This window comes from Oncorhynchus gorbuscha, linkage group LG04 (genome assembly GCF_021184085.1).
Source record: "Oncorhynchus gorbuscha isolate QuinsamMale2020 ecotype Even-year linkage group LG04, OgorEven_v1.0, whole genome shotgun sequence".
NCBI lineage: Eukaryota > Metazoa > Chordata > Actinopteri > Salmoniformes > Salmonidae > Oncorhynchus > Oncorhynchus gorbuscha.
This window is the reverse complement of record NC_060176.1, coordinates 16,040,927-16,261,677: the sequence shown is the minus strand read 5'-3', so window position 1 is coordinate 16,261,677 and position 220,751 is coordinate 16,040,927. Positions and strand designations below refer to the sequence as shown.

General features: G+C 43.4%; 8 protein-coding genes and 1 long non-coding RNA gene across 17 annotated transcripts; 3 read left to right on the top strand and 6 right to left on the bottom strand.

The window, feature by feature from the left end:
• Nucleotides 1–10,594: 10,594 nt before the first annotated feature.
• Nucleotides 10,595–17,797, bottom strand: atxn1l (ataxin 1-like). Of its 2 annotated transcripts, XR_006838318.1 has the most exons (4): nucleotides 17,676–17,797; nucleotides 14,853–15,997; nucleotides 12,389–14,372; nucleotides 10,595–12,354 (listed from the first exon to the last, which is right to left on the bottom strand). XR_006838318.1 is itself a non-coding variant. In XM_046345058.1 (3 exons), the coding sequence occupies exons 2-3, from the start codon at nucleotides 15,858–15,860 to the stop codon at nucleotides 12,936–12,938; spliced, it is 2,445 nt and encodes an 814-aa protein (XP_046201014.1). In that variant the 5' UTR covers nucleotides 15,861–15,997; nucleotides 17,676–17,797; the 3' UTR covers nucleotides 10,595–12,935. The 2 variants fall into 2 exon arrangements, 1 of the variants encoding a protein (XP_046201014.1); XM_046345058.1 differs by having other exon boundaries at nucleotides 10,595–14,372.
• A 2,316-nt stretch (nucleotides 17,798–20,113) lies between these two features.
• Nucleotides 20,114–42,186, bottom strand: LOC124033753 (myotubularin-related protein 10-like). Of its 2 annotated transcripts, XM_046345972.1 has the most exons (16): nucleotides 41,524–42,186; nucleotides 41,286–41,346; nucleotides 34,334–34,470; nucleotides 33,254–33,326; nucleotides 28,426–28,568; nucleotides 24,494–24,587; nucleotides 24,036–24,183; nucleotides 23,538–23,625; nucleotides 23,192–23,280; nucleotides 22,785–22,915; nucleotides 22,549–22,618; nucleotides 22,177–22,247; nucleotides 21,927–22,099; nucleotides 21,443–21,613; nucleotides 21,096–21,278; nucleotides 20,114–20,808 (listed from the first exon to the last, which is right to left on the bottom strand). In XM_046345972.1, the coding sequence occupies exons 1-16, from the start codon at nucleotides 41,578–41,580 to the stop codon at nucleotides 20,185–20,187; spliced, it is 2,313 nt and encodes a 770-aa protein (XP_046201928.1). In that variant the 5' UTR covers nucleotides 41,581–42,186; the 3' UTR covers nucleotides 20,114–20,184. The 2 variants fall into 2 exon arrangements, with proteins under 2 accessions (XP_046201928.1, XP_046201929.1); XM_046345973.1 differs by lacking the exon at nucleotides 41,524–42,186 and having other exon boundaries at nucleotides 34,321–34,470.
• Nucleotides 42,187–42,390: 204 nt separating this feature from the next.
• On the bottom strand, nucleotides 42,391–44,777 carry LOC124033118. Of its 3 annotated transcripts, none has more exons than XM_046345055.1 (7): nucleotides 44,656–44,777; nucleotides 44,190–44,549; nucleotides 43,595–44,053; nucleotides 43,395–43,499; nucleotides 43,250–43,277; nucleotides 43,113–43,147; nucleotides 42,391–43,019 (listed from the first exon to the last, which is right to left on the bottom strand). In XM_046345055.1, the coding sequence occupies exons 1-7, from the start codon at nucleotides 44,711–44,713 to the stop codon at nucleotides 42,823–42,825; spliced, it is 1,242 nt and encodes a 413-aa protein (XP_046201011.1). In that variant the 5' UTR covers nucleotides 44,714–44,777; the 3' UTR covers nucleotides 42,391–42,822. The 3 variants fall into 3 exon arrangements, with proteins under 3 accessions (XP_046201011.1, XP_046201012.1, XP_046201013.1); XM_046345056.1 differs by having other exon boundaries at nucleotides 43,250–43,274; XM_046345057.1 differs by having other exon boundaries at nucleotides 43,595–44,549.
• Nucleotides 44,778–53,656: 8,879 nt separating this feature from the next.
• LOC124033748 (unconventional myosin-Ie-like) lies at nucleotides 53,657–119,172 on the top strand. 2 transcript variants are annotated; one of them, XM_046345967.1, is made up of 29 exons: nucleotides 53,657–53,958; nucleotides 86,993–87,136; nucleotides 88,391–88,480; nucleotides 89,149–89,243; nucleotides 95,325–95,412; nucleotides 99,582–99,671; nucleotides 100,341–100,472; nucleotides 100,973–101,107; nucleotides 101,340–101,472; nucleotides 102,768–102,964; nucleotides 103,073–103,153; nucleotides 103,919–104,005; nucleotides 104,130–104,216; nucleotides 105,115–105,282; nucleotides 106,184–106,269; nucleotides 107,776–107,857; nucleotides 108,266–108,372; nucleotides 109,166–109,264; nucleotides 110,117–110,261; nucleotides 112,326–112,440; nucleotides 112,627–112,796; nucleotides 112,891–113,036; nucleotides 114,528–114,674; nucleotides 114,901–115,058; nucleotides 115,174–115,263; nucleotides 115,358–115,571; nucleotides 115,916–115,951; nucleotides 117,314–117,483; nucleotides 117,643–119,172. In XM_046345967.1, exons 1-29 carry the CDS (start codon nucleotides 53,956–53,958, stop codon nucleotides 117,717–117,719), a joined length of 3,372 nt encoding a protein of 1,123 aa, XP_046201923.1. In that variant the 5' UTR covers nucleotides 53,657–53,955; the 3' UTR covers nucleotides 117,720–119,172. The 2 variants fall into 2 exon arrangements, with proteins under 2 accessions (XP_046201923.1, XP_046201924.1); XM_046345968.1 differs by lacking the exon at nucleotides 115,916–115,951.
• A 359-nt stretch (nucleotides 119,173–119,531) lies between these two features.
• On the bottom strand, nucleotides 119,532–123,536 carry LOC124033750 (G2/mitotic-specific cyclin-B2-like). 2 transcript variants are annotated; one of them, XM_046345971.1, is made up of 8 exons: nucleotides 123,370–123,536; nucleotides 122,889–123,005; nucleotides 122,533–122,787; nucleotides 120,795–120,953; nucleotides 120,481–120,717; nucleotides 120,178–120,318; nucleotides 119,934–120,044; nucleotides 119,532–119,811 (listed from the first exon to the last, which is right to left on the bottom strand). In XM_046345971.1, the coding sequence occupies exons 1-8, from the start codon at nucleotides 123,394–123,396 to the stop codon at nucleotides 119,695–119,697; spliced, it is 1,164 nt and encodes a 387-aa protein (XP_046201927.1). In that variant the 5' UTR covers nucleotides 123,397–123,536; the 3' UTR covers nucleotides 119,532–119,694. The 2 variants fall into 2 exon arrangements, with proteins under 2 accessions (XP_046201927.1, XP_046201926.1); XM_046345970.1 differs by having other exon boundaries at nucleotides 122,533–122,790; nucleotides 123,370–123,531.
• Nucleotides 123,537–125,877: 2,341 nt separating this feature from the next.
• On the bottom strand, nucleotides 125,878–166,040 carry LOC124033749 (E3 ubiquitin-protein ligase Arkadia-like). Its single transcript, XM_046345969.1, is given in 17 exon segments — nucleotides 125,878–127,397; nucleotides 127,791–127,894; nucleotides 128,394–128,486; nucleotides 128,919–129,014; nucleotides 129,212–129,292; nucleotides 129,757–129,874; nucleotides 130,068–130,193; nucleotides 130,345–130,531; nucleotides 130,534–130,551; nucleotides 130,554–130,703; nucleotides 131,464–131,713; nucleotides 133,040–133,392; nucleotides 133,524–133,718; nucleotides 137,045–137,202; nucleotides 147,099–147,225; nucleotides 153,454–154,436; nucleotides 165,611–166,040. Coding segments are annotated over 16 exon segments (3,075 nt in total). The 5' UTR covers nucleotides 154,352–154,436; nucleotides 165,611–166,040; the 3' UTR covers nucleotides 125,878–127,276.
• LOC124033751 lies at nucleotides 163,498–169,843 on the top strand. Its single transcript, XR_006838445.1, has 3 exons — nucleotides 163,498–163,791; nucleotides 168,828–168,895; nucleotides 169,675–169,843. It is a non-coding gene; the product is annotated as an uncharacterized LOC124033751 (long non-coding RNA).
• Nucleotides 169,844–172,648: 2,805 nt separating this feature from the next.
• LOC124033746 (SAFB-like transcription modulator) lies at nucleotides 172,649–186,607 on the top strand. The gene is made up of 19 exons (XM_046345962.1): nucleotides 172,649–172,827; nucleotides 175,039–175,126; nucleotides 175,210–175,664; nucleotides 175,859–175,886; nucleotides 177,049–177,544; nucleotides 178,166–178,209; nucleotides 178,610–178,722; nucleotides 178,962–179,111; nucleotides 179,457–179,572; nucleotides 179,665–179,816; nucleotides 179,905–180,065; nucleotides 180,158–180,297; nucleotides 180,393–180,573; nucleotides 180,762–180,886; nucleotides 182,721–182,897; nucleotides 183,070–183,519; nucleotides 183,624–183,771; nucleotides 183,893–184,053; nucleotides 186,114–186,607. The coding sequence occupies exons 1-19, from the start codon at nucleotides 172,693–172,695 to the stop codon at nucleotides 186,214–186,216; spliced, it is 3,423 nt and encodes a 1,140-aa protein (XP_046201918.1). The 5' UTR covers nucleotides 172,649–172,692; the 3' UTR covers nucleotides 186,217–186,607.
• A 60-nt stretch (nucleotides 186,608–186,667) lies between these two features.
• On the bottom strand, nucleotides 186,668–214,639 carry LOC124033747 (ubiquitin carboxyl-terminal hydrolase MINDY-2-like). 3 transcript variants are annotated; one of them, XM_046345966.1, is made up of 9 exons: nucleotides 214,043–214,639; nucleotides 212,609–212,666; nucleotides 207,221–207,285; nucleotides 197,526–197,684; nucleotides 196,687–196,789; nucleotides 195,586–195,728; nucleotides 194,510–194,683; nucleotides 193,120–193,296; nucleotides 186,668–190,932 (listed from the first exon to the last, which is right to left on the bottom strand). In XM_046345966.1, exons 1-9 carry the CDS (start codon nucleotides 214,466–214,468, stop codon nucleotides 190,765–190,767), a joined length of 1,473 nt encoding a protein of 490 aa, XP_046201922.1. In that variant the 5' UTR covers nucleotides 214,469–214,639; the 3' UTR covers nucleotides 186,668–190,764. The 3 variants fall into 3 exon arrangements, with proteins under 3 accessions (XP_046201922.1, XP_046201921.1, XP_046201919.1); XM_046345965.1 differs by having other exon boundaries at nucleotides 186,668–190,929; nucleotides 213,569–214,638; XM_046345963.1 differs by having other exon boundaries at nucleotides 213,569–214,636.
• Between the last annotated feature and the right edge of the window lie 6,112 nt (nucleotides 214,640–220,751).

The following is a 220,751-nucleotide window of genomic DNA, read 5'->3' as shown; positions in this document are numbered from 1 at the left end:
TTCAAACTCAGTGCCTCTTTGCTTGACATCATGGTGAGATCAGCCAAGACTTCAGAAAAAAATTCTACAAGTCTGGTTCATCCTTGGGAGCAATTTCAAAACGCATGAAGGTACCACGTTCATCTGTACAAACAATAGTACACAAGTATAAACACCATGGGACCACGCAGCTGTCATACCGCTGAGGAAGGAGACGCTTTCTGTCTCCTAGAGATGAATGTACTTTGGTGCGAAAAGTGCAAATCAATCTCAGAACAACAGCAAAGGACCTTGTGAAGATGCTGGAGGAAACGGGTACAAAAGTATCTATATCCACAGTAAAACAAATTCTATATCGACATAACCTGAAAGGCCGCTCAGCAAGGAAGAAGCCACTGCTCGAAAACCGTCATAAAAAAGCTAGACTACGGTTTGCAACTGCACATGGGGACAAAGATTGTACTTTTTGGAGAAATGTCCTCTGGTCTGATGAAACAAAAATAGAATTGTTTGGCCATAATGACCATCATTATGTTTGGAGGAAAAAGGGGGATGCTTGCAAGCCGAAGAACACCATCCCAACCGTGAGGCACGGGGGTGGCAGCATCATGTTGTAGGGGTGCTTTGCTGCAGGAGGGATTGATTCACTTCACAAAATAGATGGCATCATGAGGCAGGAAAATGTTGCTTCAATATATCCACATCTCAAGACATCAGTCAGGAAGTTAAAGCTTGGTGGCAAATGGACAATGGCCCCAAGCATACTAACAAAGTTGTGGCAAAATGGCTTAAGGACAACTAAGTCAATGTATTGGAGTGGCCATCACAAGGCCCTGACCTCAATCCTATAGAATATTTGTGGGCAGAACTTAAAAAGCGTGTGCGAGCAAGGAGACCTACAAACCTGACTCTGTTACACCAGCTCTGTCAGGAGGAATGGGCCAAAATTCACCCAACTTATTCGGGGAAGCTTGTGGAAGGCAACCAGAAACGTTTGACCCAAGTTAAACAATTTAAAGGCAATGCTACCAAATACTGAGGGCATGTAAACGTCTAACCCACTGGGAATGTGATGAAAGAAATAAAAGCTGAAATAAATCATTCCCTCTATTATTCTGACATTTCACATTCTTAAATAAAATTGATCTTAACTGGCCTAAGACAGGGAATTTTTACTAGGATTAAATGTCAGCAATTGTGAAGCACTGAGTTTAAATGTTTTTGGATAAGGTGTATGTAAACTTCTGACTTCAACTGCTTGTGTCAGGGTAAAAGCTATATTTTGAATAACTAATCCTTGCATTTTTCCAGTGATCTCACTTTGCAGAGTTCCACTCTCCAATGTGCATGTTCTAGACTCATTATTAAACCTGTTGACCCGCGCCCAGTTGGGAGAGATCTCTGCTCTTATCTGTTTCCTTGACCTCATTCCCATTGATATTTATGCAACGTGAATATATATTTTGTAAAGAAAATTGGGGGATATTTTTTTGGTTTGGTATATTATAGATGAAAGTACACATTTTGCCATGTTTGGTTCTATACTGTATGTATTTTTTCCCCTTCTCTTTGGTCATATGTTCTCAATTTCTTGCCACAAAGGTTACCTCCGATACACAATGTTTCACAACTGAGCTCTGCAGACACATTTTGACAATGTTACAGTACATGATTCGTTTTCTGGAATAGTCCTTAAGATAGGAACTAAGCCGGTTCTCAGTTTGAGCCACTACCAGGCTAAAGCACAGAACAGAATAGCATCCCGCTCAACAGGGGAAAAAACTATTATATTCTAATTGTCCTTAAGTCTAGGAGTGGTTCAAACCTCTATGCAACAATGCTGTTTATTCCAAGGGAATTTTGACTCTTAAAACTATGCAGAGTGCAGTAAAAAACAAATGGACTCAAATGTATGGAATTGTGCAACTCAGGCAATGCAACTCAGTGAGGCTTCTTTGGCCATAGATTCAGCACCCTGGTCCATGAACTTCTTTTCAGCAGGGTCATATCACTATCCTAATTTAAGATACACAGAGAGCAGAGCCATGCTCAAGACAAAGTTGTCACACACTGTCATTATCTTTGCTATAAAATCTGTAACAACATTTCTGCCAAGTACTGAACGTATGGACACCTTTTCAATAATGAATACTGGGTTTTCTGACTGAACTGGCAGCTGATATTAGTGTCATCATCCTCACACAGTGGAATAATGCAATGGAAAATGTGGAGTACGCTCTTATTTGACATTAAAATACTACAAAAGGAAATTGTATCGACAGTTTCCCAGGTTCTGTTTGTGCTTTTGAGCAGCACTGTCTAAAGCTCTGCCTAGCGTGACAGTCTGGATTAGGTTAACACTGCATGTGTTCTAGAATGGTTCAATATGAACTTGTATTCTGTTATTCTATGCCTGCCTGTTTTTGTTCAATCTAATCAAAAGATGTTCTTTGAACTTTGGCCTTTTTACTAGTCTATCAGGATATTCTCTTGATGTCCATGTTTACAAAGGAAATCCTTTTAAGAAGGCCAAAATCAATGAGTGAACAAGTGAAAATCAACACTTTACGCTCGTTCTGTTGTCACTGCTCAGAACGGTACTTTTACGGCAGCCATTCTGCTACTGGATTAACAGATGTACAGATCATGTTAAAAGCAGGAATAGAATGTGGAAATAAACATTGACTTTGACACCCGCGCTGTGTAGTAATCGTTCTCTTCTCTTTCAGTTCACCCTACGCAGCAGTCAGCAAATAAAGCATGCCACTCATGGACTGGCTCTCTCCAGGCCACGATGGCCTCTCTATTCACGGCAGACACAGACAGTATCATAAACCTCTTTAACACCTACACAGAGTAGTGCTATCCAATGCTAACTCTGGGATGTGAACAGAGCAGGAACATGGAATGATAGGAATGAAAATACTGTACTGTAGTTAAACAACTCTATAGTTCAATCAGACATGATCCTGAAACTCATTTGACCTCTGGTAATAAAATCATTCATAACCCAAAGCTGCAGATGAGATGGTTCATGACCCTGGAACTAACTCCAGAACTCACATATCACCTCTCCATGTGGACCAGTCAAAGAAGAGACCAAATAAAACACAACTCTGAAAATAGGGTAATAGTAAGTATATATATATATACACATATATATATATATTGTGTTTACTTAACAAACATGATAAATGCAATGTCTCCAAGAAGTTAGCTGTAACAATAAAAATACAATATCTTTGTGTCCTTAAGTACATAGAATTAAAACAGCAAAACAAAAACAAAACAGCCTTAAGTAGTTCACAGCGGTACAAATATTCAGTACAAATCTATTTTATTCAAAAAGGGTACAAATAAAAAAACGCAACAAAATATAGTTGTTAATGCTTTGTAAAGTTCAGGTAGGTGTAGGGTACTGTATTCTAAGGGAGCACTTTGGGTGGACAACTAAGGCTTTTGATAAGAATCAATTCATATTGGTACGGCCATACGATATTAAAACTCACTATACAAAAGTTTATACAACCTGGATTATATTTGAGGATTGAATATTACATATACATCATTGCATATATTTTGCAGATTTTATACTCTAAAAAAAGGATGCTGTTTCTTTTAAAACTGGTCAAATGTCACGTAAAAAGCAGTAACTTTACTGCCAAAATACAAATGTCAAATCTGAAAATACACAACTCCATTAAAACTTTTAACCATTCTCATCTTCCTGATTTAATTCTGCATCTCTAGTGCCTGGCAACAACACCATCCCATCCAGTCTATTTACCTCAGTCATACAAGATCAGACCAACAGGGCTACTTTATACAGGGGTCATAAAGCCTTTTTCCATAATCACAAAACAAAAACAGACCATACAGTTAATAATAAAAGGAAAGTTGTCACTGGTTTGAAAAGCCTCACATGTAGATCAGACAGGACCAGAACTACAATAGGTCGAGCACAACCTCACCTTCAGGGACCTACTCCCAACGTCCACTCACATTAACAACAGAGGGTGGTGTGTGTGTGTGTGTGTAAAAAACAGCGAGTCAGTTACTGGTCCAGCTTTCAAGCAATGCTAAGGACTCACCCTAACATGATCCCTCACTGTAACCTCTCCCTATCCGGAGATACAGTCCATCCCCAAATGCCTTTCTGCTTATGAATAAAACACCAGGAGAGCCAAGAGGGTCAATACAACAAGAGTGAACTGATCCACCTTTGCAGCTACAGAAAAACAGGGAAACTGGGTCACTTATAAGCATCATTCCATTAACACATTGTACAGATCTTAAGGCATTATTGACAAGCTTGATAATAGCCATACAAAACATTATCTCTACAAACATGCACAACTGACAAGTGATTGTTTCATTGGGTTTTGTGTTGTTTAGTGCTAATAATTAAAAACTTCAATTAACCAACCGTTAATTTTATAATACTATAAAGGATGGAAAATTAGTGCAATTTTCTTTCTTGAATAAAATTGTAATCAAAAACGTACAGGTCAAATGTTTCCCCTTCCTTACGATGGTTAGAGTCAAGAGAAGAACCTAGAAAACTGCCGAAGTAGCACTTTCACGCTCCGAGCAGAAGTCTGAGAATGATGCTAGTCTGACTAACAGAGGGTGTGCTGCTAATGTGCCTGTCCACTTGACTGTCTGCTGAGAGTCAGAGTGGTCATACAGCCACTACCACATACTGTGTTCAAGACAGAGAGGAAGAGGTAAATAAACAGGAGGCACTGCTTTGCACCTAGAATGGTTGTCCCAGACCAGAATACTGAGTTTGATACACATGTTGTGTGGCAAGGCAAGGGGAGGAGAGGAGGTGGTAAAACACAGAAGTGCTGTTTGTGCATGTGAGGAGTTCTGTTAATAATATTTTACTGAAGTAAGAATAGCTGGAGGAAAGAGTGTGTTGATGAGCAGTGGGGTGTTCCAGGAAGCAGGATCATTACCGTAGCCAGTTAACTTTGATAGGCAGCCAAACAAATCTCTTCATTTTCATTGATAAAACTAAACCTGAATATGGATTGTTGGTTGTCAAGTCAATTATACCATTACCACTTTCAAATTGATAATTCTCGAAAATAAATGCAGGTATTTACATTTTTGGGGGGGGACTGTTAGCTGGCTAACTCAATGATCTTGCTCTCTGGAACATCCCCCAGGGAGGTGGGACATGAGATGCAACCCATTCACAAAACATTTGACAACAGTGCACAGACACGGGCAGGCTGTTGACAGTGTCCTTTTTCAGAGCATCTGCACTCTCCACACCATCTCCTATAAAATGTGAGACAGGCCCAGCTTGGTAAGGCAGTGGATTTTGGAGAGTAAAAGTTCACCAAAGAGAAGACTGACCCTACAGGGCTGAAATACACACCGTAACATTCATTCCATATCTAAACAAGGTATTGCTACACGTGACCAAGAGAGATCGTAAGGCCAAAATCTAACTGGATATCCATGCACATAATTTGAATTTCAGCACAAATCCATAGATGTCAATGACAGATTTACATCAAAATTTGAGTTCCACATGTATACCCATCTCTGGTCATGGTTTGGCCTGTACTACCTGGCAGCGGAAGGTGGAGGTAATAGGCTGAGCTGACTGGAACAAAACACTGTGCTGAACTTAGGTTAGTGACAACTAAGGGTCTGAACAAAAACCTAACAAAATAAATCCACTATATTCAGACACCTAAGAGTGGGCACTGATAAGCAATAGTACTCAGAGAGATCAGTGTACAATGACTGCATCAACCACCTGCTTATATAGATTACAAACCTGTCCTACCCCGTAGTAGGTAGACTTGGACACTGAAGAGCAGAATACTTCAGAGTTTACTGCATAGCACATGCTTATACTACATGACGTTTTCAGGTATTCTGTGTAACTGTATTGCTTATAGCATAAAAAAATTTAACAAAACGTGATCACTGTAAAAAAAAAAAAAGAATAAGTATTGAGAGGTTTAGGGCTAAATGTCTACTGCTCCACTGTGGAAAATCATCCAGCTCATCTCTGTATGGCATTTGACCACTACCATATTTAAAAACATTTATATTTCAACAAAATGTCAAATTGGTTGTCATGACGGTATCAAATGGTATGTGACTCTGCCCTGATCAGACCTAACGGACCTCCCCTCTCACTCTCCTTGTTGTTGAAGACGGTCAGAGTCCTTGGGGGGCTCCACTCAACATAAATGTTGTGGAGGCAGTAGGGTTGGAAGGGGTGTATGAACTAGATTTGACACAGCCATCTATAAATAGTGTGGATGAGGGACTCCAGTCCATTAGAAGGCATTGGGTGTCACCACACACAATCACCAGTCTTCACCTCAGAGCTCAAAGACCAGGATACAGGTACAGACAGGCCAGACAGGCCAGCAGACAGGCCAGTTACCTTCTCACACAGTATCGGTGAGCCTGGGATATTAATGCTTGGATCTATGTTGGAGCACATCTTGTGACACAGGTGATATCAAAACAAATACACATTTACAGACAGGATTATCGGTTCAGAAGTGACCAGAGACATTAAAACTAGACAAAACCGAGGTGAAATGTCTTTCTGACAAGAGCATTAACATTTAAAAATAAAAAATAACTGGAATTACCATAAGCTAATGGGAATATCTGGCTGCTTTGTGGAATGACATATCAAACTGAATGTCTGTCTGCTTTATGGAATGACATATCGAACTAAATGTCTGTGTGATCTTTACATCTGCTCTAATTGCACTTCATCTTGATTTCATCCACTTGAAGTTTCTGTGACTAAAATCTGTGTCCGAAAAAGGAAACTGCAGCATTTTTTCTTGGCTAATTTGTAAACAGTGTCAACCATGCAAGTTAGCTTCTCTATTGCCAAAACTACCTTAAGAATACTTTAAAAGAAATAATGTAATAACTACAAAAACATTTGTAATTCCCATTACAAGGTCAGTGTGAATCAACAGGCAAAGTTTTCTATGTGCAATACAAGACAATCTTAAGGTCCACTGGAAATAATATTGCCATGGACAAAATAAAACAATTATACACGTACACAAGTAGGTTAAAAGACAAAAGAGACGACAAAACAGAGGACAGTTAAGATGCTCACCACTGATTTGGAGTCAAGCCTCTCTGGGAAATGCACTTGAATAAAACCATATAGGGTAACCATACAGGGTAACTATATAAAACCATATAGGGTAACCATATAGGGTAACTATATAAAACCATATAGGGAAACCATATAGGGTAACCATACAGGGTAACTATGTAAAACCATATAGGGTAACCATATAAAACCATATTGGGAAACCATATAGGGTAACCATATAGGGTAACCATACAGGGTAGCTATATAAAACCATATAGGGAAACCATATAGGGTAACCATACAGGGTAACTATGTAAAACCATATAGGGTAACCATATAAAACCATATTGGGAAACCATATAGGGTAACCATATAGGGTAACCATACAGGGTAGCTATATAAAACCATATTGGAAAACCATATAGGGTAACCATATAGGGTAACTATATAAAACCATATTGGAAAACCATATAGGGTAACCATACAGGGTAACTATATAAAACCATATAGGGTAACCATACAGGGTAACTATATAAAACCATATAGGAAAACCATATAGGGTAACCATATAGGGTAACCATATAGGGTAACTATATAAAACCATATATGGAAACCATATAGGGTAACCATACAGGGTAACTATGTAAAACCATATAGGGAAACCATATAGGGTAACCATACAGGGTAGCTATATAAAACCATATTGGGAAACCATATAGGGTAACCATACAGGGTAACTATATAGAACCATATAGGGAAACCATATAGGGTAACCATATAGGGTAACCATACAGGGTAGCTATATAAAACCATATTGGGAAACCATATAGGGTAACTATATAAAACCATATAGGGTAACCATACAGGGTAACCATATAGGGTAACCAAACAGGGTAACTATATAAAACCATATTGGGAAACCATATAGGGTAACCATACAGGGTAACTATATAGAACCATATAGGGAAACCATATAGGGTAACCATATAGGGTAACCATACAGGGTAGCTATATAAAACCATATTGGGAAACCATATAGGGTAACCATACAGGGTAACTATATAGAACCATATAGGGAAACCATATAGGGTAACCATGTAGGGTAACCATGTAGGGTAACCATACAGGGTAGCTATATAAAACCATATTGGAAAACCATATAGGGTAACCATGTAGGGTAACCATATAGGGTAACCATATAAAACCATATAGGGTAACCATATAGGGTAACCATACAGGGTAACTATATAGAACCATATAGGGAAACCATATAGGGTAACCATGTAGGGTAACCATACAGGGTAGCTATATAAAACCATATAGGGTAACCATATAGGGTAACTATATAAAACCATATAGGGTAACCATACAGGGTAACCATATAGGGTAACCAAACAGGGTAACTATATAAAACCATATTGGAAAACCATACAGGGTAACTATATAAAACCATATTGGAAACCCATATAGGGTAACTATATAAAACCATATTGGAAAACCATATTGGGTAACCATATAGGGAAACTATATAAAACCATATAGGGTAACCATATAGGGTAACCATACAGGGTAACTATATAAAACCATATTGGAAAACCATATTGGGGAACCATATAGGGAAACTATATAAAACCATATAGGGTAACCATAAAAAAAACCATATTGGGTAACCATATAGGGAAACTATATAAAACCATATAGGGTAACCATATAGGGAAACCATATAAAACCATATAGGGTAACCATGTAGGGTAACTATATAAAACCATATTGGAAAACCATATAGGGTAACCATTAAAAAAAACATATTGGGTAACCATATAGGGAAACCATATAGGGAAACTATATAAAACCATATTGGAAAACCATATAGGGAAACTATATAAAACCATATAGGGTAACCATATAGGGAAACCATATAGGGAAACCATATAGGGAAACTATATAAATCCATATAGGGAAACCATATAGGGAAACTATATAAAACCATATAGGGTAACCATATAGGGAAACTATATAAAACCATATAGGGTAACCATATAGGGAAACCATATAAAACCATATAGGGTAACCATGTAGGGTAACCATATAGGGTAACCATATAGGGAAACCATATAGGGTAACCATATAGGGAAACTATATAAATCCATATAGGGAAACCATATAGGGAAACTATATAAAACCATATAGGGTAACCATATAGGGAAACTATATAAAACCATATAGGGTAACCATATAGGGAAACTATATAAAACCATATAGGGTAACCATATAAAACCATATTGGGTAACCATATAGGGTAACCATATAGGGAAACCATATAGGGTAACCATATAGGGTAACCACATAGGGAAACTATATAAAACCATATTGGGTAACCATATTGGGTAACCATATAGGATAACCATATAGGGAAACTATATAAATCCATATAGGGAAACCATATAGGGAAACTATATAAAACCATATAGGGTAACCATATAGGGAAACTATATAAAACCATATAGGGTAACCATATAGGGAAACCATATAAAACCATATAGGGTAACCATGTAGGGTAACCATATAGGGTAACCATATAGGGAAACCATATAGGGTAACCATATAGGGTAACCATATAGGGAAACTATATAAAACCATATAGGGAAACCATATAGGGAAACTATATAAAACCATATAGGGTAACCATATAGGGAAACTATATAAAACCATATAGGGTAACCATATAGGGAAACTATATAAAACCATATAGGGTAACCATATAAAACCATATTGGGTAACCATATAGGGTAACCATATAGGGAAACCATATAGGGTAACCATATAGGGTAACCACATAGGGAAACTATATAAAACCATATTGGGTAACCATATTGGGTAACCATATAGGATAACCATATAAATCCATATAGGGAAACCATATAGGGAAACTATATAAAACCATATAGGGTAACCATATAGGGAAACTATATAAAACCATATAGGGTAACCATATAGGGAAACTATATAAAACCATATAGGGTAACCATATAAAACCATATTGGGTAACCATATAGGGTAACCATATAGGGAAACTATATAAAACCATATAGGGAAACCATATAGGGTAACCATATAGGGAAACCATATAAAACCATATAGGGAAACCATATAGGGAAACCATATAGGGTAACCATATAGGGTAACCATATAGGGTAACCATATAGGGTAACCATATAAAACCATATAGGGTAACCATATAGGTTAACCATATAGGGTAACCATATAAAACCATATAGGTTAACCATATAGGTTAACCATATAGGGTAACCATATAGGTTAACCATATAGGGTAACCATATAGGGTAACTATATAAGGTAACCATATAGGGTAACCATATAGGTTAACCATATAGGGTAACTATATAAGGTAACCATATAGGGAAACCATATAGGGTAAAACCATATAAAACCATATAGGGAAACCATATAAAACCATATAGGGAAACCATATTGGGTAACCATATAGGGAAACTATATAAAACAATATAGGGTAACCATTAAAAAAAACATATAGGGTAACCATATAAAACCATATTGGGTAACCATATAGGCAAACTATATAAAACCATATAGGGTAACCATAAAAAAACCATATAGGGTAACCATAAAAAAACCATATTGGGTAACCATATAGGGAAACTATATAAAACCATATAGGGTAACCATAAAAAAACCATATAGGGTAACCATAAAAAAACCATATAGGGTAACCATAAAAAAACCATATAGGGTAACCATATAAAACCATAATGAATACTATCCGTGAGGATCAGAGCCTGAACCACCAGTCCATCAGAAATGAGACTATTCTCTCCAGAGGAAATGCCTGGTTTTTGAAAACAAATTATTTTCAAAAGACATGCTTTGATTGTGAATCTGTAATAACCATACAAAGAACAAAACATTTCAGAGACAAATTGTGCATCACCTTTGAAAAGCAGGAACGTTTCAGGTCAGGGTTAAAGATAGTATTAGTCTGATACGCAAGATTTTAATATAAAAACAATAACAAAATACACAGAAAAGCCAAAAGAAACAGAAAAGCCACTATTGCTTTGATTTTGGTAACTGAGCAAGGATTGACTAGACTCATATACCCATTTCACACAGTCGTGTAAGCTGACCTGGCCAGATAACATATCTAGTGCCATCCTGCTTTTAAACGAGCAGAGGCACATAGCTAGCTAACCATGAACAACCTAAACCAGACTGGGAAATGGCAGGATAACCTTACACCAATTATATATACTGGAAAGCAAGCCAAAAGATCCCCCCAGTTTGTGTTGAGACAATAGTGTGAAAAAGGTATGAAGCAGGGCCAACTCCATCCCCTCCAACACACACAGGGCTCCCCCTCATAGGCCCAGCTGAACTGAAGAGATTCTATGGGGGCCAACATGGCTCTATGGGGGCAGGGTCCCACTCTTTGGCCCTCACCGTCCATGACGGGCTGCAGCCAGTACTGCTCCATGCAGGCTTCATTCCCACAGGCGACATTAGTGGAGCAGCCCGTGCCTCCAGTAGTGGTACCTACAAATACAGTGACAGTAAACAGTCACCAGTCAGGCAGAGGAATGCCGAGAGGTATAGCACGCAGGAAGGGCTGCATTCGGGAAGATGAGTGTTGTTTTGTCTTGTGGTCACTGATAATCACTATGATACTGGAATGAGCGGTTTCCTAGGTTCTGATTGGTTGATTGAAGGAGCTGATTGAAAGACCTCTAAGGCTGCCTGCCCTCCTCTCAGACCCTATCTCAGCAGACTGGGCCCTACGAGGAGAGGCAGGGAGATGAGGGAGAGTGTCTGTTCCTTAGTAGAAGTCCTCTGCTCCTACTAGAGAAGCACACTAAGTTACGATGACACACATCAAGAGTCTGCATCAAGAGAACCAACATCATTAGAGGGAAAAGCATATATGTGCCAATGCCAGCAATTCAGCACCGCAAGTGCACCTTTAGTCTTTTTGGGAGAACGCTTTTGAAGGTAACAGACCAAAATAGAAATGTGGGGGGAGAGAGAGCATAATAGGATAGCTATGTTCTTGTCACTGTGTCAGACCCTGTTGTCTGTCTACCAGACATGAGCTATATATTCTCCCCAGTCTTGGGTTTCCAGAGGAGATGGTTTGGTCAAAGAAGAGAGAAAGTCCAGTGAATGTGATCACCTCTGATAAGGATGGTTCTGAGGGTTGGTTCACCTCTGATAAGGATGGTTCTGAGGGGTTGGTTCACCTCTGATAAGGATGGTTCTGAGAGGTTGGTTCACCTCTGATAAGGATGGTTCTGAGAGGTTGGTTCACCTCTGATAAGGATGGTTCTGAGAGGTTGGTTCACCTCCGATAAGGATGGTTCTGAGAGGTTGGTTCACCTCCGATAAGGATGGTTCTGAGAGGTTGGTTCACCTCCGATAAGGATGGTTCTGAGAGGTTGGTTCACCTCCGATAAGGATGGTTCTGAGAGGTTGGTTGGGCGGAAGGAAGATGCAGTCTGAAGACTTTGGTAGGTGATTCACCAGCTACAAACACTCCCTGCTTTTGCATCCGCGCTCCCTGTCAGCTTGGGAGAGCAGAGACCTAATCTCCTGATCACTGGACCAGGAGCTGTCCTGACTGACTAACAGGCAAATAGAGCAGACCTGACCAGCCACCAGACCAGGTAATTCCCCTGAAAACAAAGAACTTGTAATTTTATTAGGTGTGCAAAATATCAAACATTCAGAGGCTACATTCCCACTCTTTTTCCCCTTTTCCACCTCTCTGCTGCTTTCACTCCTCTGACAGTCTCTTCTGTGGTGTGGACTGCCATGGTTGGTGCTACTTCCCAGCATTAGAGCGCCCCTCGATGGACAGTTTGACCTCCTGTGGGATGAAGGAGGGTCGAGAGGAGCCGGAGGGGCCCAGCTGAGAGTGCGCCCCTTCCTCTACCTTCATGTACCTCTGAAGGCCGGGGGCGGACCAGCGCCTCTGAGACGCGCTCGACACTGTCGACACCACTCCCAACCCCGCCCCTGGGCGAGCAGAACCCTCCGTGTGCAAATAGTAACTGCTCTGGCTCCTAGTTTGCTCTGCTGAAGTCCTATTTGGTCTGGTGGGCATCTCACTCTGCACAACACCCCCTAGTTGCATGGGCTCCTCTTTATCCCCCCTCTCCCTCTCCCTGTGGACGCGTTCCATCCTGAAGTGAGGCTGTGGCCTGGGCTGCTGGGGGGCAGGGGGCCCCATGGACTGGCTGATGGCCCCTGATGTGGAGTTGACTTTGGTGGAAGTCCTGGCTTGGGTCTGCTGCTGCTGTTGTTGTTGTTGTTGTTGTTGCTGCTGCTGTTGTTGTTGCTGCTGCTGCAGGGGCTGTTTCTGTTGCTGGGGCTGTTTCTGTTGCTGGGGCGGCTGCTGCAGAGTGATGGACACACACACGTCTCCTACCTGCAAGTGGTGGCAGGCCAGGCCATAGAGCTGGGCCGTGCGCTCTGGGCTGCAGGAGGACCAGCCCTGGCCAAACACAAAGAAGGGGTGTTCCGGGGGCACGTCGATGGTCACCTTGCTCTGCTGCTCGCCAACTGTGAAGTGCAGCGCCACCAGGCCGGTTCTCTGCTGACTGGTCCTGATGTCCACTACCATGCTGGAGTCGATCTTCAGCCCCCCGCTCACCTCAGCACTCCTCACAAAATCCTGAGTCTGCAGGTCCTCTACACGCTTCAGCTCCCCCGTGGCCAGCTGGATGATGGCCCCCTTCATGAAATGGGAGGGATTGGAGGGGGCAGTGTTGGGCGCCGGGGCCAGGGCCTGTGTGAGGGCTGCCGCGACTGGAACAGAAATAGGCTGCTGCTCCACGGCAGCCAGTTCCACCACAGCCCTGTCTAGGAAGCTGGAGACTCTGGCTGGAGACTCAGAGGCTTTAGAGTAGGTGGTGGGGGAGGCCATGGTGACAGCAGAGGTGTCGTCATTGGTCCGGCTGGGGTAGTGCTGGGGTGGCTGTTGATGTTGATGATAGTCTAAGGGGACCAGGACTGTCTGTCCATTGGCCAAGATGACCGCGTGGCCTGGCTGCCCTGCCTGCTGTTGATGGGCCGTCACCCTGGGGTCTCCATACACCACAGGGTGGATCGCGTATGCTGTCCGGCCAGTACTCTCCCCATGAGCCTCTCTGCCTCTCTGGGAGCCCTGGGATAGGTTCAGGGGACCAAAGGACACCTCTTTGCGCCCTCCACTCACACCTTGGACAGGAGAGGCTAGGCGACCAACAACCTGCTGAACCTTGAGGATGACAAAAGACACATCTTAACACATTTCAATCAACATTTTCAGATTTAAAATGTAATAAATGGTTGTGTCTGAGAAAAAAAGACTTGAGTTTTGTCCTCCTGTACCTCCTCTCAACCACCATTATTAAGCCTCAGAAAGAAGTGGTTTCCTATCAACTCTAGTCGAGACCACAAGCCAGAGCATTTTTAGTCTTTCCTTGAAGCAGCAGGCAGTGTGTGGATGTGACTGGTTGCCCAATGATCAGCACACACTCAAGTAATAAAGGAAGGAAGTGGAGGTGAACATGGATATTGTGCAACTGTCACAGCAGACACTGTAAAAAGTCAAGTGCACTAAATAAAGTCTGAATTTTGGACAATTCAAAATCAAATCAAAACTCTCCTTATTCGAAAACCATTTGAAAATAAAACATTTATTTAAAATAAGTAAATACGTGCATGTAAGTTACTACAACAAAACCTTGAGTCTTACCTCCAGGTCAGTGTCTGGGGTGCTGCGCTGCCCAGGCGAAGCCCTCTCGTCCAGCCTGCGGCTCTTCAGGCTTCTGTCCTGTGAGTGCTCCAGTGCTACAGAGGCAGATGCTGCCTGCAGCAACCTTGCATTCCTGGCGTTGTAGACGGAGTCCTGGAGCATCTCCCTGGCTGCCTGCTCCCTCTCCCCTCCATTCACCTCCCTATCCGTCTCCTGCTCCCCGCTGTAGGGGTCCCTGGGGGCAGGCGCAGCCCTGGTGCCCTGAGGATGGTAAAAGACAGGCACTCCCCGAGGACTGAGCTCTGCGGCGGGCAGCGGGCCCAGGTGCTGCTGGTGCTGGGCAGCCTGTTCCGAGGTCAGCATCAGCGGGACCCCTCCAGATGACCCCACTTTGGCAAAGGCATGGGCAGATACATGGGGCTGGGTAGGAGGGGAGACCACCCCCTCCTGGATGACTGACTGGTAGGGGACCAGGTGGGGCTGGGAGAGGGCAACTGAGGGAGAGATCAGGGTGCTGGGAACAAAGCCAGGGGGGACTGCATAAGGGACTGCACCATATGGAGAGACAAACTGGAAAGATGAGTGGGGGATCTGGGCATAGCCTAGAGGGGGATAGGAGATACCTGGATGATGCTGTAGGAGAGATGAGGGGACAGTGTAAGCTGGAGAGATATGGCTTAACACTGGGTGTAGATTGGTCTGGGAGTAGGAGACAGAGGGGAGAGCCACCCTATAGAGCATGCTGTACTGGTCAACAGGCAGCCCTTGGAGGCCCTCAGCACTCTCTACTCCATAGTGTAGACCAGGCTGAGCATGCAGCCACTCCTCTGCTGTGCCACCTCCCTGAGTGTCACTACTGACCCCTGAGCTCTGAGTGGAGGGCACTTCCTCCCCCCCTCCCACCCCACATCCTGCCCCACCAGTAGCACTACTGCTACTGGTGCTGTTGTTAAGATCCCTCTTCTTGGGAGGCAGGCACTCCTGATTGCGCTCGTGACCCGGCTTCATGGCGGTGCCGTGTGGTCTTGTCTGGGCGTGAAATGCTCTTTACTGTGCAGCACGGGGAGTGGAGCCCGTTGGCCAGGCAGTCAGCACCACAGGAACCAGCTCTGAGAACCTGCAGCTGACCTCATCCACCGCCTCACCTAGAAACACAGAGAGAGACAGTGTGACCAGCCACCAGACGACCCCAACGATTCACCTTAACATACTACATCAACACATACTAGACCCACGTCACAAGCCAGGCTTAGAGTGCCAAGATGTTTGAGAGAGATAGTAGGAAATGAAAGGAAACTTGTATTTTCAGACCTAGACACAGGAGATCCACAAAATGATGGACACAAACAAACAGAATTTCAGTTAAAGATGCACTATGCAGAAATCGCTCTGCAATTTAATGATTGCTAAAATTCTAATAGTTCGCCTGATTTCAGTTTGGTGACAAAACAAGCAAGTATAGTGTAGAGAATCATTGTACCTTCTAAACCGCTTTGAAGTATATTTTCCATAACCAAAAATACAGTATATTCAGCTGTTTGAAGCTGGTGTACAAAACCTAAAGTAAAAGACGCAAAAACAAATAGAAATAGCGCACATAGAACACATCTACCGCTTCTTAGACTTGCTTTCAATGAGAATGACAGATCTATAACACACATCTAAGTGAATTTTGTCAGGTCGCCCAAAAAGCTACATATTGCAGCTTTTAACTCTGGATATTATTTCCTTGAATAATTAGGCCTATTTGCCATCATGTGATGACAGAGAAAACCAACAGTACCATAAAGATCAGGCACACACTTCAACTCATTTATGGTCTACGCCATATTGCTTTCTCCCCATGGCAACAAGTTGTTACAGGCTGAACTGTATGACATAGTGAATCACAGCACAAGAGGAAGAGGGGGAGTGAGTAAGAGAGTAATGGAGAGACTTCTCTACACCTCAGCTGCTGCAACCAGAAATGCTTTCAGATTACTCAGAACCATTTTTTTCAGCTAGCCTAATTATATCGTCTTGTCCCATGACACGGCTGTGTATTTTCTCCAGAGTCAATTGGATTATTAGTAGGAAGCCAGGCGAGGGAAACGTAAGGGTGAAGACAGATGAGATTGTTAAACACCTACACAACAAACCCTCTTCCACCCACACCCTCCCTTTCTTTATAAAACCTTATATAAAACGTGCTAAATGACCAACATTCATATCACATGCCTCACTTTCCATGTTAAGAGGAGCGCAGGACACTTGATATTTTCAAATTTAGTGCCCACATTTCCCCCAATGTATCCTCCTACAGTAGGCCTATTTGGTGAAGGATGCTGTTGTCATCTTCTTTGAATAGGAGCAATGATCTCAAGGCATAGATCATGTTGTCATTCGCAACGTAAAATATTGGACAAACTGCACTATAACTTAACATGTTCACATCTGATATCAAATTGATTAAGCTCTCTTGATAGTTCTATAGCTAAAACTGAAATTTGAGGTGGGAGTAAAAAGTAGCAATCTAGTTGGGTGTTTCCTCATGTCATTCAAACAAGCTTGAGAATACTCATACTGGCTACAAAACATGAACAAATAATTGGATGACAATTACCTACGGTTGTGTGCACAGTTAGAAAAGTAAACTTTCGTGGGATGAAAATAATAGTGAAGTGAGAAGGCCAGGCAACGTCAGATTTTATGGCTTGACATCAGCGAACACTAGTAATGGCTTGCTTGCTAGCTAGCTAGCTGGATTGCCATTTATCACCTGTTATTATCGGTCAAATATAGTATCTCCAGACGCCACGACTTCCTGACTTCTCGTGCACTTACCTCCAAATATCATTGTGGATATGCCTCGACTGCCTTCAGCTTTCAGAACAGTTAATATGATAAAGAAATATGGATGAAATCAGGGCTGATTAGTCGAGCCCATTTCAGAGGCCAGCAGACGAAAACCCAGTGGCGCTCCTAGATGACGTCATACATAGTAAATTCGATTTCCTGGAAGATTTTGAGGTATATAAATCTGATAATTTTCATAAATTTGAGCTTCATAGCCAATAAAAAAATACGCATGTTTACCTTCTGCTAGGAATACTTGATTTGCCATTTCCCCCCCCGAATGTCTGCATGCACAGTTATCTATTTCCCTATAGAACACACATTGCCTTGTTCCTCTCTAAATGGCAATCCTCAGGCAATGAAAACAGGTGGTATTTTAGCTATTATGTGTATCTCCTTGAGATTCGTTAGGTGCTTGAAATACGAATGCATTAATTTCTCAGATTTACAGTACCGGTATTTTATTGTGACGTGTTGTTTTTGCAATTTTCCCGGTTGATGCTCCCGAATTTACAGCAGGGGGTGCTGGTGGCATGCTTATTGATATACGTTAGTGTACAGTAGCTTTGCATTTTCTTATCCATACACTGAATGTAGTATGATCTGGTTTGAATGTAATCAGACCTGTTTATAGCATGGTTAATATTAATTTGAATAGCATGTGCATATTTTCAGTTTCCCTCAAATCTGTGTTGCAGACATTGCTAATCGTCTCATTTTGACAGCTTCACAATCCAGCCCAGTCACAAGCGTTGCAGCCATTTTATTGGATGTCTGTGAAATACTGAGTACAGGAATTTTCACATACATCTCCTCCCCTCCATAACAAAAAAAACAACTTCAGAAATTGTTAGCATTTTTATTTGCTCTAAACTCTTTAACATTGACATTTGGCCTTACAGCTGTGATCCCCTGTGGTCAGAGTGTTGACAGTGCTTTTGCACTCCAGAACCCTCAATTTTCCTACAAGTGTTCTGCAAGCATTAAATGTACATCTCCAACTTGACCTAACACATTGACACTCCACAGAGCACAAATGTACAACATAACATTAATCCCAACATGGTACTTCAGATCAAGCACTTAAATTTGGCTTCCAGATGCAGCTTTTGAAGTACTCAATCTCTCTTAATGTCATTACTCTGGGTGTAACAACATGCATAGCAGAATAAGTGATAGAAGTGAACCGGTACATTGAACACAGTAAGTAACCCAAATTTCCATCTAAAAATGAATTTCCTACATTCCTGTTTTAGACCATGTGCATTACTGAATAAATATGTGCGCTGTTGATCAATATCAAATTGTGTCAAATGAAGAGCACAATTGTTATACAATAACTGCTGAGTGCACCAATGCTGTGAATTAGTGGTAAACTAAAACAAGGGCTGTGCATTAATGGAATATAAACTAGAAGTTGGGGCTAAAAAACAGTGAGTACCATAATTAGAAAATTGTAAAATAAGTCATTTCAAGCAATAAAACTGTACATTATTTGTCAATATTATTTTCACCTTCTCAGAATTCAAACAACAATCACCATTACCAGTAGTTATTTCATACAGCTTCACTTCATATTTGGGATTTGTCTTGTTAATATCAGGTGAAGGAGCAATGAGGGCTCAATAGAGAAAACAGATTCCAACTGTTTACATGTCTCCACTTCAAACCCACTCTGAAACACATCACCTGACTATGGTGAATAGACATGATGATTGTCTGAGCATCAGTTCAGGCGGCGTCCAGCCATTAGCAGCATCAGTTCAGGCTGTGTGGGTGTACAGTAATGATAGGACAAGTATCCAGCCTGCCCAGAAGTTCTTTACTGCCCACAGCTCCAAAACATACATGTCCAGAAACTGATGCATTTCAATGCCAAAGCCATCAAGGGAAAAGTTGATTGATTAATGTCCACAAATGTATTGTCTCAAACGGTGAAGACATTTTCCAGTGCCAGTTCCCTGGCATTTTATTGGTGTGTTGTGTGATTGAAGATCATTTCCTGCAAGAAGGCCTAATAGTATATAGCCCCGTCTGCCCTGCTCCTTTCACTATTTAGTTATTATTCATTCTAGAAATAATGCAGTACCTTACCAGAAGGTCTCTAGAAATAGAACTAAACTAAGTGATACAAATAAAGCGATAAGTGTCTACCACAGATTTAACTCCTCCTCATAACTCCTTTTTCCCTTCCCAAAGTGTCATCAGCACTACATCAATGTCACTACAAAATCATATTCCACTAACATTCTTCTACGTACTCAACTGAATCTAAAACTAGAAAGTGAAACTGGAAATCAAAATTGACTTCCTACAGAGAGCAACCCTGGCAAACCCCTGAAGAAATGTCTGATTTAAGCAAAGAATAATAATCTTGTGCAAAAACAAACAGCCACATCATCACATTCAACTGAGCTAGCCTCTGGCCTCTAGCATGATAGTACATCCCTTCTGGATTCTAAGCACTGATTTGAGTGAGAACTTTAGCCACGGGACCTCAGAGTGCCTCATTGGCCAGAGTTTCAGTGGAGAGCCATATCTTTGCCCCATTCAGGAACTTGCTGAGAGGAGTGCCCAGGATGCTGCGGCGGCACATGTTCCCCACGGGAGAGAAGGGGAAGGAGGAGCTGAGGTACTCTGGAGTTGAAGAGGGCTCGTGGGTGGAACCAGCCTTAAAGTACATCCTGCTGTGGTCTGATGGGGGGGCGCTGGGGTTGGAGTTCGGGGTGCTGGCCGGAGTGGCCCCCTTGTACTGGCGTAGCTGGCTCTGCAGCTTCTCTACCTCATCAGCCAGTTGGGAGAGCTTGTGGTATGCGGTTACAGGGCCGCCCTTGGGGATGCTGGCTTCAGGGACCCAGCGCAGGAAGTAGAGCCTCCACAGGGCCAGGTGTGAAGGCAGGAGCTGGGGGATGAGCATCCCCTGTAGGTCTGCGGGCCGGGAGACCCAGTCCCTGAAGAAGCGCTCTGTTGGGCTCTCCACCACCTCTCTGATCTGGGAGAAGTCTGGTTTGAGCCGCGGCACCAGGGAGTTCCGTCTGGTCAGGGTGAGGCTGTCATGGCCGTCCATCAGGATGTTCCTCAGGGAAGAGGGCATCCCTCGGAGTGTAGAACTGTAGTTTTTCTGGAAGAGAAAGGAACACACACTCATTTACAAGTTATTTAATTTAGAATGTATACATGTAGATGGTGTTGATTTTACTTTGATGGACATGACATTTTGATCTTCATGAATTCAGGTTATTTCCAGGCATCTGGGACTGTCCCTGGATAGTCTTGCATAGCTATTCTTGCAAAGCTCCCTAATTTACACATCTAGAATTTAAATGTACTTATCCTGTTAAGGGGTAGTTGACAACCCTCTCTTTCACTGTATTCATTTGCATTCTCAAACAAAGAGAGCAAACTGACCTTGGTGCGTCTAAAGGACTTCACTGTTCCATTCTGAACACAGGTGGCACCTTTCCCAACATACATGGGGTTGTTGAAGAGGGCCTGGTCTTTGGGGGTGAACTGCTGTGACCAGTCCCAGACAGGGGGGAAACGCAGGGCCTTCTCCTCCCCCATAGGGATGCACTTACTCTTAGCAAAATCCTGTGGAGGAGGACAGTTAAGGTTACTAATACTGCACACAGCTGCACATAGATCTGAGCTGCATCATAGCAGAGGTGCGTTGACGGAGTTGAATACAACCGCAACTATGTTGTTGAGGGGGAACTTCCTGTGTTTGTGGCTTTGTGTGTGTGTGAGCTCCTCACCATGCTGTTCTCAGTGCGCTGCTGGGGACAGTTGAAGAGAAAGGTGCTGAAGACAGGGATCCACATGCTGTCACTGAGCACAGTCAGGTACGTCTCAGTGAACTCAAAGGCTGCTGGGTACTGATTTATAATCTGCCACACACAGTCCAGGAACAGCTGGAACAGAGGAGACTGAGGGGATGGAGGAGAGGAAGAGGGGGAAAGGTAGAGAATATTGTGATTAAGGGCGGCAGGTAGTCTAGCAATTAAAACCGTTCGGCCAGTAATCAAAAGGTTGCTCGTTTGACTCCCTGAGCCGACTAGGTGAACAATCTGTTGATGTGCCCTTGAGCAAGGCACTTATCCTGAGCGACTTATAGGAGCAATTAAGGTTAAAAGTGTTTGCTAAATTACTAAAATCACTGGACACAAAAACAATGACAACATTTCAAAGTACATCTACATGTCAAGCTCAATGTCAAGTATGCAAATAGACTAAGCCTACCTCCTCTTTGTCATTCTTCTTCAAATGGTTGCACCGGTGGAGGAAGCGATGGCCAGCCATCACCCACTCCTTCTGCACCAGGCTCTGGAAGCCAGTGAGGCTACGGAAGTGAGGGTCCAGCATCAGTTGTACCAGAGAGGACACCACACAGCTCAGGTCCCTGTCTTCTTCCTCTGGAGAGAGAAGTGGAGAAATACAATACAATACCATACCAGACAACTCTAAAGGACAAAACCATGCATTTCTTTACCTTGCAGAATGACAGACACATGTTTTCCCTCCAGCAAGTAGACTACCTCGGCTGAATGCTTCAGGAAGGCCCTGGAGACAGGAATATGAAAGGATACAGTTGACTTTACTCTAGGTACAAATATGTAACATTTTTTTTGGTCCAACCAAAATTATCCTGTTCTTGTTCATGAAATATTACCACCATTAAAAAATGTAAATAAAAAGACTAATATATATACCAGATGGTAGAGAGAGAACCAGCAGGAGTGTCTGTCAATGCTAGTACTTTTCTAAATGAAACTTCATGCAGGACAGGACAGCGGCAATGCCAGTGCAAACAGCATGGTGAGCCACCCTGCTGGGCCAGTGGCGTCTAAATATTTGCACATACCTGACATACTCCAGCCATCGAGAGCTTTCCATGGACGACAGCCACTTCTCCTCAGACTCCTCAAAGGGCTCTGCACACAAACAAACACACAGTCAAACATCCCAAGAGCTTTCAGAATCCCTAAGAGCAGCAATAAAAGCCTAAGAACAACAAAGGGCCTTCATAAAAAAATGAATTAAGCAACAAATAAATCACAACATTCATTTGATTGATTGATTTCAATTCCTCCGACTTACCGATGACACAGATCTGCCTCACTTTGACAAAGGCAGCCTGGATGTCCTGGATGTTGGGCAGGTTCTTGTCCAGGTCGGACTTGAGGACGTCACTGCGCTGTGGGTGGCTCTTTGTTATGGCACTACAGATCCTACCACAACACAGAGCAGGAAAAGACTGTTGGAAATAGTCTTAACAGCACTGCTTATTTGACAAGCAGTTTATTTACTTCTCTTTGGTACTGCGAGTCTGGACAGAATAGTTTGGCAATCTCACTTGTCAGTTATGCCAAAATAACAAATCACAGTGCTGACATGATAATCACACTATTTGAAAGGAAATTGAAAACAGATGATTGTTGTAAACAATATGAAAACATCAACCAATATAAATGGATTCATTGATATTCTATTCAGTCTTATTATACCTCTGGTCCAGCTTCCTCTGCTGCAGTGGGTCACTGATGCTGGCCATGCGCACCAGGGCACTCCCGTTGGGGTGATTCCAGCACCACAACTAAGGGAAACACACAAACACACACCAACTTGTCATGTTTCAGCAGTCACACACAAACGGTCCCCCTTGTTCTCTCACTTACAAAACACTCACATACGCTCAAATGCATAGTCACTCCTCTCAAAGCACTTAACAAATCGGAGTCATTAATACTTGATAGAAACAGTCTGTCTAGGGGATTCTGTCTAAAACAGCAAGAAAGGCTTTTATTAAGCAAAAGCGGTTGTTTTTTGGGATGCAAGAGGCTGGCCACTCACAGGGATGCGGTGAGCAGTGAAAAAACATAGGTACTGCTTCAGGTCTTGATCCGCCAGGGACACTGGGACCACAAAGTACTCTGGGAGACTGGAGAGAGAAATATAAGAGGGAAATATGCATTTCAGAGATGCTCCAAATGGCAAAAGGTTAACATTTGATGTCACTGAGTCGGGCGTCATATTATCCACAGCAGAGCCTGAAATGGTTCACCACAATATGAAAATAAATAACTCAAATTCTGTGGCAGCAAGTGAAGCAATTACTACATTTCCATCTCCACAAAGATTCTATTAAATAAAGTGTCAATGTAAGCCATTACCTAAGTGTGTTACATAAAGTATTACCATTCTGCCTGATGAGGATTATGACACTAATGAGCTATGTTAATCATAATCCAAATCTGGTAATAATCCATGATGTCATTTAGAAAATGAGCTGAACACCTGCAGTAACCCTCCCTCCCCCTCATCCCCTCCCCTAAACTATGTGGGCCCCACCTGGGTGAGACGACGTAGCCCTCGTTGATGGAGCACACCCTCCACTCTGCTGCACCTGTTCTCTTGATCTCTCTGTCCCATTCAGAGGGCCGGTCAAACAGGGGCATCTGCAGTCCTCCTCCGGGATCTACGCCATTAACTCGCTCCCCTGCACATGTAGCAGTGAGTTCTTGCTAATTAAAGACATACACCTGCTTGCTGATTTTCCTTCAATTCAAACATTGCAACAATTGTAAATATATGTTGATGCCCCAGTGTTCCAACAAAACTCAATTGATCACATTGTTCCGTTAACAGTGTATTTCGGCATGTTTTCCTTTAGGTTCCTCACATGTCAAGACATGTACAGTGGGGATGCTATTGATAGCTAGAACAGTTTGGCAGGCCACAGGGAATAAGGGTGTGTCAAAGCCTTTTCAGTCACAACCAGATGGTTAAGCAGTGTACTGTATACCTACCCAAGGATCCATAGTATTGCTTCCCTACGTACTCAAAGCCAAACAGCAGCTGGGGATCAGCGGGCTGGGAGTAGTGAGCGATGGCCAGGCAAACCTTAAATCACAGGGTGGGGCAAACACATGACTTCAAAAGGAAGGAACTGAACAGGTCCAGGCAAATATACAGTACATACAGTGCCTTTGGAAAGTATTCAGACCCCTAGACTTTTTCCACATTTTGTTACGTTACAGCCTCATTCTAAAATGGATAACATTCATATTTTTTCCTCAGCAATCTACATACAAACCCCATTATGACAAAGTAAAACAGGTTTAGATTTATTCGCAAATGTATTAAAAAAACAAAACAACGAAATATATATATTTTTACATTTGCTAAGATTTCAAAAAACGTGTGTTTTTGCTTTGTCATTATGGGGTATTGTGTTAAGATTGTTGAGGGGGGAAAAACAATTCAATAACATTTAGAATAAGGCTGTAACATAACATAAAATGTGGAAGGGGTCTGAACACTTTCCGAATGCACTGTAGGGCCTAGTTATACGAGCCTTGAAGTTTCCCTTTGCTGCTTTTTGACTGTAACACCAGAGTATACATCTTTATATTATACTAGGGAAATTGTTTCCATAGCTAAGGCTGGCAGTGAGGACTAGTGAAGAGCAGAATAAACAACCTCTGAAGAATCAAAACAGTTGTTTTGTGAAGTGTTAAAGTTCATAGTAAACCATTGTTATGTAAATGCAGGCTGAAAAGTAACAGTGGCCTGGCTTTGGCCCCAGGTGAGAGCAGATCTGCAGGAGCCATGGTCCAATGACATGGGTGCCGGCACACAAATGGAAACAGAAAAGTCTTAAAACTTTTGGGTAAAACACTGCAGTAAGTCCTGTATGGAAATGCACCACTTGTCAGGTCAGGGAGTCTGGAAAATATCCTGGCCCCAACAATACAATCTAAGGGAGATGGTCTGCTAGAATCTTTAAGATGTGACGGCAGATAATTCTGTACTGTGAATGGAGACAGGTTTCAGTGACTCCATAGGATATGCTGTCCCTTTTCTATGAGTTGTGTCTTTGAAATGCTCTTTGAGGCACGTCCTGGCTGCCTCGGACTCTGCTGACCACAGCCAGAGTGTTTTTCTGTTCACCTCTTACAGGAGTGGTTTTCATTCATTTGGAGGTGATGCTGTTATTGGCTAAAGACTCAGGAACCTGCTTGGGAACTTTCAATAACACATCAAGCTGTGCCTTGGCTGCAAGGGGCCTCTACCTTTACTACAAGATTCCACCATTTAAACAGCTGAAAGTATTATTTAGCCCAGACATTCTCAACAGCTGAGGCACTAAGTCATGTTTTCTACACCTTGAAGGGTAGATAGAACTCTCACACAGGAATACTATGAAGAGTAAACTAGATTGTCAAACTTGAATTTGACCATTAATAAAAAACAAGTCATTTCACCACATGCTGTATTTCATTTTAAGTGAGTGACAAAGACATTAATTTATGTCTCACTATTTCTAATAAAAGGCAAACGTTGAAAAGCAACGGCAAACATTTGAAAGACTTCAACCATTGAACCATAATCATGTATTCGTAAGTGTGCCTTGTGACGATCTGGGTAGCTAAGTTGCTCCAAGCATTCAGAGTTAAGCGTGGCAACCAGGATTTAATTTAAGTGAAACCTAGGAAAGCAAACCTTAGCATCACGCCTATTTCTATTGGGATAGAGGACTGAGTCTGGCGTACAATGCTGTCCATTCATTGGAGGAGCTGCGACCCAAACACAGGACACAAGGAAGGAATTTGTGTTCGTCTGTCTGTCTGTCTGTATGTCTGTATGCATGCATGCGTGTGCCTCTGTACATTTGAGAGACTGCTTCCAACTCGGTAAATTCCTGCCCCCCCGGAAGGCAGAGTAGCCAGTTAATGTTAATAGTTACTTCTTAGTTCAATATCTTTCAGGTGTGTGTTGAGGGGCTTCAAGCGCTAGCTCCCCCTTTCTCTGACAAACTGCTCCCATGTGGCATGCACCATGCGCTCTCGCTGGAGATCTAAGGTCACGTGTGTACTAGACGCAGGCTGTCAGGAAGATATACTGAGATCTGCAGTCTCCCTGCCACGGCCATGCAGAGGACTCAAGGCTGCTGCTAAGAACTCTAGGAGGCCTTACTCCACATAACACAGAATTCACTTTTGGACCAGAACCTGGAGTGCACAGCATCTGTGTTTGCAGAGTGATCAGAAACTAGAGGGCTGAATGGTTGTTTTGTTCCCTGGTTGTTTTTTGTGGTGACTTTAAAACCTCTCTATCCGGCTTCATATGTTCCAAGGGGCTTGCAGGTTATATCCAGGGTGGCTCCTTCTCCCCCTACCCTGCTTCCCTCCTACCCGGCTCCTTCTCCCTCCTACCCGGCTCCCTCTCCCTCCTACCCGGCTCCCTCTCCCTCCTACCCGGCTCCCTCTCCCTCCTACCCGGCTCCCTCTCCCTCCTACCCGGCTCCCTCTCCCTCCTACCCGGCTCCCTCTCCCTCCTACCCGGCTCCCTTCTCCCTCCTACCCGGCTCCCTTCTCCCTCCTACCCGGCTCCCTTCTCCCTCCTACCCGGCTCCCTTCTCCCTCCTACCCGGCTCCCTTCTCCCTCCTACCCGGCTCCCTTCTCCCTCCTACCCGGCTCCCTTCTCCCTCCTACCCGGCTCCCTTCTCCCTCCTACCCGGCTCCCTTCTCCCTCCTACCCGGCTCCCTTCTCCCTCCTACCCGGCTCCCTTCTCCCTCCTACCCGGCTCCCTCCTCCCTCCTACCCGGCTCCCTCCTACCCGGCTCCCTTCTCCCTCCTACCCGGCTCCCTTCTCCCTCCTACCCGGCTCCCTCCTCCCTCCTACCCGGCTCCCTCCTACCCGGCTCCCTTCTCCCTCCTACCCGGCTCCTTCTCCCTCCTACCCGGCTCCTTCTCCCTCCTACCCGGCTCCTTCTCCCTCCTACCCGGCTCCTTCTCCCTCCTACCCGGCTCCTTCTCCCTCCTACCCGGCTCCTTCTCCCTCCTACCCGGCTCCTTCTCCCTCCTACCCGGCTCCTTCTCCCTCCTACCCGGCTCCTTCTCCCTCCTACCCGGCTCCTTCTCACTGCACACAGCATCACATTGTCGAGAATGAGCACTGTATACAGACTTTTTTATATTGTTTTATTGACTGTATGCTTGTTTATTCCATGTGTAACTCTGGGTTGTAGTTTGTTTCGCACAACTTTGCTTGATCTTGGCCAGGTCGCAGTTGTAAAATGAGAACTTGTTATCAACTCGCCTACCTGGTTAAATAAAGGTGAAATAAAAATAAATAAAAACTCCAGGTGAATGCTCTTGACCAGGCCTGTTTGTTGGCTTTGCTGTCAGAAATAGAAGAGGGGAGAAGAGGGGTGGAGAGGGGAGGAAAGGCACAGAAAGGAGGATACAGGGAAGCCTACATCGCCCAAGAAGGGCCTCCTCAGTGTGTTTGTCAATGGGGTTACCATACACATACAGTCCTGTTTGGTTTCCTGGGAGAGGACATAGTACACATGGCATTTTTTCTCATCCAAAATAAAGGATTAACTAGTGTCATTGCCAGCATGTTTGCGCTCATACTCACATAATGGGACTTAACACTGATAATCATGTAGGCTAGCAAGAGATGATTAAAAAATATTTAAATCTGACAGTGGCAGTCTTTTGGGAACAGCTATACTGACAGCAGAGGCATTCCACTCCACAGTGAATTACCAGTGAAATCCTCTTAGAAACTAATCCACTGTAGTAGTGAGGCAGAGTTGAGTTGGAGGATTACCATGCTAGATGGCTGGCATCTAGCCTCAGGTACAATTCAAGAGTCAACACCATGTAAATTTATATAGTGTTTATACATCAAATGTCCATTTTGTTCAGAAAGCTTATATCGCAAACCTTCTTGGCGCTTTGGGGCCCAGCCTCGTCGAAGCGGAACCTGATGATTCGGAAGTCCTTGCAGTAAAGGATGAGCTCGGTGGGATTAAACTTCAGCTTCTGGTTGGAACACAGAACCTTCTGCTTCCCCTTAGCATCGTTCACTGAGAGGAACAAACACAAAACAAAGACCAGGGGCGAGACAGTGCTTTTTAAAAATGTATTTCACCTTTATTTAACCAGGTAGGCTAGTTGAGAACAAGTTCTCATTTACAACTGCAACCTGGCCAAGATAAAGCAAAGCAGTGCGACACAAACAACAACACAGAGTTACACATGGAACAAACAAGCATACAGACAATAACACAATAGAAAAAAAGAAAGTCTATATACAGTGTGTGCAAATGGCATGAGGTGGTAAGGCAATAAATAAGCCATAGTAGCGAAGTAATTACAATTGAGCAAATTAACACTGGAGTGATAGATGAGCAGATGATGATGTGCAAGTAGTGATACTGGTGTGCAAAAGAGCAGAAAAGTAAATGAAAACAATATGAGGATGAGGTAGGTAGATTAGATGGGCTATTTACAGATCGGCTATGTACAGCTGCAGCGATCGGTTCGCTGCTCTGATAGCTGATATTGAAAGTTAGTGAGGGAAATATAAGTCTCCAGCTTCAGTGATTTTTGCAATTCATTCCAGTCATTGGGCAGCAGAGAACTGGAAGGAAAGGCAGCCAAAGTAAGTGTTGGCTTTGGGGATGACCAGTGAGATATACCTGCTGGAGCGCGTGCTACGGGTGGGTGTTGTTAGCGTGACCAGTGAGCTGAGATAAGGAGGAGCTTTACCTAGCATAGACTTATAGATGACCTGGAGCCAGTGGGTCTGGCGACGAATATGTAGCGAGGGCCAGCCGACAAGAGCATACAGGTCGCAGTGGTGGGTGGTATATGGGGCTTTGATGACAAAACGGATGACACTGTGATCGACTGCATCCAATTTGCTGAGTAGTGTTGGAAGCTATTTTGTAAATGACATCGCCGAAGTCGAGGATCGGTAGGATGGTCAGTTTTACAAGGGTAAGTTTGGCGGCGTGAGTGAAGGAGTCTTTGTTGCCAAATAGGAAGCCGATTCTAGATTTAATTTTGGATTGGAGATGTTTAATAGGAGTCTGGAAGTAGAGTTTACAGTCTAGCCAGACACCTAGGTATTTGTAGTTGTCCACATATTCTAAGTCAGAACCATCCAGAGTAGTGATGTTGGTAGGGCGGGCGGGTACAAGCAGCGAAACGGTTGAAAAGCATGCATTTGGTTTTACTAGCATTTAAGAGCAGTTGGAGGCCACGGAAGGAGTGTTGTATGGCATTGAAGCTCGTTTGGAGGTTAGTTAACACAGTGTCCAAAGAAGGGCCAGATGTATACAGAATGGTGTCGTCTGCGTAGAGGTGGATCAGGGAATCACCCCCAGAAAGAGCGACATCATTGATATATACAGAGAAAAGAGTCGGCCCGAGAATTGAACCCTGTGGTACCCCCATAGAGACTGCCAGAGGCCCGGACTATAGGCCCCCCAATTTGACACACTGAACTCTGTCTGAGAAGTAGTTGGTGAACCAGGCGAGGCAGTCATTTGAGAAACCAAAGGCTGTTGAGTCTGCCGATAAGGATGTGGCGATTGACATAGTTGAAAGCCTTGGCCAAGTCGACGAAGACAGCTGCACCGTACTGTCTTTTATCGATGGTGATTATGATATCGTTTAGTACCTTGAGCGTGGCTAAGGTGCACACATTATTAGGGCTAATGGATAGGCAAATAGTAACAGTAGTTGCCTGGTCCCAGGTCTGTAAGCCTAATGTTTTTTAGAGTTAGACTAAAGCACATACAGTACAGATCTGGGACAACACTAGTATAGTGTTGGGTAATGTACATGTGGGAAGTGGGCAGCTGAGTGACCAAAGATTACACAGCAAAACAGATGATCTATGTCACCACAGAGCTTCAGAGAAATTCAACCAAGTAGGAACTGAAATTAATCCACCAGACCTCAGCTGTCTAAAAACAAATGAGGAACTTCATTCTTCATGTTCGGATGACCCTTTATGGGGTAATACTCTAAATATACTTATGTTATTCTGAATACAGAATAATCTTTTGAGGTTCCTCGAGTATTATATATGGTAAAACCTTTTCCACAAGATTCAACTGTTTATTTCACCCTCTGAAATATACTGAACAAAATTATAAACACAACATGTAAAGTGTTGGTGCCATGTCTCATGAGCTGAAATACAGGTGAACCTTGTGCTAAGGACAATAAAAGGCCACTCTAAAATGTGCAGTTTTGTCACACAACACAATGCCACAGATGTCTCAAGTTGACAGTGGGCAATTGGCATGCTGACTGTAGTAATGTTGTCGTGGAAAATTACTAAATTAGACATACTATGCTGTTTTGACTTAGATAACTGTCCATTGTTATATGATTGTGTTTTTTTCCGCTGATGCAGGCTTGTTGTCTTGTGGGACAGTTATAAGTCTGGGCGTACAAATAAGAACTGGGTGCGACCGCAGTATGTTACATCCCGTTTGTACTATCTGCAGGAACTCCTCTGTATGGAAACTTGCAGGAAAGAACAGACAATGGTGGCAACGTCAGCTATCTTAATCTACAGAGACAAACTAAACGCCTTTTATACACTACGTCTCCCACCCCTGTTTGCACACATCTGCTAACTGCCACATTAACAAAGAGATTGAACTTTTCTATAAAAGCTCAGAGCCAACTCTTTTCGTAGAGCTTTCAACTCTGACTATTCTTAGTGATGGTTGATTGCTTCATTTTTGCAAATCATATAATACATTTGTTGTTTGAAAGAATCTGCAGTCTCTCTTCCTCTGACAATTTGGCGACAAGGACGGGATGGCTAACTCCGTTTGCTGATTGCCCCTGGGGAGACCGAGGTTGCGTTAGATGTGGCAGGGAGCCCCACACTCCGACTAAGCAGAGCAGAAAAGGGACCCGCTCGGACTGGCAGGGAGCGTCAGTGAGTGGATACGTCATTCAGAACAGACAAAATACATTTATTGAGTATGTATGTAGTATGCTTATTGGTCTTAAGATACAAATTCATTGATTTGACAAATGTCAAGAAAATGTTGAGCAATGTTATAAAGTAATGACTTCAAATAAGTGGTATAGTCGTTGTGCGTTCTCAATGGTCATTGTTAATTCTGGCTTTTGTTGCCAGCAGCACAGTGTCTGGAAGTAGCTAGCTACTTTACTATTAATATTTTTTGACAACTTTTACTTCACTACATTCCTAAACAAAAGTATGTACTTTTTACTCCTTACCTTTTCCCTGACACCCAAAAGTTCTCGTTACATTTTGAATGCTTAGCAGGACAGGAAACTGGTCTAATTCACACGCTTATCAAGAAAACATCCCTGGTCATCCCTACTGCCTCTGATCTGGCAGACTCACTAAACACATGCTTTATTTGTAAATGATGTCTAAGTGGTGGAGCGTGCCCCTGGCTATCTGTAAATACATTTTTAAAAACAAGAAGATGGTGCTGTCTGGTTTACTTAATATAAGGAATTTGAAATGATTCATACTTTTGATACTTAAGTATATTTTATCAATTACATTTACTTTTGATAGTTAAGTATATTGAGAACCAAACTTAGACTTTTACTAAAGTAGGATTTTACTGGGTGACTTACTCTTTTACTTGAGTCATTATCTAAAAAAAAAAGGTATCTTTACTTTTCCTCAAGTATGACAATTGGGAAATTCTTCCACCACTGGTGAAATCCATAGATTAGTGCCAAATGTATTTATTTTAATTCACTGATTTCTTTATATGAACTGTAAATCAGTCAAATCTTGAAATTGTTGCATGCTGCATTTATATTTTTGTTCAGTATATAATGATCTTGGAACCAGAAGGGGATTATTTGCATGTTTCCATGGCACACCAGGAATCTAGTCTTGGCCTGTGTACCACCACCTGCACACACCTTCACTACCTTACCAGACAAGGATAAGACCAATGCCGTGTCTCAGTTTGTGGTGGGTGGAGCGTTGGGTCAGTAATTTTGCCAAGCTAAGGCTCTCATAAAGGACCTTTGTTGAGGGCGTACTGAGTAGAAAACATTGCTTCATGCTCTATCAGCTCAGCACAACAGCCCCACACTCCCAGCCATGTCAGCAGAGAGTGAGGCTATGAGTTACACAAACAAGGTTAATCCGGAACAGGCTTTTCAGCCAGGGCCCTCTGTCTGGGCTATGACCTCATCTATGGAGATACTAAAAATGGGTCCGTGTCCAGGGGGAGCAGGCAGGCAGTTACCAAAACTGGTTTAAGTCAATGGTGTGTGTCAAATCAGCCTGGTATCAGCCTAAACACAGAGACTGGGGTCAGCCAGATGGGACGTGATTGGATCTGAGAGAACCGACTGGTCCCTCAGCACTCAGACAAGAAAACATTTATGGGGATTTCAAAGGAGGAGAGCACAACCTGTCCATTGTGCATTCATAGTTCAACAGCTGGGTGTAGATGAAGCATTATAGCTGCAGCGGTCCAAGAAGTGTGGGGGGTCTTACAAAATCCACTATATCGTGGGGGGCAATGCGTTTCATAGGTAATTTATTTTACACAGGCTATTAAAAAAAACACATTACCTGTCAGGAACCTAAACTGATCTTTTTTTCTGGACTAAAAGGGACTGCCAGTGTCATAGGAGTAGGCTACTTTCCACTGAGAGTTATATTTTGGTGGAGATTGCTGTTTGAGTTTGTTTACCATCTCATCACCATGGTTAGCATAATAGCACATGGTCTTACCTGTCACCACTTGCTCCACACACGCAAGGGGAACATCGTGCTCTCCAAGCAGACGGTTGGCAACCTGGAACCTCTGAGAGAACACAACACAGAGATCAACATGGTGAGGAGTGTAGGTACCTGGGGAAAAAGCAAACAATAGTTCCAGGGAGACCAGAGGTTTTAACTGGAGCAGAGTGAGACTGCACCACATGTTATCAACAGCTGAGAAGAGAATATTTGAACCATCTGGAAATGCTCTGCCAGGAACAATGATGATGATACTGTTGTTTTTGTATTTCAGTGAAATATAATGATTAACATGGTGAATGCTGATGAATGGAGATCATTGACAACTTTCGAGCAAATGTGTGAATCTAAAAGTTACCCCATTTGCACTGAAAGGCAAATCCACAATTTTGCCATCAATGAGGACCATTAAGATCAAGGCTGATTTCCAAGAGCAGTGCAATCCGTCCACGAGTCCGATAAACTTTTGTTTTTCAAGTAAACAGATCTGGGATGACTCACTAAGTTGTTTAAGAGGTGAAGGCATCAAAATAAGCTTAACACAAAACAGGTGGTCTAAAAGCACAGGGTGGGAGGTTACAAAAAACATCTGACACTGGACGAAAGACACCAGTGTCCTACAAACCTTTTTGTTGATGGGTATTTCACAACAGGCCTATCCCACATGCTGCTTATCATGTGGCAACCTTGACCACACTTTCTCCAATAAACTCAGGTGTGATCATGTAGGGCCAGTCTCCCAGGACACAGATTAAGACTAGTCTTGGACTAAAAATACATTTTAATGGAGAATGTCTCGGATTAATCTGTGTCTGGGTAACTAGCCCATAGAGCTACAGTCATTTTTGGGAGAGAGGCACACAGTGTACCACAGGAGGTTGGTGGCACCTTAATTAGGCAGGACGGGCTCGTGGCAATGGCTGGAGCGGAATCAGTGAAATGGTATCAAATACATCAAACACACGGTTTCCATGCGTCTGATGCCATTCCATTCTCGCCGTTCCAGTCATTATTATGATCAGTCCTCCACTCAGCAGCCTCCACTGGAGTGCACTCACATTGAAAATGTACCTGTTTGGGGAGGGCATCATGGGTGATGAAGGAAACCTTGAAGTTGGTGCATATCAGCTTCCCCCACAGGTCACCATGACTGCTATCTGCTCCGATGCACTTCCTCACAAAGCTCACTTCATTTACCACAATCTCCCCTGAGAATGACAAACAGGAAGTAACATGAACCATGACATTTAGGTTTCAAAGAAAAGAGGTATAAAACATAGGCCTAAAAGTGACAGAAATGGAAGGTGTGAGTGTTAACCACAAAGTTATTTTAAGTCTTATAGCGATGAAACAAAACATGGGCTGATGGCTGAGTAATATGACATGAATGAAACTTGGGAAAATGTGCTATGGAAGTGGAATTATCACATACTGAGATGTCTATCTCCTAGTCTCATTCAGGATTCTGCCATCGAGCCAAAGGCCTCCTGTTGGGTCAGGGTGGTGGAAATACCTGTCATAGAATAGCTAGACCTCTTCATGACAGAGGAGGTCAACACAACACTCTGTTGCCTAACCTATAGGCCTAGTAGCCCGTTGTGACCTCTACTCTTTAACCCCTCTTTGGTTCCAGTAGCATCTCAGGACAAAACACATACACCCACAGCCTGACAAACAACCTGGTGTCTGAACCAATGAGGGTTCCCTCCATTTACAGGACTTTCCTCTCCTCCTCACAAACAGATGTTTTTAATTACCTCCATAGCCCAGATGCACACGGCTCCAAGAGGTATTTATTTTTCAATATAAAAAAAGAGCCCATGATGAGTCACATACACTGCTGACTGTTTCTACTCCAGGATCGCGCTCTCGCTCTCTGGCCATTCAGTGGGAGTTCACAGACTCAGCACATGCACTACGGGCTTGCCAGGAAAACCCCATGAGCAGGAGAATGGGGATCAGGTGGGCCTAGCTGTCCTCCTCCTGGGAAAATGATCTGCCATTAGGAGATCTGAGAACCCAGCATAAACTTTTAACGGAGCACAGCCTCAAACGAACAGAGACCGCTTTGGTTAGTAAAGCTGCTTGATGGATCGAGGTCCTCCTCTCAAGTTTTACATCCAGATCAAAACCCCTCTTTATCAAAGACAGGTGTACCCAGTCCTAAACTAGACCGTAACTTTCTAGACTAAACCATTCATGTAGATTTTATTGATGTTGCCATTTCCTGTGTCACTGAACAGAGACCTAAGAGGTCTGACAGTAATTAGCTCTCAACCTCGCTGGCAACATTGAAGGACATGAATGTTTATGACAAACCATTGTCTCTCTCAAACGCTTCAAATCTAAACAATCACCAGATCAATGAATGCAGCTGCTACCTTTGCATAGTGCAAAATTCCTGGCATTTCATGATAGATTAAGCATGAATTTACCATTGCATGAAGTGAAGACATAAAGTAGAAAAGACTGTATGGTAGACTAGTATATGAATACAGTGCAGTGGTGATTCCCTATATCGTGGCAGTATGGTTGTGAGTGACACTGCAGCATCGCTAGACTATAACAGCTGGAGCTGCTTTGCAGATGGTTACCGTAGGACAGGCAGGGAACAGCCAAAGCGAACCAGGCCCAGCACTGTAAACAGGACCATCACATGTCAAAATGACTGATTTTCCCTCAGTCAGCATGAGTTTAACCTATTCAGCCCAGATGTAATCTGTCATTTTCCATTTACCTGGTTTATTTTGATGCATCCATTCAGATTATACACTGCATTGTCTATGAGCAAATTAGAGCCTGCCCGTATATTCAAATTAGATCCTGCCCGTACATTCAAATTAGAGCCTGCACGTACACTCAAATTAGAGCCTGACCGTACACTCAAATTAGAGCCTGACCGTACACTCAAATTAGAGCCTGACCGTACATTTACAGTTGGAAGTTTACATATACTTAGGTTAGAGTCATTAAAACTCATTTTTCAACCAGTCCACAAATTTCTTGTTAACAAAATACAGTTTTGGCAAGTCGGTTTTTCCAATAATTGTTTACAGACAGATTATTTAATGTATAATTCACTGTATCACAATTCCAGTGGGTCAGAAGTTTACTTACACTAAGTTGACTGTGCCTTTAAACAGCTTGGAAAATTCCAGAAAATGATGTCATGGCTTTAGAATCTTCTGATAAATGATGTCAATTAGCCTGAGTCAATTGGAGGTGTACCTGTGGATGTATTTCAAGGCCTACCTTCAAACTCAGTGCCTCTTTGCATGACATCATGGGAAATTCAAAGGAAATCAGCCAAGACCTCAGAAAAAAAATTGTAGACCTCCACAAGCCTGGTTCATCCTTGGGACCAATTTCCAAATGCCTGAAGGTACATTTACATTACATTTAAGTCATTTAGCAGACGCTCTTATCCAGAGCGACTTACAAATTGCTACCACGTTCATCTGTACAAACAATAGTATGCAAATATAAACACCATAGGACCGAGCAGCTGTCAAACCGCTAAGGAAGGAGATGCATTCTGTCTCCTAGAGATGAACGTACTATAGTGTGAAAAGTGCAAATCAATCCCAGAACAACAGCAAAAGACCTTGTGAAGATGCTGGATGAAACAGGCACAAAAGTATCTATATCCACAGTACAACGAGTCTGATATCGACATAACCTGAAAGGCCGCTCAGCAAGGAAGAAGCCACTGCTCCAAAACCGCCATAAAAAAAGCAAGACTACGGGTTGCAACTGCACATGGGGGAAAATACCGTATTTTTTGGAGAAATATCCTCTGGTCTGACGAAACAAAAATAGAACTGTTTGGCCATAATGACCATCGTTCTGTTTGGAGTAAAAAGGGGGAGGCTTGCAAGCCGAAGGATACCATCCCAACCGTGAAGCACGGTTGTGGTAGCATCATGTTGTGGGGGTGCTTTGCTGCAGGAGGGATTGATGCACTTCACAAAATAGATGGCATCATGAGGGAGGAAAATGATGTGGATATATTGAAGCAACATCTCAAGATATCAGTCAGGAAGTTAAAGCTTCGTCGCAAATGGGTCTTTCAAATGTACAATGACCCCAAGCATACTTCCAAAGTTGTGGCAAAATGGCTTAAGAACAACAAAGTAAAGGTATTGGTGTGACCATCACAAAGCCATGACCTCAATCCTATAGAAAATGTGTGGGCAGAACTGAAAAAGCGTGTGCGAGCAAGGAGGCCTACAAATCTGACTGTTACACCAGCTCTGTCTGGAGGAAAGGGCCAAAATTGTGGTGATCCTAACTTGCCTAAGACAGGGAATTTTTACTAGGAGTAAATGTCAGGAATTGTGAAAAACTGAGTTTAAATGTATTTGGCTAAGGTGAATGTAAACTTCCGACTTCAACTGTATAGACACATGGAGTACACGGTGCAATGAAATGCTGACTTGCAGGTGAATCTTGCACTGTGAAGGCTACTCCTTGTAGATGACGAATAAACAAACGTGAACATGTTACTTATGAATTACGCCCAAGTCTGGGCCTATTTGTTCTTGCCTGTATTCCATGTTAAACATTGTTAACAAGCTACATTATATCACTGCATCACAAGTTGTTTAACTTATGCACAAGAATGTAACAATAAGACTTTATGGCCTGTGAGTCTTATTGAAGATGACAACATGGATTAAGATCAGACAAGGAACAGAGAGAGAGACTGAAGAAATAGGTTGTCGCTCTTGTAATTGTGGGACCAGTCAGCAACAGCCCACCATCACCTCTGTGTTTACTTCCAAAGCTGGGTCTAATAATCTGCTGGCTTGATGAGTTAACAACTCTTTTGTGGAGGCAGAATGCTGACAGGTCTGACACAAAAGTACAGTACTGCCTGGACTGCAGCCTTTAACCCCCACTGGACTGCAACTCTGCCAGTAAGTAACCTGGGTTACCACAACATCTAACAAACAGTACTGTGGTCACGTCATTCACCGCTTACATCATAGCACTCTCTGTTTATCACAGAGTTGGCTACTTTCAGTGCCTATTCAGATAAATGTCAGTTGGTCATGGAATATCATGTGACCAGAGGTAACACAGACTCAGAACAATCACAAGGCCTATCCTGTGTGTGATTGGCATGTCAAAAACATGTATATCACGTAATCATACTGGAGGAAACAAAACACTTCCTAGGATGAGGTTCTCCTTTTTGACTAAGTCCACAAAACCCTAAATCAAATAGGGCTACTCATGTGATCACACCTGCAAACTGACAAAACTAACCACAACCTGGCTTTGCTTCCTGGGGTTTTGTAGCTTTCAAAGCAGGCTACCTGTGTTTGTGTACAGCACCTAGCAAACCAGATCACAGTTTGGACATATGGTGGCGAGGGAAACAAGCTCAGAGACCCAACATGGTCTCTGTATACAGTGATTATCACAATCCTCCGAGTCACACGAGACTAGGAAGAAATGCCTCAGTCACAACACAAAGATGGCAGTTAAAGGGACAGATATGCTTCAGCATTCCACCTGTACAATAGTAGAGTACAGTGTGCCAGTAACACCATCACATTGCTGATGGATAGCGACAGGACACGTCATTTTGAGATACTCATGACTTTGCCCATATTAGCCTAGCTTGTGTGATTAACGGAGCAGAACTCATGTGCTGACAAACCAAGTGGTGAAGAGAGACTGAGGACAGTAGGAGTATGTGGGCCAGAGAGGTGAGAATGTGCTTGGGAGTACAGAGAGTTAGCTTTGCCTCATGCAAACACCACTGCTAGGCACATTTTTCCATCGCCTCAGGAGAGGCCTCAGCTCACATTCTCCTACTGAGAAAACAACAGCGGGACATCTATTACAGTACCTGTCTAACTATCATTACAGATGCCTACAGTTCAGATGAACGTGTGTCATAAAGGTGACAGTGTGTCAGCGAGGAGCCTAAACAAAACAGTCAATGTTGGTCGTCTATGTTTGGACACCCACACACACTCCAGAAACACAGGTCACATACAAAGAGAGAGAGAGAGAAAGAGAGAGTGCGGGGGATGAGAGAACTAGGCCTAGAGGCGGAGAAAAATAAAAACATTCAGCGAGAAACCCAACCAGACAGTTCAATAATTAGAAGTGGGCAGCCAGCAAAGGATCCAGCCAGGGATGAAGAGAGAACCTGATGAAGACAGAGAGATAAACAGAGAGCTACAGAAATTAAGGGAGGAGGACAGATGAACAGAGAGAGAGAGGGGAAGACAGAAGAGAGAGGACAGTTGAGATGAGTTGTTGAGATGAGTTAGCCCCACTGTGGTCCTCTGTCTCGTCAGGTTGGTGTGCACTTGAATGGATCATTCAATCAGAGACCCCTTTGAATGGGTCACATTTAAGTCGCATAGCAACCCTACCGAGGAGCTGGGAGGCCCACAAATAAAGCCAAAGTCTCTCCATTCAGGGCCACCCTCACAGAGCCATGAACTAAAGATCATCACATAGACCATAGTGTAAAATCACACCTGAGATTCAATGTAGGCTAAACTGTTCATAGTCAGGTTGAGGGAGAGGAGGTGACTATCGTATTTTGTAAAGCAAGGCCAGGTGGCACTGTGTGAGCGCGTCATGTTTACTTTCATTGCCAGCATTCATTCAAACACATTGACAGAACCCAGCAATAACAATAGCTAAACCTCCAGCCAAGGAAAAAACAGTATCCCTCTATAAAACATACCAGTGTCTTAAAATAATCAGCTGAAATAGATAAGGGTAAACTATACATACCAAAGCAGGGCTACAGAGTGTGACAGTTTTACTCACATATGAGCCTAAATATTGCTGAGCAATGTAAGAAAAATAATTAAGGATTCTAGTTTTATTACATCAAATATTAGTCATTGTGCTCCTAACTGTATTTGTGTACGCAAACATTTTCCAATTTAAGTCAGTGTAGAGCCCTGCAAAGCAGAGAAAATAGCAATAAAGTGCAAGAGGGAGGTTTGTTATTATTTCAGCAGACTAAGTAAAACCAGGCAAGGCGCATCTATTTTAGAATGAAGGAAGGTCCATCCTCTGTTGCTTAATTATAAGGAGTGAACGCCTCAAAGGGAAATTCGTCCCACAGCACAACCTCTGATTCACAACTTGTCCTCAGACATAGATATAGGCCTAATGACACTTCAAGGTTATATGGTCAAGTGTTTCTCAATCTTGCTCCATTATATCAGTGAGCTTCCGCCTCTATAACAGCCATGAATGAACCGAAATGCTGAAGAATGTTGTTAGCATTTAATATGGAGAGGTTGGGTGTCAGTTTAGCTCTCACAAACACTGCCAACTTAATGGGAAAAAGTAAACAAACCTGAGGTCCTGCCACGCATTACAAATTCAAAGTTGCCAAGAAAAACACACAAAAGGCAAGAAACAGTTTTCAGTGACTGATGCTCTGTGAACAGGAAATACCCTTGTGAATCTCTTATTGTAACCTCCTTAAGACAGTCATTAACCAACTCGCATCCTCTCTGAGCTGGGATTTGACTGCAAAATAAGGAGGCATATCTGAACCAGCCCATTGTTAACTAAGGCTAAATTATGCAGTTAGTTGCAGTGATGAAAAGGGGGCCAGGCAGGCACTGCACTGCCATGGTGACTTGAGACAGCCCAGAGAAAATGGACTTTCAGTTGGATGAGATTACCACAGCCTAATGATGCGACAATAAGGGATGCCAAATGCCTGTGGGGAAAACCACAAGTGAGGTGCACTGACAGAGAACACATTCAAAACAAGAAATTATATTTAGCTGAAGAGATGAGAGTTTTCACTGGCTGGTCATTGAAATATCAGTCATCTTCTACCTTAGCATGAAAAGAAAGACTATAGCTGGATGAGGTCAGCCTTTACTGGTTATTTTTTCAGGAGCGGGATATTTTGATGGGTGGTTAAATGTATGTATTCTCTATGTACTCATAACATAGTTGATAGTTACAAATAGAACAGTCAGAAACAACAAGCTAGCTGTGGCAGAGGGACCTGTAAACTCACCTGGAAGTAACTTGGCCTCTAACTTCTTGATAGGTGGCTGTGGAGTTTTTTTCAGATCGGTCTGCATTAAATATAAAACAGAGATAGTTTGTTAGTCTATAATAAGCTAACTAAATTATGCACAACATATAGCTAGTGAATTGAACAAGTAATCCTAGCTAGCGAACTACTCAGTAATAGCAATTAACTAAGTATACCGAGGACAGAGTAACTTTGCTAGTCAAGTGAGGTTACTCACCTGTACAGGCAGAAGGTAGGATTTAAAGGTTGGTTTCAAGGGCTTCACAGAAAACATTATTAATAGCTTGAGTCCAATAACGATACTTCCAAGATTACAGTGAGAAAAGAATGTCAAACGTTAACTAACTTGTACCTTGGCTAGAACAATAACAGCTAAAAAAAATAAACTGCTGAAAATGTGAAGTTTTCAACAATACAGTCAATTTTTCGAGATAGATTTCCCCATATGGATCAGTTCGGGATAGCTTGCTGGGTATCTCCTTTCGTTTCGTGTCAACACAGCTGCTGTGTTGTGCCGGCGAGCCCTGGTTGTCCTCCTCGCGAGCAAGTTACTAGCTAGCCTTGTAATTAGCTGCTAGCAAGCAACTTTTACGTCGTCAAACAACCTATCTAGCTTTAGCTAACTCGCAAGGATTCCATTCGCAGAACTTTGCGAACGCAGAGCTGCAGACGGTGAGTTAATTCACTAATATACTGGAGAATAACTCCACAACGTAAACCCTGCTGGCATACAGCAGCGATAACTTTCGTATTTAGCTAGCAGCATTATATCCAATGCTTTGCTATCCTTTTTGCTATGGACACAACGGCCATGTTTCCATTCGGGAGGAGAGAGAGGGGGGGAAGAGCATCGGTCTATGTTGCACCCCCAAGCACAGATCTGGGACCAGCTGTAACTGACTCCTGTTCAGATTTAAAATATAAAAACGGAGAAAAAAATTCAATATAAGGGCTTTTGACCTACAACGGAGGGAGTCTATTTAAGACTGATTAATCATGTTTAGTCTACACTATCGCCTATTGATATTGCAATGATTGAGTACCATGCCCCCCCCCCCCCCAAAAAAAAATAATAATAATCATGTACATTTTATTTCTGCAATGTTTATTCAACGTTACAAAATAATTAGGTAATCACACATATTACACAATATCAGAGAAACAGTAAGCACAACTGTAGGACTGAGCACTACCCCCATCTAGTGTAAATGTTTAGTAGAGCATGAATGAACACAAAAACATACAATTAAAAAATAAAGTAAATTCTAATTTTCTCTTTAATTTAACTTAATTTTTGTGAGATAAGTTTTTATTGAGTCACATAACCTGTACAATCAATAAGAATCACAAATGTTTTTTTAACCAACACTCAACCCCTCCCACCTGCCATCCCAAACAAACCCCTGGCAGCCCCGCCCAAATCCTGGTCTAAACCCAATATGAAAGACCAATCATGAAAACATTATCTTTAGCTCACTTTTCTACATCATATGAGTAACTATTGGCTGCTAGTAACTCATACTTTCGCTCCAATCCTGAGGGGGTAGGTGGATGATGTCTGAGTGGCCTGGGGGTCAAAGGCCTCATACTCAGTATTGAGCATGACTACAGAATAGGGCTCAACAGCAACAGCAGCAGGATCTCTCACTTCAGTCAGCTTCAGAAGTGAGAAGAGCCCCTCATCCTCTCCTCTGCCCTCAGCATATGGGGAGCCTACACCCAGAAAGAGGAAGCAGTGGGGTTAGATGGGTTTGAAAATCTGTCAGTATTGCAAATTCCTTTTACGGAAATAATATGCTAACTTACAGTCTGAGTTAATTGTCTCCTCTCCATCTTGTTCTCTGCAATGATTAAATAAAGTATTTATTATTATAAAATTCCATATCAGCAACATGTAACTAATTTATGGCTATTGGAAATGTTATTTTCAAATAATGAAATACCTTTTCATTCTCAGAGTGTGAGATTCTGCTGGAGGAAGAAAGAAACAGAAAGCCCATGTCAATAACATTACGTTTTAAATTTATTTATTTATTTTCTAAATACACACCTGATGATAGAACGTACAGTATGTGGGTTTTTACTCACCTTGCGAAATCTTGGTATTTTTCAGCATGACAATGACAATGACAGTAACAAACAGGCAGGAGAAGAACAAGGCTCCCACTACATACAGTGGTATGTAAGGATCCCCTTTTAATAAAACACAAAGCATTCAGAATGAAGATCAATTAGGTATTATTCATGATCATTTTATGTATTAGTAATAACAATATACTGTGACTCACCAGGAGTATATAACAGGGCTGTGTCATTCCTGTTGGGGTGGTTGTTGAATTCTCCATTCACAGTGACTGTGACATTAGTTATTACCTTCCAGTGCCCTTTGCTATTCTTAAGCACCTGTAAGGCACAAACATACTGTCCGCTGTCTGAATATGTGGCATTGCTGATCTTAAGGTTATGAAAGTTAGGGCTTGTTAGGGGTTTAGATGAAGTATTTGACCTTCGTTTCAGCAGGGCCTCATCAATGAGACAATGGTGGTCATATAATTGTCCATCACTATTAAAATAATAAGAATAAAGACAGGTGCTACTGTTGCCACTGATGGTTTTGATCCAATACACTGAAAATGGAAGGTTAGAGTAATCTTTGGCTACTGTGAAATTACATGCAAGGTTGACTGATTCTCCATGCTGTTGGGTAACAGACGTTTTAGTTTCCACACCAGGGTAGCATATCACCACTACAGAAACAGAACATAATTTGATGTTAAATATTTTCATAAACAGATATGTCTATATACAATATATTGTACAGTATACTGTAATATGAGTTGTATATCATTTAGAAATTGTGAAAGTTAGGAAATGTGAACTTACTCTCTGGTTCAACAAATGCCACAATAAATGATTCCACCTGATCTTTTGACGGTTTAAAGGGGAATAAGTGTTGGTCATTTGATGGAAAGGTATGAAAACATGCAAAGAATCCAGTGACGTGTTTCTCCAATTTCATATTTAAACATTGTTTGATACTGTTTTTGCAGGGTTTTTTTTCTAATGTAAATGCTGTATTATTGCACTTCGGATCATGGTCACATTTCTTCTCATTGTCATGAAGACTGCAATTAAAAGTGCAATCCACTATGTTGTCTTCATCTAGATCAAGTTGCCAAATTCTCTCTTCACATTGTAGAGATATAGCTTCCTCTTTCTCTTGATAATTTAGAAAAGTGTTCCCTTTGAGAGAGAAAAAGGTTTCCAAAGTTAGAATCAAGCTCCTCGATTGTAGACTCACAAGCCCTATTATTCAAGTCTTAAACTGTTGATAAAAATAGTTACCGACCTTGACATTTTCCTACGAGAGTCATCACCATGAAGATAGATAGCATATCCATGATCATTGAACATAGATTACAAAGCTGTTTTGTTCATGATTCACAGAATGAGGAAACAGGGCAGAATTTTACAGGAAGGAAGAATGAACAGAGGGTGTTTGTATGATATACAGTTGATTTTGGAAGTTTAAATACACTTAGGTTGGAGTCATTAAAACTTGTTTTTCAACCACTCCATAACTTTCTTGTTAACAAATTACAGTTTGGCAAGTCGGTTAGGACATCTACTTTGTGCATGACAAGTCATTTTTCCAATAATTGTTTACAGACAGATTATTTCACTTATAATTCACTGTTTCACAATTCCAGTGGGTCAGGAGTTTACATACACAAAGTTGACTGTGCCTTTAAAAAGCTTGGAAAATTCCAGAAAACTATGTCATGGCTTTAGAAGCTTCTGATAAATGATGTCAGTTAGCCTGAGTCAATTGGAGGTGTACCTGTGAATGTATTTCAAGGCGTACCTTCAAACTCAGTGCCTCTGCTTGACATCATGGGAAAATCAAAGGAAATCAGCCAAGACCTCAGAAAACAAATTGTAGACCTCCACAAGCCTGGTTCATCCTTGGGACCAATTTCCAAATGCCTGAAGGTACCACGTTCATCTGTACAAACAATAATATGCAAATATAAACACCATAGGATCGAGAAGCCGTCAAACCGCTCAGGAAGGAGACGCAGTCTGTCTCCTAGAGATGAACGTACTATAGTGCGAAAAGTGCAAATCAATCCCAGAACAACAGCAAAAGACCTTGTGAAGATGCTGGATGAAACAGGCACAAAAGTATCTATAGCCACAGTAAAACGAGTCCGATATCGACATAACCCGAAAGGCCGCTCAGCAAGGAAGAAGCCACTGCTCCAAAACCACCATAAAAAAGCCAGACTACGGTTTGCAAGTGCACATGGGGAAAAAGACCGTACTTTTTGGAGAAATGTCATATGGTCTGATGAAACAAAAATAGACCTGTTTGGCCATAATGACCATCATTATGTTTGGAGGAAAAAGGGGAGGCTTGCAAGCCGAAGAACACCATCCCAACCGTGAAGCACTTAATTGCTGTCTTCATGACAATGAGAAGAAATGTGACCAAGATCCGAAGTGCAATAATACAGTATTTACATTAGAAAAAACTCCCTGCAAAAACAGTATCAAACAATGTTTAAATATGAAATTGGAGAAACACGTCACTGGATTCTTTGCATGTTTTCATACCTTTCCATCAAATGACCAACACTTATTCCCCTTTAAACCTTCAAAAGATCAGGTGGAATCATTTATTGTGGCATTTGTTGAACCAGAGAGTAAGTTCACATTTCCTAACTTTCACAATTTCTAAATGATATACAACTCATATTACAGTATACTGTACAATATATTGTATATAGACATATCTGTTTATGAAAATATTTAACATCAAATTATGTTCTGTTTCTGTAGTGGTGATATGCTACCCTGGTGTGGAAACTAAAACGTCTGTTACCCAACAGCATGGAGAATCAGTCAACCTTGCATGTAATTTCACAGTAGCCAAAGATTACTCTAACCTTCCATTTTCAGTGTATTGGATCAAAACCATCAGTGGCAACAGTAGCCCTGTCTTTATTCTTATTATTTGAATAGTGATGGACAATTATATGACCACCATTGTCTCATTGATGAGGCCCTGCTGAAACGAAGGTCAAATACTTCATCTAAACCCCTAACAAGCCCTATCTTTCATAACCTTAAGATCAGCAATGCCACATATTCAGACAGCGGACAGTATGTTTGTGCCTTACAGGTGCTTAAGAATAGCAAAGGGCACTGGAAGGTAATAACTAATGTCACAGTCACTGTGAATGGAGAATTCAACAACCACCCCAACAGGAATGACACAGCCCTGTTATATACTCCTGGTGAGTCACAGTATATTGTTATTACTAATACATAAAATGATCATGAATAATACCTAATTGATCTTCATTCTGAATGCTTTGTGTTTTATTAAAAGGGGATCCTTACATACCACTGTATGTAGTGGGAGCCTTGTTCTTCTCCTGCCTGTTTGTTACTGTCATTGTCATGCTGAAAAATACCAAGATTTCGCAAGGTGAGTAAAAACCCACATATTGTATGTTCTATCATCAGGTGTGTATTAAAAAAAAAATCATGTAATGTTATTGACATGGGCTTTCTGTTTCTTTCTTCCTCCAGCAGAATCTCACACTCTGAGAATGAAAAGGTATTTAATTATTTGAAAATAACATTTCTGATAGCCATGAATTAATTACATGTTGCTGATATGGAATTTTATAATAATAAATACTAATCATTGCAGAGAACAAGATAGAGAGGAGACAATTAACTCAGACTGTAAGTTAGCATATTATTTCCGTAAAAGGAATTTTCAGTACTGACAGATTTTCAAACCCATCTAACCCCACTGCTTCCTCTTTCTGGGTGTAGGCTCCCCATATGCTGAGGGCAGAGGAGAGGATGAGGGGCTCTTCTCATTTCTGAAACTGACTGAAGTGAGAGATCCTGTGACTGCACAGAACGGAGCTGAAGAACATGCTGCTGTTGCTGTCGAGCCCAATTCTGTCGTCATGTTCAAGGCCTTTGACCCCCAGGCCACTCAGACATCATCCACCTACCCCCTCAGGATTGGAGCGAAAGTATGATTTACTAGCTGCCAATAGTTACTCATATGATGTAGAAAATTGAGCTAAAGATAATGTTTTCATGATTGGTCTTTCATATTGGGTACCAGGATTGGGGCGGGGCTGCCAGGGGTTTGTTTGGGATGGCGGGTGGCAGGGAGAGGGGTTGAGTGTTGGTTAAAAAAACATTTGTGATTCTTATTGATTGTACAGGTTATGTGACTCAATAAAAAACATAGCTGACAAAAATTAAGTTACATTAAAAAGAAAAGGAGGATTCACTTTGTTTTTTAATTGGATGTTTTGTGTTCATTCATGCTCTACTGAACATTTCCACTAGATGGTGGTAGTGCTCAGTCCTACAGTTGTGCTTACTGTTTCTCTTTTGTGCACTTGGTGGTCTATAGCGGCGTCCCACCAGAATGGGCTTTAGGTGAGGCAGATGAAGCATATTACTTCAACAATATTTAACATGAGATCCTCTCTAATCTTTACAGGAATGTGGTTCTGAATATAAACAGCAACATCTCCAACATTGGAATTTGAACAACTCCAACATTGGAATCAATGTTATAACCTTGTATTGCTACCACTATCATCAAAGGTATTTAAAAAAAAATGTTACCCCCTTTTCTCCCCAATTTCGTGTTATCCAATTGTTAGTAGTTACTATCTTGTCTCATCGCTACAACTCCGGTACTGGAGAGACAAAGGTCGAAAGCCATGCGTCCTCCGAAACACAACCCAACCAAACCGCACTGCTTCTTAACACAGCGCGCATCCAACCCGGAAGCCAGCTGCACCAATGTGTCAGAGGAAACACCGTGCACCTGGCGACCTGGTTAGCGCGCACTGCGCCCGGCCCGCCACAGGAGTCGCTAGTGCACCATGAGACAAGGATATTCCTAACTGCCAAACCCTCCCTAACCCGGACGACGCTAGGCCAATTGTGCGTCGCCCCATGAACCTGCCGGTCGCAGCCGGTTGGGACAGAGCGTGGGCGCAAACCCAGAGTCTCTGGTGGCACAGCTAGCACTGTGATGCAGTGCCCTAGAATCAAAGGTATTTTCTAAGTGAGTTTCAGATATAGTCAGAATATGAATTATCTGCTATTAGCAAATTATTGACTTCATGAACCTTGTTTCTTAAGCTTCATTATGTTAACGTGGGCTATTTTAAGCACTTTTATTCTGCGATGCTTGTTTTTATTGCATTACTGGAAAGCTTGCAGCAGCAACTGTGGGACCTGTCTATATAAGGTCCCACAGTTAACAGTGCACGTCAGAGCAAAAACCAAGCCATGAGGTCGAAGGAATTTGCTGCAGAGCTCGGAGACAGGATTATGTCGAGGCACAGATCTGGGGAAGGGTACCAAAAAATGTCTGCAGCATTGAAGGTCCCCAAGAACTCAGTAGCCTCCATCGTTCTTAAATGGAAGAAGTTTGGAACCACCAAGACTCTTCCTAGAGCTGGCCGCCGGCCAAACTGAGCAATCCGGGGAGAAGGGCCTTGGTCAGGGAGGTGACCAAGAACCCAATGGTCACTCTGACAGAGCTCTAGAGTTCCTCTGTGGAGATGGGAGAAACTTCCAGAAGGACAACCATCTCTGCAGTACTCCACCAATCAGGCCTTTATGGTAGAGTGACCAGACAGAAGACACTCCTCAGTAAAAGGCACATGACAAGATTCTCTGGTCTGATGAATTATATATATTTTTTTCAATTAACCTTTTGGGGTTAAATTAGCAAAAATGTTTAAAACATTTTTTAAATTGCTTGGTCATTATGGAGTATTGTGTGTAGATTGATGAGGGAAAAACAACAATGTAATACATTTTAGAAGAAGGCTGTAAGATAGCAAAATATGGAAAAAGTAAAGTGTTCTGAATACTTTCCGAAGGCACTGTATAGTGTATGTCACTGTATAGTGTATGTCACTGTATAGTGTATGTCACTGTATAGTGTATGTCAGTGTATAGTGTATGTCAGTGTATAGTGTATGTCACTGTATAGTGTATGTCACTGTATAGTGTATGTCACTGTATAGTGTATGTCACTGTATAGTGTATGTCACTGTATAGTGTATGTCACTGTATAGTGTATGTCACTGTATAGTGTATGTCACTGTATAGTGTATGTCACTGTATAGTGTATGTCAGTGTATAGTGTATGTCAGTGTATAGTGTATGTCACTGTATAGTGTATGTCACTGTATAGTGTATGTCACTGTATAGTGTATGTCACTGTATAGTGTATGTCAGTGTATAGTGTATGTCACTGTATAGTGTATGTCACTGTATAGTGTATGTCAGTGTATAGTGTATGTCAGTGTATAGTGTATGTCACTGTATAGTGTATGTCACTGTATAGTGTATGTCACTGTATAGTGTATGTCAGTGTATAGTGTATGTCAGTGTATAGTGTATGTCACTGTATAGTGTATGTCACTGTATAGTGTATGTCAGTGTATAGTGTATGTCAGTGTATAGTGTATGTCAGTGTATAGTGTATGTCACTGTATAGTGTATGTCACTGTATAGTGTATGTCACTGTATAGTGTATGTCACTGTATAGTGTATGTCAGTGTATAGTGTATGTCACTGTATAGTGTATGTCACTGTATAGTGTATGTCACTGTATAGTGTATGTCACTGTATAGTGTATGTCAGTGTGGTACAGTTTAGAGAACTCCCAACTATTTTTCTGTTTACATTTAATTGAAAATTAAACTCGTTTTTTGAAGAGTTCATACTACACATATTTATGCATGACGTCTCAAAATTCTGCCCATTATAATAATCTGCATAGGAATATTCATATCTATATGACTACTTACAACTCCAATGTGCTGCAGATATGACTAAACCAATGTTTGTGCTTAAAGCTTTTGCCCAGCAGATGTCCCTACTTACCTGTTTTTACTGGGTTTGCTGTGCATCTGCAACTCTTCATCAACGTTTAATGTTCATATTATATTTGAACCATTATTAGACTCTCCAAATCTTTGAATAACAAAATTACATTTATCTCACACACATACACATACACCACTGGTGCAGCACACACCACTGCTGCCCACGCAAAACGGGGTCCCACAAGCCTTTGGATTGGGGTGCCCTCGGAGCGCGGACCCCAAGATAACATATGAACATCTCATAAACCATTACTTTTTGGGCAGGGAATTACAGGAAATTAGCTTTAAGACTGCACGTTTTTATCTCAGCCTCATGGAAAAATGTGTAGAATACAAGGAAATTAACTCCAAAACAGTAACATTTTCTCTCAGCCTCATGGCAACATTTGTAAAATAGGAAGAGATTAGCTATAAAACTGCACATTTTTCTCTCTGCCTCATGGCAAAAAGAAAAAGGTTTGTTTCATACTTTATTTGGATAATCCCAAGTAGATGGTTTGTAAATGTTCAATTTCGTTTTAATCAATACTCAAGGGCACCTCAGCAGATTTGTTTCCTAGTAGGCTCAAGGATTTGAACCAGCAATCTTTCAGTTCCTGGACCAAGCACTAAGCTTCCTGCCACCCACAATAACTTTCAACAACATTTCAACTAACTATCCCCTAACCTGAAACCTTAACCTTTACGTAACCCTTACCTTAACCCTAGCCATAACCCTAACCCTAACGCTTAGCCTAAACCTTATTCTAAACCTAACCCTAACTGAAACCTTAGCAAGCATTTGCTTACCAACATATACAGTAGGTTTTTGATAGTATGACCATCTGTAGATCATCTATTTGGGACTATCCAAATAAGGTGTGGCCAAATTATTATTATTTTGGTTGGGGTGTCTTGCTCGAACTGCGCTATGCCACTGACACACACACACACACACATTCTACAGATGTTTGAAATCAAATCAGTTGGTTTTCATGGCAGCAGCATAACCTGATACAGATGGTCATGGGCAGCATGCAAGCCCTGCATGCCATTGTTAGCCCTGTCAGACAGGTTACAACCACATTACACCCACAGGTTACACCTGCTCCCCCCCTGCCTCACTCCACATCCAAACTGTACCCAGTTAAAGATCTGGTGCACAGGAGATGTCCTCATTTGTGTGTGCTACATATTGGTGACAGTAGATGTGGTGAGCTGACACATGATGTAGTTGGAGTTGACTAGTCAAAACATGACAGATATCCAATCAACCAAATTACATTTAGAATTTAATTTGAATATACAGGTCCTTGCGAAAGTATTCGGCCCCCTTGAACTTTGCGACCTTTTGCCACATTTCAGGCTTCAAACAAAGATATAAGACTGTATTTTTTTGTGAAGAATCAACAAGAAGTGGGACACAATCATGAAGTGGAACGACATTTATTGGATATTTCAAACTTTTTTAACAAATCAAAAACTGAAAATTGGGCGTGCAAAATTATTCAGCCCCCTTAAGTTAATACTTTGTAGCGCCACCTTTTGCTGCGATTACAGCTGTAAGTCGCTTGGGGTATGTCTCTATCAGTTTTGCACATCGAGAGACTGAATTTTTTTCCCATTCCTCCTTGCAAAACAGCTCGAGCTCAGTGAGGTTGGATGGAGAGCATTTGTGAACAGCAGTTTTCAGTTCTTTCCACAGATTCTCGATTGGATTCAGAACTGGACTTTGACTTGGCCATTCTAACACCTGGATATGTTTATTTTTGAACCATTCCATTGTAGATTTTGCTTTATGTTTTGGATCATTGTCTTGTTGGAAGACAAATCTCCGTCCCAGTCTCAGGTCTTTTGCAGACTCCATCAGGTTTTCTTCCAGAATGGTCCTGTATTTGGCTCCATCCATCTTCCCATCAATTTTAACCATCTTCCCTGTCCCTGCTGAAGAAAAGCAGGCCCAAACCATGATGCTGCCACCACCATGTTTGACAGTGGGGATGGTGTGTTCAAGGTGATGAGCTGTGTTGCTTTTACGCCAAACATAACGTTTTGCATTGTTGTCAAAAAGTTCAATTTTGGTTTCATCTGACCAGAGCACCTTCTTCCACATGTTTGGTGTGTCTCCCAGGTGGCTTGTGGCAAACTTTAAACGACACTTTTTATGGATATCTTTAAGAAATGGCTTTCTTCTTGCCACTCTTCCATAAAGGCCAGATTTGTGCAATATACGACTGATTGTTGTCCTCTGTCCTCTCTGGACAGAGTCTCCCACCTCAGCTGTAGATCTCTGCAGTTCATCCAGAGTGATCATGGGCCTCTTGGCTGCATCTCTGATATATATATACAATTGCACAAAATCTGTTTCTCACAGCCAAATTAAAAATGTAATTTGATATATATATTTGTTTTAATTGAACCTTTATTTGACTAGGCAAGTCAGTTAATAACAAATTCTTATTTACTATGACGGCCTACAAGGCCAAACCCAGACGACACTGGGCCAGTTCTGCACCACCCTATGGGACTCCCACTCACGGCCGGTTGTGATACAGCCTGGGTGAGCTCTTTCTATATTTTACAAAGTGAACAATGAGTGCTTTGTCTTCATCCCACTGCTCCAGTTATTTGTGATCACACAATTGTTTACATCTGTCACATGAGACATTTTTAAATGTCATACTGTAACATTCATTCACATGGTTATTATTTTTTGTTATGTTAATCACATTGCATTTAGAAAGTATTCACACCCCTTGACTTTTTCCACATTTTGTTGTGTTACAGCCTGAATTTAAAATGGATTAAATTAAGAATTTATTTGTCACTGGCCTACACACAATACCCCATAATGTCAATGTGGAATTATGTGTTTTACAGTTTTTACAAACAAATTCAAAATGAAAAGCTGAAACACCTTGAGTCAATAAGTATTAAGCCCCTTTGTCATGGCAAGCCTAAATCATTTCAGGAGTAAAAATGTGCATAGACTCTAATAAATTGCATGTGCAATAATAGTGTTTAAAAAAAATGTAATGGCTACCTCATCTCTGTATCCCACACATGGAATTATCTGTAACGTCCCCCAGTCGAGCAGTGAATTTCAAACACATTTTCAACCAAAAATATACATTTGTAAAAGCTATCCCAGGAGTGATCTAAAAGTATCATAACGTGTATAATGCTTGTACAATATGGTCCTCTTTCAGAATAAATTATTATCAAATTCAAAGCTCTTATTTGTCTGATTTGATTGCACGACACTTTCTACCCACAGCACATGCGTTCTCCAACGAGCCCAAAATCATCTGGTGGGATTCCCTCTGGAGTGACGCGTCCAGATCCCGCTCCTATTGGCTGAGGGCAAAAGACGAATTTTCCATTTATGGATTGTTTGGTTAGGCTGCTCAGTCAACGGCCTCGAAGTTTAACTTCACCGCTCAAACATACTGCAGCATTCGGAGCCTGAGTTTAGTTCCTGTGCCGATTCACTTTTAGACAATAGCCACAGTATGGACAGAGCAACCAGGTCCTGAGGAGAATCCGTGCGTTCCTGCTTGGAAGGCATCTGGGATCCTATTGTTTATTTAGAATTTGTCTTACTGCAAAAACAACAACGTTGTACAGTTTTTAGTACTAGACGACTACTCAGACAGCCCCTGTTCGGTACGGAATACAAGGATACATTGTTACTGTCTGGGGAAGGAGAGAAAATGGTAAGATAACTTATCTGTTACAGACAGTTTTTTTGGATAATCATGTCATATGACTATGAAGAAACACGATAATGTATATTGTTGAAAGGGATGTGACAATTCTTATAGATTGTTAAATATTCAGAGATCTAATGGATTCGTGACACTATGACGTTAAATTTCCATCACATGTCATAACATTGTTATAAATCTCAAGAACAGCATATTCCTATTGCACAGTATCTATACTGTCAATACAAGGGGACAATGTAATTTTATGAAATATAATCTTATGTTTTAGCTTAATGACCATATCATTTTAATGAATTGTGGAAAAAAAGGTCGATATTGCATCCTGTATATTGTCACCAGACTATTTGGAGAAATGTTTAGTTTAACTTGGCTAGTCGTTCAACAAGGTCATGTTGTCATGTGTCATAGCCTACTGAGGGCCTGCAAGGGTGATTTTTAGAGGCTGTTGTGAAGTTGCCTATTATTGTAACCAACAGCCATTATGTTTTTAATTGCCATAGAGAATAATAACATAGCTGGATGTATGAGTGCCTACTTCACGGAATTATATATTTTTAAGTAGACAGGAATTGCAATCATGCTAGTTTTTGTTTTGCTACAGTGTAAAGTTAAATTCAAACAACAACATGGACTAAATGCTTATTCTCGTCTCCTTTATGTCATCAATCCAATCTAGCAGGTTGTATGAAATGTTGATAAGAATGCAACAACAATCCAATCCATTATTTTCCCTCTCCTATTTGAGGAGTAGCCTACCTACCATATGTTTATGATAAAAGTTCTCTCTCTCACCCTCCCTCTCTAACTGAGCAGGATTTTGAATGTGGACGAGAGATATAGTAAACCATTAAACATTGAACCAATAAAATGTTTTGGTCAACAGTGTATCGGATACCAAAGCCTCAGTGAGACATGCTAAAGATAACTGGATCATGGATCTCTTGAGATCTAGAGGGCCCAGTTGGAAACAGTCTGCCCTGTTCGTTGTTAAACATGTTTGTTTACTCTCTGTGATACAGGTGGGTCACACTGCTCACAACTAAGTCAATATGGCATAATTGTGAAAAAAACATCTCCTTTTTAATTGTTGTCTACTCAGCAACATCCATCTCACTTACCATATAATTATACATCTGTAGGGGAGGAGGGGGGTGTAAAGAAAAGTGGCTTGCAGATACAGTCACTATAGCAACCACCTATATTGACAGACATGCAGCTCCCACTTCCTAGGTATAGTGTTGGTTCGTGAGGTACGGCCCTACTTTGAATAATACAGGTTGGTCATGGAAGAGGAGACAGAGAGCAGCGTGTGTGTTATCCACATGGAGACCGGTTTCTCCTGCTTACTGAATGTCATCCCAGCAGCTTAAGCATACCGGTGAGAGTTATGCAGAAAGTTGTCCCTGTTGCATGGCCTCTTCCTTTGTGTTTAGACCACAGTTCATGAGGCCATTGCCATTGTGGCAGATATCCCAATGTGGATATCCGCTAAAATACTGTTTATTGAATCCAACAGGTCAACTGCAGTATTACATTCTCTTTAAAGGAAGAGGTTGGGTCTAATCAATAATGTATATTTTATTTTGTTTGATTTAATTAAATAATATTTTTTCACATTTCGTATAATTTATTCCACTTGAATTGCCCAAATTCACTGAATGACGTTGCTTGACTTGTAATGTACTGTACACTTACTGTACAAAACATTTAGTAATACCATCTCTTTCCATGACATAGACTGACCAGGTGAAAGCTATGATCCCTTATTGATGTCACTTGTTAAATCCACTTCAATCAGTGTAGATGAAGGGAAGGAAACGGGTTAAAAGAAGGATTTTTAAGCCATGAGACAACTGAGACATGGATTGTGTACATGTGTCATTCAGAGGGTGAATGGGCAAGACGAGCCTTTGAAGCTGGTATGGTAGTAGGTGCCAGGTGCCGTGCTCCTGGGTTTTTCACGCTCAACAATTTCCCTTGTGTATCAAGAATTGTCCACCACCCAAAGGACATCCAGCCAACTTGACACAACTGTGGGGAGCGTTGAAGTTAACATGGACCAGCATCGAATGCTTTTGACATCTTGTGATGTCTATGCCCTGGCGAATTGAGACTGTTCTGAGAGCAAAAGTGGGGGCAACTCAATATTAGGAAGGTGTTCCTAATATTTTGTACACTGTGTGTATTCTGACATTACCAACCCTGCCCTATGTCCATATATTGTCTCTCTAGAACAGGTCAACCCTGTTATGCAGTCTCACTGCTCTGCTCCCAGTGCACAGTGTATGGATCCTGTAGATCTGGTTCCCCACAAGGGAATCCAAGGAACGAACCTTTACATAATATATACTCAGTAGCACATAACTGAGCTCTATAACTTAGCTAAAAGTCAAACTGAGAACATAAAGTATTTTTCATGTTATATCAGGACAATGAGGTATGATTATAGGAGATTTAACTGAACTATTTTACTTGAGCTTCCATTGGGGTAAATCCATATAAATTGAATAACTTTTTGAGCATCCCTTTTGATTTAAACAAAACTTTCCATACATGTTCGCCCATGGAAGAGGTGCTCAGAAAGCGACTTTTTGCACCTGAATGCCAAAACATTCAGGAAAAAAATGCTCAGATTTGACCATTTTGCATACCCCACCATACCATGAGACATTATGTCTTCATTACTGGAAAAGATAAATGGTTGAGTTGGATATAATTTAAAAGCTTACAAACTGGGTTGTGAAACTATTTGATAGTTTCTTAGCCTCTACTTTACATCATCTGAGGTTTTTGTGCTATGTCCGCCATCGGTTGAGACACAACATGCTCTTGAGTACAGAGTGGGTGTCATTTTCAATCATGGAAATATCAGTCCTATCCCTTCAGACCACTGCAATTTAACTGATACACTGTTGAAATTTAAATTGTAAATTCTAATTACTACCACAAAGAGGACCTCGGGTCCACCCACCGTCCAGTGTCAATTTAAATGGTCATGTCTGTTCTATTATCTATATTTCTATGATTTCAAACTTGAATAGGTTTCCTATGGAGGATTATTGACAGTATAATTTAAAACAGGTTATTCCCATTCAAGTTAACGTTGTCTGATTTGTGGACCTCCAACCATTTTTGTGGAACAATTAAAAATTTGATTTTCAAATGGTATTCCCATTTTAGTACATTTATCAGGCAAAATATGACACCCACCCTGTATTCAAGAGCATGTTGTGTGTCTCAACCGATGGCGGGCACAACACAAAAACCTCAAATTATGTCAAATTGGGTCTAAGTACAACATCCAAATATATATTTTTTGAGTTTATTCGATATTAGATCATTGATGTTTAAGGTTACATTTTTTTTGTTTTAAATGATAAAACTGTTTGACAACTGTTAAGCTTTTAAATTCAATCAACCGTTTATCTTCTCCAGTGATGAAGACATGGATATCTCATGGTATGGTGGGGTATGCAAAAAAGCTCAACTTTGAGCACCTTTATCTCTGGATGCACTCTTCATCACTTTCTGACCACTTCTTCAATGGGCAAATATGTATGGAAGGTTTAGTTCAAATCAAAAGGGTTGCTGTCAAAATTGATTGAATTCAAATGGATTTACCCATTGTCCTCCCATATGAGGTACCATAAAATGCATGCATTTACATTGCTTGATGACTGGACGACTACCTCTCTGTAGGATCATAGTGGTTTTAAAAACATTCTTTCTCCTTCTGTAGTAGATTCCAATGAACAAACCCAGATATGAGGATAGATAGATTCAGCATGCTGTGCACACATCTAGATGAGCCAGCATTAGACAACTTTTAGCCTTGAGGCACAATCTGACTCACTTCAGAGGTAGTATTCTGCAGTGGGTTAACTGCAGAATAATGCAGGCCTTTGATATTCCACTGGTTCTGCTGAAGTTGGAGATATTCCTATTTAGGTTAGCGCTTGTGGGCGGTTCCCTGGCATGGGTACTGAATTGCATGCTGAATGACCAGAAGGAAATGGACTGGTTTCCTTCTGGTGAGGTAGCTTTAATGACAGTAGAACATATGTGCTGTATATGCAGATCCTTTCATCAGTGACAGGTTTATTGAGCATTATATTCAGTAAGCAGAGAATGGTTAGGTTGAGTTCAAAACAATATCAAACATTTGGACACAACTGAATGTATCCTTTCAATGACCCAGGTGGAAAACATTTAATACGTCTTGCATCTTAACATTTTGCACCACTGGAAAAATTGGACCTGAAAGGAGCAATTGTTTTTCCAGGTTTTCTCCAAAAGTAGGTTGCTGTTTTGCGAACAAGATCATAGCACGTCATCTGGATGTGTCAGAACCTGGCTCGTCAAAAACAGACTTTCTGTCAAATAACAAACCTTCCCCAGATATGCTCCTCTCTTTAGCCTGATGTCAGAGATAAAGAATGAACGTTATGCACCAATGCGAAACACAATGCAGTTACTCAGTGCAAAACTCTTCCTTTTTGAAAGGCTTTTTGGGGCCACATTGAGCGAACTCTTATATTTGGCTTGTGTGGAGAGAAGCAGTCTGTCACTCTGACTGTCTGGAGCACCAGACGGTAGCATCACTCATAGGCCCCACTGCCAGATGCTGAATACTAGGTCAGTATGACAGCATATGGTTTTTATCAGCTTTTCCTGCAGGGAGGTGAATGCTCAGTAACATCGCTCCATTTCAAAGCCTGCGCTCCATTTTCCACCCTGCATTGCTAAAAATATTTTTTTGCAGGAATTTGAGACCTTCTCTAGAACATGGCGAACACCCCTTCGGTAGAACTAGGGAACTTGTTACATTTTTCACAGAGTTCCAGTACACCTACACTCTCCTCTTTATCAATCCCACACATATTGGTCTTTGTTACAAAGCTCCATCTTCATGTTCGTGGCGTTCTGTAAGCCATCACACAGGTTCTAAGTTCCGACTCACTTACTTCCAGAACAGATGGCAGAATCAGATTTATTTATGGGTGTTAAACACTGGTCTGGGCTATACTATTCTGATAATGTTCTCACAGAAGCCCCCCTGAAGAATAATTATTTATTAGTTGTAACCCCTTGTGGTTTGTTTGTGCAAAATGAAAAGTTAAAAGGACGAATTAAACATAAAATGAGCATTCCTTTAATTTTACTTTTTATTGAATGTTTAACATTTTCATTAGTTTTATGAAGAGCTGATGTTGACGTTTCTGTCTTCAAACAGATATGCTGTCTGATGTGATGCCACATCCTGCCATGTCTTTTAAAGTGCATCACATTAGAGGATACCACTTCATGGTGTCCATTCATGATGCCATTAACACAGCAACTTCCTCTGTTTGGCACTTACTTAGTATTCCTCAGTAGTTGAGCATGGTGGCAGTTTGTTCTCCAAACCAAACCCCATTGTTCTTTACTGACAAGTAAATGTTCCCTTTGTGCAAACTAATAGCACCTGCTAACTGTGGCCATTGATGCCTTTATAATGTAGGGTTACCTGTCAGTCTAGTGGTTTTGGAGAAAGCAAAAATATAGAGGATTCTCCTTTTTAGATCCAATTGTATACCCATTTTCTGCCTCACCTTTGTTTAATGAACATTTCCATAAATATTTGTATTTATTTTCTGCTTTCTTCAGCCCTTTCAGTGATGGCACAGTGATAAGGCAGGCCTTTGATATTCTTTGAAATCTGAAACACATCCCTCAGCAACCTGGGACAGCTGTGAATGTGGTGGTCAGGTGAGGAACAGCCAGCTGCATCTTCCCCTCTGTAAAGTGATCTGGGTCTGTGTGTCCCGGCTAGCTCACTGTCAGCTCCCCTCTTCTCTTCTGGCTTGCCCAGGTTTCCTGCTGCCCAGCCCTTTGTACAGCACACTGTTTGTGAGCCTGGCTCTCGCACCACTACCCACAGGACTGGGAGCCCAGCAGGCCTCTACCCTCACTGGGGCTGCAGCCCAATTGAGAGCACAGTCTGTTCTCACAGCGAATGTTTCCCATTACCCCAGTGAGGGATGGGGAGGACTGTGACAGGCTGCTCTTTGGTCCCATGTAGGCCACTTTTGATCAGACTTCTAGGCTGATGTGATATCTTCTCTCACAGACAACACCCACCTGTTCTAGTCTGGCCAACAATTAAACAGCTGCTATGTTTTATAGAGGTGCCATGTGTAGTAAATGGAAACTCATGTTTTTCCTAGAAGTATATAGGTTTGACGTATTTTAGGCAATTTCATGCTGTGAGACAAAGATTTCACAACATTTGTCACTATCATTTTCATATTTTCCAAATGTAGTTACCATGATATCAGCCCCATTGGGCACAGCTGGAGTCTTCTGTCTGCCTCTGGATATTTTCTGTCTTGTCTGTGGATCTGAGCTGAAGTCACAGGGTAATGTTTGCTCACTAGCATACAGACAAACATGCCCTGAATTCCATGGGTGATGCCTGCGTTCCAGTAAAAGGATAGCTCATCTTCCAGGTCTATCAATCTCTTTCCTGGGTGCACAGATTAATCATCAGTCGCATGTCAATGTTTATGTCACTTTAGTGTTACTGGTGCATAACTGTAATAATTCTTATTATAAACTGAGTGGTTCGAGTCCTGAATGCTGATTGGCTGACAGATGTGGTATATTAGGCCCTATACTACAGGTATTTAAAAATATATATATAATCATTTACTGCTCTATTTACGTTGGTAACCAGTTTCTAATAGCAGTAAGGCACCTCGGGGGGTTTGTGATATATGGCCAATAAACCACGGCTAAGGGCTGTGTCCAGGCACTCCGCGTTGCTTAGTGTGTAAGAACAGCCCTTAGCTGTGGTATTTTGGCCATATACAACACCCCCCCCCCCCCGGGCCTTATTGCTAAATAAAAAACAAGTAGCATCACAGTGAGAGTCAAGTGCACCTTTTTTTGTAATTTTCAACATATATCCACTGTCTACAGTCTCCCACACTAAGGAGGTGAAACTCTGTTCAGCAACAAATAAGTAATAAAAGTCCTATCTAAAGCTTCTATTTGCATGTGTTTTCTCACCCGTTAGGACAGCTGATGAGATGGAGAAATGTCACACTCTGCCAAGAGCTGAGTTCCCTTTATGTCACGCTCTGGCCATAGAGAGGCTTTTATTCTCTATTTCGGTTAGGCCAGGGTGTGACTAGGGTGTGCATTCTAGTTTCTTTATTTCTACGTTTTCTATTTCTTTGTTTTTGACCGTGTGTGGTTCTCAGAGGCAGCTGTCTATCGTTGTCTCTGATTGAGAATCATACTTAGGCAGCCTTTTTCCCACCTGTGTTTTGTGGGTAGTTGTTTTCTGTACAGTTTATTTGCCTTACAGAACTGTTCGTTTTTTCACTGTTATTTTGTTCGAGTGGTTTGATCAATAAAAATCATGAACACTTACCACGCTGCGTTTTGGTCTGATCCTCATTCCGACGAGAGACGTTACACTCTATCTGTTCAGCTTGTTTCCTTCCCACTGTCGCATTATGTCAAAAGATCATAGGCCTCTGATTCAGTGTTTGGGCTCCAGTACTGCCCTATGGAGACTTTATCAACCCTTCTCAGTCTGTCACCGTGCCCTAGGTCACCATTGTTTTCACCCTGCGTCACTTCTCAGATTAAGTCTAATGACTCATTATGGCTTTCCTATAATCATCAATTAGCATACTATTGTGCCACACAATTTCTCACTGTATTGTGCCAGTAATACCCATAATCTCATTAGCTACACGACCAGTCAAAAGTTCTTTATTTTTACTGTTTCCTACATTGAATAATAATATTGAAGACATCAAAACTATGAAATAACACATATGGAATCATGTACAATGTAAGATGGCGAACATGGCTGATGTTTTACATTCTCCAAACCAACCAGTTTTTTTGCGTTTTGTTATTTTTTAAATTTATTGTGTACATAATGTTGCTGCTGTGCCCACAAAGCTTACGACCGAAAATAACTTTTGGACATCAGAAAAGCGATTACTCAACACGAACTGGAAGAAACTTTTTTTTTTTAACGAGTCCAACGAGAAGGATATCCTGCGTTCACTGGAAAAGGCCCAGATCCATGTCTTTTGCGTGAAGAATAGACGCCGGAAAAGGGGACGCAGATCGGGGATCCTTCGGAGAAGCCAGAGGTGACCGAGTAAACTCTCAATGCCTTCCATTCTCCTTGCTAACATGCAATCGTTAGAAAATAAAATTGATGACCTATTATTAAGATTATCCTACCAACGGGACATTAAAAACTGTAACATCTTATGTTTCACCGAGACGTGGTTGAACGAAGAAAAGGACAATATAGAGCTGGTGGGATTTTCCATGCACCATCAGAACAGAGACGTTACCTCTGGTAAGACGAGTGGTGGGGGTGTGTGTCTTTTTGTCAATAACAGCTGGTGTGTAATGTATAATATTAAAGAAGTCTCGAGGTATTGCTTGCCCGAGGTAGAGTACCTTATGACAAGTTGTTGACCACACTATCTACCAAGAGTTCTCATCTGTATTATTTGTAGCCGTCTATTTACCACCACAAAGCGAAGTTGGCACTAAGACCGCTCTCAACCAACCATAAGCAAAGAAAAACATGCTCACCCAGAAGCGGCGCTCCAATTGGCTGGGGACTTTAATGCAGGCAAACTTAAATTCGTTTTACCAAATTTTTACCAGCATGTCACATGTGCAACCAGGGGGAAAAAAATCCTAGACCACCTTTACTCCACACACAGAGATGCATACAAAACTCTCCCACACCGTCCATTTGGCAAATCTGACCATAATTCTATCCTCCCGATTCCTGCTTACAAGCAAAAATTAAAGCAGGAAGTACCAGTGACTCGATCAATACGGAAGTGGTCAGATGACGCGGATGCTACACTACAGGACTATTTTGCTAGCACGGACTGGAATATGTTCCGGGATTCATTCAATGGCATTGAGGAATACACCACCTCAGTCATTGGCTCAATCAATAAGTGCATCGATGACGTCGTCCCCACAATGACGGTACGTACAAATCCCAACCAGAAGCCATGATTACAGGCAACAGCCACATCGAGCTAAAGCTGCCGCTTTCAAGGAGCGGGAGACTAATATGGATGCTTCTAAGAAATCCTGCTATGCCCTCAGACGAACCATCAAACAAGCAAAGTGTCAATACAGGATTAAGATTGAATATTACTACACCGGCTCTGACTCTCGTTGGATGTTACAGGACTTCAAAACTATTACAGACTACAAAGGGAATCCCAGACACGAGCTGCCCAGTGACGCGAGCCTACCAGATGAGCTAAATGCCTTTTATGCTTGCTTTGAGGCAAGCAACACTGAAGCATGCATGAGAGCACCAGCTGTTCTGGATGACTGTATGATGACTGTGTGATAACGCTCTTGGTAGCCGATGTGAACAAAACCTTTAACTAGGCCAACATTCACAAAGCCGCCCGCCAGACGGATTACTAGGACGTGTACTCAAAGCACGCGCGGACCAACTGTCAAGTGTCTTCACTGACATTTTCAACCTCTCCCGGACCGAGTCTGTAATACCTACATGTTTCAAGCAGACCACCATAGTCCCTGTGCCCAAGGAAGTGAAGGTAACCTGCCTAAATCATTACCACCCCTTGGCACTCACGTGGGTAGCCTTTAAGTGCTTTGAAAGGCTGGTCATGGCTCACATCAACAGCATCCTCCCAGACACCCTAGACCCACTCCAATTTGCATACCGCCTCAACAGACCCACAGATGACGCAATCTTAATCACACTCCAACCGCCCTTTCTCACCTGGACAAAGGGAACACTTATGTGAGAATGCTGTTCATCGACTACAGCTCAGCGTTCAACACCATAGTGCCCACAAAGCTTATCACTAAGCTAAGAACTCTGGGACTAAACACCTTCCTCTGCAACTGGATCCTGGACTTCCTGACTGGCCGCCCCCAGGTGGTAAGAGTAGGCAACAATACGTCTGCCACGCTGATCCTTAACACTGGGGCCCCTCAATGGTGTGTACTTAGTCCCCTCCTGTATTCCCTGTTCCCCCTCAACTGCGTGGCCAAACACGACTCCAACGCCATCATTAAGTTTGCTGACGACACAACAGTGGTAGGCCTGATCGCCAACAACGATGAGTCGGTCTATAGGGAGGTCAGAGAACTAACAGTGTGGTGCCAGGACAACAACCTCTCCCTCAATGTGAGCAAGACAAAGGAGCTGATCGTGGACTAGAGGAAAAGGCAGGCCGAACAGGCCCCCATTAACATCGCTCCATAGTGGAGCGAGTCGAGAGTTTCAAGTTCCTTGGTGTCTACATCACCAACAAACTATCATGGTCCAAACATACCAAGACAATTGTGAAGAGGGCACGATAAAACCTTTTCCCCCTCAGGAGACTGAAAAGATTTGGCATGGGTCCCCAGATCTTAAAAATATTCTACAGCTGCACCATTGAGAGCATCCTGACTGGTTGCATCACTGCCTGTTATGGCAACTGCTAGACATCTGAACGTAAGGTGCTACAGAAGGTAGTGTGTACGGCTCAGTACATCACTGGGGCCAAGCTTCCTGCCATCCAGGACCTATGTAATAGGCGGTGTCAGAGGAAAGCCCATAACATTGTCAGAGACTCCAGTCATAGACTGTTTTCTATGCTACCGCATGGCAAGCGGTACTGGAGCGCCAAGTCTAGGACCAAAAGGCTCCTCAACAGCTTCTACCCCCAAGCCATTAGACTGCTGAACAATTTATAAAAATCACCACCGGACAATTTACATTTGCCCCCCCCCCCCCCCCCCCCCCCAATCGCCGTGTCTTTGTGAGACGCAGAGTAGATGCACGGATGATCTCAGCATGTGTGGTTTCCACCATGAAGCATGGAGGAGGAGGTATGATGGTATGGGGGTGATTTGCTGGTGTCTGTGATTTATTTAGAATTCAAGGCACACTTACTCAGCATGGCTACCACAGCATTCTGCAGCAATATGCCATCTGGTTTGCGCTTAGTCCCATTATCATTTATTTTTCAACAGGACAATTACCCCAAACACACCTTCAGGTGGTGTAAGGGCTATTTGACCAAGAAGGAGAGTGATAGAGCGCTGCATCAGAGGACCTGGCCTCCAAAATCACCAATTGAGATAGTTTGGGATGAGTTGTACCACAGAGTGAAGGAAAAGCAGCCAACAGGTGCTCAGCATATGTGGGAACTCCTTCAAGACAGTTGGAAAAGCATTCCTCATGAAGCTGCTTGAGAGAATGCCAAGAGTGTGCAAAGCTGTCATCAAGGCAAAGGATGGCTAATTTGAAGATTTTAAAATATAAAATATATTTAGATTTGTTTAAAACTTTTGGTTACGACATGATTCCATATGTGTTATTTCATAGTTTTCATGTCTTCACTATTATTCTACAATGTAGAATATAGTAAAAATAAAGAAATACCTTTGAATGAGTAGGTGTGTCCAAGCTTTTTACTAGTACTGTATGTATGGATGGATGGGATTAACTGTACATATCACTGAACCAAACATCAACTGTAACCCTCAATGAAAGGGTGTGATGTAGCTCTGCAATCCATTAGCAATTCTATAGTGACCAACAAAATGTAAAATTAATGTCAGAGAATCTAGAGAATGTCAGCTGGAAATAATTGAAACTGTGCTATATTGTTCCCTTCAAAGCTGGAGAGGACTACAAACAGCCTACTGCAACATCTATAATATTTTATTCTTCTCACATTTTTACTGCACAAACCCTTTGAAATAAGATTTTATATGAGAAATGTATCAAGTATTGCAGTGGAATCTGGTGTGTGAAAATTTGCTTTGTGACAGTGAAGCTGATTGTGATTCAATTAAGGTTATCTTTGTGGAATGTAAATGTTTGTCATTGGATTCATTTGTGTATATTCAGAACAGTAAGTCATGAAGCTGTATTTGAGATAATTTTCATATGTGTGTGTGTGTCTGTAGCAGTGCCTGAGTTTGAGCTCTCTTCCATTTAATTTTTTAGAGCTGGTCAGCTGCTTGGACTGTTCAGACACAAAGTAAGTCAGTGACAAAACTAAGTATTCCAAAATAAGTATTTTATTTTGATCTCTCTTGGCATGCTGTGTGGAAATACAGTGACAGACAGCAGCCTCATACCCAGACCCAGACAGACTGTAAATGGATGGGTGTGTAAAGTAAATGTCTGTGCCAGAGTTCTGTTTTGTTGCCAGGTTATACCAGTGTTCTGTTGGGTAGGCCAGGTTATTACCAGTGTTCTGTTGGGTAGGCCAGGTTATTACCAGTGTTCTGTTGGGTAGGCTAGGTTATTACCAGTGTTCTGTTGGGTAGGCCAGGTTATACCAGTGTTCTGTTGGGTAGGCCAGGTTATTACCAGTGTTCTGTTGGGTAGGCCAGGTTATTACCAGTGTTCTGTTGGGTAGGCCAGGTTATTACCAGTGTTCTGTTGGGTAGGCCAGATTATTACCAGTGTTCTGTTGGGTAGGCTAGGTTATTACCAGTGTTCTGTTGGGTAGGCCAGGTTATTACCAGTGTTCTGTTGGGTAGGCCAGGTTATTACCAGTGTTCTGTTGGGTAGGCCAGGTTATTACCAGTGTTCTGTTGGGTATGCCAGGTTATTACCAGTGTTCTGTTGGGTAGGCCAGGTTATTACCAGTGTTCTGTTGGGTAGGCCAGGTTATTACCAGTGTTCTGTTGGGTAGGCCAGGTTATTACCAGTGTTCTGTTGGGTAGGCCAGGTTATTACCAGTGTTCTGTTGGGTAGGCCAGGTTATTACCAGTGTTCTGTTGGGTAGGCCAGGTTATTACCAGTGTTCTGTTGGGTATGCCAGGTTATTACCAGTGTTCTGTTGGGTAGGCCAGGTTATTACCAGTGTTCTGTTGGGTATGCCAGGTTATTACCAGTGTTCTGTTGGGTAGGCCAGGTTATTACCAGTGTTCTGTTGGGTAGGCCAGGTTATTACCAGTGTTCTGTTGGGTAGGCCAGGTTATTACCAGTGTTCTGTTGGGTATGCCAGGTTATTACCAGTGTTCTGTTGGGTAGGCCAGGTTATTACCAGTGTTCTGTTGGGTAGGCTAGGTTATTACCAGTGTTCTGTTGGGTAGGCCAGGTTATTACCAGTGTTCTGTTGGGTAGGCCAGGTTATTACCAGTGTTCTGTTGGGTAGGCCAGGTTATACCAGTGTTCTGTTGGGTAGGCCAGGTTATTACCAGTGTTCTGTTGGGTAGGCCAGGTTATTACCAGTGTTCTGTTGGGTAGGCTAGGTTATTACCAGTGTTCTGTTGGGTGAGCCAGGTTATACCAGTGTTCTGTTGGGTAGGCCAGGTTATTACCAGTGTTCTGTTGGGTAGGCTAGGTTATTACCAGTGTTCTGTTGGGTAGGCCAGGTTATTACCAGTGTTCTGTTGGGTAGGCCAGGTTATTACCAGTTTTCTGTTGGGTAGCCAGGTTATACCAGTGTTCTGTTGGGTAGGCCAGGTTATTACCAGTGTTCTGTTGGGTAGCCAGGTTATACCAGTGTTCTGTTGGGTAGGCCAGGTTATTACCAGTGTTCTGTTGGGTAGGCCAGGTTATACCAGTGTTCTGTTGGGTAGGCCAGGTTATTACCAGTGTTCTGTTGGGTAGGTCAGGTTATTACCAGTGTTCTGTTGGGTAGGCTAGGTTATTACCAGTGTTCTGTTGGGTGAGCCAGGTTATACCAGTGTTCTGTTGGGTAGGCCAGGTTATTACCAGTGTTCTGTTGGGTAGGCTAGGTTATTACCAGTGTTCTGTTGGGTAGGCCAGGATAGAACCCGTGTTCTGTTGGGTAGGCCAGGTTATTACCAGTTTTCTGTTGGGTAGCCAGGTTATACCAGTGTTCTGTTGGGTAGGCCAGGTTATTACCAGTGTTCTGTTGGGTAGGCCAGGTTATTACCAGTGTTCTGTTGGGTAGGCCAGGTTATACCAGTGTTCTGTTGGGTAGGCCAGGTTATTACCAGTGTTCTGTTGGGTAGGCCAGGTTATACCAGTGTTCTGTTGGGTAGGCCAGGTTATTACCAGTGTTCTGTTGGGTGGGCCAGGTTATACCAGTGTTCTGTTGGGTAGGCCAGGTTATTACCAGTGTTCTGTTGGGTAGGCTAGGTTATTACCAGTGTTCTGTTGGGTAGGCCAGGTTATTACCAGTGTTCTGTTGGGTAGGCCAGGTTATTACCAGTTTTCTGTTGGGTAGCCAGGTTAGTCCAGTGTTCTGTTGGGTAGGCCAGGTTATTACCAGTGTTCTGTTGGGTAGCCAGGTTATACCAGTGTTCTGTTGGGTAGGCCAGGTTATTACCAGTGTTCTGTTGGGTAGGCCAGGTTATACCAGTGTTCTGTTGGGTAGGCCAGGTTATTACCAGTGTTCTGTTGGGTAGGTCAGGTTATTACCAGTGTTCTGTTGGGTAGGCTAGGTTATTACCAGTGTTCTGTTGGGTGAGCCAGGTTATACCAGTGTTCTGTTGGGTAGGCCAGGTTATTACCAGTGTTCTGTTGGGTAGGCTAGGTTATTACCAGTGTTCTGTTGGGTAGGCCAGGTTAGAACCCGTGTTCTGTTGGGTAGGCCAGGTTATTACCAGTTTTCTGTTGGGTAGCCAGGTTATACCAGTGTTCTGTTGGGTAGGCCAGGTTATTACCAGTGTTCTGTTGGGTAGCCAGGTTATACCAGTGTTATTATTATTATTATTCTGTTGGGTAGGCCAGGTTTTTACCAGTTTTCTGTTGGGTAGCCAGGTTATACCAGTGTTCTGTTGGGTAGGCCAGGTTATTACCAGTGTTCTGTTGGGTAGGCCAGGTTATTACCAGTGTTCTGTTGGGTAGGCCAGGTTATACCAGTGTTCTGTTGGGTAGGCCAGGTTATTACCAGTGTTCTGTTGGGTAGGCCAGGTTATACCAGTGTTCTGTTGGGTAGGCCAGGTTATTACCAGTGTTCTGTTGGGTGGGCCAGGTTATACCAGTGTTCTGTTGGGTAGGCCAGGTTATTACCAGTGTTCTGTTGGGTAGGCCAGGTTATACCAGTGTTCTGTTGGGTAGGCCAGGTTATTACCAGTGTTCTGTTGGGTAGGCCAGGTTATTACCAGTGTTCTGTTGGGTAGGCCAGGTTATTACCAGTGTTCTGTTGGGTAGGCCAGGTTATTACCAGTGTTCTGTTGGGCAGCCAGGTTATTACCAGTGTTCTGTTGGGTAGGCCAGGTTATTACCAGTGTTCTGTTGGGTAGGCTAGGTTATTACCAGTGTTCTGTTGGGTAGGCCAGGTTATTACCAGTGTTCTGTTGGGTAGGCCAGGTTATTACCAGTGTTCTGTTGGGTAGGCCAGGTTATTACCAGTGTTCTGTTGGGTAGGCCAGGTTATTACCAGTGTTCTGTTGGGTAGGCTAGGTTATTACCAGTGTTCTGTTGGGTAGGCCAGGTTAGAACCCGTGTTCTGTTGGGTAGGCCAGGTTATTACCAGTTTTCTGTTGGGTAGCCAGGTTATACCAGTGTTCTGTTGGGTAGGCCAGGTTATTACCAGTGTTCTGTTGGGTAGCCAGGTTATACCAGTGTTATTATTATTATTATTCTGTTGGGTAGGCCAGGTTTTTACCAGTTTTCTGTTGGGTAGCCAGGTTATACCAGTGTTCTGTTGGGTAGGCCAGGTTATTACCAGTGTTCTGTTGGGTAGGCCAGGTTATTACCAGTGTTCTGTTGGGTAGGCCAGGTTATACCAGTGTTCTGTTGGGTAGGCCAGGTTATTACCAGTGTTCTGTTGGGTAGGCCAGGTTATACCAGTGTTCTGTTGGGTAGGCCAGGTTATTACCAGTGTTCTGTTGGGTGGGCCAGGTTATACCAGTGTTCTGTTGGGTAGGCCAGGTTATTACCAGTGTTCTGTTGGGTAGGCCAGGTTATACCAGTGTTCTGTTGGGTAGGCCAGGTTATTACCAGTGTTCTGTTGGGTAGGCCAGGTTATTACCAGTGTTCTGTTGGGTAGGCCAGGTTATTACCAGTGTTCTGTTGGGTAGGCCAGGTTATTACCAGTGTTCTGTTGTGCAGCCAGGTTATTACCAGTGTTCTGTTGGGTAGGCCAGGTTATTACCAGTGTTCTGTTGGGTAGGCCAGGTTATTACCAGTGTTCTGTTGGGTAGGCCAGGTTATACCAGTGTTCTGTTGGGTAGGCCAGGTTATTACCAGTGTTCTGTTGGGTGGGCCAGGTTATACCAGTGTTCTGTTGGGTAGGCCAGGTTATTACCAGTGTTCTGTTGGGTAGGCCAGGTTATTACCAGTGTTCTGTTGGGCAGCCAGGTTATTACCAGTGTTCTGTTGGGTAGGCCAGGTTATACCAGTGTTCTGTTGGGTAGGCCAGGTTATTACCAGTGTTCTGTTGGGTAGGCCAGGTTATTACCAGTGTTCTGTTGGGTAGGCCAGGTTATTACCAGTGTTCTGTTGGGTAGGCCAGGTTATTACCAGTGTTCTGTTGGGTAGCCAGGTTATACCAGTGTTATTATTATTATTATTCTGTTGGGTAGGCCAGGTTTTTACCAGTTTTCTGTTGGGTAGCCAGGTTATACCAGTGTTCTGTTGGGTAGGCCAGGTTATTACCAGTGTTCTGTTGGGTAGGCCAGGTTATTACCAGTGTTCTGTTGGGTAGGCCAGGTTATACCAGTGTTCTGTTGGGTAGGCCAGGTTATTACCAGTGTTCTGTTGGGTAGGCCAGGTTATACCAGTGTTCTGTTGGGTAGGCCAGGTTATTACCAGTGTTCTGTTGGGTGGGCCAGGTTATACCAGTGTTCTGTTGGGTAGGCCAGGTTATTACCAGTGTTCTGTTGGGTAGGCCAGGTTATACCAGTGTTCTGTTGGGTAGGCCAGGTTATTACCAGTGTTCTGTTGGGTAGGCCAGGTTATTACCAGTGTTCTGTTGGGTAGGCCAGGTTATTACCAGTGTTCTGTTGGGTAGGCCAGGTTATTACCAGTGTTCTGTTGTGCAGCCAGGTTATTACCAGTGTTCTGTTGGGTAGGCCAGGTTATTACCAGTGTTCTGTTGGGTAGGCCAGGTTATTACCAGTGTTCTGTTGGGTAGGCCAGGTTATACCAGTGTTCTGTTGGGTAGGCCAGGTTATTACCAGTGTTCTGTTGGGTGGGCCAGGTTATACCAGTGTTCTGTTGGGTAGGCCAGGTTATTACCAGTGTTCTGTTGGGTAGGCCAGGTTATTACCAGTGTTCTGTTGGGTAGGCTAGGTTATTACCAGTGTTCTGTTGGGTAGGCCAGGTTAGAACCCGTGTTCTGTTGGGTAGGCCAGGTTATTACCAGTTTTCTGTTGGGTAGCCAGGTTATACCAGTGTTCTGTTGGGTAGGCCAGGTTATTACCAGTGTTCTGTTGGGTAGCCAGGTTATACCAGTGTTATTATTATTATTATTCTGTTGGGTAGGCCAGGTTTTTACCAGTTTTCTGTTGGGTAGCCAGGTTATACCAGTGTTCTGTTGGGTAGGCCAGGTTATTACCAGTGTTCTGTTGGGTAGGCCAGGTTCTGTTGGGTTACCAGTGTTCTGTTGGGTAGGCCAGGTTACCAGTGTTCTGTTGGGTAGGCCAGGTTATACCAGTGTTCTGTTGGGTAGGCCAGGTTATTACCAGTGTTCTGTTGGGTAGGCCAGGTTATACCAGTGTTCTGTTGGGTAGGCCAGGTTATTACCAGTGTTCTGTTGGGTGGCCAGGTTATACCAGTGTTCTGTTGGGTAGGCCAGGTTATTACCAGTGTTCTGTTGGGTAGGCCAGGTTATACCAGTGTTCTGTTGGGTAGGCCAGGTTATTACCAGTGTTCTGTTGGGTAGGCCAGGTTATTACCAGTGTTCTGTTGGGTAGGCCAGGTTATTACCAGTGTTCTGTTGGGTAGGCCAGGTTATTACCAGTGTTCTGTTGGGCAGCCAGGTTATTACCAGTGTTCTGTTGGGTAGGCCAGGTTATTACCAGTGTTCTGTTGGGTAGGCCAGGTTATTACCAGTGTTCTGTTGGGTAGGCCAGGTTATTACCAGTGTTCTGTTGGGTAGGCCAGGTTATTACCAGTGTTCTGTTGGGTAGGCCAGGTTATTACCAGTGTTCTGTTGGGTAGGCCAGGTTATTACCAGTGTTCTGTTGGGTAGGCCAGGTTATTACCAGTGTTCTGTTGGGTAGGCTAGGTTATTACCAGTGTTCTGTTGGGTAGGCCAGGTTAGAACCCGTGTTCTGTTGGGTAGGCCAGGTTATTACCAGTTTTCTGTTGGGTAGCCAGGTTATACCAGTGTTCTGTTGGGTAGGCCAGGTTATTACCAGTGTTCTGTTGGGTAGCCAGGTTATACCAGTGTTATTATTATTATTATTCTGTTGGGTAGGCCAGGTTTTTACCAGTTTTCTGTTGGGTAGCCAGGTTATACCAGTGTTCTGTTGGGTAGGCCAGGTTATTACCAGTGTTCTGTTGGGTAGGCCAGGTTATTACCAGTGTTCTGTTGGGTAGGCCAGGTTATACCAGTGTTCTGTTGGGTAGGCCAGGTTATTACCAGTGTTCTGTTGGGTAGGCCAGGTTATACCAGTGTTCTGTTGGGTAGGCCAGGTTATTACCAGTGTTCTGTTGGGTGGGCCAGGTTATACCAGTGTTCTGTTGGGTAGGCCAGGTTATTACCAGTGTTCTGTTGGGTAGGCCAGGTTATACCAGTGTTCTGTTGGGTAGGCCAGGTTATTACCAGTGTTCTGTTGGGTAGGCCAGGTTATTACCAGTGTTCTGTTGGGTAGGCCAGGTTATTACCAGTGTTCTGTTGGGTAGGCCAGGTTATTACCAGTGTTCTGTTGTGCAGCCAGGTTATTACCAGTGTTCTGTTGGGTAGGCCAGGTTATTACCAGTGTTCTGTTGGGTAGGCCAGGTTATTACCAGTGTTCTGTTGGGTAGGCCAGGTTATACCAGTGTTCTGTTGGGTAGGCCAGGTTATTACCAGTGTTCTGTTGGGTGGGCCAGGTTATACCAGTGTTCTGTTGGGTAGGCCAGGTTATTACCAGTGTTCTGTTGGGTAGGCCAGGTTATTACCAGTGTTCTGTTGGGCAGCCAGGTTATTACCAGTGTTCTGTTGGGTAGGCCAGGTTATACCAGTGTTCTGTTGGGTAGGCCAGGTTATTACCAGTGTTCTGTTGGGTAGGCCAGGTTATTACCAGTGTTCTGTTGGGTAGGCCAGGTTATTACCAGTGTTCTGTTGGGTAGGCCAGGTTATTACCAGTGTTCTGTTGGGTAGCCAGGTTATACCAGTGTTATTATTATTATTATTCTGTTGGGTAGGCCAGGTTTTTACCAGTTTTCTGTTGGGTAGCCAGGTTATACCAGTGTTCTGTTGGGTAGGCCAGGTTATTACCAGTGTTCTGTTGGGTAGGCCAGGTTATTACCAGTGTTCTGTTGGGTAGGCCAGGTTATACCAGTGTTCTGTTGGGTAGGCCAGGTTATTACCAGTGTTCTGTTGGGTAGGCCAGGTTATACCAGTGTTCTGTTGGGTAGGCCAGGTTATTACCAGTGTTCTGTTGGGTGGGCCAGGTTATACCAGTGTTCTGTTGGGTAGGCCAGGTTATTACCAGTGTTCTGTTGGGTAGGCCAGGTTATACCAGTGTTCTGTTGGGTAGGCCAGGTTATTACCAGTGTTCTGTTGGGTAGGCCAGGTTATTACCAGTGTTCTGTTGGGTAGGCCAGGTTATTACCAGTGTTCTGTTGGGTAGGCCAGGTTATTACCAGTGTTCTGTTGTGCAGCCAGGTTATTACCAGTGTTCTGTTGGGTAGGCCAGGTTATTACCAGTGTTCTGTTGGGTAGGCCAGGTTATTACCAGTGTTCTGTTGGGTAGGCCAGGTTATACCAGTGTTCTGTTGGGTAGGCCAGGTTATTACCAGTGTTCTGTTGGGTGGGCCAGGTTATACCAGTGTTCTGTTGGGTAGGCCAGGTTATTACCAGTGTTCTGTTGGGTAGGCCAGGTTATTACCAGTGTTCTGTTGGGCAGCCAGGTTATTACCAGTGTTCTGTTGGGTAGGCCAGGTTATACCAGTGTTCTGTTGGGTAGGCCAGGTTATTACCAGTGTTCTGTTGGGTAGGCCAGGTTATTACCAGTGTTCTGTTGGGTAGGCCAGGTTATTACCAGTGTTCTGTTGGGTAGGCCAGGTTATTACCAGTGTTCTGTTGGGCAGCCAGGTTATTACCAGTGTTCTGTTGGGTAGGCCAGGTTATTACCAGTGTTCTGTTGGGTAGGCTAGGTTATTACCAGTGTTCTGTTGGGTAGGCCAGGTTATTACCAGTGTTCTGTTGGGTAGGCCAGGTTATTACCAGTGTTCTGTTGGGTAGGCCAGGTTATTACCAGTTTTCTGTTGGGTAGGCCAGGTTATTACCAGTGTTCTGTTGGGCAGGCCAGGTTATTACCAGTGTTCTGTTGGGTGAGCCAGGTTATTACCAGTGTTCTGTTGGGTAGGCCAGGTTATTTCCAGTGTTCTGTTGGGCAGCCAGGTTATTACCAGTGTTCTGTTGGGTAGGCCAGGTTATTACCAGTGTTCTGTTGGGTAGGCCAGATTATTACCAGTGTTCTGTTGGGTAGGCTAGGTTATTACCAGTGTTCTGTTGGGTAGGCCAGGTTATTACCAGTGTTCTGTTGGGTAGGCCAGGTTATTACCAGTGTTCTGTTGGGTAGGCCAGGTTATTACCAGTGTTCTGTTGGGTATGCCAGGTTATTACCAGTGTTCTGTTGGGTATGCCAGGTTATTACCAGTGTTCTGTTGGGTAGGCCAGGTTATTACCAGTGTTCTGTTGGGTAGGCCAGGTTATTACCAGTGTTCTGTTGGGTAGGCCAGGTTATTACCAGTGTTCTGTTGGGTAGGCCAGGTTATTACCAGTGTTCTGTTGGGTAGGCCAGGTTATTACCAGTGTTCTGTTGGGTAGGCCAGGTTATTACCAGTGTTCTGTTGGGTAGGCCAGGTTATTACCAGTGTTCTGTTGGGTAGGCCAGGTTATTACCAGTGTTCTGTTGGGTAGGCCAGGTTATTACCAGTGTTCTGTTGGGTAGGCCAGGTTATTACCAGTGTTCTGTTGGGTATGCCAGGTTATTACCAGTGTTCTGTTGGGTAGGCCAGGTTATTACCAGTGTTCTGTTGGGTAGGCTAGGTTATTACCAGTGTTCTGTTGGGTAGGCCAGGTTATTACCAGTGTTCTGTTGGGTAGGCCAGGTTATTACCAGTGTTCTGTTGGGTAGGCCAGGTTATACCAGTGTTCTGTTGGGTAGGCCAGGTTATTACCAGTGTTCTGTTGGGTAGGCCAGGTTATTACCAGTGTTCTGTTGGGTAGGCTAGGTTATTACCAGTGTTCTGTTGGGTGAGCCAGGTTATACCAGTGTTCTGTTGGGTAGGCCAGGTTATTACCAGTGTTCTGTTGGGTAGGCTAGGTTATTACCAGTGTTCTGTTGGGTAGGCCAGGTTATTACCAGTGTTCTGTTGGGTAGGCCAGGTTATTACCAGTTTTCTGTTGGGTAGCCAGGTTATACCAGTGTTCTGTTGGGTAGGCCAGGTTATACCAGTGTTCTGTTGGGTAGCCAGGTTATACCAGTGTTCTGTTGGGTAGGCCAGGTTATTACCAGTGTTCTGTTGGGTAGGCCAGGTTATTACCAGTGTTCTGTTGGGTAGGCCAGGTTATACCAGTGTTCTGTTGGGTAGGCCAGGTTATTACCAGTGTTCTGTTGGGTAGGTCAGGTTATTACCAGTGTTCTGTTGGGTAGGCTAGGTTATTACCAGTGTTCTGTTGGGTGAGCCAGGTTATACCAGTGTTCTGTTGGGTAGGCCAGGTTATTACCAGTGTTCTGTTGGGTAGGCTAGGTTATTACCAGTGTTCTGTTGGGTAGGCTAGGTTATTACCAGTGTTCTGTTGGGTAGGCCAGGTTAGAACCCGTGTTCTGTTGGGTAGGCCAGGTTATTACCAGTTTTCTGTTGGGTAGCCAGGTTATACCAGTGTTCTGTTGGGTGGGCCAGGTTATTACCAGTGTTCTGTTGGGTGGGCCAGGTTATACCAGTGTTCTGTTGGGTAGGCCAGGTTATTACCAGTGTTCTGTTGGGTAGGCCAGGTTATACCAGTGTTCTGTTGGGTAGGCCAGGTTATTACCAGTGTTCTGTTGGGTAGGCCAGGTTATTACCAGTGTTCTGTTGGGTAGGCCAGGTTGATACCAGTGTTCTGTTGGGTAGGCCAGTTTATTACCAGTGTTCTGTTGGGCAGCCAGGTTATTACCAGTGTTCTGTTGGGTAGGCCAGGTTATTACCAGTGTTCTGTTGGGTAGGCTAGGTTATTACCAGTGTTCTGTTGGGTAGGCCAGGTTATTACCAGTGTTCTGTTGGGTAGGCCAGGTTATTACCAGTGTTCTGTTGGGTAGGCCAGGTTATTACCAGTTTTCTGTTGGGTAGGCCAGGTTATTACCAGTGTTCTGTTGGGCAGGCCAGGTTATTACCAGTGTTCTGTTGGGTGAGCCAGGTTATTACCAGTGTTATGTTGGGTAGGCCAGGTTATTTCCAGTGTTCTGTTGGGCAGCCAGGTTATTACCAGTGTTCTGTTGGGTAGGCCAGGTTATTACCAGTGTTCTGTTGGGCAGGCCAGGTTTTACCAGTGTTCTGTCGGGCAGGCCAGGTTATTACCAGTTTTCTGTTGGGTAGGCCAGGTTATTACCAGTGTTTTGTTGGGTGAGCCAGGTTATTACCAGTGTTCTGTTGGGTGAGCCAGGTTATTACCAGTGTTCTGTTGGGTAGGCCACGTTAATACCAGTGTTCTGTTGGGTGACCCAGGTTATTACCAGTGTTCTGTTGGGTAGACCAGGTTATTACCAGTGTTCTGTTGGGTAGGCCAGGTTATTACCAGTGTTCTGTTGGGTAGGCCAGATTATTACCAGTGTTCTGTTGGGTAGGCTAGGTTATTACCAGTGTTCTGTTGGGTAGGCCAGGTTATTACCAGTGTTCTGTTGGGTAGACCAGGTTATTACCAGTGTTCTGTTGGGTGAGCCAGGTTATTACCAGTGTTCTGTTGGGTAGGCCAGGTTATTACCAGTGTTCTGTTGGGTAGACCAGGTTATTACCAGTGTTCTGTTGGGTAGGCCAGGTTATTACCAGTGTTCTGTTGGGTAGGCCAGATTATTACCAGTGTTCTGTTGGGTAGGCTAGGTTATTACCAGTGTTCTGTTGGGTAGGCCAGGTTATTACCAGTGTTCTGTTGGGTAGGCCAGGTTATTACCAGTGTTCTGTTGGGTAGACCAGGTTATTTCCAGTGTTCTGTTGGGCAGCCAGGTTATTACCAGTGTTCTGTTGGGTAGGCCAGGTTATTACCAGTGTTCTGTTGGGTAGGCCAGGTTTTACCAGTGTTCTGTTGGGCAGGCCAGGTTATTACCAGTGTTCTGTTGGGTAGGCCAGGTTATTACCAGTGTTCTGTTGGGTAGGCCAGGTTATTACCAGTGTTCTGTTGGGCAGGCCAGGTTATTACCAGTGTTCTGTTGGGCAGGCCAGGTTATTACCAGTGTTCTGTTGGGTAGGCCAGGTTATTACCAGTGTTCTGTTGGGTAGGCCAGGTTATTACCAGTGTTCTGTTGGATAGGCCAGGTTATTACCAGTTTTCTGTTGGGCAGCCAGGTTATTACCAGTGTTCTGTTGGGTAGGCCAGGTTATTACCAGTGTTCTGTTGGGCAGGCCAGGTTATTACCAGTGTTCTGTTGGGTGAGCCAGGTTATTACCAGTGTTCTGTTGGGTAGGCCAGGTTATTAGGCCATACTTGGGGAGGGTGGAATGCTTTCTGGGGAAAGGTCGTTGTTGATGACTTCCTGAGTGTTTAACGTCAGCTCAGATGGGAGTTGTGCTGCTCTTGGTTGTCAGCCAGCACCCATTTCCCGGAGCGCATTGGCGTAAGGTGCTCTAACCGGCATCGTTAGTCTGCCTGTTTTCTATTCCATCAGGAGTACACACAGTCCTTCATCTCTCTGATGCTACCTTCCTTGGAGCCATGCCAAATATGATCATTTAGGACAATTAATCACCCAATCTGGCTCTACTGTTCCTAGGTCATCCCTGTTTTTTTTTTCATGCACCCAGTTGAATTTGAGTATGACTATGGTGAATGTACAATCTTTTTATTCAGTCCAAAAATAGATGGCAGAAAGAGAGTTTTAGTTCTTGCTAGTGTTTAATCAAGCTCCCACATGTCTGGCTTTGATTAACTTCTCGTTTATGCTTCCTTTTGTGGGCTGCTAATATCTCTTAAAAGTTGTTGTATATTTGTATGAATCTGTCAAACTTTGTTTAGGCAGGGCAATTTTATGGCAGGCTGTAATTTATGCGCTCTAGTAGAGGACTTACTGTACAGTTGGCACCTAGTGTGGCTTCCTCTCTGTATATGTACACAGTGGCAGCAAGGCCCAACAAACAAATATTAACTTGTATAGAAGTTCACCTCTGTCGGATAGCTTATCACACAACTGATGTTATTGACACAGCCGGTGTATGTGTCTGTGTCCTCTTAGTGAAATTAATGTGTTCTCTGCTGTTGCCCTGTTGGACTGATTGATATGTCAGGCATCTGTTTGCCCCTCTGAAAGGACTGGTTCATAAGCAGAGGAATGAACTTGGTGGAGCCAAAGGAGGAAAATGACCCATACATCCAATGTATAAACTGGGTATTATTCTATTTATACCATGAACAAGCACAAGGCATGCTTTTCTACACACCCAGCCAGCCACACCCCTTATGACGAGGTTCTCTTTCACATTTCTTTCTGACGTGTCACACCACCACCTGTATCCCTCCTGTTCTGTCACTATCGAAGTTATCTATCTCTCTTACTCTCCATTGCGGTGATTAAAATTCCAGGCGATGAAAGCACTCAATGTGTCTTAGAGAATATACATCCACCTCTCTTTGCTCCAGCCACACAAATGAACAGTGTCTGACCTTCACAGACCTATCCCAAGGTAACTTGAGGAACTCTGGGCTCATTTCAGCCATGTTATGCCACAGTAGTACTGTGCCCAGAACCCAGACAGTTTTGGTACACATTGTAAAAACAACTCCTGCTGCATTGATGTGTTTTCCAGTGAGTGGCCCTCCCTCTTCTCCTTCTACCATTCAGGAGTTCTCCTGTCAAGGCCTGGGAGGTCCTTTGTCTGTTTTAAATGGGCCAATTAGTCCAGGCCATAACCCATGACTGCTACTGGGCTAAAGCCTCACTAATTCAGAGGGTTTTCTGTTTATGGCAATTGACTCTCCTCCTGGCAACAGTCTCATTACAAGAGGAGATACCAAACTTCTTACTGATGCAGAAGGTGTCTTAGACCCTGAGGATGGAGTCTTTACCATGTCATGAAAGATTTATAGTTGATTTCTGAAGGTCTATCTTCAAGATACCCAGTGGATATTGAAGGGTGCAATGGATTTATGAGAAGTGGTTGGCTCCAGACTAGCAGGTGATTTCACAGCTGAGAAGCAGTATTTGGTATAATCCTTCAGTCATAGGGGTTTTCTTTCTCTTTTGAGAAAACATCATTTAGAGTGGTAATTTATACTATAAAAATACGTTGCTAACTGGCACTGTTGTAGCTTGACATTTTATTCCAATACTGACTCCTAGAGAGTGCTACCATTATCCCTTATGAATGAGTATGAATGTCAGACCACCCAGATGTGTTCCACAGTAAAGGGATATTGAATGACCGTATAGCAGGGGTCCCCAATTACATTCAGCTCTGGGCCGATTTATCCTTGAGTGGATGGTCGGCAAGAATCCCAAACAGTATTTGACAAAAACAAAAAGATTTCAAACCTTGATTACATTGGGATAAAATCACATATGCCTCTCTATTTATGCGTAGGAAAACTTGGGAACAGATTTCCTAAATTTAAATGACATTCAGCTGATTTCCTGTTGATTTTACAGTATTTTATGTCCAATAACAAAAGTTTTTTTTTTTTGCAAAGAGAACACTGGGTCGGGGACAAATAAAATCATCCAGGGGCTGAATTTGGCCCGTGGGCTGCCTATTAGGGAACTCTGCAGTATGGTATTACTTGTTGGGAATGGGAGGGTATCCCTACAGGTGTCACACCTCACACAATGGCATTTTATTATCAGCCATGTTTACAGGAGTTAATTGAGGTCTACCTGATTTTACAGGGAGTGAATGTTGTTGCCACAGCAATGTTAAGCAGTGACATGGGACCCGCTTAGGTCTAGTTCAGGGAATTCTATGTGTGGCACGCATCTACCCGGTAATGTATGGCAAGCTGAAAAAGAAGGAGGGAAGGTTCTCTTTGACAGAGAGAGCAAACCGCCATACAAAAACTGAGACCAGGGAGATATTGTCTTTGCATAAATATATAATTTATATTATTGTCGCTGGACATTTGCAAGAATTCCCTTCCTATTCGAGGGCTCCTAGCTGGAAGCTGTGTGACTGAAATCTGAGACTCTGGATAAATAGCAGCCGCTGTGTGGCACAGAAAATCATTGGTACGAATGAGAGCCCGCTGCAAATGGTTTGTTGGCATTCAAGCAGCAAGAAAACATGTGTGGCTGTTCTTACAAGAGTAGGCCTACCCATGGCGACATCTAGCTTTTTTTAGTCTTCCTAAGTTCCACCCTATAACATAGCATGTGCTATTACATTTAATTATTATTTTTGTGTGTCTAGAAGTGAATCTTAACATAAACATTGTCATGTATTTAAGGGGGAATTATAAACTGTAGATGTATTCTCATGATATATGACATTTCACATGAGTTTCCATGGATAGGTACATAGGAGGAGAGGTTTCAAAAGAGAGGTTCCTCTATCTCAGCTTACAACTCTCCTTATCTCTCTGTTTGTTCTCCCTGGGGAGGACACAGGCACCCAGCTATCCAGCCCTACCTAGCCCTGCCCAACCCTACCTAGCCCTGCCCTGCAGGCTACAGCTCTCTCCAGTTCACACTACCCTCAGCTACCATCTAGAGTTGATTTAGTACAATTATGTAACAAACTCGTAGAGAAATAGGGCCTTGTCTTACATAAACGCTTATTCAACGTGTACGTCAGCCCTGGCCCAGATAAACAGTATAAGAACTTAGACAGTTAAGGAGTAGTGGTGGCTTTCTCTGCATTATTGATGTTGGTATATCTTTTCTAAGCAGGTGACTTCAGGGTAAGCTGCACAGCAGAATGAGAAGCACTGCAGCCTGGATTCTCATGTCTACCACTTATACCTAATAGATATAGACGAAACCTGGGGCGGCAGGTAGCCTAGTGGTTATAGCGTTGGACTAGTAACCGACAGGTTGCAAGATCGAATCCCCGAGCTGACAAGGTAAAAGTCTGTCATTCTGCCCCTGAACAATGCAGTTAACCCACTAGGCTGTCATTGAAAATAACTAACTGCATGTTTACAGGTGTTAATGTCTCTCAGACAAACACTGAATTGACACTATTTGGTGTAAGTCACATTTACATGAGCTTTGGTAGCGGGGACTGTTTCCACTGGCATTGGGCTCTGGGTATTTTCATTAATGGGTAGTTATGGCTGCCAGGCTAAGAGACCCAGACAGGGTCAGAAATGTTTTTACTTATTGACGCGAGACAAATATAAGTCCAAGTCTGGGTAGTGTTCTTAGGCTTGGCATGGATGTCTCCTCTACTGGCATGGTGCTGAGCAGTGGTGAAGCTGGATCCCCGTTGGCTGTACCTTGGGTGTTGCTGCTACTTAGACAGCAGGCGCTGCCATGGTGCCCATGGTCCAGTCTGGGTCCAGATCCAGCTGAGGAAGAGGCTGCTGTCTAGGGTGCTCTGTGACCCTAATGAATATCCCATCCCATGGAGTAGCTGTGCATGGCAACAGCCCCACACTGATGCTTATTGTTACTTCTCTTTTCCCATCTTGAAATACCCCGGATGATGATTCAGACTGTTCAGACTACTGTCTCTAATATTAGAGACACCACAGTATTCTCAATCATCATCCAGGGTTTTTCAACCTCTCTCTTTGATTGCTTTGTTTTCTCCTCTTGACTTGTGGAAGGTTTACTCTCTGTCAGCACTCTGTTCCTGGCACTGCTCTGAAATGAGTGTTTTTTAAAAGTGCAGATTCAGCAGTTGATCCAGAGCAGTGATAGAGTCCAGGTGGAAGCACTGCTTAGTGTTGGCCTTCATTTAGTTCTATTTAGTTTATGTCAGTTAAAGGGGCAATCCGTAGTTGAAATAATAACAAAGCGCCCCTGTTTCGGTAAAACGTTGAGAGATGGGGCTGGAGAAACCACTCTCAAATTCATAGACCACGCTATGGATGCCAGGACATCCATGATATCAACATTATAGTTTTAACCATGTTTTGAGGCTATATAGGGCTTGTTTACATTTACTTTGTTTACAAACATTGAAGTAAAACAAGCTGACATATTGGGTTCTGACGGGGTATGACAGTTTAACTAAGCTCATGAGGCATTTATAAGTTATAGTCTTCAAGAATCAATTAGTACGCACCAAAGATGGATGTTACAATTGCAAAGGTCATAGCTGATGCATGGCTGTGTGACCTGGCTGTGACCCGGGGTCATGGAGACAGGAAGTACTAGCTGACATCATGCCTTCCAATGCTAGATATAGTGTGGGTGGTGTGGAGGATCACAGAGTATTTTCGGTTTGTGGTAGTGGGGGGGGGGTTATCAACAAAATGCATGATGGCATTTCATACTGTAAGACATAGTATATGTGCATCTGTGCAAAGCTTCTCAAAACTGTTTAAATTAAATCAAAAATATTCGATAAAATCATAATCCTTCTCTGGGGAGGGCAACCTGACTCAGAACAGAGCTGCTTTCAGAAATCAGGTCAGCTGAACTGCTACATGGTAGCACATGTTTGCACTTATCAAACACTGACTGAAACCCTTGCATGAACAAAATATATTTGTAGCCTGATCCTGGCCACATCCCAAGCAATATCCACCAAGATGCCAGCATTTTAGTAGAGTTTAGCTATGGGGCATTTCCCATGTACATGCAAACCGGCTTTGGACACTGCAGCTGGGTGCGTGTCTTAGTGAGGTTTACTGTAGACATCCAATAGCCTCTGTCTTCGTCAGGACCAATAGGCTCTCTCCTGTCATTTGCAAAGAAGACCATCACTTCATTAACAAACCCTATCTTAATCTGTTGATGACAGCCCTGAGTCTTTGCTTGGTGTTGGCCAAACCACAACATGCTGGACAACTCAGCCTGCAAGGCAGCTGTGGGAGGGAGGGAGGGAGGGAGGGAGGGAGGGAGGGGGAGGGAGGGAGGGAGGGAGGGAGGGAGGGAGGGAGGGAGGGAGGGAGGGAGGGAGGGGGCTGCACATTAGCCTTTTTTATTGCTTTGTAATATGATATCACACAGTTATTCAATTTATCTTTTCAGTTGACAAGACTGTGAAAGACATATTTGAAGCTGTTTCAAATGTCATATTTTCATGTTTCAAATCTTCAAACAATCAAATAATAATGTTGTAGTCATCAATAATCTAGGCTAGTAAAATATAATCATATTTATCGAATGGAAGAGAGTTTATTCTTACTGGAAAGAGATCCAGTTCTGTAGTAGAGTGCAGCACCCAGAAAGTGGTCTTCTTAACACATGGTGGGCTCTGTGTCAAATCCAAGGTTGGAAAAGGAGAACAGAGTAAAAGTGTGGAATGGGGGGGCGCCTGTTGTACTGAATCAAACCCAGCCATTTCCTGAGTTCAGCTCTGCTCGGCACTCTCCATATATGGTAATGGTATTTGCATGAAAAAAAAGCCTGGCATTATGAATCTGGGGTTGGTGCAGAAATTCCTCAACTGCTGTCGGGGTAACTTTAAGGAAAAGGTCTGGTCCCAAACCTGGGAGACTTTAAGGAGTTGATTGTTATTTCCGAGAGAGAATGAGATCAAGTAATGAATCAGGTTCATCCTAGATCTCTTTGGACAGAGGTCCCAATCATACTTCCCGGGATCAAGGTTGTTTTGACATCTGTGAAACACATAATATGTGACTGGAACTGTACAGAAGCAAAGATCATTAGTTATGACTGATGCTCTGTAGTATGCTGTTACTAAGGGCGGTCTGTGTGTAGAAGATGGTTGTTAAGATGTACTCAGAGGGAAGTCAGTGCTGGTTCCATGGTGATGTTATTATTGGTAGCTCCCAGTCCAATCTGTCTCCTAAGGGACTGTATGCTCTCCGACCTTCAGCACGGACTGACTCACCTCAACTTTTCCACTAACCTGGGGAATCATTTACCAGAGAGAACAGCATCCTGCCTTTAGACTAGATCTCAGTCAAAACACATAGGTAGGTTTCAACCAGAGCCACACATTGCATCCAACAAGCAGTCACAATGATTGGCTTTATAACCACTGTCATCAATAAGCTATTATACATTCTTATACATGTTTATGAACTATTTTATTGGTGCATATTGATGAAAGTTATTAGAAAATGTTAGCAAATTATTTTAAACATCTCAATGTACCCAATGTTCTCCTCTAACCCCCATGGAAAATACTCTCAACTTTTGACTCCTGTGTTTCCGGCTTACGTCCTCTCCCCTCTTCAAGTAGAACATTATCATTCCCAACAAAGCAGCAACAGGATAAATATAGCACTCTAAATAGCCTAGTGTGGTACTTGTAGGGTTGTGTCCTACAGCATACATGGTGCTGGCTCTAATAACATTTGCCTGGGGTTGGTCTATAGATCTGGGCTGTTTTATGCGTATTTGTGGTGGGCTCAACTGCAACATCTGTAGTAGATTCCAAGCACAATGCAGTTAATGTCATTGCTACTGCATTAGAGCATGACAATGAGATGAAGCTGATGTGTTGGATTTCAGATGAGTATGTTCATGATCGCTGTTTCTCCTGTGTAAAGGGCTCTGTGAACCTCTGACTTGGCTCATGTTTTATCAAGAGTCTGTCTGAGTAGTCTCACATACATACTTTGATTGTGATGTAGTCAAACATGGAAATACAGTATAACAAATCAGCTGTATGTGACCAGGTGAAAAAACCTTTCCAAGCCAAAACTTCATATCATAATCGCTACACACAGCCTACATCGTTGTCACCATATTAGCTAACGTCATAGTCAACATAGCTTCTAGAACTAACGCGTTAATAAACCGTCTACAATCATGCAGTACAGTCAGCAAGCAGTTTAGCAGTTACACCGGTGGGCCTTGGTGGTAAAACATTTATAAAACCAGAAGTTTAACTTGACTTGGAAGCAGGAAATTAACACCCGCCACGTGCCAAATGTGGGTAGATTTAGGCATTGTCAAGATGTCTATTTCACCAATGACTAAATATGATTTTTATCTATTTTAGAATAACGCTATAACGTAACAAAATGTGGAAAACGGGAAGGGGTCTGAATACTTTCTGAATGCGCTGTATATCTTCAAATTCCTGAGACACCAATTTCCCAGTGTCCCATCAATATTCTCTTCATTCACACATCTCCATTGAGGTGTTTATGAGCTCCCAGGGTATGGAATCACATGTAATGCACCCTGCTTAGCGCGCCAATGAGAAGCCAAATCAGCCTTTTCTTCTTCTGTTTTAAAAAAAGTAGTAAAACATGATAATGGGAACCGTCTGGGAAAATGAATGGAGCAGTAATTTATGTCTTGGCTCCTGAGTGAAAATGCACATAGAAATAGTCTGAGAAGCTATTAACATTACTCACTATGTTCCATGCTAAGAGTGAGTCTGTAAAGAGAGGTTGTGGTATTTATTTTGTTGGTGTAAGAAAATTGAGCCACCCCTGAGAACATTAATGGTTCATTTGAGCAGTCTCTCTGCCTTGACTTTGTACAAGTCAATTACTGAAAGTTACCATGGCTTTTCCATTGGTGTATTAAATCTACTGTGGTGTTACTTTATATTACTGTAATGTCACCATGGTTTTGCTCTGTGTTGCTTTGGTAGAGAAAGTACATCTTAGTGCAACTGTGCTTTTTGTCTTCAACCACAAATCTCCATTTAACAAGTGATTGTTACTTATTATTCAGCAGCATTCAGTCTGCTGTAGCCTATGGAATCTGAAATATGGAAGTGTTGCTGCCATCTAATCTATGCACCAGCCCTTTCCAATCTGAACCGCTTCAAAAGTTGAAACAAAGCATTCCAGAACCAGGAAGAAGAAACAGGCGTAGAAATACAAATCGTTCAGCTGTACAGTATGTAAAGCAAAGGTATACTAGAATAGAATATATGGGGGGGGCCGGGGGTAAATGCTCTTTCTCAGTGGAATCAGGAGACAAACAGAGCGTTAAATGGCATTGAGATGTGTCCAGTGTTGACTAATGTTCTGGATCTGGTCTGTGGCTTTAATTGGTTCTCCATCCAGGAGAATAAGACTCACTCCTCACAGCACATTGTAATCCTTTCCCCAGTAGCCAGATGACATTGACTCACAGCACATGATGAATGGCCTAAGCTTTCTGGAGATCCACTCTCGGAAAACAAAAGCTAACTGAAACGGAGGTAGGAGAGGAAGAGAGAGGGAGGTAAAGGGAAAGGTCTGACAGCAGTCAGAACACAACATCAAAGAGCCAACATCAAAGAGCCAACAACACACTGAAAGCACTTTTGGGAATCCTGACCTTGCACCTATTAGAAGTTTAAAAAAATATCAAAACTCTGCATGAGTGAAAATGAGTTACTCAGGGGAAAGCCCAAGTTCATTTCAGTTGTTGGACAGTTTTCTGCTAAAAGGTTTGACTGCCTACTCTAGTACTCTCACCGAATGTGATGATTTCAGTCCTAGGTAAGGGTAAGCTTCTGCTAATTACGTTTCTATGAGATTACAGGACCATTATTTTCTTTTCCTGGTCAGGTCACGCGGTCAGGGAAAAACTCCTAGCCTAGATATTATTCTGTCCTTTATAGTTTGATGCGGCTGCAAGCAGTCTGAAGGCACTAGTAGTCTGAAGGCACTAACAGATGTGTATTGTGTTCTGTGTGTTCCAGGGGAGCCGGGGCCACTACCGGTACCACTGGCAGAGCCACAATGTCAAGCAGAGTGGAGTGGACGACATGGTGCTCCTCTCCAAGATCAACGAGGACGCCATTGTGGACAACCTCAAGAAGAGATACATGGACGACTACATCTTTGTATCCTTCACATTCACACACCGTTCACACCTCGATGAAGAATGGCTAAGCCCTGCCGTAGACACACTCCCAATGTTCCCAGAATAGCTGAGTGACCATTCCCAGTGCTGTAATAACTCAGATTAATGATCTAGTGTTTGAGGCTCCAGACACTGGGCTACTCCCACCATGTATCGACAGTGGCGAGGGGGAGACGGGCCTCTTTGCGCCCCTATCTGGACCCCTGACTTCAGCTTCCTTCACCTCCAGGCTGGAATGGATCGTAATCAGGTTTACTCTGGTTTAATCTCACCATGCAGCAATATGGAAAGAGGTTGGAGGAAGGGTTGCTGAGAAATGTACAGTATGCCTTGCACAGTGAATGTGAGCAGTGCAGCTACTTTCCTACAACAGTAATGGTTTTGTGTGGCTGTGCTGAGAGCATTCCGGGCCAGATCTGTAAATGCCCCAGCCCCGTAGGCCTATACAATCCCTAAGAAGAGTATTCAGCTTCACTCTTACAGACCTCAAGAATATATTGAGGTTAAAAGTTTTGTTCTTGTGCCCATATAATGTATCCAAGTAGTGTTGAAATGTTTGGGTCTCTGAATGACCCTTTTGATGGAAAATGTTGAAAGTTCTCAAAGGAGCTCATTAATTAAAACCTCATCTGTGTCCTGGGCATGTCTTTTGGATTATAGAGTTGAGCAGATGCTGGCTGTTTTAGATTGAAAACTCTGAGTCAATCCTCTGATTTTGGTCAGAAAATAGCATCAACACAGAGTGTTCCAGCCAGTGGCGTACTGGGGCTGGGGTCACTGCAGGGCGCCCTCAATACCAGCTTTATGTGCCGGGAGCTGCTTTGGGCTGCAGGGCCAAAACCTCACATCACTACACTGCTGGGCTGTTCACTCTGATGTGTGAACACTGTGTCTTTACAAGGCTTGTGTCCAATCACCACACACTCCAGTGCTACCACACAGATGCCCATTGCAATGACGTCATGGGCCCAATTACTCACAGTTAGGTCATTTTTCTCCATCTACTCCAAGAGAGACTCCGTCAAGATTTATAAATGTGTTCTGAAACTGCATTGTCTTAAAGAGTAAAATGAGTGGAGGGTTGTCATTGGTGCTCAATGCAGAGGACTAGTGAGATCTGGGAATTCTTAGTGTTCTTTTTTCCTTTGACCATGTGAGTCACTGGGACCTGAACAGTTGATATTAATGGTACTTATGTGTCATTAGTATGACCCTTAACCCATAACCTCTACAGACTTACATTGGCCCTGTGCTCATCTCTGTTAATCCGTTCAAGCAGATGCCATATTTTGGAGACAAGGAAGTGGAGATGTATCAGGGCGCGGTGAGCAGCCTTTTCTCTTTCGACAGGAGTATGAGACAGGGTACCAAAAGGTTTCTCTCTTTCGACAGGACTATGAGACAGGGTACCAAAAGGTTTTTCTCTTTCGACAGGACTATGAGACAGGGTACCAAAAGGTTTTTCTATTTGGGAAAAAATACAACTCTGCTATGACTGTATTCAACTTGTATCCTAATTGTTTGCACAACGTCAACTCATACCTCATAGCAGCTAAGAGTAATTGTACTTGGAAAAGTTAAGATAACATCATCCTAAAAACATGACTTATCAGTAGAAAGAACCAAGTTTTAAATGAACTGGGTTAGGTGTGCTTCAAATACCTTTTCCAGCAGCACCCCTCAGTTGGAGCAGATTTAGAAACATGCCCGTTGAAAAGGCCTGGCAATACCTTCAGTACAGCCTGTTTAAGTCTGTATTGTTTAAGGTGTTCTTGGCCAGCGTACTGAAAGTGGACATGGCTGCCAAATCAGACGTTAACTATGTTTGATAAAAACAGTTAGCCCTCTGACTTTATTACTTCATTACACAAATTACTCCTAATTCTTTACAGTCTTGCCTTTACAGTCAGTTTTCCACTTAGGACCAAGAAAATGGACCCACCCAGTTTTTTATGAGATATTCTTAGGTCATGATCTCTGTTGAACCTCCAGGCCCAGTATGAGAACCCTCCTCACATCTACGCCCTGGCAGACAACATGTACAGAAACATGATGATCGACAGGGAGAACCAGTGTGTCATCATCAGGTGAGTCTGCCTGCCTGCTTTTCTCGTTATTATGTCTCAGGCACCTCCCCTCCCTTTCAGTGTTTGTGCATGGGGAGAAAGGGTGACAACTGAAAACCATAACAACAGAGCTGGTATGTGGGAAATGCCTGTGAATAAGGCAGAAGTCGAGAGGCAGGGAGGGGTAGGAGGAGACTGCATGGTGACACAGGTGGAAGAGTACTGCTGTTGAATGTGATGATAATAGATAGGAAGGGAACCAACAGGATCCACCACCTGACTGGGAGGAGTGCTGCTGAATGACAGTGCCCTGCTCAGTCAAGGTTCTTCAACCAGAGTCTTAATCCACCCTCCATATATCACAGCCTGCTGGAAAAGGCACACTGGGAAAATACACCTTCAAGTCTAAAAGAAATGGCCTCATGTCTCTTTTCTTGTGTCAGCTGGTTGATTTTAGAAAACATTCTCAGGATGTAGAATGAAAACAAAACACAGCATCTGTTTATGCATTAGCTTCCTGCTTTTATAAAACAGGAATTGTTCCTCTGCTGTTATGGATTGAGAGCGGATGAGTAGTGACAATTAACACATTTGGGAGTATACTTTATATTACACATGGATACGGATTATTCGCCTCAGACAGACAGTGGATCACAAGACTGTTTGAAAATGTAATGGACTCTTTGGCTATGCCCCAAATATAGCTTCCTTTCCTCTTTAGACCACTCAGCTGAAAAGACTTGACAGTTGAAAGCAATATGATTGAACCAAACCAAAGTCTGTCTTACCAAGCAGTGGTCAAGAAGGAAATGTAAAATAGCCCAACTGGCCATTAAAATGTGTTTGGTCACAGCCCTGGATTCCTGGAAGCTAGTGGTAGTCCAGAGATCCTTCCCTAGTGTTGTGAAGCCTATAGTGTGTAACATGACTGTACAATGGGTTCCCATGGGAGGAGGCCTCCCAAGGGAAAAGTGTTGTCTCATAGTTGAGGCTTTATGTTGTGGGCCAGTCACCTGAGGCCCGGGGCCCGGACGGTTACTGTAGTGCTTACCTCATGGCGAATGTCCCCTGGTTCAGCACTTTCCTCCCGTTGTTTAGACAGCTGCCAGTACAGATTCCCACATGAAAGGAATGGAAGTGGATTTGTGATGCACCAGGTCAGCAAACAAAGCCCTCCATGAAATTGCTGTCCAGGCAGTGTGGTCAGCACTGTACTGTGTTGGACCCTCTCTACTCTGTTTCAGAAGTCATTCAACATGACATGAGTCATCTGACGTGGTCAAGTGGTGTTGACTGAGCTTTCTGTCAATGTCTGACTTCACCTATTTGTCTGCACTCAAATGTTTGGGAGAGGAAAGCTAAGTAACGGACTCCCTGAGTGGTTAAAACACAAATGATGCCATCATTTCATATATAGAAGTGCTTGCGCTTCTACAAACACTGACGCTGCAATATTTTGAATCAAATAGCACCATTTGTGTTGTGCACAGTTTTGGCCGTCCTTTCTTATCAAGGCTCTGGCCAGTGAGTTTACAGATCTATCCCGGGAAAGGGTGGCCTGAAATGTAGTGTCTAATGACACACTATACTCTACCCTCTGCTCATATAACAGTTTTCTTCTGCTTATTAATGTAGGGAAGTGTATTTTCTCCCCCACTGAAATGACATGCTTGGTAATGGGTCATTGTTTCATGGGAACAATGACATGGGAAATGGAGAATCCATCTAAGTTTTACAGTTTATCACTGTTAATGGATGGACCCTTCAGTTGCAGGAAAGTATGCTATCCAACAAGTTCAAATGAAGCCATCCTTCAGTCACACCTTGTGTGTGTGTGTGTGTGTCCCCGCCCGCCCACGAACACAATGTGCCTAATCATACAAATATGCATAACTAGTATCCCTCGTCCCACATCATACTCAGCATGCATTCCATAGCTGATGTCTGTAATGATCACTTCAGGTGCTTTCTTTGTCAAGCTGAGCTGTGAGTGACATCAGTGATTCAGCGCTGAATGTAGTACTTTACAGTAAGCCGTCTATAACGACACGACTCTCATTCTGTCCTTGTTTGGCCAATAAATGGGAGAGGAAGTCAACAATGTGTTAAGCATCTGCGTGCTGTGTAATTACAACAATGGGCGCACCCCTCAGGAGGGTAAAAATAGGATGTGATTCAAACTCCAGCCCCTAGCCTGCTCCAGCTGAAAAGAACATGCCCATAAGTCCACCGTGTTCAGATGGGTTCTCTTAAGGGTGAAGGTCCTACAAATGCTTATTGGCAAAGATTAGAGGGAACATTGGGTCACATTTGGTCGCTAGTCAGTGTACTGACTGTATTTTGAGCGCACTGTAGTCTATATCTAGAATTATTATAGTTGTTTTGGTTTTGAATAGCTGTGTAGCAAGCTAGACTGAATACTATAGAAGAGCAGACTATGATCGGCCTAAGGGAGATGAATAAGCATATAGAGTTGCTTTGATGACTTCTTATGGCGTCCTCAAACGGTCTGCAGCTGTGTCGTCTCAGAAGGGCATTACCGACATGACTCCCCTTCAAAAATGAAATAAAAAAACAGACTCCTCTGTCATCCACTGCCAAACCACATATGTCTAAATAAGTATGACCCTGGTGAAGTGAAAGGACAGGAGGAAAAATACAAGGAGAGGTTGAGGAAAGTGAAGGAAGAAAAGAAACTGGGCAAATGTGACAAAACAGGATTAGTGTTATTAGCCCCTTCTAGAGTGGGAGCTTTACTGCTGAGATGAGTCTGATTTTGGTTGGTATATACCACAGAGAAAGAGAGCTGAGTGAATATAGGAAGTGGAGTCTCTGTGGACAGGAAGTCAAGAAATGGCATTTCACCTGGTAATTCTGGATGTTTGAAAAAAGTTGCTTTGAAGTGAAGGGTTTGGCTCAGCTGGGAGAATTAGAGGAAGAGCATTTATGACTGACTCAACTTCTGTTCCTACATCGCACATTAAAGAGAAGAGAAAAGAGGCATGGGTCAAATTGAGAAATCCCCTCCTTCAATAGTAGGCCATCTTCATGCTAATTGGGATAAGAAAAGACAATTAAGGAGCTTTTTGGTAAACCCCTACTGACCCTCTTAAAACCAGGCTTAGAGGAGATTTTCATGGAGTGTTATTTAACATACGGTCTGGTACCATAAATCTGCAACTTCTTTTTCAGCTTCGCAGTTCAGTTGAAATTCCACAGAGAAAGTGTAGACTCTCATTTACTTGTTATGATACAGTTGACAACAATGTGGGCATCCTTGAATTGTACATTGTGTTTCAGAGGACTGCCCTGTTACATGCACCATTCTGACCTCTCTACTTTGTGTTTCAGTGGACTGCCTCATTATATGCACCATTCTGACCTCTCTACTTTGTGTTTCAGTGGACTGCCCTGTTACATGCACCATTCTGACCTCTCTACTTTGTGTTTCAGTGGACTGCCCTGTTACATGCACCATTCTGACCTCTCTACTTTGTGTTTCAGTGGACTGCCCTGTTATATGCACCGTTCTGACCTCTCTACTTTGTGTTTCAGTGGACTGCCCCATTATATGCACCATTCTGACCTCTCTACTTTGTGTTTCAGTGGACTGCCCCATTATATGCACCGTTCTGACCTCTCTACTTTGTGTTTCAGTGGACTGCCCCATTATATGCACCGTTCTGACCTCTCTACTTTGTGTTTCAGTGGACTGCCCCATTATATGCACCGTTCTGACCTCTCTACTTTGTGTTTCAGTGGACTGCCCTGTTATATGCACCATTCTGACCTCTCTACTCTGTGTTTCAGTGGACTGCCCCGTTATATGCACCGTTCTGACCTCTCTACTTTGTGTTTCAGTGGACTGCCCTGTTATATGCACCGTTCTGACCTCTCTACTCTGTGTTTCAGTGGACTGCCCCGTTATATGCACCGTTCTGACCTCTCTACTTTGTGTTTCAGTGGACTGCCCCATTATATGCACCGTTCTGACCTCTCTACTTTGTGTTTCAGTGGACTGCCCTGTTATATGCACCATTCTGACCTCTCTACTCTGTGTTTCAGTGGACTGCCCCGTTATATGCACCGTTCTGACCTCTCTACTCTGTGTTTCAGTGGACTGCCCCGTTATATGCACCGTTCTGACCTCTCTACTCTGTGTTTCAGTGGACTGCCCCGTTATATGCACCGTTCTGACCTCTCTACTCTGTGTTTCAGTGGACTGCCCTGTTATATGCACCGTTCTGACCTCTCTACTTTGTGTTTCAGTGGACTGCCCCATTATATGCACCGTTCTGACCTCTCTACTCTGTGTTTCAGTGGACTGCCCTGTTATATGCACCGTTCTGACCTCTCTACTCTGTGTTTCAGTGGACTGCCCCGTTATATGCACCGTTCTGACCTCTCTACTTTGTGTTTCAGTGGACTGCCCCATTATATGCACCGTTCTGACCTCTCTACTCTGTGTTTCAGTGGACTGCCCCATTATATGCACTGTTCTGACCTCTCTACTCTGTGTTTCAGTGGACTGCCCCATTATATGCACCGTTCTGACCTCTCTACTCTGTGTTTCAGTGGACTGCCCTGTTATATGCACCGTTCTGACCTCTCTACTCTGTGTTTCAGTGGACTGCCCCGTTATATGCACCGTTCTGACCTCTCTACTTTGTGTTTCAGTGGACTGCCCCATTATATGCACCGTTCTGACCTCTCTACTTTGTGTTTCAGTGGACTGCCCTGTTATATGCACCATTCTGACCTCTCTACTTTGTGTTTCAGTGGACTGCCCCATTATATGCACCGTTCTGACCTCTCTACTTTGTGTTTCAGTGGACTGCCCCATTATATGCACCGTTCTGACCTCTCTACTTTGTGTTTCAGTGGACTGCCCTGTTATATGCACCATTCTGACCTCTCTACTCTGTGTTTCAGTGGACTGCCCCGTTATATGCACCGTTCTGACCTCTCTACTTTGTGTTTCAGTGGACTGCCCTGTTATATGCACCGTTCTGACCTCTCTACTCTGTGTTTCAGTGGACTGCCCCGTTATATGCACCGTTCTGACCTCTCTACTTTGTGTTTCAGTGGACTGCCCCATTATATGCACCGTTCTGACCTCTCTACTTTGTGTTTCAGTGGACTGCCCTGTTATATGCACCATTCTGACCTCTCTACTCTGTGTTTCAGTGGACTGCCCCGTTATATGCACCGTTCTGACCTCTCTACTCTGTGTTTCAGTGGACTGCCCCGTTATATGCACCGTTCTGACCTCTCTACTCTGTGTTTCAGTGGACTGCCCCGTTATATGCACCGTTCTGACCTCTCTCTGTGTTTCAGTGGACTGCCCTGTTATATGCACCGTTCTGACCTCTCTACTTTGTGTTTCAGTGGACTGCCCCATTATATGCACCGTTCTGACCTCTCTACTCTGTGTTTCAGTGGACTGCCCTGTTATATGCACCGTTCTGACCTCTCTACTCTGTGTTTCAGTGGACTGCCCCGTTATATGCACCATTCTGACCTCTCTACTCTGTGTTTCAGTGGACTGCCCCGTTATATGCACCGTTCTGACCTCTCTACTCTGTGTTTCAGTGGACTGCCCCATTATATGCACCGTTCTGACCTCTCTACTCTGTGTTTCAGTGGACTGCCCCATTATATGCACCGTTCTGACCTCTCTACTCTGTGTTTCAGTGGACTGCCCCATTATATGCACCGTTCTGACCTCTCTACTCTGTGTTTCAGTGGACTGCCCCATTATATGCACCGTTCTGACCTCTCTACTTTGTGTTTCAGTGGACTGCCCTGTTATATGCACCATTCTGACCTCTCTACTCAGTGTTTCAGTGGACTGCCCTGTTATATGCACCATTCTGACCTCTCTACTCAGTGTTTCAGTGGACTGCCCTGTTATATGCACCATTCTGACCTCTCTACTCAGTGTTTCAGTGGACTGCCCCGTTATATGCACCGTTCTGACCTCTCTACTCAGTGTTTCAGTGGACTGCCCTGTTATATGCACCATTCTGACCTCTCTACTCTGTGTTTCAGTGGACTGCCCTGTTATATGCACCATTCTGACCTCTCTACTCTGTGTTTCAGTGGAGAGAGTGGTGCAGGGAAGACTGTAGCAGCCAAATACATCATGGGATACATCTCCAGAGTATCCGGAGGAGGACCCAAAGTGCAGGTGAGCCCAGAGAAGCTACTTCCATTTTACACCGGTAAACACCGCTCAACTACAGTTGTGAAAATGTGATTAATCTCAGACGATCACACACACATCCACTGTCATTTACAATGTACCTTATGACGCCAGTCCATCCTAATGACCGGTTGCTGTTTCCTGTCTAAACCTCCCCTTTCCGCACCACCCAAAACCATCTCCCGTCATCCCTCCCTCCAATCTCCCATTATCATTATCAATCCATCATCAGCCCATCCAACCCCCCCCCCCCCAGCAGCCATCTGGCCCCCATCCTACTCAGCAGATGCCCTGTCCCCGAGCCACCCCTCTCCGCCAGCCTCCCTGGTATTATTGGCCCACTGAAAAGGGCTTGGAATTTCCAGTCTGTAGGAATATAAACTGGATCACAAGACGCTAACACTCAGACGCAATTGTGATGGTAGTCATTTTTTCTGTCTGATTAGTAGTGCTTTTTCCACCCTGGAATTATTATTATTAGTTAAGGTTTCAAGTTCAAAGCTAATGTTAGCTATCATGCTCTCAGTGAGTCATGTGGAAAAGGGTGTATGACTGCATTCGGAAAATATTGACATTTTGTTACGTTACAGCCCTTTCTGAAATGGATTCAATTGTTGTTGTTTTTTCTCATCAATTTACATAATACCCCATAATGACAAAGCAAAAACAGGTTTTTAGATTTCTTTTGCAAATTTATTACAAAAAAAAGGATTACATTTACACAAGTATTCAGACCCTTTACTCAGTACTTTGTTGAAGCACCTTTGACAGCGATTACAGTCTAGAATCTTCTTGGGTATGACGCTACAAGCTTGGTGCCTGGTTTCCTCCAGAAGTGACGTTTGGCAATCAGGCCAAAGAGTTCAATCTTGGTTTCATCAGACCAGATAATCTTATTTCTCATGGTCTGAGAGTACTTTAGGTGCCTTTTAGCAAACTCCAAGTGGGCTGTCGTGCTTTTTACTGAGGATTGGCTTCCGTCTGGCCGCTCTACCATAAAGGCCTGATTGGTGGAGTGCTGCAGAGATGGTTGTCCTTCTGTAAGGTTCTCCCACCTCCACAGAGGGACTCTGCAACTCTTTCAGAGTGACCATTGGGCTCTTGGTCACCTCCCTGACCAAGGCCCTTCTCCCCCGATAGCTCAGTTTGGCCAGGCGGCCAGCTCTAGGAAGAGTCTTGGTGGTTCCAAACTTCTTCCATTTAAGAATAATGGAGGCCACTGTGTTCTTGGGGAACTTCAACGCTGCAGACATTTTAAGGTAACCTTCCCCAGATCTGTGCCTCGACACAGTCTTGTCTCGGAGCTCTAAGGGCAATTCCTTCAACCTCATGGCTTGGTTTTTGCTCTGACATGTACTGTCAACCGTGGAACCTTATATAGACCAGTGTGTGCCCCTCAATTTTGAGTCTCATAACATTGGGTCTGAATTAGAGATCGGCCGATTATGATTTTTCAATGCCGATACCGATTATTGGAGGACTTTAAAAGGCCGATGCTGATTAATCGGCCGATTTTTTAAATATTTTGAAACATTTGTAATAATGACAACAACACTGAATGAACACTTATTTTAACTTAAAATAATACATCAATAAAATCAATTTAGAGTCAAATAAATAATGAAACACGTTCAATTTGGTTTAAATAATGCAAAAACAAAGTGTGGGAGAAGGAAGTAATATGTGCCAATATGCACTATGTGCCATGTATGTGCCATGTAAAATGTGTGCCATGTAAAAATGTGTACCATGTAAAAAAGCTAACGTTTAAGTTCCTTGCTCAGAACATATGAAAGTTGGTGGTTCCTTTTAACATGAGACTTCAATATTCCAAGGTAAGAGGTTTTAGGTTGTAGTTAACATAGTATTTATAGGACTATTTCTCTCTATACCATTTGTATTTCATTAACCTTTGACTATTGGATGTTCTTATAGGCACTATAGTATTGCCAGTGTAACAGTGTAGCTTCCGTCCCTCTCCTCTCCCCTACCTGGGCTCGAACCAGGAACATATCGACAACAGCCACACTCGAAGCATCGTTACCCATCGCTTCACAAAAGCCGTGGTCCTTGCAGCACAAGGGGAATAACTACTCCAAATCTAAAAGCAAGTGACGTTTGAAACAGTATTAGCGCACACCCAGCTAACTAGCTGAATGAACAAATGATTACCGGCCTGCTGCTGCTCAGTCAGACTGCTCTATCAAATCAGACTTAATTATAAAAGAATAACACACAGAAATACGAGCCTCTGGTCAATAATATGATCGAATCCGGAAACTATAATTTCAAAAACAAAAAGTTTATTATTTCAGTGAAATACGGAACCGTTCGGTATTTTATCTAACAGGTGGCATCCCTAAATCTAAATATTCTTGTTACATTGCACAACCTTCAGTGTATGTCATAATTACGTAAAATTCTGTCAAATTCGTTCGCAATGGGCCAGGCACTGTTGCATTATACCCTGACTCTGCGTGCAATGAACGCAAGAGAAATGACACAATTTCACCTGGTTAATATTGCCTGCTAAACTGGATTAGTAGTTATAACTAGTGATTATGATTGACTGTTTTTTATAGGATAAGTTTAATGCTAGCTAGCAATTTACCTTGGCTTCTACTGCATTCGCGTAACAGGCAGGCTTCTCGTGGAGTACAATGGTTAGAGCGTTGGACTCGTTAACGGTATGGTTGCAAGATTGGATCTCCTGAGCTGACAAGGTGAAAATCTGTCGTTCTGCCCCTGAACAAGGCAGTTAACCCACCGTTCCTAGGCCGTCATTGAAAATAAGAATGTGTTCTTAACCGACTTGCCTAGTTAAATAAAGGTGTAAAAAATTCACTGCCAATTTTTTTTTAAATCGGAAATCAGCACCCAAAAATACCGATTTCTGATTGTTATGAAAGCTTGAAATCGGCCCTAATTAATCGGCCATTCCGATTAATTGGTCGACCTCTAGTCTGAATATTATGGAAATAAGGTATTTCTGTTTTTTTAAATTTGCAAACAAAACTTGTTTTCACTTTGTCGTTATGGGGTATTGTGTGTAGATTGATGAGGGGGGGAATGATTTAATCCATTTTAGAATAACGTTTTAAAAAATGGGGAAAAGTGGAAGGGTTCTGAATACTTTTTGAATGCAGTACATGGTTCTGCATTGTTACTGGCTATGAGTCTTATGTGCCTTGCATCTTTTAAATCATTTTAAGATGTACTGAAAAGTGTGCTTGTAACGTTTGTTGAAGAATGTATTTACAATAAGTCTATGTGCGGTCTATGTAGTATATTACAGAAATTGCCCTTCTATTGTTTTATTGAATAAGGTCTCCATTGTGTTGGAAACCCCCTACCTCTCTCAATACCCTTCCTGCCCCATTGAGCTTTGTCAATCCCTCTGTCCACATGTCTCATTCACATGGTCTCCCCAACTCCTGTGTGCTTGTGGTAAGTGTAAGTGCTTGTGGTGTGTATGTGTGTGTGTGTGTTTGTGTGTGTGTAATGCTTTGTGAGTGACTGTCACTTCACTACCCCTGTCTACTCCAACAGACAGACTGAACAGCAAAGTTGTTGTCTCTGATTATCGTCACCCTGTATGGGTTTCTGACTGCAGGATGCATATCAGATTACCATGCCCCTGAATCATATGCATGCAAATCGATGTGACAGACACAGCATGTGTTTTTAACCTGGAAATTGTAAGTGTTTTGAAGTCTCACGTGGCTCTCACAGAGCGGTTTGATTAGTTACATAAATATGTAAGGTTTAACTGAGCCCTGGGGTAAGTACAAAAAGCTGTTACACTAAAGTTTGTTTTCTTCATAGAGGACAATAGTTCAGGGATGCAAAAGGATTCCAAGAAATGCTACCACTTCACTTAAGCATTCAATAATAGAGAGGATAATAGTTCGGTCTCCACGACACTGTGCTGATTTAAAACTCATGGGCTCCTGATATGCAGATGGCTCATGGGAAAGATAATGTGCTCCAGACGCTATGAGAGCGGAGCGAGGGTGGAAGACGGTGACGGTGCATGTTGATCTGCCAGCAGGGATGTGGATAACTGCAGAGTGTAGTAGTGTCTCCCTACCCACTACCTCTATACCCTACCTGTCACACTAAAACGAGCCTACTGTCTGTCTGCTCCCTCACAGCACGTCAAAGACATCATCCTCCAGTCCAACCCCCTCCTGGAGGCCTTCGGGAACGCCAAGACAGTGAGGAACAACAACTCCAGCAGATTTGTAAGGGTTCCACGTCTTTGCAAATCTCTTTTATTTATTAGCGGAATGGGGGCGCCTAACATCATATGGTTGGCACTGTGTTCTGCCCTGATGATTTGAAGTTGCTTCGCGGTCGTTTCCGGAACCAAAGCAAACACAAGGACGTCCAGTGCAAATAGAGAAGAGAAAAAAAGGAAATAGTGAATTACATTGTGCTCCTCTTTTCATAAGCTGTCTTACTGCCTTCTCCTGTCTCCTCTTGGCTGGGGCTGCTAGCCTCGTGTGGCATGGTTTACCAGGGCTGTGGGGACACACTGTCCAAAAAGAGTGGGAACTCCACTGCCAGTAAAGATGCACATAGAAAAACACATACTATACTTTAAAGACAGTTAGTTAGCTTGGAAAGAGGTTTAAAGGCCGTTTTTAGGGCCCTCTAAAGCAAGTTGAGAGAGAGAGAGAGAGAGAGAGAGAGAGAGAGAGAGAGAGAGAGAGAGAGAGAGAGAGAGAGAGAGAGAGAGAGAGAGAGAGAGAGAGAGAGGTTAAGCCTTAGTACACACACACCACTGGGTTGCAGGTGTGCACCCAAAGTACAACTCATTTGATGGTTGTTATTTCCTGCTCGGAGAGGTCTGGGTTTTAGCTTTAGCGAGGCCTGCGCTGATAGTAAAGCGCCACACTCTCCTCCTTCAGGGGAAATACTTTGAGATCCAGTTCAGTTCCGGCGGCGAGCCAGATGGAGGGAAAATCTCCAACTTCCTGTTGGAGAAATCGCGCGTCGTCATGAGGAATCCTGGAGAGAGGAGCTTCCATATATTCTATCAGGTGAGGGACTCCAGTAACATGGTGTGTTTTTATAATTTTCCTGTTTAATAAGAGTGTTTATGCACATTTTAGAACTGGGGAAATGTGTACAGAAATTGGCTCACAGTGTCCATGAGTGAAATTCAGTATTCAGGACACTAACAGTAACAAGTGCCAATTGGCTCCTGAAAGCAGGTCAGGTTGTTCTCACTGTGTACCACTTGAGGTCTCTGGAAGAGAGGCAGTGGTCAAACTCCCATAATGCAACTTTCTTGACACATGAAAGGAGAATAAAGCATATGACTCTAAATTGGGTGTAAAACGTGTGGTGCTGAACACTTAATGAGCATGTGTATATGGTGCTGCCTGTCTAAAAGACTTCTGACATGTAGAAATGTGAGGAAAGACGATGTGAGTTCACTGGTTGAAAGCTCCTGTAGAACTTTGAGTCTAGAATTACTGTATACAGGTTCTTACTTGACAGAGGTGTAATCATCTAACACTGTCTTCTGTTTGTGCAGTTGATAGAGGGAGCAACTGGAGAACAGAAGAGCAGCCTTGGAATCACAAGCCTAGATTACTATAATTACCTCAATCAGTCTGGATCCTACAAAGTGGATGACATCAACGACAAAAGCGATTTTCAGGAAACTGTGGTACGTTTACTTTCTTTCCATTGTGATGGTTCTCTCTCTCTCTGCCTTTCTTTCTCTTCTTCTCAGTCTGTCTTCCATTCTCCTCTGTTTTCATTTTATACCCTGTACTCCACCTGTTTTTGTTTTACCAGTGAAACCACAACAGGAGTAATTAGAGGACATGGTTTAGGTAAGTAAACACACGTTTCATCCACGGGTTCATGTCTCCTGTTCTGTCTCTGTCCTCTACCAGCATGCCATGGAGGTGATTGGCATCTCAGGGGAGGACCGTGGCCTGGTGCTGCAGATCGTAGCCGGAGTCCTGCACCTTGGGAACATCAACTTCAGGGAAGCAGGGAACTACGCCGCTGTTGAGAGCGAGGAGTGTACGTACCAACCCTTGTAACTTTGTTTATGTAGAGGGCTAGGTAGAGTTTGTTACTTGCACCAATCCAGTCCTTTCACATCTGTGAGGGGAGTCAACAGGATGTGGGAAGGGAGAAAGTGGTCAGGTTGAAATGCAGTTAGACTGTCTCTGTGTGTCTCCAGACTGCAGACTGGCATGTCCCCCTGGCGTTCCTCTCCAGTGTCCTGGGCTTCCCTTTATGGGACGGGTTAGGTTAGGAAGCACATTTCTCAGCACACTGCACTGACTGTTTTCACTCCCCGAAGCTTCATTGTGTTAATGCAGGGCTGCAGCCAAGCTCCAGGCCACGCTGAATTACCAGAGAAAATAAAAAACAATTTTCAAGGTCTGGGCACATTACATCACAGACTAAAATTACTCAGAGAAACGCAGCCTCTTCCTGCACCACTCCTACTCTTCCCCCGCCCCTCTCTTCCCCTTCCTCCCTCCCTCCTCTACTTCCTTGCCCGCCTCACAGCCACCCATCCAGGCTGAATGATGAAATGTAGCCCCTCTGGTTATCCACGGTACAAAGCGGTGTTGTGTGGAGTCTGCGTTTCCTCTTCCCCTGTATATCACTTCCTGTCTGACTGCAATGTGTTTCACATATCAAGACCCCTGGTGCCCCATATAAAACCACACCAACACAAGTCGGCATAAACATCTGCTCACGCTCAGCCAAACAAATCTCTGCCTCAGATCCACTAGAAAGAACACTCCCTTGTACTGTACATATAAACCTCTAACCATCCATCAGACTGGTATGGATCATTATTTTTGGTATAGGCTGCTCATCATTGATACTATCTATATCCTCTTTGAGGGAGAGTGCATTGGCAAGCTACAGTAGGAGATGCAGCATGGTCCTGAGGATAGACTTGGCCTGTGCTGTGTTATGGAGTACAGTCAGTCACACCCTCATTTCCCAAACGGGGGCTATTCGTCAGACCCAGAGTTAGACCCAGAGACTGAGAGCAGTTTCCTTCTGGGGGAAGTGACTCAGTGTAATGAGGCAGGGAGGGGCTCTCAGGAGAGTCCTAATGGCCCTCCACATGCTCAGGCCTCTGCTAGGAGAACCCAGTTGTTGTGGCTATGGCAGGGAGGAGGGAGCAATGAGTCATCACCAGACTTGATTGTATTCCGTTTTGTTGTTGAACCCTTTATTTATTGGATCCAACGTATTCAGAATGTAGTGGTGTTTTGTTTCATGAGGAGGGTGTGTGCCACACATCTGTCTGTCTCTTTCTTCATTCTCTCTCGTCTCTCTCTCTACAGTCCTGGCCTTCCCTGCGTTTCTGCTGGGGATTGACCAGAAGCGGCTGAAGGAGAAGTTGACCAGCAGGAAGATGGACAGCAAGTGGGGCAGTTCTATGGAGTCCATCGATGTGACACTGAATGTGGAGCAGGCGTGTTACACACGGGACGCCCTGTCCAAGGCCTTGCACTCACGTGTTTTTGACTTCCTAGTAGAGGTATGAATGGACACTCCTTCTCCATGACCTGTTGACCTTTAGAATAATACCCGGTCCTCTCCCTTCATAAATGGCCAAATGTAACAAAGCATTTTTTTTCTGTTTCAGTCCATCAACAAAGCCATCGTGAAGGTTCATCAAGAGTTTAATATTGGCGTGTTGGATATCTATGGATTTGAAATATTCCAAGTAAGTTTTCTGTAGATTTGCCCTTTTGTGTTTTGTGATTTACATTTGGAAATCATAGCATAAGGTGATACATGGTCACTACATCGCAGTAATCATAGTAAAGTTTGGGTAGTTACACAGCTTAAAGACAGAGGACCAGACCGATTTTGTAAAGTGTCCGGATTATGTCCCATCTCTTGATTGGGACAGCATTCTTTAATGGACCTTTCTAATCTGATTAGCTGTGTGTTTAGGTTGCATTATTGGGGGTCTCACAGATGCCCCCTGAAAAGGACTGGCCTTGATTAAATAATGAAACGGGACAGCTTCAGTGTCGTAGCGTGGCGACAGCCTCAAACCATGATGTACCTGTCCTCTGATACCTAACATGAGCTAATGTAAAGCTGTAAGTTTAGATAGCATACAACTGTTATCTAAACAGTGGTTGGGTCCGTCCACAGTCCTTATGTTAATACACAGGCCTTTTACCAACAAAGCACAGAGAAAATAAACCTCCTGTGTTAGTGCTCAGACGACCTGAGATGGGATATATTGGGTTTCTTTACATAAAACATTAGTCTCAGGTCCCAGGTCTATTGTGGTGTAAAATACTGTGTAGATGTTTTCCTCCAGCCACGCCAGGCTGACTGGTAGATATCCTCACCTCATAAACATGGCCCATTCAGGAAGCCCAGAGGAGTTCCCCAGCTCTCTGTGTCTGTATGGATGACCTCACTGTCACAGCCTCTCTGGTTTATCACTAACACACCATCTCTTTCTGTGTAGAAAAATGGCTTTGAGCAGTTCTGCATCAACTTTGTGAATGAGAAACTGCAGCAGATCTTCATTGAGCTCACGCTTAAAGCTGAGCAGGTAATGTTTTGGGCTTTTTTCACTCATTGTTCTCACACCTTTTCACCAGCAGAAGCTACTTGTCTCATGTTTAAGTAGAGAATCATCGTCAGACCAATCACTCTCCTCCCCCCTCTCTCTCTAGGAGGAGTATGTACAAGAAGGCATCCGGTGGACTCCTATTGAATACTTTAACAATAAGATCGTCTGCGATCTCATTGAGAGCAAACTGGTAAGTAGAGTCAGTGCCCAGTGCCCACTATTAATTTAATGCACACCTTGAAGTCACATATAAATGGGATAACAGGAAACAGTTGTGAAACTGCTTTAGATAGATCTGTAGTTTGTTATGCCTGCCATCATAATGCTCCAAATAAGAGCAAACACGCCAATTGAGTTACAGTAGGGCCACTGAAGCCTCCCCACTCTTCCCATGACCGGCAGTCTAACATCCTCAAACGTGCCGACATGCCTCTTAATTTGATTTATCCGTCCCGCTGAGAGGCTTAATCCATGAAATCCACAACAAGGGCGACCCTTAAACAAGCTGTGATCTGAGGCAGCCAAGCAGGGAGTCTGTGTCCAGTCTCTGACTACTCTGTTTTAGACCAAGTCCAGTTAGCTACATCTGTGACTGGCAACTTCACCAGAGCTTCATTTACACTAGTGACAGAAACCTGTGTTCTCTGTTTGTGACTTTGCCACAACTAAAGAGCCAGAGACACTGCAACTACTGTCCCTAGTTAAGGCCACTGGCCGCCGTGTCCATGGACACAGCGTGGAGCCAGATAGGGCAGCAGCTGTGTGTGTGTGTGTTGTGATGACATCATTCAGTGTGTGGGTGTGTGATGTTCTGGGATGCAACGCGGTAGCTAATTATAAATTGGCTCTACTGTTATGCTTTGAGCTGGTGGAGTACACAACGAACACTGTAACCCATGTTTACCACTTTAGCCTATCCATGACATTGACATGACATGTATTTATGTGGAATTCAGAAAGAGTGTCTAGTGTGTGGAGAAAGTTTGCATCGTCAGTTATAATCATAGATGGTCATGGGGGATGTGTTAATGTTTTAGTGTTGTGGCTGAGGTTATTCTCTGTGCTCATCTCTTTGGTTCTCCTCCCAGAACCCCCCTGGCATCATGAGTATCCTGGATGACGTGTGTGCCACCATGCACGCGGTGGGCGAGGGGGCAGACCAGACCATGCTGCAGAAGCTGAGGGTGGCCATCAACTCCCATGAACACTTCAACAGCTGGAACCAAGGCTTCATCATCCACCACTACGCTGGCAAGGTCTGCAACACTGCAATATACCTCTCTTCTCCTCTCCTTATCCCTCTCTCCTCTCATCTCCTTATCCCTCTCTCCTCTCATCTCCTTATCCCTCTCTCCTCTCATCTCCTTATCCCTCTCTCCTCTCATCTCCTTATCTCTCTCTCCTCTCATCTCCTTATCCCTCTCTCCTCTCATCTCCTTATCCCTCTCTCCTCTCATATCCTTATCCCTCTCTCCTCTCATCTCCTTATCCCTCTCTCCTCTCATCTCCTTATCCCTCTCTCCTCTCATCTCCTTATCCCTCTCTCCTCTCATCTCCTTATCCCTCTCTCCTCTCATCTCCTTATCCCTCTCTCTTCTCCTCTCCTTATCCCTCTCTATTCTCCTCTCATCTCTCCTCTCATCTCTCGTCTCTATCTTTCACACTGTTGTGCTCTTTCTTCTTCTCATGTCATCTATTTATCTTTTTCCAGTCCTTTTCTCACTCTTTCTCCATTTCTCTCACCCTTTCATTCTCACGGTCTGTGCTGTGTGCTTCAGATGTGTTTGGTGTCTCCGCCTGGTACAATCTGCATGCCACAAGTCCTAATTAACCATGTCATAATGGCTTGGAGGGGTCCTGGTCCTAAGTCATCATGGCTTAGAACATTCCTACAGTACTACCCCAGACTATATTGGTTATACCGATGATCTATAGCTGTAGTTGGGAAGCAAGCTTAACAATGCAACATTGGTGGTCTTGCAGAGAACCTGTCATCAATCGTTTCTCTTTTGTCAATGAATTCTTTGTTGTTGCTCTTAACATTCTCTCAGTTAATTTTGATAGTACCCTCTGCTCAGTCCAGGTACCCTAACTGCTATCTGAATGGGTTAACTGTGTGCTGTGATCGTCACTAACCCTCTGACATCTCTCCTCCAGGTGTCCTACGACGCAGAGGGTTTCTGTGAGAGGAACCGTGACGTCCTCTTCAGTGACCTCATCGAGTTGATGCAAAGCAGCGAAATGTAAGTCACTCATCACTTATGCGAGCATTAGAGAGCATATGCAGCTAGCTGTTCTTTCTGAGACCGGGCCCTGCATTTTGTTTAGAGATCCACAAAGAGACATCTTCTATTATGATCTATATGAATGGATGCATCTGAAGGAGACTTGCAGAGGACTAGTGCAGCTGGAAAAGGCAGATCAATAGGCGTGTGCAGGGCTGGAGGTGCTCTCCCCTCTCTTGGGGGTTTGCTCAGGACTTCTAAGGTCTGGCGAGTGTCTTACTGTCTCCTTAGGGAGCCGCATTGAGGAGTAGACTCCCCTGCCTGTCTTGTACGTTCCTGGGCCTCCTTTGTGCCGCCAGTGGCCATCTGTGCAAACAGCCTCCACAGTCTCTAAAGCCCTTTTGTGTGTAGCCTGCAGGGGGGCCTGCACGGTGGGCCATGCCAAGACCCCCAAACCCCATTCAGACACGTGATCACACACACACACACACACACTTATAGACACACACACTCATAGACAAACACACACACACACACACACACTTATAGACACACACACACACACTTATAGACACACACACTTATAGACACACACACACACACACACACGCACGCACGCACACACACACACTTAGACACACACACACATTTATAGACACACAGACAATGTGTGGAGGGAAAGGAGCCTCATTCCTTAGCGCAGCAGGTCTGCTCAGAGAAGAAAGAAAATATCATTATAGTCAGCTGGACATTGTTAGTGTTCTGCTGGTTCATCTGCACACACAAAGCCCACTGATCCTCCCTTATGTCCCCATGGCCTTGATTAAAAAGTTTAAGACCAGACAAATACTCCTGCAGGGAAAGATGGTAGCCCTCGTGTGTAAACGTTTGCACATTCTGTGTCCTGACTGTCCCTGTATTTGTTTTTACTTGACTAGTATGTTTGTCAACAACAAGTAAGTAATTCCTTAAGCAGTAGATTTCTTGAACTTGAACCTTGTTGTTATTTACAACAGGTTTATTTGAGGACTGCAAAATGAGCACTTTGAGCACTTCAAGTGATAAACAGAAAGGTTGAGATCAGAACTGTTCTTGAGGTTCTGGAATGCTGGCAACTATGTGCTACATTCTGACCAGCACACATCCATCATGGGTTTAGAGACCATGTTGTGAGTGAGGACATTCTGACTGTAGCATGATTACAAGGAATGAGTTTAAAGAAAATACCATATTTGCTGGTAATAACTTTCCAGTCAGTGCAATAAAAATGCACATTTTTGAGGAAGTAAAAGTCACAGTTTGGCAGGAGAGCAGCTAAAACCACAGTTATTCAAACTTCAGCTCAGTTCCCTGAAGCTAAACAACAATGTGAGCTGAGCCACTGGCAGCCAGCGCAGAGATTCCACAGACCTGAGTTTGCTGCTTCTAAGAAAACTCAAGTGGAGAACAGTCTTAGCCTGGTCTTCTATATACGTTGCCAATGTTGTCTATCAGTCCTTATTACACCCTGGTTCTCCTCTACAGAGCTTTCATCAGGGCCCTGTTTCCAGATAACCTCAACGCTGAAAAGAAAGGCCGGCCGACGACAGCGGGCAGTAAAATCAAGGTGTGTTGAGCTGCTGTGAGACGTGTGTTTGTACGCCGTACATCAGTGACATGGGTGTATCTGTGGGCCACGCGGCTACCTGACCTTATCACTCTCTGTCAGGTGCAAATCCAGAGCCTGGGGATGAAAAGCTCATTCACTCCAGTGTTGTTTTAGTGTCGTCGCTGTGTTCTAGCGATGACAGTTTTAATCAGGGTTCAGGTTCTCTCTCTGACACGCATCAGTATCTTTCAAGCACAAAGATACCACCTTGTAATCAGTCGCGTCAGTGCTGTGTCCTTGAACACTACAGCTTGGAGTACAAACAGGGATTCATCAACAACATGTAGATACAGTTGATATGTTTTAAACACAAACTATTCTTCATCCTCTCCCTCCTCCTCTTCTTCCTCCTCCTTCTCCGTTCAGAAACAAGCGAATGACCTGGTCCAGACGCTGATGAAGTGCACCCCTCACTACATCCGCTGCATCAAACCCAATGAGACCAAGAAGCCCAAGGACTGGGAGGAGAGCCGGTGAGTGTCTGAACACTGAAATGTCAGGGAACTGCAAAACACACAGTCTTTGAGATGTGTGTCAAACTAAAGCGTTTTTTATTACATCATTTACAGTTTGTTCTGGAGATTGTCAATTGATATTGAGCAGGATATCCCATTACTCAACTCAATGTTGTTAGGTCTGCTTGTTGAATCATACTGTATTTCTCTTTTCTGGCCTCTTTAAGACTGGGTGATGAAGGAAGTCTCTGAGACACTCTTACTCTAACTCCCTCTGTTTTTCCTTCCCTTTCCTCCCTGGCTGGGTACGAGATGTACTGATGCAGGGTGCTGTGTTTGGGCCTAATGGCCTTCCTGTTGTGAGCAGCAGTGAGCTGGGTTCAGGCTCAGGCTCAGGCTCAGGCTCAGGCTCAGGCTCAGGCTCAGGCTCAGGCTCAGGCTCAGGCTCAGGCTCAGGCTCAGGCTCAGGCTCAGGCTCAGGCTCAGGCTCAGGCTCAGGTCGGACTGCCTAATTAGCACCGGAACTGCTGTTTTCACAGGAAGCCTGGGTGCATAAAGAGATTCTTTAGTACCTTACGGTATCCTTAGTGTTGGAAAATATTAATGATTTTATAGCCCCACCATAAGGTTCCTTATAAAATACAATTGATCTATATAGATTTATCTTAAAAATGGAGGAAGGTAGATGCTGACAGATAAACGTCTTCACTGCTATATCTTTGTGGTGAAGGGTTGGTTGAGGCACCTGACCAACCTTCTTCATACATCCCAGCCAGACTGACCCTGTATTCCCCTCTCTCTTCTTCCTCAGGGTAAAGCACCAAGTGGAGTACCTGGGCCTGAAGGAGAACATCAGGGTGAGGCGTGCTGGCTATGCCTACCGCAGAGTCTTCAGGAAGTTCCTCAACAGGTAAGGCCCTTCCTTCTGGGGGAGAGTGGCATAAAGGAATGAATGAATTCTACACTTTCAGTGTATATCAAATCCATTTGATTGGTCACATACACGTGTTTAGCAGGTGTTATTGCGAGTGTAGCGAAATGGTTGTGCTTCTAGTTCTGACAGTGCAGCCATATTTAACAAGTAATATCTAACAATGTCACAACATATAGCCAATACACACAAGTAAAGGAATGGAATTAAGAATATATATATGTATGAGTCACTTTCGTGTGTCACAATTTGCCCTGCCCTCCCAGAATGACAGCGGTTGGTTTTGTATGCTCCTATCCCAGTCGGTAGTATAGGGTAGGGCGGTCTCTCGCTCATCTCTCTCAGGAAAAGGACACAGGGTCGGCTTTTGCAGGCAATCAGGAAGTGCTCACTTTGCTAATGTTCGTGTTGGCAGGCTCGAAGGAACAGGCTGTGTGCTGAGCCTCCTGATGAGAACCACTGCTATAGAACACAGGGAGAGCTCAGGGCTTCTGTTGTAGGCTTTACTATATCATACACATACTGTATAAGAGTCATTGTGAAAAAGCACGGCTGAGTTTAGAGTTTGGTTATTGTATTGTTAGACTTGTGGTGAATGTATTTTCCTAATGCCCCTCAGACCTCTTTCATCTCCATTGCATCATATAGGACAGAGATAGCAATAGTATACCGCTCCTGTACACCTGGCATAGGCCTTACATTGCTCATACGCTGCAACAACATGTCCAAAATTCAAAACGAGGGTTTGGTTGTGGATTTCTCTCTCAATCTCCCTCTCTCCTCTTTGTCTTCATCTAATTATCTTTCTCTCTCCCTCATTATGTTCCTCAGGTATGCCATCCTGACTAAGGAGTCGTGGCCTACATGGCGTGGAGATGAGAAGCAGGGTGTTCTTCATCTCCTACGTGCAGTCAACATGGACCAGGACCAGTTCCAGCTTGGACGCACAAAGGTCTTCATCAAAGCACCTGAGTCGGTAAGACCACCCCTCTCTGACCTGCCTACAGACATTTAGACCACACCTCTGTGACCGCCCCTGTACCACCAACCTGCCTTTGTCCAATGAAAATGCCACCTACCTAACGTTCTTCTAACAGGTTAGAACAGGCGTAGAATTAGATCTCTCATAGGCTACAGGCTGCCATGGTGTTGTTGACATGTGCGTCGCCATGTAATGATTCTGTTGTCAGGGAGAGAAATCCAAGACTCAGTCGTTTTTAGACTGAACACCATAAAAGGCTGTAGTATTCAGAAACATGTCAGTATATCTGTGATTGGGGAGCAGGAAGGAGGGGGTTAGACCCAGCTCTGGTGCCCATGTCAGAGCTGTTGAGTCAACACTACACTGGAACTCATACTCCAGTGCGAGGCTATAGTCAAGGAGGTGGTGGGACATTGGAGGGTGTTTTTTCCACCGTAACTGCACTTTTTCCCACTGCTCCAATGAAAGATGTGCTTGTGGCTAGCCGTGAGATCACTTATTGACATCTGTACACACATACATGAAGATACATTACATAGTCCTGAATCAGGCCTTGTGTGATTCCAGCAGCAGACTGCCAAGTTCCCACCCCCCCTTCTCCAACATTGCCCTCCTGAGCCCATGCGACTGAGGTGTGCTTATGAAACACAAATATCACACGGGGCGGACCCTGCGATTACCCAGCTGCCAGGCTTCTCAAAACAAACCTCCCTCTGATAAGACGCTGACACAAAGTCATTAGTACATGGCTAAAGCATTTTTTTTCTCTTCATGCTATTAGATGACATAGTTTGAGTCCAGGCCAAGAGTAGAATCACTCTCTCTTCAGAGTAGACTGTCTCACAAGGTGTTAATGGTTTGCCCTGTGAGACACTGTCTGTCAGAGGTGTGACACTGTCAGATGCTGCTCAGAGTTAAAGGTTTGGATGGCTTAAACACACTCCCAGCCCAGGTTAAACACACTCCCAGCCCAGATTAAACACACTCCCAGCCCAGGTTAAACACACTCCCAGCCCAGATTAAACACACTCCCAGCCCAGATTAAACACACTCCCAACCCAGATTAAACACACTCCCAGCCCAGATTATACACACTCCCAGCCCAGATTATACACACTCCCAGCCCAGATTAAACACACTCCCAGCCCAGATTAAACACACTCCCAGCCCAGATTAAACACACTCCCAGCCCAGATTAAACACTGGCTCCACAGTCTCTTTAACAGTCATCTCCTTCCTTTCATGGTCATTCTTATCCTCACTATTGATTTTTTTCCCCATTTTATTTTAACATGTATAAACATGAATTTAGTTAAATCAATCATACTTTTTGTTCTATTGTGAACTTACTACACATACTTGTTATTATTTAAAACAAATCTTAAATTTAACATTTTGATCGATATTGTTATTTACCAAATTGTTGATGAGCGTTGAGGAGCATGTGCATGTGACCAATAAACTTGGATTTGAATTTGATTTGACATTCAGATCTAGTCTGAATGTGTTTAGTAACTAAAGGGTAATTTGATGTAAAGTGATAGGACATGACCGAGCCTGTGTGGCCTGTGGCAGGGGTGTGGCAGTGCCAGGGCTGCATTGGGCATGTGTGAGTGGGCATGATATTTAGTCTGGGACAGGGTTGGGGAGATTTGATGCTGGGTGTCTGGGGGGCCATTAGGAAATGAGAGGGAGGTAGCTGAGCCAGGGTGGGCTGAGGACTTGATGGCCCACCCACCCATAGTACTGTTACTATCTGTACGCATGAGCCTGGACATTGGAGAAAATAGCGTATTAGGCATGGAATCTGAAAAAACCTGACAACTTGGAACTTGGAATGTTTGTATATTCAGATTTCTTCAGGCATTAACAATATGTCTGTACAGTCATCCCTGTCATTGTATTTGGGTGTGTCAACACTGAGGTAGGCCCAGTATGTCTGTACAGTCATCCCTGTCATTGTATTTGGGTGTGTCAACACTGAGGTAGGCCCAGTATGTTTTGCTGTCACAGGTTGTTCAGGTATAAATGTTTTCATATCTGTGCCTCTTTCTGCAGCTCTTCCTGTTGGAGGAGACAAGGGAACGTAAGTTTGACAGCCACGCCAGGGCCATCCAGAAAGCCTGGCGCAAGTATGTGGCCCGCAAGAAGTACGTTCAGATGAGGGAGGAAGGTGAGTGACAATCATGTTTTGAAAATAACTAAATAGCCTAATCGTCATGACTAATATTAAAACTTAGATGTCAAATAGTATCAAGGTTCTAATGCTTCTAGGTCTAATGCTTCTGAAAATGAACTGAATTGAGACTGTATGTATGCATCCTTGTCTGACTGCCTGTCCCTGTGTGTCTGTCCCCAGCCTCTGACCTGCTGGTGAACAGGAAGGATCGGAGGAGACACAGCCTCAACAGGAACTTTGTAGGGGACTACCTGGGTATGGACGACAGGCCTGAGCTACGACAGTTCCTGGCCAAGAGGGAAAAGATTGACTTCGCTGACAAAGTCACAAAATACGACCGACGCTTCAAAGTGGGTGTCTTGAGCAGCAGAATTCTCTGTTTGTTTGTTTCTGATATTGTTAGTCCAATGACCATTTGTCTCCTCTCTGTCCATGTGTTTCCAGGGCATTAAGAGAGACTTGATCCTGACCCCGAAGTGTATGTACCTGATTGGGAGAGAAAAGGTGAAGCAGGGCCCTGAGAAAGGTCAGGTGACCGAGGTACTGAAGAGGCGGATTGATGTGGAGAAGATTCTGGCTGTGTCTCTCAGGTATTATGACCCAGGTCCTAGGCGCCAGGAGATGCTGGCAGGGTCTGCCTAGCCCCATACTGACTGTTTAGTGTTTATTCCCCTTAACGCAGTAAGAAAACACAGGACCAGCAGACTCAAGGCCTCGCAAAGCCAGCTAGTTAAAGTGTAACACTTTTCACCAGCGGTCACAAATAGATGCACAATGTACTGTACATAGAGACTATTGTTCTTGTCAGTGATGTCATCCAAACGGTTGTACATTCATGGTATCTGGGTTTCTGTATTTCCAAGTACAAAAGATACTACTCACTGAGTCTCAATAAGAAACTTGATAAACAGCTCAGGAATCAGCCCCCCATTACACATGAGATTGTTCTGTCAGCTCACCGAAACCCAACATGTTAAGCTACAGCTATGTGCAGAAATGTAAAAGCTACGAAGTCTGGAAGTACGATCACTCAAGTCCCCATGTTCCTTAAAATGTCACACATGGAGTATAAAAAACCTCTTGTATATGTCTGCTCCTGTGTGTGCGGCAGTGTAAAGGCTATTTGAATACACATTCAACACAACTACATAGTACGCTTCAGAGTAATTATTTTATTCCGCCTTTATTTTACCAGGCAGGTCAATTAAGAAGAAATTCTTATTTACAATGACAGCCATTTTGTTTTGTTGAAGTCACCAGTAAAGACAAATAATACGGACAGCATCAGCCCAGAGGTCAGGTCAATTATTACGACCCACATTACTCCGAGACCCACTAAGCTTGACATTAGCATATAATCAGTGAGGACAATAGAAAGAGAAAACACTTGACTGGTCAAAGCTGTGTTTAACACTCAACTGGATTATGAGTGTAATTGTAGGACTTGTATTATCATATAGCTTGATGTTCAGTACTTATCTGTTTGAATGTTGCACATGACATTGTAGAAGACTTTGTAGAGGCACAGACGTGGCTTTTGAGTCTGTGTGATTGAGTGGGGGGTTGTGGGTAATATGAAAAGCTCATTGGAGAAGACTTTAGTTCATTGGGGGGGAAACAGTGCATCGCTGTGTGAGTTGCAGGAACAGGTTTCCCTTTCTCCTTATTTACCTCCTGCGTTGCCTCTCGCTGGTTATATGCAAATATCAAGCTTAGTGGGTCATGAAGTAATGTGGGTCATAATAATTGACCTGACCTGACCTCTGGGCTGATGCTGTCAGTATTATTTGTCTTTACTGGTGACTTCAACAAAACAAATGGCCGTCATTCAGGAGGGAATTTGTTCTTAATTGACCTGCCTGGTAAAATAAAATAATTCATCTGGAGCGTTTGGCGTTTACATGCAGATGTACTATGTTTTGTGACAATAGAATCGAATGTCGAATTCACAATCACTCTCCTCCAACATATCAGTTCAAACTTCAAATCAAACTTGATTAAACTTAATATCTGTCACATTACAGTGCATGTCACAAAGTTGCTTCCCAGTCCCAACTGATTGGTCTGTCCCTGTTCCTCAGCACGATGCAGGACGACCTGCTGATCCTGCATGAGCAGGAGTATGACAGCCTGCTGGAGTGCACCTTTAAGACCGAGTTCATCAGCCTGCTGGCCCGCAGGTTCGAGGAGAGGACCCAGAGGAAGCTGCCGCTCAAGTTTGGCACCACGTACGTGCTGTAAACACAAACATGCCTTTAAACAGACAGTGCGATATATGGGTGTAGTGGAAGTAGACAAAGCTTTGATCAACATTATTTACAATACTCTGGGGTAGTTCTGGAAATACTGCTTTTGATTTGGTACTGAGATAACAGATGTCATTTCTCTGGCAGTTTCCAGTGGATGGTTTGAGTCAGTGGTTGTAAGGGAGATGCTCTCTGCTCTGTCTCTCAGACTGGAGCTGAAGCTGAAGAAGGAGAACTGGGGTTTCCTGAGTGGAGGCGGCTCCAGACAGGTGATGTTTGTCCAGGGCCAGGGGGACGTGGCTGTCACAAAGCCCTCCAGTAAGACGCTGCAGGTCAGCATTGGAGCCGGTCTGCCCAAGAACACACGTGAGTATTACAGGAGTAGTGTGTACCATCCCTCCACATCAGGATTCAATCGACATGGTGTTTTCTTAGTGTTGTCTGAAACATGCTGTTTACTGACTTAGAGTCCCCTTTGTAGGTCCCACCAAGAAGAGCTTCACTCAGAGTCGCTCCAGCGTGTCCAGAACCCATCTGAACACTCCCACACGGGCTCCCCCTGGGCCTCCAGGTAGAATAATCATTAGCTGATGTAGGCCCTCACCCCTGTACATAATAAAGCAGTTAGCAACACTTGATGACAACCATCGTCCTCTTTGTCACAGTTGCCCATCAGAATGGTGGTCCGAAAAACACCAATCACATAGCCAATCAGAGGAACGCCTCACAGCATTCCAATCAGAGGCCTCCGTCAACAGGCAATGGGTCCCGCCCCTTCCTGCCCAACAACGTCAATATGAAGGAGAGAGGCAGCAACCATCCTAAGCCCAACCAGCCAAACCTGGACTGTCTGAAGGTCCCTGACCAGGGGGCGGCAGGGTGAGTACTGGCACCAACAGCCCTGATTACATCCCAATCCACAGCCCTAAGGACTGATAACTATAATGACTTACTATACAGATATGTTTGCTCTTACATAAACATGTAAATACTGAGGATGAGTATGGTGCAGTCTCACACACACACACACACACACACACACACACACACACACACACACACACACACACACACACACACACACACACACACACACACACACACACACACACACACACACACACACACACACACACACACACACACACACACACACACACACACACACACACACACACACACACACACACACACACTAACTTGGTTGATGTATTCCTTTATAGTAATGGAGGCGCCCGGACAGCTTCGAATGGAGGAATGTGAGTCAGTGTTTGCGGTGTGTTGGGTGATGGTTCAGGCCTTAGCCAAGCCAGGCGCAGCTCACTGGCATGATGTGCATATCTCTGGCTCTCCTGTAGCTAGATGCTCACCTTCTTGCTTGTAGACATCTCTCTTACAGCTAATGTTGAATCAGAAGAAGGCAAACCCTATCATCTGATTGGATGAAACTACTGGAAAAAGTCTGAGCCCAGTAACATGCTGTCAATCATTCTGTTGTTGAAGAGTTATTTTGCTCCAGAATTATACCTTCAAAGGCATGATATGGATTCCTGATATGGAATCTATTGTCATGGAATCTATTGTCATATTATATCGCTAAATCCCACTGCTTGCAAATTACTGGGCTTACTTTTTTCTCCCAAAATTGGGTTTGGTGTTAGTTAACATGGAAAACCTCCATTGGGTACATCTCAATGGTTTTGAGATATCCTGGATACATATCTTGGGGAAGCAAGATATTACTTTTTTATTGGTGATTTCTTTGGTGTGATAGATTGCTTATTGGTTGACTTCATGAAGGGGTTGTGTGTTTTTCCATCTCTAGCCTTCTCAAGTTAATTCACTGTATTTACAAACAACTTTCCAGTGTTTTACACTCCACAATACCATGTGGTGATTTCCAATGAGACTTACCCCCACACCATGGGGGTTACCAGTGTGTTATGCTAATGTGAGCTCTAGTGTTATTGTGTTTCCACAATAACTAGTCTTTAGTATGACACTAAAGACTTGTGATGCGCATAATCAACCATCTCTGCATCTTTCAAAACTGTTGCTTTACGAGAAGGTGTTAAAATTCACTGTTAGCCATTGTTATCTACTGTAAGTACCAGCTGAAAAGTACCCAGGGCCTTGCCTTGGCTCCCATGCAGAGCAGGTCTGCCGGAGTCAGGGCCCAGTGAGACACAGGTGCCAGCCCGCGTAAATGGAAACAGAAAAGTCTGAGCCTTCTGGGTAAAACACTGGGGTAAATCCTAAATGGAAAGGCATCAATAGTGTTGTACATAGTTGTACCGAGACGAATCTATGGGATGGCTCGCCATCTTGTGGTGAAACTGTGCATATCAAATTCTATTTAGTCAGGTGTCTTTGAAAGAAACAATGGAGTAAGCACAAACCAATCCAATAATAACTACCACACAAACTCACATGGTATGTTCTTTCATTCCAATATCGATAACTTCACATCCTTTGCTAAAGCCACACAATCACCAGCTTTCCTAATGCCTGACTGTAGTGTTCTAGTCAGCCAGTAGAATAGTGTCACAATGAAGGATAGGAGACTTTCTTTTCTTTGATAACTAAGGCTCGCTCCTGTTGTCTTTCTCTTTATTCCTCAGTGTCCAAAGACAGTCGGTCAGTAGACCACCCCCAGGGGGGGGGCGACCCAAACCTGCCCCCAAACCCAAGCCCCAGGTGCCCCAGTGCAAAGCCCTTTATGCCTATGATGCTCAGGACACAGATGAGCTCAGCTTCAATGCAGACGACGTCATCGACATCATCAAGGAAGGTAAATACACAGGAGGCAGAAATCACATCATCGCACAAAGGGAAAATGATTGGATTTTGGTTGGTGCGGGTTGCATAAAACATTTGCATTTTAACTCTTTCACACTTAAAAATGTAACACTTTGGTCCCATTGTAAGCTAAGTCTTTCTTCTTGATCAGATGCTTCTGGCTGGTGGACGGGGAGGCTACGGGCAAAGCAAGGCCTGTTCCCCAACAACTACGTCAGCAAGATCTAGGAGCTGCATGAATAACAGCTGACTGTCAATCACCAGAAGAGAAGTACACAGCTCTACTGACTGGAGAAGATAGAGCTACAAAACAGAGATTTTATGAGAGAAGAAACTGACATTTTTTTCACCACTCCTGCATTGTAGCCTTCTTCTGGATGTAACTTCCTGTTATTCTGGACAGACGAGTGTCATGCTTGCAATGAAGTTCTATTTTTTTGAGGATCGGAGGGCAAATAGCTACACAATCCCTGTGAGCACTGAACAAATATTTATTGTATTTATATAGCTTTCTACATTCTCCCTCCCTTTTTCACTTCGCTATGGTTATAAGGTGATATTTTGGATGCATATAAATTATATGCGTGATATGTGGAACCAGGTTGTAACTACATTTTTCATATTTCTCATTTTGGAAATGAAAGGGTTTTAACATGAATTATGGGTTGTTTCCAAGAAGCCACTGTCTGTTTCAGATAATTGTTTAAAGGGGATTTGTGCTGCTAAGCTGAATTTAGATGTATTGGCTATAAACAAAATATGTTGACAAGACATTTACATCAAATGGACATTAATAGTTCATTGCACTGTGATTTTATAAACTTCGGCAATGCATTTCACCATAAAAATCAAATGGGTTTGATAACCAAGTGCTCAAAAAAAATGCCAATTGTTAATGGTCAGCTAAACAGATGCAATCACTTGTGGGAAAAGGAAATACAGTGTAACTTTCAATAGGTACACCTTCAGGAATCCCCTGCTCTTATTTCCAAAATGCAAGTGATATCCCTAGAACTCTTGGGCCACACTGTACTTAGTGTATTGTCTGGTTTATAAGCACTTTATCATTAGCTACAGGTATTAACTTGGACAGACTGGTCACTCCTGCCACAGCTAATAATTGGAGATTTTTAAAGGTTGCCAAACTAGAGATGGGCCCAGTTACTGGAGAATATTTTCACATGGATCTAAAATGCCTGTTATAAAATTTTAGGTATACTGTATGTACATTTTCACATTTAGGAATAAGTCCACTGTTAAAATTGTGCTTTTTATGTAGATTTTAGTGCACAGTATGGGTCAGACTATATGGAGTTTGTCCTTTCAGGTGAAAGTAAAAGATGAATTCCATTGATCATGTTTTCCACAGCTTTGCATTCTCCATTTATGAAATCACTCATTAAGGGCTGGATTCAAGCCATATCACCGAAGTAGCGTGGAAGAGCTGTATTAATTTCCAATTGAGCCGTCATGAAGCGTTTACCATGAATGTTGTCTAAGAGCTGCAGCACTATGGATTGAATAGAGCCCTAAAACATTGGAATCTTTTTTACAGGCATAGGTAATTGTGGTCCTGTATGGTGGAAAATACATTTGTGCATTATGGCAAATTAAAGCATGTACTAATGTAGTTACTCTGCATTTCATGTAATTAAAGACGTTAGTGATTTTTGCATAAACACTCAACCCGGCCTCTTTCCCATCCTGCCCTAGCTGGACAGGAAATACTACTTTCCTTACTAATTAACCATAGCTTGGGCCTAGGTGTTTGTAGCTTTGCCAACTTAACCAGTTGGTCAATAAGCATTGGCGAGACTACATGCCATTTGTTCAGGAACACAGGGCTGTAAAACCCTACAGAAAAGTCAACACGCAGTACATGCCAATAAACTTGACCATTATACTGTACTTAATTTCAAGGTAAAATTACATGTCTTAATGAAATGGCTGGCCCATAATGTTACTGTAGCACAACTATTTGTTGTTTATAAAATGCATTATACTCCTGTTCACATTTAAAGTTAGTACTTTGACTACAGGTGATGTTTAAGATGGTTCAAAACGTTTATTTGTACAAATTTAAATATTTACATGTACTTAAAAGCAGCAGTCTAAAAAGGCCATCTCACGATAGATACTTAAAGACAAAAAAAACAAGTTAAAAAATAAAGTGCAGCAGATTAAGAATCAGTCTAATCACACATCAGGGTTTATGTTCTGGGAGCAGAGCAGCAGCCATGTCATTTACAACAGCAGACTTCAGCTGAGGGATGAGGCTGATCCTCATTAGCCTGCTGCTTGCGTACTTGTTCTTGACAGCCTGGAACACAAGTTAGTCAATGGTTCAGGTTCTTTCCAAGATCTGGCATGTATAATATTACCCAAATCCAATGGTGTAAGATTAAAACCACTAGAGCAAAGTCAAGCTATCAGACAACTTACCTGAAGCTTTGTTCGCCCTTCAGTGACAGAGACAACATTTTTGGCAATGTGCTGCATGATTGGCTTGAGGTGGTTCTCATTATAGGTAGAGTAATGCTCCTGCGTTAGAGTCTAAAAAAGCATAACCAATAGTAAATTAACCATACCCGTTGCTAGCACCAAATCTGTTTGAATGTAATCTATGATAATTTCAGTGGACACATCCCATAAACATCCAAATAATTTCCAGGAGACTGCAGCTTACCCAGTTGAGCTCATCAAGCAGCAGCTGGGAGAGGCACAAGGCTGCAGCAGCAATCTCAGAAGGATGGTAGTGCACCATGTCATAGTCAAGGAGGGTCAGTTCCATGAGGTATTTGGCTAGTGTGTGCTTCTCAACATCAGCCTGAAAAGGCAACCACTGGTTAAGCCATTGCATGCAAGTAATACTGTAACCTTCTGGTAACGCATCAGTTGTTGATTGCTTTTCGACCTCAATAGGTAATTTTAATAACTACACCAGTAAAGAAAAAAACTATGCAAACATGCATGTCATTGAACAACCTACATTGCCAGCCTTGGAGGCTCTCCTGAGGAAGTGTAGGGGTAGAGGCCGTCCAAGCTCAAAGTTCAGACTCTGCAGAATCATCTGTTCCATCTCACGAATATGGGCCTTGGTGAATGCATTGTCTGTGATGTAAACGAAATCACCAATCTCCGGGGAATACATCTCTTCATACTTGGATGCCAACAACATGGCAGTCACGCCAACCAGCTGGAGCTTCTTGCGGCCGATAGTTTGCACCTTGATAAGAGAGGGGTTAGAAAAAGTAAAGAATATACACATTTTTTAATGTATTTTTTTTTTTAAACAAGGCTTACCTGAAGAAAGCGATCCAGGATGGCCACAGTCAAATACAGAGTCTCCTGCAGTAGCTGGAACCTGGAATGCACCTGAATCAGCCAGTCAATCAGGAGAGCACGCATTCGTCCATTGATCTCATAGCCATCCATGTACTTGGGCCGGACAGACTGCTGGGTCTGTTGAGAAAGGAAGACCTCAAGATAAACCAGTACAAAACATTTAACGAGTCAGCACCATGTTATTTCTTTTACTTCATGTTACTTCTTTCTTTTCTCTCCAAAACTCTTGAACGTGCCGTCCTTGGTCAGCTCTCCCGCTATCTCTCTCAGAATGACCTTCTTGATCCAAATCAGTCAGGTTTCAAGACTAGTCATTCAACTGAGACTGCTCTTCTCTGTATCACGGAGGCGCTCCGCACCGCTAAAGTTAACTCTCTCTCCTCTGCTCTCATCCTTCTAGACCTATCGGCTGCCTTCGATACTGTGAACCATCAGATCCTCCTCTCCACCCTCTCCGAGTTGGGCATCTCCGGCGCGGCCCACGCTTGGATTGCGTCCTACCTGACAGGTCGCTCCTACCAGGTGGCGTGGCGAGAATCTGTCTCCTCACCACGCGCTCTCACCACTGGTGTCCCCCAGGGCTCTGTTCTAGGCCCTCTCCTATTCTCGCTATACACCAAGTCACTTGGCTCTGTCATAACCTCACATGGTCTCTCCTATCATTGCTATGCAGACGACACACAATTAATCTTCTCCTTTCCCCCTTCTGATGACCAGGTGGCGAATCGCATCTCTGCATGTCTGGCAGACATATCAGTGTGGATGACGGATCACCACCTCAAGCTGAACTTCGGCAAGACGGAGCTGCTCTTCCTCCCGGGGAAGGACTGCCCGTTCCATGATCTCACCATCATGGTTGACAACTCCATTGTGTCCTCCTCCCAGAGCGCTAAGAACCTTGGCGTGATCCTGGACAACAAACTGTCGTTCTCAACTAACATCAAGGCGGTGGCCCGTTCCTGTAGGTTCATGCTCTACAACATCCGCAGAGTACGACCCTGCCTCACACAGGAAGCGGCGCAGGTCCTAATCCAGGCACTTGTCATCTCCCGTCTGGATTACTGCAACTCGCTGTTGGCTGGGCTCCCTGCCTGTGCCATTAAACCCCTACAACTCATCCAGAACGCCGCAGCCCGTCTGGTGTTCAACCTTCCCAAGTTCTCTCACGTCACCCCGCTCCTCCGCTCTCTCCACTGGCTTCCAGTTGAAGCTCGCATCTGCTACAAGACCATGGTGCTTGCCTACGGAGCTGTGAGGGGAACGGCACCTCAGTACCTCCAGGCTCTGATCAGGCCCTACACCCAAATAAGGGCACTGCGTTCATCCACCTCTGGCCTGCTCGCCTCCCTACCACTGAGGAAGTACAGTTCCCGCTCAGCTCAGTCAAAACTGTTCGCTGCTCTGGCTCCCCAATGGTGGAACAAACTCCCTCACGACGCCAGGACAGCGGAGTCAATCACCACCTTCCGGAGACACCTGAAACCCCACCTCTTTAAGGAATACCTAGGATAGGATAAAGTAATCCTTCTCACCCCCCCCCCCCCTTAAAATATTTAGATGCACCATTGTAAAGTGGTTGTTCCACTGGATGTCATAAGGTGAATGCACCAATTTGTAAGTCGCTCTGGATAAGAGCGTCTGCTAAATGACTTAAATGTAAATGTAAATGTTATCCTAGAGAGAAAGCACAATTTACCTCAAGGCGCTGCAAATATCCATAGATATCCTTTATATATTCAGAGCACAGTTGTGGCATGTCTGAATCCCCTTCATCAATGTCTTCTACAGCAAGTAGAGCTACTGAGAACGCCTGACACAATTCCTCTTCTTTCATGGACACGTTAGCAGACTCTTCAGGCTGAGGAACTGGGGAACGTTTAGTCCGAACAGCTGCTGGCTGGTCTTTTTGGTTCATAGATTGTTTGGTTGAAGCCTTTGCAGCAGCAACAGTCTTCTGTAGAGAGTTTAGAGAAGCATATTTGAGGACGATCTGGGCGAGTAAGCAAGTGAAATCAGACAATGGACCAAATAATGCCGTGTATGACAACATACCTTGGACGGCACCGCTTTGCTGGCATTGGGAAAGTTGGACAGCTCTCCAAGCACAGCCCTTCTTGCTCCAGCTACGTTTGCTTTTCCCATTAGTACTGGGTTGTCTGCGTTCCGTAACTGTTTAAGATGTCAAACCAACCACGTGAACACAAAATATAACTAATACAAGTTATGCATCCCTTGCTAGCTAACAAAGAAACTGCCGACGACTAAGGTCGTCATTTGACAAAAATGTTCAATTTAACCATGCCACATTACACTAGGTAACTTACCTAGCTAGATGTTCAGGCAGGTTAAATAACTCAATTTTGGCATTTTAGTTGCTTAATTACTAGATAACAAATTGGCCAGATAAACTAAAAAGAGCAAGCTGAAAGCAGACAACTACGAAGCCGTATTACTTTAACAAGCGCAAGTAACGTTAGCTGTGAGTAACATGTACACAAAAACACATTAGCTTGTCCATATTGTAAAAACTCACCGCAGCACGAACTTCCAATGACGACATCTTTACGCTTTGTTAAAAACAAGGCAGTTAGATAGCCAGCTATAATAAGCAAAACTCCGCTTTTAGTTCTGTTATTTGCTCGCTATCTCCACAGACACAAGGCCCAAGTAAACACGTCTCAACGAACAATTCCACAGTCATTCAAATACCGCTCTGTTGATTCTAATTGGATACCGCTTCATAGAATGCACCTCTTTCATTGGTTGCCAAAGAGAAATCACGAATGACGTCACACAATCAGAACAGATCAAATTTCTTTTCTTTTTTCAACAACAAATCAATACAAAAAGTACATGGGGGAATACAAGTATACATAAATAAGATACAAAGGACAATTGGGCTAGGGGGTACAATATCACATTACACAAGGACCTTAAGGGACATACATACACTTATAATTCTAACAGCTTTTTTGTTAGTAGAGTATTTAATTGTCTTAAAATATAGTACAATTAATTTTTGTAAGGTAAGAAAATGTGGTGTTTTGTTTGTAAATTAATATTTGTGAATATGAAATTTGGCCAGAATAATAATTAAATGAATTACATAAAATTGTTTAAACATTTCTATCATTGGTAAAGAATCCAAGCAGTACATCTCTCCACAATAGTGTAAAATCTTCATACATTTATATATTGCTGATATATCCACTTGGCCAAAATAACATATATTTTATGAATTGACCAAAATGCTAATATTGGCTACTCTTGGCTAAACACTACACTTGGTCTTCACTGATTGATGAGTAGTAATAAGTAAGGGGAATATTCATAAAATCTACATAGAATGCATAAAATAGGTTTTTATTTATACTTGCTGCAGGCTTATTGGTTACATGGATGGATACATCAGTTAATCTTTACTTGATGATTCGCCATAAGGACTACAGATAATAAACAGTTTATACGCAGGAGCTGAATAGGCATTTTTAGTACTGCTATATCACATCTACAGTGCCTTCAAAAAGCATTCATACCCCTTGACTTACTCCACATTTTGTTGTGTTACAGCCTGAATTCCAAATGGATTAAATAGATAATTTTTTTCTCACCCTATCATCTAGAGAAAACATGTTTTTATATATTTTCTGCTCGTTTTTTGTCAATTAAATACATAAACATCTAATTTACATTAGTATTCACACCCTGTCAATACATGTTACAATCACCTTTGGCAGCCTTTAAGGCAGCAATTACGGAGTAATTCTAGGTAAGTCTCTAAGAGCTTTGCACAACTGGATTATACAATATTTGCCCATATTTTTAAAATAAATTCTTCAAGCTTTATCAAATTGGTTGTTGATCAATGATAGAAAACCATTTTCAAATCTTGTCATAGATATTCAAGCAGAATTAAGTCAAATCTGTGACTTGGCCAATCAAGAACATGTACCGTCTTCTTTGTAAGCAACTGTGTTTAAGGTTATAGTCCTGCTGAAAGGTGAATTAATCTCCCAGTGTCTGGTGGAAAGCAGACTGAACGAGGCTTTCCTGTAGGATATTGCCCGTGCTTAGCTTCATTCCAATTCTTTTTTATCCTGAAAAACTCCCCATTCCTTAACGATTACAAGCATACCCATAACATAACTCAGCCACCACTATGCTTGAAAATGTGGAGTGGTACTCAGTAATGTGTTGTATTGGAATCTTTTTTATTCTGTACAGTCATCCTTTTCACTCTGTCAATTAGGTTAGTATTGTGGAGTAACTACATTCTTGATCCATCCTCAGTTTTCTCCTATCACAGCCATTAAACCCTGTAACTTTTTTAGTCACCATAGGTCTCATGGTGAAATCCATGAGCGGTTTCCTTACTCTCCTGGAACTAAGTTAGGTAGGACGCCTGTATCTCTGTAGTGACTAGGTGTATTGATACACCACCCAAAGTGGAATTAATATCTTCCCCATGCTCAATGGGATATTCAATGTCTGCTCTTTCTTATTTTTTAAATCTACCAATAGGAGCCCTTCTTAGCGAGGCATTGGAAAACCTCCCTGCTTTTTGTGGTTTGAATTTGTGTTTGAAATTCACTGCTTAAATGAGGGACCTTACAGATAATTGTATGTGTGGGGTACAGAGATGAGGTAGTCATTCAAAAATCACATTAAACCCTATTATTGCACACGTCCATGCAACTTGTGACTTAAGCTCATTTTCACTCCTGAACTTGAGGCTTGTCATAACAAGAAGGTTGAATACTTATTGACTCATAACATTTCAGCTTTTCATTTTTAATGAGTAAAAAAAATGAATTCCACTTTATTAACATTATGGGGCATTGAGTATAGGCCACTGACAAAACATCCAAATGTAATCCAATTTAAATTCAAGCTGGAACACAACATTTGGAAAAAGTCAAGGGGTGTGAATACCAACATTTACCAATATTTTTTGTTGATAGTAGATCCCTCAACGTGCAGTTGTGAAATATGGACCAACATGCATAGGTGAATGGTAAGACACAAATAAACAGACACAGGAAAGAGTTCTAACTTTATTAATATTATTTTAAAACTAATATAAATCCCATGGAATATCATCCTGGTGCCATTAAGTCTATGAATGCATGGATACCTGCCATAAGTACTGCATTCCAACACTCCATTCAAAATTATTATTTTTTTCTCCAAAACTCAGAGTGGAAATACATGGCCTCAGCGCACTCTCTTTACAACACTCCTGTCTGTTCTCTCTTGTGCAAGTATATGCAAGTTAGCAAGTCGAGAATAATATTAGTGTTATCTTTTCAATGGCAGCAAAGAGAGATTGCTGCTGCACAGCTACAGAGAGAGAGAGGGAGTGTGGGTAAGAACAATGATCTGGATTGTAAGAATAATCAGCTACTTATTTATTATTCTGAGCTGAGCGCTGTGTATTTCCCTCTGAAAAAAGAAACGGGGATAAACAAAAAGCAAGGATAAACCAATGCCATTCCCAGTTCCAAACAACAGATATCCCCAGGTTGCAGGCTCATGTGAAACTGGTTGCATCTGTGGGCCTGAGATCCCCTTATAGAACCCCGTTTTCCATCTGGGGCCTGTCTGAGGGAGAAATCCAAACAGAACACAGTCTGTATCCTCATCAGACCTCAACAATCATTCCATTGAAAAAGAACAGTCAAGAACAGATATGACATTCATTTTCTTTTTCTCTAAAATACATTAGATGACGTGTGAATGGTGTTTAGTCAAATCAAGGTGGTGCAGGGGAGGTGTAAGACACGCATGTGCATTTTCTGGGAGATGAGGTGAAGTTTGAGTTTATTCCCACTCTAGAAATACTGGGTGAACACAAATACAGCAGCTGATCAGTTTAACATGATATTTTCCTAATTAAGGAATGTCTTGATTTACCTTCTTAGAAACGTCTTCCACTAGCAAACCACATTGTCTAAACATAAACTAATCAATACAATGATTGGTAAAATGAGTCCTGCAATGTTTTTAAATGGAGGTTGACATTCTACTCCAGTAAAGCAAGGCATTAGGTATATAGAAATGCTTCTTTACTAGAGCAGCTATCCTCACCTGCAAGTTGTTAGGCCATGAGAAGCCCACAATATATGTGCAAAGAAATGCATTGCGAGGAGCCATGCAAAAAAAAAATGACACGAGGAAACAATCAAAAGCTACATAAAAGCTTTATAAATACAATAACATTTTAAATCCTTAATGGAGATGTCAATTGGAGCAGTATTGTACTGTGTGATAGATAGCTGGCACTCTAGGCTCAACACTTCTTTAGCCTGATGTTTTTATTTTCTCATAGTGGATCTGCGCAGGTAATTCATGCCCTCTTTGGTTGACTGCAGTACTGAAGAAAAATTCAAACAATAAACAACAATAAAAGAAAATTCCAACAAAGAGTTAGAAAAACAGCATCAACTCTCAACGGCAGACAACTGCGCCTCGATGTCCACTCTGCAGATGGGGCACTTCTTATTGGTGAGGAGCCATTGGTCCACACACAGTTGATGGAAGAGATGCATACAAGGTAGGCGTCTGTGGAAGAGAGAATATATTGTTAGACTTTGAATTTCATCTTCATAATGAATGAAATGACAATGGAATGAATAAGGAATTAAATGACAATGAACACAATTAGTTTAATTTGGTTTGTTGAAAAATAGAAACTTAACATTCACACATTACAGTTCTTACATTACACCAACAGAGGGCAGAAACTCACTTGATCACATGAGCACATATGTTGAGCTCCAGAAATGTCCTCTGAGACCAGTCATTTTCAGACACTCAAAGGATTGGCTTTTCTGCTGATTACTATATTTGGGTGTTGAGAAAATCTCCACGGCAAATGAAGAGAAATGTGGGAAAGGAGTGTTCGTTCTCACACAAAAACAGCCCTGCATTAAAACACACACAGTATAACTGTACCTGACGTCCTCCCCTTCCTCCAGTATTGACAGACAGATGGTGCATTTCTCCTCTGTGTCTTCGTCCGCCCCCTCATCTTCTTCTTGCTTACCATGCAGCTTTCTCTGTTAATGGAAACATTGGAAAACACCATTATAGATACACAACACCAAAAACAAAGTTCAAACAAAGACCACTCTTATTCACATTCTAAAGACGTATTAAACAGGGAAGGATGAGACCATTCTATGAGGGTTACCGTCAAACACCATAAATGTATTTAGGGTTCACAGGCTGTAAACATTACAGGTACAGACCCAACTTGCGAATAAACTATCCTTTATGACTGATAGAGGGCTTACTGTATACAGTACAGGCATTATGAGGGTGAACACATATCCCTATGAGGACAGAGAGAATGGTCATTTTGTCCTGGCTACAAAACATGTCATCCCTATGATCAAGATAATATGGATTTTTTTAAATATATTTAAATAAATATTCCCAAAAATCTCTAAAATATTTCTACTGCCGAATCCCCTTGGCCCCAACACTACTACCATTAACAACTATAAATGAGCAGAGACATGTTTCCAAATTGAATTTGTTCATTTTTTCTCTCACCGAGTCTGAGGTTGCGTGCATATTTTTCCCAATAGTTGCCCATGCTTCAGGGGTTAACTGTTCGTCAATGTCTCGCTCAGTCTCCAACACCTTCTGTATTGGGCAGCAGGTTATTAGGTTACTTATTTAAATACATTTGGAAAACTAGATGGAATCTTTCCCTGCAATGTTTTCTAAGGCTGAAACATTGGCTGAAAGGGACACCTTCTAGTTTCTACAGCATCTGACTTAACGATAGCAATACATTCATATTTTGAAAGGAGCACAAAATAACCACCGAGTGTGCCCTCTGTCCCAGAATAAAATATTGTGCAGACATGCACAAAATACATCACAGCAAACTACATTACATAGGATCTGTTCTGAAACACACACACACACACACACACACACACACACACACACACACACACACACACACACACACACACACACACACACACACACACACACACACACACACACACACACACACACACACACACACACACACACACACACACACTTTCATAGGAGTGCTCTCACCTTTTTGTACTTGTGTGGGTAAGTGCACCTCTCTATGGTTCCCTGAGAGGCCCCTCGGTTCACAGTCCCCAATCTCTCCTCTAAATGCAGCAGATCCTGAGGAAAAGGGCAGGAAAACAAGCCAACATGAGACTGTGCCAACTCAGTTCCACACAGCTCATTATCCACAGCCATAACACGCCCTCAGCTCCTTCATAACTAATTACCAGGACCAGGAGTGTTTCCTCACCACCTGACCTGAGCAGGAAAAACTCCAGGCACTAGTTACTAGCTCTTTACTAATCAAGTGTCACCTCATAAGTTCGTCCAAATCCAGTCATTCTGGATGAGATGTAGCGAATGTGCGGGTAGGTTACTTCAGACATGCCAGTGTGCTGTGAGGAAGGAGGCAAAACAATTCCATGGAAATATGTTCACTTCAGTGGAGTACAGTCATTTGTTTCTGTGGGCTACAGTTCATGAAGCACATATAGCGATATAGCATTATCAATTAAGTCGGCTGACACGGCTCGACATGGGTATAAATTCAAGCTTGCATTGCCAAAAACTGCATTTTTGATAACCGCAGAAGTCTCACAATTTCATATTTTCGGACATTGTGCATTAACTTTCAACATCTTTTCAAAGGGGCATCCGTTGATTTCAGGCAACTGGTTATGTTGAATATGCACGAGAAATGCCATAATTGCCAATGCATTATTCATGTGGCCCAACAAACCATCCTTGAAATAACAGATGTTATAAATAGAGGGCTAGCATCATTCATCTAAGCCATACATCTCATGTATTCTAACGTAGGCACGTGTGCTTAGAGTGAGGGTGCCAGTCGTGCACTCACCATGAAGGGGATGGGGAAGTGGTGCAGTCTTGGGGGAGGGTGGTAGTGGGGCAGGTGAGGGTGCAGGTGTCCTGAAGGATATGGCGCCACAGTCACTCCAGCCTCGATACCCAGCTCCCTACAGAAGAGAACCAGACCAACAACAGTCATCATCAACTCAGACATTGACGTCACAGGTGCCATTTCAACAGTGAAGATGAGTGACTGACTACATCCGTAGTGCACAGGAGGCCACATATACGTCGGTAAAAATAAAACTCTTGGCCCTACACGCAAGGCATTGGCCCTCAACTTCTCTAAATGGTACTGACCACGCAGTCCTCTGCTCAGGTTGGCGTGGGTGGGACGACATGGTCTGGGGCACGTGGATGTGGTGGCCATGGCCGTAGTTGGGGTGCATTCTGTGGGGGTGTGGAGGGGGGCGCTCATGTGCTCGTCTGGAGACAGAAAGAGAGGTTTATCAGAAACACAAGAGGGAAAATACCATAATATTGTCCCTGTAATCAGACAATTGGATGCTACTGTCTGTGCTTGCAGTTGTGTTGCTTCCATTGGACAGGTTGGACAGGGACCAGAGGCTACACTCACGTGGGGTGTTGCATCATCCTGCGTCTCTGGACCTCCATCCTCTGCAGCATCTCGTGCTGGTGCAGCCTCTGCACAGAGGTCCCCAGTGCGGGCATGTGGTGCTGCAGGGCCTGGTGCTCCGCGGGCAGGTGTTGGGGGGCACTGGAGCCTGTGAGGTGGTGGGCAGGCAGAGGGGCAGGGGGGGCGGGGGCACGGCGTGGCCAGGGGGTGGGAAGGCAGGGGCGTGTGGAAGGGATGGACGGGGTGGGGGATGACGTAGTCACCCTGTGGAGTGGGCTGAGGAGGGGGAGGAGGGTTACCATGGGAATGGGGGCAGGTGTTCGAGGGCTGGTGGTGCAGGGAGCGTGCCAGGGGGGCGTCTGGGTGTCAGAGAGACAGAGAATGGTGGGAGAAAGTTGATAAGTAGTTAGTAACACCTTACCAGATCGCCTTTAAGTCCCCGTCCTAATGATGACACCTGATCATCATCATCATCATCAGTTATGACTCTCCTCACTGAAACATGCTGCCTGGCTGGCTGCTCCCTGTGCTGAGCAGGTCTCCCACCTGAAACCCCGGACAGACCCAGCCTCTCTCTCTCTGTCTGTCTGTCTGTCTGGCTCCCTACTGCAGAGAGAAGGGGGCCGGAGCAGGAATGACTGTCTGACGTGACTGAGTGTAGGCACTAGACAGGTGCGCCAACAGTTCCAATTATCCCTCTAAATATGGCCCCACCAGGGAGCACCGCCACACTCCTCATTCCAAACAGAGCTATTCTGAGGAGAATCAGCAATTAACAGGGCCTGTTTGGTAGCACACCCGTAGCACTTAGCACATTAAACATCAGGTGTTTCTCTTAATTACTATTAGCACTGGGTTTCAAGAGTGCTGTTGTCGGCATAATCTTTCAAGGTCTGGTGGTAATAGTTACTGTATATATCCTAAAGGCTCACATCTTTAGTACAGTAGTATGCAGGTTCTGCATGGGAATAACACACTATAGTTACTACTGCAGCATTTAATTTTCCTATCAAATCAACACTTAAAACAATAGAAACCACACAAATCTAACCCAAAAATAACTTCACCCACCAAAATAAAAGGCCATCTCCCTTTTGGTACAGATGTAGCTCTACTCACAGGAGGGGTGCATGAAGTGCCTGCAGGTGGATAGCTGTGGCTGTGGCTGAGGCTGGGCCACCATGGCTGAGCTGAAGGAGTCCACCACTGCGCTGGGCTGGCTGGGCCCTGGCCCCGCTGCATTCTGGGAGTTGTAGGCAGCGGGCCGAGACGCGGAGCCTGGACAGCACGGGTCAAAGGCTGAGGTGCCATGGAAACTACCGGAGCCGCTGCTCCGCAAGCCACTGTTGCTCAGGTCCACCGGCAGAGTCTGCTTGGGAGAGACAGAGACAGGAGGGTTGGAGAGGGAAATGAAAAGGAAATAATAGGGGTGAGAGATACAGGGAGGGGAGGTATGGAGTAGAACCAGACTTTGATGTTATGGTGCTACTGTCTGACTCTGATCTCTGTAATGACAGAATATATAACTAACCAGTAAAACACTAAACTAAAACCACAGGGCTTCATGGTCCAGCCAGCACAAAGCACAAGATACAAGTACAAGACAATGGGCTTCACAGTTTAGACTGCAGTAAACTGGCTGAGAAAATGCAATCTAAGTGATGGAGTTTCAAATCATAGTAGCAGCCCTCCCTCGTTGAATTATTCAAATAATCATATTTAGACGGATGCATAAAACATGACTTATTCACCTTACGCAGGCAGTATGTCTCCTTTCTCTGAGCTGTAGCTGAGGGTGGTACCTACATGTAGGCCAAACCCATCAAAGGGCACAGTATTTTGCCTTACCCATGAAACTACTTCCTCCTTCCTCCTTTTCATGGAAGAGACCTGACGGCCCAGTTTTGAATACTTGCCCCAGCCCTGCATGAATTTTGTAGGAATCAGAGAGTATCAAGACAGAGAGACGCAGGTCTATGGAGGGAGCCCCTAACCTGACCTGCAGACACAGCCCTCTCAACCCCAACCCAACTCATTACACTTTAACCACACACTGCTCCACTTTGATGGTAAATAATACAATCCAGCAGCTCCTAACAATTAGCAGAATTTTAATTATTCAGCGGTGAATCTGGCTTCAAGGGAGGCTGCCAGCTAGATCCTTTGCAATGTTTTTGTTAAGATACCAGTTATTTGTCTGTTTCAGTTCCTATTCTGTTTTTTCCTTCTTTAATCCTTTTTAATCATCTTGAATCTGATTCATTGGCAGATATTGATGGAGCCGTTTGTTTAGACACACAAAGACGTAGTCAAAGATACATTTGAATGCGATGGTGACATCTGCCAGGGAGAACATGGCTTGCATGGTTTACTAAAACTATAAATTATTCTGAATTTATCTCCAGCTATTGTGGGAGGAAAGGGCAGCCTTCTATCTCCTCAGATTCTATTCATTTAGCCTACTTTTATAGATTTTGGGCAAGAAAGAAAATATGATCAAATACTTTCATGACTTTAAAAAAAAATCTAATTTTAATTTGGAATATATTTATAAAATGTTACTGCTATAAGAAATGCATAAATTCTCTGGTCGATATATTAAAGTTGGGGAAATCAAAAAAAGGAAGCAGAAGTAACAGCCAAACCTCCAATGCTACAACGTAAAAAACAACAGGGTGTTGATGCTCAGGCCTACCTGGTCGTGGTATTGGGTGGAGCTGCTGCTGCTGACCCCTCCCCCTCTGCATGGTGCAGGCAGGGCAGTCGGCCTCTCTAGGGGGCAGCTGGGCTCAGGAAAGGGCAGAGTGGGTGGAGGTGGGTGCTGAGGCACATGGTGATGGTGGTGGTGGAAGTGGTGGGCGTGGCTGTGCTGCTGGGAGCCCGGCTGCTGGGGCGGCTGGGCCTGCAGGCAGCTGGAATGGCCCAGGGTCATGTGACCAGGGGAGGGCCCTCCGCAGGGGGAGTGCTGCGGGCAGCAGGAGGGTAACCTGGGCATGGCCGTGCCCCCACTCTCTCCTGCCACGCCGGACGATCCTCTTCTGCTCTCATCTGATAGAGATGGAAAACACCTTTAAGCTTAAATCATTATTCATAGATGACCCACAGGGAAGATTACTAAACTTATAAAGGCACACAAGGTTGACATCATGGCTTTCTGGAGAGTGTATGGTCTGTCTTACCCTCCGTGCCTGCGGTACCCCTTGGCCCCTGTGCCAGCGTGCTGTCTGGGGCTGGGCCTTGACCAGGGCAACTGGTGGAGGGGCCTAGGGCATCGTGGGGCTCTGAGGTAGAGGTATGATGAGAGGAGGATGAAGAGGAGGAGCTGACAGTCTGAGGGTGAATGCTGTCAGAGGTGGATGGCACAACAGAGAGATCTGAGATAGGGAAAAGAGACAGGTAAACAGATTTAATAGGTGGGAATTCATTACGTAGCACACATCCATCTCTGTGTGTGTGTGTGTGTGTGTGTGTGTGTGTGTGTGTGTGTGTGTGTGTGTGTGTGTGTGTGTGTGTGTGTGTGTGTGTGTGTGTGTGTGTGTGCGTGGCAGGGTTTCCATTAGGAAAATGTGGCGCAGGACATTTGACCGGCAGCATTTTAATTTACCGGACATGTGAGAAATTTACTGGACCCATATGCATTGGGTGCGTAACCTATTAGAGCGTCCACCCACAGTGCTCAGAATGACAGAAATCACTAACAGAACACGCAAGTCAAGGAAGCAATGATGTGCCGTCCTTCTTACCAAATTCTGATGTGCACTTTAAAGAAGTTAGAATAACTGTCCACATCTACTTTTCCTCAGCCAACAAACAGCAAAATCACTAGCCTGTCAATCTACTATCCTCCACAGTAGAACAGTTGACCTATTCTATTGGTCAGCTTGTCGAGAAAGAAATTGCCTGTTCCAAACACTCTGGGATAGTTGTGGGACGATAGATTCCAAATTCATTACAACCAGTAATGTTTAAGCTACATAAAACATACCTTAAAAAGCATTGAGTCTTATGCAACAGACCAGAACGTTCAGCTTAAAATGTTGTTCAACTATTATATGCGCACAATGCAGAAAGCTACACGGGAATGTTTGTTCAATAACCCAATTAGCAGGAAAACACTTGTCAGAAGGGCACTGCACACGTGATTGCAGAAATTTAGAAAGAGGGGAGATGTAATATGCAACAACTAGCTAATATGACTAGGATTGCACCTTGGAATACTGAACAATGAAAGAAAGTTGATATAAAATAATTGCCTCCACGGATATGGTCTGATTTTGGCTCGGCTACTTTGAAGCAAGGTAAGAGATGCCTCATATGTAACAATTAAGTATGTTTTCAAAGTGCATACTGCCTCCAGCTAATTGCAAAGTGGTGTGTGACACGCTGATGAAGTCAGCCTTCTGTTGCCTAAGCATTTACTGTGAGAGATGCTGTAGCAGCAGCTCTCGCACTCGGACAGATTTGACACTCATAAGGCTCTGTATCTGTATGCTGTAGGCGTGTGATAAATAAGACATCCCTACACAACGAATATACACAGCGTGAACAAAACATGCTCTTTCCATGACAGACTGGCCAGGTGAATCCAGGTGAAAACTATGATGTCATTTGTCAAATCCACTTCAAATCAGTGTAGATGAAGAGGAGGAGACAAGGCTTAAAAATCCTTCTTTAACCTAAGACATGTGTGCCATTCAGAGGGTGAATGGGCAAAGCAAAATATTTAAGTGCCTTTGAACGGGGTATAGTAGCAGGAGCACCGGTTTGTGTCAAGAACCACAACGCTGATTATGGATTTTTCACGATCAGCAGTTTCCCGTGTGCATCAAGAATGGTCCACCACCCAAAAGACATCAGGGCCAATTTGACAACTGTGGGAAGCATTGGAGTGAACATGGGCCAGCATCACTGTGGAACGCTTTCGACACCTTCTAGAGTCCATGCCCTGACGAATTGAGGCTGTTCTGAGGGCAAAATGGGGATCAACTGAATATTACGGTGTTCCTAATGTTTTGTACACACTATAAGCCTACTATACACACGGCAATTTTATCTGCTTTTCTATTTATTTATTTATTTAAATCGCCCAAAAGCTGGCTATTACCGGCTAATGGAAACCCTGGTGTGTAGACTGGCTGCAGTGCCTTGGCAGCCAGGGAGAAGAAGAGACCTCATTAGCATTCCACAGTGTGAGCTCCATCTGCTTTTCATAGTCACAAATTAATTTCTCCTCCAACGAAATGCAAATAGGCTCATATCTCACAACGCTCTGTTATTCTGTTATCAGTCACACTGTGCAAGACCCTAAAGAGAATGCACCAAATTGCTTAAGTCACACTAATGCTTTGGTCTGGTTTGCTAATGCCTCAGGTTAGAGGGCAAACTGGTCTGGGAAAACATAGCCATTAGCCAGAGATTTGCAGGATGTTGGAATGGTAAAGCCATTACAAAAACAGTCACCTGATATATTCAAATGATAATAAATAGAATTTATAATGTGCTTTCCATTTAAATAAATAAAAACAAATGAACAACTAGACAGGGAAACTGAAACAAAGAACCCATTTTTAAAAGGTGTATATGTAATGGCTTGGGGCTGTCATGAATGTATGAACTGACCTGGAGTAGGCCTATACATCTGGTGAGAATAATGTACGTATATAAATTGGAGATGATTAAATACACAGCTCTTCAATGGACTTTGTAATTCAATGTCGGCTATACTCATCAGGAGTCGGCTGTATATCCCCTAAATCCAGAGTGAAACTCTTTACCCACAAAAGCTTGAACACCGCCAGGTGCATTTCATTCCTTGTGCCTAATGCATCCACATTAACAATGAAGAGCATGCTTCTGGCTACTGCTCCAGTGGGCTGGCATCACTGTGACATTTTAGGATTGACAGTATGAAACGACATGCATCAGAAGTGCAATGGGTTGATGTGTAAAAGCCAACCAATGAAAGAGCAGACGCTCTCAGGGGCACGGTCGCTATTAATATCCCTCCATTTGGTGAAAAGACACAGATGAATCATTATTAAAACAGTGCTCGCTTACGGGAACATTTCAAATTGAATTGTGATGACGGGACAATTCTTATTCAAGTTAGCGACAGCCACTCACTCGCTAGTTTGGAGAGATGTGTGGAAGAAGCTAGCTAATCCTATTAAACAATAGTGTGAATGAGCGTATTTCATTTGACATGTAATATTTCCCAACTCCCTACGCAGTGTTGAGCTGGACCATGTAAGAAAGCATTAGACTCATCAAAATCCACATTCACATGCTGTGCGACAGTCCGGCTATCGTATGCAGTATCTATGAAAAAGCTGTTCCCCAATTGAAATGATTTTTACACACATAATCACCAGATCTATTTTCTTTCTGCCTTAAGAGTAAACGTGCTTCTCTGTATGTGTGCGAGAGAGAGTGAGACACAGACACACAGAGAGAGAGAGTGTATTTGCAACAACTTTGTATGTTGTTCATATAAAAATGACTGTTCTTCTTAAGAGGACAAATGCCTCAGAGGACTCCTGTAAACTCGCCTTTGTGTTGAAAGACGAATGAGCCTAGCTTTGAAAGAAAAGAAAGTGGAAAAACAGAGGTCTGAGTCTTAAGTCTAGGACCTCTATGTGACTGTTGCATCATATAGTTAATCTCAGAGTGGTATTGCGGGTCGGCACGTCCTCATGCTCACCATCCTCATCCACTGTGAGGTCCACCACCTCCCCGGGGCTCTGGCGCAGAGGCTGGATGACGGTAGAGAGGCGGTGGCGGCCACGGGGCTCCTGGGGCCGGTTCTGGGAGCAGCTGGGGCCCCAGTACATCCTGCCATGGCCCCCCACCGAGCGAGGCCTGTAGACACAAACACACAGCCAGTTAGCGAGGAAGGAGAGGAGAGGGGGCTAAACAACCAGATTAAACAAGGCTTCAGTTCAGACTGACTGGGACCATGCTGATAATGCCAGGTTATCTGGACCCTGGGTTACGGTATTGTAACAATTCTATGATATATTGCTGACCACACAGCCCTATCACTGGAAACCGGTGGTCAGTGGACGAGACCCAGTCCATAGGACTTCATGGAGAAGTGAGAAAATCCAGACAACTCAGCCCAATTTTCCTCCCAAAGCAAATCTCTTGCTTTCCCAGCCTGATCGTCCTTTAAATAAATATATGAACAACAGTTAATTTTATGATGTCATTTATCATGTAGTAAAAGGGAAAGTTGAAGTGGTGTCATTTGGAGACGGGGGACTGTCCACAGTGCTTTTTCTGTGTGTTGAGTCACCTGGCACCTGGCTGGAATGTAAATAAGAGCCAGCTGACATGAGCGCAAGCGCTGCAGCTAATTCGTACAGACAGTCTACACACAGCTGTGCGCATGAGAGACACACACAGCTGTGCAAACCTTTGAGAACCACACAGAAAGATCATGTTTGTATCACACACATGGTTTCATCCACCACACCCACTAAACTCCAAAACAACCTTGTGGAAAACACAATTCAACACACAGAAACACCTCTACCACATTTAGCCTCATCAACCACGCATATTTGCTCAAGTCACAACCATTGTGCATCATTGACTGCGCTCTCTTTCCTCTCTCCCTTTCGCAGTCGTCCTCTCTCCCCATATCACTACCTCACTCGTTCTTCCTGCCTTCCTCTCTCTCGTGTGATGTGGGAGTCTAGAGAGTGTCAGTGTGCCGTAAAGCAGGATGAGAGGGGGGAGCCTAGGGGATAGAGTGCCTGCCGTAAAGCAGCCTGTCATGGAAACATGGAGAGATGAGGCTGGGGAATAGAGAGAGCAGTGAACCAGGCCTGAGGGCCAAGATCAGGCTGAGGGAAGGGGAGAGCTAAGAGTAGAGAGGCCCTTGCTCCTCTCAACAAATGGCTGCTGCTGGAACCTCTAAACCACAGGTTGCATCATTAAAACAATAAGATTACAGACAAGCATGGTGGGCTGCTGCTATTCCAGTGAGACCAGTGTGTGTGTGTGCGCACAACAATAGCAAGGCCATACACACACACGGCCATGTAGGCCTAAGAAGTCCTTCTAATAAGCAGACGTGAGTGTCCCCACTCACACCACTCAGCAGAGGAAATGCCATTCTAAGGAAGGCAAAAACCTATTAGTGCAACTTCTGATGTTGGCAATACAGAAAAAAGGAATAAAAGCCCACATGGCATGTCCCATGGGGCGGGGCAGTTCACACACACACACACACACACACACACACACACACACACACACACACACACACACACACACACACACACACACACACACACACACACACACACACACACACACACACTACAGGAGGTGTGGCTTGATTGCACTGTAATTGGCACCTGGTCCTCCTCTCTCCCACCTCGGGGCCCAGGGAACAGGCTAGCTCACCTCGGGGCCCAGGGAACAGGCTAGCCCACCTCGGGGCCCAGGGAACAGGCTAGCCCACCAGGGACAAGCACCTAATTACCCACAACATAGACCTGGGATTATTTTGTAAATACCTGTTTACCACCGTGGCCTCTGAGGGGTGGAGGTGAAGGGAAAACAGAACACAGTAAACATGAACACTGTGGGAACTGGGGGCTTGGCAGGACCACGGTTTTGCCATCTCCACGCGCACTCTGCCAAATGCCTGAGGGCTTAGAGAGGGCTCGACAGTGGGGTAATGTGGGGCTAACTGCTAGGATGGGATCTATGGACTGTGTACAAACTGGGCTATGGTACGGGGGGGCAAGACAGAAGTGCAAGCTGCATGTTCTGCACCAAAATCCAAAGCCTCCACTGATACTGAATATGGCACGCATGCAGACTCACACCCTCTATCCCAACCATTGGCCTCTCTGCACTGTAAAGATCTTTCAGCGGAAAACCGTCATTGCCAACCCTGTCACGCGCGTGGCAAATTGGAGATTCATGTGCTTAGACAAACATTATGGATCACACCTGGTTCAGTCCTCTGAAAAGTTACCTACAAAACCTAAAAGATTCATACTGATAAGAACTGAACATATCAAATAAATATATGTTTTGTGGAATTAGCACAGATTGTCTGTCTGTATGTTTATTTCATTTCATGGACAGTGTAGAATGGAGATAATTATCTCTAACGTTTTTCTTAGCACATGCCCCCAAGTTCAGTCTCTATAGTAGAGGAATGCTTGTCATTTCTGATTATACTTTTGGTGACGTCGATCATAGTTACAGTGTATCAGGTTGCGTGATCCTCGTAATGTTACGTGGAAAATACAACTAACGGGACGCAGAATTAAATGTATATCACACTCGCACAAATGCGACCAGTTATTTTTCGTATTTGCATTTCTTTCACGAGCAAATGAACTGCTGGCACTTTAGAGCCCACTGAATGCCCATCTTATGTTCGCTAACGTTAGCTTGAAACAATTAGTGTTAACCTTTCCACAACACACAGAGTCAAAAAGGGATTTGTCCGCGTGTTTACGTACAGCTGACAGTCGGCAAACTCAGCATCACAACAAACAGGAGGCGGGGCAGACACGGGTAGCTACGTCCAATATTGATGTATTCATCTCCATGTCCGTTGACACAAACTCTGTACATGTATGTGTGTTGCAGCTCGAGAATCGGGATGTCTGCATTACTCATCCTGGTGCCCTTTGACCTCTACACCCAGTACTCCTTGCTACACCTCCCCCTTCAGAAACAGCCCTTCTCTGCATTCTCCTGCAAGCCAGGGCATCTCTGGGAGGTGCAGGCAGAGATGGGGAGATAAAACACACACACACACACAAACTAGCTACACTCTGTTCATTCACTTCCCGGAAATACCTAGGGAGAATATCGTCAACCTAGCATGAAGAGAGAGAAGGAAGAGAGGGAGAGAGAGAGCCATGGGAGGGACGGAGATCAAGGGAGAGAGATAGATAGAGAGCGAAGGGAGTGAGGGATATCTACAGGGAGAGAGAGAGAGGGAGCGATACAGCAAAAGAGTGGAGGGAGGAAGAGTGATAGAGCACGTGAGGGCACACCAGAGAGAGGAGGGGGATGGAGAGAGGGGGAGAGAGAGCAATGCTTATGTAAACCCATCTGTATCACACTCCAAATACTTACAAGTTCTCAGAAAAAGACAGCCTTCTGTTTCTTAGAGGGCCCTTACTGATCTCTTCCCCTCCCCTTGCTGATCTCTTCTCTTGCCCCCTTACTGATCCCCCCTTACTGATCTCTCCCCTCCCCCCTTACTGGTCTCTTCTCTTGCCCCCCTTACTGATCCCCCTTACTGATCTCTTCCCACATGAATGTTTCTGAAAAGGCCAGGCACGTTTAGTCTTATCAACTCCTGGATAACGCCGTTTAAAATAAGTCACAGTGCACAACCTGACTAAATCTACAGAGGAGCACTGTCAGGGTACAATCAATCACGGGCAAGCTAATCGCGTGTCTGTGGGACAGAGGGAACAAGGGAGAAATTAACAGGGCCACTAAAGCTCCAGTCAGTCAAGCCAAGTGGGTTAAATTCTCCATTGGGGTTCCAGACCTGCAGAATGGGCTCACTGAGATGGTGAGCCCAGAGAGAGTGGTCAGATGAGCTTGCCTCTGGAAGAGGGGCTTGGCTTCACTGCTAAAAACAACCAGAGGCATGTGGCCTGCTCCCCAGTGCAGCTCTTCTCTGGGTATGCTATGCACCATGCAGAGCTATAGAGAGACTCTGTCTGGCCCCCTGCTATTCCACTCCACAGCAGTCTGAACTGGTCTCTAAACCTGTTCTTTAACCGCTCATCCACGCTACTAAACAACAGTATGTTATTACTCTTCTTGTTCCTCTTCACACACACACACACACACACACACACACACACACACACACACACACACACACACACACACACACACACACACACACACACACACACACACTTTCCTGAGATTTTAAGACTTGATGCTATTAACCCCCTCCCCCTGCCTAGAAACTCCCCCGGCTTTCCCCCACTCTCTGCATTCCACTCACAGCACACACACAGAGCGCTAGGAGCCTGGAGATAAGTCACGTCGACGGTCAGAGCCTGAGAGAGAGAGCGCCACCAACTGACCTTAGGTTTCACACAGAGGGTCCCATTCTGGGAACAGCCAGACACTCCAACATTTCATTGCACTGCCCTACATACAGAACAAATATCCTACATCTAAAAACCCACCCTTGAAAACAACATGATCACGTTCCTTGAAGCAGTAAATGTATTATATGATAGATACTGTAGGTCAATATGGGATAATATCATAGGACTCTAACTGGTCAGATATGGAGTTGACTATTTTAGGGTTGTTTGTAGAGTGTGGAGGGGGCTCCTCTCATCCTGATAATAATGGGAAGTGATGCCACATGACTGGTCATACCAGAGAGACAGAGGCTTCTAGAACCTTCTCTGGCCCCGTGCGGGCCTGTTTAGACAGAACACGCCATGACATGGCTGTGCTGTGTACCTCCTCTCTAGCCATCATTGAAGAGGCCATATTTGGCTGATTATCTTCCTGAAAGCATAATGACTGGGAATAACAAAACATAAGCTTATGGCTAACAATGCTAGCATGCTATGGATTACATTAGTAAGGAGCATAATTACACAAGGTGGATTAGCTAGCTAGTAAAGAGTATACAGCACCAAGAACCAACCAATCCCCTAACATGCAAATGAATGACACGGCCTCATTAAGTTTGCATTTATGTAGCCAGCTGAGTATTTACTGAAGCAAATGAGTGATTCATTCAAGGACACAGCAGCTGGGAGGCTCACCTGGGATTACTAGCAGTCTATCTCCTCTCCAATCAGCCATCCATTACCCAGATAAATAAGCTTCACTACCTTACTTACAACCTGAACATCTGCATGTCATTCAGATGAACTGGAAAAAAACATGAAAATGCACTGGGCTCATTGGGCTGGCCACTCTGATAGACTTAAATGATATCTTTAGACCTATGGTATGCTTTGTGCACATCTAGTGATTGGTGACAGGCACAGGGTTGAGAGAATTTGCCTATTCAGTAAACCTGCACAATGTTGCTTGAAGTATTTTTCAGTGTCAAAACAGGGTTTTGACCTGCAATGGGATAAAAAGGATACATGAAAATCACCTATGTAGGTTTATTTGGTTTACTTTACACCCCAGATACCTAGCCATTACATACAAGCAGGGGCGACCCATCATTCAGGGCGGTTTTGAGCTCCACCTGTTTTGCTTTTTTGTTGTTGCCTGTTTTGCATGTTATTTTGGCATTAATACGTGTCACATATCAGTTCACAAACAACGTAAAAAACTAAAATATAATTTAGTTGATAAACCGGCATACAAAGTTGGTCTCCTTTTTGCTTTCTTGAGTAGGGCAGTTCCAAAATGTAGGGGTTTCAGCCTAGCTCAGTGGTTTCTGTGGTGGTGGGGCAGCCAGAGGAAAATACGTAGCTAAGGGGTTGGTAGTGTTCTCAAGTTGCGCCGTGATTGGCTCAGTGTTCTGTCACGCATGGGGAAACTAGATTTTAAAACATTTTTTTTTTTTAAATCAACCGTTACTTAACTAGGCAAGTTAGTTAAGAACAAATTCTTATTTACAATGACAGCCTACATCACTGCAAAATCTACGGGGAGAGCTCGAAAATTCAAGCCCCTTGGGTGCTGCCATAGAATTACATTAGAAGTGTCCATCCAAGAAAGATTAAGGTCATTGGCCACAGATAAAATTATTTCAAATCACGTTATAGCTACAGTAGCTTTGATTGGAGTGATCATGTCAACATCTTACTTTCAAAATCTTAGCTAGCAGTCATCATCATGAATCAAGTCGACAATCTACTGGCAAATCCTTTTCAATCCTTGTCATATGAAGAGAAATAATAAAAGAGAAATTCTAGATAAAACATATCGGTGCTCATCGGCCATAAACATTACACAACAAGTTGGAAATCGCAAATCGCCGTGCTCAAAACAACTGGGAACTCTGAACTGGGAAATATCAGACTTCAATGAGTTCAAGACAACTGGGAACTTGGAAGAAAATGAGCTCCGACTGGGAAAATAGGTTTTGAATGGTCATCCAACTCACAATTGCAAGTTGGGAACCCGGGCCTATTTCTAGAGCTCCGACATAATCATGATTCGCCCTTGTTAATTTCAGAGTTCCCAGTTGTCTTAAAGGCACCATAAATCCAGAGAATGCCAGACTGAATCGAGTTTGATGCCAAAATTTGCCTACGAAAGACCGCCGCGCCACCTTCCTGTTCAAGTGAGCACAGTAGAACAAGGGGAGTCCAAAGATTTCTTGTATGCTGCTGCATAAATGTAACATGCCAGGGAGATATGTATACTGTAGCTAAGAAAGTAATATTAAGAGTATGTTGTGTAGTTAACTGTTAGTAGCCCACATGCCTCACCCAAATAAATGTAATCTATTTTCACTTCTTAAATTTTGCCTACTGTTCTGACTTGGTGGTGCCTATAACCTGTTTTAGAGAAATGCAATCAAAGAATATTGTAAGAGCTTTCATTGTCTGCCTATATTCCCATTTATTTATCCTACAGTTCTGACTTGGTGTACAGGGAGAATACTGTAAGAACAGCCCATTTCAAAAGTGCTAAAAAAATAGTTATATTGAAAACGTCTGTCCTAACTCGCTCATTAGTGTCTTCATCAAAATAACACATTGCCTCATTCGCACGTCGTCCCCTTACGCCATAGTTTGTACATCTCAATTGTCAGTAGTAAGCACAATTCTTTAAGCAAGTCAGCCATATCAGCTATGTTTTTTGAAAGTCAGTAAATTAGGCTGAATTAACTGTTTTGCTGCCCGACAAGGCTCCGCTGATAGCCAGGTGTAGCAGTGGTAAGGTGTTGGGACTGCTGTATGTACAGTGCATTTGAAAAGTATTCAGACCCCTCAACTTTCCCCACAATTTGTTACATTAAACTTATTCAAAAATGACTTTAAAAAAGAATCCTCATCACACAATACCCCATAATGACTAAAAAAATTTTTTTTAATTCTTGCAAATGTATTAAAAAAGTAAATATATATATCACATTTACATAAGTATTCAGACCCTTTACTCAGAACTTTGTTGAAGCACCTTTGGCAGCAATTACATCCTTGAGTCTTCTTGGGTATACATTTACATTTACATTTAAGTCATTTAGCAGACGCTCTTATCCAGAGCGACTTACAAATTGATGCATTCACCTTATGACATCCAGTGGAACAACCACTTTACAATAGTGCATCTAAATATTTTAAGGGGGGGGGGGGGGGTGAGAAGGATTACTTTATCCTATCCTAGGTATGATGCTACAAGCTTGGCACACCTGTATTTGGGGAGATTCTCCCATTCTTCTCTGCAGATCCTCTCAAGCTCTGTCACATTGGATGGGGAGCATCGCTGCACAGCTATTTTCAGGCCTCTCCAGTGATGTTCGATCAGGTTCAAGTCCGGGCTCTGGACATTCAGAGACTTGTCCCAAAGCTACTCCTGTGTGTTGTCTTGGCTGTGAGTTAGGGTTGTTGTCCTGTTGGAAGGTAAACCTTTGCCCCAGTCTGAAGTCCTGAGCACTCTGGAGCAGGTTTCGCCGTAGGGATCGTGGCAGGTTTCCTCCAGACATGCTGCTTGGCATTCAGGCCAAAGAGTTCAATATTGGTTTCATCAGACCGGGAATCTGGTTTCTCATGGTCTGAGAGTCCTCTAGGTGCCTTTTTGCAAACTCCAAGTGGGCTGTCATGTGCCTTTTACTGAAGAGTGGCTTCCGTCTGGCCACACCACCATAAAGGCTTGATTGGTGGAGTGCTGCAGAGATGGTTATCCTTCTGGAAGGTTCTCCCATCTCCACAGAGAAACTCAGGAGCTCTGTCAGAGTGACCATAAGGTTTTTGGTCACCTTCCTGACCAAGGCCCTCCAATCAATTTAATTTACCACAGGTGGAATCCAATCAAGTTGTAGAAACATCTCAAGGATGATCAATATAAATAAGATGCACCTGAGCTCAATTGTGGCTCTCATAGCAAAGGGTCTGAATACTTTTATAAATAAGACATCTTAATTTTTTTTTTAAATACATTCGCAAAAAAATCTATAAACCTGTTTTCGCTTTGTCATTATGGGGTATTGTGCATATATTAATTTTAAAAAATGTAGAATCGATTTTAGAATAAGGCTGTAACGTAACATTTGGAAAAAGTAAAAGGGTGTGAATACTTTCCAGAAAGCACTGTAGGTCCTAACAGTTTGTGGGCACCGTTTGTCACCGTTATAGTGCAGTAAATGTATTGTTTAGTGTTGTGGCATTTATAAATGTTTTATACAAGATAAACACTACAGTAACTGAAACTGACCATTTGATTGCTGGAACAGAATTTCTGCTAATTTGTCTCATAAGACACGAGGCATATCACAAACAGAGAGCAATTCATTTGGGTTGACAGAGTGACTTTGCTGGCAGGAGTGAAATTCACAGGCCTTGCTATTTCTGGCAGCAGAGGGTGAGATAATGGAATCAAGCTGGTGTAAATGAGTCTCAGTGCTATGCACCAAGACACCTCAATAACAATTAAAGAAATGAGAGGGGTTCAAGGAGAGAAGGTAGAGAAAGTAGAGGGGAGACAGGTAGAAACAGAATCAACTCAGAGAGGAACACCACTATATCAGCTCAACAGCACCGATATACTGTAGCATAGCGCTCTCACACTGGCACTGCTGTAAAATCCCAATGCATGAGATCAACTCTCCTCAGGTCATGGAAGAGAGCATTTTCAGAAGTCATCCCACAAGAGTCAGATAGAGAAATCATGTAGGCCTAAGTCTATGTGGAAAGACTACACTCTGGGTACCCACTTCACAAAGCCTGCCAAAAGCCCTGGTAACCTGTAACCAGCTGGCATTTATTTCCCATGTTTTAGTAATATCAGTTCAGGAGAGCGTGCTGCGGGAAGAAAAGCAAATCCACCTGGATCTAATGTCCTGGTTCTCTAGATCAGAGACTGTACCAGAGAGACGAACTGAACCTGCAGTTCCCTGACAGGGGCATCAGTGGTAACTGGACCATGAATCAGAGTTAACTGAGGGTCAGATGAAAATGCCCTGGGGGGAGAGGGTCTCTCGTTAGATTGTTGATGGAGGATGGGGAGATAGATTGTGTATTACTGTATGGAAGCCTTGCCCTTGAAGAAGACAGCGATAGCAACAGCTGGGAGAGCTGTGGAATGGCAGTGCAATGCTGCAGCCTGCCAGCTTCATGGCCAATCCCAGATGAGCATTATCTCTCCTGCCACAGCGATACCAGCAACTTCTCCATAGGGGGCAAATAGCACTTGGAGAGCCTACACTGCATTTCTGAGGTATCCTGGAAAAACACTACCCCAGCCCAATGTGGCAGTCTCAGAAAATGTTATGACACTTGATGAGAAGCCAGTGCCTAGCGAGCCTCTATTAGACACACCACAGTTGACTGTGATTATATCATCAGAGCCACGAGGATAAAGTACTGTCAATACTGCAGGGCCAGGCTGTCTCAGGACACAAACAAAGGCCAGTGCCATTTAGATTACTTTCAGAGCTTAAAGATGGGGGGAAATATTGAGATGGTTGTTTTTTCTCCCGAGAGAGAATTTCACAGCCAAAGTACTTTACCATCTCACTTCCTTTGATTTTCCACTGTGGTTCATTAGCTCTGTACAGCGTTGATCTCCTCAGAGAGGAGACAGGGAAAGGTGCTCACCTGAAGACATCTCCCACGTTGACTATCTCCACCTCGCTGTCGGTGGAGGTGACGTTGATCTCCTCGCTGGCTGGGACAGGGGGTGCAGGGGTCGCCTCGATCACCACCACGTCTTCATCGAGAGAAACTGGAACACAACACAGTCAAATCAAATGGTATTAAAATGACTTGCGCCGAATACAACTGGTGTAGACTATATTGTGAAATGCTTGCTTACGAACCTTTCCAATTGATGCAGACTAAAATATATGTACATTTTTTAAACTAAGACAAGAGGAATAAAATAAAATACACAAGAATGGAACTATATACAGGGAGTACCAGTACCAGATCAATGTGCAGGGGTACGAGGTACTTGAGGTAGATACACTAAATATACAGAAGTATGTGGACACCCCTGCGCCACTTGGGAGCCACTCGGGAGCCAAAAGCTTAATGACTTTCAACGTGGCACCATCATAGGATAACACCTTTCCAACAAGTCAGTCAGTTCGTCAAATTTCTGCCCTGCTAGAGCTGCCCGGTCAACTGTAAGTGTCTGTTGCTGTATGTTGCAGGCTCTGTTGTGAAGATGGCTGGTTGACAACACATGACCTCATGTGTCTTACTCAGCACCATAAAACAACCTCCACCAGCATCTTCTGGTGGTTCTTCCTCACCAGGCGAGAAACACACCCAAAGCTAAATAGGAGTATCAGTATCAGTATAAATGAATAGCGATTGTGGTGTGGGTGTGCAGATTAACAGTCTGTGTACTGGGCCTGTGTGAAATGTAGGTCAGTAAATGCTGCTCTGCTCTCCACTGTCTGCAGGATTTGCAGTGCAATCTCTGCATCTGCACTCTGATTGGTCCCGTCTAGTATCTCTCATTCCAGCCATGCCGGACCTGGCCTCACTGTCAGGAAGAGGCCCAGGGTGTGTTCAATACACTTAACATTTCATAACATCGCAACCAGGAAGGCAAGAGGCTTATTTTTGTCACACCACCCCAAACAGCTGGTTCTAAATGTGGTCCTTATACTGACTGTTTGACTACAGACATATTTTTACAGATTTAAAATTACAGATCAAAAACTAAATTCATTCTAGTCCACTGTGTATTATTACTATACTGAAATTATTGTAACATTAGGTTCAACTGTGCCATGTGTTGCCTCATAGATGCTGTGTGGTTTGTGTGTGTCTGTGCAATGAGCAGTGGCTTGTTGCTCTAGTGAACATCAGCACTCCCCTGAGTGAGTTCTATTGCAGTGGTCCACTGGGTGCTGCTGCTAAGCACCCTCCCCTAGCCTAGCTACCTCATGAAACATACTGCTCTACACAAACACTTCCTGGTTCAGGGAATGTAAATAAGAAGACTATATGACCTCACATCTAACAATGGCCAATGTGACTATTGACATTGACAAATAAGAGAAATGTCCTGGCAGCTAGCTTTGAATAGACATTTATTTCAGTGTGTAGTGTCTGCATTCTCCATTTTGCAGTTGAGAAAGGGCCGATTATGACCTCAGGGGTGTATGCAGCTTGCCATAACACACAGTATGGACAGTTGCTGATAGAAATGTAATGTATAGAACTGTCATGATTTCGTACCCTACTGCAAGGAATATGTCTATATTGTGACATGAATACAGGAATTACAGTACTAAAACACTCCTGTCATGTCCATGTATTTAAAGTCTGACGAATAGGCAGCTTGGTGATTGGGCCTTTTTATGCCCGTTACATTCATCCCCTCCTCTGGCCAATAGAGATCTAGCTCTACTGACTGCCTCCGCTCCTCTCCTCTAAACAATGGCATAGTTTCTCCTCTGAGAGCCCTTGTTGTTAGCAAGATACAGTGGGGCTTAGTGCTTGAGTCAGTCCTCTCCACCCACCTACTTCCCATAGGAAAGACACAGAGATGCAGCCTCGCCCCATGACCCCCTCGATCCTTCCCCAGGGCCACTGAGTGGAAACACTATTACAGCTTAGCTACATGAAGACATTCAACTGAGAGAGGTGAAAGAGGGTAGGGCAGGAACGGAAAATTAAGAGTTTCTTGAAAAATGGCGTTCTTTGGCTTGTGTTGTAGCGGTGCAGCTCAGGAAACAGCAGGTGGTTGTCAGAGGCGTGCTGTGCTGCTCTACCCTGCTGTACTGTGGTGCGTTGTGGGAGGAGAAGCTGCGTGCATAAACCCAGACACCTGCAGCTCAGACAGAGGAAGAGGCTTGGTTTCTGGGCTGCCAGGTTTGGAGCTCCGGGTAGCGGTGCAAGGTCGGTTAGCCCCCATCAGCAGTACCTACCCACCTTGCGTGCAAAGTCTATTTTCCACTGGTATTCACAGGTCAGGGTGACTCAGCGGTGTGATAGAGAGGAGCCAGTGAGTGACCAGTGAGTGACCTCGGTAGAACAAAGAGAATGTGCTACATAATAATGACCGTGCGCAAGACTGATATGTGGGAGGGAAGATGCTATTGCTACTCAACAGGAAATTCAAAATGCGCATATATAGTCTGAAACTTGAAATGTGTGTGTGCAGCACTGGGCCTTTCTATAGCACCTTTTATAGCAATCGATGCACGCCCTCATTTGGATGTCTCAAAGTGAAACACATACATTAGAGCTCCATCAAAGCATGTATATTCATGGTAACTACTGAATAACCGGCCTCAGAGGTTCCTAAAAGAGGCGTATGAATATGAGAGGGAAAAAAATGAAATGTCCCTTGAACATGGGCTGAAAATGCCTGAAACAAAGAGGGCTATGTAAATGTATAAAAATCCTAACAGGCTTGGCCATGGCCCAGGGGTCATATTCCAGCAAACCCTTTGGCTGAACTTCTATGTGTGTATTCCACTGCACAAGAGCTATGTTCAAAATAATGGAAAATGCTCGACTTTTCACTGCCTCTACCCGCGGCACCTAAAAAGCTGCACAGAGCTCAAACACTGCGGACAGAATACTTTAAAAAAGAAAAACTTCAATACCCACAGATACAACCACAGAGATGGTCGCCTCGCTTCGAGTCCTAAGGAAACTATGTAGTATTATGTTTTGAAATGACAAGCGCCACCCATAGCACTCACTTCTGTCATCATGAAGTGCTTTGAGAGACTAGTCAAGGATCATATCACCTCCACCTTACCTGCCCCCCCTAAACCCACTTCAGTTTGCATTCCGCCCCAATAGGTCCACAGACGATGCAATGGCCATCCCACTGTCCTATATCAACTGGACAAGAGGAATACCTATGTAAGAATGCTGTTCATTGACTACAGCTCAGCATTCAACATCATAGTACCCTCCAAGCTCATCATTAAGCTTGAGGCCCTGGGTCTCTCAACCCCACATAGTGCAATTGGGTCCTGGACTTTGATGGGCCGTCCCCAGGTGGTGAAGGTTGGAAACATCTCCACTTCGCTGATCCTCAACACTGGGGCCCCACAAGGGTGCATGCTCAAACCCCTCCTGTACTCCCTGTTCACCCATGACTGCGCGGCCAAGCACGCCTCCAACTCAATCATCAAGTTTGCAGATGACACAACAGTAGTGGGATTGATTACCAACAACGACGAGACGGCCTATAGGGAGGTGGTGAGGGAACTCGTTATTGTGGCGCCAGGAAAATCGACCTCTCACTCAACGTCAACAAAACAAAGGAGATGATCGTGGATGTCAGTAAACAGCAGAGGGAGCACCTCCCTATTCACATCGACGGGTCAGTAGTGGAGAAGGTGGAAAGTTTGAAGTTCCTTGGCGTACACATCACGGACAAACTGAAATGGTCCACCCACACAGACAGCGTGGTGAAGTTGGCACAACAGCAACTCTTAAACCTCAGGAGGCTGAAGACATTTGTCTTGTCACCAAAAACACTCAAACTTTTACAGATGCACAATTGAGAGCATCCTGTCGGGTTGTATCACCGCCTGGTACGGCAAGCACACCGCCCTCAACCGCAAGGCTCTCCAGAAGGTGGTGCACTCTGCACAACGCATCACCGGGGGCAAACTACCTGCCCTCCAGGACACCTACAGCACCCGACGTCACAAGAAGGCCAAAAAGATCATCAAGAACAACCACCCAAGCCACTGCCTGGTCTCCCCAATATCATCCAGAAGGCGAGGTCAGTACAGGTGTATCAAAGCTGGGACCGAGAGAATGAAAAATAAATAAAACATCTCAAGACCATCAGATTGTTAAACAGCCATCACTAACACAGAGAGGCTGCTGCCTACAAACAGACTCAAATCAGTAACCACTATAATAAATGGATCACGAGTCACTTTAAAAAAATGACACTTAATGTTTACATATCTTACATTACTCATCTCATATGTATATACTGTATTTTATACCATCTATTGCATCTTGCCTAAGCCGCCCGGCCATCGCTCATCCGTATATTTATGAATATATTCTTATTCCATCCCTTTACATGTGTGTATTAGGCAGTTGTGAAATTGTTAGATTACTTGTTAAATATTACTGCACTGTCTGAACTAGAAGCACAAGCATTTCGCTACACTCGCATTAACATCTGCTAACCATGTGTATATGACCAATACAATTTGATACACCCACAGATACACCCACACCCATCCTAGTCCTGTGATATTGTGCTTTGCTCATAAAATAGCCTAGCTCTGAGTGAGCTAATTCATCAATCAATATTTAGGCAGCTTTTCTCATTGCTGTTGAGCACACAGAGCGGGGAAGGTCAGCCACAAACCAAACTAGGCTCAGGGATTAAAATGGTCTCTTCCACAATCAGAGGAGGAATGTATGTTTTACTAGAGCTTTATTTTGATAATTTTCTCTAAATAAAGTAACAGTTTACTGGAGTCATGTGTTTGAGAGTGTAACGAGCATTCGGTTGATGTTCACTTCCAAATCAAGTGTCTTTCCAAATAATGGGGGAGAGGGAGACCGTAAACAACACACAGTTCTGGCTACAGTGAGAGTGAAAGTGCTGCCAGCCTGGTGAAAGAAATCCCAATTCTGAGTGTCTTCAAATAGGCCTGGTAGGACATCTTTCAGCATGATGGAACAAAAACAGTGTAATGGTTGCTTGGCCCCCAGGCTACACATCCCATTTCCAGAGAACAACACCAGAGGCCAAATATATTCCCCCCAATACACTTACAGTGAGACTGGATAAAACTGTAGCAATAGGCTGTGTACATACACACTGTAAATGTACATTCTGAAAGCCATTCATGCATTCCTTTGCTCAGTCTTTTCTCTTGAGGCAAAAAATATGGAATTGATCTCAATTCTGAGCAAAGCGGATTCACCGAAATTAGCTTGCATTAGATTCATTTGACATGAAGGAATTTGACAACACATTTCTGGGGTGTGATGCAACAGACTGACTAATGTGGACAAAATTATGAGATGTTTGGCTCTGCAACATCAGGACGTCCATGACCTCCCCACCCCCACTCCATACTAACAAGGCCTGCAAAGCAGACAGCTGGGAAACAGAGCAGTTGGACAGGAGTGAACGGTGCTACGGGTGGAGTCTAACTGTGATTCAACTCTGGCTGGCTGGCTAATAGTGAGGGACTCCTTTGCCTGTGGTCTGTTTTGTGGGGTGGCAGGTAGACTAGTGGTTAAGAGCATTGGGCCAGTAACCGAAAGATGGCTGGTTCGAATCACCGAGCCGTCTAAGTGACAAATCTGTCAGTGCCCTTGAGCAAGGCACTTAACCCTAATTGCTCCTGTAAGTCGCTCTGAATACGAGCATCTGGTAAATCACTAAAATGTACAAAATGTAATGATCAGTACAATTTACCCTGGTCAGAGCAGCTTCATGTCATACGTCATTGCAAGCTCAGTGTCAGAGGAGTGAGGAAGATGTTCCTCTCTATGGGTGATTGTGTGTGTGTGTTTTTCTCACAAAATGCCAGCTATTGATGTTGTAGGGGCGGGGTTGCTCATTCTGGAAGTGGGTTACTCTTTTGACTCGTAGATGGAGCAGACCTTTACTGACAAGTTGCTGAAATACCAGCCCCTTGTGTCACGTCTGAACAGCCTTGGCTATAATTGCAAACTTTGTAGTGCTGATATTTGGGAGCCTTTACCATGTACATAGGCTGACCGTATGTGGGCTTCAGATTGCAGACCTGCGTAGGACAAAGCAGCTAGCGAGGTACTGCTCTGTGTCAGCTGTAATGGGCAGCGGGGCTGTATGGAGAAGAATGTGCTTCTGTATCCATAAATGTCCATATATACACATGACATATTAAATGTTTGAATCCGTCGACTGTACTGTGTAATTCAAATAAAATTATTTAAAAATGTGTGTGTGCACGCAAGAGAAAAGATCGGAAGCACACACTAGAGTGCATAAGGAGGGTAAGTTTACCTGTGGCCACAGCTGCGCTGCTTGGCTGGCTGCTGCTGCTGCCGCCGTCTACATACAGCTCGTCCTCTGCCTCTGTGGACGAGGGTGAGGATGACCCGCTGGTCAGCTCCTCACTGGAGCTGCTGGTGCTGTGGAGCAGCGCGTACTTCCTGCGAGCGATTACCTCCCGCTTCTTCCTCTGGAGAAGTAGGCGCTCTTTCTGCTTCTGAGTCCTCTGGATGCCGCCGGGCCCAGGCTTCACAATCCGCTTCCTATGCAGTGACCGCCGCCCGCTCAGACACGGCCGCTTCAGAAGCACCGGCTCCACCTCTGACCGTGCCCACTTATGAGAGCGGCTTCCCCGAGTCCGACCCAGAATGGTGCGCAGACCCACCCCTGTCACGCCCCCTGTGGTGGAGACCGGCGCCTGCTGTGTTGGCTGCGGACCCCCTGCAGCTCCCGTCCCTCCAGCCTCCACCTCTTCCTCTGAGCTCATAGTATCCGAATCTCCGAAGCGCAGGCTGGAGGAGGGAGAGGAGGCACAGTCACTGAATGAGGACTCTGGGTTGCGTTCGTCCTCACTGCGTCGCTCCAAGAGATCTGGCTGGTGGCGCTGAAGGGGAAGAGAGCCCTCACTAACACGACCCTCCTTCAGGGAGCAGTCCGAGGGCCCTGGCTGTTGGCTCTTGCGCTTTTTGCGTCCAGGCAGGCCCCTGTCTGGGTCTCTGCGGGCCCCTATGTCCCTCAGGGGCCGGTGCCTGGTCTCGGCACACAGTGGTGCAAACTCGCTGCCTGCCTTGCCGATCACCTCCATGTTGGCAGGGAAGCTCTTGGCCGTCTCCATGGGCTCTGGGTTGGCCAGCGGACCCTTCAGGTGCTCCTGTCTACCCTGGGCCTCAGAGGGCACCTCGCTCTTCATGCTGCCTGGTCCACGCAGACGCAATGCCAACTAAACTTCCGCTAGCTCCTATAGGTCCATTGGCGGGCCTGCAACCAACCTAGTTCTGTGAAACAAGAGAAGATAAACGTTAGACACGCTGAAAAATAATAATTGCACTTTGTTAATAGAGGCAATTTATAAAACAGAAAGATAGGCTAAATGTATTATGATAATAATTACATGCTGTGGTAATATAGAGGCGCTTGCTCTCTCATCGTGTACGAGGAGAAAGGCAAAAACAGCGCATCATGGTTTGTTTGTGAGAGCAAATTAATTGAAGCCTTGGGCTGAGTCAGTTGTGTAGCATTTGTTGTATTATCCACTCTTGGCAGTGCGTGACTCAGACTGGGTGGTAATCTGGGACTAATCTCAGTATGTTCACTAGGCTTGATGCTGTAATGAAGGAAACTGATGAGCAAAGTAAGGTCATGCAGCCTGGCAATATGGAAACGGTGGAAACAAACACTGGAGCATATCTTTTACCAGCTCAATTCTCTATTGTAGAGTGATAAAACCATGGAAATGCTGCGTGGGGAGATTAGGAGACATTTTCATAATGGCATTACCGGAACAGAATTGACTGCAGAACTCGCTGGTCTATAGCTTCAGAAGGTACCAGGCTACAAGCACCCAATGCTAAGCATGCATCCCTTTGATATCGATCTTGTAAATATAAACAAGCATGCTGGCATCAAAATACTAGCCTAGTGCAAACTCTTACCAAGATGGAAGATTCTAGGCCTTCATATAGGCCTAGTCTCACCGGTTTCCTCCTATCGATCCCTCACCATTTATCAAGCTTTCCCTCTCCATTTATCACACATCCTCCTGTCCTAAAATTGTCTAATCACACTGTTTATACTTCAAAAGAAGCCTTTCACCAATGGTAGGACAGAGTAAAATGTCTTCTACTTCAGTGCAGTCACCTCAAGTCCTTTGAATTATGAAAGCAGCCATTAGTTTAAAAAGGCACGTTGGCTCAGTTCATTAGCCTACTTCTTAGTGTGGTATAATGTGCACACACAGCTGGCAGTGTGGTGTTTTCCTATACTTGATCCACCAGTAAAAACCTCAAACTGAGAATCAGAATAAAATCCTACTTTATGAGATGTGTTTTATTTAAATGACACAAGTGAGCTGAATTGGACATTGTTAGCTATTCTTTAGAAGCCTTATAATGGTTGGCCTAATGAAGCCATACTGATTAAACAGTTATGTGTAAAGACATACTAATTGCCATTCTCCAGCCTGCAATATCCTGTGTATTGACACAAGGCTCAGTATGAAAACAATGAACTCTATGGTATAAAGCCTTGTTCACACTACAGGCCTTAATGCTCAAATCGGTTTTGTTTTTCAAAACCGCTTTGGAATACCGACTGTCCAAACAGCAAGTTACAAGTAATCAAATTAGATGTGGGAGTTTAGTCAAAATTATTTTGCTGACATGGTTACGCTAGTTGTCATTGTAATGACAGGTGTGGGCGCAGTAGTGCAGGCTGATAGGAAGCAGGAACACCACCACCAAAATCACTCAGAAGCTGAGGTGACAATGGCTGTCATGGACGTTTCCCAGTCGCTTCGAATGTATAAACGCATCATGTAATAAGACATTATGCCTCGAGGATAAGATGAGCCAACTTTCAGAACGAGTCCTTTTTGACTAGCTAGGGCAGTCAACTAGCTAGCCGTTTACCTTTCTAGCACATTCACTAATGTGCGTGTGTGTAGTAGAGGTATTTATTTATAATAATGACAATTACAACAATACTGAATGAACAACAAACACTTTTAATTTAACTTAATATATTACATAAAAATCAATTTAGTCTAAAAAAAAAACATGAAAAATGTTCAATCTGGTTTAAATAATGCAAAAACAGTGTTGGAGAAGAAAGTAAAAGTGCAATATGTGCCATTTAAAAAAGCTAACATTTAAGTTCCTTGCTCAGAACATGAGAACATACAGTTGAAGTCATAAGTTTACATACACCTTAGCCAACTACATTTAAACTCAGTTTTCACAATTCCTGAATTTTAATCCTAATACAAATTCCCTGTTTTAGGTCAGTTAGGATCACCACTTTATTATAAGAATGTGAAATGTCAGAATAATAGTAGAGAGAAGGATGTATTTAATCATTTATTTCTTTAATCACATTCCCAGTGGGTCAGAAGGTTACAAACACTCAATTAGTATTTGGTAGCATTGCCTTTAAATTCTTTAGCTTGGGTCAAACGTTTCGGGTAGCCTTCCACAAGCTTCCCACAATAAGTTGGGTGAATTTTGTCCCACTCCTCCTGACAGAGCTGGTGTAACTGAGTCAGGTTTGTAGGCCTCCTTGCTCACACGCTTTTTCAGTTCTGCCCACAAATTGTCTATGGGATTGAGGTCAGGGCTTTCTGCTGATGGCCACTCCAATACCTTGACTTTGTTGTCCTTAAGACATTGTTTATGTTTTGGGTCATTGTTCATTTGGAAGACTAATTTGCGACCAAGCTGTAACTTCCTGACTGATGCCTTGAGATGTTGCTTCAATATATCCACATAATTTTCCTGCCTCATGATGCCATCTATTTTGTGAAGTGCACCAGTCCCTCCTGCAGCAAAGCACCCCCACAACATGATGCTGCCACCCCAGTGCTTCACGGTTGGGTTGGTGTTCTTCAGCTTGCAAACCTTCCCCTTTTTCCTCCAAACAGAACGATGGTCATTATGGCCAAACAGTTCTATTTTCTGATTCAACAGACCATAGGACATTTATCCCAAAAATGTAACTATACATGTCCCCATGTACAGTTGCAAACCGTAGTCTGGCTTTTTTTAATGGCGGTTTTGAACCGTGGCTTCTTCCTTGCTGAGCGGCCTTTCAGGTTATGTCGATATAGGAATCATTTTACTGTGGATATAGATACTTTTGTACCCGTTTCCTCCAGCATCTTCACAAGGTCCTTTGCAGTTGTTCTGGGATTGATTTGCACTTTCGCACCAAGGTGCATTCATCTCTAGGAGACAGAACTAGTCTCCTTCCTGAACGGTATGACAGCTGCTTGGTCCCATGATGTTTATACTTGTGTACTATTGTTTATACAAATTAACTTGGTACCTTCAGGCGTTTGGAAATTGCTCCCAAGGATGAACCAGACTTGAGGTCTACAAAAATAATTCTGAGGTCTTGACTGATTTCTTTTGATTTTCCCATGATGTCAAGCAAAGAGGCACTGAGTTTGAAGGTAGGCCTTGAAATACATCCACAGGTACACCCACAATAGACTCAAATGATGTCAATTAGCCTATCAGAGGCTTCTAAAGCCATGACATAATTTTCTGGAATTCTCCAAGCTGTTTAAAGGCACAGTCAATTTAGTGTATGTAAACTTCTGACCCACTGGAATTGTGATGCAATGAATTATAAGTGAAATAAATCTGTCTGTAAACAATTATTGGGAAAATTACTTGTGTCATGCACAAAGTAGATATCCTAACCGACTTGCCTGAACTATAGTTTGTTAACAATACATTTTGTGGAGAGGTTGAAAAACTAGTTTTAATGACTCCAACCTAAGTGTATGTAAACTTCTGACTTCAACTGCATGAAAGCTGGTGGTTCCTTTTAACACGAGTCTTCAATATTCCCAGTTAAGAAGTTTTAGGTTGTAGTTATTATAGGACTATTTCTCTCAATACCATTTGTATTTCATAGACCTTTGACTATTGGATGTTCTATTATGCACTTTAGTATTGCCAGCCTAATCTCGGAGTTGATAGGCTTGAAGTCATAAACAGCGCTGTGCTTCAAGCATTGCAAAGTGCTGCTGGCAAACAGAGGAAAGTGCGGTTTGAATGAATGCTTACGAGCTGCTGCTTACCACCACTCAGTCAGACTGCTCTATCAAATCATAGACTTAATTATAATATAATAAACACACAGAAATTCCAGATTTGTCATAAATATAGTAAAATCCGGAAACTATCATTTCGAAAACAAAACGTTTATTGTTTCAGTGAAATACGGAACGGTTCCGTATTTTATCGAACGGGTGGCAACCCTATGTCTAAATATTGCTGTTATATTGCACAACCTTCAATGTTGTGTCATAATTATGTAAAATACTGGCAAATTAATTACGGTCTTTGTTAGGAAGAAATAGTCTTCACACAGTTTGCAACGAGCCAGGCGACCCCAAACTGTTGCATATACCCTGAATCTGCTTACACTGAACGCGAGAGAAGTGACACAATTTCAGGCACCACATTGAATATATGCAACGCAGGACAAGCTAGTTAAACTAGTAATATAATCAACCATGTGTAGTTGACAATCACTAGTTAAGATTTATTGTTTTTTATAAGATAAGTTTAATGCTAGCTAGCAACTTACCATGACACCTTGCTGCCTGCACTTGCGTAACAGGTGTTCGGCCTGCCACGCAGTCTCCTCGTGGATTGAAATATAATCGGCGTCCAAAAATGCAGATTACCGATTGTTATGAAAACTTGAAATCAGCCCTAATTAAATCAGCCATTCCGATTAAACCGGTCGACCCCTAGTGTGTGGTTGTCAAACTAACATGTTCTATCTAATCAAACTGTCAGAGTAGCTAGCAAGCAACAAGATATGCCAAGAGCGTCTGCTAAATGACTTAAATGTAAATGTAAATAGCAGTCTAAAAACCAGTTGAGAGCAAATAAATCAGATTTGACCCTTCAGACAAGTCACAAGGCCAGGAATCAGATTTGTATGTGCTTTCAAAACCATGTAGGGTGGTTTCAAATGTGGCTTGTAATATCAGATTCCATGTCCCTTTTGGCTGTTCAGACTGCAGGAAAAGGACATTTGCATCAGATATGCAAAAAAAAAAGAAAAAAAAAAAGAGGATTTGAGTCACTTCAAACTGCCAATGTGAACACAGCTTTAGTGGCATAGGCTCTAAGAATGCACACATTATTGTAAGTGAAGGTTCTGTTCTGTCTAATCTTCAAAGACATTAATTTACTGTTAGACGGGCCCAATAAAATCCACGATGCGGAGAATGGAGGAATCACCGAATCCAGACATTAAAACGGAATTCAACAATATTCAAAAACGTTGAAATTAGTAGGGAATCAAGTAAATGTACTGAAAAGTAATACATTTGCCCAAGTTTATCATAAGACAAGAACAGAATGCATCAGTGATTTGTATTTCCTGCAACTTTCTGAAGAGGCAATGAGAATGCCCGTCTGTGTGAGGTGCGAGCGTCTGCCACTTTGTGTAGCTGTTAGCGATGATGCTAATTCAAACCGGTCTTCTGATGAAAAATTATGGTGAAAAATAATTATTTGGTCACCTAGAAACAAGCAAGATATCTGGCTCTCACAGACCTGTAACTTCTTCTTTAAGATGCTCCTCTGTCCTTCACTCGTTACCTGTATTAATGGCACCTGTTTGAACTTGTTATCAGTATAAAAGACACCTGTCCACAACCTCAAACAGTCACACTCCAAACTCCACTATAGCCAAGACCAAAGAGCTGTCAAAGGACACCAGAAACAAAATTGTAGACCTGCACCAGGCTGGGAAGACTGCATCTGCAATAGGTAAGCAGCTTGGTTTGAAGAAATCAACTGTGGGAGCAATTATTAGGAAATGGAAGACATAAGACCACTGATAATCTCCCTCGATCTGGAGCTCCACGCAAGATCTCACCCCGTGGGGTCAAAATGATCACAAAAACGGTGAGCAAAAATCCCAGAACCACATGGGGGGACCTAGTGAATGACCTGCAGAGAGCTGGGACCAAAGTAACAAAGCCTACCATCAGTAACACACTACGCCGCCAGGGACTCAAATCCTGCAGTGCCAGACATGTCCCCCTGCTTTAGCCAGTACATGTCCAGGCCCATCTGAAGTTTGCTAGAGAGCATTTGGATGATCCAGAAGATTGGGAGAATGTCATATGGTCAGATGAAACCAAAATATAACTTTTTGGTAAAAACTCAACTCGCCGTGTTTGGAGGACAAAGAATGCTGAGTTGCATCCAAAGAACACCATACCTAGTGTGAAGCATGGGGGTGGAAACATCATGCTTTGGGGCTGTTTTTCTGCAAAGGGACCAGGAGGACTGATCCGTGTAAAGGAAAGAATGAATGGGGCCATGTATCGTGAGATTTTGAGTGAAAACCTCCTTCCATCAGCAAGGGCATTGAAGATGAAACGTGGCTGGGTCTTTCAGCATGACAATGATCCCAAACACACCGCCCGGGCAACGAAGGAGTGGCTTCATAAGAAGCATTTCAAGGTCCTGGAGTGGCTTAGCCAGTCTCCAGATCTCAACCCCATAGAAAATCTTTGGAGGGAGTTGAAAGTCCGTGTTGCCCAGCAACAGCCCCAAAACATCACTGCTCTAGAGGAGATCTGCATGGATGAATGGGCCAAAATACCAGCAACAGTGTGTGAAAACCTTGTGAAGACTTACAGAAAACATTTGACCTCTATCATTGCCAACAAAGGGTATATAAAAGTATTGAGATCAACTTTTGTTATTGACCAAATACTTATTTTCCACCATAATTTGCAAATAAAGTCATTAAAAATCCTACAATGTGATTTTCTGGATTTTTTTCTCCTCATTTTGTCTGTCATAGTTGAAGTGTACCTATGATGAAAATTACAGGCCTCATCTTTTTAAGTGGGAGAACTTGCACAATTGGTGGCTGACTAAATACTTTGTTGCCCCACTGTGTAGCAAATACTGCAATCATATTCAGTCTGTTGCATTCCATTCATTGACCCTGAGATCCGGATGTTACACAACACCACACGACGTGAGCAAGCAGCACTATTAGCTTATTTAGTGATCATAAAGTGTGTTAAAATCTGCACCAGGAAAGTAGTGGAGTGTAATTTGATGTGTGAGCATACACTAGAATGCAAACCTACTGCAAAACCCAGTCAGTCAGTGAGTGCCTGGGGTGGAAGCCACTTCCCCCACCCATTGTTTGGACAAGAGTGATTCTAGAGTTATGGATGTTACATTTGCATGCAAAACCACAAATTTAAAATGTCTCACAGAATGGACAAAATATAAATTAAAAGTTGGATGAGTTGGTCTATAGTACCCTTTGGGGAGAGTGTATACAGTCTTGGCATGTTGGTTTCACTTTAAAAGGACAACATTACTTTCTCAGGTTGACCTTCCGTTGGAATTCACGATATGCATATTAAACCCCATTGACCCATGAGTAGGTAGAAGCCTGCAGGGAACAAGGATTGTGTGGGTGCTTGTCTTCAAAACAGCAACTGAACCCTGAGTGGGTCAATCACTAGGGATCATCACAGTAGGTAGGAAAGCACTCAAATCCTGCATTTACCCAATATAAACTGACAGACCTTCCAGCCAAAGAAAGCACAGGTTGGTGTCGAAACCCTACCATGTAGGCTGGCAGAGGACTGAAGTCAGATTTAATGCTGGTAGGGCTGGAATCCAAACTGACAAGTTTCCTCACGAATCCTACACAGCTCGAGGATTTGTGTAGCCCTGAGTTGACTACCATTAAAACACGATATCCACCTCACAGACTAGACAACAGGAGAGGGTATCTGGCCAGGAGCGCTCAATGTGTAGCCTAGCCTACTATAGCAAACTAACATTGACAGTAGCACTGAACAAATACCTGATACAGTATTCATGAAAACACTCATGTATCATGTCTGTGTTTCCATCTGATGATCAAAGAGAAAGAAGATGCCGCAGGTGGAGACTTCTGGGAACTAGGGCTGGGGCGTTCTGAGATACCCCCTCCCTGGGTTCCGATGTATAACTGCTGCCAGGGAACCAAAGCCCCAAACCATGATCCTCTGAGGCTCCCCCCGTGAGCCACTGATGAGCTCCTGTGCCACAGAGCAAGCAGCGCATGACACTCAGCAACACAGCAGCCTCAGTGGACAGCCACCTTGGCAATCAATCCCCCCTGGCACCAAGGTGGAGACATTTCAGAGGAGAGGGTTGTTTATGGGAAACTGCTTTCATTCCTTGAGGAGCACAACGCAGACCTATCTTGAGCTTCACAGCACACCATTTCAGCAATGGCTGCAGAAAAACCAAATCTACCACCAACGCAAGGACACACAAATTATTAACCTATCCCAAACCTTTACCTAATATATCTTTTACTATTTTTAGTGCAGGTTTGTCAATGTGTTCTGTGCAAGGTGTGACTCAAATTGTGAGGTGTATCAGAACTCATTATACAGTACCTCTACCAGTCAATAATTGTAGAAAACACCACACCAATGCAATGAACTGCAGAACAGGAAGTTACACATTCTTGTCTCTACAAAAAGGTAGCCAAAATGTTAGCCAAGAAACAAAAAGCGCACAGCTTTGAATAAGCAGGCACAGTACTTCATACATTGCCGCAATGACAGGCCCTTCTGAGAAGCTAAAATGTCATCCTCATCACAATTACAGGGATTCTTCTATCTAATGTCGTATGACGCAACCAGCACTGCTAACATTGACAGCATTGCATACTGCAAAGGGGACGGAAATTCCCTAATGCACTGACAAGAACGGACATTTGTATAAACTCATCTTTGCTTTCAAAGAAGGAACACATAGACAACCTTTGAGTGATTAAGCATTGGTTTCCTATATAGTGCGCATGGTACTATATACTAGATCCTTGATAATTTTAGGAAATGGCAGAGCACCGTTAAAATTCTATGAGCGAGAAATAAACTTCATTGTAGCTACACACATTCCCTTGTAACTATGGCAGCTTCTAAAACCCACTGGATGCCTTATTGCAGAGCAGTGGCACAGTTATAGAATGATAATAGTGGGGCCCATTTCAGCATTTCCCCTCAGCACATCAGCATGGTTGTTTTTTTGTCAGTTTTAGTTTGACTTGATAAAAACAGTGATATATGATTGTTCATCAGAAGTTATCACGTCTGTTCTGCCCACAGAATTGTAGTAGTATTGAAATAGGCCTACATCATGGCACTATTATCTCAAGCCTGTATTTGAGATGTCCAAGCCTTTTCTTATGATGTCACAAACTGAAATCAGGCGAGCTAAAACAAGCAAGTATAGTGTAGAGAATCATTGAACCATCTAAACCGCTGTGAAATGTATGTTCCATAACCAAACCTCTAGTATTTTCAGCTGCTTGAAGCTAGTGTACAAAACCGAAAGTAAAAGACGCAAAAACTAACTTTAATAACGTAAGCATAGAAATACAACACAGAACAGAGCTACCGCTTCTAAAGCCCCGTTTCCACTGGCACTTGAAATTTGGGCCAGATTCGACCTGGGTCGAGGGAAACCCGGGCCAGCGCAGCCCAGTTTCACAACTGGCGCCAGCTCAATTCGAATTCGGATTGGTGACCCATTACTATGCAACCACCAAGTGGATCACTGCTGGATGCGGGTAGGTTTAGCTAGCTTGTCTGGGCTTGTTGCTGTTAGCTAGCACATGGACAAGCAGTACTGCAGTAGCTAGACATAACACAAATGACCATAATAGTTGGGTCCTTTATTCATTATTACACTACCAACTTTTATGATAACTGTCAGCCCTCAAATGCTAGCTACCTAACCTTAGCTAGCAAATCAGAGTTGAAACAATCTAGATAACATAAGCTAGCAGGAATTTTTGCTAGCCAGGTCGTATTGAAAGCTAGCTAGCTAATAGCCAATACCATAGTAAGCAAGGTAGGAATGATTAGTTATGCTAACAACGACGCTAACGTTTAGTTAGCCAACGTCAGCAAGCTAAATACATGATTGGCTGGCACTGGCAGGAGTATAGGGTAACGTTTTTTACAGAATGGTGAAGGTGAATTCAATTATTCAACATTTTGTTTGCAGGCAACATCAGCGAAGCCAGCTGCAGTCACATATTGGCTACCTTGCAACATGACAATTTATCATTTCTGGGGGGAGTGGAAATGCAATTTGAGCTATCCCACCAAGGCCAGCCCAGCCTGGGTTGAATTCAAAGTGCCAATTGAAACGGGATTTAGTGTTTCTTTTAATGAGAATGACAGATCTGTAACTCATATTTCTATGTGAAATTGTTCGGGTCGCCCAAAAAGTTACATATTGCAGCTTTAAATCAATCCAGTGATGTGTTATTGTAATACAAATTGTGAATATGAGATGGGTTGTCTTCTATCATAGATAAAGAGTGGCATCAACGCAAAAGTAATGGCATCAACATCGTGAACACAAACCAAAACATGTAATGAGGGAAGAATTATTGGTGCTTCTTATACTGTAACAGTGCAGAGAATTTAGGGCAGGATAATTAAAGATTGACTGGTCCCAAGTGTACACCAAGTTCCCTAACAATGAGTCATTCGGTTGACAAAGTTCTCCTTCATACGATTTTTTACATTTTTCTGACAGTATTTGCCTAATGTTTTCTGGCTTGTACTAGGCCTCAATCTGAGATATTTCCTCATTTAGTCTATGGCTCTTTAGGTACGTAAACATACTAATTGTACAAGCCTGTCTATGTATTTCATCTTTATACGTAATGCATCAAGATTACAACCAAAGCCATACCATAATTCGAATGACTGCTGCAAATGTCTTCAGCATTTTGTTTTCTTTGGCAATATTAACGTAAATCAACAAACCTAACACGCTACCAGGCTGATTTGACAGCGCAGTTCCATTACTTGAAAAGAACGCGATGAACATTCATCATCATCCTCCTCTTTGATGTGTCTGTCACAGATACAAAACATTTTGATGTTGCCCAACGTTATCCAGCACTAGTAAGCTAACGTTGAAATAAGTCAGATATGCGTGTAATTGTCTTATTTGGTTAACTTAACGTTCGCTACTTGGGTTACGTCTGAATTAATCGTAAAATGTAATAAATAAATGGATATAGTTACATGGCCTTTGCTAACTAGTTTACTTAGTTAGCAAGATGGAAGAGCTGCAAAGCTTCACAATCAAATGTTGGGTTTCTAATTAACTCGCTGATAAGATCATATTGCTAATAACCAATGTAGCTAGCTACCTAACTCGTTAGCTAGCAAACCCCAAAATGGCTCACAACAAGACATTTTAGCTACTACCGTACCAAGCTAACATTAACTACTGAATCTTCAGAGCAAACAATAGCTTGCTAGCTAGCTACAGTACGCTGGCTACTGTCTGGTCGTGTTAGCCAGCTAACGTTGAGAGAAAAACAAAGACAGTTATCTAGCTAGCTATATTGACTCAACACATACCTGTACTCTCTTGAAAGTGGGCTTCTGTGTTATTTCGTGGCTCCCTTTGAATTACATATGCTCTGGGTGAACTTAAATAAGGGACACAAGTAAATCGCGATCGAACGACAGTCACCGGGTAGTGAAACTGACAACAGGAACAAAATCGAAGTGGGCCCGTGGCAATACCAACGTCGTTACAAATCAGCGCCTGGCTAAAGACCCGAGAGAAAAAAATACTTGCTATTTTTTCCTGGCTTTATGTGGCATATTAACACGCTACGCAATACATAATGTTTTTTCTACGATAAAACACACATTCCATTCTATTTGGCATCAGGGCCCTCGATGAAGTCCCCATTCCTGCCTCTTCGAGGCGACCACTGTTGTTTACCCAGCTCGACTCGTCCGTTTACTCTCGCTGGCACCTAGGTTGGGTTGCTGGACTTGTGTGAAGCTAGCCACAATAAGGATTCGCCACAATAAGGATTCGCCACAAAGGTGCCTGGAATTTGCGATTCGCCTTCAAAATAAATGTCCCCCATTGAAACATGCAAACGGATACAAATAGTGGAATAATGCCATATTTGATCCTGCTTAACAAGGTTGGAATGTTGTTAATTAAATCCAACAAAAGACAATAACTAGTTAATTTGACCAAAACAAATTTATGTCGCACTGTGAATGTATTAGATTTCAGAACAGCGTTGGTGACATTCGTATATGCCCTGTACAGCCTTATCTATTGATGTTGGGTCCATGAAATGGGGTATCAGCCTTCTCGTGACACCCACAGAACACAACTGTGAAAAGTCTACACACATATTAGCACCTATTGCGGGACTTTGACACCGTTGTGAACTGACACATATTAGCTCACCAGTCAATCTACTATGTGTATTGGCATTCATATTGCAATGTACAGCCTTACCCATGGATCTTGGGTCCATGAAATTCTACGTCGCAAATATTTCTGTAAACTTCAGCGTTGTGTTCTGTGGGTGTCACGGAGTAGGCTGATACCCCATTTCATGGAGCCAAGAGCCATAGGTAAGGCTATGAATCAAATCAAACTTTGTCACATGCGCCGAATATGTTTTTCCTTTTTTTATTTTATTTAACTAGGAAAGTCAGTTCAGAACAAATTCGTATGTACACTGATGGCCTACCGGGGAACAGTGGGTTAACTGCCTTGTTCAGGGGCCGAAAGACAGATTTTGTTTGACCTTGTGAGCTCGGGGTTTCGATCCAAAACAACAAGTGTAAACATTACCGTGAAAAGCTTACTTACAAGCTCTTAAACAACAGTGCAGCTTAAGAAGAGTTAAGAACATATTTACCAAATAAACGAAAGTAAAAAATAATTAAAAGTAACAATAACGAGGCTATATACAGGGGGTGGGGGCAATGTAATAGTCCTGTAGCCATTTGATTAGTTCTTCAGCAGTTTTATGGCTTGGGGGTAGAAGCTGTTAAGGAGCCTTTTGGTCCTAGACTTGGCACTCTGGTTCCGCTTGCCTGTGTGTTAGCAGAGGAAACTGTCTATGACTTGGGTGACTGGAGTCTCTGGCAATTTTATTGGCTTTCCTCTGACACCACCTATTATATAGGTCCTGGATTGCAGGAAGCTTGGCCCCAGTGATGTATTGGGCCGCACACACTACCCTCTTGCGCCTTGAGGTCAGATGCTGAGCAATTGCATTACATTACATTTACATTTAAGTCATTTAGCAGACGCTCTTATCCAGAGCGACTTACAAATTGGTGCATTCACCTTATGACATCCAGTGGAACAGTCACTCTACAATAGTGCATCTAAATCTTAAAGGGGGGGGTGAGAGGGATTACTTATCCTATCCTAGGTATTCCTTAAAGAGGTGGGGTTTCAGGTGTCTCCGGAAGGTGGTGATTGACTCCGCTGTCCTGGCGTCGTGAGGGAGTTTGTTCCACCATTGGGGAGCCAGAGCAGCGAACAGTTTTGACTGAGCTGAGCGGGAACTGTACTTCCTCAGTGGTAGGGAGGCGAGCAGGCCAGAGGTGGATGAACGCAGTGCCCTTGTTTGGGTGTAGGGCCTGATCAGAGCCTGGAGGTACTGAGGTGCCGTTCCCCTCACAGCTCCGTAGGCAAGCACCATGGTCTTGTAGCGGATGCGAGCTTCAACTGGAAGCCAGTGGAGAGAACGGAGGAGCGGGGTGACGTGAGAGAACTTGGGAAGGTTGAACACCAGACGGGTGTTGTCCAGGATCACGCCAAGGTTCTTGGCGCTCTGGGAGGAGGACACAATGGAGTTGTCAACCGTGATGGCGAGATCATGGAACGGGCAGTCCTTCCCCGGGAGGAAGAGCAGCTCCGTCTTGCCGAGGTTCAGCTTGAGGTGGTGATCCGTCATCCACACTGATATGTCTGCCCGACATGCAGAGATGCGATTCGCCACCTGGTCGTCAGAAGGGGGAAAGGAGAAGATTAATTGTGTGTCGTCTGCATATACCAGGCGGTGATGCAACTGGTCAGGATGCTCTCGATGATGCAGCTGTAGACTTTTCTGAATAACTGGGGACCCGTGCCAAATCTTTTCAGTCTCGAGGGGGAACAAGTTTTGTCGTGTCCTTTTCACGACTGTCTTGGTGTGTTTGGACCATGATACATCGTTGGTGATGTGGAAACCAAGGAACTTGAAACTCTCGACCCGCTCCAGTACAGCCCCGTTGATGTTAATGGGGGCCTGTTCGGCCCACCTTTTCCTGTAGTCCACAATCAGCTCCGTTGTCTTGCTCACACTGTACATTGCAATATGAATGTCAATACGCACAATAGACTAGATAGTGAGGTGATATACCACAGTTAAAGTCCCATAAGAAGAACAACAACGCTAATAGTTGTGTTCTATGGGTGTCACGACTAGGCTGATATCCCAGTTCATGAACCCAAGATAAATAGGTAAGGCTGTACAGTGCATATAAGTATGCCCCCAATGCAATTCTGAAGTCTAATAAATCCACAGTGCGATTTCAACATTATTTTTTGTTGTTGTGTCAAATTAACTACTTATTGTGTTTTGTAGGCTGATACCCTATTTCATGGACCCAAGATCCATAGGTAAGGCTGTAAGCTACATTGCAATATGAATGACCAATACGCACAATAGACTGACTGGAGGGGGGGGGGGGGGGTGATTTCCCACAGTCAAAGTCTTGCAATAAAAGCTATGATGCTAATATTTGTGTGAACTCTTCACAGTTCTGTTCTGTGGGTGTCACTGAGTAGGCTGATACCCCATTACATGGACCCAAGATGATGATCCATAGGTAAGGGAATACATAGCAATATGAATGTCAATACACAGTAGGTTGACTGGTGATCAAAATCCCAGTATATACACATATTGGTGATAGTGCACAATAGCTATGTCAATATTGCGAGCCGTGAGGAGTAATGGCGGCTGGTAGAGCTTTTTGAGTCGACGCGACATGTCGGCAAATTCAAGATAGAAGAACCATTTAAACAGTTTACTATTACAGCGGATGAAGGTGCGGAAAAAGCGTGGAGATGTGGGAATGGACAGCGAGGAAGAAAGAAAGCAGTTGAGTGTAGAGGGAAGCTGTTTGGTGAGGAAGATTGGCATCAAGTACAAAAATAAAAAAACGCAGCCGGTAGCAAAACATTTTTACTTGACGAGAGTGAGGATGAATTACCTGTGTCTCAGTGATTGAGTCGCTGACGTGATCGTCCTGTCCGGGTTGGCGCCCCCCTCGGGTTCGTGCCGTGGGGTAGATCTTCGTGGGCAAAACTCAGCCTTGTCTCAAGGTACTAAGTTGGTGGTTGAAGATATCCCTCGAGTGGTGTGAGGGCTGTGCTTTGGCAAAGTGGGTGGGGTTATATCCTGCCTGGTTGCCCCTGTCCGGGGGTATAGGGCCAAAGTGTCTTCCGTTCCCTCCTGTCTCAGCCTCGTAATTATGCTGCAATAGTTTGTGTCGGGTGTGCTAGGGTCAGTCTGTTATATCTGGAGTATTTCTCCTGTCTTATCCGATGTCCTGTATGAATTTAACTATGCTCCCTCTAATTCTCTTTATCTCTTCTCTCGGAGGACCTGAGTCCTAGGACCAAGCCTCAGGACTACCTATCCTGATGACTCCTTAATGTCCCCAGTCCACCTGGTCGTGCTGCTACTCCAGTTTCAACTGTTCTGCCTGCGGCTATGGAACCCTGACCTGTTCGCCGGACATGCTACCTTGTCCCAGACCTGCTGTTTTCGACTCTCTCTCTCTACCGCACCTGCTGTCTCTAACTCTGAATGATCGACTACGAAAAGCCAACTGACATTTACTCCTGAAGTGCTGACCAGTTGCACCCTCTACAACTACTGTGATTATTATTATTTGACCCTGCTGGTCATCGATGAACGTTTGAACATCTTGCCCATGTACTGTTATAATCTCCACCCGGCACAGCCAGAAGAGGACTGGCCACCCCTCAGAGCATGGTTCCTCTCTACATTTCTTCCTAGGTTCCTGCCTTTCTAGGGAGTTTTTCCTAGCCACCGTGCTTCTATCAAATTGCTTGCTGTTTGGGATTTTAGGCCGGGATTCTGTATAGCACTTTGGCCTAAAGAGCAGGAACCCAGACTTCACCAAATAAATCAGAAATACAGACACTGTCATCCTGCATAAAACATGGTATAGAGGAAATGGACCCACTGGTTGCCCTCTAGGTTACAGGGAGCTGGTAGTCCCATCCACCAAATTACCAGCTGTTACACAGAGATCAGACGTAACACACTCTATTAAATTAATCAAAACAGGAACATTTTACATTTGGCTAGAAATTCTAAAGGAAATTATCTCAACAGAGTAAAATGTCCTCCTGTGTGCTACCTATATCCATGAAGAGGGAGAGGTCCTAGAGGGAGAGGTCAATCATTTCCAGGCCCTGGACACATGCTAGTGTGTGGTAACCTAAATGCCCGAACTGGACAAGAAGATGACATTCTCAGTACACATGGGGACAAACAGCTACCTGGAGGTGACAGTATTCCCTCCCAAATATGCCCCCCTAGACACGACTACAATCAAAGCCAACCAAACTTCATACTGTTAAGAAGATGGAAGGAAAGTAGTGTAGAAACCTACCAAAAAACTATTGGGCAACAACAAATCCAATCCCATTAAGACAACTTCCTGGACAAAACATTTCACTGCAATAGTGAAGCTATAAACTTGACAGTAGAAAGCCTAAACTGTATATTTTACCTTTCAGCTTCTCTATCAAGTCTAAAAGTGTCAAGCAGACAGCCTAAGAAAATTAACAACAATGATAAATGGTTTGATGAAGAATGCAAAACCCTAAGAAACACATTGAGAAACATATCCAACCAAAAGCACAGAGACCCAGAAAAGCACAGCAGAATTAGGACATTACCCGCTAGTTGTCAAAATCCAGAAAAGAGCTGTTAAATTCTACAACCACATAAAAGAAAGCAATGCCCACACATTCCACCACAAGAGTCCCCCTCAGCCAGAGAAGAGTCCCCCTCAGCCAACTGGTTCTGTTCACAAACACAAACAGACCCCACAGAGCCCCTGGACCACAACACAATTAGACCCAATCCAAAAAGATGACTATTTGACACACTGGAAAGAATCAACTAAAAAACTGAGCAAATTGGAATGCCCTAAACAGAAAATACCTGACAAATGTGATTTGAGAAAATTAAGAAAATCCTTGACTACGTGAAGACTCTGTGATCATAGCCTTGCTATTGAGAGAGGTCACCACATGCAGACCTGGCTCTCAAGCATGGGACCTTGGTGGCACCTTAAATTGGGGAGAACGGGCTCGTGGTAATGACTGGAGAGGAGTAGGTGGAATGGTATCAAATACATCAAACAAATGGTTTCCATTTTTTTATGCCATTCCATTTGCGCCGTTCCGGCCATTATTATGAGCCTTGTCCCCTCAGCAGCCTCTACTGCTGAGGGGAGTGAGAAGACAGACTATGAGTTCACTGCTCACAAAATTAGTTGGAAACTGAGTGGCACATGCTAACCCCCTGCCAAATGTATGAACACATTAGATATACATATTTCCCACAGATCACACAGGTCCACAATTTTTTTTTAAACAAACCAAACTCTCATATCTGTTAGGCAAAATACTGCAGTGTGCATTCATAGCAGCAAGATTTGTGGCCTGTTGCCATGAGAAAAGGGTAACCATGTGGAGCACAAATAATGTTTTAAATACCACCAATATTTATCTGTTTATCTTTACCTACTATTCGTACTATAACTATTTGCACATTGCTAAAACACTGTACATAGCTGATAATATATAGTTACAGTTGAAATCACAGGAGTTTGGTGGCACCTGAATTGGGGAGGATGGGGTCGTGGTAATGACTGGAGCGGAATAGGTGGAACGCTATCAAATACATCAAACACATGGTTTGATACCATTCCATTTGCTCCTTTCCAGACATTATTTGTGCTCCCCTTAGGAGCCTCCACTGTGAAATGTGGGTTCTTAGCATTCATAGCCATGGTTATTAACTGTATCGCAGAAATGGAACGTAAAATCACATAAAATATATGTTGGGGTGGCAACTGCAGAGAAGTACTTGGGTGTACAATATTTTGTTGCAGAGGACAAGGTGTGTTGAAAGATAGGGTCCAGTCCTCCCAGGCTGCCAGCCTGGTGTAGGATCAGATAGGGCCAAGTAGTGGAATAGGGGTGAGGTTTTAATGGGTTAATGGGTGTAGGGTAAGTTGGTACAGTGATTTTTTTTCTTCCCCTTTGTGTCAAAGCGTGTAATGAATTTGCACTCCAGAACAGTAGGTGGAAACAAAGGGTCATAGATGAATGAAGTGGCGGCATGCACTTTAAATGTTTGTTTGCGGACTGCCATGATATCATAGAAGAAGATATATTAATAAGGGGGCCGTGACCAGCCTTTACACTCCAGTACAGTAGGTGGCAGTGTATGCATATTTCAGTTGGATGCGATCCGCCAATACAAATTTTGAGAATAACTTTGGGGCCATTGCGTGAGCATGCGTGCTTCCCTTCTGCACACACAAGTTTACAACAACACATCCAGCAAGGTAAAATGGCGTCGGGTGCCATTTCAACGGAGTCAAAGAAAATAACAGATTTACGAGTTATAGATCTTAAATCTGAACTCAAGCGAAGGAATTTGGATGTCACAGGTGTGAAGAATGTTCTAATTGCAAGGCTGAAACAGGTAATGAGATCAATTTATTTGTACTTGGCGAACGCAAAGCTAACGACCACTAGGCTAGCTAATGTTAGCTACCAAACAGTTGCACGAATTTAATTGATTGAGGCCGTCCTCAACTGCTGCCAGCTAGATAGCTTAGCTATCCAACTTGTTATGGGATGAATGTGTATCTATGTACAGATTGCTTTTTTCGTAGTTGCCAACTAAGATGTTTAGTCTGCTAGCTAATGTTACCGTTGGATGCTGTCTAGTTTTCCAACTGCGGTACTGCGTGCTCGCGGCCTGGCTTTGCAGCGTCAGGTTGACAAGGTAGCCCACCGTCCTGCATCGATGCAGTCGGTGTGTGGGCGTTGGTAAACTAATGTTAGCTGGCCATGACATCTATCGCATCTTTGTATCCTTTAGAAAACTATGTTGCTATAGGCCCACATCACATCCACACACATTTCGCAAAATACCTTGATCAGAGTTAACGTTTATAATTCAAATGAAAAATCGAATTTTATTTTTCACAGGCGCCGAATAAAACGGGTGTTTACCTTACCGTGAAATGCTTACTTACTATACCTTAACCAACAAAGCAGTTTTAAGAACAATAAGAGTTAAGATAATATTTACTAAATAAACTAAAGTACATTTTTATACATATAATTAACTATAATCTGACTTGACAGAAGACGTTCATATGGTGAATCTCATTTAAACCCAGGAAGCAGCCATTCAATTAGTCATTTACTAGTTAACCAAATTGAATCCTGACAAAAAACGTTAGTTACTCACCAAATAAGCCGGTATATAGGTTTCCACTAGATAGCACAGCCACAAAGTAAAAATGGTCTATTTCGTAAATGATATGATCTTGCTGTTTGTATTGAATGTGACTCTGTCAACTTGATTACTCAATTTTCTCTGATCCTGTGCAACTATGTTGTAAACCTTCATTCATAGGCTAGGTTGTAGCAACCTCATGATGAATATAGGGAATATTTAGGTATTATGTAGTAGCCTAAACTTATCGATGTTACATTGAGCTGGGTGAATGGAATATGAATGACAGTCATAAAATATGCTGTAATAGAAATAAGTCCATGCTCATAATTTGTTGTTGTTGCCCTCAATCACCTTAAATGCACCGACACCACTGATTTAAGTTCAGGCGTAAGGTTAGCAGTGTGGTTAGGGTTTGCTGCTAGGTTTTAAATCAGATTTTAAGACGTTAAATTGTAGAAATAGGTGGGGTTTATGACTTTGTGCCTGTGGTAACTAGTGACAACCAGGTATGTAGGCCTAAACAATGCCTCTTCGGCAGCTCCAATGTATTGAGCTGTTGTAGACTTCCGACCTGTTCATTGTAGTAAGGTTAGTGCTATCAGCGATCCTTGTGACGTGAGTGATTTACATTGGAGGTGCAGAATAGGCATTTTTTTCAGTTGCTTGTACATTTTTATTAAGACCTTTTTTGAACGTACATCCTGGCCATGCCGGCAGTAAATGGCGATAGTTGCTATTCAAAACTCCATATTTGGTGAGTAATGAACGTATTTTGACTCGATGAGTCCCACCGTAACGCCGATGTGCGTATTGGACTTCTAACCCCTTTTAAACGTAGTGTGTTTGAACTACGTACTTCTGTGTGAATAAGGGGGGCTGAGCTAAAGTGGTGTTTGAGGCAAGGGCGGATCCCGAAGGGGCCCACGACTTTTTTTTAACTAAAATGTCTGTGGAGTCCGAATTGTTTGAGCACCAAACTATTATCTATAAAAATGTGAGACTCCATGTTTTGCTCTATGACGCTCACATGCTACATAAGTCGTTAGAATGGTAAGGGTTACTTCAACCTAGAAGAGTGTAGTGACATGGTTTCTATAATACTGTAATAAGCTCACATAGTTGTTGTTACTGACTAGTTGGATATTCATATCACAGTGAGCAAACCATTTTTGTACTTACAGCATTCATATAAATTAATTTTCATCAAGTTTATGCTTTGACCAATTTTTTGTTGTTGTTGAGATTTGTCAATAAAACTAATGAATGCAACTGTTTTATGTCAAATTGTACTGTGTTCTACTTGGTCTACTTGTCCTGAAAAGAAAATGGTAAAACACTTAATTGTGAGGCTAAATATAAGGATGGGACATTAAATTAATGTCAGAAAAATAACTAGTAATTACAATAGTGTTTTTTAATTGATTGTTTATTATACTTTCTCAGGCCATTGAGGAGGAAGGTGGAGATCCAGAGACCATTGAAATTCCACTCCCAGCAGACACGCCTAATAGAAAAAATGCAAAAGCTAAAGGTAATTTGACATTCCTAATATTTAAATTACTGTTCAATATTTCTGTTTCCAATTTGGATGATATGACTTCATTACTTCTTTAGGAAAGAAAGTGGACTCTGACACTGATAATCCAATGGAAGATGAATCCTTCTCCAAGGAAGATGAATCCTTCTCCAAGGAAGATGAATCCTTCTCCAAGGAAGATGAATCCTTCTCCAAGGAAGATGAATCCTTCTCCAAGGAAGATGAATCCTTCTCCAAGGAAGATGAATCTCCTACCAAGGAAGATGAATCTCCTACCAAGGAAGATGAATCTCCTACCAAGGAAGATGAATCTCCTACCAAGGAAGATGAATCTCCTACCAAGGAAGATGAATCTCCTACCAAGGAAGAGGAATCTCCTACCAAGGAAGAGGAATCTCCTACCAAGGAAGAGGAATCTCCTACCAAGGAAGAGGAATCTCCTACCAAGGAAGAGGAATCTCCTACCAAGGAAGAGGAATCTCCTACCAAGGAAGAGGAATCTCCTACCAAGGAAAACAAATATTTTTCCAAGGTGAGTGTCACATGAATATGTTTGTGTTTACCCCACTGTCACGGTAGACTAAAGATCATTAGGTTACCATACACAGATCAGATATTGTTTTTATAATTAAATGCTGGTTTTCAGATCAGTTAACCCGGTTTAAGTAAGGCATAAGACTGAAACTATCTTTATGTGTATTTACCTTTCACGTTGGTCTCTTTCAGGAGGGAGACGAGGATGATGTTGAAGAAGGTATGTTTGTGCTCACACCCTATTGAATTGATTACTTTTTGGGGGGGGGATTTGCAGGTAGCCCCCTTTGCGTGAAGGTAAGAAACTGCTATGCCCCCTCTCTCCTTTATGCCTTCCATTTCTTTTGTCTGCTGGCTGGATACTCAGCCAGCCATCTATCCAGGACTCATTGTTCATGAATACAACATAGAAGGGACATCCTGTTTTTGGAGGACTTGCTTCTTTTGGTCACAGTACTTTTTTTGATGGTGGGATGTTACCTAGTCTTCCAGACCTGAGATGCAAGAGGGCTCCATCAACCATACAGACTGCATAGTACATTCCCTCAAGATAAAAAGCTCAGGAATCAACAGGCTTCTTTAAGGTGAGGGAAAGGTTTGCACTGAAGAAGGCAAGCTGATTTAGAGGGAGTTCCAGTGTGTGCTGACGATACCATGGGGGACTCCTGCCCATCGGGGCCCATCCTCCTGTATCACCCCAACTGCACTACAGATGTCTCAGACGGAGAGAAGAAATCATCGCTGAGAATGCTCAAAGACCAACCAGGACATGATGTACAGACTAGAGGACACATTTGCTAAGGACTTGAGCCTGTCACTGCAATCACAAGGACGATTAAAGAGGACATCAAGTTTTTTGTCAACCATCCCAAGTCACTTAAGACAGACTTTTATGAGGGAAAGAAGACATGGGAGATGACCATAAAGACTATGATTGGAGAGCCCTGGGCAGTAGAACGGCCATAAAATGAGACTGAATTTGACCTCCATGGCTTTGGGCACAGATTATTTTTTTGGTTACGGAAGAAGTTGGACAGATGGTCTTTTCCTTTAATTTGAACAAATGCCCTCTCTTCAAACTGAAGAACTGGAATGGAGCTCCTAATGACAGGAGCATTGAAGAGTAACTTCACTGTACAGTACACACAACTGTAAGGATCGCAAAAGAAGTATTGGTGGTGAAAATGACATGAAGATTATTGATCCACACCACCATTTTTCAATGAGGAATGTATGTTTGTGTGTTCCTGTGGTCTTCTACCCTTCGATGACCACTAATACTAAACTTGCTTTCTATTCTACTTCCTAGGTCAAGTAACAGACATGTCAATGTTAAACATTGTGTTTTTTTTGCCATGTTTTATCCTTATTAAATCCCTCAGATATAACTGATACAGATGATGGTACTCGCGAAAATTCTAAACCTCCACCCAGTGAGGACGGCCTCCCAGAAACCGAGGTTGAGGCAGAAGCCGAGGCGGAGGCCGAACAAGTGGAGGAGATCGAAACTGAAGTTGCCGTCTCCGCTAAAGAAGACGAGGACGATAACATATCCGTCACACTCCAGAATGAAGATGCCATCACACTGGATGTTGATGGTGATGACCTCCTGGAAACAGGTAAACATGTGAAACTTCCAGATTCAGAGGCAGACAAGGGCTGTGACGAGCCAGAGGCCTCTGCTGAGACGAGCCCCAAGGATGCCATGAAGATGGAAGTGGAAGGCCATAAAGATGGTAAGAAGGATGACGGGATGAAGGTTGACTCTTCTAAGAAGGAAAGCAGAGATGCCTCGAAGAAAGCTGAAATGGGAGACAAAGACAAGGATTCTGGGAAGAAAGGCCCCTCGTCTACTGGGGCATCAGGTCAAGGAAAGAGGTTTGTCTTTCTAGCTATGTCAGTTCTTTAAGATACTACTACCAAGTTCCAGCTCACTGTGAAAGCAGCATTGTGGGTAGCCTCAAGATTTTTTTTACTTTTTTTCCTAATGAGAAATGTTCATTGATGTACCTAATGAGCCTCCCATTTGTTACTTTCATTTGGTTGTTTTTCTGAAGTTGGGTAATTTGTGTCATTTACCAGGAGCTGAAAACAGATGTTACTTTCACCTTTCCAGCACGTTTGCCTTTTCCAGTTCCCACGTAGGGCTTTTTAAAAGGGCAGTAGTCCCTGTGATGTCAGTTTGTCAGAAACATATGAAATGATTCGCTGTGAAGTCGAACGCAATACTGAAGATTTCATTGGTCCAGGGAGTAAATTGGCTGAGAACATGACCCATATCACCCGTGGAAAAGCAATGAAAAAGGCCATTATGGGAGTTTTGTCCAAATGCAAGCCTTGCCCGTGGGGATAAAAAAAAATACATACATACAGCAAAACAAAGTGTTTCTTTAAAATAAAAAGTTGTTTGCCCTGGTGTACGTCATATTCCGCAGGGGCTTTCATATACTGGCACTCATCTCTTGTTTCTTTTTATTTGTTGTGAAATCTGCTTTGTAGTTCTTCAAAGGACAGAGATGGAAAGGCCACAAAAGATGACAAAGGTAAGCATTTTACAGGTACATTTCTCAAGTCGTCATGACTGATGATCAGAAGATGGTCAAGCATAGGCCTTTATGCAGTGTATGTAAGCAATGTGCAGTATTGACTGGACAGCCAAAATGGCATTTTCTCAAGCGTCAGAACAAACCGAATTGATCTGGGAATTTTAGTACCGTTGGTATAATCTGCGTATTACCCAGTTCTCTTCACATATCTAAAAAGTACATTTCTTTGGCATTTTAAAGGTGTCTGAAATTATTTAATTTGGTCAAAAGCACCTGAATTTTAACATGTAATGCTTACTGGTATGTAACATTGGGCTGTTGTAGATTAGTTTGTTAAATGTGTAGACATGTAAAAGCCTCTACAGTGTATGTATGTTTTGAAACAACCCTATTTCAGGAAGTATCAGCAGTAGTAGTGCAAGCAGCTCCACTCGAAACATATGGGTGAGCGGCCTGTCCTCCAACACCAAAGCAGCTGATTTGAAAAACCTTTTTGGCAAATATGGGAAGGTATGTCTAGAGCTTAAAATGTCCGTAAACGGTTTCTTGTGGTGGGGTACTGGGGTTGGATGTTTCTTACTGTATGGGTGTCATGGTTTTATTTGACACTATTTACTGTTTTACTAGGGGAAAGGGGGATACATAGTCAGTTGTAGAACTGAATGCATTCAACTGAAATGTCTTCCGCATTTAACCCAACCCCTCTACAAGCAGTTGCTCCGCCCCTAAACAAATTCCTGTCGCCACAGGTTTTTAGTGCCAAAGTGGTTACTAATGCTCGTAGTCCTGGAGCCAAATGTTATGGCTTGGTGACAATGTCTTCCAGTACAGAGGTGGGAAGGTGCATCTCCCACCTGGACCGCACAGAACTCCACGGCCAGCAGATATCTGTTGAAAGGGTAAGCTGACAAACAGTTGTTTTGCACATTGTTCAGCTAGTATGTTGAGAGCACGATTACAATTTTACAGTACAGAGTCTTTTCTCTGACTTCTATCTTTTGTGATGTCATAAAGCCTCCAGAACTCTTGACGATTCTAAGATTCCATATTGAGAGTTTTTTTGCAAAACAACATTGGCTGACATTCTCTTCTGAGCCATTGAGCCAACATGCGCTCTGTAATTTTCATTGTAGGGAGAAACAAGGTTCAAGGTCCTTTTGTTCTTTAATGAATTGAAATTACATTGCTTCAGAATTGTGACGGAGCCTTTAATTACTGTGACGGAGTATTTGTTGTCTTTTTAGGTTAAAAGTGATCCCTTCAAGAAAGAACCTTCAAAGAAGGAATCAGATGACAAAACCAGCTCCAGCAAATCAAGTGACAAACGTAGTGCGTTGACAAACAAGACTAGCACTAGCAAGTATGTGAGGAAGAAACACAATCTGTCTTTTTCAGAATGGGGAAATTTGAAAGAAATTTAAATTTCTGTGTCTGTTCTTTTTCCCCCTGAAGAACCCAGCCATCCTCCAAAAAAGAAGAGAAGAAGTCCGACAAGCCATCAGACAAAGATGGCAAGGATTCATCCAAGAAGCAGGAGTCTAAAAGCACAACATCCAGCTCAGGCCCAGATGCCTCCAAGAAAGATGATAAAAAGCATGGTGGAAGTATGTATGTTCCTTCTTAGGTTCCTTTTTATGTATTTATTGTGTTGTAGGGTAGTAAAAATTAAAACCTCTGTCCTGTTTTGTGTAGGGACCAAGAGCCCTGGCAAGATGGTGGTGATTGATCATGCCAAAGGAGACCTGAACAAAGTGAGACCACCATTCAGGAGGGGGAGATTTGACAAGCCGGGTTTCACCACCAACAACAACATGATGCAGCGGAGACCCAGATATTTCATTCCCCCCGAAGAGGTTTGTCGCAGTTTTATTTTCTTCTATCCGATGAATTTTGATCATGGAACTTTCTTTTTCAATGTTCACCTCTACATGCTTGTCTTTCCTAGATGGAGATGAATAGAGTTAGAGTTTTCCCCAACAAGGGAGGCAGCAAAGACATCCTCCCCTTTGAGAAGATGAAAGAGCAGAGGTTGCGTGAGCGTATGGTCCGGCTGGAGCGCGTCCGCAGGGCTGTGGAGCTTCGCAGGTCAGCCTGAAACAAACGCTTACTGTAATTGTTGTACTCTGTAGTACTGTAAGGATGCTGGGTACTAATGTTTCTGTGACTTCCTGTCCCGTCAGGCGGCGTGAGATAGCGGAGCGGGAACGCCGGGAGCGTGAGCGTATCAGTCTGATTAGGGAGCGGGAGGAGAGGGAGAACCTGCTCCGGGAACGGCAGAGGCTTGAGGTGGAGAGGCAGAAACTGGAGAGGGAGCGCATGGAGAGGGAAAGGCTGGAGAGGGAAAGGATCCGCATAGAGCAGGTGCTTGGACTCAAATCATTATGGATGTTTAGTCAACTAGGCTGTACCTCAGTTGATTGTTGTAAAACGACAGGAGTAAGGTGTGTTGTTTACTCATTGTTCATCCTGGTGATCTGTCAACAGCTCCCAGGAGCAAACCATTTAGTGGATTGTTAATGTAATGCGGACGTTATCTCGCTGTGATGCAGGAGCGGCGTAAAGAGGCGGAGCGTATGGCTCGTGAGCGGGAGGAGCTGAGGAGGCAGCAGGAGCAGCTCCGCTACGAGCAGGAGAAGAGAAACAACCTGAAGAGAGGCCGCGATGTGGACCACAGGTACACAAGGCCACACTGTAGTTAGGGATGGGATGTTTGTCTGGGATTTGCTCTGTGTAGTTGAGGCTCTGTTCGTGGACAACCAGTGTCGTGTTTTTACTATCATTAAATTGAAGACTTAGTTTTTTTATCAAAGATTCCATTAATTAGTATAACGTGATCAAAGTAATTAATCGTGTAACTGTAATTAACTAGGAAATAGGCGCACCAAGGAAAGTATTCAGATTACAAAGTTATAATTTCCCAATATAACCTTTCAGATATTTTCATATCTGATCAATAGTCTTCTGATTTTATTGATTTATTTGACCTCATGTTAGTCTCATTCCAAACGCTGTAAATTGTTGGTTATCTGCACCAATCCAGTCTTGACTATGAGACATCCATACATCAATTGTCTTAAATTGTTTATTTATTACTAACTAAGTAATTCACAGAATTGCATGAACAAACAGTAAATATGGTTACATGAAATGATAGAATGTGCGCTAGTGGGCTAAACCGGCATGGCAGCTTGTTAGACAAAGGGGCAATGGGGTAGTCGACTAAGAAGTCACTACAGAGTGATAATTATAACAATTGAAATGCTAATCCTTACACATGAACGCTCACTCAGTCGGGAACAATTGCAATCAATATATATATTTACGCTCAGTGTGTTGTCTTGATCGCTGGTGAAAAGTTCATTTCTTTTGCAGAATTGTCTCCCTCTCTCTCGGTTGTGGTTAGATGGGATTGTTCAGAGTGGCATTCGTTATAGAATGGATGTTTCGGCGGTTGTCGTTCTTCGCGTTCAATGATGCCGAATTCCTAGCTGCAGACTAGGGACCACCCATACGTAGAATGTATGCACACATGACTGTAAGTCGCTTTGGATAAAAGCGTCTGCTAAATGGCATATATTATATTATAGTAATCAGTATCAAAGACTTGTTCTTATTCTGTTGGTAGTCTGAGAGTTTTAACCACGTGGTATGGTTAAAAGATTCAGCAATGGTCTACAACCTTGAGTCCCCTCCTAATGAAGAAAAACATGGTCTACTGATAATTTCTCAAAGTGGGGTTTTATTCAGAATGGCAGAAGAGGGCTGTCTCAGGATGTCTGGCCCTAACTGGGCTCAGGGGTGGTCCTCTGATTTAGTTCAAATCAAAAGGGAATTAGGATTTTTCTTCATTAAACAGTCCACAATCATATTACACCCTTATTCAAACAGTATCACCCTCACTCATTCATCTTATATCTGAGGCTATTCTATAAACAGCGGTATGGTAATGTGGCCACACCGTCTCTCTTGAGCTTGCCAAGTTGTGACAAACGCACCAGTTCGTAACTGGATTCGTCACCGATCTTTTACACTTTCTCTGGAACATGAATTTTGTTCGTACCTCACGTTCTGTGAGGTGGAAGGATTTCCTTTGTCTCCATGAAAACTACTCTCTACTCTCTGTGTGTCCATGAGGCAGGGTCTTCCTTAGGAATTTACGACCGCAGTCTGGTTGTATAAGCAGAGAGCGGGGATGGTGCTCACTGTATTCCAAGAGGGCAACATCATGACACCAGCTTCCACCATTATGTCCATGAAGTTGCAGGATAGGTTACAGTACTGCTTTGTCGTTGTCCCTGCACACAGACTTGTTTCCCATCCTGGTATGTCTGCATCCCACGGCAGACAGGGATGCCTGGTCTCAGACATGACCAGCAGATGTCAATTTGACCATCAACTGAAAAGTGAAATTTGGTGGTATGTGGTATTCCACATCTGACCAAGAGGGGTAATTCCACACCAGTTTACTTGTCGCCCAGGTAAAGCATATTCTCCATTGAATGTTTCAGCCGGAGGGATGATCCCTACTGGAATGGAAACAAGAAGATCCAGCCAGAGTCTGAGGGCCGTGTCAACCAGGGCTCAGACTACAACCGCCAGCAGAACCGCTTTACTGAGTTCAGCCCCCGGGAAAGAGGCAGAGGCTTCCCTGAGGCTGCAGCCGTTGAGCCCAACACCATTGAGAGGTAGGCCCTATTATTTATAAGTGCTTTTTGTAAATAAAGCAACCTGGACCTAAAATGGCAAAGAGCAAGCTACACACAGCCCACATAGACATGCTAAACTGCTATCTCCCTCCAGTAACAGTCAGCTCTTGACAGAATCTGACAATCCATTTTGGGTGTGGGGGGTTTTCAGACGTAACCGCTTCAACAGTGAGCCTGAGGCCAAGAAGTCCCGCCCCACTGCTCGCAGGGACAGCTCTGGGTTTGAGCGCTACCCCAAGAACTTTGAGACTGTCCGCAGGGCTGAGCCTCCTCCAACTCCACGAGCAAACATCCGTGACACAGACCGCAGAGAGATCCGAGACAGGGATGAGCGCCGGGCTGCGCCCATGCCTGAGCGCCGGGCTGCGCCCATACCTGAGCGCAGAGCCGCGCCCATTCCTGAGCGCCGGGCCGCGCCCATGCCTGAGCGCCGGGCCGCGCCAATGCCTGAGCGCCCAGCAGGGGGCAGAGCACCCATGCCTGGCATGTCTCATACCGGCCGCTCCCCCAGAGGCTCCGGGCACGCCGGTCATGCTACTCATACTGGGCATGCAGGATGGAAGAATGACTGCAGCATGAGTGCACCTAAGGGGGACATACGGTGAGAATGGATGGATGCCTAGTGTGCTTGTTTGATTAAAGTTGTAGACAAAGGCCTTTTGTTGTTATCCATGTGGTAATAATCATGTCTCTGTGGTTGTGTAGTGGAGCTGTGCGTACCGGAGGTATGCGGCCAGAGCGTTCAGGCAGAGATGGCCAGGGGCCTGCTCTCAGAGGAGGCTCCTCAGCCAGCCGAGGAAGATCTAACTTCAGTGGCCGGGATGGAGGAAGACCCATGGTCATGGCAGACCAGGTCAGCACCTCACAAATCCCCCATAGCTAAATCTACACATTCAATACACTCCATTTCCTCCATTTTAGTTACATTTCAGATAGGGAATTCATAACTACAATCTCCCCTGTTCTCCACTCAGCATTTCAGCTCCGGCCGCCAGGTGGTGGTGGAGCGGCATGGCCGGGACCAGCCGGCCCCGAGGAAGGAGTGGCATGGTGGGGCTGGATCCCAGGGAGGGGGCTTCCCAGACAGCCGCAGGATGGGAGACAGCCGTGGCAGCATGATGGCCCCACACTCAAGGTATTCACTGCCGTTGCATTAAGACTGTGTACTTTTCCCTGTTATGGTTAAACTCAAATATAAAAATATTATTAAAAAAATATATTTGTTAATGATATTATGAATAGGAGAGGTGGAGTTAACACATATGTGGAATTGTTAGCTCTATCTAAAATTACAACCAACTGATTGGTGCATTACTGCAAAAATGGAGGAGGCAAGTAGAAGGGGGAGAAGGGGAGCTTGTTTATCTGGCCTTTATTAAAGAGCAAAATTGGAGAAAGAGAATTGTCATGAATAGAAAAATATACCCATTTTATTTGAGGGCTAAAATGTTCACCATGGCACCATACAGGTTGTAAAATACTTGAAGAGATTTCCAGTGTGCTGATTCCATGGCACATGGTTTATAAACTGATACACAAAACAACGCTTGACTCAAACCGTAGTTTTTCTATTTAAATTATTATTACAATATTCTTGCCACCAAAAGAAGAATGTTATGTATATGGGGCATACAACCATGTCAGCTATGCAGATTTTTGCTGCGAAGAGACAATAATTTGACAGTTTATTCTGGTATTGTCCTGTGTAGCCTGTTTCTGGCCACAGGTTCAGGAGTGGTTAAACAGTCATGACATTGTTCCAAAATGAGCCCTACAAATAGCACTGTTGGGTGATCAGGAAAGCTGTAATCAATCAAAACAAAATATATATATTTAATTCACATCTGTTGATAATATCCCATTTAGAAAGGTTTGAGAATCTGTGTAAAACATCCCAAAACAGTTGAAGAGGAAATGGCACAAGGAAATCAAGAGTAGGTGGTCTATGAAGATAGGTGGGATGGGCTGAGAGAAACAGAGGGGTGGATTTAATCTGTAATAGTTGTGACTGAAATGAATATATATCATGTGTATCGGACTTGTCTGAGCACTATGATTTAGGCTTGGGTGGTATCCGTATTTCCATACCGTCATTGTGCCATGCCGGGATATTCTGTAATACACCATAATACCTACCTACAATACGAACAAAATGAGCACTATTTTCAAACCCCACTGGATCTTCTGTAATCCGAAGGTAGATTTTAAAAAGTACTACTTGTTAAAAAGATCTAACAAGTAGATTTAAAAGACCATAGATTTAAAAGACCAAAGATAATGCTAACTAAATACTAAAGAGGACATTGTGTACAGTCTCTGATCTAAAGTATTTGCAGGACAGACAAACCAGCTCAAAGTTATACAAGTAACTAAAAAATGATCCACAGTTTGCTGCATCAACAAAGCAAATATCAGCAAGGCTCTTGATCCAGGAGAGGATTCTCTGCTGTTACCAAGCTAAGCACTTAGCTAGATGGCTAAATAGCTACTAAATTAGCAACCAAATCACAACTGTAGCGCATTTAGCACATTTTAGACAGTAAATAGGTATAAGATAACTAACTCGATCACCTGGCGTGTGCTAAACAAGTGAGTGACTCACAGGTAGCCTAGTGGTTAGTGTGGGACTAGTAACTGGAAGGTTGCAAAATCAAATCCCTGAGCTGACAAGGTACAAATCTGTCGGTCTGCCCCTGAATGAGGCAGTTAACCCACTGTTCCTAGGCCTCCATTGAAAATAACAATTTGTTCTTAACTGACTTGTCTAGTTAAATCAACTTTTAAAAAACAAGGCTCTGGTTGTTGTGCTTATAAACAAACACCACGTGACTGAGGACTACCAGTAAGCTTCATAATGAAAAATTGTGACAATCCGTACTGATTGCACAAGTTGACTGCAGGTATTTACCTAAAGTAGCTACAAATATTCAAATTCAACGGTATTGGTGGTATATTTGGCTATTTCCAAATACTCCGGTATACGGTATACCGCCCAAGCAAACTATCAATCCAAGTGTAAAAAAAAAACTCCAATGAATCCAAATGTGATATGTATAAAAAAAAAAAAAATATATATATATATATATATATAACTGTACTTTTTTTATATGGAAAAATGTATTCTGGTAGAAGCCATATTTGAGCTTGTCTTTACTGTATGCTCCTTTAGGCAGAAATGTATTTTTGTTTCTCCAGCCACTCTTCGTCTGCAATGAACAGAATCGTGCAGATCACCAACAGTTCCATGTCCAGTGTTGGTGGATTCAAGCCCTTCAAAGGAGCACCCCGACGGTTCTAACTGCCTCTCCCCAGATCAGCTTAAGCTTATTTTTCAAAAATACATTTTTTTTTTAAAGTATTAAGTATATCTTTTGAGTATTGTTTTAAGAGGCTGGTTTCTAGCCATAAGGTTGATATAGAAATGTTTTGTTCTGTATAGGTTACCTCAATGAATGGTTTCCTAACAGTTGTGCTGTGACTTAAACCCTGTGCACATAATGTTCAACTTACCTTTAGAATAGAATTGTACAGCTTTAGTTATTTGTAACAAGTTTGATGTTAACTGCTCTTCCCTTAACTGAAACTCCATGTCCCGGATGTCAAATGTAAGCAGATCAATGTATTCTTTCACCATTTTTAGTTATGCCCCCTGGTGCTTCTGAAGGTTATTAAAAGATACATCTTGCTCATTTGGTCTTCGCTCCTACATTTGACTCATGAAGTGCACATACAAGACATCACACGTTGAGTGGTTGTGAAAAGAGAACAAGTTATTTTTTATTGTCCATTTACTTTAATAATCAGGCTGAATGTCCCTCGTCTAAGGCATTTTGTTACAGAAGAAACACCATCTACATTTTGCAACGGTACTGTGATAGGCTACATACATTATTTGGTCATATGTATATAGATAAACATTTGAACCTTCCAACACGAGGATTGACCTTTTTGTGTGTGGTTAAACATAAGTGAAAATATTGAAATTATACTCTGCTAAATGTCATTAGTATGCATTTGTTGCATTCAGCATAACATTGGGGTTAATATAATTGCATTTAATCTCAACAGAACAAAAGGAAACATATACAAAACAAGTTAAATCAATATGGTGGATTGCATTCATGTTCTGTGCTCCAGTATATCTGATTTGACACATTTCCCATATAAATCCAATTTCTCCAATCTATACAGTATCAATGTCAAAATAGCCAACTTTTAAAATCCGTTCCCTCTAGATGACCAGCCAGTGGCAGTGACTTTTTTTGTGTGAAAAGCTACGCAAATGTTATAAAACAATTCTGGCCTTAGCGGGTGAACAGCTACCTGAAGATCAAGTTGCATCAATTTTTATTGAAAAGGGCTACACAGTACTTAATGTACTTTTAGCCAAAATATTTAACCAGCCCTTTCATACAGAAACAATTGAGCATTTCATATTCAACTGACTGTTGAAGAGCTACTGTTGTAGCAATTCTAGACAGTATTCCATTTTTACAAGGTACCCAAAGAACAATAGCACTCTCGCACAATTTCTAATTCTGTATAAAATGAGGTATTTTCTCTTCTGCGTTTACACAGGCAGACCAATTCTGATCTTTTTTCTCACTAATTGGTCTTCAATCAGATCTGATGTGCTTGGAAAGAACATGCATGTCCACACACAGCCTTCGTAGTGCATATCAATGTAACAGTGCAAAACCAATTACAATGACTATATGTTCAAGGACTACCTTGTCAACAGACTGTACAGTATTTACCACCCCAGCACTATAACAAGGCTTACACATATTCACTCGAGACATTCCACAAACAAAATCCTTATCAATTATTTTGAGGAACAACATTCAAGCTGAAACACAAAACAATATCTAGATACTGGTAAATAATGCAATGTAAATGACAAAGCAAGCTTATGCACATTTTTTTAATTAAAAAAAATGTGAGGCATGTGTTAACATCTTGTTGCTCCCCCCAAAACCTCAAAAGTAATTAGATAAAATGGCCCTCTGAGGTTCTCATAATACTCAGTACTAGTTGCCTTTTGAACGTTGTTACAAATGGGTTGAGGCCATTGGGAAGGTTGACCACATTAACAAGTATAATTCAAGCTGCAGTGTGACGGTAACTTTAAAATGGATGTTAATTTTACGAAAGAAACAAGAATATGGATCGTGTCCCTGACTCTCGAAACGACGTGGTCCTTCCCCCATCCCCCCCAACCTTTCACAAAATCACTAGTCAATAATGTAAGGGACATACTGTAGCATACCATAAACAGGATGTACACGCTCGCTTCAACATAGGTGTTTCTCTTTAAGTCCTGTCTATTCAGCCATATATTACTTTTTGGGTAGTCATTGTGAACATAAAAGCAGCCGCAGTTTAATTCACTTTTGAAAAACAGCCTTGAATTCCATTACAAGGGGCAAACTTATTCTTGTGTAAAGTCATTGTGAATTCCTTTGACTAGGTAGGCCTGAGAGAAGCTCAGAAACCCATTGATACGCCATCCATGAACATAACTAGCGATAATTATGCACATCCTGATATGAAGTTGACCTAGTTAGATACCATGTGTTGAAATAATTTGTTACTGATACCTATACGTGGTTACACATTTACATTACAACACATTGAGGGAGTTACTACAGGCTATATTCAATACTTTACAATGGTATATATATCAATCATTGCTGTTGCCAAGGCAGCTAATACACAAACAATTTACAAAAGACACTCAAGGATATGTCCCTTCAGAGAAGGCCTGAGTTTTTCTGATGAATAGTTTAAAATCTACAGATTGTCTCATTCTAGTAATACACCTGTTTCCGTTTATTCTTATAAAATATATTGTAAATGTTGTAAGGCATTTTATATACAGAGTAAGTGTGGCCTCGTGAGGACTGTATAGACAGGCTGAGCTAACCCCAGTACTCAAGTCCAGCCTGCAGATAAGCCTTACTACCGGTTAGTCAGGTAGCCTACTCCTACAAGATGCAGCCAGTCGCCAGGCAAAAATAAATACTAAGTACTGGACTTGTCCTTGAAGGCTGGGGTTGTCCATTTCTGGACAATGAGAACAAAATGTAACAGCCAAAAATGAGAGACCCCTTAACTAGCAGCACTGCGAGGCGTCTCCCCCTATAACTGTGTTTCTAGGTCTGACGTATAACACAAGGCTTGAGTCAAGGCATCCAGCTGGAATGTGTAGATAGAAAACAGTAAATCTCTCAGGAGGCAGTACCATAGTAGGACAATGGTGCAAACTACTAGCTAGCTCTGTCATAAATGTGCATTAGGTATGTACACAATGTATATACATTTGTTTGAATGTCAGATGATGTAGGAGAAGCACATGGATTCAAACATGGCTACATTAGAAAATCCTACTTCCTTAACTCAACTCGGTCATGAGGCTTCCCATATTGACAACATCCCATATTGACAACATAACTGCCGGCAGATCTGTGTGACATTGGGCACTAAAGACTATTAGTGTGGGATACTACCATCACTCTTCCTCTGCAGCCAATAACCAGACAAGTCTCTCAGGGAGTGAGCGACAGTAGTCAAATTAGGTGCACCGGCCTGTGTTTCCATGGTTCTGTCTGTGTGATTGTTCAGACTCTACTGGATGTGAATCATATACAGCAAATATGAGACATTAAATACATGGCATATCTTTCAATCCAACTGCTCATATACATTGGAAAACATTTTTGTTGTTGACGTTAAGGTTATTTCCAAGTTGAAATTAAGAGCATAAATCAATGCAGCTAAGTATATCAGCCATACATACACACTGTAGACACCAATGCCATACACACACACCAGAATTCAACACTGCCATACTCTGGTAAAGCCAATCTGGATAGGGCGAGTCTTAAATGGAAGATGAGGGTTGGTAGAGGCAGCCCTTACCAGAGTATGGCACTGACTTCCAGGCCTCCCAGGAAGAACAGGGATGTGGGTAGTGATGGAGAGATAAACAAAAGGCTCGTCACAACAGGGTCTTACATTAATTTGTAACCGGCAAAAACAAATGAATCCCTTTCCATTTAAGTATATACCAAAATAAATTATTCTCTATAATACTCTTAGACACACGCATACAAGCACACATGCAAACACACGCAAAAACACACTTAAAGTAGTAATTTGGCATCCATTAACGTGGCGAAGAGACAGGAGTGCTTAGATATTACACTCACTGATGTCACTATCACCTCATCTCTATCCCAATAAGACTCTGAACAAACTCTTGATTATCTCCAATTGGAAGGAGCTAAATTACCCCCACCAACCAATAGCTAGCAAACGAAGGTTGTGTTTTCAGTAGAGTCTATTGCTCAAAAACTGAACTGAATCAAAGCAGGCATATCTACACATATGTGCTGTAAAAAAAAAATAGCTTATCAACTGCAATGATGAAAATGAATGAAAACGATTTCCTTTAAAAACATTGGTGTCATGAGAGGAGATACTTCAGATTTTGACTTCTTTCCCTCCCAGCATCCTGTTTCTGGAATTTTTCTAATTTTACTATAAAACCACCCCCATTAACTTTGACCCCAGATCACAAATATAGTGCACTGTGCGACTTGTAACAAAGTTTGGCCAACTGTACAAAAGATTAGTGGTAGTTGTCATAGCGTCCCTTCCTCTGTTGTCCGGGCCCACTGAGGGTAGAGGATGGCAGGCACCAGTGGCTTGGGAACGGCAACTCCTCAGTTTGTCTCATCGATATTTCTCGCTTTCAAAAGGGGCTGTTCGTAGGCTGTCAGGTCAATGTGAAAAAAAATGCTGCCCCCCTCTTTCTCTCTCACACAAACACACAACCATCCTGTTACAATAGAACACATTTGTCTTTATCCTTGGGCTCTTTTTTGGGTTTGCGCTCCCCAGCAGAGGGCTGCTTCCCTGGACTGGGAATGGCTCCAGCTGCTGCTGTTGCTGCTGATGATGATGATGCTGCTTCTGCTCTGTCTGCTTCGTCACTTCCCTCTGCTGGCTGCTGCACAACACAGACAGGATGGAACAGGAGTGTCAACCATAATACCTACCTGTGGCTCATTCAAACGGGTGAATAAGCAACATTATAAACTGGGTGGTTTGAGCCCTCAATGCTGATTGGCTGACAGCCGTGGTATATCAGAACGTATACCACGGCTATGACGAAACATTTATTTTTACTGCTCTAATTACGTTGGTAACCAGTTTATAATAGCAAAAAGGCACCTCGGGGGTTTGTGGTATATGGCTAATATACTACGGCTAAGGGCTGTATCCAGGCACTCTGCGTTGAGTCGTGCGTAAGAACAGCCCTGAGCTGTATCTGAACATAGAGATACATTCAGATAGAACATGTATTGTGTACAACAGATTCATGTCAGCTATATATTTAATTTCTATCTGACTAAGCCCCTGACTGCTATATCTACACTGCTCAAAAAATAAAGGGAACACATAAACAACACAATGTAACTCCAAGTCAATCACACTTTTGTGAAATAAAACTGTCCACTTAGGAAGCAACACTGATTGACAATAAATTTCACATGCTGTTGTGCAAATGGAATAGACAACAAGTGGAAATTATAGGCAATTAGCAAGACACCCCCAATAAAGGAGTGGTTCTGCAGGTGGTGACCACAGACCACTTCTCAGTTCCTATGCTTCCTGGCTGATGTTTTGGTCACTTTTGAATGCTGGCGGTGCTTTCACTCGAGTGGTAGCCTGAGACGGAGTCTACAACCCACACAAGTGGCTCAGGTAGTGCAGCTCATCCAGAATGGCACATCAATGCGAGCTGTGGCAAGAAGGTTTGCTGTGTCTGTCAGCGTAGTGTCCAGAGCATGGAGGCGCTACCAGGAGACAGGCCAGTACATCAGGAGATGTGGAGGAGGCCGTAGGAGGGCAATGATCCAGCAGCAGGACCGCTACCTCCGCCTTTGTGCAAGGAGGAGCAGGAGGAGCACTGCCAGAGCCCTGCAAAATGACCTCCAGCAGGCCACAAATGTGCATGTGTCTGCTCAAACGGTCAGAAATAGACTCCATGAGGGTGGTATGAGGGCCCGACGTCCACAGGTGGGGGTTGTGCTTACAGCCCAACACCGTGCAGGCTGTTTGCCATTTGCCAGAGAACACCAAGATTGGCAAATCGCCACTGGCACCCTGTGCTCTTCACAGATGAAAGCAGGTTCACACTGAGCACGCCGTGAAGAACGTTCTGCTGCCTGGAACATCCTCCAGCATGACCGGTTTGGTGGTGGTTCAGTCATGGTGTGGGGTGGCATTTCTTTGGGGGGCCGCACAGCCCTCCATGTACTCGCCAGAGGTAGCCTGACTGCCATTAGGTACCGAGATGAGATCATCAGACCCCTTGTGAGACCATATGCTGGGGCGGTTGGCCCTGGGATCCTCCTAATGCAAGACAATGCTAGACCTCATGTGGCTGGAGTGTGTCAGCAGTTCCTGCAAGAGGAAGGCATTGATGCTATGGACTGGCCCGCCCGTTCCCCAGACCTGAATCCAATTGAGCACATCTGGGACATCATGTCTCGTTCCATTGCACCACAGACTGTCCAGGAGTTGGCGGATGCTTTAGTCCAGGTCTGGGAGGAGACCATCCGCCACCTCATCAGGATCATGCCCAGGCATTGCAGGGAGGTCATACAGGCACGTGGAGGCCACACACACACTACTGAGCCTCATTTTGACTTGTTTTAAGGACATTACATCAAAGTTGGATCAACCTGTAGTGTGGTTTTCCACTTGAATTTTGAGTGTGACTCCAAATCCAGACCTCCATGGGTTGATAAATTAGATTTTTGTGTGATTTTGTTGTCAGCACATTCAACTACAGTATGTAATGAAAAAAGTATTTAATAAGAATATTTCATTCATTCAGATCTAGGATGTGTTATTTTAGTGTTCCCTTTATTTTTTTGAGCAGTGTATATAAACTGACAACCCTTACCCTTTTTCTCATCCTCATTCCTCCTTTTTCCCTACACATCTTTCTCTCATCATATTCCTCATTCAATTCCACTCCTCACATCTTCCCTCCCCCTTCTCACAAGCTCCCCTCCTGCTCAGAGGGGTTGGGTTAAATGCGGAAGACACATTTAAGTTGAAGGCATTCAGTTGTACAATTGACTAGGTATTCCCCTTTCCCTCCCTCCCAGGCTCCTTCCCCGACCTGGGCTTGTGCTGCGGCAGCCTGCTCCTGCTCCTGGTAGTACTGGGAGGCTCGTCGGTCCTCCTCCTCCTGCAGCTTCTTGGCCAGCTCCAGGTCACTGATGCCCTCGGGGAGCTGCTCCCACTGCAGGTCCTGACTCTGCTGCTCCTGCTGCAGCGACAACGCCATCAGGTAGTCCTGCATACGATGAGGAGAGGGCGGTGGGGGGGGTGTAAAGAGAGAGAAAAAGAGAATAGGACCAGGTCAATGAGTCTCACGTCATGATGTTTAACACTGTTACCAGAGTGATGTGCCACTGCCAAGTAAGCCTAGTTTAAGTAAGCCTAGTTGTAAGCTACAAAACACCACCCATTTTAAAGTCAGGGCTACACACCTCTTTATTCATTCATAACCCTCATGTACAGTAAAACCAAATATTTTCCTGAGTGCAGCATCAGACTGTCTTAATTGTCGGCTATGATATGCCCTCTCAAGCATAAGGGTGTCTGGGTGGATGAGAGTGTGAGTAGAGATGACTATTCCCCCCTCTCTGTACTGGGTGAGGGTGGTGAATATGGACCCTGGCAGATGGACAAGCTGCTGGGCAGCCCTGCCACCAGGCCTAACGGGCCAGCCAATCAGCTGTCGTCTGCACAGGGGACACAAACCACATCATGCATTATTAAACAGCCAATCAAAGTGCAGCGTGATGCAGCGCAGTACAGAGGGAGGCGCCAGATCAGGCATTCAGACATCAAAACCCTGAGTGTGTGTGTGTGTGTGTGTGTGTGTGTGTGTGTGTGGGGGGTTAACAGGAGAGCAGAGGAGCTTTGAACATCTATTATTGAGGAACTTTTCCCCACTACTTCTCCAGAGTAGAGCCGAGTGCAGATGGAGCAGGCTAGGAAGCCACGGGAAAGCAGAGCCCAGATAGAGGAGATGTGTAATATTTACTGTACCCTTTATACAATCCACTCTGTTTTTATTTTATTTTACAAGGCAAGTCAGTTAAGAACAAATTCTTATTTTCAATGACAGCCTAGGAACAGTGGGTTTACTGCCTTGTTCAGGGGCAGAGCGATAGATTTTTACCTTGTCAGCTCAGGGATTCAATCTTGCAACCTTTCGGTTACTAGTCCAACGCACTAACCACTAGGCTACCTGCTACCACAATCAGGTACACTCTGATAGTGACTCACCCTGACTTAGTATTTTTGTAATGCTGCACTGTGACTGTGCACCTTGTTCTCCATGGTATATATCCTCTGCAAGAGGGCTCTGGCAGTGGTGCACCCAACAGTGCGAAATGGCTGCCATGATTCAGCTCAATGGGTGTTCAGCATTGTTTGTCATTGCTCCCATGAATGAAGCGGAACTGGATCAGAGGGCCCAATTGGAGTAGTGGTCTGACCTGGTCTATCTGGTCCTGCTGTCCGCGGTACACCGTTTCTGGGTCTGACGGGGGTCGCAGGCGGAACTCAGAGTCACAGAAGTTGCCATCCCCATCCACATTGTGCAGGCTCTCCCACACCACCTTCTCCTCTGTCAGGAAGCCCTGGTCTGTCACCAGGAGGTACAGCTGGCCCTGATCACACGGAGACACACGTTATACACGTCTTATCACTGCCAGAAAATACATCTACACACTTTCACACACTCTTATTCCTGTAGTAGGTTAACCCTGGATAACAGGTCTGTGTGTGTTTGTGCCTTTAAATGAGGGGGGCTTTGGTATTGGTAAGTATTTATCTTGGGGTCATGGGTGCTACACACAGCTTGCTTCACTTGGCAAGCATGCTCACAAACACACTCTCACACAGACAGGCCTGCTCAACTTCCCCTGCTACAGATAACAGAAAGAGCCTGTCCCAGCTGCAGTGATAAGGGGAGGGAGCACAAGGCGGTTCAAACCATCGTAGATAGCATTCAGACTCTAGGTGCTGAATAGGTCCTCATCACGTGTCTACCATGCTCTTTGGGGCATTTATATTTATGCCCTCACACCAGCCTCAGAACCCTATGTACTGAACATTACATCACCTGGGACTGGGGTGTGGGGAGATCTATTGGGAGGGGGAGGACAGGTAGAAGGGGAACACACTAACAGTGCTCAGCTGTTAACAGATGGTTGAAAAGACTTGGATGAAAGAAAGTCCCCATGTGTCAACAACCTACAATACATAGAATGGGGTGATCTGATCCGGAAGCTAGCAATACATTTTAAATAAAGGCTTATCTGGGACTGAGTGATATGAATTCAGTAACATTATGCAATTCATTTATATAACATATAACTTTCCCTACTAAGAGGACAAGGCAGACTTAACTTGTTTTTGTTCATAATGGACAGTGGTTTGGGGACGCTGTAGCAGAGGAAAGTAAAGAAGACCCATTCACAGTAAACAGTACTGCAAGGCCCCATTTGTCATAACCACGCAGCATAAAGCAGTGGATAAAGGCTTGTCAATGACTTGAGTGGTCATTCACCTTGAACTTAATCATGGTGCTGAAGTGGTTGTTCCTGAAGAACACACAGAGCTCTCCTTCCTGCACGGTGGACGTGAGCTCACATAGGCCGGGGTACGTCAGCTGGGTGGCCGTGCTGTGCAGAAACTGCTCGGCTACAAAGCCTGCAGGTAGAGGCAGGTAGAGAGAGAGGGAGAAAGAGGGAGAGGGAGACAGAGAGAGGGAGAAAGAGAGAGAGGGGAGAGAGAAGGCAAGAGATAGAGGGAGACAGAGAGAGGGAGAAAGAGAGAGGGAGAAAGAGAGAGAGGGAGAAAGAGAGAGAGGGGAGAGAGAAGGCAAGAGATAGAGAGCGAGTCAGTGAGAGACACACAAGACTGACAACCTGAAAAACAGACAAAGACTTAGGCACTGATATAGAGATATAAAGTGATGTACAGACGGACGAGGATAGACACACTGACCCATAGAATGAGACACAGAGAGAAAGAGAGCGAGATAACGCGAGCGAAAGAGATAGACAGAGTTGTATTGAGTGACACGAAGAGACAGGGTGATATTATAACTCAGACAAGGAGACAACTAGACAGACCGTGGAGAAGCACTGGAGAGGAAACTGAGACACAGCTCTTCGCCCCGCTAACTGACTCACTCTTTCGTTATTTGTTTATTTATGTGATGATGCTAAAATGTTTATTCTATTCTACGGAGTCTTTACCTTATGTTCATATTCTTGTATTTTATTCTTTCTTATTGTTGTTGCATTGTCAAGAAGGAACCTGCAAGTAAGCATTTCATTGGACGATGTCTACCATGCGTATCCCGTATATATGACTAATAAAACTTGATGCTAAAAACATAAAACATTCAGCCCAGAAGCAAACGTGCCTATGACGGGAATACATCTGAACTGCCCTGGGTGAGCAATACAAGCAGCGTGAGAGAGGGAAAGGAACAGAGCTCAACTAAAGCCAGTCGTCCACAGGAATGTGTAGCCCAGGCCTCCGTGTATCTGCTCAGCGCAATAGGAGGAAATGCCGGCCTTATCAAGCAGCCTGGGATGTGTAGCGGAGAGGCAGCGAGAAAGAAAGCAACACATCCCCTCCAGTCCATCGGTCCACCCACCTTCCCCAGCCAGCTCGCTGCTGTCCGACTGTTTGCAGGAGATGATCTTCTCCACCAGCTGGTTGTAGCTGCAGTTACCCACTGCCTTCACAGTGTCGCCCATCTGGAGGAACATAAAAACAGGAGAGAATTCATCCACCGTTGTGTTCTATTATGCAGTGAAGAACAAGCGACAAGAACATATTGTCATGTTTTCAAAAGAAAAATACTCAATATGAGTTGTACACTAACCAGTCATTCTGAAGTAATTTCTTTCATAAATAATGTGTGGAGTTGGTCTATATGACAAACGGCTATAGAGTACCACAGTATGAGTTATAATACCCATAAAACCTAGTGGTCAAACAGGGAAATAGTTCCAATCTTTTTTCCACCATTCATTTTTCCCACAGGGGATTTTAGAAACACTTCAAATAAGGGCTGTGTTTTTCGTGGAGGCTTACCCTGGCGTGACGTTTTGATAACTGTGTAAATCTCTCTAGGACAAGGTGCCTTTAAACAATATATTTGCCTGTATATCATAGCAATAGCTACATGGGTTAAAAAGGTAGACTTAGCGTTATGATGTTGCCGTGAGCAGCACCGCAGTTACTGCAATGAGTGCGATGCAATACTTTGCTCTCACAGTCACACAGAGGATCTGGGCATGTGCACGGGGTTTGCTTCACGCTGCTACAATATGGTAGCTACAGGACCAAAACAGCAGAGAAGGTCAGCCTCAGGCTTCAATGTTCGGAGTTATTGCGGATATTGACCCACTACTGCTGTTTTCTTTGTGCATTTATGTCAACTCACCGAGTCTACTTTTAAAGGGGGCTGAGAGAGGGAAGGGTTCTCACCTGCAGGTCCACCAGCCAGCCGTGGTAGAGAGGGATGTCCAGCAGGTCAAAGACAATGCACTCTGGGGTGTACTCAAAGACCCGCACCCCTGTGAACTTCACGTTGACATCCAGCCCTGTCTGCAGCTTGTGCAGCACCGCCATGGCATCACTCATGTTCTGGGGGACAACAAATAGAAAGTCATGTTCCTTTTCAAGGTCTTTAGCCAGGGATGTTGGTCTTTGTAGAATTGTTGTTAACTATGGCATTGAAATAATATATGAAATATAATAATATATATGCCATTTGCAGAATAAATACAGTTGCAGGACGTATGGGTGGTCCCGGGATGAACCCAACGTTACAAGCGCCATGCTCTACCAACTGAGCTACACAGGACCACAGGAAATAAGATTTGACATTGGAATAAATGTTGAGGACAGTGAACCAACTACTGTCACATACTACAGCAGTTACAGCTCGAAAAACCGCAGACTCACCCACAGAAACCTGCTAGTTTGTATTATCAGTTCAGTATACAAACTGTACAAATCAGAAAGTGTCCTGACCAAGGAACTTCCTGTCTACCGTACTCATCACTCCCTCCTGTCTTTCGCCCCTCAGACACAGAAAAGACTAACAAGACCCGTCTGTAGCAACGCACATGTCTTTTTCAGCCATCTGTTTCCTGTGTTTGAGGAACGCAAAATCCACTTGTAACTTAAATCTTTCGGAATTGATTGCTTTCACATTACTTCTACGACTCTTTCATACTTTTGCTTGTGCCTGTCTTTTTTAGTCATTAACGTTACGACCGCGGAAATATTTGTAATGACCTGTCAAACACACTCCGGTAACGCCTGAAATGGGCTAAATAGAATACATTGTCTTTCTGTTGCAACTATAAGAACACTAAAGCTTATTTCGGGGATCTAACACATCTCAACACAAGAATGAGAAGAAAGATCACTTTACTTTGATGTGGAACTGTGGAACTGAAAAAAGTAATAATTTGCTACAATTGAAATGTTAACAAATTAAATGCACTGAAATGGATGCAACTTTTGAAAATGAACACTCGGATTATAGTGATATTATGTCTGAACTTGCAAACAAGTCAAAGTATGTATCGGTAGGTGTAATCTACAGCCAAGCGTGTTGAATTTTAATCCGAGGGGATCCTGCTATTGGCACAATTGTTGAATTATGCAACAGAACGTGACAACAGTCATGAATTAGGCAGTCTAGACAGCACAGGTGAGTGCAGGTAGACCAAGAGTCCTAGACAGAGGAGGTGTTTGTGGTTGCAGCCCTGTTCCATATGTTAATGTTATGTTAATGTTTCATTTATGCAAATACATCCATTGTATTTATGCAACTGTTTCAAGTACACATTTTCTTTATTTTAACAATATCAAATATAAAAGAAATACCTGACTTATATATCTATAAATAAAATGGTGAGTGCCCCCCGGGCCCCCCCCCCCAAAAAAAAAGAAACACCTGAATTCCCAACAAAATCCCTGAACGCCATTCATTATTTTTCAGTGCCAGTAAAATGTTTTATGTGCTATAACTCAGTCAATCCTGATGGATAAAAAAAAAAAATCTAAAAGTTTGGAGTGTTTTCATCTATTGTCCAACTGCTGCATTTATTAGAATTGTTTTCAAAACCTTTTAACAATTTTGATGACCGTTGCTTTGGTCTCTGTCACAGGGAGCCTCTGCAGCTGTCCCCATACCCCACACACACAGAGAGGTGATAGTGGGTGACTTTTGTGTGTTTTCTCAATTTTTTAAGAGGATAACCTGTCAATAGGAGGGAAAATAAATTCCCAAAAGCAGGGAGATTTTCCAGCTTTCGCACTTAGCGGTGTGGGTCGTTGAAAATCATTTCGCTGGACGCCTGTGGACAGTTGTGGGGAGGATTAGTATGGTTCATGTAACAGACCATGCAGCTGCTCCACTCCAAAGGAAGAGAGCTTCAGTCACATGACATCAGATGAACCCCCTGAGAGCTACTGATTAGCGCCTCACTAAGCGGGGGGCTTCCTCCATTTCCACAGTGCTTTGCATTGCTGTTTACACTAGATATACACAAAAGTATGTGGACACCCCTTCAAATGAGTGGATTTGGCTATTTCAGCCACACCTATTGCTGACAGGTGTATAAAATTGAGCACACCGCCATGCAATCTCCAGAGACAAACATTGGCAGTAGAATGGCCTTACTGAAGAGCTCAGTGATTTCAACGTCATAGGATGCCACCTTTCCAACAAGTCAGTTGGTCAAATATCTGCCCTGAAAACGTCTAGGAGCAACAACGGCTTAGCTGTGAAGTGGTAGGCCAAACAAGCTCACAGAATTGTCTGTCCTCTGTTGCAAGACTCAGTACCGAGTTCCAAACTGCCTCTGGAAACAACATCAGCACAAGAACGGTTTGCCAGGAGATTCATGAAATGGGTTTCCATGGCCGAGCAGCTGCACACAAGCCTAAGATCACCATGTGCAATGCCAAGCATCGGCTGGAGTGGTGTAAAGCTCACTGCAATTGGATTCTGGGGCAGTGGAAACATTCTCTGGAGTGATGAATAATGCTTCACCATCTGGCAGTCCGACAGACAAATCTGGGTTTGGTGGATGCCAGGAGAACTCTACCTGCCCCAATGCATAGTGCCAACTGTAAAGTTTGGTGGAGGAGGAATAATGGTCTGAATTTTTTTTTTTGTGGGGGGTCATGTTGTCCATCATTGAGACACACAGCAAGGATTCTCTCTGCTTTATCCTCCTTGTTTTCCTAATTGCATTTTTGAGGACAGGTGCTAAAGCAAAAGTCAAACGTGAGTCAGCACAGTGTGGCAAAAACGCACACACTGACAAGTGCACACACAAATGTGTGGGCACTGCGTCTCTGTCTGGCGGGTGGCGAAGCTGGCAGCACAGTAAGAGATCAGGAACATGCCCGCCCACTGCTCCCGCTCTGCCCAGTGCTCCTGCTGTGTGGCCAAGCCCTGCTCCACTCAGCTCCAGCCGCTCACAGACTACAGATTATGACCAGACTACATCTAAGTGCCACCCTAACCACACTAATCATAAATTCTGTGCTGAAAATGGGATCCACACAGAGCCTTTGATATTTGCATGTGATGATGTACAGTTGGCTATTCCCTGGAAAATGAAGGCCAGTATTCAATGGTTCCACTCCAGCTTTTACGAAAGAGGGAGACTGATTGGATAAACAGGCCGGCCTTCCTGTAATGTTCCACTAACAGGCTGGGAGCCAGATCAAAATTTTATTCCCCCCAGCAATCACACACACACACATGACCACGCTCATTCACCAGCACGTCTCTCTCTCTCTCTCTCACACACGCTCTGCTTCCACTTGGGACTGGTGAGTGACTCCAGACCTCTATCCGCTGGCAAATCAGGCTGATCAGGCTGACCACGAAGCTGACTGACAGACTAATTGACAGACACAGGCAAGAGCTTTGCTTAAGTTTTCATGTCAATGGCATTCTGGACAACTCCCTGAGTATTATGGAGATCTGTCACAAAACTTTATTAGGTCGTGTTAAAAAGGAAAACGTTATTGCAACCTCTGCAATAAGAAATTGAGACCAAAAGCTCAAGAGAAGTTCCAAGTGTTTAATACCAAGGATACATTCAGCTGAGTGCACATATTTAGAAAGTTCACAAAACATATTATACTCTTCCCTCCTTTTGGTCACCACCATCTTGAAGTTGTCACCTCCCCAGCGATACATTTATGACCCCAATGAGTTTCCCTCTGCCTCCTGTGGAATGTCCATGCTCCTCTCTTTGTTCAGCCAGATGTCAGAATCCCACCTTGTCCATCTTCTGTTCTGGGCTTGACCCTGCTCTCTGATCCTAGGCAATTTCCTCTTCTCTGATTGGATTATGTTTCTAAATTAGCATACACACAGTTTCAGGGCTTAAACTCCATTAATTCTCACAGTAATCATTCACTAAACAGGATAAAACTACAGTTTAACATGTTACATTTGAATTGAATCCATCAGTAGCCTACGTCAGTTTAAGTCTGCATTTTAGTCTACAACTGTGCACTCTTAAAATCCACAATCATGTTGCATACAGCGACACACTCCCATCCTGCTACATTATTGTTTTTAGGAACATCTCTATCTCAATAAAATAGAATATTCTATACCGTATAACCATAAAAGAGCTGTCAAGTGAATAGTGCTAGTGTGCAATCTCTCAGGAGTGCCATTTATGGGAACATGACCAGTCTTTGCAGAATAAACCTTTACTAATCGCTCCAGTTTCTGAGTTATTGTTTAATAGCAGCCAAGCAATCGCTATTTTAATCCTCATATTCTCCGACAGATGATATTTGATGTTTTGAAGCCAGAATTTATAAATAGAACTCTGTTATGATGAACTCCTTCAACACTCTTCAAAATCATAATAAAAGGAGCTTGACTATTCAAATATGCAGCAGATATGCAGCAGACAATATCAAACAAAAAGGCAAGAACAATATATATATATATATATATATATAGATATATATATATAGTGCCTTGCGAAAGTATTCGGCCCCCTTGAACTTTGCGACCTTTGCCACATTTTAGGCTTCAAACATAAAGATACAAAACTGTATTTTTTTGTGAAGAATCAACAACAAGTGGGACACAATCATGAAGTGGAACGACATTTATTGGATATTTCAAACTTTTTTAACAAATCAAAAACTGAAAAATTGGGCGTGCAAAATTATTCAGCCCCCTTAAGGTAATACTTTGTAGCGCCACCTTTTGCTGAGATTACAGCTGTAAGTCGCTTGGGGTATGTCTCTATCAGTTTTGCACATCGACTGACATTTTTTCCCATTCCTCCTTGCAAAACAGCTCGAGCTCAGTGAGGTTGGATGGAGAGCATTTGTGAACAGCAGTTTTCAGTTCTTTCCACAGATTCTCAATTGGATTCAGGTCTGGACTTTGACTTGGCCATTCTAACACCTGGATATGTTTATTTTGAACCATTCCATTGTAGATGTTGCTTTATGTTTTGGATCATTGTCTTGTTCGAAGACAAATCACCATCCCAGTCTCAGGTCTTTTGCAGACTCCATCAGGTTTTCTGCCAGAACGGTCCTGTATTTGGCTCCATCCATCTTCCCATCAATTTTAACCATCTTCCCTGTCCCTGCTGAAGAAAAGCAGGCCCAAACCATGATGCTGCCACCACCATGTTTGACAGTGGGGATGGTGTGTTCAGGGTGATGAGCTGTGTTGCTTTTACGCCAAACATAACGTTTTGCATTGTTGCCAAAAAGTTCCATTTTGGTTTCATCTGACCAGAGCACCTTCTTCCACATGTTTGGTGTCTCCCAGGTGGCTTGTGGCAAACTTTAAACGACAATTTTTATGGATATCTTTAAGAAATGGCTTTCTTCTTGCCACTCTTCCATAATGGCCAGATTTGTGCAATATACGACTGATTGTTGTCCTATGGACAGAGTCTCCCACCTCAGCTGTAGATCTCTGCAGTTCATCCAGAGTGATCATGGGCCTCTTGGCTACATCTCTGATCAGTCTTCTCCTTGTATGAGCTGAAAGTTTAGAGGGACGGCCAGGTCTTGGTAGATTTGCAGTGGTCTGATACTCCTTCCATTTCAATATTATCCCTTGCACAGTGCTCCTTGGGATGTTTAAAGCTTGGGAAATCTTTTTGTATCCAAATCTGGCTTTAAACTTCTTCACAACAGTATCTCGGACCTGCCTGGTGTGTTCCTTGTTCTTCATGATGCTCTCTGCGCTTTTAAAGGACCTCTGAGACTATCACAGTGCAGGTGCATTTATACGGAGACTTGATTGCACACAGGTGGATTGTATTTATCATCATTAGTCATTTAGGTCAACATTGGATCATTCAGAGATCCTCACTGAACTTCTGGAGATAGTTTGCTGCACTGAAAGTAAAGGGGCAGAATAATTTTGCACGCCCAATTTTTCAGTTTTTGATTTGTTAAAAAAGTTTGAAATATCCAATAAATGTCGTTCCACTTCATGATTGTGTCCCACTTGTTGTTGATTCTTCACAAAAAAAAATACAGTTTTATATTTTTATGTTTGAAGCCTGAAATGTGGCAAAAGGTCGCAAAGTTCAAGGGGGCCGAATACTTTCGCAAGGCACTGTATATATATATATATATATATATATATATATATATATATATATATATATATATATATATATATATATATATATATATACACACTGCTCAAAAAAATTAAGGGAACACTTAAACAACACAATGTAACTCCAAGTCAATCACACTTCTGTGAAATCAAATTGTCCACTTAGGAAGCAACACTGATTGACAATAAATTTCACATGCTGTTGTGCAAATGGAATAGACAACAGGTGGAAATTACAGGCAATTAGCAAGACACCCCCAATAAAGGAGTGGTTCTGCAGGTGGTGACCACAGGCCACTTCTTAGTTCCTATGCTTCCTAGCTGATGTTTTGGTCACTTTTGAATGCTGGCGGTGCTTTCACTCTAGTGGTAGCATGAGACGGAGTCTACAACCCACACAAGTGGCTCAGGTAGTGCAGCTCATCCATGATGGCACATCAATGTGAGCTGTGGCAAGAAGGTTTGCTGTGTCTGTCAACGTAGTGTCCAGAGCATGGAGGCGCTACCAGGAGACAGGCCAGTACATCAGGAGACGTGGAGGAGGCCGTAGGAGGGCAACGACCCAGCAGCAGGACCGCTACCTCCGCCTTTGTGCAAGGAGGAGCAGGAGGAGCACTGCCAGAGCCCTGCAAAATGACCTCCAGCAGGCCACAAATGTGCATGTGTCTGCTCAAACGGTCAGAAACAGACTCCATGAGGGTGGTATGAGGGCCTGACGTCCACAGGTGGGGGTTGTGCTTACAGCCCAACACCGTGCAGGACATATGGCATTTGCCAGAGAACACCAAGATTGGCAAATTCGCCACTGGCGCCCTGTGCTCTTCACAGATGAAAGCAGGTTCACGCTGAGCACGTGACAGACGTGACAGGGTCTGGAGACGCCGTGGAGAACGTTCTGCTGCCTGCAACATCCTCCAGCATGACCGGTTTGGTGGTGGTTCAGTCATGGTGTGGGGTGGCATTTCTTTGTGGGGCCGCACAGCCCTCCATGTGCTCGCCAGAGGTAGCCTGACTGCCATTAGGTACCGAGATGAGATCCTCAGACCCCTTGTGAGACCATATGCTGGTGCGGTTGGCCCTGGGTTCCTTCTAATGCAAGATAATGCTAGACCTCATGTGGCTGGAGTGTGTCAGCAGTTCCTGCAAGAGGTAGGCATTGATGCTATGGACTAGCCCGCCCGTTCCCCAGACCTGAATCCAATTGACCACATCTGGGACATCATGTCTCGCTCCATCCACCAACGCCACGTTGCACCACAGACTGTCCAGGAGTTGGAGGATGCTTTAGTCCAGGTCTGGGAGGAGATCCATCAGGAGACCATCCGCCACCTCATCAGGAGCATGCCCAGGCATTGTAGGGAGATCATACAGGCACGTGGAGGACACACACACTACTGAGTCTCATTTTGACTCGTTTTATGGACATTACATCAAAGTTGGATCAGCCGGTAGTGTGGTTTTCCACTTTAATTTGAGTGTGACTCCAAATCCAGACCTACATGGGTTGATACATTTGATTTCCATTGATAATTTGTGTGATTTTGTTGTCAGCACATTCAATTATGTAAAGAAAAAAGTATTTAATAAAAAATTTCATTCAGATCTCGGATGTGTTATTTTAGTGTTCCCTTTATTTTTTTTGAGCAGTAAAGAAATGTCCTTGTTTTTGGAAAGAAAGAAAAGCACATTTTTGGTCCATTAAAATATCATCAAATTATTCAGAAATACAGTGTAGACATTGTTAATGTTGTAAATAACTATTGTAGCTGGAAACGGCTGATTATTTATGGAATATCCACATAGGCGTACAGAGGCCCATTATCAGCAACCATCACTCCTGTGTTCCAATGGCACGTTGTGTTAGCTAATCCAAGTTTATAATTTTAAAAGGCTAATTGATCATTAGAAAATCCTTTTGCAATTATGTTAGTGCAGCTGAAAACTGTTGTACTTATTAAAGACGCAATAAAACTGGCCACCTTTAGACTAGTTGAGAATCTGGAGCGTCAGCATTTGTGGGTTTGATTACAGGCTCAAAATGGCTAGAAACGAAGGACTTCCTTCTGAAACTCGTCAGTCTATTCTTGTGATGAAGGCTATTCCATGCAAGAAATTGCCAAGAAACTGAAGATCCCGTACAACGTTGTGTACTACTCCCTTCACAGAACAGCAAACTTGCTCTAACCAGAATAGAAAGACGAGTGGGAGGCCCCGGTGCACAACTGAGTAGGAGGACAAGTACATTATAGTGTCTAATTTGAAAAACAGACACCTCACAAGTCCTCAACTGGCAGCTTCATTAAATAGTACTCGCAAAACATCAGTCTCAACATCAACAGTGAAGAGGCGACCCCAGGATGCTGGCATTCTTGGCAGGAGCTTGGAGAGCTACGACTGTACGGCAGTCAGAACATTCTCCTTGGACAGTAATCGAGAGACTGGTATGTACACACGCACACATGACTGTTCTCCTCCCCGATGACGTCCGTGAAGAGAATAACATTCACAGATGTGCTGGTTCTTTGCCACAGCAGAGTGGAGAGAAGGAGGAGAGGAAGAAAGGCCATGGCCCTCCCACATTCCAGGCAGCAGGGATAGGGATGGGATTGTGGATGGGAATTATAAAGCCATCCCTGCCAGGCCATGTGAACCACCCAGAGCCCCAGCACTGGCCTCGATCTGAACTCAGCCATGCATCCCTGAGCACCCTCCCACAGCGATGTGAAGAGACATGACCTGCCCCTCATGACCATGTTGTGCGGTTGGCCTGATAAGACACAGCTTATGTAACCTATATAGGGGCTAAACGCAGCTCCAGGGCAGTGAGCTGTTTTTTTATGTAACCTATATAGGGGCTAAACACAGATCCAGGGCAGTGGTCTGTTTTTTATGGAACCTATATAGGGGCTAAACGCAGCTCTAGGGCAGTGGGCTGTTTTTTATGTAACCTATATAGGGGCTAAACGCAGATCCAGGGCAGTGGGCTGTTTTTTATGGAACCTATATAGGGGCTAAACGCAGCTCTAGGGCAGTGGGCTGTTTTTCCATACAACCATAATCATCATGCTGCTTATTTTCATCTTACATAAATATACATTCAGAGGTGTTTCTGGAGATTCATTCCGAATGCAAATGTTGCGCAAATGCACATGACCGTATAAACACTCATCTTAACATTGCATCGTTGCCATTTAGAATATGATATATTTCTGGAAAGAAGAAGACAGGAACTGCAGTCACTAAATGGTAGGCAGGGATATTTTAGGCTGGGAAGTGAGAACAAGTGAGCCCCCTTGGCGTGGTGCGAGTTAATAGTGTGATGCTGCTTTACTATTTGGCTGCTGCTCTGCCATCAGAGATCTAAGAGGAGGGGGGGGGGGGGGGCCCAACAACCTAGAACCCGCCTGCCTCATCCTGCATGCCTGTCTGATTCTCCAACATGAACCACAGAGATGAACCGGTAGATGAACCGGTATGATCAGTGAATAACTGCCCTTTTTGATTGTGTTAAGGCAACAGTCCTTACCTGTTCATAGTTTAGCCGCTGGGCTTCAGAAATCTCTTTCGGCTTGGCATCGAGGATGTAGTCTCCTGCAGGGGAGACAGAGCGAGGGAGAGAGAGAGGAGGAAGCAACATCAGAGGACCTGGGGATACAGGCTAAGTAAAGCAGCCACAGACACACAGGGGAGCTGAGAGGGGAAATATCATCAGGGTAGAGCCCTGCCCGCTCACCAGTGACATCACAGCCTGCTTACGTCAATCCCAAGTGAAGAGGTGATATTATCGACTATGTTCTGATTTCATAAGAGGTGTCTAATCCTCAGTGAGAAGCGGGATGTTGAGTGCTAAGCGCTGGCCAGCTGTTTTTCCAGGAAGGGCTCGGCCAGGCATGCGGGGTCAGTCAAGCTCTGGCCAGTGGGGAGCCTCTAGAGAGTTGTTAAGGGCTTAGTGTAGGACCTAGGGAGAGCAGCCACTGGGGTGGGCAGGGAGAGCCTTGTGAAGAGCCCTGTGGTGCTAATCACAGTGCACCTGTCATCCAACCATTAACGTCGCACCCAACTCCACCCTCCCCTCTCTGAGCAACACATAGCGGCAGTGTCTAGCTGCCAGAAACATACCCACTCGCGAGATATTTTATGTTACAAGATAATGATTCTGAGACTTTTATATCTGAAAAACAAAAATAGGCCTACTTTTTCTCATGATCCAACGATTGCTCTTACTTCAACAAAGTGAGCCAGTAGTCAGTGTGTTTGTGAGCCGGGGAGCTACTCTGATTTGATCTCCATATCCTCTGCTCAGACACAGGCTTCCTCAGCCCTGGCCATGAATGCACCCAGCTGAGGCCAGTCAACTGACTCAGACATTTCTATGCCCAGGGAACCCCCGGCCATACCCCCCCTAACTCCCCCCGCCTGCCCCGTTCCCTGCCAGCTGACTCTAGACTGTGCCCTCCCTGCCCGGGCCTCTACTGCTGCTGATGATGATTCACTGGCATGCTCCACAGAGTACTAAATCCCAACACCGACCAGCAGCCTCTTTAATACAACATACATCTCCTCCACTTCTGCCCCTATGGGCCTCACAGTAGTTATTAATACAGCGCCTGAATCAGCCCACGTTAAATGGGGCTCTTTGTGAGCAGCTCTTTTTCACAAGCCATTGTTTTTTGTCTGGGCATAAAACAATAACTGTGCGTAATGAAGTGCAGTGGTGAGGCTAGGAGACAGGCCTATCTGCCTGCTCCTGGACATTACACAACATGAATGTTTGACCAGGGACCAATCCATTCACTATGAGCTCTCAGCCACTAGCTGGAGTAAAGACAAAGCCGTCTCCACAAACACGGAGCTGCAATTTATGGGCACTTGTGAAAGAAGAGCAGAGACGACTCAGAGGCATATCTGGGATGATACGCATACACAGCCTGCATAACGCAGTTAAAGGTCGGCAATGTACAGAAGAGGGATGGCTACAACCATAAGCATTCCTCCGAGGAAATCTAACACGGCAGTCGGAAAAACAGGAGTTTGCATGAAATGAAAACGCTGTGCTTCATTACTGTTTGTCACCTGTGATTTGCAGAAGGGTTGAAGTGCTCACTGAGTCAGGGTGCTCAAAAGAGACAGGGAGTGTTTTTACACTGAACTTGGAATCAACCATGGGTATAGGAGCAGATGAGCAAGGTGCAGAGCTGCAGACAGAGGGAGCAATCAGGAGATTCCATCTGGGGCACAATGGGGGAGAGGGCCCTGAGTGGGTGGGAGAGGGGGTAAAGGCCTCTGTGGCTTCTTACTGGTATTGAACATAGAGCTATGGGGTTGGAGTGGGTTCTGTGTTCCATCAGACCCACACACTAGGCTACCTCTGTCTCTCAATGTGCTAATGCTTTGGGTCAGTCTGAATGGGCTCCTCTCTCAGGGTTTCATGTCAGTTGGCCAGCAGGGTACAGTTTATTGTTTGCCTCCTCTCTTATAAAAACATATTTGAAGAAGGTCAAATTAGATTTGCCTGGTCATAGTGTTGTCTGACAATTAAATGCACACACTGCAGATTATACTTTTTCTTCCAGCAAAATGAACCAAACTCTAATGCATGCAATTCAATTATAATTTATCAGTCATGGACACCAAGCGCTATGGACTCAGAGGCAGATTCTGTGGGGAGGAAACACAAGGCTCTCCCATTAACAGAGTTCAACAACAGACAAAATTACTAATTCTCAATGACATTTTCCAAACCAATGCATCCTAAAAATGTAACATCTAACCAAAAGGTAACAAAATTATTGCATACAATCATTATTACCCCTGGTACAAAACACACTAATGAGAAGTCAATACAACATTTGAGTTAGACCTAATGAAAAATACTTGAAGAGAAGCAGCAAACTGAGAAATGTAATGAACATTCCCATGACTGACATCAAAAATATATTTCTTGACAATGAAGAATCATCCCTCTGTTTCCCCAATCACATTTAGCTGTTTATATTATTGGTAGCTAACTAATCTGTCCCCCAATGAAGCACGACAGTGTACACTGTAATTAAACCATGGTGAGAAATATCCATAGCCATAAATTAACGACAGTCTGTGTCTTGGCTCATAATGACTAATACAGATTAAATAAAAACCAGTTGAATCTGCTAATCACATGCAGAATGTAGGACAATGTAGCACAAACAGTCAGGAGTCTTTGGTACAAACTGACCTCTATACCGAACTCCCAAATGATCATTTGAAAGTAAACAACTCCCATGGCATGACTAATGTGGATACATTTCAGGACTTCTGGCGTCTCTCAGAACTCAGCAGCTGGTGACTCCATTTCTCTTATAGTTAGAGTTGTTATTGACGCCTAACAGTCATTATATGATGCATTTAGCTAGAACACACTCAAAACGGGACACTAGTCATAGCACCAGTCAAAGAATTATAGAGCTGGTAAAATTGAAGCCAAACTGACCACTGCCATGAAAAGAGGGCTTGGCTAGTGACAGATCTTTGACAGCTCCTGTTTCCCTGACGTTAGCAGGGCTTGGTCCACAGGGATTCTTCAGTCCTCCTGGTCAGTCTATACTGGACCATACCACCTGACCTCACATGGGTATTAGCGATGCACGGGTGAGCTGTTTTTCATCAATAAAAGGCCACTCTAAAATGGACAGTTTTGTCACACAACACAATGCCACAGCGTGCAATTGGCATGCTGACTGCAGCAATGTCCACCAGAGCTGTTGCCAGAGAATGTAATGTTAATTGTCTCTACCATAAGCCACTTTCAACACTGTTTTACAGAATTTGGCAGTACGTCCAACCGGCCTCACAACTGCAGACCACGTGTAACCACGCCTGCCCAGGACCTCCACATCCGGCTTCTCACCTGCGGGATCGTCTTAAACCAGCCACCTGGACAGTTGATGAAACTGAGGAGTATTTCTGTCTGTAATAAAGCCCTTTTGTGGGGAAAAACTCATTCTGATTGGCTGGGCCTGGGCCTGGCTCCCATGTGGGCCTGCCCCTCCAGGCCCACCCATGGCTGCACCACTGCCTAGTCATGTGAAATCCATAGATTGGGGCCGAATGAACTTATTTCAATTGACTGATTCCCTTATATGAACTGTACCTCAGTAAAATGGTTGAAATTGCTGCATGTTGCGTTTATATTTTTGTTCAGTATAGTGGACTTTGTTAAAATTGTTGTCTTTCATCTCTGCTTCTCTCACACAGCAAATACGTTCTGGGACCAAGGAGAAAATTGAATGACTTTAAAAAAAACATGAAAGATTTTACATGCAAAAATGTCTAAATGACATCAGTTTCACCGGTTTAGAAAATTAAAACAGCTCAACATGTTTTTGATAAGATCTCAGTCCGGCTTGGATAAATATTTTATGTGGTTTAAATAATAAGATAATAATAATAAAGGTAAAGTGATGGCTTACACTTTTATGATGCTGATAAAGATAGCACCGCCATCTTTATAGACTGTCCCTAACCACACATTCATTCTCTCAAGATGCTGAAAGAAACAATCATTATTATTAATTCTGCAGGAGTTAATATTATATTAGGCGATGTGAGAGGTTATAGACCTACAGTCAATCCACGTTTCAGTTAGGCTACTATTTCAGTTAACCCATCTGAACAGTAGTTCCCTTGATGTGCCATTTTGAATTCCCCGTCTTGAGACTGTTGAATCATCACACATGACATAGCCAGAACTGCCATCCTCCCTTTTTACTACTTTACTACATATTCCCCAAACATCAACGCTCCATTTCGCAGATTTTCTATTATTGAATTAAACTCCGACATTGTCCTTTTTGCCTCAGTGGATCGATTTGAACTTTTCTGCCCAAGTCCCCAAATGCATTTGGCAATTGCTGTGTATTTAGGGCACTACAGTTAGTGTGTAGCCTAAGCTTTAGGGCCTAACGCCAGACAGAAATAATTAAATTAAAACCTCAATGTACTCTATAGATATGAATTGCACATTTATGGATTTTTTATGCATTGTTTTCTCTTTATTCAACTCGCCTGCCCGCCCTTCATCCATACAATATTTTATGACCCTAAACCTACCCACCACATCTGTGGGGACTCCAGGCATATAACTAATGGGTGTACAAGTACATATGCACTCTCCTGAGGGCAGGTCTAGCAGCAAGGTGACGACCAGAATGCGTATAATGATCCAGGTACAGTATTGAATTTATTACAGAATCTTCCATTGTATTCACTGGCTAAAAATCAAGTGGAGGTTTTGTTCATTTATAAGGAAAACTCAGGTAATATTGGCATATTGGTGATTTCACAGCAGCTATGCAATTACTGTGTGCCATTGCTTAAATCATATGAAATCCATATTATATAGCAATTTATCCTAAAGCTAGGAGAGGCAGCAAATCCACAGTCTACTGAAGGGAGGTGAGGAAATTAGTATAATAAAACTGAAGGGCCAGGCATGCAGTGAGGCAGGTCCTGTGATTATTCATACAGTAATGCCTTCCCAGGCAGTGGGACATAATTACAGCCCTCCAGTACTCTGTCATTAAGGTCACATTGCACTTCCCAGGCTAGTTTCTACTACAGCTCAATGCTCCACTGCACTGGTGTACTACAGTTACAGCCAGACTAGCAATTTGTGACATGGACCTTCCAGGCAGGTTCAAAACGAAAGAAAAATACAGTATTTCCCATTGCTTTTGAGCACCGTCAAGGTGGCTTGAATTTGTATCAGGCTTAAAAATAAAAAAAACAGGTCAACTGTCCATAAACTTAGAGAAATACTAGAGACCAGGAATAAACTGTACATTTCACCCTCCAGGAGAGCACCGAAAGAACAGGTCACTGATTTAAATGACACTTGGGTCTTCGGTTTCGTAAACAGATTCCCACTTGTACTTACCAAGATATTCCATCAACTGTTCAGCAGTTATGATCTCCATCATTGGTGGCATCTTCACCTGTAATGGAACCACATACATTATTTAACAAACCAAACAATATGACTAAAGTTAGTCAGGCCAATAGAACCTGGCTGACAGGAATCTCCCTCTCCCATGATTATGGTTCACAGTAAATACACCCACACCTGGGAAGTGGAAAACTGTGTTTAAAGTCACCAGAAGTGCATTGTTAGCAGTTGCACAACTGTCAGCACACACACAGGCGTTTGAAGCAAAGAATCCTGTTTACAGTCACTTTCATGTCACCCATTTTCACAGTAGGTAGTGAAGTTTTAGGGAAGGTTTCAGACACAGAGCTGCAGTTTAAGTTGTGAAGCCACATACTGAATCAGAATCTCCACCGCCTGCCAACCAACTGTCACTGACAATAAATAAACATCATCTTTATGATGTAAATGAAACCAGAGGCTTAAAAATGACTAAATTGGAAGCTCTGAGACTACTTATAAGAGAGAGACTAAGCTGCCAAGGCCGCAGCATGGGAAAATATATACAACTGGGTCTATGGTATAATTGGTCAATGTGACCTGTCAACAAACTCCATCATAAAATTACAATAGAGTATTAAGAGAAAATAAAGATGAATGCATATGAGTGGAATAATTTGAACTTTGACTTAAATTCTGCCCAAATGAAGGAAGATTATTTATGAATCTTCAACTTTTCATGGTATTCTATATTCTGGCAGGTGACAATAGCTTATTTTACTACTGATCATTCCATTTTATTTTAAACTGATAATACAACAGATAGCGTAGTTATGACGACCAGCTTCAGAATTACTTCTCTATTAGGAATTTAGTATTGACAAATAGTAGATGTGAAAATGTTCCAAATGGCATCACGCACACCACATGTAAACTTGTCTCAGAGGTCTGGTTATGATGTCAGTCATTTACCTTCCATGCCAGCAATAGGACATTCATAATTGCCAGCAATGGGCATGGACCGTTCTCATTCTGGGTAATGATAGGTGTGTTTTCCTCCTTCCACTTGATCCACTTGATGTGGTATATGGACTGGCCAGCGCCCCGGTCCTTGGTGCACGGGATCTTAGTTCCATCAGCCCCATACTCGCTCTGTAGTGTTATTGCCAGCCCCCTATCCTCCAACCCTTCACTGTTGAGATCGAAACTGGGACAGGAGTTGAGGTTCGAGAAGGACTCAAGTGAGTCGACGCTCCTAGATTCTGCCGCGATGCACGGGTCACTCCCACTCTGCAAACCCTCGCATATGCTTTTGTCAATCGCAACTCCACATTTTACGTTTCCCGTATTTGTTTTGTCCGAACATAGGTGTGTCGGTTTTGCCAGCTTCGCTGGTTCAACTGACTCACGACCCAACAACTCAGCTTCACTATCTGTAATCCTTACCCCCATTGAAGAAGGCTCGCCATCCGTTGTATTGTTTACTAACTTTGAGGTGGCACCCTCGTTATTTCCTGTAGCCAGTTGCGTGCCATATCCCATCCCGTTACTCAAATTATCTCCAGATCCAGAGGACAATGTCTCCGACCAACCACTCGAATGAATGTTCTTCTCTTGCACCGGGAGAGACTCGATCATTTCTGCCATATCTAATTTCTCAACACTGGAGATATCATTACTAGCAGTGCTAGGGGCACTACTGGAGCTAGTAGTACAACTAACCAAAGTACTGAGAGAACGCTCACTATTCTTGCACGTATCGGTCGCTCCCTTCATTCCGCCAACTGGTTTAATATCGCCCATCTCTCCTGCAATAGTAGCACATAGAGTACTTCCTCCAACATCTCGATGCAGGTTTGCATTTTTCTCCATTTCGATGTACACACTGTCGACAGCCTTAAGCTAGCTTAATTCCAGCTTCAGCCCCACAGACGCCATGACATCTCTGCCAGTGACGTCACTGTAGAAGAGCAGACAGAGTTCTGGAAGAAATGCCTATTCAGGCCAAGGAGAGGCAGTAGAGAATAACTGGAGACGTGAGTGCTGATTTTCATAATTTGGGTGTGTTCTGTACATTTTTAATCCGTTTGCTACAAATTGCAATGCTTTCTCGGCATGGTTTCCTGACATTTTTACATTAATATTAATTGGCCCCCACGATTAAATCGGGGAGGGGACTGTGGATCTGTCTCCATCCTTTCGTTTATATGTTCATTTTAATCACATGCGATTTTTCAGAAAGCACTGGGCCGATTTGAACGAAACTTGGGTGAATAATGAGACTTGCCATAGAGAGCAGGCATTTACAAAATCACTCTGATTGGCCAGATGGTGGCTATAATAAGAGATTGAAAATGCACATTTCGAAGGTTACGCTCCTCACCCTGTTTGACCTAAAGTCATGAAATTCGGTACATAGGCCCCTCTCATCACAAGGAACACATTTGCATCAGGGACACATAAGGTCCGCCACGATGGATTTTCCGCAATTTAGACTTTTGTGAAAAACACTTAAAATGCTACTCTGCTGGCACCGAATGGCCGATCTGCACAAAACTTTACATATGGCATTTATGGACAAATGTCTCTTAATGCAATATTTTCCAGACTAGTACCGAAAACAACATGGCCACTATTGACCAATACACGTTCACCTATGCATGGCCTGGCACTTAAATGCATATACATCAGTGAAGGATATTCATATTGAAACACAATTTGGTGCACATGCTGCAAACACTGTCAAGACTCAACATATGCAAGAACATAGTGATGGGTCGTTCGCGAACGAGTCGGCTGTTGTAGGTGAGCGTTGGGAGCACGCTCGCACATCAGAAGAGCCGAATATATTTATAAAAATATACAAAAAAATAAGTTATGAATAATCAAAATATTTAAATGAATAGAATTAACTAATTCAAAGAACTAAAATATAAATAAAATAATATAGGCCTAAATTCTCAAGAGCACACACATTCGTTATGTCTGCTCAGACTAACAGCCTCACCTGTTGTTCCTGTCAATCAGACACGCAGTGTCAACCAATGAACCAAAGATGCGCGAGGGAAGGCCGAGCCAACTCACTCACAGTCACACACTTAGAAGCCGAGGAGAGAGAGAGTAAGGAAGGACAGCTGGAAAAACAACAGCTGGAAAATGAGTCGGAAGCTCAGTAGCATTTTAATAATGTAGACAATGTTAGAGCACAGTGTAGAATTTGCCAAAACAAAATCTCATATAAAGCTGGTTCTACGCACAACCTACACCAGCACCCAACTGTGAAGCTAGCTGTAGAGGAGCTTCAAGAAACTAGCGGGCCTGCTAGTGATAGTGGTGAAGCCAACACCTCCACACGGGGAGATGTATCCACTCAGTCAAGTGGGCCTATTCCACGACACACGCAACGCAGTCTTCTATGGACCAGTTTATGCCAATGTCTGTAGCAAAACAAGGCCACATTTATATTGCATTGGCTAAAATGATTGCCACCGATTTCCAGACATTTTTGAATGTGGAGGACAGAGGTTTTAGAAATTATAGCAATAGTCTAAATCGAATGAATACAATTCCAAGCCGGAAAACCCTTTCAAAATCACTTGTTCCACAACTTTACAAGAGCACACAGGCGTCAGTGCGGGAAAGAGTCCAAAAAGCTTCTGCAGTTTGCCTTACCACGGACTGCTGGACATCAAGGGTAAACACTTCTTACATGTCGGTTACATGTCACTTAATTGAAGATTTTTCGATATCTAGCTGTCTTCTGGACTGCTTTGAGTTCAGCGACAGACACACCTCAGAGAACTGTTGAGAGGAACTGAGGAACTGTTTAGAGTGGCCAGGGAATGGCAAGTATATGGAAAAGTGGTATATTGTGTTAGCGACAATGCAGCTAACAATAACCAAAGCCATGAAAATGTTTAAATGTACCCATCATCCATGTCTTGCCCACACAATCAACCTGATTGTAAGAGATGCTCTGAAGGTGACGGACAAAATGTGGACAAAGTGTAAGCATCTGTGGAATACTTCCACTGGAGCACAGTAGGTACTGAAAAACTCACGTTTACACAAAGCCAGATGGGGATGCCTGAGCTGAGGCCTAAACCAGACTGCACAACAAGGTGCAATTCAACATTGTATATGTTGAAGCGGTTTCTTGAGTCAAAGGATGCCATCATCTCTACCCTGGCCATTGTCAGGGTAGAGATGTGCACCTGTTGATGCTCTGACCCAAGAGGAAAGGGATGTGGTGGAGGCAGTGTGCAGAGTCCTGAAACCCTTTGGCAGGTCACTGTGGAGATCAGTGGAGAGAGGTACAGTAAGCATTTATTACTACATCATTATCTAATCCAGTGTTATATATTTATATGAGCAGTAGATGAGAATGTAGTATCAGTAGACAAAACATGAACCTGAACTAATAAGTTACTGTTCTCTCTTTTCAGCTATATGACAGCCTGAAAAATGATACACCTGTGTAAGTGTCTGCAGCGAATCACAGCCAGCCGCTAGAGAGAAGCAAATGTAACCACAGGACATGTGACAGTGTTGATGGACACCCTATGTTCATCAATGGACAGAAAGTTCCACAGAATGGAATATAATCACGTGCTATCAGAAACCACTGCACTTCACCCCAGGTTTAAGAAGTTAGCTTTCAGTGATGCCAGAGCGAATGATGCAGCAGGAAGGGACAGCCCCAGCAGTCAGCTGGCTCAGGCATCAGGGCAACAGGAATAAGAGGGATCAGATGGAGCAGAAGCACCAGCAGTAGTACCACAAACGTCTGCTGTTTGGATGTTGTTTGACGAAGGAGCAACTGGGGATGCAGCACGAAGGAATCCCTCAGCAGATGCCATTTTATTAATTTTTATTTCACCTTTATTTAATCAGGTAGGCCAGTTGAGAACAAGTTCTCATTTACAACTGCGACCTGGCCAAGATAAAGCAAAGCAGTGCGACAAAAACAACAACACAGAGTTACACATAAACAAACGTACAGTCAATAACACAATAGAAAAATCTATGTACAGAGTGTACAAATGTAGAAGAGTAGGGAGGTGTCACGCCCTGGCCATAGAGATGCTTTTATTCTCTATTCTGGTTAGACAAGGGTGTGACTAAGGGTGGGCATTCTAGTTTCTTTATTTCTATGTTCTCTATTTCTTTGTGTTTGGCCGGGTGTGGTTCACAATCAGAGGCAGCTGTCTATTGTTGTCTTTGATTGAGAACCATACTTAGGTAGCTCTTTTTCCATCTGTCTTTTTGGGAAGTTGACTTTGTTTAGGGCAGATAGCCTTTGAGTAGCATGGTTTGTGTTTGTAGTGTTATTTGTTTTGTTCTGCGTCATTTTGATTAATAAACAAAATGTACACTCACCACGCTGCACCTTGGTCCTCTCCTTTCAACAGCCATGACAGGAGGTAAGGGAATAAATAGGCCATAGAGGTGAAATAATTATAATTTAGCATTAACACTGGAGTGATAGATGTGCAGATGATGATGTGCAAGTAGAGATACTGGGGTGCAAAAGAGCAAGAGGATAAGTAACAATATGGGGATGAGGTAGTTCGGTGTGCTATTTACAGATTGGCTGTGTACAGGTACAGTGATCGTTAAGCTGCTCGGACAGCTGATGCTTAAAGTTGGAGAAGGAGATAAGGCTTCAGTGATTTTTGCAATTCATTCCAGTCATTGACAGCAGAGAACTGGAAGGAAAGGCGGTCAAAGGAATGCCATAATGGAGGTCCGATCCTATTTGGAGGAGCCCCTACAAAGATCTGCAGATCCTCTGAGCTGGTGGAAGAACAAGGCCTCTGTCTTACCCACGGCTTACTGAAGTCATGACAGGGAGACTGCATAGCGGCCACATCCGTTCCCTCCTTTCTAAATGCAAATCTCTCAAAAGCAAAATATGGTCAGCGTTGCTGTCTGCTGCTGGTTATAACATGGCAATAAAGAAGAGAGAAAAGAGGGGGACCAGTTTAATGTTTTAAGTGGGATGCTTCAGTTTTGCACATTGTTATTTATTTTTCTTTGATATGGTGCAATAGTCTATGTTCAGATTATATTTGTTTTGAATTGTTACATTTATATGCACTTTGTTTATATATATATTGAAATGTTACATTTTAAATGCACATGTGTAATAGCATCCTTTTTTACATTAATTTCAATTTGGGTTGCTGCAGTTTTACAAATGTATTTTCTTTATGGTGCAATATTATATTATGCTGTTCAGATTGTATTCGTTTTGAATGGTTAGATTTATATGCACTTTGTTTATATACATTGAGAAGTTATACTTTAAATGCAAATGTTTAATCGCATAATTTTTCATAACATGTTTAAGGTAGAGTATGATTTAATTAGAATTGTTTTAACACCAACCATAGTCAAACTATCGCAAACTGTTTAACTTTAAAAAATACAAAACATATTTTTTAAAGAGCCGTTTTGGTGAGCTGAGCCGAACGAGCCGGGTCACTGAAAGAGCCGGGAATGCCGTCACTACAAGAACATTCATATGACTAAACAGTGGTGCTAACGGCACATGTTTATTTCTTGATCTGTTTGACTCCGAGCGTTGAAATGTGGTACACATGCTCAGGGATGTGAGTCTAGCTAACCCACATGATATCTCAGACACCACTTGCCCTATTTTGACGAAACTTTGATTAACGATGCGTCTTGCCTTAGACATCTGGCATTTACAAAATTATACCGATTGGCCCAATGCAGGAGTTTATAGTAATTAACTGAATTGTGTTAGTCACACACTATCTCAATTGGCCCATGGGGGGGGAGGGGGGGGGGCGCTGCATCATTCATGCGAATGACATTAACTGTTGCCTTGTTAATTTATTTTCATTTTTATATGAATAGAATTCTAATGGCTGGAGTAATACCTTCACAAAATGTGTGTGCGTGCGTGCGCAGGGAAGGAAGAGGTGCGTGGGTCTTCATCACCTTGTATTGTAGCAGCAGCAGACTGACAAGTTGAGGTTTCCAGTTCAGTCAGTGTAGTGGCTTTTTTTTAGCCACACAGTGGCAGAAGCTACACAGTGAAAAGATCAACGCTGTATGTCTGATGTACAGTATGTCTATGGGAAATAAGAGACGCATTTTTTGCAGTCAATAGTTGGTGTTACAAGGAGTGTGTTTTCGCTAACCCTTTCCCAACTGTATCTTTAACCTAATTATTCTAACCTGCTACGTTAATTCTCCTAACCTGCTGTGTAAGTTCTCCTAACCTGTTACAAAACAGTCACCTCTGGTTGTAGATGTATGGAAGAGGTTGTTTTTAGGGAATCTCAACAAAGACGATCAGCACAGAGGCAAATGCAGAGAACAAGCAAGGGCAGGTGTAGGTAGCCAGGATATGTTATGCAGGCACATTCAACAATGTCACATTGAATTCAACACACAGCTGTCTCTGAGCAGTGTAAATGCATGTGAGGCCACACACCTCTAACGATTTTTCCTTGAAATTTTGAAAATGTTTCCCCCCAATTCATATATACATTGACATTTCACGGTGGAATCTAGTGTAGGGATGTACTGTATTCAATATTGAAAACATATTCCATTAAATCAGGGTACAGGGATATATTTAAAACTCTGTCCAAGACAAATGCATTATTGTCAATACATTATATTGTATTATACAAAGCCATGAGTGCATGGAAATCCGTTCCATCTTATATAGCGCAAGTGAACAAACCTGGTTTCAAAAAACAAAACAAAGCTACACCTCACAGCACAACACAACACAACACAACACCTCTCCCCCTTGAATGTACTAACATGTATATATATATTTTTTTTAACCTTTATTTAACCAGGCAAGTCAGTTAAGAACACATTCTTATTTTCAATGACGGCCTGGGAACAGTGGGTTAACTGCCTGTTCAGGGGCAGAACGACAGATTTGCACCTTGTCAGCTCGGGGGTTTGAACTCGCAACCTTCTGGTTACTAGTCCAACGTTCTAACCACTAGGCTACGCTGCCACCCCACCAGGCTACGCTGCCACTGATAGCTGCACACACAAAACATGTTAATGTTTTTAAATGTATGCAAATTGTCAAATATTTTGTCTGTAATGTCTCTTTCGTTATATGTCGAAAGACTAGCTGTCGCCATTGGCGTTGTCT

Excerpts from the sequence above, each read along its gene's own strand:
- LOC124033746 (XM_046345962.1), top strand. The coding sequence starts at position 172,693 with ATGGCGTCGGGTGCCATTTCAACGGAGTCAAAGAAAATAACAGATTTA. Across the intron at positions 180,298-180,392 it reads AGGGCTGTGGAGCTTCGCAG|GCGGCGTGAGATAGCGGAGC; the intron begins GTCAGCCTGAAA and ends CTGTCCCGTCAG. Across the intron at positions 180,574-180,761 it reads AAAGGATCCGCATAGAGCAG|GAGCGGCGTAAAGAGGCGGA; the intron begins GTGCTTGGACTC and ends GCTGTGATGCAG.
- LOC124033750 (XM_046345970.1), bottom strand. The coding sequence starts at position 123,396 with ATGTCGTCATTGGAAGTTCGTGCTGCG. Across the intron at positions 123,006-123,369 it reads CATTGGAAGTTCGTGCTGCG|TTACGGAACGCAGACAACCC; the intron begins GTGAGTTTTTAC and ends CATCTTAAACAG. Across the intron at positions 120,045-120,177 it reads TGCTTGATGAGCTCAACTGG|ACTCTAACGCAGGAGCATTA; the intron begins GTAAGCTGCAGT and ends ATGCTTTTTTAG.
- LOC124033118 (XM_046345055.1), bottom strand. The coding sequence starts at position 44,713 with ATGATCATGGATATGCTATCTATCTTCATGGTGATGACTCTCGTAGGA. Across the intron at positions 44,054-44,189 it reads GGCATTTGTTGAACCAGAGA|TGGTGATATGCTACCCTGGT; the intron begins GTAAGTTCACAT and ends CTGTTTCTGTAG. Across the intron at positions 43,020-43,112 it reads GGAGACAATTAACTCAGACT|GCTCCCCATATGCTGAGGGC; the intron begins GTAAGTTAGCAT and ends TTCTGGGTGTAG.
- atxn1l (XM_046345058.1), bottom strand. The coding sequence starts at position 15,860 with ATGAAGCCGGGTCACGAGCGCAATCAGGAGTGCCTGCCTCCCAAGAAG. Across the intron at positions 14,373-14,852 it reads CCCCAGACACTGACCTGGAG|GTTCAGCAGGTTGTTGGTCG; the intron begins GTAAGACTCAAG and ends GTCATCCTCAAG.
- LOC124033753 (XM_046345972.1), bottom strand. The coding sequence starts at position 41,580 with ATGTTTTCTGTGAAGCCCTTGAAACCAACCTTTAAATCCTACCTTCTG. Across the intron at positions 24,184-24,493 it reads GCAATACTATGGATCCTTGG|GGGAGCGAGTTAATGGCGTA; the intron begins GTAGGTATACAG and ends CTACATGTGCAG. Across the intron at positions 23,281-23,537 it reads TCACTGCTCACCGCATCCCT|TTGTGGTGCTGGAATCACCC; the intron begins GTGAGTGGCCAG and ends TGTTTCCCTTAG.
- LOC124033747 (XM_046345963.1), bottom strand. The coding sequence starts at position 214,468 with ATGGAGAAAAATGCAAACCTGCATCGAGATGTTGGAGGAAGTACTCTA. Across the intron at positions 212,667-213,568 it reads TCCTATTGCTGGCATGGAAG|GTGAAGATGCCACCAATGAT; the intron begins GTAAATGACTGA and ends GTTCCATTACAG. Across the intron at positions 197,685-207,220 it reads AGCGGCTAAACTATGAACAG|AACATGAGTGATGCCATGGC; the intron begins GTAAGGACTGTT and ends GTTGTCCCCCAG.
- LOC124033748 (XM_046345967.1), top strand. Across the intron at positions 100,473-100,972 it reads GCTTCCATATATTCTATCAG|TTGATAGAGGGAGCAACTGG; the intron begins GTGAGGGACTCC and ends CTGTTTGTGCAG. Across the intron at positions 104,006-104,129 it reads TCACGCTTAAAGCTGAGCAG|GAGGAGTATGTACAAGAAGG; the intron begins GTAATGTTTTGG and ends CTCTCTCTCTAG.